The sequence below is a fragment of the Musca autumnalis genome, unplaced genomic scaffold, assembly GCF_047663935.1.
Source record: "Musca autumnalis isolate F117 unplaced genomic scaffold, ASM4766393v1 scaffold_3, whole genome shotgun sequence".
Lineage (NCBI taxonomy): Eukaryota > Metazoa > Arthropoda > Insecta > Diptera > Muscidae > Musca > Musca autumnalis.
The window spans coordinates 128,845,848-129,134,205 of record NW_027411866.1 but is presented as its reverse complement, the minus strand read 5'-3'; the positions used below and the strand labels follow the sequence as shown (position 1 = coordinate 129,134,205).

General features: G+C 37.2%; 7 protein-coding genes, 1 long non-coding RNA gene, 1 other non-coding gene and 1 pseudogene across 16 annotated transcripts; 6 read left to right on the top strand and 4 right to left on the bottom strand.

The window, feature by feature from the left end:
• Positions 1–28,955: 28,955 nt before the first annotated feature.
• On the bottom strand, positions 28,956–29,112 carry TRNAY-GUA (transfer RNA tyrosine (anticodon GUA)). The gene is made up of 2 exons: positions 29,076–29,112; positions 28,956–28,991 (listed from the first exon to the last, which is right to left on the bottom strand). It is a non-coding gene; the product is annotated as a tRNA-Tyr (tRNA).
• A 40,219-nt stretch (positions 29,113–69,331) lies between these two features.
• On the bottom strand, positions 69,332–97,420 carry LOC141397729 (uncharacterized). The gene is made up of 4 exons (XR_012411492.1): positions 97,149–97,420; positions 70,141–70,292; positions 69,944–70,072; positions 69,332–69,508 (listed from the first exon to the last, which is right to left on the bottom strand). It is a non-coding gene; the product is annotated as an uncharacterized lncRNA (long non-coding RNA).
• LOC141400076 (uncharacterized) lies at positions 88,719–90,031 on the top strand. The gene is made up of 2 exons (XM_073979489.1): positions 88,719–88,850; positions 88,905–90,031. The coding sequence occupies exons 1-2, from the start codon at positions 88,814–88,816 to the stop codon at positions 90,029–90,031; spliced, it is 1,164 nt and encodes a 387-aa protein (XP_073835590.1). The 5' UTR covers positions 88,719–88,813.
• On the bottom strand, positions 89,997–90,761 carry fh (frataxin). The gene is made up of 2 exons (XM_073979490.1): positions 90,408–90,761; positions 89,997–90,344 (listed from the first exon to the last, which is right to left on the bottom strand). Exons 1-2 carry the CDS (start codon positions 90,714–90,716, stop codon positions 90,084–90,086), a joined length of 570 nt encoding a protein of 189 aa, XP_073835591.1. The 5' UTR covers positions 90,717–90,761; the 3' UTR covers positions 89,997–90,083.
• On the top strand, positions 92,161–94,800 carry Bap111 (Brahma associated protein 111kD). Its single transcript, XM_073974368.1, has one exon. The coding sequence runs from the start codon at positions 92,332–92,334 to the stop codon at positions 94,552–94,554; it is 2,223 nt and encodes a 740-aa protein (XP_073830469.1). The 5' UTR covers positions 92,161–92,331; the 3' UTR covers positions 94,555–94,800.
• A 6,091-nt stretch (positions 97,421–103,511) lies between the features above and the next one.
• vtd (RAD21 cohesin complex component verthandi) lies at positions 103,512–183,637 on the top strand. 6 transcript variants are annotated; one of them, XM_073974371.1, is made up of 3 exons: positions 103,512–103,796; positions 107,077–107,361; positions 180,884–183,637. In XM_073974371.1, the coding sequence occupies exon 3, from the start codon at positions 181,091–181,093 to the stop codon at positions 183,398–183,400; it is 2,310 nt and encodes a 769-aa protein (XP_073830472.1). In that variant the 5' UTR covers positions 103,512–103,796; positions 107,077–107,361; positions 180,884–181,090; the 3' UTR covers positions 183,401–183,637. The 6 variants fall into 6 exon arrangements, with proteins under 6 accessions (XP_073830472.1, XP_073830473.1, XP_073830475.1 ...); XM_073974372.1 differs by having other exon boundaries at positions 103,524–103,800; XM_073974374.1 differs by having other exon boundaries at positions 103,531–103,702.
• Moe (moesin) lies at positions 132,937–267,774 on the top strand. Of its 3 annotated transcripts, XM_073974378.1 has the most exons (8): positions 132,937–133,120; positions 134,073–134,245; positions 230,142–230,296; positions 255,808–255,987; positions 262,290–263,056; positions 263,127–263,514; positions 266,720–266,938; positions 267,017–267,774. In XM_073974378.1, the coding sequence occupies exons 3-8, from the start codon at positions 230,282–230,284 to the stop codon at positions 267,179–267,181; spliced, it is 1,734 nt and encodes a 577-aa protein (XP_073830479.1). In that variant the 5' UTR covers positions 132,937–133,120; positions 134,073–134,245; positions 230,142–230,281; the 3' UTR covers positions 267,182–267,774. The 3 variants fall into 3 exon arrangements, with proteins under 3 accessions (XP_073830479.1, XP_073830480.1, XP_073830478.1); XM_073974379.1 differs by lacking the exons at positions 132,937–133,120; positions 134,073–134,245 and adding an exon at positions 159,737–160,052; XM_073974377.1 differs by lacking the exons at positions 132,937–133,120; positions 134,073–134,245; positions 230,142–230,296 and adding an exon at positions 242,430–242,983.
• On the top strand, positions 135,790–136,846 carry LOC141398306 (large ribosomal subunit protein uL4-like; annotated as a pseudogene).
• An 11,161-nt stretch (positions 267,775–278,935) lies between the features above and the next one.
• On the top strand, positions 278,936–280,503 carry Uros1 (Uroporphyrinogen III synthase 1). The gene has a single exon (XM_073974367.1). The coding sequence runs from the start codon at positions 279,546–279,548 to the stop codon at positions 280,356–280,358; it is 813 nt and encodes a 270-aa protein (XP_073830468.1). The 5' UTR covers positions 278,936–279,545; the 3' UTR covers positions 280,359–280,503.
• Positions 280,504–281,075: 572 nt separating this feature from the next.
• Positions 281,076–287,780, bottom strand: LOC141397723 (uncharacterized). Its single transcript, XM_073974366.1, has 4 exons — positions 287,474–287,780; positions 286,953–287,294; positions 283,015–283,663; positions 281,076–282,947 (listed from the first exon to the last, which is right to left on the bottom strand). The coding sequence occupies exons 1-4, from the start codon at positions 287,575–287,577 to the stop codon at positions 281,631–281,633; spliced, it is 2,412 nt and encodes an 803-aa protein (XP_073830467.1). The 5' UTR covers positions 287,578–287,780; the 3' UTR covers positions 281,076–281,630.
• Positions 287,781–288,358: the final 578 nt, after the last annotated feature.

Here is a 288,358-nt window from a genome sequence, read left to right as displayed (position 1 = left end):
TTACTGAGAGTTTACAAATTCTTGTTGGACAAATTTCTTGTAGCAAAAACTTGCAACTCTTTTTCTTCCTGCAAACAATAAATCAGCTGTTTTTAATTATTCGATTACACTGTGAACCGAAATGTTGGGGGGTGGAAAACTCCTTTTGGGGGTGAAAGCCCTTGGTGAGTATGTAAGGAATCCCGAAGGATAGATCCGCCGTGAGTCGAATTTTCGCGATATGGCGTGACAAATATTTGCTGGATCACCTATAAGCCGCCTGAAACTAGCGTTATATCTTTGTTCGCAGTTGTTTTAGCTTATTTTTAAGATGACATGTCTTCAGTCGAATCAGATGAGGATTTTTTTCGTAGAACATTTCTACCTTCTAACTCGATTCTTTCAATGTCCTTTTCGTCCTTTATTTCAATAACAGCAGTAAAAGTACCACAAGATGATATTTTTCAGCTTCAGAATATTATGCAGTAATGCCGCTCGGAAGATTTTAGGTACGGTTCCTAACGATACGAAATCGATTTGATCTGGTTTTAGCGGTTATTTTTCACTTTTACCCGAATGTTGCTCAGGCAACCCTATATCTATTTATTTCAATATAATCCCTTTAAACTATCGACGATCTAGAATTCTCGAAGTCATTACAAATATTGAGCGCAATTGGATCTTGCTTTGTCGAGCACGTTAAAATCATTATTTTTTGGAATACAGATCCAGATATCCGAATTTTGGAACCGGTTATTTTGATACTAAAACCGATTTTTTATTTGGTTTTTATGAACCGATTAACCGTATATTTATATCATTAAAAAGCTGTTAAATTGTCAATCAGATACGAAACCCGTATTGTTGAAACGCATAGGAGAATACTTTTCACTACGCGAAAACATATGATCTAGATCTGGGGGGTGAACAATTCCTTTTGAGGTTCAGCGACAATCTTGAGTATATTTAGAAAACCGAAGGACAGATCCGTCATGAGTCGAACTTTTGAATTATGGCGGGTTAAATTCTGGGTTTGTGACCCTTTATTGTAGGTGTAAAGCGTATAAACTCAATCTCTTAGATGGCTTTTATATTAAACAGAACGTCTTGTTCCATAAGCTGAACTAAGAATAGATTTCCAAACGCACCGATCTTTTACTTTACTTTTCCAATTTTGGATGCCATGTTTTGTGATATCTTCTTCAACTTGGTCTTTCCATCGGAGTTTTGGCCTTCCCTTGGGGCGTCGTACCGTCGAGTGGCTCGTATTCAAATGCCTTTTTGGCGGGGGCATCTTTATCCATCCTGCTAACATGGCCAAACCAACGCAATCCTTGTAGTTCGATATGTTTTACTATATCGATGTCGGTCGGCTGGTATAGCTCGTGGTTCATACGACGTCGGTATTCACCGTCAACGCATATTGGTCCATAAATCTTTCCAAGATTTTTTTTCTCAAACACACTATGTTCTGCCTCATCTGCTTTCGCAAGTACCCATGTTTCAGATCCATACATAAGTACGGGTGGTATCACAGTCTGGTAGATTGTAAGTTTTGTTTGACGAGAGGTGGTTCTACTTTTAAACTGTTTACTTAGACCAAAGTAGCATCTGTTGGCCAATATTATTCTTCTTTTGATTTCAAAACTGATTTTGTTCGTTTTATTTATGGCGATGCCGAGGTAAATAAAGTCATTTACTACCACAAAATTGTAGTTCTGAACATCAACAGTTGGTCCGAGTCTACTGGACGTCTTGCGTGTTGATACCATAAACTTTGTCTTATCGCCGTTGACTGCCAGACCCACTTTGGCAGACTCTTTTCCAATTTTCGCACAGGTGGCTGTTACGGATCGAGTTGATCGACCTATTATATCAATAACGTCTGCGTAGGCCAGTAACATTATATCCGTATTGTATATAGTGCTATTTTTATCTCTATCGGTATATGCACTCGCTTCTCGTATGACCTTTTGCAATAGAATGTTAAATAGGTCACACGATAGGCTGTCACATTGCCTGAAACCTCGTTTTGTTTCAAAAGTTCCGAGAGGTTCTTTCCTATTTTATCAGCTGATCTTATATTAGCCAATCACATCCTGCATAATCTTCTAATTTTTGCAGGGATACCAAACTCAGAAATGGCTTGAAACACCTTTGATCGAATTGGGCTGTCGAAGGCGGCCTTATAGTCGACGAAAAGGTGGTATGTGTCAATCTGTCTTTCGTGGGTCTTCTGCAGTATTTGGCGCAGTGTGAAGATTTGGTCAATTGTCGATTTACCAGGTCTAAAACCGCATTGGTATGACCCAATTATGTTATTTACCATGAGTTTTAAACGTTCACACAGCACACTCGACAGCACTTTGTATGCGATTGGGAGCAGACTTATGCCTCTGTAGTTTGTACACACCGTCTTGTCTCCTTTTTCGTGTACGGGACATAGGAGGCTGAGGTTCCAATCGTTGGGTATGCTCTCTTCCTGCCAAATTTCGGTAATTAACTGATGCATACTCCTTATCAGCATTTCGCCACCGGTCTTGAACAGTTCGGCGGGCAGCCCATCAGCTCCTGCTGCTTTATTGTTTTTCAGCCGATTAATTGCTGTTATGACCTCGCTTTGGCTAGGTGGAAGACATTCAACGTCGTCGTTTGCGATTGGTTCTGGTGTATTCGATACTAAGAGCTTCATGAAATGCTCCTTCCAGATCCTCAGTACGCTATCTGTATCAGTTACCAGATTCTCTTCATGATCTTTGCAGGAGAATGTGCCTGCACCATACCCTTCAGTCTGGTGTTTTACACTCTGGTAAAAATTGCGGACTTCATTCTGACTCCTGAACATCTCGATTTTCTCACGCTCACGTTTTTCTTGCTCTTTCTTTTTTCTTCTGAAAATACGCTTCTCCTCTCTCCTCTTCTCCCGATATGTTTCTTTCGCGCTTCGTGTTGCTACTGAATGCAGGGTTGCTCTGTATGCCGCGTTCTTTTCTTCAGTAGCCTTACGGCACTCCTGATCGTACCTTAGTTTTTAGGTGGTGGTTTTTGGTACCCAAGCACAGATTTTGCGGCAGTTTGAAGTGAGTGGGCTATTCTTTGCCGCTGCGATTCCACATTATCGGGACAAGCAGTTCCGTCTTCCAGCATGTGAGTCAGTTGAGCGAAATAGGCTTATGCTATCTGTTGTGTTTGCAGCTTCTCGACATCCAGCTTCCGTTCTGTGTTAGATCGCATTTTTTGCCGCAACATTAAGGCGAGTGCGTACCTTTGCTGCTACAAGGAAATGGTCCAAATCGATGTTCGCTCCTCGAATAGATCGGACATCTAACACACTGGACGAGTGTCTTCCGTCTATCACAACATGATCAATCTGGTTTCTTGTTTTCCCATCTGGGGATATCCACGTGGCCTTGTGTATGTCGAGGTGTTGGAATCTGGTACTGCTCACTACCATGTTTTTTGCCGCTGCAAAATCGATCAGCCTTATTCCGTTGTCGGATGTTACCTCATGAAGGCTGAACTTTCCGATCGTGGGACCAAAGATATTTTCCCTCCCAATTTTAGAATTAAAATCTCCTAGAACAATCTTAATGTCATGGCCAGGGCAGCGGTCATATGCTCTCTCTAGGCGCTCGTAGAATATATCCTCTTTCTCTTCGGTCGGGGCATGGGCGCAGATGAGACTGATGTTAAAAAACTTTGCTTTTATTCGGATTGTGGCAATTCTCTCATCAACAGGAGTGAAGCTGGAGACGAGATTTCTAAGCTTCCTATTTACCATAAATCCAACACCTAGCTCATGTTTCTTTTCATGGCAGCTATAATACAGTGCGTAATCGATTGTTATTTTTACGTCTGCCCGTTTCCATTGCACTTCCTGTAAGGCGATAATATCAGCTTTGTACTTACCAAGTATATCCGCCAGTGCGCAAACTGCACCTTTTCTGTATCCAGCAAAATATTTGTCATGCCATAACATAGAAGTTGGACTCACGGAGGATCTGTCCTTTGGGGTTCTGTATATACTCACCGAGGGCTTTCATCCCCAAAAGGAATTTTTCACCCCCAGACTTTGAGCTCCATTTTGTTGCACAGTGTTATTTATGTTTGTGCACATTGAAGACAATTTTATTGTGGAAATAGCATTGTATTTTTTTTTTTTTTTTTTTTTTAAAGAAAATTGCAAAGTGGAAAAAATCCTTTTTTGGTTCATTTTCTTTTTTATTTTTAATAAAACACAAGATTTTTGCTTCCTTTGGTTGCTTCAATGGCAGACAATTTGTTCTGTTTTGGCAAGTCAGCTGATTGCTTGCTGGTTTTTGCTGGGAAGGTGTCTGTTTACTTTTCACAAATTTCTTGCAAAAGAGAATAAAAACTCCTTACTCTCTGAGAAAGTTCTTGCTGGGAAAGTAACCAGACAGACCTAATGCAAGCTCAGCAGCAAACAGTTTAACTTTTGTAAACAGATGTCTGTCTGCCATGGATGGAATAATTTGGGTGTTGATTGCTTCATTGCTGATTATTGGTAAATAAAATTTAAAAAAAAAGATTAACATTTTTATGCCACCTGCACATGAAGACTCGTATGCTTTAATGTGTGTGTACAAATAACACTGTGCAGCAGCATTTTTGGGGGGTGGAAAATTTCTTTTGGAGATGAATGCCCTTGATGAGTATACTAAGAACCCAAAAGGAAATTTTCGCCATAGGTCAAGTTTCTGAGATATCGCGCGATGAAATTTTTGATTTTTTCCCTATAATACTTGGGAAAATAGCTCCATATCTCTGTTTGGCGTTGTTGTAGCTTCGTTTTGAGGTAACATGTCTTCAGTGAAATCGATTGGAGAATCTTTTTGTAGAACATTACATTCTTCTAACTCAATGCCTTCCATGTCCTTTTCGTCCTTTATTTCTTGAACCGTAGTGAAAGTACCACAAGATGAGATTTTTCAGCATCCAAATAATCTACAAAAATGTTGCTCAGAAGATTTTAGGTACGGTTCCCTTTGACAACTAATCGATTTTGTCCCGTTTTCATTGTCCTTTTTGACATTTAATCGGTTTTGGTTCAGAAATAAACTATGTTTTGTTTTTCTGTATATTCGTCATTGGGTATTTATTGGTATGTAGACATAACAATTAGTTATTGCTTATGTAGACATCTGGGGTGCTTCTGAAATATTTACCACAAAGAGCTATTGTAATGATGAACACGTTAATAACAAATTTTCTTGGAGGATAGATCCGGTTATCTCAATTTTGGAACCGGATATTCCAACATTAAAACCGATTTTTGAACCAGTTTTAAGTAACCGATTAAACTTATATGTATACCGTTAAAAAGCTTATAGAGTTGTCAATCAAATTAAATTAATTCGCTTCTGAAAACTTTGTTAGTTGCAATTCTAGAACAAAAAAAAACCGTTTTCTTAAACCGTTTTAAAGAAAAATATCAATACGCGCAAATATGGAGATCAAAGGCTGGGGGGCGAACAATTCTTTTTGGCGATGAAAGTCGATGAAGGTTATATTACGAACCCGGAAGGACTGTTATGCCGTAGGTCAAACTTCTGAGTTACAGCGAAATGAATTCTTTCTTGACAAACTATACATACCTACATGACATAAACCCTAACGAAATTTGATCGCGCCATAACTCAGAAGTTTGACAGTGAAATCGATTGGAGAATCTTTTTGTAGAACATTACATTCTTCTAACTCAATGCCTTCCATGTCCTTTTCGTCCTTTATTTCTTGAACCGTAGTGAAAGTACCACAAGATGAGATTTTTCAGCATCCAAATAATCTACAAAAATGTTGCTCAGAAGATTTTAGGTACGGTTCCCTTTGACAACTAATCGATTTTGTCCCGTTTTCATTGTCCTTTTTGACATTTAATCGGTTTTGGTTCAGAAATAAACTATGTTTTGTTTTTCTGTATATTCGTCATTGGGTATTTATTGGTATGTAGACATAACAATTAGTTATTGCTTATGTAGACATCTGGGGTGCTTCTGAAATATTTACCACAAAGAGCTATTGTAATGATGAACACGTTAATAACAAATTTTCTTGGAGGATAGATCCGGTTATCTCAATTTTGGAACCGGATATTCCAACATTAAAACCGATTTTTGAACCAGTTTTAAGTAACCGATTAAACTTATATGTATACCGTTAAAAAGCTTATAGAGTTGTCAATCAAATTAAATTAATTCGCTTCTGAAAACTTTGTTAGTTGCAATTCTAGAACAAAAAAAAACCGTTTTCTTAAACCGTTTTAAAGAAAAATATCAATACGCGCAAATATGGAGATCAAAGGCTGGGGGGCGAACAATTCTTTTTGGCGATGAAAGTCGATGAAGGTTATATTACGAACCCGGAAGGACTGTTATGCCGTAGGTCAAACTTCTGAGTTACAGCGAAATGAATTCTTTCTTGACAAACTATACATACCTACATGACATAAACCCTAACGAAATTTGATCGCGCCATAACTCAGAAGTTTGACCTACGGCATAACTGCCCTTCCGGGTTCGTAATATTACCTTCATCGACTTTCATCGCCAAAAAGAATTGTTCGCCCCCCAGCCTTTGATCTCCATATTTGCGCGTATTGATATTTTTCCTTAAAACGGTTTAAGAAAACGGTTTTTTTGTTCTAGAATTGCAACTAACAAAGTTTTCAGAAGCGAATTAATTTAATTTGATTGACAACTCTATAAGCTTTTTAACGGTATACATATAAGTTTAATCGGTTACTTAAAACTGGTTCAAAAATCGGTTTTAATGTTGGAATATCCGGTTCCAAAATTGAGATAACCGGATCTATCCTCCAAGAAAATTTGTTATTAACGTGTTCATCATTACAATAGCTCTTTGTGGTAAATATTTCAGAAGCACCCCAGATGTCTACATAAGCAATAACTAATTGTTATGTCTACATACCAATAAATACCCAATGACGAATATACAGAAAAACAAAACATAGTTTATTTCTGAACCAAAACCGATTAAATGTCAAAAAGGACAATGAAAACGGGACAAAATCGATTAGTTGTCAAAGGAAACCGTACCTAAAATCTTCTGAGCAACATTTTTGTAGAATATTTGGATGCTGAAAAATCTCATCTTGTGGTACTTTCACTACGGTTCAAGAAATAAAGGACGAAAAGGACATGGAAGGCATTGAGTTAGAAGAATGTAATGTTCTACAAAAAGATTCGCCAATCTATTTCACTGAAGACATGTTACCTCAAAACGAAGCTACAACAACGCCAAACAGAGATATGGAGCTATTTTCCCAAGTATTATAGGGGAAAAATCAAAAACTTCATCGCGCGATATCTCAGAAACTTGACCTATGGCGAAAATTTCTTTTTGGGTTCCTAGTATACTCATCAAGGGCTTTCATATTCAAAAGAAATTTTCCACCCCCCAGACTTTGAGTTCCATTTTGTGTCACAGTGTAATTTACCGTTCATTTAATGTGTTTTTTAATATAAATTAAGCAATTAAATGAAGATTCATCATCTGTTATAGTCGTGAACAACTATTGACTGCACTCACACACACTCACGTTTATTTCCAGTTCCAGTGGTATTTTCGCAACCATGCAAATTTTGCATATTTTTTATGTTTGTCGGCAAATGACAATTATTTGCAAAAATTATGACATGTGTATATTAGTGTGGCTAACGTCATAAAATAATGATCGTCTTAATGCAAAAAACACACCTTTTTAGATTGAAAGATTCGAAGAACCATGGCTACAAGAACTTGTTTCCTGTGTTAGACAATGTGTGTGTTGCCTGCCGTATACGAAACGTAGATTTTCATTTACTGAAACAATATCGTAAAGTAGTGGGATAGGTTCATAAAAATACCCATTTTCGTTGGGTCAGCCTAATGTCACTCATACAGTGTTTGTTGTTTTAATTCTTGCAAAATATTTAAATTTCTGATTTTTAATTCAACTAGATGTTTTAGCTGCAGGTTTTATTTTTGCTAAATGTCACCGGTAATGCTGTCAAACAAATTATTGATTATTTAATAACGAAGAAATACCTGCGAAAATGTAGTCAACAAGATTTATTTTTCTGCACCCCAAGTACTGTTCCCCAAGGTGGGTGATATCTTCGGAACTTTATAGTCATTCTTTCCAGGGTTCGAGAGTGACTTAACAGTTACCCACCACAATTCACTAACTCCGGCTCGAATCTTGCAACTTTTCAAAGGCACTTGTACCGCTTGTACTCACCGACCAGCCTAACTCTGGGGTCACTAGGATTGACTCGACGAAGCTTATCACGTTCGTTTGCTAGTCCCGTCACCTCTGCTGAGAATGTTGGTCTCACTTCGGATATTCGACCAACAAGTATATAGCGAATCGGTTCAGTAGAACCGGGTCTAAAACTAAAACTCATGGGATTGATGAGGACTTTTAGGACATTGCTTCTAATGACAAACCTAGCTTCCTTTTTTGCTATTTCAATGTCTATTTTGACTGGACTAATCTGCTGAGCCAGTGCTATAACCCGTTAGTAATAACCTACTACCACATCTCATGTACTGTCGAGGTGGAGCTGCTTAATGTGTACATACCACAGATGAATAGCTGTGCCCTGTCGTATATGCCCGAAATTAGTTAGTTTTTAGAGGGAAATAGCTGTCATTCCTTGTTAGGTAATGACCAGAGGGGTACAACGCTGGCCGAGCAAATTGATAGCTCAACGTTTCGCTCCTACGAGGATAAGAGGAGAATGTCACAGCTCGCCAGGTATCACAATTATGGCACCAGGCCAGATAAATGACGTATCCTAGCAATCCCTTGGTTCAGACCACCTTCCTATCTATCATTGTCTCAACGCAGTACTTTTCTGGCTGATTGGCAAGAGTTCAGAGAATTTACAAATCACCGCTTTAGAGAGCTTTACATTCCCTCAGATCCTCGGGTAGCTGAGAGAACTTTCCGGAAATCATGATCTTCCTCCTAGAAACATAAGTGGAAAAAGTGGCTAGACCACCAGAAGCAATGTAACATTGGTGTAGGATTAAGTAAGTTGTGGACAAGGATTAAATCAGTCCTGCATCCAGGAAAGAAGGATGATAGAGCGGCTTTTACTTTCAACGGCGTGACAGTAACTGATCCAAAGAGGTGCGCGTATAAATTTAACAGGCAGTTTGTGGATCACCCCGAGAGTGATACGCCGTATAAGAACAGCGCTCCCACACGATGAGGTACCACCACAATATACGATGGGCGATATTACATGTATGCAGATGATTGTGCGATCTTGTCGTCGGGCCCTACGTCGATGGAATATGTGCTATGTTAAATGTCATCTGAGGAATATAAAAATATCTGCCGCTAAATCTGTTCACCACTTGGACGGCTGAAATGATGCTCCCACTAAACATATTGGTCTATGGTGTACTGATTCCGACCACTAACTGTGTGCAAGAATCTTCAAGTTTTACTACTTTCGAAAAGCGTTCTCTTACTTCAGATACCGTACAATTATCTTTTACTATTTTTATACCCTCAGCAATTATGCTAACGAGGGTATATCGTCACCTGAAATGAACAAAGACGTAACCCTCAAAAGGTTGCGTTGAAGGTTACATCTTTGGGCATTTCAGGTGACGATATACACTTTCATACGGGCAAAATGTGCCTCATCGAAATAATGGTTTTAGACCCGAAGTATGTTTGGACGAAATCCATTTCAGACAATTTCGAGTCAATTAAGCAATGACCATCTGTATGGCGACTCTCGAACGAATGAACCAATTTGGTCCAAAATTTGGCTTTCGTAATATTTTGTCCAAACTTAGTTTAAGTTCGAAGATGGGCCATATCGGTCCACTCCTTGGGGTACCTCCCCCACAAAAGTTCGAAAATGTTCGGAAAAATTGGGCGAACGATAACTCCAAAGGCAGTAACCAACATGTTCCATGCTTCACACATCGTGAAATTTCTGCCAGACATCGATGAGGTTCCACTATTGGCTCTGTCGGTTCACTCCTTCGGGTATCTTCCACACAAAATTTCGGATAAGTTCAGTTTAGGACCTGCTCTCGAATCGCTTTGATTTTTGTTGTAACAACTTGTATTTGCTGCCTCCCACATGACGGTACAAGTTTCATCAGAGGCAATCCCATAATTCCTGAGGAAATAGCCCGAAAGTTGCAAAAAACCCCTACGACACCGTGTGTCGTGGTTTCTCCAACGGATCTGTCCTTTCGGTCCAACATTTGGCCTTCATAATATTTTGTTCAAACTTAGTTTATGTTAGAAGATAAGCTATATCGCTCCACTCTTTAGGTTATCTCCCCCACAAAAGCTCAAAAATGTTCGGAAAAATTGTGCGCACGATAACATTTGAAGGGACTGACCGATTTGGTCCATACGTTACACATCCTAATATATCTACCAGATATAAATCAAGTTCGAATATGGCCTATATTTGTTCACTCCTTCGGGTACCTCCCACACAAAATTTCTTATAAGTTCACTTTAAGACCTGCTCTAGAAATACTTTGATTTTTATTGAAGCAACTATCATTCGCTGCCTCCATTACGACGGTACAAGTTTTTTTCAGGAGCGAGCCCATACCTCTTGAGAAAACAGCCCGAAAAGTGTAAAAAACCCCTATGGCGCCATATGTAGTGACTTGAGAGCACTATAACTCTCGAACTGATGAACCGATTTGGTCTAAAATTTAGGCGCGATACATATTGAAAGGATATGACTCCCAAAATAAGATCCACTTCCATAATGGACTATGTCGGTCCATTCCTTCAAGTACCACCTCTGCAGCACTTTTGAACTGTAATCCTAATCTATATTTTTGTCGGCAAGTTCAAATGTCCAAAAGTGCCACAAAATGCTGCAAGGACCCTAAGTACATTCGATCTGTCCGTAGATGTAAGTTTCAATTCACATAGGCTGAGGGTATATCTCTGTCGGCAAAGCCGACTGATACTTTGTAAAAGTAAAGTAACAGACCAAATGATATATCACACACATCGTATAACCAACATGCCATTAAATAATTTTCTTTCGAATATATCACATTTGTCTAAGACCACCAACTAACAAAATTCTATTAATTCTAACAAATTACTTATTTAGTTTTAGTTTATTTTAGTAGTATTTCCTACAACTTATTTTCCTTTGAGGAATTGGTCAATTTGTTTGCATTTATGGATGAATGCAAAAATTGCGAAAATTTGTAATATAAATTTCAATGATGTTCTTTTTTTCATATTGCATCGTTTGGATAGATGCCAACTAGAAGTAAAGAGTTGTGTAGTTACATCGACCAACAAATTAGCAGTCAGTCAGTCAGTGGCACGCGTTTGCGTGTGGGCTAAATGTAAATTTATTACATTGTCAATTGGAACAGTGGTTCGTTGGTTCTAAATATTTTATGGGGAAAATAGCAATCAGAATCTGTTAATTTGTTTTTTTACTTAGGTATTTTGTATGGCCTTTGAGAAGTATAAACAAACAAAAGAAACCACTCGTGTTTGCCTTGGCAGCTGGTCCCCAAGTACGACACTCACACTGTACCTCTGTACTGCCTGCGCGACTGCATTAGTGTCGTCCCTTAACGTGCCTGGGTGGGGAAGCCTGTTCATTAAATCGTACAGGAATGCTGACTGTGACACCCAAGCACACAGGAATGCTGACTGTGACACCCAAGCACTCAATCAGGTACTACATCGACAACATCCTGTCACGTTGATACACCAGTAAAACCTTTTGCAATCCCTAGGGCAGCATTCTGGCAAGTTTGAATATTCTTCCTCTGAGCTAAAATTTTCATACCACGCTGGCGCCGTATACCTTATCAAATACCGGCCTATTGCTTTGTAAGTGGTCAAGAAGGTTTCTTTGTAGTCCCCCCAAGTGCTGCGGGCCAGCGACCACTATGTTCAGTGGGAGCCTCATTCTGCCGTCTAAGTGCCGACGATAGGACCCAACGCCAAGATCGTGTAATCATCCCAATACATTACGATCTCTATGCCGTTTAGAGGGTGTGAAATTTCGGAAAGGTAGAGGTTAAACAGTTCCGAAGATATCATCCTACTTTGGGAATCTCCCTGTTTCACTTTACGGGATTTGGTCTTCTTGTTTTTGAATTCCACAAACGACTGGTGTCCGCACATATAGTTGATTATTCAAGGTTTCAAACACGGCTGGAGAGTGGTCTTCTCTATATCCTCGAACAGCTTGACATGATTGACGGTATTGAAGGCCTTCGATAGGTCAAGCGGCACCATGACAGTTCTGTCGCACGGCCTGTTCTGGTTCAGTTCTCTACTGATATGTGTGGATATTGTGCGTTATGCTTTTGTGGTACTGTGTATTTTCCGGAATTCATATTGAAGTTAAGTAACTGGAAAACTCCTCCTCATAGTGGGGGGAGTAGTGCCTCTAGAATCTTCGCTACTGATGACAGGAGGAAAATCGGTCTGTACGATCCACCTCAGCTGGCATCCTTGACGGGCTTCAGTAGCGGGACCACACTGCCAACTTTCCAGGCTTCTGGTATAATATGGATGGCTAACGATAGGTTGAGGACACTTGTTAAATACTCAACTCCGGGTTCATCCAGCCGCTTAAGCATTACCATTGATATTCCGTGTAGGCCGAACGCTTTAGTTGATTTCGCGTTTCAGATAACGTCTGAAACATCATGCCAAATTGTTGTGGCATGGCGTAGCATACTCCTCTCACCCAATCATTGTCGGGGTGCTCTATAAGCTGCAGGCTAAAATAACACGAGCACCTCTTTGGATCAGTCACTCACTGTCACTCCGTTGAAAGAAAATGCCGTTCTATCATTCTTCTTTCCCGGATTTGAGAGTGATTTAACCATTGCCCATAATTTATTTACTCCTCTACCAAAGTTCCATTGCTTCAGAAAGTCTAGCATCTTTTTCCGCTTATGTTTGCATACTAGCCTGTTGACTTCAAAAGTAAGTTCTCCAAATCTTGGGTCTTCAGGGTTTATACGACGAAGCTCATTACATTGATTTGCTAGTCCCGTCACCTCTGCTGGGAAATTCGGTCTGTTTTCTGGTCTGATTTCGCAGCATCTGCAGTTATGATGTCCCGGAAAGTTCTCTCAGCTACCCGAAGATCTGTGGGGGAAGACAGCTCTCCGAAGCGATGACTGGTAAATTTTCTAAACCCTTGCCAATCAACTTTCCTCCCATGGTTCCGAAAAGTATGGCGCTCAGAGGTTATGAAGTCGGGTGTCTATTTACGGGGTTAATACATGGGATGTTCGTCGTTGTCTTCGGTGTGAAATTGGACACTGATAAGACTGATGTTGAAAAATTTAGATTTTATACGAATTATAGCAAGTCTTTCTTTCACTGGCGTGACACTGTAGGCAAGTTGTTTTAACCTTCGATTAAGTACAAATCCGTAATTAAATTCGTGTTTTATATCATGGCAGCTATCATACAGTGAATCACCTTTAGGTATTGTTTTGACGTCTTTCCCAATCCATCGTATTTCCTGTATGGCAGTTATATTGGCTTTGTACTTTACAAGTACATCCACCTGCGCGTAAACTGCAATTTCCCTACAAAGAGATTCGCAGATCATGTTCCTTAAGGGGAGATCGTCAACGTTGGTGCGGTTTGGTTTTCTTTTTATACCTTCAGCATTTATGATAACGAGGGAATACACACTTTCATAGGGACAAAATGTGTCTCATCGAAATAATGGTTTTAGACCCCAAGTATGTTGGGACGAAATCTGTTTCACATAATTTGAAGTTGATTTAGCCATATCCGTCCCTCTGTCTGTCTGGCTGGCTGGAGCGCACGGATCAACCGATTCGATCCAAAATTTGGCTTTCTTATTTTTTGTCCAAACTTAATTTAAGTTCGAAGATGGGTTATATCGTTTCACCCTTTCCGGTACCTACCCCACAAAAGTTCGAAAATGTTCGGAAAATTTGTGCGCACGATAACTCTTGAAGGGGGTAACCGATTCGGTCCATACTTTGCACATCGTGAAATTTCTACCAGACTTAGATGAGGTTCCAATATGGACTCAATCGGTCCACTTCTGCGTTACTTCCCACACAAAATTTTGGATATGTCCACATTAAGGCCTGCTCTCGAATCACTTTGATTTTTGTTGAAGCAACTTGCATTCGCTGATCAACCGATTTGGTCCAAAATTTGGACTTCGTCATATTTTGCCAAACTTGGTTTCGAATTTAAACAGGGCAACCAATTTGGTCCAAACTTTGGATATCCTAATATTTAGTCCAAATTTAGTTTTACTTCTAAAATGGCCCATATCTGACATTTCCCTAGAGTACCTCCAAAACAAAATTTCAACATTTGTGTCTAAGTGCAGTTTTGGGTCTTTTCGGAGATCCTTTGGAAATGTATACCGATGCTATTCGTTGTGGTCCCGTTTACAGCGATATTATGTTTTCCGTGGACAAGTCTATGGTTCCTGGCATACTGGTCCAAAAGTTATACGATGACCCACTGAAATGACTTGTGGGCGCGATATCTATTGAAATGATATGACTCCCGAAATATAATACACTTCCATAATGGACTATGTCGTCGTTTATAGAGATGGAATACTAAATGCTTTTGAAACAAATTTAAATGGAAGGTGCTTGCACCTGGAAAGTTTTTGCAGATTCTGAAACTACAATGTTCGTAGATGAGAAAAATCAAAAAACAAAAAAATCGCCGGAGCCCTTTTTAAATAAATCGCGATTTAAGTTGCCATTTTTAGGGGTTGTTCAGGTTTTTGCGATTTTGCTTGGAAACCACAAGTGCTATCAAAATGGGAATAAAGAAAATGTTGTAGCTATCAAAATTCTCTACAAGAGTGACCTTTATGTTGTTCTCGTAGGTTTTTTCCATTTTTGAAATAAAGAGGTTCAGTTCAAAGTTTTAGGTTTTTATCTTTAGTCTTCAAGATTTTGCTTGAAAACCGAAAGTCATGTCAAAATGGGACTTGCGGTTTCCAAGCAAAAACCTAAACAACCCCTAAAAATGTCAACTTGAATTGCGATTTATTTAAAAAGCGCTCCGGCAATTTTTTTGTTTTTTCTCATCTATGAACATCGTAGTTTCAGAATCTGCAAAAACTTCCCAGGTGCAAGCACCTTCCATTTAAATTTGCTTCAAGAGCACCGTGATGGGTAAACGCGCGGCACATGTTATCCCACTACCTTTAAAAAGATACTTTTCCAGATGACACCACGGAGAGGCCAGTGTCCACTTGATATGAGAGAGTGTAACGACACCTATTGGCTCCGTTCGCTGAGGTTAGCTCGCGGTGGCCAGAGTTCGTCACAGAAATTTATTTCTGTCAGTGGCAGGAGTAAGGAAAGACACAAGGGTATGGTTAAGGAAGGGTTATCCTGCCTTATTTAGGGAATTTTATTATGTCACGTCGGGCTAGTTTTCGAGACCTGGAACGGTTCTCGTGTTGACAGATGTCCGTACGTCGACAGACCTTCGCAGAATCAGGACGGACTTGTATACCAGTGGCGTTGGACAACTCACTGGCCTTATGTACACGGCTTTCCAAACTCGCCCCGCTGCGTTGCACTCCTTTACAAGGAATTCCTGGTGGCGTGCGACGACTCACTGGTCGTACGCATACACGGCGGCTTTCCAAACTCGCCCCGCAACGTTGTACCCGTAACAACTCTGGCGTGTGACAACTCACCAGGCTTCCTACTCGCTGCTCTGTGGCGTTACACTCGTCTCCAATTCAAGTGGCCTATACAAACTCATTTGGATGAACCAAATTAGGGTGTCCCGGGTAGTTGTCCGCAGTTTGTGGTCGTTCATATATTCAGAGTTGCGGATTCACTCTACTCACCTAGGTTCTCGAATTACACTTGTTGTTGTTTACAACCAAGTGAAGTCGTTGAGCATCATCGGCAGGCGCATTGTTGCTTCATGTTTATGCGCATAAACCGAGTTGTTTACTTGCAAGTACGCAGAAAGCCTAGCACGGTGTGCCTTAACCAAATTTAAATGGAAGGTGCTTCCACCTGGGAAGGACAGTCAGTGAGTGCATTGTCTCAATTTGAACTTCTATATCTCAAAAACGGTAAAACCTACGAAAATATCATAGGGGCCAATCTTTTCACAGCTACAACGTTTTCTTTAGGCCCATTTACATAGGACTCGCGGTTTCCAAGCAAAATCGTGAAAACCTAAAGAACCCCTAAAAATGTGAACTTACGCCTAAGGAAAAAATATAAAAACATAACAAGTACCACACCATAGTACCAGTTTGTGCGGCCGGAAACGAGTCAGGGACTTCCGGCGTTACAAGAGGGACCAAGATAAGTTGTGACCTATGCCATATTAATGCTAGTGAGGACCATGGCTTGGTATCTTACATTCACTAGCGATCGTAGACACTAACACATTTACTGTGAAACTCCCATTTAGATGCACTTATTTGCGATTCATAAGTTTACATCTGATATTTACTGTGATTTCCACAACTTCCAACCTGTGGACGCATCCTGTAGCACTCGGCTTAGCTTTCCCTAAGGGCGAAGTTATACCTCACTTACCATTTAGTAGTAGAGCGACCAAATAATGGCTTGAATATGGTTTCGTATAACCAATGAAGTTTTCGCAATATATGAAAAAAAAATTAGTCTACAGTATATAAGAACCACTGTATATTGTACACATACCGACACACATATGTACATAAACACATGTGCCACTGAAACTGAAGAAATATTATGTTGTACATCAGTGGCAATATTCAGTCACTAAATCAGTCAATTTTCTAATACAACCTCTGAAATAACACTTTAAGAGTGTGTGTGTATGTGATGGCATCCATGACGATGAAGTTGGAGATGATGATGCACTTGTCATATGCAGCCGTTAAATACGCTAAAGGGGGGAAGTAGTCAAAGCTGTAAATATGTTTAGGGCTATGATGTGAAGCATGTACTGCCAATGACTTTTATTGTCAAAAAATTGCTGCGATGTAATGCAATGGCATGTAAAATTTTTGCAAGTGGTGGGGGGTCTATCTCTTGCTCCTCCTCCCATCTATCCCTGCCGGTTTTATTCTCGTTTCATATGTTGTAATAAAAATGAAAATATTTTGCATAGTTTATCATCGTGTTTGATTTTGGCGTTTTCCTTTGGCATCTGCGCCATGTATGCGCGTGATGACTTTATGTCGAAAAATTAAAAATAGTTTGTTTATGTGAAAATTGTCAGTAGTAATGTCGTTTAACTGTGACAACGACACAACATGATCATCACCATGCAGCTGTAGATAGACGATAGCAAGATAGAGAACAACAACACACTGCAATGTTCATTTTTAGTAGTATTTGCCAAATTTACAAAACACCAAAAACAGATAATATTTGTAAGACCACAGATGGCAGTGGCGTAGACAAAAGGAGGTTGATTAGAAGGGAAACAACAGTCACCATAGACTTATTCTTGGAAAGGACAAGGTGAGACTTCTCTGTCTCAAACGGACCAGTGCTTCCGGTTCGGTTCAAAACGTAATGATGTCAGCCCTCCTTCATAACCACAGTCCGACCGACATATCGACCATAGTACGACATAGCTTCAATAGAAGTTTTATATTGCAGAAATTCTCACCAAATGTAACCGACATTATGCGGAATGCTCTCAAAAAATTATTCATGTCTGGAATTGAACTACTAACTAGGGTTGGGTAATCTAGTTCCTAGTTCCTTGTACTAGTTCCAAAACGTATGAGTAACATCATAAAATGTAACGTGTTATATTAAGTATACGCAGTTTGTTCATAACTCTACTACTAAACCTCTGCAATAATATTCAAATTATATAACCGCCCCGCCTTTGACCGCATGCATATCTATCTTGTTGTAAATTGTTGTGACAATGTGTACTGACTGACTTTATTGTTGATCTATGTGTGTGGCACATTTAGTCACATCTCACTAACACTGACGGCTGCACTAAAAATTCACAACTAACAAAAATTTATTTGTTTCAAACACCAAAACTTGACAAAAGCAGCAGCTCACAACTCGCAATTCACAAAAAATGTCATCGTCATTTTGTTGTTTTATGGGAAAATTGACGACAACAACTTTCTGTTTAAGACTCTTTTTCTGTTAATTAAATGTCGAGGTGAATTGAGTTTATTGACAAGAGTCGTGTGTAGAAGAAGACAAACATAACATGATGTAGTATAAGGAATTAAATTGTCAAGAACACTAATATACAATGCATACTTATAATAAGATGTTATTTTATTGTACGAAGCAATTATTTGAGTTTGACATTATAAATAAATGCTCGATTAAATTTTAATTTTCGTTTAGTATTGAACTGTCTTTCAAACAAGTTAAAATATCAGTATTGCGGACAAGCTGAGGGTATATCACTCAGCCTGTGACTGCACAATAACACAAAACAGTAACAGGCGATGGACCTAAATGTGCGGGGTGACGTAGGGGATGAAAAATAGCAAGAAACGACCCTGACCGACTATCACATGGCAAAGCCCAGGACTCATATTGGCCCCTCTTTCCTCGGGAGCTGCCTCTAACACCTGTTAAAGGTGGTGAGCTAACATGCGCCGAACGTTAAAAGGTTGGGTCGGGCTAGTAATCTAAAAAGCAACATACATATGTACTAAGAAATAAGTAAGATCGGCGTTAAGTTCGGCCGGGCCGAACTTGTTATACCCTCCACCACAAGTTGTATTGAAGTAAAATGGAATAATTAGTTTCTTTTCGTGTATGAAGAAGACTTAATACTAAATTTCAGCAATTTCGGTAAAACAATGTGAGGCACCATTCTATGGGGGCTATTTCAAAACGTCGATCTATACCGACAAATTTCTGACGAAAAGTTTTTAGGCTCAAAGAAGACTAAATACCAAATTTCCTATATTTCGGTAAGAGAATGTGGCTAAAACTAAAAAATACCGAAAATCAAGAGGTTCGCTTCTATGGGGATATAGGAAGACGTGTACCTATACTGATAATACTCTTCTGGAATATTTTATAACTCTTGGAAGACGAAATAACGAATTTCAGCCATTTCGGTTGGATATTGACGTCACAATCTTCAGTATTACGAAAGTCCGGAGGTACCGTTCTATGGGGGCTACATCGAAACGTGGACGTATACCGACGAATTTTAGTCATAAATGGGGCAATATGAAAGCGTGGACCTGTACAGACATATTTCTGGCGAACAGTTTTATATCACATTGAAGACTAAATACCAAATTTCAGCCATTTTGGTGGAATATTGAAGACACAACCTTCAAAATACGAAAAATCGGGAGGTACTTTTCCATGGGGGCTATATGAAGGCGTGGACCTATACCGACAAATTTAAAGAGGAAGTTTGAGTACCCCCAACGAAGTCTAAATACCAAATTTCAGCCATTTCGGTGGAATATTGAGGCCACAACGTTCAAAATACCGAAAATCGGGAGGTACCGTTCTATGGGGGCTATATGAAGGTGTGGACCGATACCGACAAAATTCTGGGGAAAGTTTTATAGCCCTAAAGAAGACTACGTACCAAATTTCAGCCATTTTGGTAGGATAATGAAGCTAAAACCTTCAAAATACCGAAAATCGGGAGGTACCGTTATATAGGGACTATATGAAGGTGTGGACCGATACCAACAAAATTCTGGGGGAAAGTTTTATACCCCTAAGGAAGACTACGTACAAAATTTCAGCCATTTTGTTAGGATAATGAAGCTAAAACCTTAAAAATAATGAAAATCGGGAGGTACCGTTCTATGGGGGCTATATCAAAACGTGGACCGATATATCCCATTTTCAATACCAACCATCCTGCAAGTAATAAAAACTTCTGTAACAAATTTTGACTCTCTATCTTTAAAACTTCGAGCTGTATCTTGATTTCAACAGACGGACGGACATGGTCAAATCGACATTTATAGGGTCTCCGACGAATATTTCGATGTGTTACAAACGGAAGGACAAATTTAATTATACCCTCCATATGGTGGAGGGTATAAATACAAGGCCGGCATTACTCAAAATTAAAAAATATCGCCGCATAGCTTTTTAAATAAATCGCGATTTAAGTTGGCCTTTTAGGGGTTTTTTAGATTTTCATCATTTTGCTTGGAAACTGCAATTCTTATGGACTAGGCTCTAAAGAAAATGTTGTAGCTATAAAAATTCTCTACAAGATTGACCCTTATGACAATTTCGTAGGTTTTACCGTTATTGAGATATAGAAGTTCAAATTGGGACAATGCATCCTTATAAAACAATTTCATGACTGCAATTTCCCAACTTAAACTTATATATCTCGAAAATGGTACAACCTAGGAAAAAATTAGCCAATCTTGTAGCGAATTTTAACAGCTAAAAGATTTTCTCTAGTACCATTTCGATAAGACTTACCGTTTTCAAGCAAATCGTTAAAACCTAACAAAAAATCTAAAACAGTGACCTGAACATCTATATATCTCTGAAATGGTAAAACCTAGGAACAAAACATAACGGTCAATCCTCTACAGACTTTTTCACAGCTACAACATTTTCTTTAGCCCTATTTCGATAGAACTTGCGGTTTCCAAGCAAACTCGCGAAACCCTAAAATAAATCTAAAAATGTGAATTTTGACCGCGATTTATTTAAAAATCCCTCCAGCGATTTTTTCTTGTTTTTGGATTTTTCTCATCTATAAACATTGCTGTTTCAAAATCCGCAAAAACTTCCCTGGTGTAAGCGGTTTTCACTTAAAGTTAGTTAAGGCACACCATGTATGACATTGTTTTATAAGGTAGCGATACAGTCAATGCATTGTCCTTTCTATATCTCAATAACGGCAAAACCTACGAAACTATCGTAAATGCCAATCTTGTAGAGAATTTTCATAGGTACAACATTTTCTTTAGTGAAATTTCGATAGGACTTGCGATTTCCAAGCAAAATAGTGAAAATCTAAAAAAAACCCTGAAAAAAGTCAACTTGAATCGCGATTTATTTAAAAAGCGCTCCGGCGATTTTTCTCATCTATGAACATTGTAGTTTCAAAATCCGCAAAAACTTCCCAGGTGTAAGCACCTTCCATTTAAAGTTGCTTCAAGAGCACCGTGTACTGCCATACATGAAATACCATGGTTTGGGAAAGGTGTCACAACAATACCTAAAGGTGACGCGATGTATTCTAGCAGTCATGACATAAAGCATGAGTTTGGCTGCGGATTTTTAGTTTATGGGAGGTTAAAACATCTAGTCTCCAGCCTCACCCCAGAAAATGACAGACTTTTAAACTTTTTTAAACTATAGGGGCATAAGTCTGCTCCATTTACATTTAAGGTAGTGTCTAGGATACTGTGTGATCGACCAAATTAATGAAAAAATTGCGTCATACCAATGTGACTTTAAGCCTGGGAAATCCGTTATTGGCCAGATATTTGCCAAATCAAATCAGACTAACTTTCCTGTCGCACCAGACTGTCCTAACATACCCACCGCACATGCAGCCTTTAACACCAGCCGTTGTTGTCCCAATGCCGGAAAATACATCCTTTTTGCAATTTAATTGCAATGGACTCCGAGGTAAGATCGAGGAAATAGAAGAATATCAAGGTCGCTGCGGTGCAAGAAACCAAGCTCAACAACAACTTTAGCTTACAACGTTGTGATGGTTATAACGTGCTAAGGAAGGATCGCACCAGAAGTGGAGGTGGGGGATTAGCTTTCCTGTTGCACCAGTCTGTCCAATACATATCTATCTCTCTTGAGCCTGTCTCTAATGACCCGTACATGGAATGTATGGGGGTAGCTGTCAGGTGTGGAACTGCCGAGATAACGTTGCTGAACGTATACATCCCGCCGACAAATAGATGTATCTCGGATTACGTGCACGACATTAGCCCGCTTTTGGAAGGTCATAATCGTCTGGTCCTGGGGGACTTTAATGCGCACCATGAGATGTGGCATTCGGCCCTCGGAAACGACCAGAGGGGTACAGCGCTGGCTGAGCCGATTGATAGCTCTACGTTTTGCACGGTCAATGAGGACGCCCCTACCAGAATTAGAGGAGAGTGTCACAGTTCGCCAGACATAACCATCGTGTCACCTGGTCTGCCAAATGAAGTTACCTGGTAACCCGTTATTTCCCTTGGATCAGACAATCACACCATAATTGCCTACATTAGCAGACCACCCGATTTCATCACCTCTGAACGCCGCACATTCGTCATTCATAAGAAAGCTGATTGGCCGAGTTTCAAAGAGTTCACCAATCACCGCTTCAGAGAACTGCCCAATCCTTCTGATTGGGCGGAAAGGACGTTCCGAGACATCATCACTGCTGCAGCCGCTCGCCATATCCCTGCTGGTCGAATACCCGAAGTAAGACCAAACTTCCCAGCAGAGGCGACGGGATTAGCAAATGAGGGTGATGAGCTTCGTCGAGCAAACCCCAATGACCCCAGAGTCAGGGAACTGACACAGGAGGTTAACAGGCTGGTCGGAGAGCATGAGCGGAACAAGTGGTTAAAGCATCTGAAGAGTTGCAGCATTGGAACCCGTATAGGTGAATTGTGGGCTACGGTTAAGTCACTCTCGAACCTAGGAAGAAGGGAAGATAGGACCTCAGTCACGTTTTGCGACGTTACGTTGGCTGACCCGAAGAGGTGCGCAAGTTATTTCAATCGACAGTTTGTCGAGCACCCCGAGAGTGACATGGCGAAGAGAAGAGTATTACGTCGCATTAGATCTCTTCCTGTCGAGGATGAACCACCACAGTTTACAATGGATGATGTTGCCAATGCCATCAGGAACGCTAAATCATCCAAAGCGTTGGGCCCTGATGGAGTTTCCATGGTAATGCTGAAGCAGCTGGATGACCCGGGAGTGGAGTATCTCACTAAAGTTCTCAACTTGTCGCTAGCCACACTCATTGTTCCCGAAGTCTGGAAAATGGGCAGGGTGGTCCCGCTACGGAAGCCAGACAGGGATGCCAGCAAAAGTGAATCGTACAGGCCGATTTTACTTTTGTCGCCCGTAGCAAAGACCCCTGAGACCTTAATCCTCCCCAGTATCAGAAATAGCTATCAAGTTGCAGATCATCAGCATGGATTTCGTAAGCAGCACAGCACGACAACTGCGCTGCACGCCATTACCACTCAAGGACTCAACCAGAGAAGGCCGTGCGATAGAACAGTGATGGTGGCGCTTGACTTATCAAAAGCCTTTGACACAGTCAGGCACTCCACGCTGTTCGAGGACATTGAGCAGACTTGAAACTTGAAACGTTGGATAGTCAATTAAATGTGTGGACGCCAGTCGTACGTGAAATTCAGAAACAAGAAGTCCAAACCCCGTAAAGTGAAACAGGGAGTTCCCCAAGGTGGGGTGATATCTCCGGAACTGTTTAACCTCTACCTCTCCTGTATTCCGCCCCCTCCAGAAGGCATCGAGATCGTAATGTATGTGGATGATTGCACGATCCTGGCGTCAGGTACCTTCCCTGATGACATCTGTGAGAGACTGAACACCTATTTAAACGATCTTACCACCTTCTTCCACTCGAGGAATATGCAGATTTCCGCCACAAGATCTACAGCCACTCTGTTCACCGCAGTTTGGGTGAGAGTTGAATGAGAGAATTCCGACCACAAACTGCCCCAAAATTTTAGGGGTCACATTCGACACTACATTCAGGTCATGCCAACACGCCACAGCTATCTGCCTCTCCTCAAGTCCCTAGCCGGCAGCACTTGGCGTGCAGATAAAGAAACCTTGTTGACCACATATAACGCGATAGGTCGGTCTGTGGTAAGCTATGCGGCTCCAGTTTGGTCTCCGGGATTATGGGATACGAATTGGAAACCTGCCAGAATGCCTGCCTAGCCGGCAGCACTTGGCGTGCAGATAAAGAAACCTTGTTGACCACATATAACGCGATAGGTCGGTCTGTGGTAAGCTATGCGGCTCCAGTTTGGAGCCAGAATGCCGCCCTGAGAACAGCAACAGGGTGCCTCATCAAGTCTTCAGTGGACCATCTACATGAGGAGGCAAAGATTCTTCCAGTAATGCAACATAATGAGATGCTTTCGTTGCAGTACTTGCTTGGGTGTTACCGTGATAGCCATCCCAATCACCATCTGCTGGCTAGGCCCGACATATTCAGGCAAATCTGGAAGGATATTCATGCTTTAGAAAGGGAGGTCCAACAATATAAGAGAGAACCCCTAGATCAAAAGGCATATCAAGCAGTATTCACACGGATGCAGTTGCTAAGGCCATAAGCAAATATAGTGTAAATAAAATTCTCGGAGTACATCCCTCATCTATCGCAGCTGAGGAGCGTCAGCTGCCACGACAAACCATACGAGGGCAGTTCGAAAACTTCTTAGCCTAGCACAAAAAGCGCGGTATAAACAGAAAAAAGTTAAGTGTTTTGGTAGTAGTTTTGGCTCAACTACGCTCGGGATATTGCAGTCGCCTAAATTCTTATTGGGCGGAAATCGATCGCGCCCTGCAAGACATCTGCCTAGTATGCGGCATGGGCCCGTACGACACAAAGCACATTTTCAACTGCCCCGCCAAACCTACTCGTCTAACTCCAGTGGATCTGTACCTACATCCCGTCGAAGAAGCCATTTTCCTAGAACTGGAGATAGACCCAGAGCCAGATTGAACAGAAGAACGAACATACAAACATATAAAAAAACACTGTTACAACAACAACAAAACAACATACCTACCTCCCTTGAGCCTGGCTGTAATAACACTGTGCTACAAAAAAATGCACCAATTCGGTTTTGTTGGAGTCCATGGAGGACGAAAATACATATGGTTTTTTCAGATCACTTCGTAAAGTAATTTTATAACGGTAACTGCATATATTCTTGGATTTACAACTTTAGACGGGCATAACTTCTTTGATCTTCACCAATCACCGCGTCAGAGACTTGTAGAAACTTTATGATGTTTGGGTAGCAGAGAGGATATTCTGGGACACCACTGCTACAGTTGCTCGCAATATACCTGGCTGGTAGAATACCCGAACTGAAACCAAAATGAAGAGTGGCAACATTGGAAATAAAATTAATTTTAGCTCAAATTTTCTAAATATATCGCCAAATCGATTTTGGAAGACAGCTGGGGATCTGCACTAATATATTCAGTAGTAATATCTTGCGGCCCTGAAACAAAAAATATTTTTTTTTATTTTAAGATGTGTTACATTTTGCATAAACGCGTGTTTGTATTATTCACTTGAAATATAATGGTAATACCCACATTTATCAAGCGGGTTTGAGAGTGTAGAAAACAATTTTGTATAAAATTTTTTAATTTTCTAAACAGGGACTAACCTGTTTAACAAATTTCTACCATTTTTGAGAATTTTAGGGGAAAAAAACTTAAGAATTGCAATTTTTCACATTATTACAAACAATAATCAATTTCAATACAAAAAAGACGTTGAAATAATTTTGGACAGAAAATTTGGTTTTGAGATCATAGTGCAATGGTTAGATGGCTTTTTCTCTTTTGAAGGATCCAGAAAACAAGTAGTCATTTGCGCACAGGTTATTGGGAATTAAAAAAATCAAAATTTATTTATTGATAATATTAGTAATATAATATTAATTAATATTAATATTATAGTGAATATAATATTAATATGAGAGAAAGAAAAGCATTGGCAGCAGCTTATACTACTTATAATATTTAAGGTACAGAAGGATATGAACAATCATTTATTTAACAAAAAAAACATCCGATATATTTCGAATCAAAAATGAAAGAGAATGTAAATGTGCTATTAAAATCAAAATCTAAAAATGTATATATATTTTATCATTTATGTAGCATACATTTAGGAGGACCTTTAAAATAGCGTAACTTTCAAGAATCGAATATTTGACCAGTTTTTCAACTTTTTTTCCAAACAAAGCGTTCGTGCATACAAAAATCTATCAAAACTTGCACTTCTCTTAAAAAATAGCAATCGAATTTCTGAACCAACACTGTGCTATTTTGCTAGTTTTCCCATTAAAAAGTACTGGGATGGTGCTAATGTATCAACCATAAATAAACGTAATTTTAAACCGTTCTAAACACAACAAGTTGAAATAAATCAATTAGTCAATTATCCTAAACTATGGCTATAACGCTAAATGTTGTAAATAAAAACAAAACAAAAATCACTTAACTAAATTTTTATTAATACCTATTCACTGACAACACTGCTGCAGGGACATAAAATATGTTGACACTGTGAAACACGTCATGTGTTGGACATTTATCATAATCTCAAGTACCACCACGGACCAAGAGCGACAGGCAGCCAACATGCTGCTGTGATAACAATTTATTCATTCTTTCTATTCATGTATTTATCGAGTTTTTTTTACATTTTACTGCATCTTCCGCAATGTGCAACACATGGCAACGATTAATAGTTTTGTAATGTCATAAATCATAAAGCAATAGACGCAACATGTTTTGTTTGTTTGTTTTTTTTTTTTATTTTAGTTGCATAGTTTTATCTATATATATAAAAATGGTGTAAAAAATGTATAGTAATTCATAAAATGAGAACGGCTAGGCCGATTTCTGTAAAATGTTTTGTCAGTTATTCGTATTTTCGAGGAGAACGTCTTTAAGGAAGAAAATTTTGGAAAATCTCTCTGGAAAAGTCGTAAAATGGTAAAAATCGAAAATTGAGTTTTTGTATGAAATTTTATTCCTTAATAGCGAGACGAAGTTAATAATAAAAATAAAACGAACAAAAAATAAATATATAACACTTCCTAGGTAGGGATTTGAAAAATGGGAATGGAATAATTATTTAAAGGTATGGACACTTATTTTTAAGATTTTGGACAATTAATTGAATACGGCTTATACTATATAGGAAACTATTTTAAAAATTTTTAATTGTGGCTTTTGGTTGTTTTTGAAAATCTTTAAAAACCCACGTTTATTGTGGCCTTTGGTTGCATTTAAATCTTTAAAAAATTCACGATTGTTGTGGCCTTTGGTTGCTTTTAAAAGCCTTTAAAAATACACGTTTATTGTGGCCTTTGGTTGCTATTAAAAATCGTTGAAAAGTCCAGGCCTATGGTGGTCTTTGGTTACTATAAAAAAACTTAAAAAAACCAAAGTTTATTGTGGCCTCTGGTTTTTTTAAAATTCTTTTAAAAATTGTATTGTAAGTTTTTTTAAGACACATTTTTAATCTTCGAGAAACAAAACAAATCCTTGCTATAAAATAAATCATCAACTGAATTAACGTCTACGACGAAGATTACGTTTTTCATTCTCTTCAAATTCAAATAAATTGACTTCTCTATTAAATTCTTCTTTAGAAAATTCGCATCAATTAATTCCTCCCTCTTTATCCATACAAACAAAAAAATTCCACAATCGCACACAACCTCATTGACACGTATTAACAATCTGAATAATTTCAAAGTAATTTTCAAATTCTGACAAATGGTTAACAGAAATTCGCAACAAAAGCCGAACAAATAACAAACGATACGTTGCTTCCATGCTTTATATTCGGCGATGATTTGATTGTGCGATACAATTTGATTGTGGTCTTGTATGTATATGTCTGTGTTCTGTCAAAGGCTGTTGTGTTGACTTGTTTCGTTGTTATCCCCCACCCAGCAGCAGGATATGCAAAATAAAATCTCTCTCTCCACATCCCATCCACCTCTAATGCTGAACAAATGTAAAACAAATCTTTTGCTTTTGTTTTGTAGGTGTGAATGATTGAAAAAAAATGCGTAAAATTGCAAATTTGTCAGCGAAACGAAAAGCGAGCATTTTATCGCCAACATCATTGCCATTTTTCAGTTACAACCACGATAACAATAACAACACACAAAAAAAAAGTATGTCACCATTGATTTGTTGATTTGCGCAAAAAATTTATACCACACTGTAGAAGATTAGAGCTGATTGGACAGTGGTTAGGTTAGGATGAAAAAGAAGCCCAGCTATCACAAGGAATGAGATCACTAGCATCCACACGTTTCTTCTTAAACCAATACCACCACTTTTTCCGCCTAAATCACTGTACCTCTTTTGGATGATAAATACTACTCAGCAGGGGTTTTCACACCTCAGCGGTGGATGATGATTGGCTCCACAGGGAGTAGTGATACACGTGTTTACGCCAGGGTTTTGGATTGTCTACAAATGGATGACGATTTTTCTATTGACAAATATTGGATTTGCTTTATCGGCTTTTTCTTTTTTATTTGAATAATGACTCAAATTATTTTTGAATAAAGCTCTGTTGGCGTACGGCGATACCTCGTAACCGTAACAAGGATTAAACGACGCAATTTATAGGACAGATAAATTTCGAATTCGCCTTCAATTTTTATTTATTTTTTTGTAAAGATTAATATATTAGAAATTTCGTAGAAGAAAATATACAACGCTTATCGGTTGGTTTTGCGATTTAAGCTAGTTGTGGGAATTTTGCAAATAAATTAGTTGACATGATAAAGAGCTTAAGAAATAGAGTTAATAACATTTTTGGAACAATCTTTTTTAAAACCAAACTGAAAAAAGGCCACAGTAAACGTTGATTTTTCAAAATTCTTGTTTTTTTTTAGCAACAAAATGCCACAAAAAACTTGTATTTTGTAAAGATTTTTAAAAGAAACTAAACAACAGAGACCTGGATTTTTTAAAGATTTTTTTAATCAACAAAAGGCAAAAATAAACAGGGGTTTTTTAAAGATTTAAAAAAAAACCCTCAGCATCTTACACCTCATATTGATCAAAGCAACAAAATCAGTAAAGTGTGGGACTGTTGAGGTAAAGTAAATTAGTAGTTGTTTAACTTTTTTTCTTCCAATCCTCATGAGATATTAAAAAAAACAGATGTATTGTAAATATGTTTTTAAATTGTTTAAAAAAATTTTTACTTCTCCTTCGAGCCGGATTTGAACCAGCGACCTATGGATGTCTGCATAGAAGTTTGTTTGTATTCGTCGCTTTTGAGGGCAACGAATGCGAACCGAATTTTTGATGTTTGAATGCATCCCGAACTACAGTCCACCGCTCTACCAACTGAGCTATCGAAGGCACTTGCGAACGGTTGCTCAACAATTAGTCAAAAATTATTACGATGACTACCGGGTGGTGGGCTATTTATAAAATTTTCATTTTTGGTATGTTTAGTTAATTGACGAATATGGAATTCCAGCCATTCATGAATGTACGAGTACTCGTGTGTATGAGTCATGTTTTGAAAATAGCTTTTTGTTTGTTTGTATGCTTACGGCCGAAATAATTTACATAATTGTGGACACACATTCTCACAAGCGAAGCCCTCACAGATTGCAAGTACCTCGAAGTACATTAGCTAGAGTTTTTAACGAGTTTTAATTATAATACTACTGCCGTATTTTAAAATTGTTTTCTATCTAAACAGTTCATAAAGAATTAGAATACCATATATATGTAGATAGGTGGTCCCTGTTAGTAGTTATCTTCTATATATATAAAAATGGTGTAAAAAATGTATAGTAATTCATAAAATGAGAACGACTAGGCCGATTTCTGTAAAATTTTTTTGTCAGTTATTCGTATTTTCGAGGAGAAGGTCTTTACGGAAGAAAATTTTGGAAAATCTCTCTGGAAAAGTCGGAAAATTGGAAAAATCGAAAATTGAGTTTTTGTATAAAATTGTATTCCTTAATAGCGAGACGAAGTTCGCCGGGTCCGCTAGTAACTTATATAAACCATCAAGGAAATATAGAAGAATTTTCAATAAAAATAAAAACTGATGAGGATCTGTGGCGAAATCCGAAACTATAGTCTTCCTTTAATCCCACGGCAGGCGGTTCTTCTATAGCGGATTGACCTGCTGCGGTTGTCCGTGCCGGGATGGAGGAAAATGCAGGGTGTGCTCAGTATATCACATCCGCATCCACCAACATCAGACACACAGGCGACACTTAACTCAAGCCCCGAAACCCCATCTTTTTTCAATTTAATTGCAAAATGTGTATTTCAGGAGTCCGAAGAATGTCAAGGGCGCGGCGGTGCAGGAACCAAGCTCAACAACTGAAGCTTTCAGCGTTGTGATGTTACAACTTACTGAGGAAGGATCGTACCAGAAGGGTTCAATACAGACCTACCTCGATTGAACATAGCTCTAATGACCTTTACATGGAATGTAAAGGGGGTAGCATTCAGATGTGGAACTGCCGAGGTAGAATTGTTGAACGTATATATCCCGCCGGCCTTGGACGACTTTAATGCTCATCATGAGTTGTGACATTTGGTACTCGGAAACGACCAGAGGCGTACAGTCCCAGCTGAGCAGATTGATAGCTCCACGTTTTGCACAGTCAATGAGCTCTCTCCTATCAGAGTTAGCGGAGAATGTCACAATTCGCCAGACATAACCATCGTGTCACCCGGTCCGACAAATGACGTCACCTGGCAACCTGTCGGTTCTCTTGGATCAGATCATCTCCCCATAATTGTCTCCATTTGCAGACCGCCTGATTTCATCACCTCTGAACGCCGCAGAGGGTAGCATGAAGGACGTTCTGAGACATAATCACAGTTACAGCCACTTATTTCCAGCAGATGCGACGGTATTAGAAACGAAGCGTGATGAACTTCGTCGTGCCAACTTCAGTGACCACAGTTTCATGGTACAGACACTTTAAGTTAATATTGAGAACAAGCGGAACAAGTGGATGAATCATATAAAAAGTTGCAACATTGGAGCCGGAGTAAATGATCTGTGGGCAACAGTTAAGTCACTCTCGAACCCTAGAAAGAAGATGGGACCTCAGACGATACACTGCCTGATACAAAGAGAGCAAATTTTTTTAATCGACAGTTTATCGAGCAAACCGGAATTGATAGGTCGAATTAGATCTCTTGCTGCCGAGCATGAACCACCACAATTTACAATGGATGGTATTGCGAATGTCAGCAGGAAAGCTAAGTCATCCAAAGCGTTGGACCCTGATGGAATCTCCATGGTAATGCTGAAACAGGTGGATGTGCCAGGAGTCGTGCAACTTACTACAGTCCTCAACCTGTCGCTAGCTACCCACATTGTTCCCGAAGTCTGGAAAATAGGCAGGGTGGTCCAGCTACTGAAGGCAAGCAAGGATACTAGAAATGCTGAATCTTACAGACCGATTTCGATTTTGTTGTCCGTAGCAAATACCCTTAATTATTGAATCCCCCTCAGCATCACAAATAGTTATGCAGTTGCCGATCATCAGTATGGATTCCGCAAGTAGCACAGCACGACAACATCTCCACACATATTTGTTGAGGACTCAACCAAAGCAAGCCGTATGATAGAACAGTGATGGTGGCGCTGACTTATCAAACGGCTTTGATACTGTCAAGCATTCCACGCTGTTTGAGGACATCGAGCAGACAATTCTCCAGCCAAGTTTGAAAGCCAAGATAATCAGTTATATGTGTGGACTCCAGTCGACCAAGCCCCGTAGACTGAGGGAGTTTCCCAAGGTGGGGTTGATATCTCCGGAACTCCTATGCAATTATCCGCTACTAAATCTACGGGCACTCTTTTCACAACATAGACGGCAGAGGTGTGAACAGAGTTGAATGCCATAACGCGGTAGGTAAGTCTGTGCTAAACTATACGACGCAAATGTGATTCAGGGTGCCTCCTCATGTCTTTCGTTTACCATCTACATGAGGAGGCGAAGATTTTACAGGTGCATCAGCACAATAAGATGTTGCCGATGCAAATAGCCCTTTCACAATATTGAAGACAGGATTCCCCCAGACAGGCACGACAGTAGATATCTTCATGATCTATAAGAAGAGGTCCAAAAGTACAAACGGAAACCTCTAGATCTACTGGTCTTGTATAGAATATAAGACCTCCGTAGGGGTCTTCTATAGAATAGAAGATCACCGTAGGTATCTTTTGTAGAATGGAAGACCACCTTAGGGGTCTTCTATAGAATATGAGACCACCATAGGGGTCTTCTATGGATTAGAAGACCATCGAAGGGGTCTTCTATAGAATAGAAGACATTCTTAGGAGCCTTCCACAGAATAGAAGAGCTCTGCAGGGGTCTTCTATAGAATAGAAGATCACCGTAGGTATCTTTTGTAGAATGGAAACCCTCCGTAGGGGTCTTCTATAGAATAGAATACCTCCGTAGGGGTCTTCTATAGAATAGACGACCTCCGTAGTGGTCTTCTATAGAATAGAAGACCTCCGTAGGGGTCCTCTATAGAATAGAAGACCTCCGTAGGGGTATTCTATAGAATAGAAGACCTCCGTAGTGGTCTTCTATAGAATAGAAGACCACCGTAGGGGTCTTCTATAGAATAGAAGATCACCGTAGGTATCTTTTGTAGAATGGAAACCCTACGTAGGGGTCTTCTATAGAATGGAAGACCTCCATAGGGGTCTTCTATAGAATAGAAGACCTCCGTAGGAGTCTTCTATAGAATAGAAGACCTCCGTAGGGGTCTTCTATAGAATAGAAGACCTCCGTAGGGGTCTTCTATCCGTAGGGGTCTTCTATAGAATAGAACACCTCCGTAGTGGTCTTCTATAGAATAGAAGACCTCCGTAGTGGTCTTCTATAGAATTGAAGACCTTCGTAAGGGTCTTCTATAGAATAGAAGACCTCCGTAGTGGTCTTCTATAGAATAGAAGACCTCCGTAGGGGTATTCTATAGAATAAAAGGCCACCGTAGGGGTCTTCTATGGAATAGAAGACCACCGTAGGGGTCTTCTATAGAATAGAAGATCACCGTAGGTATCTTTTGTAGAATGGAAACCCTACGTAGGGGTCTTCTATAGAATAGAAGACCTCCGTAGGGGTCTTCTATAGAAGAGAAGACCTCCGTAGGGGTCTTCTATAGAATAGAAGGCCTCCGTAGGGGTCTTCTATAGAATAGAAGGCCTCCGTAGGGGTCTTCTATAGAATAGAAGGCCTCCGTAGGGGTCTTCTATAGAATAGAAGACCTCCGTAGGGGTCTTCTATAGAATAGAGGACCTCCGTAGGGGTCTTCTATAGAATAGAGGACCTCCGTAGGGGTCTTCTATAGAATAGAGGACCTCCGTAGGGGTCTTCTATAGAATAGAAGACCTTCGTAGGCGTATTCTATAGAATAGAAGACTTCCGTTGGGGTCTTCTATAGAATAGAAGAACTTCGTAGGCGTCTTCTATAGAATAGAAGACCTCCGTAGGGGTCTTCTATAGAATAGGGGTCTTCTATAGAATAGAGGACCTCCGTAGGGGTCTTCTATAGAATAGAGGACCTCCGTAGGGGTCTTCTATAGAATAGAGGACCTCCGTAGGGGTCTTCTATAGAATAGAAGATCTTCGTAGGCGTATTCTATAGAATAGAAGACCTTCGTAGGCGTATTCTATAGAATAGAAGGCCTCCGTAGGGGTCTTCTATAGAATAGAAGGCCTCCGTAGGGGACTTCTATAGAATAGGGGTCTTCTATAGAATAGAAGACCTCCGTAGGGGTCTTCTATAGAATAGAGGACCTCCGTAGGGGTCTTCTATAGAATAGAGGACCTCCGTAGGGGTCTTCTATAGAATAGAAGACCTTCGTAGGCGTATTCTATAGAATAGAAGACCTTCGTAGGCGTATTCTATAGAATAGAAGACTTCCGTTGGGGTCTTCTATAGAATAGAAGAACTTCGTAGGCGTCTTCTATAGAATAGAAGACCTCCGTAGGGGTCTTCTATAGAATAGGGGTCTTCTAAAGCATAGAAGACCACCGTGGGGGTCTTCTATGGAATAGAAGACCACCATAGAGGGATTCTGTAGAATAAATATTCAACGTAGTGGTCTTCTATAGAATAGAAGTCAATTTGGTCGCCTAAAATTACGGTTTGGCAGAATAACCGCCTAAAGGAATAACCCCCAAAATTAGATCTAGTTTCAAGATGGACTATGAATAGCCTTCTTTCGCTTTAGGATCCCCTTATGCACAACAAATTTCGTGACGCCAGTTTATTTTAATACCCTATAACAATTTTTACTGTCTACTCATTATTTCACTTGAATGTGTGTTCCGCTTAAGATTCACTAAAATTTGTATATTTGCTACTGTCACCACTTTAATATCAATTGTTTTTTCAACAATCCCTATTTGACATAAACAATCCGCTTAGACATATCAGTCTCCGAAGAATTTCTCGAAAACTTAATATACTTTGTCTCAAGGCTACGTGAAAAGATTTTGTTTGTAAAGCTACAGCAGCAACAAACGGAGAACGAAGAACGAAGAGGAAAAAAGAAAACATTAATAAAGTTTCAAATTCATAGTCAGAAGTTTAGAAGAATGAATTGTAATGTGGCTGCCAATATTGACATTTCAATATGTTTGTGTTTTTTCTGGGAGAAAGTGGAAAGGATAAGGCCGCATTGATTTTGGCCAGAGACGTGGAGCTAAAAGAATAGATTTTTTCGTAAAAATACGAACCTAAATTGTATCTTTGTTTTGAAGTTTAAACAGCACCCTTTCCTCTTTCCCTACAAATAATATTTAAGCACCCCTTTAGCTTACTCAGCTATACAGTTCACGTTATATTCTCTTAGTCTCCTTCCTGTTGCATTACATTGCTCTTGAAAAAAATTTCATGGTGGTATTCCTGGCTTTTTATTTTATTTATTTATTTTTTTTTTTTTTTGCACTTCCTCCAACCACAATGTGACACATTTTGTACGTGATGTCTGACATTCGTTTACTTATCAAACATTAAAAACCAAATATCAACATCGACATCATCTTCATCTTCATCATCCTTCATCCAACAAAGTTCCTGCCACTTCATGTTGATGAAGACGCCGCCAACGACTAACTCCATCAAAAGGAAAACACAAGACTTTCCCTTGACAAACAAACAATTTGAAGACATGTTGTGATTATTTTGTTCATTTTGGTTATTGCTGACTTTTAGAAAAAAAAGACGGAACTCTCTCCAAGGATATTGTTTGTCTGTTGATTTTAGTTGAAAGCAATCCTCTTAACAAACAAAACCGGTTACAATTTCATATAAAGCTGTTGGATGAATTACGAACGGGTTGTCTGCTTATTAAGAAATAAATAAAATGTAGATTTAATTTTGAGAGGGAGAGTCAAAGGGGTCATGTAAAATAATTTGAAATTTAATATCTTTATAAATAAAATTAGTTGGTAATTGCATCAGTTGAGAACGGCTGGATCGTTTTGGATATATATTTTTTGAAATCTTCGTCATTATCCAACTTAGAAAAAATAATTGACCACGACTTTTAAATTTTCAATTAATTTTTTTTCTGCAAAAACTTACTTACTTACTTAGCTGGCCCCTTACAGAACATTTGTTCCATAGGCCGAACTAAGAGAAGATCTCAATTTCTCTCTGTTTATTGCTTCGCTTTCTGGAATACCGCGCCTTGTCATCTCTTATCCACTTGTTTGCTCCATGTATTCTTTGGCCTACCAATTCTGCGTGCACCGCCATGCGGCCCGTATTTATATGCCTCTTCGGAGAGGTTCTTGCCTATTTTAACTGAGGATCGAATGTCAGTTAAAGTAATTTTACAAAGCCGAATGAGCTTTGCGGGATACCAAATTCAGACATGGCTTGGAATACCTTTGAACGTAGGGGGCTGTCGGTGGCTGTTTTATAATCGACAAAAAGGTGGAAGGTGTCGATCTGCATCTCTTGGGTCTTCTCCAGGATTTGCCGCAGGGTAAATATCTGGTCAATGGTCAAGGTCTAAAACCACATTGGTATGACACAATTATCTCATTGACCATGGGCTTTAGTCGTTCGCACAATATCCCTGACACTATCGTATAGGCGATAGGGAGAAGACTTACGCCCCTATAGTTGGAGCATAAAGTCTTATCTCCTTTCTTATGGACGGGACACAGGATGCTCAGGTTCCAATCGTCGGGTACGCGTTCTTCCTGCCAGATGGAGCTAACTAGCTGATGCATACACCTTATCAGCGTGTCGCCTCCGGTTTTAATCAGCTCAGCTGGTATGCCATCAGCTGCTGCTGCCTTATTATTCTTCAGCCGGTTTATTGCTGTCTTTACCTCATCTTGGCCGGGTGGTATACATTCAATACCATCTTCTGGGATTGTATCTGTGGTATCTTCGTCGACTTCGCTACTATTGGATACCAACAGTTTGGAAAAATGCTCTTTCCATATCCTTAGCACACTATCTGTATCAGTTACCAGATTACCTTGCTGGTTTCTATAGGAGGATGTGTCAGTTCCAAAGCCATCAGTTTGATGTTTCACTCTTTGGTAGAATTTTCGGACTTCATTCTGTCCCCAATACATCTCGATTTGTTCACACTTTCGCTTTTCCATCTCTCTCCTTTCCCTGTGGAAAAGACGTTTCTCCTCTTTCCTTTTCTCCCGATACTTCTCTCGTGCACTACGCCTTGATACTGATTGTAAAGTAGCCCTATATGCCGCATTTTTCTCTTCGGTAGCAGCACGACACTCCTGATTATACCATGGATTCCTTGGTGGAGGTCTCTGGTATCCAAGTACTGATTTTGCGAATGTTTGCATGGAGTGGGCAATGTTTTGCCATTGTCCTGATATGTTGTCTGGACGAGGAGTGCTTTGATTAAGCAATTGGGCCAGTTGAGTGGAATATGCTGTGGCTATCTGTTGTGATTGCAGCTTACCGATGTCCAACTTCCGTTTTGTGTCTGTCGCACTTTGTTTGCTACGTTTAATCTGGTGCGTACCTTTGCTGCAACAAGGTAGTGGTCCGAGTCTATGTTTGAACCTCGAAACGATCGTACATCCAACACGCCCGATGAATGTCTTCAATCTATCACATTATAGATCATAAAGCTCCTTTAAAAAATTAAAAAAAAAAATAATACCAAAAATGATTTTTGCCTAAAAAGGCAAAATTTTCAAATAAGTGATCAATTTGATTTGTTGTTCTATGATCTGACGAGAACCAGATGCCCTTATGAATATCGAGATGCTTAAATCTGGTACTGCTAACTACCATGTTTTTGGCCGCTGCGAAGTCTATCAGCCTCATTCCATTGTCAGATGTTCTCCTTTCCAATTTTGACATTAAAATCACAATTTTAATGTCATGGGCAGGACAACGGTCATATGTTTCATCTAAGCGCTTGTATAATATATCTTTAGTCTGTTCGTCCTTGTCTTCGGTTGGGGCATGAGCTCAGATAAGGCTAATGTTGAAGAATTTTGCTTTTACGTCTTTTATTTACGGGTGCGAAGCTAGAGACCAGGTGTTTTAACCTCCAACCAACTACAAATCCGCAACGAAACGCATGCTTTATGTCATGGCAGCTATAATACAGTGCGTCACCTTTAGGTGTTGTTGTGACGCCTTTCCCATTCCATCGTATTCCCTGTATGACAGTAATGTCGGCCTTGTACTTTTCAAGTACATCTGCCAATGCGTAAACTGCACCTTCTCTATAAAGAGTGCGAACGTTCCAGGGACAGATTGGTAGATCATTGTCATTTGGGATTTGTTTTTCTTATCTTTTCGCGTGAAACAGGATACAAATTTAGTTGAATTTTGGAGAGGGTGGGGTTCTTCTCCATATTTTTCAAAAATGCTTTATTTACAATAATTACGAAGGTATTGGTTTGGAAATTAATTTGCGAGACAATTGTGGTTGTGTCTCCGACCTTACCTATTTGTTTAGGACCAAATACTTGACCACGTTACTTTTTTAAAGCATGCTACCTACATATTCGAAACTTCTGAACCGATTTTTCTGAAATTGTCAGGGAATGTACAGGGATGGCTTCCCAATTAAAACCCTTTCTAAAGTAAATAACCGCTATCACACCTAGAACTACATTGATCTCATGCATAAGATTCAATAAAGCTGCCTTTCAATTGTACATTTTTTTCCATGCTTAGTTTTGATTTGCCCTTAAATTTTTTCCTTTTTTCTCCAAGCTTAGTTTCGATTTGCCCTCATTTGTTTTTTTTTTTTTTTTTGGTTTCGAAACTTACCCTTGCCGATTATGGCCATATAAATGTTACATCTGATGAGAGCATAAATGCTGCTGATGCCCACGATGATGATGACTGTCTGGTTAGTTGCTTTGGGATTACTTTTTTGCTCTCACACATTTTCTGTTCTTCCAACATTTTGAACTTCCGCATCCGCTTTAATAAATTGTTACTTATGATTGCCTTCATTTGTAGTAGCAGAACAAAAAATTGTTGAAAGGAAAATTGTTGCGAAAATTCAAGAAACGTAAAGAATTCCAATTCCATTTTTTTGTGCCCACACACTTGGTTGTTATGATTGTCACACCTCTGGGAGCAGAGCAGAGATGTCGTTGTGATGGGGGAGTTTGTTTAAACTGGAAGAAAAATTAAAAATGAATTTTATTATTTTTAGAAGGACCAGATCATTTACAACAATTGTAAAGTCACAAAAACGAATGCGATTTTTTTTAACAATTTTTAGAAGGACAACAAGTCGGTAAATTACAAATATTGTTGAAGAACCCCGAGACAACAAAAAACTTTTTTTTAATATTTTGCAAGGAAACAAAGCCGCGTGGGTATTTTAAAATGTTTACACTATTAACGTGGTAATCCGACGCAACCCTGCGAAGACGGTTCTATACACCGCATTGTATAGTTGTTTAGTTACGGAACGAACTAGTTCCAAGGAACTATTCCTATTATGAAAATTTGAAATGAAAAATATTTCTACATGTATTTTTTGTTGTTTTCAATTTGAAATACATGTATTTTGTTTTTGTATTTTTGAACGCACACGCAACACGCAGTTAATTAGGTTAAGGCTTATAATTTTATTCATTTGAGGGCGAAACCTATAGTTCTGCGTGTGCGTTCAAAAATACAGAAACAAAATACATGTATTTGTTGTTGTTTTCAATTTGAAATACATGTATTTTGTTTTTGTATTTTTGAACGCACACGCAGAGCTGTAGGTTTCGCCCTGACAGTATTTTCCTTTAGGGCGAAACCTATAGCTCTGCGTGTGCGTTCAAAAATACAAAAACAAAGTACATGTATTTGTTGTTGTTTTCAATCTGAAATACATGTATTTTGTTTTTGTATTTTTGAACGCACACGCAACACGCAGAGCTATAGGTTTCGCCCTTATAAAAGTTTTCATTTCACATTTTCATATTTTTAAACGAATGACACAGAAAGAACTGTGAAAGAGAAAAATTCATGGAACTATATAGCTCTCGGAACTATTTGGAACGAAGAAAACAGAAAGAACGATGAAAGAGAAAAATTCATTGAACTATATCGTTCTCGGAACTATATTAAGGAACTAGTTCCTTTTGGGAAAAGGAGCTAGAAAGATCGATCCGCTCCGGGAACTAGATTTCCCAAGTCTACCGCATTGACTCGGAGGTATCATCGAATGGGGACCGTCACCTCAACAAATATGTTTATGTGTTCTGTATTTTTTCACAATGGGAGCGGCACTATATCCCGAAATGCCTACTCCGATCTCTATTGGTAGAAATCGATCTGTTCCGTTTATCAAATCCGTATATAGGACATGTCAATATCGGTGAGATGTACTGGATGTGGAGAATGGGTGCCCTACCGAAACTGCTATGGTCTTAGCTGCTTCCAGGGCTATTGCGATTAGAGTTGTGTTGCTGCTTGTCGTCTGGTGCTAAAGGATTTCAATGCGCATCATGAGCTAGGCATTCCATTCTAAACAATGACCAGAGAGATACAGCGCTGGCCTAGCAAATTGATAGCCCCACATTAGGCATGGTGAACGAAAACGCTCCCTCGAGGATAAGAGGATATTGTACAACTCGCCAGGCATCACCATTGTGGCACGCGGATACATGTTCAGACTACCTTCTTATCATCGTCAATAATTATTGACTTCTCGTCAATAATTATTGACTTCTCGTCAATGACTATTGACTACCGGTCAATGACTATTGACTACCGGTCAATGATTAGTGACCATCGGTCAATGATTAGTGACCATCGGTGTAAATGATTATTAACCATCGGTCAATGATTATTGACCACCGGTCAATGATTATTGACTATCGGTCAATGACTATTGACCATCGGTCAATGACTATTGACCATCGGTCAATGACTATTGACTATCGGTCAATGACTATTGGCTAATAACCTTTAACTTCTGATCAATAACTAATGACCTCGTGCCAACAACTATTGATAACTGCTCAAAACTTATTGACCTTTAATCTCTAACTATTGACCTCTGGTCAATAACAATTGATCTCTGGTCAATAACTATTGACGTCTGGTCAACTATTGATTTCTGGCAACAACTTTTGACCCCTGGTCAATAACTATTGACTTCTCATTGACCTCTGCTCAATAACTAATGACCTCTGGTAAATAACTCTTGACCTCTGAGAAATATGCATTGACCTCTGGTCAATAACTATTAACCTATGGGCAAGAACTATTGTACTCTGCTTAATAACTATTGTCCTCTGATCAATAACTACCTCTTGTTAATACCTATTGATCTTTAGTCAATATCTAATGTATTCAAACCAATAACTATTGACCTCTGGTCAATAAGCATTGACCTCTACTCAGTAACAATTTACTTCTGCTCAATAACTATTGACCTCTGGTCAATGACTTTTGACCTCAGGTCAATAACTATTGACCTCTGGTCAATGAATTTTGACCTCTGGTCAATGACTTTTGACCTCTGGTCAATGACTTTTGACCTCTGGTCAATTACCACCACCACTTCCAATGAAGTACTTTTGACTTTTGGTCAATAACTAGCCTCTCTCCAAAAACTATTTGAAATCTTGTCAATGACATTTGACATCTGACGACTATTGTCCTCCAGTCAATGACTCGTCTATAAAAATAAATATTGAACATAGGTCAATGTTTATTGACCTCTGATCAATTCTTATTGATCTCTGGTCAATACATATTGACCTCTGGCCAATTCATATTGACATCTGGTCAATACTTGTTGACATTTGCTCAATGAACCTTGATATCTGGTCAATAGACATTGAAATCTTGTGACGTCTAGTAAAAAATGACCTCCGGTAAAGAAAAACTATTTACTTCTTAACATCTTGACAACAACTATTGACCTCTGTTATCTACCTAGATCTGATCACTACGTCTACGTCCGCTCCTGACCCCCTTTCTATACATTAGGTCAATTTTATCACTTCACATCCACAATTGGAGCCTCCTTCTTCCCTCCCGTTCACCTACTTTTTGACAATAATAAAAATGTGATTTTATTTTGAACATAATCATCATATAAATTTGAAGATAACCTTTCTCACACCCTATTCCCGTTGACTATTACTTTTATCTTTCGGCTTTTTATGGCTAAAGAAGAGCAGCAATAAGCAATAAGCTGATTGTCTGGCAAAGAAATCTAGGATGATGGGACGTTTTTTCCTTTAAAACAAGAAGAAAAAACAAAAAAAACCTATTCCATTTGGCCCAGTGCTAGCTGCTATCCAGGCTATCCTGTAATTGAAAATTATTCCATGAGGAATTTTTATTGAAAATTTCGTTTTAGATTTGATCGGAATTTTAAAATTGGCAAGAAGCGATTTTTTCATAGGTTCGATGTCGTCGTCTGCCATAGCTCCATTATGAGCAACAATTGAAAATGGACACGGGCTGTGGATTGTATGAACGTTTGTACAACCATAAAATCCACACAAACTACAGTTTCAAAATAGAAGATATAAAACATTTATGGCAAAACTGATTGAAATCAAATAGAGGATTACATAAATTCGTAGGAAAGGAAAAAATCAAAAAAGCATACAAATTTTAAGTCGCTGTTTCAAATTTAATATTTCATGGAAAATGGTTTTAGAATTGTTGTATTGAATATCTTATCCATGAATAAATGTCTTGATTAAAATTATTTTTCACATGTTTGCACCAATAAAATTATTTCCGCTTTTATAATTTTCTTCTCTTTCGTTCCCAAATTCTACTTCCTCCGACAAAACGAGGAAATTTCTTTTTAGGGATTTCTTTTTGTGCTGTTTTTCTTGCCATCCATTGATTGTAACGTGAAAATGAAGCTTTGTAATCATAACAAAACATGTTTAGAATATTTGATGAATGATGTGTTGGGTTCCATTGAAGGAATTTCAGAAGAAACTATGTATATAAAACATTAACGAGAAAAAGCGAATGAATATTCACATGTTTCAGAGGAAAGCCAAACGTCAACTGAAGACGACTTTTGAGAATAGCTACAAACCTCTGGTGAACCTTCAGCAACATGAGCCACAGAGTCCACATTAGATGGCTTTGAAAGCCTCTAAAATTTTTTCTTAAAAAGTTTTAATTTTGTTAAATACTTTGGAGGTTTCGTTTTGAATTGAAAACTCCCAGTCGAATACCGGAATAATCTGAAACGCAAACCTCAAATATTCAAAACACTTTGTAGGGTAATCAAGCAAACTCAAATTCATACCAACTCATCGTTGAAAAGTGCGTGTCTGCCGTTCGGAAGCAACAACAACATTAACAATGTAAAGTTACATACCCGAAAAATGTTCAATGATGGAAATGGATTGAATCCTCTTCTTCTTTTTCTTTATTTTGGGAAAATGATGCTTTCCATTTTTATGCTGAACTTTTCTCTTTTGCAATAAAAATACGTGATTCCAAGCAGTTTCACTGACATACACACTAGGGTTATGACTTTTTTACAACCTCATATCCCTGTATCATAGCGTGATGAGTTTTGCCATAGGATTACATAAAAACTTAATTATAAGGTGATTCGGTGAAAAAACCTCACGCACAAAATGATTTTAAAATTTGAATTTATCAAAATTATGGACAATTTTTTGAAGTCACTGAAAACAGATACATAATTGAAAATAAATTTTAGAGCAACATGAGATAATTAAAATGACATAAAATTTATTTCTCACTATTTTTCTTCAATTCTGAGAATCGTAAAAATGTCGTAAACGCTTTTATTCAAAAATATAATTTTTTAACAAAAAACAAAAAATTTAAAATTTTTTCAAAGTGACTTTTTTCGCGACTTTTTTAATATTTGAATGAAATAAACGTTATTATAGTTATTAGTAGGCTTATATTTATTCATTCGTGCAACAAAAAATAATTCTTTGAAAAAAATTTTTTTCATTTCATATATTTTTTTCAAAAAATTATTTTTTTAAAATCGATTTGTGCGTGAACTTTTTTTATATTTCAATGGAATAAACGATAGCATAGTAATTAATAGGCAAAAGTTCATTCATCCCTGCTACAGGAAATCATTTTTGAGGAAAAATGTCAAAAAGTCATAACCCTAATACACACACACGTTACACCCATTCACACACACAGATAACCAAAATATCTAAAATATAAAATTCTATGCGAATACCATCAGAGCAAATGAAGAAGTGCCGGAATGTTAAACAACAAAACAAGTCTTCCACAGAAGAAGAAAAAAAAAATAAACTACATAAAATTCTGATTGAATATTTCTGATTCAGAGGAGTTAATTTAAAATAATAAATTGAAAATGTGTCTGTCATCATCGATGGGACAACCAGAAACTTCTGTAACAATAGAAGGGAGATGCTGCCAATATACAAAATATGGAAATGAGTCGCACCACTCGATATAGACAATGGGAAGAGGAAGGAAAATAGATTTCAATATTTGTATACGAGTGTCATTATAGACGAGCTGAAGGGAGTCTTTCTAGACAACTTAAAGGGGTTCTTTATGGGCGAGCTTTATAAAAGAGTTGAGGGGAATCTTTAAAGACGGGCTGAAGGAAGTCTTTATAGACAAGCTGAAGGGAGTCTTTATAGACGAGCTGAAGGAAGTCTTTATAGACCAGCTGACGGGAGTCTTTATAGACGAGCTGAAGGAAGTCTTTATAGAAGAGCTGAAGGGAGTTTTTATAGACAAGCTGAAGGGAGTCTATATAGACGAGCTGAAGGAAGTCTTTATGGGCGAGCTGAAGGGAATCTTTATAAATGAGGTGAAGGGAGTCTTTATAGACGAGCTAAAGGGAGTCTTTATAAACCAGCTTAAGGGAGTATTTATAGACGAGCTGAAGGGAGTCTTTATAGACGAGCTGAAGGGAGTCTTTATAGAGGAGCTGAAGGGAGTCTTTATAGACGAATTGAAGGGAGACTTTATAGACGAGCTGAAGCGAGCCTTAAGACGAGCTGAAGGGAATCTTTATAGACGACCTAAAGGGGTTCTTTATGGGCGAGGTGAAAGAAGCCTTTATAAAAGAGTTGAGGGGAATCTTAAAAGACGAGCTGAAGGAGGCGTTTATAGACGAGCTGAATGGAGTCTTTATAGACGAGCTGAAGGAAGTCTTTATAGAAGAGCTGAAGGGAGTCTTTATAGACGAGCTGAAGGGAGTCTATATAGACGAGCTGAAGGGAGTCTATATAGACGAGCTGAAGGGAGTCTATATAGACGAGCTGAAGGGAGTCTATATAGACGAGCTGAAGGGAGTCTATATAGACGAGCTGAAGGGAGTCTATATAGACGAGCTGAAGGGAGTCTATATAGACGAGCTGAAGGGAGTCTTTATAGACGAGCTGAAGGGAGTCTTTATAGACGAGCTGAAGGGAGTCTTTAAAGACGAGCTGTAGGGAGTCTTTATAGACGTGCTGTAGGGAGTCTTTATAGACGAGCTGAAGGGAGTCTTTATAGACGAGCTGAAGGGAGTCTTTATAGACGAGCTGAAGGGAGTCTTTATAGACGAGCTGAAGGGAGTCTTTATGTACGAGCTGATGGGAGTCCTTATTTATGGACGAGCTGAAGGAAGTCTTTATAGACGAGCTGAAGATAGTATTTATAGGCGAGCTGAAGGGAGTCTTTATAGACGTGCTGTAGGGAGTCTTTATAGACGAGCTGGAGGGAGTCTTTATAGACGAGCTGAAGGGAGTCTTTATAGAAGAGCTGAAGGGAGTCTTTATAGACGAGCTGAAGGGAGTCTTTATAGACGAGCTAAAGGGTGTCTTTATAGACGAGCTGAAGGGAGTCTTTATAGACGAGCTGAAGGGAGTCTTTATAGACGAGCTGAAGGGAGTCTTTATAGACGAGCTGAAGGGAGTCTTTATAGACGAGCTGAAGGGAGTCTTTATAGACGAGCTGAAGGGAGTTTTTATAGACGAGCTGAAGGGAGTCTTTATAGACGAGCTGAAGGGAGTCTTTATAGACGAGCTGAAGGGAGTCTTTATAGACGAGCTGAAGGGAGTCTTTATAGACGAGCTGAAGGGAGTCTTTATAGACGAGCTGAAGGGAGTCTTTATAGACGAGCTGAAGGGAGTCTTTATAGACGAGCTGAAGGGAGTCTTTATAGACGAGCTGAAGGGAGTCTTTATAGACGAGCTGAAGGGAGTCTTTATAGACGAGCTGAAGGGAGTCTTTATGTACGAGCTGATGGGAGTCCTTATTTATGGACGAGCTGAAGGAAGTCTTTATAGACGAGCTGAAGATAGTATTTATAGGCGAGCTGAAGGGAGTCTTTATAGACGTGCTGTAGGGAGTCTTTATAGACGAGCTGGAGGGAGTCTTTAAAGACGAGCTGTAGGGAGTCTTTATAGGCGTGCTGTAGGGAGTCTTTATAGACGAGCTGAGGGGAGTCTTTATAGACGAGCTGAATGGAGTCTTTATGTACGAGCTGATGGGAGTCCTTATTTATGGACGAGCTGAAGGAAGTCTTTATAGACGAGCTGAAGGGAGTCTTTATAGACGAACTGAAGGGAGTCTTTATAGACACGCTGAAGGGAGTCTTTATAGACAAGCTGAAGGGAGTCTTTATAGACAAGCTGAAGGGAGTCTTTATAGACGAGCTGAAGGAAGTCTTTATAGACGAGCTGAAGGGAGTCTTTATAGACGAGCTGAAGGGAGTCTTTATAGACGAGCTGAAGGGAGTCTTTATAGACGAGCTGAAGGGAGTCTTTATAGACGAGCTGAAGGGAGTCTTTATAGACGAGCTGAAGGGAGTCTTTATAGACGAGCTGAAGGGAGTCTTTATAGACGAGCTGAAGGGAGTCTTTATAGACGAGCTGAAGGGAGTCTTTATAGACGAGCTGAAGGGAGTCTTTATAGACGAGCTGAAGGGAGTCTTTATAGACGAGCTGAAGGGAGTTTTTATAGACGAGCTGAAGGGAGTCTTTATAGACGAGCTGAAGGGAGTCTTTATAGACGAGCTGAAGGGAGTCTTTATAGACGAGCTGAAGGGAGTCTTTATAGACGAGCTGAAGGGAGTCTTTATAGACGAGCTGAAGGGAGTCTTTATAGACGAGCTGAAGGGAGTCTTTATAGACGAGCTGAAGGGAGTCTTTATAGACGAGCTGAACGGACTCTTTATAGACGAGCTGAAGGGAGTCTTTATAGACGAGCTGAACGGACTCTTTATAGACGAGCTGAAGGGAATCTTTATAGAGGAGCTGAAGGGAGTCTTTATAGACGAGCTGAAGGAAGCCTTTATAGACGACCTGAAGGGAGTCTTTATAGACATGCTAAAGGGAGCCTTTATAGACGAGCTGAAGGGAGTCTTTATAGACGAGCTGAAGGGAGTCTTTATAGACGAGCTGAAGGGAGTCTTTATAGACGAGCTGAAGGGAGTCTTTATAGACGAGCTGAAGGGAGTCTTTATAGACGAGCTGAAGGGAGTCTTTATAGACGAGCTGAAGGGAGTCTTTATGGACGAGCTGAAGGGAGTCTTTATGGGCGAGCTGAGGGGAGTCCTTATTTATGGACGAGCTGAAGGGAGTCTTGATAGATGAGCAGAAGAGGGTTATTGTAGACGAACGGAAAGGAGTATTTATAGATGAGCTAAAGGACTTTTTTATAGACGAGCTAAAGGACTTTTTTATAGACGAGCTGAAGGGAGTCTTTATTGACGTGCTAAAGGTAGGCTTTATAGGAGAGCTAAAGGGAGTCTTTATGGACGAGCTGAAGGAAGTCTTTGTAGACGAGCTGAAAGGAGTCTTTAAAGACGAGGAGAAAGGAGTTATTATAGACGAGCTGAAGAGAGTCGTTATAGACGAGCTGAATGGAGCCTTTATAGACGAGTTAAAAGGGGTGTTTATAGACGATCTGAAGGGAGGCTTTATAGACAAAAGCGAACTGATGTGGATCTTTATAGACGAGCTTAAGCTGTATTTGTGTTCGTGTACTTTTTTCATCATGGGAGCAGCAATATATCCCGGAATGCCTGCTCCGAGTTTTTTAGTCCGTGCCGAAATAAAAAAGAACCCCGTTTCGTGGATCTGTTCCGTTTTTTAGATCCGCATTCACCACATGCCAACACCAGTGAGATGTAATGGATGTAGGGATGGAATGCAAGCACTTGCGAGGCTACTCTGGTTTTAGCCGCATCCAGCACCACTGTGATGGGAGTTATGTTGCTTCTTACCGCTCCAGAACATTTCCCTGCGTGTCTCCAACTTTGTCGTCAGATTAGTCACCGTCGTCTGAATACGTGACAACCCCGCAGTCTACCCATCAACGACAAATGCAGCACCATATGATTTTGCTCAGCGCTCCGAAAATGCATCAAGCAACGTTTCCCGCAACACAGTCAGCCAAATTTTAGTCATTATGAATCGGAGAAACAAATGAAACAACGCTCACCATCATCTTACCATCGCAGTGTTAGGTGGTTACAACGTTCTCGGAAGTTACTTATACACCAGTCTATCGAGTATAGACCTATCCCACTTGAGCGTGGCTTTAGTGGCTCATGCATGACATGTATAAGGGTAGCAGTAAAGTGTGGGACTGCAGAGGTGGAGTTATTTAATGGGTACATACCGCGGATTAATAGTTGTGTCCTGAATTATAGACTTGCTATTAGTTCGCTTTTAGAGGGCTATAACCCTCCGTTGCTAGGGGACGCCCATCATAAGCTTTAGCCTTCCATCCTAGGCTATGTCCTAGGCTATGTCCAGACGATGGTCACAGCTCGCCAGACATCGCCATTGTGGCAACCGGTCTGATAAGTAACGTGTGTTGGCAAAAAGTAATTTCCCTTGGATCAGTCCACCCCCTCCTCAGAGAATTTACCAATCACCGCTTCAGAAAGCTGCCCATTGCTTCAGATCCTCGGGTAGCTAAGAGAGTTTTCCGAGACATCGTCACTGATGCACCCGCTCGCTACATACCTGTGGTCGAATGCCCGAATTCAGACCAAATTTCCCAGCAGAGGCGACATTGCGTCATCCAAAACTAGAAATCATTCAAAGCATTGGGCCCTCCCGTAATGTCAATGGTAATGTTTAAGCAACTGGAGTTGAGTATGTGATGGGTGTCCTCGTTAGTCGCCCATATTGTACCAGAAGTCTGAAAAGTTAACAGGGTGATACTGCTGCTGAAGCTAGGCAAGGATGCCAGGCGGATCGTACAAACCAATTTCACAGTACCACAACAGCACTATACGTCATATCCGTATCCACACATATCGGACGAGGACACAACCAGAACAGACAGGGCGACCAAACAGTCATAGTGGCTGTTGGCCTATTGATGTCACCTATGCTTGGATAGCATTCACACTGATGCAGTCGCGCAGGCAGTACAGAGATACAGTGTGAATGCCGTATTTGGGGACCAGCCCTCCCTCTCACCATCCATACCCAGCAAAATTTGAAGGAAGGGGTTCCATGCGATGACGTGATTTCATGGCATCTTTTGCATTGGTTCAAACGAAGTCGTGAAAGATCCGATCTTTTCATCAACATTTGAACCCATTTAAAGGAAGTCGTGAAAGTTCCGATCTTTTTGTCAGCATTTGAACCCATTCCATCGATCCAATAGAGTTGAATTTTGAGTTTTTATTGTACACATTTTTCTAGATATATAAGATTAATTATTTACAATAGGCTTGATGTTGTCGGAGACTCGAAATCGCAGCTAACGTTGTTAAAAATCTCGTCGTATGATAATGTCATTGCAAAGGGTTGGTGAAAATGACATGCCAAAGCATTGGTGAAAATGACATGTCAAGGCATTGGTGTAAATGACATGCTTTGGATCCGAAAATTAATAGCATCTTTTGGGGTCCACGCTCATATAAAATTCATCGATGAAGATGCTAAAAAGATGACATGCCAGATCACTTGCACCCATGATTGAATGGCATCTTTGCATTAAAAAACACTTTGCTGGGTAGCAGCAAAAGAACGGCAGCAGGCAAGACAAACACTAGTGGTTTTAGCCCAGTTAAGATTTGTATCGGGTTCGAATTTATGCCACGACGCTTGTCTCCTGATTCTTTATGGACGCAACCCGTGAAATTGCACAATTTTTGAGTCTTCCAAATATAGGCCAAAGTCGAAGATGGACTATGTCGTCCCACTTCTTCTGATACCAACTCTCAACCTGTTTTTAAGCATAAATGTTAATAACAGGTTGAGACTTTTTAAGCTTGAACTTTTGTGGCGGATAGCTCTCGAAGTACTCATTCCAACGGTCAAGTTTTGGAAAAAACAAACCATACTGGATTTGCTTCTTTTCATTATGCCACATGCTGAGGATATGTATGTGTCGGGAAAGTCAACTTATAAAGGGTGATCCATTTATAGGTTTCTACTTTCTTAAAAAAAAAAGACACAGAAAAATCAAATTGAATGGAGAATTTAAAACAACATTCGATGACATTTATTTTTTGCAGATTATGTCTAACAAATATTGGCCGAGGCTACATCTCAGACTGTCCATCCGTTGAGTCTAATTTTCAATGACTCGTTCAACTTTTTCAACTAGTAACTGGCGAATGGCACGTCAGGTGTTTTCCCCCAAGACCGGAATCGAAGCGGCTTTATCCGCATGCAATTCTGACTTTACATATTTTAACAGGAAAGAGTCTAACGGAGTGATATGAGACGATCCAAAACGTGTTCACCGAAGTGTTCTTTCAATAAATTCATTGATTCATTGATGCGATGTGTGGGAAGTGTCGCTGTTTTGTTGAAACCAAATCTCGCCGAAATTACGAGCTTCAATTTCATACATCAAACAGTCGGTTATCACGGCGCAATAACAGTCGCCATTAACGATGAAGTCTTAACCGGCATCATTTTGAAGAAATAGGGTCCGACGATACCACCGACCCACAAACCGTTATTTTTTCTGGATTAAGTGACAGCTTTTGATTCTCTTTATTAAATTGCTCTTCTTTCCAAATGTGGCAATTTAGCTTCTTTACATACCTATAGAAATGTGCCTCATCCCTGAACAAAATTAGGCTCGAAACACACTCCTCACATAACGCGAAATTTCGTAATAATGATGAACAATTTGGAAACGTTGTAGAGGCGTAAGCTTTTCCATAATAAAATGTCAAACAGTACTAAACAAAAATAACATGAACGCGTGACACGAATCGCGCGTGATCTGTAAAAAAGGCTGTTGAAAAAAGTACCACTTGTTGGATCACCCGATACTTTCCTTACTTGTTATCTATTATATATTTGAGTTTGGTGATAAGTGACAGACTGACTGACTGACTCATCACCAACACCCAGCTAAAACGGCTAAAGCTAGGAGGTTGAAATTTTACCAGTAGGTCACTGTTGGTGCAAATGTACGAGATAAGGCCGGGTCTTGCAAAATTCGTCCTGGAACCACAAAAAATAACAATAACAAAAATCCTTATTATTCACCGTTATTACTACTTATGTACTTAGTTGGCAACACATTTGTCAAATTAAATGCTATATTTCTTAATACCGTAAAATATCACTAACAATTTCAAATTTTGTAGTTTACTTCTAGGCGCATTTATTTTATCGTAAACCAATATATGTATTAGGGTTATGACTTTTTGACATTTTTCCTCAAAAATGATTTCCTGTAGCAGGGATGAATGAACTTTTGCCTATTAATCACTATGCTACCGTTTATTCCATTGAAATATAAAAAGAGTTCACGCACAAATCGATTTTAAAAAAATAAATTTTTGAAAAAATATATGAAATGAAAAAAATTTTTTTTTCAAAAAAATATTTTTTGTTGCACGAATGAATAAATATAAGCCTACTAATAACTATAATAACGTTTATTTCATTCAAATATTAAAAAAATCGCAAAAAAAGTCACTTTGAAAAAATTTTAAATTTTTTCGTTTTTTGTGAAAAAATTATATATTTGAAGAAAAGCGTTTACGACATTTTTACGATTCTCAGAATTGAAGAAAAATAGTGAGAAATAAATTGTATGTCATTTTAATTATCTCATGTGGCTCTAAAGTTTATTTTCAATTATATATCTGTTTTCAGCGACTTCAAAAAATTGTCCATAATTTTGATAAATTCAAATTTTAAAATCATTTTGTGCATGAGGTTTTTTCACCGAATCACCTTATAATTAAGATTTTATGTAATCTTATGGCAAAACTCATCACGCTATGATACAGGGATATGAGGTTGTAAAAAAGTCATAACCCTAATATGTATATTGGAAAGACAATGAAGGTTGTTATTTTCCATTGCAACAGATGTCGCAGTTGGTGATAATGGTATAAACTTCATTCTGATTTACGAATGATTTACGTCTCTTTAATAATTTTGTTTTCACATAACAGGTGTCGCAAAAAAAATTTCTTTCTTTAAAATCCAGTTAGACAAAAAATGATAACAAACGATGAATTTGTAAAAATTATGATTTTCAATTTCAAATTAAAACAAAAATTCATTCAATAATGTTTGGTTTGTTGAACATATGAGATGCTGTTGAAGACAAAATTAGATTCAGAAATCGGTCAGAAATAACAAAAATAATTTCTATTAAAAAATAGTTTTAATGTTGAGATTTTTATACCCTCCACCATAGGATGGGGGTATATTAAGTTTGTCACTACGTTTGTAACTACTCGAAATAATCATTGTAGACCCCACAAAGTATATATATTCTTGATCAGCGTGCAATTCTACATCGATATAGCCATGTCCGTCCGTCTGTCCGTCTGTCTGTCTTTCCCTCTGTCCGTCTGTGGAAATCACTCTAGCGTCCGAACGGATTGACGTAGGTTGATGAAATTTTGGGAAAATATGTTATATTTACGTAGGTATTGAAAGCGGGCTATGTAGGTCCACGCTTTCGTATAGCCCCCATACAAAATGACGCGTGACGCGTCGTCGTTTTAAGGAATTTTTAAGATATTTGGCACATTTTACCACCGAATTGCTTGTAATTTGGTACTTTGTGTCTCCAGAGGCCAAAATATATTCCTACTAAAGTTGGGTTATATAGGTCCACGTTTTGTTATAGCCCCCATATAAGGCCCCATATAAAGTACGCGTCATTTTAATATATTTTGAATGTATTAGACCCATTTGACCACAGAATTGGTTGTAATTTGGTATTTTGTGTCTTCAGAGGCCAGAAAACATTCCTACCAAAGTTGGGTTATATAGGTCCACGTTTTGGCATAGTCCCCACATAAGACCCCTTATAAAGTACGCGTCATTTTAATATATTTTGAATGTATTAGACCAATTTGACCAAAGAATCGGTTGTAACTTTGTATTTTGTGTTTCCAGAGGCTAAGAAACATTTCTACCATAAAATGTTTATATAGGTCCACGTGTTGATATAGCCCCCATAATACAATATCTCCCGATTTTTGATATTTTGAACGTTTTAGCCTCATTATCACACCGATATGGCTGAAATTTGGTATTTAGTCTTCTTTAGGCGTATAAAACTTTCCCCCAGAAATTTGTAGGTATAGGTACACGCCATCATATAGCCCCTATAGAACGGTACCTTCCGAATTTCGGTATTTTGAAGGTTGTGGCCACATTAATCCACCGAAATGGCTGAAATTTCTGGTGGAGGGTATAAAAAGTTCGGCCCGACCGAACTTAACGCTTTTCTTACTTGTTTTATAATTGTGTTACTTCCGCTAACGAAGTAGCGGGCACATGCTAGTAAATGTAATATGTGCACATCTCTTTAAAATCAACTCAAGATTTATCCCGTGTGCAAATCTCATCAACATATGCTTTGTATTAAAGAAATTCACATTGAAACAAAGAGCAAAACATCACACATCGAAACATCATGACAACTGTGAAAAATTCCCTGCAATTTTCAAAGCTTTTGTTGTATTGAATCAAAAAATGTTTCAAAGAACAAAATCTTTTATTATGGGATTTATCTTTTTGGATAAGTGTATACAATACAATAGTTTATAAAATTACAATAGTTTATAAAAGGTATTGTTTTCTTAAAATGTTAAGAAAAGTATTATAAAAATATTTTGATTGCTTGTAACTATATTTTATTTTTCTTTTATATTTTATGCGAATTGTCGTAGTTTGGTGTGTGAAAAATAATAAGGACACTTCATGACATCTTTTAATAAGGACCAAACTTGAATGAAATTAATGCAGGTTTTTACTAAATAATGGTAGATAAAGTGTTTCAGTGTCATTAATACTTTGTAGACGATCCTTTGTTTTCTAAAACGGGAGCGCATCGTCTGGGCATCGAGTCGACCAAATTTTGACACTTCTCTACTGGTATCGCGTCCTACGCAACCAGTATAAGTTGTCAAAGGTCGCCATAATTTGATGGACACTTTCCCCTGCTTGATTTTTTAACTTCATTCCACAACATTTTTCAATCGGGTTCAAATCAAGGGATTGTATGGGCCATTCTAACAACTTAACTTAATTATCCTGGAACACCTTTTTTTAATTTTGCCGTCATTTTTGGGTCATTAACCTGGCTGAAGACTCTTTTGAGAGGCACACCCCCTTCAGCATACGGAAGAATTATATTTTTCAAAGTTTCAATGTAATTTGGTGATTTCAAAAACAGTTTGGATACTGTATAGAGACCCCACAGCATAGTAAGAAAATGAGCCCCACACCATGCTGTTACCTCTGCCATATTTAGCCGCCTTCATAGTATATTTTTTGTTATATTATTGATTTTTTAGGTCTTCAACCCTGAGTTGTCAAAGGTCGCCATAATTTGATGGACACTTTCCCCTGCTTGATTTTTTAACTTCATTCCACAACATTTTTCAATCGGGTTCAAATCAAGGGATTGTATGGGCCATTCTAACAACTTAACTTAATTATCCTGGAACACCTTTTTTTAATTTTGCCGTCATTTTTGGGTCATTAACCTGGCTGAAGACTCTTTTGAGAGGCACACCCCCTTCAGCATACGGAAGAATTATATTTTTCAAAATTTCAATGTAATTTGGTGATTTCAAAAACAGTTTGGATACTGTATAGAGACCCCACAGCATAGTAAGAAAATGAGCCCCACACCATGCTGTTACCTCTGCCATATTTAGCCGCCTTCATAGTATATTTTTTGTTATATTATTGATTTTTTAGGTCTTCAACCCTGAGTTGTCAAAGGTCGCCATAATTTGATGGACACTTTCCCCTGCTTGATTTTTTAACTTCATTCCACAACATTTTTCAATCGGGTTCAAATCAAGGGATTGTATGGGCCATTCTAACAACTTAACTTAATTATCCTGGAACACCTTTTTTTAATTTTGCCGTCATTTTTGGGTCATTAACCTGGCTGAAGACTCTTTTGAGAGGCACACCCCCTTCAGCATACGGAAGAATTATATTTTTCAAAATTTCAATGTAATTTGGTGATTTCAAAAACAGTTTGGATACTGTATAGAGACCCCACAGCATAGTAAGAAAATGAGCCCCACACCATGCTGTTACCTCTGCCATATTTAGCCGCCTTCATAGTATATTTTTTGTTATATTATTGATTTTTTAGGTCTTCAACCCTGATAAACTTCTCTATCGGAACAAAAAAATATATTTGGTTTCATCAGACGAAAGAATGGTACGCAATTTTTCTTAGACCAAGCGATGTGATTTCTAGCAAACTGTATTATTTGCTAAATATTTTAATACCCTACACCACTACGTGGGAAGTGTATATATTTTTTTTCGATTAAAATGATACTTTTCTGACGCTGTGAGCTCTAATGTGGCCACCACAGAGGGTTTTAGGAGTTGTTGATGCGTCAAAATTAATATTTAAGTAGTTTTTTATTTGTAAAGATGTGGTAAAAGTACCTTTTTTAATCATCGAATAACGCATTTTTTATTACAGGTGAAATTTTTGGATTTTAGCTACGACTTTTATCTTTGAAGTTCACTTAACTGCACCCTCCAACAAAGATTATAAGCTTTTTCTGTAATTTTTCTGTATGAATTTCCTTCTTTATGTAAACATTTAATGATTTCTCGAGTAGCGTGATAACAATGCGTATTTTACCGATATTTGCAAAGAAATACTAAAAAATACCGTTAGATTTAACCTTTAATGAATAGAAATTAATTCATTTTAAACTTTTACTTACAGGAAAGAATCACAAAAAATAATATCAATTTATTTTTACTAAAACGAAAAACTGTCCTTATTATTTTTCACAGCAGAAATCACGGATTTTACGAAAAATATTTGTTTTGTATAAAAACTAAACAGAAAGAAACCAAAATCGTAACGGGATTTCTTATTACAATGCATGTACATTTTCAAAAACAAATTTCCATCGCAAATTTTTCCATTTTACACATTTTAGGAGCGACCAAAAGTTGTGAATGTCACTGTCCTTATTATTTTTCACACCACTGTACTTATAAATAGTTCACATTCAAATTTATTTGCACTCAAAAAATTTACACATTTCTATGTTTTTACTTGTTCTTAATAACTTGGCAGCTAGAAAATAAAGTTCTCATGCAAAAAGACTAACACATTTAATTTAACCACTTCACACAGATTAAAAGCCTACAAACATTAGCCCACACGCTTTCCTCCCACATGTGAACTAATTTTCACAAAACTTTGTAACAGACAACAGTAATTTATAGAAATTTAATTACGACAGGCAACTAGCTAACAAACTTTTAGCACATAATCATATTCAGAGAAGAAGTCTAATATTTTTTTTCAGTTGTTCCCCAGCACGCCCAAACACACTCCCACACCCCATCTGAGTATCTGAAATCTTGTTTAAATTAAATCTATAGAGATTTGTGAAGTTCTAACGCCCCCATTCATTTAATAATCTTCAACCCCCTTTAGGCAATAGCATGTAGTCCCCATAAAGCATCCTTGTACTTTGCGTTTATCATCATTGTTTTTCTTTCTTTCTTTTCATTCCTTCTTCTTGTAATCTGTCATAGTTTTCCACTTTGGTTGCTGTTTTTCTTTTCATATTCAATGTAGACGACATAATAAGGACTTTATTTATATGATATGGCCTTATCATTATATCATAAAATATGTATACGTGTGTGTGTAAAACACAGACTTTGGGTGAAAAAAAAAACACAACATACACACCGCTTAAATATTTCTTCATGGGGGTTATGTGGGTTTTCTTGGAATTTTTTGCACCCCCAGTAGTTTGTCTAATATTCAATTCAATTCATTATGAAATGGCTGGTGATATGACGTTTTTTTTTTTTTTGGGAGTTCCAATCATTAATCATTGAGTTTTTGGCAATGCGTTTTGTTAACTAACCAGCAGTAGCCCAACCGCATGATTCTGACGTATTTGATCACATATGTACGTATGAGAATCTTCAATTATAAATGATGAATTGATTTTTTCGATTCATAAATATCAAAATTTGGTCTCAAATAGAAGGTAAGCAATTCGGAAAATTTTCAATTAGGGGATATCTGGGCGAGCGACTTTATAGACAAAGTCATGGGAGACTCTACCGACGAGGTGAAGGGAGTCTTTTGAGACGGCCGAAAGGGGATATTTATAAACGAGCTGAAGGCAGTCTTTATAAACGAACTGAAGGCAGTCTTTATAACGAGCTGAAGGTAGTCTTCATAGACGAGCTAAAATGAGTCTTTGTAGGCGGGCTGAAAGGAGTTATTATAGACGAGGTGGAAGGAGGAGAAAAGGGGGTATTTGTAGACGAGCTGAAGGGAATCTTTATAGACGCTCTGAAGGTAGTCTTTATAGACAAACTAATGGTAGTCTTTATGGAGAAGCTTACGGCAGTCTTTATAGGCGAGTAGAAGGAAGTATTTATAGACGAGTTGATGGGAGTCTTTATAGACGAGCTGAAGGGACTCTTTATAGACGAGCTGAGGAGAGGCTTTATAGACAAGCTGAAGGGAGCCTTTATAGATGAGCTGAAGAGAGTCTTTATAGACGAGCTGAAGGGAGTCTTTATAGACGAGCTGAAGGGAGTCTTTATAGACGAGCTGAAGGGAGTCTTTATAGACGAGCTGAAGGGAGTCTTTATAGACGAGCTGAAGGGAGTCTTTATAGACGAGCTGAAGGGAGTCTTTATAGAAGAGCTGAAGGGAGTCTTTATAGACGAGCTGAAGGGAGTCTTTATAGACGAGCTGAAGGGAGTCTTTATAGACGAGCTGAAGGGAGTCTTTATAGACGAGCTGAAGGGAGTCTTTATAGACGAGCTGAAGGGAGTCTTTATAGACGAGCTGAAGGGAGTCTTTATAGACGAGCTGAAGGGAGTCTTTATAGACGAGCTGAAGGGAGTCTTTATAGACGAGCTGAAGGGAGTCTTTATAGACGAGCTGAAGGGGGTCTTTATAGACGAGCTGAAGGGGGTCTTTACAGACTAGCTGAAGGGGGTCTTTACAGACTAGCTGAAGGGACTATTTATAGACGAGTAGAAGGAAGTCTTTATAGACAAGCTGAACGGACTCTTTATAGACGAGCTGAAGGGAATCTTTATAGAGGAGCTGATGGCAGTCTTAATAGACGAGATGAGAGGAGTCTTTATAGACGAGCTGAAGGGAGTCTTTATAGACGAGCTGAAGGGAGTTTTTATAGACGAGCTGAAGGGAGTCTTTATAGACGTGCTGAAGGGAGACTTTATAGACGAGCTGAAGGCAGTTTTATAGACGAGCTGAATGGAGTCTTTATGTACGAGCTGATGGGAATCTTTATAGAGGAGCTGATGGCAGTCTTAATAGACGAGATGAGAGGAGTCTTTATAGACGAGCTGAAGGGAGTCTTTATAGTCGAGGTGAAGAGGGTCTTTAAAGACAAGCTGATGGGAGTCTTTATAGACGAGCTGAAGGGTGTCTTTATAGACGAGCTGAAGGGAGTCTTTATAGACGAGCTGAAGGGAGTCTTTATAGACGAGCTGAAGAGAGTCTTTATAGACGTGCTGAAGGGAGTCTTTATAGACGAGCTAAGGGAGTCTTTATAGACGAGCTGAAGGGATTCTTTATAGACAAGCTGAAGGGAGTCTTTATAGACGAGCTGAAGGGAGTCTTTATAGACGAGCTGAAGGGAGTCTTTATAAACGAGCTGAAGGGAGACTTTATAGACGAGCTGAAGGCAGTTTTATAGACGAGTTGAAGGGAGTCTTTATAGGCGAGCTGAACGGACTCTTTAAAGACTAGCTGATGGGAGTCTTTATAGGCGAGCTGAACGGACTCTTTAAAGACTAGCTGATGGGAGTCTTTATAGACGAGCTGAATGGAGTCTTTATGTACGAGCTGAGTCTTTATAGACGAGCTGATGGGAGTCTTTATAGACGAGCTGAATGGAGTCTTTATGTACGAGCTGAGTCTTTATAGACGAGCTGATGGGAGTCTTTATAGACGAGATGAAAAGAGTATTTACAGACGAGTGAAAGGAGTATTTATAGACGAGCTGAAAGGAGTCTTTATAGACGAGCTGAATGGAGTATTTATGTACGAGCTGATGGGAGTCCTTATAAATGAGCTGAAGAGAGTATATATGGAAGAGCTAAAGGGAGTCTTGATAGATGAGCTGAAGAAGGTCGTCTTAGACGAGCGGAAGGGAGTCTTTATAGGCGAGCTAAAGGCAGTTTTATAGACGAGCTGAAGGCAGACTTTGTAGGCGAGCTAAGGGAGTCTTTATAGACGAGCTGAAGGGATTCTTTATAGACAACCTAAGGGAGTCTTTATAGACGTGCTGAAAGAAGTCTTTATATACGAGCTGAAGGGATTCTTTATAGACGAGCTAAAGGCAGCTTTATAGACGAGCTGAAGGCAGAATTTGTAGGAGAGCTTAAGGCAGTTTTATAGACGAGTCTTTATAGAGGAGCTGAAGGGAGTCTTTATGGAGGAGCTGAAGGGAGTCTTTATACAAGAGCTGAAGGGAGTCTTTATAGACGAGCTGAAGGGAGTCTTTATAGACGAGCTGAAGGGAGTCTTTATAGACGAGCTGAAGGGAGTCTTTATAGACGTGCTGAAGGGAGTCTTTACAGACGAGCTGAAGGGAGTCTTTATAGACGAGCTGAAGGGATTCTTTATAGACGTGCAGAAGGGATCCTTTATAGACGTGCAGAAGGGATTCTTTATAAGCAAACTGAAGGGAGTCTTTATAGACGAGCTGAACGGACTCTTTATGGATGAGCTGAAGGGAATCTTTATAGAGGAGCTGATGGCAGTCTTAATAGACGAGATGAGAGGAGTCTTTATAGACGAGCTGAAGGGAGTCTTTATAGTCGAGCTGAAGAGGGTCTTTATAGACGAGCTGAAGCGAGTCTTTATAGACAAGCTGATGGGAGTCTTAATAGACGAGCTGAAGGGAGTCTTTATAGACGAGCTGAAATGAGTGTTTATAGGCGAGCTTAAGGGAGTCATTATAGACAGCTGAAGTGAGTCTTTATAGAAGAGCTGAAGGGAGTCTTTATAGACGAGCTGAAGGGAGTCTTTATAGACGAGCTGAAGGGAGTCTTTATAGACGAGCTGAAGGGAGTCTTTATAGACGAGCTGAAGGGAGTCTTTGTAGACGTGCTGAAGGGAGTCTTTATAGACGAGCTGAAGGGAGTCTTTATAAACGAGCTGAAGGGAGACTTTATAGACGAGCTGAATGCAGTTTTATAGACGAGGTGAAGGGATTCTTTATAGACGTGCACAAGGGATTCGTTTAGACAAGCTGAAGGGAGTCTTTATATACGAGCTGAATGGAGTCTTTTTGTACGAGCTGATGGTAGTCTTTATAGACGAGCTGGATGGAGTCTTTATAGAGGAGCTGAAGGGAGTCTTTATAGACGAGCTGAAGGGAGTCGTTATATACGAACTGAAGGGAGTCTTTATAGACGAGCGGAAGGGAGTCTTTATAGACGAGTGATGGGAGTCCTTATAAATAAGCTGAAGAGAGTATTTATGGACGAGCTCAAGGGAGTCTTGATAGATGTGCTGAAGAGGGTCGTCTTAGACGAGCGGAAGGGAGTCTTTATAAACGAGCTAAAGGCAGATTTATAGACGAGCTGAAGGGATTCTTTATGGACAAGCTGAAGGGAGTCTTAGTAAACGAACCAAAGCACATCTTTATAGACGAGCTGAAGAAAGTCTTAATAGAAGTAGGAAGTATTTATGTAAGATCTGAAGACCTTTTTGAAAGATGAACTGAAAGGAGCTTTTACAGACTATCTGTAGGCAGTCTTTACCTCAGACTTTAAGTGAGACTAAAGCTACCTTTTATAAAAGTTTACCTGCATGCTACAGTGTAAATATGCGAATCAAATCAACAACAATAACTTATGCGCATTCTCATTGATATTCCTGTCAATGCTGTAAATAAATATATTTTGTTAACATTACATATGTACACATATAAGTGAGACGATAAAAGGATTATAAGCTTTTATCCATTATTTGACAAGTTTCATATTTTCAAATACAATTTCCCAAGATAGATAAGCTATTTACAAGAATGTTTCCAATATATCTTCCGTTATATCTCTATGTGTTGTGATATACTACACATGTTTTATCACTTGTCGGAAAAAAACAAACTCATTCTCATATCACTAAATACATGACAATAAACCATTCAGGATAACGAGTAGGCAACATAAGAACGGATACAGAAACCACTGACAGATAAACAATGCAACAAACAAACAATAAACGACTACGACTAGTCAGAACAGAGTAGAATAAACAAGCCATAGTAATACATTTACGATCATTGTTAACGAGCAAAATTGAAAGCTATAACAGCATCAGTGTCAGTAGGGAGTCGATTCCGAAGTTAAAAAGAACAGAATGACAGAAGTTAAGACCAAGGAAGAAACGGTATGCACACATGGTTTTTAAATTATTTTTTAAAACAACAAATTCAGTGGGGAAATTTCGAAAGTCTAGAAAACATGAATGCATTTGGATTTTGGAAAAGGACCATATTGACATGGACATTTTGTGCCCTACGTCTCATCATAAGGAGAATTTGAGAATTCGAAGCCAGCGACATCGTTTGACGTTCTTTCAACATTTTATCAAATCCGCATAAAATGAGGACCAAAGTGAACGTTAAGCACTCAATTGCATTTATTAAATTATTAGTTGTTTTTACTACTCTATGTGCTTTAATGTAACCCACAGAGTAATGACTACTATAGGGTATACCCCAAAATACATTTTCAAACATTTTCTATGTACATTTCAACAAATAACACAGGCAATTATTTTTTATTGTTCTCATATTCTTATTTACCATTAACAATGTACGAAGTACGCACTGTTAAAACGGCAATGATATTTATGGATTTCTTGAGGTTTTCTTTACAGACAACTAACTCACATACAGAGAGAAATACACAAGGAGGACCTTCCTTAGTGCAAATCAGCAAGCCGTTCTTCTTGACAAGTCAACCAACGAAAAAAGAGAACAACTCCCAAGGGTGGTGTAAAAATAAAATGTGTACGGTATTGGTATTTTTTTGTCAAATAATCCTTTGACAGGAGGACTATTTTTTCTTGTTGGTTGTCCACAGTTTTTTTGTCTTATATGGGGGTAAAGAGAAAAAACAACATAATTGCATGAGGACATGCAATGCAAATGTCCCTATTTTATGGTTTTTATTACAATTTGGCCTGAAGGAAAAACACACAAGCACACATACATACATATGTACAGTGTATTTATGGGTTGGTTCTAATGGACTCGATTAGATGATTTTTCACCGGAAGGTAATGCCCAAGGGTCTACTTAATGTATAAAGAGTAAACCATTGATTAGTATTTCAATGTGTTTTTTGTTTGGTTTTATTTTTTTAGTGTTGTTGTTTGGTGTTTTTCAACTTCATCTATATAATTCTAATTGCCTGACACGAATCGAAAAAATATGTTTATTGTCATTTATGTTTTATCGGAATTCACATTGCCCCTCCCTAATGGAAGAAATGTGTTAAGTGTATGAAATTGTTATGGGCTTTGCATTGGATATGGTGATTGAATTGGTGCTTTATTTTGTAAATAAACTATAAAAAAGTGAGAATTTAAGAAGGACTAAAGACATTCGCATCTAAAATAGAAAAAATATATAGGAAATTATACAATATGAAATATAAACAAGTAAGAAAAGTCTATAGTCAGACGGAGCCGACCATGGGATACCCTATACCACTATCCCTGGACAATCGCTCTCCACGGAACTTCTTTTCAATGATTGTGAAAATTTAATTATCAAATATCAGAGATGTAATGTATAATACTTATGACCAAAACCAAAAAGTTATCTAGCATGACAAAGACATTTTTGTAGCGGGAAAGGAAAATTTAGTTCACACTAGAGTTGTATAGTTCATGAACGAACTAGTTCAATTGAACGATTCATTGAAAGGAGCGTATGAACTAGATCAGTCGATATAGTTCATTATAGTTCAATAGTTCACTGAACTATAATCAGAGTCGGTGACCGTACGATCAACGAACGAACGATTCACAATCTAGTTCAACATGTCGTTCACAAATGCATAAAATGACGCCGTCGTCTGTGTTAAGTGATGCCTTCGTTATGTAATGAGTTTGTTTACGTTTTGGATCAAGGCACATGGAATAGATGTTCGAAAATTAAGATTTCTACAAAAACATAACATATTCCAATATGCCGAATCCATTACCTATTGAATGTGCCTTGTTCTGGATAGAAAAAGGAACAAATAAAAGAAACACACACACACAAAGCATAACATTTTTTGCCAGCCAACTAAATGAAGGACGTATTTTCTTAAATTTATACCAACTTAATCTTTCTTTATGAGTGGAATGAAGCTATGCAAATGTAATATTTTTGTTCTGGAGTAGTTAAATTATATTATTCTATTGTTTGTTTCTATTTGGTGTAGGTATGTATGCGTTTTCATCCAACGAACGATTAAGAGCCGGTGAACGATTCTGATCCGAATGATTGAACTAGATAGTGAACTATGAACTAGATTACTGAACTAGTTCAGTTAAAAGAGCTGAACTATTGAACTAGATCTTTCAAATGAACTAGATTGTACAACTCTAGTTCACACAAACTAAAATGTGATGAAACCCACTTAAGTAGTAGTACTACTTCCGTTGTTTAACCGCTACGTTATTGAAATTTTTACCAATTTCACACAAAAGTTTCAGTCCATTTAACCCGCTAAGTATTATCTGATCTTCACGTTGGTTTATACGCTTCTTCTTCACCATAAACTCAAACTTTGTTTACAAATTTGCGGGTTATTATTTTTACCTACAGAGCCGCTACAAAATTGGTGAACATTTTATTTTTGGTCCATTTCATCCCCTGAACACTTCACGATCATCACCAAAAACTAATCAATTCTATACTGCCCGAACTCAACCTCCTTAAAAAATTCGTTACAATCGGTCCATAATTGCGGCCTTAAGCTTGTTTACAATTTTTAATGGACGGACACACATCGCTAAATCGCTTTATCTCGTCGAGATATGAATTTTTGCATACCAAATAAGGGGTCTAGGACGAATATTTCGTGGTGTTACATAAACTTTTGGAGAGACAATATGTAGCATGGGATAAAAATGTGGTTCTCTACACAGAACCCAATATATATTAGGCAGTAGGCCCGTTATCTAGCAAACACTTTATTGCAATTTACAGAGGAAATGTCTGTAGTTTTTTTCCATATGTAGGCTACTTTGCGAAATATATATGTCCTCAAGGAATTTAAATATCGGCCAAAAATACAATTTTTATATTTTTCATACAAAAGTATTGGTCCATTTCACCCGCTAAAGAATATCAGATCATCATTCAAAATTGTAGGCATCTTTTTCGACCTATACTCTTACACGTTGCAAAATTTCGGACTATTGATGTATAATTGCGACTTCTAGCGAGTTTATTATTACACTACAAACAAATAACAGAATATATTAGGCTGTCACTCTGTTATCTGACCATGCACACCAACATAATTGGCATCAATTGAAAGGTCAAACGTTCCACTTTCAAGTATATCTCACTTGTCCGGAATGTCACTTCCAGGAATTAAGATATAAGCTGTATATTAAAAATTTTCACAATTTTCACCCAAAAGTTTTGGTCCATTAAACCCTCTAAATATTATCCGATCGCCATCTCAAATTGCAAGCTTCTCCTTTGTGATATACTCTTACCATATTTAAAATTGATCGGACTATTATTGAGACCTACAGAGCCGCTAGAAAATTGGATAAATATTATGTTTTTGGTCCGCTAAATATTTCACGATCATCACCAATAAGAATAGGGATCTATTCTGATCTGAACCCGATCTCCATACAAAATTTCGTGAAGATCGGTCCATAATTGCGGCCTGGAGCGTGTTTACAATTTATAATGGACAGATGGACGGACAGACACACATCTCAAAATCGCTTTATCTCGTCGAGATATGAAGATTGGTATACCACATTGGGGGTCTCCGACGAATATTTCGCGGTGTTACATGAATTTTTACCAAAGCAAACTTATAATACCCTTTTCCACATTGTGGTATAGGGTATAAATTTAATATATAAATATAAAATTTAAAATATAAAATCTTAATCTCATATTTGTTGTTTTCAAATTTAACAAGTAAGAAAAGCGTTAATTTCGGCCGGCCCGAACTTTTTATTCCCCCCACCACGATCTGTATTGAAGTAAAGAGGAACAATTAGTTTTATTTCGTTTATGAAAGTACTAAACTCTTCGTTTTATTGCAGGAGTAGTACATACATATATCTCAACTGATAATACTCCCTTCAAAACAGTTAATATGGGACCGACATTCTTGTTCTTTCCAAAACATGGACCAATATTTACAATTTTCCGAATTGAGCGAAATACATAAAATTGAGCAAAACCGACTAGACCTATACGTGGATATTCTGGATTTGGATAGTTAACAACATCGGTAGCGCCGTTCTATGGAGGCTGTATAAAACATTAACCTGTACCGATAAATTTCTGGAGGAAAGTTTCGTAACTCTAGCGAAGACTAAATACCAAATTTCAGTTATTCCCATTAAATATTGTGGCTAAAACTTTCAAAATACCGAAAATTGGTAGGGATCTTTCTATGGGGGTATATAAAAACATGGAACAATACCGGAAATTTGCCGGTGGGAAGTTTTATACCACCAACGGAGATTAAATATTCAATTTCATCCGTTTCGATGGGTTATTGATGACACAACCTTAAAATATCGAAAATCGGAAACTACACTTCTATGGGGTTATTTGAAGAAAAGGGTTTATACTGATAATTCTCTTCTGCAATATTTTATACACTCATGGCAATTTAAATACTAAATTTCAGTCATATCGGTGGTATATTGAGCCAACAATTTTCAAAATACCGTAAATCGGAAGGTACGGTCCTATGGGGTATTTGAGGACGTCGACCTATATCGGCACATTTCGGCTGGAATGTTGTATACCTCTATCAAAAACTTAATACCAAATATGAGCTATTTTGGTGGAGAACGAGCTGTATGTAGAAAATCGGGAGGTACCGTTCTATGGGGGCTATATGAAGACATGGACCTATACCGACAAACTTCAGGTGGAAAGTTTTATACCCTCAACGAAGACTAAGTACCATATTGCAGCCATTTCCGTGTTATATATAATGAGGCTAAAACCTTCAATATACCGAAAATTGGGATATACTGTTCTATGTGGTACCCCCCAAAACATGCACGTATACCGACAAATTTCTGAGGGAAATTTTTGTAGCCCCGAAAAAGACTAAATACCGAAATTTCAGCCACTTCGGTGGAATAATGAGGCTAAAACATTCAAAATACCGAAAATCGGGAGGTGCCGTTCTATGGGAGCTATATGAAGACGTTGACCTATACCGAATAATTTCAGGTGGAAAGTTTTATACCCACATCGAAGACTATGTACAAAATACTAGTAGCATAGTATAGCTAAAACCTTCAAAAATACCGAAAATTGGGAGATATCGTCCTATGGAGACTATATGAGGGCGTGTGACCTATACCGACAAATTTCATATGGAATGTTTTATACCCCAAGTGAAGACTAACCACCAAATTTCAGCCATTTCAGTGGAATATTAAGGCCGCAACCTTCAAAATACCGAAAATAGGGAGGTACCGTTCTATGGGGGCTATAAGAAGGCGTAGACCTATACCGACAAATTTCATATGGAATGTTTTGTACCCCAAATTAAGACTAACCACCAAATTTCAGCCATTTTGGTGGAATATTGAGGCCACAACCTTCAAAATGCCGAAAATCGGGAGATACCGTCCTATGGGGGCTATATGAAGGCGTGGACCTATACCTACAAATTTCCGGGAGAAATACTAAATGTCAGCCAATTTCGAAGACTAAATACCAAATTTCAGCCATTTGGCTGCGATAATGAGGCAAAAGCCTTCAAAATACCGAAAATCGGGAGATATCGTCCTATGGGGTCTATATCAAAACCTGGACATATATAAACATTTTATAGTAGAAATATTTCTTAGGCTGTGGAAACACAAAATACAAACTTACAACCGATTCTGTGGTCAAATGGGACTAATACATTCAAAATATCTTAAAGTGACGCGTACTATATATGGGGGCTCTACCAAAACGTGGACCTATATAAACAAACTTTGGTAAAAATGTTTTTTAGCGCCTCTGGAGACACAAAATACCAAATTACCACCAATTCGGTACTCAAATGGGACTAATACATTCAAAATATCTTAAAATGACGCGTACTATATAAGGGGCCTTATATGGGGGCTATACCAAAACGTAGACCTATATAAACAAAATTTGGTAGAAATATTTTTTAGCCTCTGGAGACACAAAATACAAAATAACAACCAATTCGGGGGTCAAATGGGACAAATATCCTAAAATTTCCTTAAAACGACGACGCGTCACTTTGTATGGAGGCTATACGAAAACGTGGATCTACATAGCCCGCTTTCAATACCAAAAGTCCTACAAACATATAATAGATTTTACCAAAATGCCATCCACCTACTTAAATCCGTTCGGAAGCTAGAGTGATTTCCACAGACGGACGGACATGGCTATATCGATGTAGAATTGCACGCTGATCAAGAATATATATAGTTTGTGGGGTCTACAATGATTATTTCGAGTAGTTACAAACGGAATGACAAACTTAATATACCCCCCATCCTATGGTAGAGGGTATAAAAACAACAAGTTTAAAGTGGGATGTATTGATTACTTTTGGGGATGGCAGAGAAGACTAGTTTCGTCCAACGCCACTTGGACTCATCAGTTCTCTTGGTTCTTTGTATTGAAACAAAGAACCCTTCCTCAACTGCATTCTCTGCAATGTGGAGACACATGACAGTGGGAGTAGTTAATTTGGTTTACATATGCGGCTACGAGAGTTTTTAGGTGCTTCGGTTGAATTTGCATTTAAACGAATTCATCAGTCACACTTATTCTTGAGCTCGAGTCGTCATAAAATTGGGGAAGGGTTCTTTGTTTCAATACAAAGAACTAAGAGAACTGATGAGTGCAAGTGGAGTTGGACGAAACTAGTCTTCTCTGCCATCCCCAAAAGTAGTAATTAATTTTAAGTACATCCCACTTTAATCTTGTTGTTTTTAAATTTGAAAACAACAAATATGAGATTAAGCTTGACTTACATACAAATAATAAGTAAAACACACATCTCAACAAAACTGCCAAAGGGAATCTAAAATATAAAATGTAAAATACAAAATATAAACCCTAACCCACTCAAAACCATTCTACTAATAAAATTTCATCCTTTTTATGGCATGTAAATAGATTTAAAGCTATATCAAGAAATACACTTTAACAAGGCCATACGATGTACCCATCTGGCTTTTACAAAGCCCTCTAGTCCAGAGACAGATCATTTGACATTTTGGCCATATTTTAACTCATGCATTTCCTATTTTCACACAATCGGTGCTAACCTGTGGTTTTCCATTTTTCCGTTTCCTGTCCGGGCGATGCGTTGCGTTATATCACACACACACACACGTACGAGTATTTATGTGTTTATCGAAAACATCCGCTGGTTTTTATCGCACAGTAAAATGTTCAAATTGGCTACATTTGCACTCGATCAACTCAATTGTGATTTATTGCCAAGCATATATGCAATGTCGGCACACATTTGTGGAGCAGCAGCAAACACTTCATAGCCTTTTTACAACAATTACGCATACAACATATAGTACAGCAAAAGTTAGAGTATTGGGATATGTGATTACATGCGTGCGTGCCTACATAAGTGTCTCTTATCGAAAATATTTGATGTTAAAATATTTTGTCCAGTACTTGCAGAACATTAAATTGTTAAATAGTTTAGCATGGACCACATGACCATTTCAAAGGCATATCAGTACCTGATGCATATACATAATTATCCTTCTTAACATACATAGCTACATATATATATGATTTGGCCAAATACAAATACTTTGCATTTGAGGACAAATATCCTTTTCCATATGTTCGTAAATCAGAATTATCATTTATTCTGCACATTTCACATTGGCATAGAAACTAAACGTTTGGAGAATGTATGGGGACAACAATATCAACAAGATTTAATGACATTTGTGATCCCATGCTGTAGAGTATTTCAATGGTTTCAAAACCACAAATTCCAATAAATCGTAAACAGTTCAATGGATTTAAGTAGTTATTCAAAATGACCGATGGTTGATTCAGTTCATGATGTATTACATTTAAATCGTTTAAGGGGATAATTATTGGTAAATATCTGATATAATTTAGTTTTTGTGGTTTCGATGATAAATATTGGAAAATGCGGAAATTGAAAAAATGCTGGACTGGGTTTTCATGTAATCAAAAGCATAATTTCTTCGACTTTTTGTTAAAGGCTGTTAGCTGGTTTATCTTTTTCACATATGTATCAAAAAGAAAGCAATTAAAAGAACCAAGAAAATCTGATATGATTTTTAATTATGAATTTTATTTAAATTAAATTAAAATTTCTCAAGAAATTTCAAAAATTTTAAATTAATACGGAGATATGGTGTCGTCATAACTACACCACTATGTGGGTAGGGTTTTATATGTTGCCCTCTAACGGATTGGCAGAAATATTTTGTGGAGGTGGAAGTCTCCGAGAGGGAGACACCTAAACAAAGAATAGGATGTGTTTGCTACAGTTGACAACCACCGCAAACAGTTGAAGGACCATGACCTGCCAATCTGCACCTGAAAATTTCTAACGTTTAATTGAGAAAAAATACAGTTTGACAACAAATGTATTGCAATGACCAAAATTTAAAAAAAAAAATCATATTAATTGTTCGCTTATGGCAACAAATTGCACTGAAAGAAAAAGCTACGTAATATGAATGAAATCCTACATTGTATCATTGAATCAATGAAAATAGTTTCATTAAGTTTCATTGAAGTAAAATTAACAAAATTGTTCATTATTGCAATGAAACTTCTTCATTAATGCAATGAAACTCCTTCATTGATGCAATGCAAATTTTTCATTAATGCAATGAAATACTTTCATTGTTGAAATGACACTTCTTCATCTTTGACACTTCTTCATCTTACGTTGGTTCAAAATCAATGACAAATTTCATTGATACAACGTAGGATTTCATTCATGTTATGAAGTCATTTCATACTCACGTAATGTACGAAATCAATGAAGTAAATGCTAAATATGTTTATTTCATTTTATTGCAATTAGTTTTGACCATGGACATATTTAATACATCAGGTATTAAGCACATTAATGATAGTATTGGGCGTTGTCATCTGTAAGTAAAATTGAAACAATAAACAAATTGCTAACAAATTGACTGGTTTTCTAAACAATAACTTACCTCCAAATTTTGCCGCTAAGTCATACCCTGTGTACGTTCACGATGTTAGGATATAGCATTTTTTTCATACGCGAGTAGTGCTTCATTGGTCACGGACAGTCTCCGTAATTCTACCGATCATTGGATTTTCTATTTTTTTATCTCCATTGCAACTATAAATGAAAATTAAAAAAATTAAATAAACGAACACATAAAAACTACAACAAATAACACTATGAAACAAAATGGAGCTCGAGGTCAGGGGGTGGAAAATTCCTTTTGGGGGTGAAAGCCCTTGATGAGTATATCCAGAACCCCAAAGGGCAGATTCGCCGTGAGTCGAACTTTTGAGTTATGGCGTTATGAATTTTTCACTGAAGTCCCTAGAAGCCATCAGAAATTAGCATTATATCTTTGTTCTCTGTTGTTTTGTCTTATTTTTGATATGACATGTCTGCAGTCTAATCTAATGAGGATCTTTTTCGTAGAACATTTCGACCGTCTAACTCTCTTCCTTCCATATCCTTTTCGTCCTTTATTTCAAGAAATGCAATAAAAGTACCACAATATGACATTTTTTCAGCTTCGACATGTTCTGCAAAAATGTCGCTCAAAAATGACGGCTCTCATTGCCAACTAATCGATATTGTCGCCTTTTCATAGTCCTTTTACACGTTTACACTGTTTTTCTTCAGAAAACAATATATTTTGTTATACCCTCCACCATATAGAGGGTATAATTAAATTTGTCATTCAGTTTGTAACACATCGAAATATTCGTCGGAGACCCTATAATGTATATCGTCACCATAAATGCCGGAAGACGTAACCCACAAAAATAAAACTTTAAAGGATGAGCAAAAAACGTTATAAAATTAAAAACTGTTTTATGGAATATTAATCATATGAAGGCGAGTATATGGGATATTATCGATCATATACGAAGGGGAATTAGTAGTGAAACCAAAACCGCTGAAGTGCTTAGTTTTGAGATCCTCGATTACAACAAAATCGGCAATATTATCCCATTTTCCGAAATGCCATTTCTTGAATAGCATCGTTGTTTTTGAACGTAGAAGCTTGAAATTTTGCCAGAGCATGTATTTTAGCTTTATGTATCAGATTCCACCAAAAAACGAATTTCGATTTTCATGTCGGTTACGTCTTCCGGCATTTATTGTGACGATATACATTTTTGATCAGCATAGAATTCTATGTCGATTTAACCATGTCCGTCTGTCTGTCTGTTGAAATCAAGATACAGCTCGCAATTTTAAAGATAGAGAGTCAAAATTTGATACAGAAGTTTTTATTACTTGCAGGATGGTTGGTATTGAAAATGGGATATATCGGTCCACGTTTTTATATAGCCAAAATAGCTGAAATTTGGTACGTAGTCATCTTTAGGGGTATAAAACTTTCCCCCAGAATTTTGTCGGTATCGGTCCACACCTTCATATAGCCCCCATAGAACGGCACCTCCCGATTTTCGGTATTTTGAAGGTTTTAGCTTCATTATCCTACCAAAATGGCTGAAATTTGGTACGTATTCTTCTTTAGGGGTATAAAACTTTCCCCAGAATTTTCTCGGTATCGGTCCACACCTTCATATAGCCCCCATAGAACGGTACTCCCGTATTTCGGTATTTTGAAGATATTAGCTTCATTATCACACCGAAATGGCTGAAAATTGGTACTTAGTCTACGTTGGTGGTATAAAACTTTCCCCCAGAACTTTGTCGGTATCGGTCCATGGCTTCATATAGCCCCCATAGAACGGTACCTCCCGGTTTTCGGTATTTTGAACGTTGTGGCCTCAATATTCCACCGAAATGGCTGAAATTTGGTATTTAGACTTCGTAGGGGGTACTCAAACTTCCCCTTTAAATTTATCGGTATAGGTCCACGCCTTCATGGAAAGGTACCTCCCGATTTTTCGTATTTTGAAGGTTGTGTCTTCAATATTCCACCAAAATGCCTGAAATTTGGTATTTAGTCTTTAATGTGATATAAAACTGTTCGCCAGAAATATGTCTGTACAGGTCCACGCTTTCATATGCCCTCATTTCTGACTAAAATTCGTCGGTATATGTCCACGTTTCGATATAGCCCCCCATAGAACGGTACCTCCCGATTTTCGTAATACTGAAGATTGTGACGTCAATATCCAACCGAAATGGCTGAAATTCGTTATTTCATCTTCCAAGAGTTATAAAATATTCCAGAAGAGTATTATCAGTATAGGTCCACGTCTTCCTATATCCCAATAGAAGCGTACTTCTTGATTTTCGGTATTTTTTAGTTTTAGCGAAATATAGGAAATTTGGTATTTAGTCTGAGCCTAAAAACTTTCCGTCAGAAATTTGTCGGTATAGATCGACGTTTTGAAATAGCCCCCATAGAATGGTGCCTCACATTGTTTTACCGAAATTGCTGAAATTTAGTATTAAGTCAAGTTCGGACCGGCCGAACTTAACGCCGTTCTTACTTGTTTTTCTGTATATTTGTGTTTTGTTGGTTGTTCGAATATACAGGATTGCCAGAACACGCCATTAATCAGACAAAATGCCACGACGGTGATGTCTGGCAAGCTGTAGCAATTTTCTCTTAACCTGGTCGGATCGTCTTCGTTAACCTTGGAGCTATAAATTTGCTCAGCCAGCGCTGTACCCCTCTAGCCATTGCTTTGGATGATCGTTGAAATCACCTAGGACCAGACGGTTTTTGCCCTTCAAAAGTGAACTAATGTAGGACATATAAGCAACACTACCTCGGATTTCCCAATTTACATTCCATATATGGGTCACATGAGCTCAAACGACAGGTCCTCCACATTCGCTTCTTATACGATCGTTCCACAAAACTTTGACAGTGAGCTTTGTTTCCTGAATCGCTGAGACCATAATATTTCTCCGACTCATAACGTCTACAATTTCACTGCTTTTGCTTTGGAGTGGTGCATTTCCGGGCTTTGAGGAACAGCAGTAAGATGCTGCGTTTGTTGTTGTTGTTGGGGAGACTGCGGGGATATCTCGTGTTCCGGCGGCTAAAACCAGTATAGCCTTCACTTATTTCCTACATTTATTACATCTCAGCGATGTTGACATATGGTGGATGTGTATCTGGCAAACGGAACAGATCCATGGCCCGGTGTTCTTCTCTATCCCTGCACAGATCAAAAAAGCTCGGAGCATTCATTTCGGTATATTCCTCCCTTACGAAAGCCAGCTTGTTTTTGGGAATGGTCTTATCGATATGGTCTTCAGCGGTGCTTAATATTAATCGTTCGAACAACAATAGGTCGGCTTCTTCTGTGTCCTTCCCCGGTTTTGGACGCAAAACATCTGTTAAGAATCTTGCAAAATACACTTTAGTACGAATGCCGCTATGAAGGATAAACTTTGGGTAGATGCAGTCTACACCACTTGCTGCGTTGGCTTTTATTTTTGATACTTCTTGTTAAATTTCAGTTATGGTGAATAGGTGGGAGTAGGAATCATTATAGGTAGTTTGGTTCCAATGTGTTTGAGCTCCAGGTTGATTTTGAGTGTGAACAGTTTGACCTCATCAGCTTTAGATGGGTTACCTACATATATGAGCAGCGATGTGAGGGGTTTGACACGGAACGGTATTTGGAGTTCCAAGCTTAAGGGGAAGGCTTCAGGCTTTGTGGCTTGAGTGTTTAATGTTCAAGTTGGTCAAGCTATTAGCCCACTCTGATTTCTTTGCATCGTTACGGCTTTTAATAAATGCACCACCAACTTCTGAGCTTTGAGTGGCCCAGAACTCATTTATGACTATTATGGTTTCCTCATTTCAGCATGTGAATCGCGGTTACAACTAGCTGATTGGAAACTGGTGTATTCAAGATAATATATATGTTGGTTGTTTTGGTCCATTAGTTTTCCGTTTACGCCATCGTCAGTGTACCTCCAGAGAGCAGGGGTTTCTGCGTAGGATTATTTCAAAAAACGTGTTATATCTCTTTCAAGATATCTTAAATTGAAAGTTATAATTTCGAACTCAATATTATACCGTTTTAAAATTTTCATGTTAATTTAAAGTGTTTCTGTAATAAATACAGCAATAAAAAAAACCAAGTCAAAGGATAATCGCAATAATAAATTGCCATATCAATTTACGTTTTCAATGACATTTACAAACAATTCAATGGTTTCACTGTAAATGAAATGCCTATAAATTACTCAAAGAAAGATTAAAACATTCAAAAGCCATTTATTATCTGTATGGTGATAAAAACGCGAACAGAAATATTTGGGCAGGTCGTCGAAGTCATGAAGGACCAGCAAGTATTTACCAAAAGGACTACAGATCACTTACCCTTACAGGAGATTTTTATGGTATTTAAAAGTCTATAAAATATATCGGGACTTATCTCCTAGACGTCATTAATGAATAGAAGACCCCCTAAAATCATTTTATAGATAAAACCCTATTAATGATGTTCGATAGATTGAAGGTCTTCTAAAGATCTTCTATAGATATATACCCATTAAAGGTATTTCATATGTAGATGACAGGTCACACACAAGTGGAAGAACTGCTACAGGAATACTGTAAAAATTATATATGTGTATTCATTTCTGTAGTGGAATTCTGTAACTCCTTTTTTGAGTTACCGACAAAAATCGGTAAAATTAAAACGCAAAAACTTGAATGAAAAGTATCAATAAAAGTTGACAGCATTCTTGCTGTCGGTAGAATTTAGCAACAGCTTTATTTTGGTTGCCAACTTACCGAAATTTTTCGTTAATTACCGAAATTATAACCACTTTAATTCTACCGATATTTGTCGGTCACTCGAAAAATGAGGTACAGAATTCCACAACTGATATTTCCAATTTTCAATAAAATTTGACAGGTGCCAATTTTTTCGTTCATTATATAATTTCTTTAATAGATGTCATTATATGTTTGATGCCATAACCACCCTAATACATATGCACACATATGAAACCATAAAAATATTGATTGATGCACATTCATCATGGTGTGTAACCTACATACAACATACATATATTTGGCATAATTTCAATTTATGACCGGATCATATTGTCTGGACAGACATGGCCAAATGAATGAAATGTATTTTTTACATCACAGCAACATCTGATGCCTCACCAACAATAGGGATACTTTTTCAATTAACGCAAGTAGAGAAAAATACTTTATCCTGTGCAAGAATTATATGCATTTTCTAAAAACAAAAATATAAAATGGCACATTTCAAATAAATATATATTCACATAAATACATCTTTCATGAATATAAACCTGTCACCTTGTCACGCTTTCAAAATGTCTGCTTTAATAACCTTGCTTGTAGCTAATGCATAATTAGCACATACATACACACATTCACATTACACTAGACCATTATGGGACAAGCGCAGGTGGAATAAAGTATATAATAATTTCAAATTTCCATCCATTAAACTATTTAGCCATGCACACAAGCCACTTATGGCCAATTCTCGCTTTTACCCTTTTTTACCAGAATAGAAAAATAAGTGCTCCAATTTTTCGCACCTCTTAGCCAAGTGGTTCGTTCCATAATCAGTGGTCCTAACACACTATAACAACAATTTGAAGCAATAACCAAAAGGCTAACGTGGCCAACAAATATCTCTATTTAGGACTCATACATACACACGTTTTAAATATAAAGCGATAGGTGGAAAATAATTACGGGAAATATACAGAAGACCTCCGAAAGGTCATCAATAGATAGAGGACCTTGTAAAGGTCTTCTACACACAGAAGACCTCCTAATGGTATTCTGCACACAGCAGACCTCCAAAAAGTCTTCTATGCACACAGAAGGCCTCCTAAAGGTCTTGTATACACGCAGAAGACATCCTAAAGGTATTTTATACACAGAAGACCCCCAAATGATCATCTATGCACAGAATACCTCCTAAAGGCCTTCTTTACACAGAATATCTCTAAAAGATACTCTATGCACACAATACCTCCTAAGGAACTCCTTAGGTAGAAGACCACCTAAAGGTCTTCTATAGACAGAAGACCTCCTAAAGGTCTTCTATAGACAGAAGACCACCTAAAGGTCTTCTATGGACAGAAGACCTCCGAAAGGTCTTCTATACGCAGAACACCTCTTAAAGGTATTCTATACACAGAAGACCTCCTAAAGGTCTTCTATACACAAAAAACCTCCTAAAAGTCTTCCATACACAGAAACCTCCTAAAGGTCTTCTATACACAGAACACCTCTTAAAGGTATTCTATGCACAGAAGACCTCCTAAAGGTCTTCCATGCACAAAAGGCCTCCTAAAAGCCTTCTATGCACAGAAGACCTACTTAATACCTCCTTAAGTCTTCTATATACGGAAAACCTCTTAGCATAGACCTTCTAAAGGTCTTCTATACACAGAAAACTTCTAACACAAAATAACTTCTAAAGGCATTCTATGCACCTCGTAAAGTCTACTACGCACAGAAGACCTCCTAAAAATCTTCTATATACAGAAGATCCCCTAAAGGTCTTCTATGCACAGAAGACCTCCTAAAGGTATCTATAGACAGAAGACCTTCTAAAGGTACTCTACCTTTAGAAGGTCTTCTATACACACAGATGACCTACTAAAGGTATTCTATACACACAGAAGACCTCCTAAAAGTCTTCTATACACACAGAAGACTTCCTAAAAGTATTCTATACACACAGAAGACCTCCTAAAGGTATTCTATACACACAGAAGACCTCCTAAAAGTCTTCTATACACACAGAAGACCTCCTAAAAGTCTTCTATACACACAGAAGACTTCCTAAAAGTATTCTATACACACAGAAGACCTCCTAAAGGTCTTCTATACACACATAAGACCTCCTAAAGGTATTCTATACACAGAAGACCTCCTAAAGGTCTTCCATGCACAAAAGGCCTCCTAAAAGCCTTCTATGCACAGAAGACCTACTGAATACCTCCTTAAGGTCTTCTATATACGGAAAACCTCTTAGCATAGACCTTCTAAAGGTCTTCTATACACAGAAACCTTCTAACACAAAAGAACTTCTAAAGGCATTCTATGCACCTCGTAAAGTCTACTATGCACAGAAGACCTCCTAAAAATCTTCTATATACAGAAGACCTCCTAAAGGTCTTCTATAGACAGAAGACCACCTAAAGGTCTTCTATGGACAGAAGACCTCCGAAAGGTCTTCTATACACAGAACACCTCTTAAAGGTATTCTATACACAGAAAACCTCCTAAAGGTATTCTATGCACAAAAAACCTCCTAAAAGTCTTCCATACACAGAAACCTCCTAAAGGTATTCTATGCACAGAAGACCTCCTAAAGGTCTTCCATGCACAAAAGGCCTCCTAAAAGCCTTCTATGCACAGAAGACCTACTGAATACCTCCTTAAGGTCTTCTATATACGGAAAACCTCTTAACATATACCTTCTAAAGGTCTTCTATACACAGAAACCTTCTAACACAAAAGAACTTCTAAAGGCATTCTATGCACCTCGTAAAGTCTACTATGCACAGAAGACCTCCTAAAAATCTTCTATATACAGAAGATCCCCTAAAGGTCTTCTATGCACAGAAGACCTCCTAAAGGTATTTATAGACAGAAGACCTTCTAAAGGTACTCTACCTTTAGAAGGTCTTCTATACACACAGATGACCTCCTAAAGGTCTTATATACACACAGAGGACCTACTAAAGGTATTCTATACACACAGAAGACCTCCTAAAAGTCTTCTATACACACAGAAGACTTCCTAAAAGTATTATATACACACAGAAGACCTCCTAAAGGTCTTCTATACACACAGAATACCTCCTAAAGGTTTTCTATACACACAGAAGACTTCCTAAAAGTCTTCTATACACACAGAAGACTTCCTAAAAGTATTCTATACACACAGAAGACCTCCTAAAGGTATTCTATACACACAGAAGACCTCCTAAAAGTCTTCTATACACACAGAAGACCTCCTAAAAGTCTTCTATACACACAGAAGACTTCCTAAAAGTATTCTATACACACAGAAGACCTCCTAAAGGTCTTCTATACACACAGAAGACCTCCTAAAGGTATTCTATACACACAGAAGACCTCCTAAAAGTCTTCTATACACACAGAAGACCTCCTAAAGGTTTTCTATACACACAGAAGACCTCCTAAAGGTATTCTATACACACAGAAGTCTTCTATACACACAGAAGACCTCCTAAAAGTCTTCTATACACACAGAAGACTTCCTAAAAGTATTCTATACACACAGAAGACCTCCTAAAGGTCTTCTATACACACAGAAGACCTCCTAAAAGTCTTCTATACACACAGAAGACTTCCTAAAAGTATTCTATACACACAGAAGACCTCGTAAAGGTATTCTATACACACAGAAGACCTCCTAAAGGTACTCTACCTTTAGAAGGTCTTCTATACACACAGATGACCTCCTAAAGGTCTTATATACACACAGAGGACCTACTAAAGGTATTCTATACACACAGAAGACCTCCTAAAAGTCTTCTATACACACAGAAGACTTCCTAAAAGTATTATATACACACAGAAGACCTCCTAAAGGTCTTCTATACACACAGAATACCTCCTAAAGGTTTTCTATACACACAGAAGACTTCCTAAAAGTCTTCTATACACACAGAAGACTTCCTAAAAGTATTCTATACACACAGAAGACTTCCTAAAAGTCTTCTATACACACAGACGACCTCCTAAAGACCCCTATACACACCGGAGATGTCCTAAAGATATTTTATACACACAGACGGCCTCCTAAAGGTCTTCTATGCACACAGAAGACCTCGTAAAGTTTTCCTATACACACAGAAGACCTCCTAAAGGCCCCCTATACACACAGAAGACCTCCTAAAGGTCTTCTATACACACAGAAGACCTCCTAAAAGTCTTCTATACACACAGAAGACCTCGTTAAGTTTTTCCATACACACAGAAGACCTCCTAAAGTTTTTCTATACACACAGAAGACCTCTTAAAGTTTTTCTATACACACAGAAGACCTCCTAAAGGTTTTCTATACACACAGAAGACCTCCTAAAAGTCTTTTATACACACAAAAGACCTCCTAAAGGCCCCCTATACACACAGAGGACCTCCCAAAGGTCTTCTATACACACAGAAGACCTCCTAAAGGTCTTCTATACACACAGAAGACCTCCTAAAGGTCTTCTATACACACAGAAGACCTTCTAAAGGTCTTCTATACACACAGAATACCTCCTAAAGGTTTTCTATACACACAGAAGACCTCCTAAAGGTCCCCTTTACACACCGAAGACTTCTTAAAGATCTTCTGTACACACAGAAGACCTCCTAAAGGTCTTCTATACACAAAAAAGACCTCCGAAAGGTCTTTTTTACACAGAAAATCTCCTTAACTTCTTCTCTACACAGAAGACCTCCTAAAGGTCTTCTCTACACCGAATACCACCTAAAGGTTTTCTCTACACCGAAGACTTCCTTAGGGTCTTATCTACACCGAAGACCTCCTAAAGGTCTTCTATATACACAGAAGACCTTCTAAAGGTCTTCTATATACACAGAAGACCTCCTAAAAGTCTTCTATACACACAGAAGACTTCCTAAAAGTATTCTATACACACAGAAGACCTCGTAAAGGTATTCTATACACACAGAAGACCTCCTAAAGGTACTCTACCTTTAGAAGGTCTTCTATACACACAGATGACCTCCTAAAGGTTTTCTATACACACAGAAGACCTCCTAAAGGTATTCTATACACACAGAAGACCTCCTAAAAGTCTTCTATACACACAGAAGACTTCCTAAAAGTATTCTATACACACAGAAGACCTCCTAAAGGTCTTCTATACACACAGAAGACCTCCTAAAGGTTTTCTATACACACAGAAGACCTCCTAAAGGTTTTCTATACACACAGAAGACCTCCTAAAGGTTTTCTATACACACAGAAGACTTCCTAAAAGTCTTCTATACACACAGACGACCTCCTAAAGACCCCTATACACACCGGAGATGTCCTAAAGATATTTTATACACACAGACGGCCTCCTAAAGGTCTTCTATGCACACAGAAGACCTCGTAAAGTTTTCCTATACACACAGAAGACCTCCTAAAGGCCCCCTATACACACAGAAGACCTCCTAAAGGTCTTCTATACACACAGAAGACCTCCTAAAAGTCTTCTATACACACAGAAGACCTCGTTAAGTTTTTCCATACACACAGAAGACCTCCTAAAGTTTTTCTATACACACAGAAGACCTCTTAAAGTTTTTCTATACACACAGAAGACCTCCTAAAGGTTTTCTATACACACAGAAGACCTCCTAAAAGTCTTTTATACACACAAAAGACCTCCTAAAGGCCCCCTATACACACCGGAGATGTCCTAAAGATCTTTTATACACACAGAAGACCTCGTAAAGTTTTTCTATACACACAGAAGACCTCCTAAAGGCCCCCTATACACACAGAGGACCTCCCAAAGGTCTTCTATACACACAGAAGACCTCCTAAAGGTCTTCTATACACACAGAAGACCTCCTAAAAGTCTTCTATACACGCAGAAGACCTCGTAAAGTTTTTCTATACACACAGAAGACCTCCTAAAGGTCTTTTATAAACACAGAAGATCTCCTAAAGGTCTTCTATACACACAGAAGACCTCCTAAAGATTTTCTATACACACAGAAGACCTCCTAAAGGTCTTCTATATACACAGAAGACCTTCTAAAGGTCTTCTATACACACAGAAGACCTCCTAAAGGTCTCCTATACACACAGAAGACCTCCTAAAAGTGTTCTATACACACAGAAGACCTCCTAAAGGTCCCCTATACACACCGATGACCTCTTATAGATCTTCTATATACACAGAAGACCTCCTAAAGATCTTCTATACACACAGAAGACCTCCTAAAAGTTGTCTATACACACAGAAGACCTCCTAAAGGTCTTCTATACACACAGAAGACCTTCTAAAGGTCTGCTATACACACAGAAGACATCCTAAAGGTCTCCTATACACGCAGAATACCTCCTAAAAGTTGTCTATACACACAGAAGACCTCCTAAAGGTCTTCTATACACACAGAAGACCTTCTAAAGGTCTTCTATACACACAGAATACCTCCTAAAGGTTTTCTATACACACAGAAGACCTCCTAAAGGTCCCCTTTACACACCGAAGACTTCTTAAAGATCTTCTGTACACACAGAAGACCTCCTAAAGGTCTTCTATACACAAAAAAGACCTCCGAAAGGTCTTTTTTACACAGAAAATCTCCTTAACGTCTTCTCTACACAGAAGACCTCCTAAAGGTCTTCTCTACACCGAATACCACCTAAAGGTTTTCTCTACACCGAAGACTTCCTTAGGGTCTTATCTACACCGAAGACCTCCTAAAGGTCTTCTCTACAACGAAGACCTCTTAAAGGTCTTCTTTGCACCGAAAACCACTTAAAGGTCTTCTCTACAACGAAGACTACTTAAGGTCTTCTCTGCACCGAATACCACTTATAGGTCTTCACTACAACGAAGACTTCCTTAAGGTCTTCTCTACACCGAAGACCTCCTAAAGGTAGAATTAGTCGTGACATAACCATAACGCCATAAGGCCATATCAATCAGCTGATTGAACCAAACCTACGGAAATCAATGTATTCGATTAGTAGTAACATAACATAATGCCATAGGCATAACCATAAGAAACCAATTGGGATTTGGTTTTCTATGGTTATGGCGTTATGGATATGTCACGTCTAATTCTGCCTTTAAGGTCTTCTATAATTAGAAGACCACTTAATAGTCTCCTTTAGATAGAAGACGACCAAAAGGTATCTTTTGGATTGAGGAGACCCGCTAAATGTCTTCTATAGATAGAAGACCTTCTAATGGTAACTACAGATATAATATTTTCTAAATTCCTCTCATTGACATTACATTTCATTCCCTGGCCATGCGATCCTCATTTCTTCAGTTTATACACCTACCATTTCGGCACTCAAAACATTTAGCCATGTCGTGTAAATAATAAAAATGACCATACAACAAGCTACCTGTAGTTCTATTATGCCAAGGCCATTATCCATATACCGCAGTATACAGAATGGTTGCTCACACATCACCGTATGGAACAGAGTTCTCGTAGTAGCCACCATTACAAAACACTATCCGTTTCTAGGCTATCATTAGTGTTTCTAGTCCTCCAAAAAGCAGCAAATGGCAGGAAACCAGCCATTGACCACATATGACATGCATTTTCACATTATAAAGCTAATAACCTTTAACACATCCTCCCTCCTCTGGCCAGAAAGAAATGACGAAAAATTAGACCATGGAATAGCTATGACATTTTTATGAAAAACTGTCCCTTGCACTCTTCGTTTTGGGCATGAAATATACTTGCATTCATAGAGGAAAGATTTACTGATGGAAATGTGTGTAGGTATAAATGTATGGAGTTGTAACTTATAATATACTGCTATGTGCTCAGTAAGAGCACTCTATGTTGTTTTCGTAAATATGGACATGAAATGGTTTGGGTTGTTAATATTTTTTTGCTGCATATGGGACTGATAAGCCATTATATGTGATATTTAGAGGAACAGCATTAGAGAAACACAGAATAGAAGTTGTTATAGCCTCGGTTATTTTGACAATAAAAGTATATAGAAGACTTTTAGAAGGTTTTCTATCGATAAAAGACCATTAGGAGCTGATGATTATATCAATAGAAGGCCTTGAGAAGGCCTTTTAGTTGTCTTCTTGGAGGTCTCTATGATTTCTCGCGAGTAATTGTGGTGCCAATCCTGATATATTGCTTCATGCTGCACAAACATCGGTCCAATTGTGAAAGTTATCACGTGGTTCGGAAAGGTCGCAAACTATTGAGCTGATAAACTGTTATTCCCTTGACCTGTATTTTCATTACAGATCATAGCTTGAAGGTTTGAGGATATCCGTCAAGTGGAGGACTACCTAGTTGGATGTGCTAAATTTTATTGTTGTAACAGTGTTTTTATTTTACGTCTGTACGTTCATTTCCTGCTTAGTCTGGCTCTGGATCCATCTTCAGTTCAAGGAATGTGGCTGCTTCGATGGGATATAACCACAGATCCACTGGAGTTAGTTGAGTAGGTTTGGCAGGGCATTTTAAAAGGTGCAGTGTGTCGTGCGGGCCTGTGCCGCATGATGAGCAGATGTTTTTCACGGTGCCATCGATTCTTGTAATATAGAAATTCAGACGCCTACACCATCCCGAGCGTAGTTGAGCCAAAACTACTCGTGGCAGCTGGCGCTTCTCAGCGGCGATGGATAGGGGATGTACTCCGAGGACCACATTCACACGATAGTTGTTTACGGCATCAGCAACTGCATCCGTGTGAATGATGTTTAAACCAGCTTGATAGGCTCGTTGATCTAGAAATTCTCTCGTGTAACATTGGACCTCTCTTTCTAGATCATGAAGACATGTCTGGGTGAGGATTCTATCCACCATATGGTGATTAGGATGGCTCTAACGGTAACACCCGAGCAAGTACTGCAACGAAAGCATGTCATTGTGTTGTTGTACCGGAAGAATCTTTGTCTCCTCTTGTATGTGGTCCACTGAAGACATGAGTTCTCATGGCGCCATTCTGACAGGTTTGAATATTTTTCATCGCGTTGCACTTATGTATATTCGCGGACCATACTGGCGCCGCATAGCTTACCGCAGACCGACATATCGCTTTATATGTGGTCAACAAGGTTTCTTTATCTTCACCCCAAGTACTGCCCACTAGGGACTTGAGGACTTTGTTCCTACATCTAAGTTTGTCGCAGATAGCGACTTGCTCGTGCGCCATAAACATACTGTCGAATGTGATCCCCAGAATTTTTGGGTAGTATGTGGTCGGAATTCTGCTACCATTGTCTATGACATTCAACTCTGTTCTTAATTCTGTCGTCCATGTAGTGAACAGAGTGGCCGAAGATTTAGTGGCGGATATTGACATCCACATACGTTACGATCTCTCTGTTTCACTCTACGGGGCTTCGACTTTTTATTTCTGAATTCCACGTACGACTTGCGTCTACACATATAATTGATTATCCAACGTATCAACTTGGCCGGAGAGTTGTCTAATCGATGTCCTCAAACAGCGTGGAGTGCTTGACAGTATCAAAGGCTTTTGATAAGTCAAGCGCTACCATCACTGTTCTATCACACGGCTTGCTCTGGTTAAGTCCTCGACTAATATGTGTGAAGATGGCATGCGCCGCTGTTGTCGTGCTGCGCTGCTTACGGAATCCATGCTCATGATCAGCAACTCTATACCTATTTCTAACGGTCGGGAGGACTAAAGCCTCAAGGGTCTTTACCACGAGCGACAAAAGCGAAATCGGTCTGTGCTGGCATCCTTGCAAGGCTTCAGTAGCGGGAGCACACTGCCCATTTTCTAGACTTCGGGAACGATGTGGGTGGCAATCGACAGGTTGGGAACTTTAGTGAAATACTCGACTCCCGGCACATCCAGCTTTTTCAACATTACCATGCAGATTCCATCAGGGCCCAACTCTTTGGATGACTTAGCGTTCCTGATGACATTTGCAACATCATCCATTGTAAAGGCCTCGTCACATAAGAGGATTTTTGGCTGGCTGAAGTCATCGGCTGGCATATTTGGTAAATGAACAAAAGGAAATGGTAACTATGTTATCATTTTCCTTTTGTTCATTTACAAATATACCAGCCGATGATGCTGACTTAACAAGCCATGTCGCTTATGTGACGAGGCCTTAAATTGTGATGGTCCCTCCTTGCTGCGACGTGGTACTCTTCTCTTCGCCATGTCAATCCCGGAGGTGCTCGATAAACTGTCGTTAGTGACTTTGCCGTTGCCCACAATTCACTTATTCCGGCTCGAATGTTGTAACTCTTCAGATGATTTAACCACTTTTTTCGTTTATGCACACTTCCAGTGACAGCTCATTGATTCTGGAGTCACTGGGGTTGTCACGACAAAGCTCAGATCGCTTATTTGCTATTCCCGCCGCCTCTGCTGGGAATACTTTGGGTACTCGGGCGGCCGTAAGTGTGATGATGTCTCGGAACGTCCTTCTGCAATCCGAACATTATAAGGGTTGTGCAGACCTCTGAAGCGGTGAGCGAACTGTGACACTCTCCAACTATTCTGGTAGGTGCGTCATCATTGACCGTGCAATACGTGGAGCTATCAATCTGCTCAGCTAGGATGGTGGATCGTCAGCCGAACAACCACTCACCCTCGCTTGCTAAGGTGGCCGCTCAACAGTCAGCAGTTGGGGCTGAACCGGAGAAGACCTGCAAAGGTAGCTTTATTTCGAAGCTCCTACAGCCAACTGTTGGGGGGACATCGAAACCAGCGGCTATCCCCAAGAAGCTAGCCCCGGAGGACCTTCAGGTGGCAGTCATTAAAAGGTCTGATCCAGACGGTTGGATCAGTGATGATCAATGGCTGCTAGTTGAACGTCTTCTGAGGAAAGCCATAACCTCTGACGAGGCAGACGCTAGCATGACAGGCTTTGGCAAGGCAACCTACATCAGGGGTGTCAAAGTCATCAACTGCCAAGATAGGAAATTAAAAGATCACCTCATCCGAACGGTTGATGGCTCGGGCGCACTCTGGGAAGATTGCAAGCTAGCCGCGGTGCCTACTAGCGAGATACCACGCAGAACCACAGCCACAGCATGGGTGCCACCTCCGGATCAGGATGTAGCAGATGTGCTGAAGATGATCCAGGAGCAGAATAGGGGCCTCTCTACTGCTAGTTGGAGAGTAGTGTACTCTTTGAAAGAAAGAGGAGGTACGGTGATGAAATTCGCCATGGACAACAAAAGCGCCAGCTACATAAAGGTCTGTAAGGAGGAACTGTACTTCGGTATGGTTGCCTTCGGTTCCGTGCCGCGAAGTTACAGTAGAGAGGCTCGGCATCAAGGGCTCCGCGTGATGCAGATTAATCTGCATCATTGCAGGGCTGCGGCTGCTGAACTTCTCATCTCCCTCACAAAAACCGAAGTAGACATCGCTTTTGTTCCAGGAGCACTATCTTTATAAGAATAGGGTTTCTGGGCTAAACGATGGGCGTTATTCTATATTCTCCACGCATAACGGGGAGAGGGTAAGAACCTGTATAGTAGCTAAGAAAAGATTAAACCTTATTCAACTCTACAATTACAGTGAGGGAGATACGACTGTAGTGAGGCTAGAAGTGGGTTCTGGAAGAGCCTTGGCGCTAGCCTCGGTCTACATGCCGTATGAAGCTCCTGACCCACCCGGCAGACTGCTGCGGAAGCTAGTGGAGGAGACGATGAGCAGTGCAAATTTGATAATGGGATGTGACGCTAATTCTTATTACTGGAGCTATTAAAAGCACACCCCAGGCGGCGCTGGATGCTGTTTTAAATATCCAACCTCTGGATAGTTTGGTACAGTATCAGGCCTCCAGGTGTGCCTTGAGGCTTAGGGAACTTGACATGTGGCGTTGCTCACTACTTGGTCATGCAAACGTATTACAGCGGTTTAGTAGTCAGCTAGTGCTTGGAAACAGAGGGGGTGAGACCGATTACATTTCACCAACTCTTGACTTCACTATACCTGACGTTTTAATACCCGATAGGGATGAATGGGTTCAGTGCAGACCAATTCCTGATAGCCTATCTATCTTCACTGATGGGTCGAAGATGGAAGATGGCACGGGCGCTGGTGTGTACTCTGATGAACTGAACATTAGGTACTCGTTTAAACTTAATGACAACTGTAGTGTTTTCCAGGCAGAGGTCTTTGCAATATTGAAGGCCTTAGAGGCACTAGTGGGAAGAACGGACTTCGCAAACATGGCAGTCACTATTTACGTAGACAACCAGGCAGCGCTAAAAGCATTAGGGTCTTTCACTATTAAGTCTAGGATCGTTCGAGATTGTAGATCTATCTTGGAAACCTGTGGTATGTCAGTAAGATTTTGTTGGGTACCTGGTCACTGTGGTGTTGATGGTAACGAGATTGTGGATGAACTGGAGAGGCGGGGCTCACAATCAACCAACATTCAAGTGGTGGTTAGTGTGAAACCTCCGCTTTGTTACTTAATGGATAAACTCACCAGGTTCTACGTTGAGAAAACCAAAAGAATTTGGCTAGATGCTCCTGGATGTCGGGTCTCGTTGTGCAAGTCGGAGATCAGAGTTGTTGTCGGGATCATAACTGGTCACTGCAACATTAGATCTATGACTTGCAAATGGGATAACAGCAGCAGTGACTATTGTAGGATGTGTGAGGACGTGGAGGAGACGGAGACAATTGAACGCCTTGTCTTCTCTGTCTGTGTCCCCGACTGCGGACCAAAAAAACACAGGCTTTTTGGCATTCATACGACGGAATCCCTGTCTCACTTCTCCTCTTCCGACCCCACAATCTTGCTAACATACTGCAGAGGCCTTAAATGGCTATGAGGCGGGTTAACCCAAATATATTAGTTAATCTACCTTCTAAACATTATCTGTTTCCTCTCCTTCACTCTCTTATCATCTCTCTACTCTCCCCTGTCTCCTTACCTTCCATCTACTTTCTCCTATCCATAACTAATCTCCATCTCCATAGCATTTCTTCTTTCCATCACCAGCACTCATCATCACCACAACCGGATCCTAACTATCTTACACTAATTATTCAACTACAACCAATAAACACACATCAATTTTTCAACACTTTCAACACCCAGGATGATCACAATGGACCACAAGGTCTCCGAGTGGATTGGCTGCCACCAATAGCAGCTGCGCATCCTATAACCTAACCTAACCCTACCTCGGCAGTTCCACAGCATTCCATGTACTAGTCATTAGAGCCAGTCTCAAGCGAAATAGGTCTGTATTGAACAGACTGGTGCAATAGGAAAGCCTAACCCTAACTTCCACTTCTGGCGCGCTCCTTCCTTAGTATGTTGTAAGCATCACAACGCTGTAAGCTACAGTTGTTGTTGAGCTTGGTTTCCTGCACCGATGCGACCACGATATTCTTCCGCTGCGGCACAGACCCGCACGACACACTGCACCTTTTCAACTGCACTGCCTAACCTACTCAACTAACCCCAGTACATTTGTGGCGACAACTCCCGAAACTGGGAATAGACACAGAGCCGTATTAAGCAGAAAAACGAATTTACCAACATATCATATACTAATACAACAACAGTATAACCCAAGTACACACAATCCTCTGAAACATACATATCTACTATTTTAATATGACGCAGTTTGTAGAGGAGTCAAAAGACATGAGAATTCGAAGCAATATAAAAAGACTATCTTTCACAAGCATAGATACCAGAATGGATAAGAGGTGACTTCTCCCATTTCTATGTCATTTGTATGGGCTACAAAAAATATTGGAAAAACAGTTCGAAATGGACGATGTTTTCATTTTCAGTTCTAGATTCCGTAAAATCCTTCAAAAATATACAGTGGTATAAATAAAAATCAATTTGGAAGCGGTTGCAATCTCGGCTAATATATGGAAACACCCTGTACTATTTTTGTAAATAGCCTGTGTCACCCTGTCATTCAACAACTGTTTGTCCTACGCTTTTGTGCAACGGTGTGGTCGAGAGAATGATGTTTGTTTACAAAGCACCTTTGAAAGATGCAAAGGAAAAAACAGCGTACAAAGCAAACTAAAGGTAATAAACTTCCAGACATTGGTAAAATCAAATAAACCTATTATTTTCTTTTAGAAATTGATAACCACCAAATTCCTTCCGTACGCAACAATGAAAAAGTTACAGTTCAGTACATTCATCATCAAAGCCGTAGGTCAGTAAGATGCGCGACACCCACTAACAAAACCACTAAAGATGTAGAAGGAGACACAACGCAAGAAGAATTGGAAATCGAAAATATTGAGTACTTGGATGAGACTCCAAGTGTCAGTGTGGAAGATGTTGCAGTAGAACAATCAGTATCAGTGTCGAAAGTGGAAGAAGAATTAGAAGATCCATTCTACCCAAATGCCATACACTGTCTCTTGGATTTGTATAAAAAGAAATACAACAAAACCATAATGGAAATGACAGAGTATACATCTAACCAAAATCTTGCACAAATCTGGCATGATATTGCCAAAGAAATGCAGGAAAGTTATTTTGAATTTGAAGCCGAACAAGTTCAACGGAAATTTTCACAGCTAAGAGGGCAATATTTCGATATAAAATCCATGGAGGATATTGAAAATTTGGACTATTTTGAAGAGCTGCATAGTATATATAAGGATGACACGCTAGATGCAATATCGAGGGGCCTTAAAATCGAAAAACACTTCGCTTCTTTCAAGAGTTACAGGGACGAATTGCTTATGAGAGCCGACCTCTTTTCAAAAAGTAATGAAAATCAACAGAAAGAAGAAAAAAATATTAATATGGGTGAAAGGGAAACGCAAGACAGGACAAGTACGCACCAAGAAGTTGTAGAGAAAACTGAAAAAGACCACACCATTACTAAGCGCCCAAAGGAGCAAATTGATAGTACTGCAAAGCTAATACATTTACCACAGAAACAAGGCCTTAAAAGACCTATTGTAAAAATCTCCGAAGATAGTGATGAACCGGAAACTCAAAAACCAAAATTGGAAGAATCCAATCACATCATGCCTTCAAAAACATCAGCAACAATACCTAACAGCGCTACACCAACTTCAAATGAAATCACCAATTTGCAACAACTAAATGCCGAACAAGAAAGGCGACACAGAGAACACATGACCTTATTAGAGAAACACTTTCAACAACAAACAGCATCCATCCAACAATTAAATGTACACTTACAAGAACTTATTAAACGTTTGCCTGTGGCGCCATCAACGTAATTTATTGCATTATTTCTTTTATAACTACAAAACAAATTTAAAGTTGAACACTTCATCTACCACCATAGGGTAAATCTTCAAACTCTACTTTCTGGGTATTAAATATTTTCTGTAGTTCCTCTTGCAATAGAGCATGCAAGGACTGACCCGTGTGGCGATACACCCATTTGCCTGATACACCTGATGCCTCGCCCACGAAGTCATAACGTTTGGGGCCACTGGTTGGAGAACTTAGCCATATTTGACGATTAGGTGTTTGGCGATTTATTACATAGGTACCATGTTTACCCAACTTAACTGTCAGAACACCATCCTATATAAGGGAAAAATTCAACTTTAGTAAGAAATTGTACAATTAGTTTTCCCAACAGCTCACACTATATTCCAAATCACTATCCGGTATAGCCTCAACACTTTCCAAGAGTTTTTCAAAATAATCGTTCAAGCCATCTAATGTCTCGACACACACCCGTTCATAGGTTGCGTGATCAAGTATTGAATCGACAACATGTTCTGTTGGTTGTTTGGTATTTTTGTTGGAGCAGTAGGAACGTTGTTGCTGGACATTATATGTTGCAACAATTTGGCGAGGCAACTTTCTGCATGTCAGTGTTGTTATATATTTGAAATTTCTTTGATTTCTGCAAACATTTCGTATGGCAAATCTTGACAACCGGCTGAACATTTTTTTATTTTTCGAATTTTGCAACAGCTGTTCTTCTTCAATGTTTTGACGTTTTGTTTGGGCTTCTCTTGGGAGAGTTGCCAGAGATTGAATGGAATTTTACGAATTTGTAATAGAATAAAGTTTTGCTGTCGTGGAAATTGTTAAGAGTTACCATAGTTGACATTTTTATATTAAAAAATAGTTTAACGTATTAAAAGGTTGATTTCCGAACACACTGTAATTTTCAGATTTCGTCAACATATTTCAGTTGCACACTAATGCATTGTTCCTTGAACAAAATGATGTTATGAGACCTCAACTTCTCGAAAAGAATATGCCAGTCTTCATACCTTCGGAGTGAAAGCCTGCGTACATAAGCTGCATTGCCTGGTTGCCTGGCTTTCCTGCTTCATTTTTGACATAATAAAAATAAAAGAAAAAGGAGGCCGAGCAAATTTCGAACTGGGTTGCCCTTTTCATTTTTATTCTTTTATCAGAAGCAAGTGAGGCAACCAGGCAAGGCAGCTTATGTACCCAGGCCTTTATACGTACATGAAATCGGCCAAAAATGTATATTGGAGCGGCCTTTCGTGGAAATTCAGCTTATGCCCCATACAAATTACTTTGGAAACAAAGATAGCTAGTTTGGCATCGTTTAACGTTAACCGATCGTCACAAAATTTCATACACAAGTTTTGTCCCGGTCCACACTTCCGTGAATTTCATTAAAACATTTCATGAAATTAGGCGTTTCTAGATCGAGTTCCATAGTAGAGTAAAATCATGAAGTTGTTGTAGTAGGGAATTCGATCTAAGAAAGCCTAATTTCAAGACATTTTTAATGAAATTCACGCTAGTGTGGACCGGGACTTTTTGGATCAAATGCAACTAATGATTGAAATCGAGCGCCGCGTTATAACAACCACATGAAAACATGAAGAACAAACTTGGCATCACTTACACATTTTTCATGTTGTTGTTTTTGACGCTACTCACGACGGACCATATGTATGACTAATGCCAGACTGTGAAACTGGCACTGAAAATTTTCACATTTTACAGGGGTTTTTAGATCGACTTACCCACTATATGCAATATAATAAAGTGACTTTAATATGGAACTCGACCTAAGAGCGCATAATTTCATGAAATTAATTTCACTGTCTGCAGAGGGTCTATTTGGAGAACCAAAAAATATATTTAGGGTCGCCCTTATGGCCCCGGCACATACGGTCCGTTGTGCGTCGCGTCACGCGTTAGAAACAACAACCACATGAAAAAAGTGTAAGTGATGCCAAGTTTGTTATTGAAGTTTTCATGTGGTTGTTGTAACGCGACGCTCAACGTACCGTATGTGCCGGGGCCTTTATCCACCAACAAATTTGGCATATTTCTGTTCAATAAGTTAACAATCTGGCAACATTATTTCTCTCGGCAGCACTTATACATCCCTCATATTGTTTGACATTTGATTGTAATAGATTAACAGCGTCGTCATTTGACAGCTTAAAGTTTTTCCCTTGTACAAGAAAAAATTTTAATTGTGATTTGCGGATATAAAGAAAAATAAAAGCGAAAATTAATACACTAAATAAATAAAACAACAAACAATTGCACATTGTAGAGACGGACAATGTCTTTACCAAGCAACTACAAACAAATTGCACCAGCTCAACCGGCCACACCGGCCGGTAGCACTGGAAGCGGCAGTGGTGGTGGCGGAGGAGGTGGAAGATCTCGTTCTTCTGGTGCTGGTTCTGCCTCGGAGAGAAACAAAGACAACACTCCAATCTTTACCCACAGTAACTACAGCAATCCAGCCTTTACACCACAAAAGGCTGGCAAATCTTCATCGTCTAAAAATCAGTCGGAAAGTCGTGCTCCAAAGCCACCGAAACCACCAGAGAAGCCAATACTACCCTATATGCGTTATTCCAAAAAGATATGGGACAGTGTTAAAGCCCAACACCCTGATTTGAAATTATGGGAATTGGGTAAGAAAATCGGTGCTATGTGGAAACAGCTCACTGATGCGGAGAAACAGGAATTCGTGGATGAATATGAAGCGGATAAGGCGGAGTATGAGAAAACACTGAAGGCGTATCACAACTCACCGGCTTATCAGGCATATTTGGCTGCTAAAAGTAAGACTAAAGTTGATGGTGACATACATGAGACACCCTCAAGAGGTGGTGGTGGTAAGGGCCAACAGGAACGACGCATTGATATACAGCCCGCTGAGGACGAAGATGATCCAGATGAGGGTTACTCCTTCAAGCATGTAGCTTATGCCCGATATTTGAGAAATCATCGTCTCATTAATGAGATATTCTCAGATGCAGTTGTTCCTGACGTCCGTTCTGTGGTGACCACGCAGCGTATGCAGGTCCTTAAGCGTCAAGTTAGCTCGTTGACTATGCATCAAACAAAATTGGAAGCAGAGTTACAACAAATGGAGGAAAAATTCGAGGCGAAGAAGCAACGCATGATGGAATCTAGCCTAGCTTTCCAAGAGGAACTTAAACGTCATTGTAAACCAGCGGTGGACGAAGATACTTTCCAGAAAATGGTGCAAAAAATATACGAAGAAATGAAACGTGAACGTCAACGTTTGTTAGACGATCCAAATGCTGGTAAGTTGCCAGCCATTGGGGGTCCTGTGGCTGCTGCGGCAGGCGGTGATACGGCTCCAACTGCTACTCCTGGAACAGAACCGAAAAAGGATAATCCACCAGCAGCACTTGCACCAACACTGACGTCATCTGGCCCATCAATAACAGGTGTTGTAACTATTCCACCCATGAAACCACCACATGAATCTGGCAGCAAAACAGATCCTGAACCAATGGATATTGAGCCACCAGCAAAACCAACAGCACCTATCGCTCCCAAACCAGAGCCAAAATTGAATGAAAATACAGGTAAGCCGAAGGTGGCGTCTGATTCTGCAAAAGATTCGCCAAAACCGAAAGGTGGTAAAAACACTGCAGCTCATCCACCACAACCCCCATCTACAGGGGCTCCACCGCAGCCGGGCGAGCAACCGTTACCAGCAACAGGCCAACAGCCACCTGCTGTTGCTGCACCAGGTGTAATTCCACCAAACGTAACTGCACCACCTAACGTTTCTGCTCCGCCTCCTCCGGCTAATCAACATGTTCCACCTACTTCTGCAGCAGCTCATCAACCACCACCGCCTCATGCTCCCAGCAATATGCCACCCATGCATCCGCATCATGCACAACCTCCGCCGCCACAACAACATGGCGGACCAGCTCCACCACCACCATCTCATTTACCGCCGCATATGCAACCACATCCTCAAGCACCCATGGGTTCAATGCCACCACATGGACCCTACGCTCAATATGGTCCCCCGCCAACTGGACCCACACGTTCACCCTACTATCAGCCGCAGTATGGAGCACATCCTCCACCACAACAACCCTATGGCCAATATCCACCATATCACTATCAGCAACCATATGGTCCACCACCAGGATCACATTATATGAATTCTCGACCACCACCACAACACAATGGCGGAGCTCCCCCACCCGGAGCTCACTATGCGCCGGAGCATGTTGGTGGACCACCACCGCCACCCCAATCCCAGCCTGGTGGCCCCCTAGGACCACCTCCACACATGGCTCCACATGATGTCTACGGTCAGCCTCCACCACCACAACAACAACAGCCACCACCTCCTACCGGTCATAATCCATTGCCACCACAACAACAACCATTGCCACCAGCTGGACCACCATCAACAGCACCAGCAGCGGCACAACCACCACCAAATAACGATGATGGTGGACCACCAAAAGCGGAAACAGATGAAAGCAAAGCTGAATAAATTTTTTGTGTGGATGTTGCAGGAAAATTTATACTTTTTGAACTTTTTACTCGTAATATTTTTAAAATTTAGATTAAGGTCCTCTTTTTGTATTAATCAGCCACAAACAACTACCTATCGCCACATATGATATGATAATACCTATATCTACGTATAAGTGAACTTGTATCAGTTTGTTCTCTCTTTGTCAAATCTCCCTATCTATCTGTATGTGTATCTTAACGGAATAAAAAAGAAAAACAACAACTAGAATATATTACATGGAACATGGGAACTATCAGATGCTATTTGGAGGACAATAATCATGGGGAATTTTTAAAGACAAAGCGCTAATCTTGAATTTCCAAATTGTTATTGATACCAAAAACAATAATAGTTGTTCCCGTTAATACAGCTGCCGCTGAGTTGTCAATGTCTGGCCGAGTGAAACCCGAGTCGTTCCGAAGCAAAGATCCAACGAAAAAAATAGTTTTAATTAATTTCTCGTTTTAGTCGAGCTTAATGACCGATGATTTTTGCAAGTGAAAAAGGAAAGCCGAAGATTCGACTCCACATAACGGCCACTATGTGACATGCCTTTGGTAGAGGTTCATAAGACATATCTGATGGCCTTGCTCATCTACGGGTGCTCTTACATCCTCTCCTCCAGGGGGTCGTCTCCACCATATGGTAATTAGGGTGAATTTCACGGTAACATCCGAGCAAGTATTGCAATGATAGCAAGTCACTAAAGTAGTCTCTTCATGCAGCAAGCAGCCTATTGCAGTTCTCAAGGCAGCATTTGATCGGTTTATATATTTCTCTATCGTGTTGCAGTTATATTCGCACGCTGTATATCTTACTACAGCAAGGTTTCGGTTTCTTTATATTTACAACAAGCGCTTTCGGCTAAGGTCTTGATGTCATTGTTCATACATCTCGATGTCAACATACTGTCGAATATAACCCTTAGAATCTTGAAGTGGCTAGTGATCGGAATTCAGTTACCATCGGCCAGGACATGCAGTTCTCATCTGCGCAGTCCATGTGGTGAACAGAGGGGCCGTAGACTTAGTGGCTGATATTTGCATATTCCTCGCGCGACTAAGATCGATGCTAAGATCGTAAAATCATTCTCTTACATAACAATCTCAACCCTTTCGGAGATATGTCTCCATCTTGGGGAACTCCCTGTTTCACTCTACCGGGCCTCGACTTCTTGTTCCTGAATGCCACACACGACTGACGTCCACACATATAATTGATTATATCCAATGTTTCAAACTTGGCCGGAGGGTACTATGCTCGACGTCTTCAAACAGTGAGGATTGATTGACAGAATCAAAGGTTTTTTAGAAGTCGAGCGCTACCATCACTTTCTTATCGCACGACTTGTTATGGTTGTGTCGATGGCTTTGTTAAATAAATAAAAATAAATATGTCTGTAGACGGCGTGTAGCGCTGTTGTAGTGTTGCTTACCGAATCCAATGCCGATGATCGACAACTGGGTGCGTAATTTTGATACTGGGGCAGGAATAAAGACAAGAGTTTTTGATAAGGGCGATAAAAGAAAAATCGGTCTGTACGATTGAATAGCGGGACGACCCTGCCCATTTCCAGACTCCGGCAAGTCGAGGATGGCTAGCGACAGGTTGATAACTTTGTTCCCGATAATGACCCAACGCTTGAGATGATGTAGGGTTCGTAATGACATTTACAATATCACCCATTGTAAATTGTTGTGCTTTCTCCTCGACAGGAAGTGATTTAATGCTTCGTAATACTCTACTCCTCGCCTTGTCAATTTCGGTGCTCTCGACTAATTGTCGATTAAAGTAACTTGCGCACCTCTTCGGATCAGTCAGCGCAACATCGCCAAACATGATTGAGGTCCAGTCTTTTCAGGGCTTAAGAGTGACTCAGCCGTTCCACTATTCACTAATTCCAGCTCCAATGTTGCAACTTTTTAGATGATCTTGCCTGTTCTCGGAAGCGAATTCTATGGACTCATTGCTTCTCAATCCATTTTTCACCTCCCACATAATGGATGATCACAATGGACCGAAAGGTCACGTAATTGGCTACATAACACCTAACCTATGGGTGCATCCTACAAGTGCGAACAGCGAAACTACTTCTCGGAATTTTGAAACAAATTCAAAGCCCGAATTGATCTTCGTGAAATCCTCATTCCCAAACATCATAGAAACGACAGTCTGGAAACTTTTCTGTTGAAAAGAGTCCACTTCAATTTATTTAGCTCAATGATATGGGCCTACCTCCAAGTGAGAACAGCAGTCAAATCACGACTCTACATTGATTGGATTCACGAGAAAAAGGATCTAATATATTGCCGTAGTATATTGGAAGAAAAAAAAAAACAGTGTCGAATGAACTCCAGCTACAATGATCTTTCTTTACACTTTTTTGTACATAAAATGTATAAGCGAAAGGATCCAAAATGTTTCCAACAAAATAAATGGTTAATTGTAAGGGCCAAAGATATTTTAACATTAAATTCGGAACAAGTCGACTTTAATATTACCTAAAAATGTGTTATATTAAAATTGTATATATGTATAAGCTATCACAAATCTCATGTTTTTACACTTACCATTGTCCAATTGTGGCAAAAAGTAATTCCATGAACTTGTAGAATTTTAATGTTTCGCATCAAACGCGCATGTACCTGATTGTTTTGCTCCTATCTGACATGATTGAATTTAAGAAACTTTATTTTAATTCATTTTTTTACACACTCCGACTTTTAATGATACCAAATATAGTATAGAACTCCACACAAAGCTTAATTATTCGATATATTTTATAATTTTTACAAAAAATATATTAAAAGATCTTTTTGGGACGTTAAGCGGCAATTCCAGTGAGATTGAGCTTCTCACGACAGAATTGCCATACCAAAAAACTGAGACTTTTAACGTTAACGTCTGACATTTAAGGAGTGTTTACACTACCCATCAGTGTCGTATGAGCTGTCGCTTCTTTTATCCATTCGACATTCTCTATAGCTCTGTTCCAGAACTAAAAAGTTTTTACAATTTTTACCACTTTTACACATTTATATGAAAATCGTTTACGACTTTTACAACTTTTACCACTTTATAAAGTACGGGAACAGGCCATATGTTTGTCAAAATTGGCGTCATCCATACAACTTTCAAATTGTGCGTTCGCATCTTCAAATGTTATTTCCATATGACATAACCTACCTACAAATATAAAAAACAGCTGTCTTTGTCATTGTTTGCATTTATTGTTGAGTTGCAAATTTGCGCAAATTTTAATTTTGGCTGAAGAAAAATTAATTTAATAATCGCTGATAAGGAAATAGCTGTGTCCACTATTATTTTAATAATGTCTGCAATAAAAAAGAGGAAACCAGAAAATAAATTGAAAAAGTAAAGGCCTGCGTACATAAGCTGCCTCGCCTGCTTACCTTGCTTGCTTCTGATAAAAGAATAAAAAAGAAAAGGGCAACACAGTTCGAAGTTTGCTCGGCCTTCTTTATTCTTTTATTTTTATTATGTCAGAAATGAAGCAGAAAAGCAAGGCAATCAGGCAAGGCAGCTTATGTACGCAGGCCTTAAAGATCTCTATGGTGTCATTTATTGAATATCTAAATATAAATACCTTTTCATTTTAATTATCCATTTTCTTGTTTAAGCGATTTTGTTTTTCCATTATTTATACCAGCAAAAAGTTTGTATCCGCGGATGCAGTTGAATCACTACAAGTGTACAGTACATTTGGCTTTGGAGTACATCTTTTCCTACCCAGCAAAAAGTTTGCATCCACGGATGAAGTTGAATAACTACAAGTGTACGGTACATTTGCCGTCGGAGTACATCTTTTCCTATGAATTCACTTATAAATTTTACAAGGGAGTGCGCAGCTAGGATGCACTCCATTTCGCTTCCACAGCACACAGCTAGGATGCACTCCATTTTCGATCCAAATCACAATATAAGATGCAGTTCTTTGGATTGAATTTATATGCATTCTTCGGATTGCATTTTTAATCAGTCTAAAGATGCAATTAAAATGCAAGCCATTGCGAAATATCCCAAAATAAATAAAATGCATTTATTATTTGTGTAAAACAAGAACACAAAGAAGTTTATTATATAAACACAAACTAAAAAAAGTTTCCATTAAATTCAATCACATTTGAGCTTACTTCCTCCTTTCTCGATTTAATCCAAGTGCACCTGATTTTCTTTCATCATCATAAAGTTTTTATGTTGCCTTCCCATCACTAGTTCAGCTTTCGACATGGACTCCATTAAAAATGTCCGTCTCGTGAAAATGTTGGCAACTTAAGTTGTTATTTCTTTATTTTATAACAAATTCTTTGAAATGTATACACTCTTTTTTATCTTTTGAAGAAATGTGTAGGGATCAACCAACTGTTTTTTTCTGTAGGGATCTCTACAGCAACTGCTTATAAAATGTATCGAACGAACTGCATTTTGCATAACTCTGTTGGACTACATCGAAAGATGTTGTGAAATCATAACTAGAATGGACTCCATTTTGCTTCCACAGCACACAGCTAAAATGCACTCCGTTTTCGATCCAAATCTATGGTAGAACAAATATAAGGTAAAGTAAATACTACAACAAATACAACTCGAACAACCACAAAGGAATTTGTTTTTGTTTGTAACGTTACTGCCAGTTGTATTTGTAAACAAAACAAGGAAATGTCTATAAATTATTGGAATTTAAAAAACTAATAATTTTTCACATTTGGTTGAATATTTTGGAAAACATGAATGAAAATTCGTTACATTTTCAATTTTTATGTTTCCACATCATTCCACTATATGCATAAATTCTCGCAGAAAGTAGAATTCTTGCAGAAAAGTTTGGGGTCGCTGGAAATTCATACAAAAAGGAGAAGCTGTTTCAATGTTCTGTTTTAGAAATCAAAGAAGCACATGTTTATTAGGGCTTTATTTCTTTAAATTTTAACAAAATACCTCACATATTAACAAACGTTGTATCGCCTCTACAAGCGGGGATTTACTGCGCGGCTTATCGTTCGAACTTGGAGGAGGTTACATATCATTGATATGAAGAAGTCTTTCTGGGAAATGGTTTTTTCCGAATGATATATTTTTTTTTTTTTTTCAAAAAATATATGTCCCTCATGTACATCGAAATAGAAATAAATGTATAAAATGTCATATGAAATTTGACACTAACGTTACAAACTAGTTCAGTCAGCTGTGTATTGCTGCTACCTTTTCTTATTCTACCATGATCCAAATCACAACTTTTTTTGTAGTCTTTTGGATTGAATTTAAAGGCACTCTTCAGATTATGTTTTTAATCAATCCAAAGATGCAGTAAAAATGCAAGTTATTGCGAAATATCCCAGAAAAAATAAAAATCATTTTTTGTGTAAAACAAGAATACAAAGAACTTTATTATATAAACACAAATTAAAAAAGGTTTCCATTAAATTCAATCTCAATTGAGCTTACTTCCTCCGTTCTCCATTTAATCCAAGGCAATCAGATTTTACTTCATCATCCTAAAGGTTTTTCATGTTGTCTTCCCATCGCTAGTTCATCTTTCGACATGGACTCCACCCCACTAAAAATTTTTGTTTTGTAGGCATCTCTAGCAACTGCTTATAAAATGTATCCAACGGATTGCATTTTTCATAACTCCGTGTGGCTGCATCGAAGGATGTAATGAAATCATAACTCCACATGCACAACTTCCAAAAATTTTTGCTGGGATCATAACAAACGTCAAATTTGGTCACAATAATTGGCCTGTTCTCGTACTTTATAAAGTGGTAAAAGTTGTAAAAGTCGTAAACGATTTTCATATAAATTTTGTGTACGGGAACGCAAAATGTGTAAAAGTGGTAAAAATTGTAAAAACTTTTTAGTTCTGGAACAGAGCTAATGTATTATTGTGAATTGCATGGTACAAATACACAGGTAGCCGCATCGGCAATTGTTGGCAACATAAGATGTCAAAATTTGACATAAATTCAATGCAATTGACACATTATGTTACCATCAGCTGGCATGATAATGCTACCTGTATTATTGTACCATAGTGAATTGCTTGTTTACATTTTGTATAGCTTTGTTCCTTTACTTTTTAATGGTAATAGCACGGTTACACTACAGTTTTTTGCCGGGTTAACCCACTTTATGAGGGTTTATTGCTTAATCTGGTCAAATCTGACCAGATTTGTCATACAAAAATTAAATCCTCTCACGACTGGGTTTATTTTAAATCCGGCACAAATCCACCAAAAATACAGTGTTGTATTCGGTATTTGTGCAAAAAAATCCAACTCTACTCAAAAAGTACCAAAAGTTGCAACTGTTTTTGCAACAGAGTGTGTCGTGTTTTACACGTTTACGATTGGTCGCATGAGATTTTATGGAGTTAATAAATCTAAAGTTATTTGAAAATCATAAAATTATTTATTTTTTTACATTAGACACTTTTTTAACAAAAAGTACGCTTGATACCATGATACCAAAATGTATCCCTGTGTGTAAAATATACCAATATGAGCAAAGAGGGGACAATATCTCATACGAGAAATTGTAAAAGTGTAAAACACGACTTTATTAGTTATTTTGTATGTATACGTAAACAAACATCAGCTGACAGTTTATATCCTCGAAAAGCTAAGTGTAACCAGCAAAGATTAACCCACTGGATCTATTAAACCCAGTGGGTTAACCTTCAATAGTGTAACCGGGGTATAAGGGTGGTAAAAGAGAAAAGTGTCAAAATTGCTCTCTCATGAACATTTTTACCAGAAAAGTAGAGGAACGGAAAAATGGTAGGTCTGGCAGCAATGTCGAAAAGAAACATAAAAAAATCAATTTTCGTCTTTTATTTCACAGTTTTTAATTTAGTTTTACCATTGTGAAATAATCGTCAAACAAAAGTCGAAAAATCAGTTCTGCCATTTTTACCTGCAGAAATTTTGCTTGTAGCCTGTGGTAGAAGAGAAAGCCATTTTCGCTCTCTCTCCACTCTCACTCTCTTAAAAATTGCTTCCAGTTTTGCCACTTTTCGGCTTTGCAGGTTAAAAATGGTAACAAATGGTAAAAATGGTAACCTCAGGTAAGTAATGGGTACTTTACACGATATGTTCTTTACATATGAGTTGTCACTTTGCATATACATTTTGTATGGGAGAAGTGACAACTCATATGCAAAAAACATATCGTGTAAAGTACCCATAAAGGAACACAGCTTAGGTGTTTTTATTCACAATAATGAATTTTGACAACTAGTGTGATAACCAGCTGTTTTTGCCACTGTACCTGTATTATTGTGATCACACCATATGCTTTTTCACATGTATGACATCAGCTGGCCTGTATATTAGTATACCCTAATACAGGCCTGCTCAGACACATACAAACACATTTTGTAATTGTGTTGGTTTTGAAATACACAAATTTCAATTTTGTCCCAATTTACATTAGGCGAGTTTACTTGCGGCAATTGTCATTTTGTAGGAGAGAGAGGTGAGGCATATGGTAACCCTTTGCCTCTCAGCACCCTCTCTCACCTACAAACTGACAATTGCCGCAAGTAAACTCGCCTAATGTAAATTGGGACTTTCCTTTGTCTCTCTGTATACTGTGAGAAATATCGTAACAGTTTTTTTTTATTTTATATTTCAAAATATAGAGTAAAATAATTATTTTATTTTGACCAAATGTGACTGTTGATGTTATAATTTGTTGCAAATCAAGTTCGTGACAAACCAAAGTGCGTTGACAAACCAAACACTCTAATTTGCCGTAAAAATTTTAGGCAAATAAAAATTCGTATTCAGTATCTTCATTCATTTTTTCAGTGTACGCATATAAATTCATAGACAAATTCGAAAACAGAACCTTCCTCATTGAATGTTCAATAGAGACTGATTTTTAATTTTGAAAATATTCAAAACAAAAACAAAAGCTCTCTTTTTAAATTGTGTGTGTGAGAAAATTGACACACACCGACAGCTCAGGTGCGCACCTTGAGCAGGCCTGCCCTAATATGAGAGAATTTAGAGAATTTATCGAAAAAATTAATTATGACATGTCTAAATTCAAAATTAAAAAATTTGTTGAAAACACAAAATTTTTTAGAAAAAAGGAAAAAGATGAATGGATATTAATGAACTAAACATTTTATATAGAAGCCGAAGGAAGATGGTTGTGTTTCCTTCTTAATTCCACACTCATTTCTTGTCCATTATTCAAAATCAAAAACCATTCAAAATCGCGTAAAAATCAAAAACAAAAAGGAAACAAATAACTGAAAGTCTGTATACACAAACATTGTTTTGACATGTCTCTCTCTCTTTAATTTTGAAAATAGAAACATATAAAAATATATTGAAAATACAAAATTATTCAGAATTTATGGAAAAAGTGAATGAAATGTGTGTAGTTAAATGTAGAAGATACATTTGAAGAAAAGTCTATTGCTTTTCCTTTTCATTTAATGTATATTTTATGTGTTTTCGGTTCAAATTTTCGTGAAAACAAGCAAACAAAAATGAAGGAAATTTTGTTTATGTTTCTGTTAATTACGAATGGTGTCGTGGAAACGGGTTAATTCGTGTACGTCGTTCGACCGGCGAACAACTTAATTGAAACTCTCGTGTGAACATGACATAAGTGACAACATACATGTGAAAAAGGATATGGTGTGATATAGCCATAAGTCTTGAATGACAGATAACAGACAATACTATAATGAAATACAAAAAACCCCACAAAATTAGTAAAAATATCAGAGTTTTACGTCAATGTTTTTGTGGCGTTTAAACGAACAGTGGCTTTATGTGGGTTAATTGCGCAACACGCTTTTTTCAACAGAGAACATGATATTTTCAATTTCCACCACTTACAGCAAATTCGTACCAAAATTAGTACCAACTGTACTTCCCTCCATTATTTGCACTACTCTTTCCAGCATTGGTGGTGTGTTTGTGTGAACGTCGTTCAATTGTCGCTCTCTCAATTGAAAAGTGTGAAGTTTCTTTTTCCAGAACGGAGTTTTCGTTTTTTAATTTTGAGTTTTATTTCGTTTAATTTTTTATAAAATAATTGTTGATCTAAACAATTAAAGTGAAATTAAAAGAAATTGAACAAAGTTTGTGAAAATATACTAAGAAAGTGTTGAAACATCAGAAAAATAAACAATAAAAACTACATTCAACAACAACAAGAAGAAGCATATAATTGTGGTTGGTAAACGAAATGAGATGGATAAAGAAATGTGAAAAACAGCCAGCCATATGTCGAATTAGACAAAATGTAAACGTAACGTGGAGTGAATGAATGGTAGGAATTTTAACTGAATGTGATATGGAGATAAGTAAAATTCGTGTGCAATTGTTACTGAGAAAAGAGTTTAAAGCCTTTTTGGGAAACTTTTCGGATTGTTTATAACTTTCTACGAGAGGCACTGACTATAAAGGCCTGCGTACATAAGCTGCTCTTCCTGATTGCCTTGCTTTCCTGCTTCATTTTTGACATAATAAAAATAAAAGAATAAAGAAGGCCGAGGAAATTTCGAACTGTGTTGCCCTTTTCTTTTTTATTCTTTTATCAGAAGTAAGCAAGGTAAGCAGGCAAGGCAGCTTATGTACGCAGGCCTTAAAAGTCATCACAATGAGGCACGACGCACGATACTTGTACTAATCGAGGGCACAAGTAATTGCACGTTTATATATAACCGAATTTAACAAACCCATGTCAATTCCATTGCTTATATTTCAAATAAATCCTCATGAAGGTTAGCCCTGCAAAAGGCCATAATATAAACATGGCCTAACCTTCTTCATGAGGATTTATTTTGATGTGTATTGATTTATTTTGACGTATACACAATGGAAATGACATTTGAAACTCACTGGGTTTTGTTAAATGCGGGAACACAGGAAAGAAAATGTTGTGCCCTTTCCCGAGAAAGTCTTAAATCCCCGGCCAAAGGCCGGCTATTGCAAAAGAAAACCACAATTTAAAAGAAAATTTGGAACTTTAATGGCCTATATCTCGGGAAGTATGGACTTCCCGAAGAGACCTACCTGTGGTAAAAATTTCAAAAAAATCGGTATTCCCGTCTTGTTCCATTTTTTTCGGGAACGGACCCGGTTACCCGATTATTGGACCCGAAAGTCCGGGTGCAAAACCCGGCTATACTGAACCGATTGCTACAAAATTGATATCATTGGAAAGCATATAGAAATACCTATCATATGATGGGTTTATTTTCAGGTGGTCAGGTGATATGACCCAAAAACTGAACACATTTTTCCATGGCGAAATAAGAAGGTGTTACATCGATAACAATAATCGGGCCATTTACCACACCAAACGTCAAAATTTTTTCCACAAATTTTGACGTTTGGTCTGATTAATGGTCCGATTATTGTTATCGATGTAACACATCCTTATTCCACCATGCATTTTTTTCTAAATTATAAATGTTTCTCTACATAGTCGGCCTTCGGCCGGGGATTTAAGACTTTCTCCTATAGACAGGTGCAAATCGCGAGAACGGGAATAAAATGTTCTTTTAAATTATAATTTTTTTTATAAATAGACACTTAGAGAAACCGTGTTGTCGAGGTTCTAAGCCATATCTCTTGGTCCAGAGAAGATATTACAACATAAACTACCGTTTTGGAAAGTGTAAAGTTAAATGGGACCCCATAATGGGCCATTTTCGACTTTTTGAGGGTTTTATGGACAAATCTGGGTCCAAAAATCAGTTTTTGGGTTATATCGCCTGACCACCTGAAAATCATATATGATCATATGACCACTTGTTGGATAGGTATTTCCATAAGCCTTCCAATTATAACAATGATATAATGATAAATTTTGAAACAATCGGTTCAGTGGAGTCGGGTCTAACCAGGGTTTTGTACCCGGACTTTCGGACTTCTTTAATTTTTCTTTAACGTCAGGAGAGATCTTCATGATTTAGAGAGATAGGTTTAAAGGTACATACAAGAAGCTCCAGACCAACGAGCCTATAAGGCAAGCTTGGGTATCATTCACACTGATGAAGTACAGTGCGGAGATACAGATAAACGTGTGGTTTTAGCCCCGTTAACATCCGGATGATACAGCCGTCTCAATACATACTGGGCCCAAATTGATGATACCCAACACATGCCCTGCATGTGGATTGGAACTACAACCACTGCATTTATTTAGCTGTCCAGCTAATCCTACTCACCTGTGTCGTGATTCTTTATGGACGCAATCTTTCTAGGTCGCAGAATTTTTGAGTCTGAATACAGAGCACCAAATAACTGAAAAAAATGCACGAACGAACATACATATTTGCATTGCTACAACAACAAATCAATAGAACTCGCATCCACGATTATGCATTGAGGATTAGGACTATAGACTGCCGATAACAATCTGTGAGAGATGAGAATGTTACTATACGTGGAGAGGACCATAGCTGTGTGGCTATTGAACGAGTTCGCCATGGATCCTGTATCTCAATATTTGACTTTTGTAGAAGATGTTGATTTACGACTTTTTTACATTTGAGGTCATTTGTTGCTTTGAAAGCAGTCTCTTGAGGCACTAGGTTCCAGGTGACAATCTGATTGCTCAAGAATGTGAACCACATTTGTCGTCTGGACCCAACATTGTTTTGACTTGCAGAATTTATGCTCGTAAGACGAGAATCGACCGATTTTAACCTAAAAGGACCAGTTCGTTTTATACGTTAGTGGGGAAAATGGAGCTTAACTTTAGTTTAGTAAAAGCTCTCCATTTTTCCAGAAGTACGTATTACTACGCGGATAATGGTTTTGTCTATATTGGACCCTTTTCTACTTTTTATATGTTTTGCAAAAAACTCGATTCCAAAAATCGAGTTTTTGGTTTTGAAAATAGGTATTTTTATAAGCAAAGGAATCGACACTTGAAATCTACTCGATTTCGTAAATGTACTATGTAGTACTTTCGGGTCAAATAACCGGATATTTGTTTCCTTCCCCCATAAATATTATACCTTCAATTTTAAAGTTTTTACTAAACTTGAATTATTTTCTGAAATGGATTACCTAAACTATAAGACTAGATTTTCGAATTTCTCCACAGATCACCAGCCGTTCTTTTGTTTGTGGATATTATACAATAATTTCAACAAATATCTTATACCCAAGTCTCAAGGGACCATCTTGAGGCTTCAAACACATTTTTTCAGTTAATACCAACTACAAAACTTTCAATTTTCCGCCTTTTTCATCATAATAATAATCGCCTTCTTCCTAAAACTGCAACATTACGTTATTTTAACTTTGCGTCTACGTTACGTTTACGCTTTGTCTAATTCGACATGACAAAGTTCCAGCACAAAAGCAAATTCACAAAGAAACGCGCCTTTTAGCTTTCGACAAAGTCGACACACAAACGGTGTTTTTTCTGTGTTTTCACGAAATAAAAGTACATAGAATTTGTTTAAACAATTTATCGTTTACTTTTTTCATACAGCTGCATTAAAAGCGAAGAAATACATCAAAAAACATAAAATACAACTAGTGTAAATGTGAAAAAACGCCACTACAACAAATAATAAATTCTCTGAGGTCTGCAACAGCAATTGTGAATTGTGTGTTGCTAAAAGTGCCGAACAAAAAGAAGCACGAAGAGAAGAAAAAACAGTATCAAAAGACCACAAAATTACTGGAAATCAATCAAAGAAATTGACATAAAACACTATACGGCAAAGCCAAAAATCCATTGTTGCAACTTTCAACTGCGTCATATAGAAACAAGGTAAGCATCCATCCACCAAGTGGTTTTTTATTTTACATTTTATTTTTTTTCTACTAAAAAGAAAAACAAAATCTTTAAACAACAATTTATTTAGTTTTACTACCACAACTGCTATTACTACATACTACTACACTACTGTGTATGGGGAACAGAGTGAGAAAAGAGTAGTTTTTTTTGACTTCTCCTCCATTACGTTGCTTTTTTGCGTGTACAAAATCCCCAAGTTTTTATTTTTTCTTCTACTTTTGTGGAGCTTCTTTTGCTTGCAGTTTGTCATCTACTGCTTCTACTACAAACTGCCATTATTTTGTATTTATTTTTTGTAAGATCTGAAGAGTGAGTCATGTTGTGGCAATCAGTGCCACCATCATTGTAGCCGCCGGGTTCACATCAACTTTTTCATAACATAAATATTTTCCAAGTGTATTCAATTTCAATTTTCTCCTTTTACATTTTTTACACCACCATCATCATCACCTCACCCGGCTCGCCCGGTCTCACAGTCTTGTTTCATTTTTGATGTTGTTGGATTAAAATATGATGCATATGTGTGAGTGATAGATGTCATGAAGGTTTGTGTGTGCGACGCTTCGTGACTGCAGCGGGGTTAATAGTGGAAGTTTGACAATTCTGACAATGTTTTTTGCCATGTTTTTTTTGTACTTTATGACTGCAATAAAGGACAATCATTCCCCCGGGAGAGTTATTGACTGCTCCTAAGAGACACCGCCAGGACACAGACGTTAACAAAACTTATAGCACCAGATTAGCTTTATCTAGGAATTCAGTTATCACTGACAATTTCTCTAGACCAAAAGTGTTAATGAGTTCTTCCAGCGAATTACTACTACGTTGTAATTCAAATGAGTTTCGGAACAACTATAGCTTAGTAAAAACTCTCCGATTTGTTTGAAATTTTTTCCAGAGGTAGATATTTTTACGCTGATCACGGAAATGTATAATTTTCTTGGGGGACGGACCCGGTTACCCAGTTATTGGACCCGAAAGTCCGGGTACAAAACCCGGGTTAGACCCGGCTCTACTGAAACGATTGCTGCAAAATGGTTATCATTGGAAAGCTTATGGAAATACCTATCCAACAAGTTGTCATATAATGGGATTATTTTCAGGTGGTCAGGTGATATAACCCAAAAACTGATTTTTAGACCCGGATTTTTCCATAAAACCCTCAAAAAGTCGAAAATGGGTCCATTATGGGGCCCGCTTAATGTATGTCAGATTATAGCTCGCACTTTAACCTTTCCAAAATTGTGCTATATGTTGTAATACCTTCTCTGGATCCAGGAATATCGGAGAGTTTTTACTAAACTAGAGTTAAGCCTGAGTTTCTTATGGGAAGGTACTTGCGACACTTAAGAATAATGTGATTTGGGAACAAATTTCCTTTACCGACCCTTCGCAGAAAAAATCCAAAAATTTTGTTTTAAATCGCAAGAATTAAGTAGCCGGCCTTCGGCCGGGGATTTAAGACTTTTTCCTATGGACAGGAGCGAATTTCGGCTACGCGAACAAACTTTTTTTAAATCGTAAATTTTTTCCCAAGTAAACAAGGGAATTTTCGGAACTTCGGGGGCCTATATCTCGGTAAGTATACATTTCCCCAACAAAAGAAATACATTGTTGGAATCGGCATGAAAAGCACTATCTGTGGTAATTTTTTCATAATTTTCTGCGGTGGGTCGGTAAAGGAAAGATATGCCGTGATTTGCATCTTCTATTCTATGTTGCATAAGTCGCACCATGCTGAAGGCACAACTTCGATCCTGTGCCCTTGTGCCTGCTAATTCGTTTCGTATTATTTTAATATGTCGAGAGCCTTTCTACAATCAGAACTTGAGAGACGTGACTATCGACTTTGTATAGTCAAGGGTTCTGTTATACTTGTGTAAAGTACTTTAACCAATTCTACTGCTTTCCCGATAGCAAGAAAATCTGTTTAAAAGACTTTGCAGCCCACGCAATACACAGTAGCGAATCTTGTCTCAACATCCAGAGGAGAGTTACGTTCAACCCAAATGTTCCTTTTTGGAATAACAAAAACAAAAACCGAAGGAGGTGGGAATATAATCGCTAGACGATCCTTGTAGTTTTATTGAAGCTGACTAACAAAAGCCGTCCCCAGAGCTTCAAAGCCTTTTTTGTAGCTTCAAAGCCTTCTTCACAGCTTCAAAACATTCCTTGTTGCCCGAAACTGGGGCAGGATATCCATAGGTTGGAGGTTCAAGATCGAGTTCAAAGCAGTCTGAGGATTAATCAGAATTGATTAGTTTGGACAGTAATACCTTGTTCCAAAATTCTTGCCACCATCTAGTGTATGACTTGTGGTTTGAGTCCCCAAATTTCCCCAATGGAGTTCTTGCTGGAGTAGAGTGCAGTAATGTCTTCGTTCGCTCCTCGATATTCCTTTTGCATGTCAAGCGATGGTCCAGGATTGTACCGAGGTATTCAGCTTCCGGAGGAAGTTATAACTCAACTCCGTTCAAAACTGGTCGCTGGAAATGGGGAAGGTAGCGTTTTTTCGTAAATAGTACGTTTTTTCGTAATAGTTCCTCGGACCATTATCACAGGCTCAGTTGTACCAGAGCACATCGATGAGGCCAAACAGGGTTGGTAAAAATTTGCCTATTATCAGCACTATTGCCGACACCTTAGTTTTCAGCTGGTAGAAACACATTTAGCAAAGAAATCCAGAATAATACTGTTCTCCCAGCCTACGAAGTGATAATGCTGCTTTTCAGAATCGCATCAATCCATTCGACAAGGAGGAAATACCTGTGGTGCTGAGAGCGTTATGGATGAATTCAAGCTTTACATTATTCAAGGCCCCATCTAAATCAAAGTCTAAATCTGTTCGTCTTCTTCAGTTCGGGTTTTATTGCTGATTACATAATGAACACAAAAATACCGAGTGTGCGTCCACCGCTCAAATTCAGGTAAATCTGGTGTCGTAAAACCCTGTGATAGGGGATTAATGTAGACAATGGTTTTAGTTTTAGCCAGGGTTTCGGAGTCGAGGTATTTATGGCTCGACTCCGACACCATACAAGTTTTTTTCACGACTCCGACTCTGGGTCGACTCCGAGATTGAATTCCTATACCATGCCTGTGAGGTTATATTGGACATTATATTGGAAAAATTAATTTTTAGCAAAGGCGCAAACCATTCACAGGGTGACTCAGAGAAAACATATTTAACTAAAATTGGAGAACAAATTGAATCGCAAATTATAATTTATGGTCATAACTATTAAAATAACGGTAAAGTATAAACAATTCTGAACAAAATGAATGAAGGAGGCATAAATACGTGTTTAATATATATCAAAGAGCTGTATTGAAAAAGACACTGAACAGAACAGCCCATTGTGCCAAAACTATAAAAGATGGGCGGACGAAACTTGGCTTAAATTAAAGGTCTCTTGAATAGCTATCAGCCAATATATAGATTTTATCCGAAATCAATTTCAGAGATCTGCATTTATGCGATCTACCTTGGGCCCACCTATGAAAAAGACACTAAACAGAACAGCCCATTGTGCAAAAACTATAAAAGATGGGCGGACGAAACTTGGCTTAAATTAAAGGCCTCTTGAATAGCTATCAGCCCATATATAGGTTTTATCCGAAATCAATTTCAGAGATCTGCATTTTGCGATCTACCTTGGGCCCACCTATGAAATATATACTGAACATAATAGCCCACTGTTCCAAAACTATAAGAGATGGGCGGACGAAACTTGGCTTAAATTAAAGGCCTCTTGAATAGCTATCAGCCCATATATAGGTTTTATCCGAAATCAATTTCAGAGATCTGCATTTTTGCGATCTACCTTGGGCCCACCTATGAAAAAGACACTAAACAGAACAGCCCATTGTGCAAAAACTATAAAAGATGGGCGGACGAAACTTGGCTTAAATTAAAGGCCTCTTGAATAGCTATCAGCCAATATATAGATTTTATCCGAAATCAATTTCAGAGATCTGCGTTTTGCGATTTACCTTAGGGCCCACCTATGAAAAAGACACTAAACAGAACAGCCCATTGTGCAAAAACTATAAAAGATGGGCGGACGAAACTTGGCTTAAATTAAAGGCCTCTTGAATAGCTATCAGCCCATATATAGGTTTTATCCGAAATCAATTTCAGAGATCTGCATTTTGCGATTTACCTTGGGCCCACCTATGAAAAAGACACTAAACAGAACAGCCCATTGTGCAAAAACTATAAAAGATGGGCGGACGAAACTTGGCTTAAATTAAAGGCCTCTTGAATAGCTATCAGCCAATATATAGATTTTATCCGAAATCAATTTCAGAGATCTGCGTTTTGCGATTTACCTTAGGGCCCACCTATGAAAAAGACACTAAACAGAACAGCCCATTGTGCAAAAAATATAAAAGATGGGCGGACTAAACTTGGCTTAAATTAAAGGCCTCTTGAATAGCTATCAGCCCATATATAGGTTTTATCCGAAATCAATTTCAGAGATCTGCATTTTGCGATTTACCTTGGGCCCACCTCTGAAATATACACTTGACATAATAGCCCACTGTGCCAAAACTATAAAAGATGGGCGGACGAAACTTGGCTTAAATTAAAGGCCTCTTGAATAGCTATCAGCCAATATATAGATTTTATCCGAAATCAATTTCAGAGATCTGCATTTTTGCGATCTACCTTGGGCCCACCTATGAAAAAGACACTAAACAGAACAGCCCATTGTGCAAAAACTATAAAAGATGGGCGGACGAAACTTGGCTTAAATTAAAGGTCTCTTGAATAGCTATCAGCCCATGTATAGATTTTATCCGAAATCAATTTCAGAGATCTGCATTTTGCGATCTACCTTGGGCCCATCTATGAAATATATACTGAACATAATAGCCTACTGTTCCAAAACTATAAAAGATGGGCGGACGAAACTTGGCTTAAATTAAAGGCCTCTTGAATAGCTATCAGCCAATATATAGATTTTATCCGAAATCAATTTCAGAGATCTGCGTTTTGCGATTTACCTTAGGGCCCACCTATGAAAAAGACACTAAACAGAACAGCCCATTGTGCAAAAACTATAAAAGATGGGCGGACGAAACTTGGCTTAAATTAAAGGCCTCTTGAATAGCTATCAGCTTATATATAGGTTTTATCCGAAATCAATTTCAGAGATCTGCATTTTGCGATTTACCTGCATTTATGCGATCTACCTTGGGCCCACCTATGAAAAAGACACTAAACAGAACAGCCCATTGTGCAAAAACTATAAAAGATGGGCGGACGAAACTTGGCTTAAATTAAAGGCCTCTTGAATAGCTATCAGCCCATATATAGGTTTTATCCGAAATCAATTTCAGAGATCTGCATTTTGCGATCTACCTTGGGCCCACCTATGAAATATATACTGAACATAATAGCCCACTGTTCCAAAACTATAAAAGATGGACGGACGAAACTTGGCTTAAATTAAAGGCCTCTTGAATAGCTATCAGCCCATATATAGGTTTTATCCGAAATCAATTTCAGAGATCTGCATTTTTGCGATCTACCTTGGGCCCACCTATGAAAAAGACACTAAACAGAACAGCCCATTGTGCAAAAAATATAAAAGATGGGCGGACTAAACTTGGCTTAAATTAAAGGCCTCTTGAATAGCTATCAGCCCATATATAGGTTTTATCCGAAATCAATTTCAGAGATCTGCATTTTGCGATTTACCTTGGGCCCACCTCTGAAATATACACTTGACATAATAGCCCACTGTGCCAAAACTATAAAAGATGGGCGGACGAAACTTGGCTTAAATTAAAGGCCTCTTGAATAGCTATCAGCCAATATATAGATTTTATCCGAAATCAATTTCAGAGATCTGCATTTTTGCGATCTACCTTGGGCCCACCTATGAAAAAGACACTAAACAGAACAGCCCATTGTGCAAAAACTATAAAAGATGGGCGGACGAAACTTGGCTTAAATTAAAGGCCTCTTGAATAGCTATCAGCCCATATATAGGTTTTATCCGAAATCAATTTCAGAGATCTGCATTTTGCGATTTACCTTGGGCCCACCTCTGAAATATACACTTGACATAATAGCCCACTGTGCCAAAACTATAAAAGATGGGCGGACGAAACTTGGCTTAAATTAAAAGCCTCTTGAATAGCTATCAGCCAATATATAGATTTTATCCGAAATCAATTTCAGAGATCTGCATTTTTGCGATCTACCTTGGGCCCACCTATGAAAAAGACACTAAACAGAACAGCCCATTGTGCAAAAACTATAAAAGATGGGCGGACGAAACTTGGCTTAAATTAAAGGCCTCTTGAATAGCTATCAGCCAATATATAGATTTTATCCGAAATCAATTTCAGAGATCTGCATTTTGCGATCTACCTTGGGCCCACCTATGAAATATATACTGAACATAATAGCCCACTGTTCCAAAACTATAAAAGATGGGCGGACGAAACTTGGCTTAAATTAAAGGCCTCTTGAATAGCTATCAGCCCATATATAGGTTTTATCCGAAATCAATTTCAGAGATCTGCATTTTTGCGATCTACCTTGGGCCCACCTATGAAAAAGACACTAAACAGAACAGCCCATTGTGCAAAAACTATAAAAGATGGGCGGACGAAACTTGGCTTAAATTAAAGGCCTCTTTAATAGCTATCAGCCCATATATAGGTTTTATCCGAAATCAATTTCAGAGATCTGCATTTTTGCGATCTACCTTGGGCCCACCTATGAAAAAGACATTTGATATTGATATTGATTTCGGATAAAATCTATATATTGGCTGATAGCTATTCAAGAGGCCTTTAATTTAAGCCAAGTTTCGTCCGCCCATCTTTTATAGTTTTTGCACAATGGTCTGTTCTGTTTAGTGCCTTTTTCATAGGTGGGCCCTAAGGTAAATCGCAAAACGCAGATCTCTGAAATTGATTTCGGATAAAATCTATATATTGGCTGATAGCTATTCAAGAGGCCTTTAATTTAAGCCAAGTTTCGTCCGCCCATCTTTTATAGTTTTTGCACAATGGGCTGTTCTGTTTAGTGTCTTTTTCATAGGTGGGCCCAAGGTAAATCGCAAAATGTAGATCTCTGAAATTGATTTCGGATAAAACCTATATATGGGCTGATAGCTATTCAAGAGGCCTTTAATTTAAGCCAAGTTTCGTCCGCCCATCTTTTATAGTTTTTGCACAATGGGCTGTTCTGTTTAGTGTCTTTTTCATAGGTGGGCCCAAGGTAGATCGCAAAAATGCAGATCTCTGAAATTGATTTCGGATAAAACCTATATATTGGCTGATAGCTATTCAAGAGGCCTTTAATTTAAGCCAAGTTTCGTCCGCCCATCTTTTATAGTTTTGGCACAGTGGGCTATTATGTCAAGTGTATATTTCAGAGGTGGGCCCAAGGTAAATCGCAAAATGCAGATCTCTGAAATTGATTTCGGATAAAACCTATATATGGGCTGATAGCTATTCAAGAGGCCTTTAATTTAAGCCAAGTTTAGTCCGCCCATCTTTTATATTTTTTGCACAATGGGCTGTTCTGTTTAGTGTATTTTTCATAGGTGGGCCCTAAGGTAAATCTCAAAACGCAGATCTCTGAAATTGATTTCGGATAAAATCTATATATTGGCTGATAGCTATTCAAGAGGCCTTTAATTTAAGCCAAGTTTCGTCCGCCCATCTTTTATAGTTTTTGCACAATGGGCTGTTCTGTTTAGTGTCTTTTTCATAGGTGGGCCCAAGGTAAATCGCAAAATGCAGATCTCTGAAATTGATTTCGGATAAAACCTATATATGGGCTGATAGCTATTCAAGAGGCCTTTAATTTAAGCCAAGTTTCGTCCGCCCATCTTTTATAGTTTTTGCACAATGGGCTGTTCTGTTTAGTGTCTTTTTCATAGGTGGGCCCTAAGGTAAATCGCACAACGCAGATCTCTGAAATTGATTTCGGATAAAATCTATATATTGGCTAATAGCTATTCAAGAGGCCTTTAATTTAAGCCAAGTTTCGTCCGCCCATCTTTTATAGTTTTTGCACAATGGGCTGTTCTGTTTAGTGTCTTTTTCATAGGTGGGCCCAAGGTAGATCGCAAAAATGCAGATCTCTGAAATTGATTTCGGATAAAACCTATATATGGGCTGATAGCTATTCAAGAGGCCTTTAATTTAAGCCAAGTTTCGTCCGCCCATCTTTTATAGTTTTTGCACAATGGGCTGTTCTGTTTAGTGTCTTTTTCATAGGTGGGCCCAAGGTAGATCGCAAAAATGCAGATCTCTGAAATTGATTTCGGATAAAATCTATATATTGGCTGATAGCTATTCAAGAGGCCTTTAATTTAAGCCAAGTTTCGTCCGCCCATCTATTATAGTTTTGGCACAGTGGGCTATTATGTCAAGTGTATATTTCAGAGGTGGGCCCAAGGTAAATCGCAAAATGCAGATCTCTGAAATTGATTTCGGATAAAACCTATATATGGGCTGATAGCTATTCAAGAGGCCTTTAATTTAAGCCAAGTTTAGTCCGCCCATCTTTTATATTTTTTGCACAATGGGCTGTTCTGTTTAGTGTCTTTTTCATAGGTGGGCCCTAAGGTAAATCGCAAAACGCAGATCTCTGAAATTGATTTCGGATAAAATCTATATATTGGCTGATAGCTATTCAAGAGGCCTTTAATTTAAGCCAAGTTTCGTCCGCCCATCTTTTATAGTTTTTGCACAATGGGCTGTTCTGTTTAGTGTCTTTTTCATAGGTGGGCCCAAGGTAAATCGCAAAATGCAGATCTCTGAAATTGATTTCGGATAAAACCTATATATGGGCTGATAGCTATTCAAGAGGCCTTTAATTTAAGCCAAGTTTCGTCCGCCCATCTTTTATAGTTTTTGCACAATGGGCTGTTCTGTTTAGTGTCTTTTTCATAGGTGGGCCCTAAGGTAAATCGCAAAACGCAGATCTCTGAAATTGATTTCGGATAAAATCTATATATTGGCTGATAGCTATTCAAGAGGCCTTTAATTTAAGCCAAGTTTCGTCCGCCCATCTTTTATAGTTTTTGCACAATGGGCTGTTCTGTTTAGTGTCTTTTTCATAGGTGAGCCCAAGGTAGATCGCAAAAATGCAGATCTCTGAAATTGATTTCGGATAAAACCTATATATGGGCTGATAGCTATTCAAGAGGCCTTTAATTTAAGCCAAGTTTCGTCCGCCCATCTTTTATAGTTTTGGAACAGTGGGCTATTATGTTCAGTATATATTTCATAGGTGGGCCCAAGGTAGATCGCAAAATGCAGATCTCTGAAATTGATTTCGGATAAAACCTATATATGGGCTGATAGCTATTCAAGAGGCCTTTAATTTAAGCCAAGTTTCGTCCGCCCATCTTTTATAGTTTTTGCACAATGGGCTGTTCTGTTTAGTGTCTTTTTCATAGGTGGGCCCAAGGTAGATCGCATAAATGCAGATCTCTGAAATTGATTTCGGATAAAATCTATATATTGGCTGATAGCTATTCAAGAGACCTTTAATTTAAGCCAAGTTTCGTCCGCCCATCTTTTATAGTTTTGGCACAATGGGCTGTTCTGTTCAGTGTCTTTTTCAATACAGCTCTTTGATATATATTAAACACGTATTTATGCCTCCTTCATTCATTTTGTTCAGAATTGTTTATACTTTACCGTTATTTTAATAGTTATGACCATAAATTATAATTTGCGATTCAATTTGTTCTCCAATTTTAGTTAAATATGTTTTCTCTGAGTCACCCTGTGAATGGTTTGCGCCTTTGCTAAAAATTAATTTTTCCAATATAATGTCCAATATAACTTCACAGGCATTTCCTATACCACTAAAAATTAATAAAATTTTTTAACTTTTTCCTATATTTTGGCCTATATAGGCTTTGTGTTAGTTTTTCCTTACATATTCATTAGAAAGGGCATTCGTTCAAATACATCCGAACATATCAATACTGTTTCTCTTATTTATTTTTATTTATTTATTCATTTATTGCGATTAATAACACGAGTAGGTTCTGGGCGGAATTCTTCGGCGTGAGAAAATCTATAAGATTTCAAAATATGTGAAAATGAAGGGACAATACGAATCAAAATAAAAATAAAAATTATAAGCAATTCAATTTTAATTCGATTGTCATAGAGCTTTACTTTTGTTTGCAAAAATGTAAAGAATCAATTGGATCAACAAAATAGGGATGAATAGAATAGACTACACTTCAGAGGGTAGTAAATATCCTTGTCCTTTAACTTATACATATATGTTTTCTTATAACTTTCTTTTAAAATAAATAATGATTTTTAAAAAAATGTTCTTGTTCCAAATTTAATTTTATATTTCTATAACGTGGAGAAAATTTCACCCGGAGTCGGAGTCGAGTTATTTTTTTCGACTCGGACTCCGACTCCAGCAAAATTGCTCGACTCCTACTCGTAGACTCCGACTCCGAAACCCTGGATTCCGAAACCCAGATTCAAGAGGGATGAAATCTCAAATGGATGCGGCCACAAAAGTGGTCTCTGCCTGGATTATTGAAAAGGTGTACCATATAATTTGAACCGTTTACACACACTTAGTGAGAAATCCGGGCGATGACATTCGAAACCCTTGCTGACAGGGTTAGTAACTGGGGGGCATGTTATGTGTCAATTCATTTTCGGGATTTTCTAGAGAAACACATTCTGTTTGGCCAAAGATATGCCCTCAACTCCAATGTCAACCAACTTGTTTTAAGGGTCCTTTTCAATTCCTCTCAAATGTCATAGGATTGCATGAAGTGAGGCAAAGTTATTGTTGCTCAAAAATAATTTTTTAAGTCATCATCTTTCTTTAATTTCCGATTTTAAACATTTGCAATTTTAAACACGTGTGATTGTGGCACAACTATAATTTGAATACAGGAAAGATATGTTCCCACGTCTCTGAACTTCGGAAAATAACTGTCAACCGAAAGTCTAACTAGTGCCCTATACGATAAACGTCTATATCTAACCAGTATGCTTAATACAATAGGTCCACAAGCCAAAACGTAACATGACCATGACCCAGGTGAACAATAAATTTTCTGGAATATGTGCAATAATATTAATTAATACTGTCATTCTAGTTCAATACCAAAATAGAAAAAAAAAAAATTAAATGAGTATTTAATGAAACATTTTTCTATGTCGGAAACTATTTTCGTTTAATAGCCCGTTTCCACGGTACGTCGTTCGTTCTCTATTCGTTGTTCGACCCATAACTACGAATAAACTACTTATTTCCCCACACAAAATTCTATGAACGAACGACGATTTTTCTACGTTGTTCGATTAGAAATACTCTCTGAACGACGAATAAGAATGTCCCATCCCTAACAAATGAGAGAATTTATCGAAAAAATTAATTATGACATGTCTAAATTCAAAATTGAAAAATTTGTTGAAAACACAAAAATTTTTAGAAAAAAGGAAAATGATGAAAGAGAATTAATGAACTAAACATTTTATATAGATGCAGAAGGAAGATGGTTGTGTTTCCTTCTTTATTCCACACACATTTCTTGTCCATTAGTTCAAAATCGCGTAAACAATCAGAAACAAAAAGGAAACAAATAACTGAAAGTCTGTATACACAAACATTGTTTTGACATGACTCTCTTTCTTTAATTTTGAAAATAGAAACATATAAAAATATATTGAAAATGCAAAATTATTCAGAATTTATGGAAAATATGAATGGAAAGTGTGTAGTTAAATAAAGAAGATACATTTGAAGGAAAGTCTACTGCTTTTCCTGTTCATTTAATGCATATTTTTATGTGTTTTCGGTTCAAATTTTCGTGAAAATAAGGAAACAAAAATGAAGGGAATTTTGTTTATGTTTTTGTTAATTACGAATGGTGTCGTGGAAACGGGTTAATTCGTGTACGTCGTTCGACAGGCGAACAACGTAATTGAAACGCTCGTGTGAACATGACATAAAAGGACATTATACATAGTACGTACATCTACAATTTTTATCTCCCTACGTATTTATTTACATGTCTGTTCCTACACTAAGAGCGTAAAAGAGAATTCACCTCAAGCCAATTGACAAAGGATTTTTTTGGGTTTGTTGTTGCTACATCCTTTCACAGATTTCTCATCTCATTTTTGGCAATGTCAATGACATTTTGTTGATATGATTTCCTAAGTGAATTGGAGGGAAAATTATAAAAAACAACAATAAACAAAGGTATGCTATAAGAAAACAACAAATACGCTTACTTCACTTCTTTGGGAATTTTCTCCAAAGTAAAATTCTATGTTGCAATTTTTGAAAGTAATGAAATTTAGTTTTTCGGAATTAACCACCACCAAAGAACGAATAACATCTGTTCTGACGACATTTGTTTCAATTTGGAACGTGACTCTGTATAATGTTGTTAGCCACCACCTTTGTACTATTGAGTTTTTGTTGCCCCAAGGCATTTTGTTTGCAAATGCACATTGCCTTTTTTCCCTTTGTTGTCAGCTGGGTTAAGGCATCCTTGCTTGATATTCCATTGCATATATTTATGTCCTGTTGGGGTATTTCTTTAAAGTAGACAATTTTGTGTATTTCATCATCTGTTGATACTGTTTGAAAAGAAATGAAAGCAGGATAATGGTAATGATGGCTTCTAGAATTTATACAATCACATGCTCTCATACCTATAGAAGATATTTGGAACACGTTTAGAATGTCTTCTGCTCATGGAACACATTTTAATTGCCTCGGCCTATAAATATGTTCGTTAGAAAGACTTCTATCTACATTAAATGTTAAGAAGGTCTGCATTACACAGAAGTCATTTGGAAGGGTTGTTGTTTATCTATGAAGATTTTAAGTAAATATTTTTTGTTGGCATTAGGGTGTCTTCTGTCTGTTCCTTCTTTCTAGGTACGTCCTTAATAGGACTTCTGTCCATAGGATTTAGAAGATCTTCCTTCTATGGAAGACCTTTATACGTTCTTCTGTGTATAAAAAATAATTATTAAGGCTTCTGCCTATAGAACCCCTTTATAACATCTTCTTTCTACAGATGGTCTTTATAAAACCTTTAAAAGGTCTTCTATCTATAGAAGACCTTTATTAAGTCTTTTGTCTATAGAATACCTTTATAAGGACTTCTGCTTATAGAAGACTTTTAGAGGGTCTTCTGTCTGAAGAAGTTATTTTATCTATAGAAAACCTTTAGATGGTCTTCTGTCTACAGAAGACTCTATAAGGTCATCTTTCTTTAGAAGATCTTTATAAGGTCTTCTATCTGTAGAGAAGTCCTTGTTCTTATTGTAACAGTACTTATTTGTTTGTTTGATCGTTCTTCGGCTTAATCTGTAACCCCAGATCTATTGGAGTTAATTGAGTAGCTGTGGCAGGGCAGTTAAAATGTGCAGTGTGTCGTGCGGGCCTATGCAGCATGCTGGGCAGATGTTTTGCATGGTGTCATCGATCTTGCCCTATAGGAATTTCTACGGCTGCACCATCCCTAGCGTAGTTGACCAAAAACTACTCTGGTTTTTCGTAGCAGCTGACGCTCCTCGGCTGCGTTTGGTTGGGGATGTTCTCCGAGAGCCGCACTAACACGATCGTTGTTTATGACATCAGCGACTGCATCCTTGTGAATGATATTTAAGCCTACTTGATTGGTTTGTTGATCTACGTGTTCTCTCTTGTAACGCTGGATCTCTTCTTCTAGATCATGAAGACTCTCCATGATCGGCCTGAATGGGCGGGGCCTATCCAACATATGGTGATTGGGATGGCGCTCACGGTAACGCCCAAGCAAGTACTGCAGCGAAAGCAGGCCATTATGTTGCTGTACTGGAAGAATCTTTGTCTCCTCATGTAGATTGTTCCAACATCTCAGCTTGTCGCAGATAGCTGTGTCATGCGCGGACAACATGCACATGCTGTCGAATGTGACCCCTAGAATTTTTGGTAGTTGGTGGTCGGAATTCTGCTACCATCCACCATGACATTCAACTCAGTTCTCATCTCTGCCGTTCATGTGGAGAACAGAGTGACCGCAGATTTTGCGGCGGATAGCCTTTTACAAAGAACATAAGGGTAGGTACCTGTCAAGATCGTACAATCATTCGCATACATTACGATCTCAATGCCATCTGGAGGGGACGGAGGTGGAAGTTAAAAAGTTCCGGAGATATCACACCGCCTTGGGGAACTCCCTGTTTCACTCTACGGGGCTTGGACTTCTTATTCCGGAATTCAACGTACGACTTGCGTCCACTCATATAATTGATTATCCAATTTTTCAAACTTGGCCGGAGGATAGTCGATGTCCTCAAACAGCGTGGAGAGCTTGACGGTGTCAAATGCTTTTGACAAGTCAAGCTCCTCCATAACTACTTTATCACACGGCTTGGTCAGTTTGAGTCCTCGATTAATATGTGCCCTGCCTATGAAACCCATGCTGATGATCGGCATTTTGATAGCTATTAAAGACTCAAATATCTTTGCTTTGGGCGATAAAAGCGAATTCGGTCTGAATGGCATACTTACCTGGCTTCAGTAGCGGGACCACCCTGCCCGTTTTCCACAATCGGGAACAACGTGGATGGCTAGCGACAGGTTGAGAACTTTAGCTGTGTCCGCATTATCATAAAATTTCCATCAGGGCCCAACGCTTTTGATAATCTAGTGTTCCTGACGACATTCGCAACATCATCCATTGTAAATTGTGGTGGTTCATCCTTGGCAGAAGGAGATCTGATGCGACGGAGTACTCTTCTCTTCGCCATGTCACCAGGGGGAGCCCGAAAAACTGTCGACTAAAATAACTTGCGCACCTCTTTGGATCAGTCAGCGTTTCGTCGCCAAACGTGACAGAGGTCCCATCTGCCTCCTTTCCCGGGTTCGAGAGTAAATTTACCGTTACCCACAACTCACTTATCCCGGCTCCAATGTTGCAGACCAACATGTTTGTATAGAATACCTTTATGGGGTCCCCTGTCTATATAAGGTTTTTTGTTTAGATGGTCTCCCGTGTATATAAGACCTTTTGAAGATATTCCCTCTTTCTACATAATATATTCTTGATGATCTTCTTTCTGTAAAATTGACAGTTACCTTTGTATGGAAGACCTCAAAGGTCCTTTATCTATAGAAGAACTATATAAGGTCATCTGTCTAAAGAAAACCTTAAAACTGACTTTTATCTATAGAAAGACTTTTGTCTAAGGCTTTTAGAAAGGAATTTTTCTGTAGAAGACTGTTTTCGCTTAGAATAACGTTTTCGAATTCCTATGATTTGGTGGCCTTAGCAACACGCATCCCGCATCATTAAATTTTGTCCCTTAAGAATTCACAAATTCTTTTTCTAAACACTCAATATTGGACATGGGTCCATATTGTGAAATAGGACATGTTGTGCGTTCTGACTACATTGTAATTAAGTAATTTCCTTTTAATCCATAGCATCTTGTTTAGTTGACGACAACTCCCCACAATTTGCCTCCTCACAACAATGTGTGTTATATTTTTTTCTTCAAACTGTCTATCTCGATTTGTTTCCTGTCTTTGCTTCCTGCTTTACTATGAGCAGCCAAAGTATGTTTGAATGTTTTGCAGTTATAAAGTTTTCTTTTAAGGAATTTTTCCTTTGTTGTCTTGTCTAGTGGTGACCGACCGACATGCCACATCACTACAGCAGCAACAACAAAACTGTTATCGTTAATGTTTTTTTGCTTATATGTAGATGACGGGACGGGTTGACGCACTTTCTTTGCAAATTCGTATTTTAACGCTACTTGTTTTGTTTGTTTTCTTTTGCGAAAATCTTGTTTATCTTCATCATCTTGCTTGCGTAGACAGACATACAGACGATGATGATAATGAACATAACACTTATTTTGCGTGGTCATATCATATTTATCCTCCACATATTTGTTGAGTTTTCGTTCGTCTATTCATTCATGGTTTCAATCTGCGATGCATTTGTTGTGTTGAACTCCAGTCGATGGGAAATTTCCTCCTCATTACTCTTTGCTATAGGTAATCTACGCAAATTGAGTTGGCGTTTTGTGTTACAACACGTTATTCTTTTATGGTTCAACGTCGTCTTGCTTTCTTTTCCATCTAACTGTCTGTGTCACCAACTCTTTCTTCTCAACCACATTCAAATTTGTGGTGTTTTTGTTTTCTCCAAGCTTTTCTTGCTGCTTCCACCATTATCGTGTAGCATTAATTATCGATTTTTCTTTGAAGAAATAAAAACGAAAAATGTGCTTTATCTTTGAAATACATACTGTTCAATATTTATCAATCTGCACATATTATGTCTGTATGTATATTAGTTTAACGGTACAAATATGTATTGAGTTTTTTTGTTATGAAGATGTTAATAATTTCTTAAGATAGGTATGGAAAATCTGTTATATCCAGTAAAATCCAATAAAGACAACAGCAAAAAGCAGTTAGAATGTGATCTATCCTCATCAGATTTATACGATACCTTTACTTATAATACCTAAGATGTTAATCTGTCTATAGATCCTGACTTTTCGAAGGGTTTCTGTGTAAAGAAAAAGTCGTCTGTTTATACAAGACCTTTGCAAGGAGTTCTTTGTTCAGAGGGCACTTTTTAAGCTTCAGTGTATAGAAGATCTATAAAATGTATTCTGGCTATTGGGGATTTTTAAAAGATATTCGTTCCATTGAAGGCTTTTGGAAGGTTCTGTCTGTAAAGACATTCTAAGGTCCATAGGTCTCTTTAAAATGGAAAAAAGACCTTTAGAATGCCTTTATTGGATGAAGACCCTTAGAGAGTATTCTGTCTGTAGAATACCTATAAAATGCTCTCTTTCTATAACAGTTTTTAAGAGGAATTGTTTGTCTATAGAAGACCTGCCCACCAGGCCTTCCCAAAGTTTTCTATCTATAGAAGACTATAATAACTCGGATGAGCTTTAGTTGCTTATCTGTTTATAGAAGCAGTCCCTTAGACGGTTTTCTGTTTAAAAATGTCGTTTGTATGTCTATACAAAACCTTTGCTCGGCGTTTCTCGTTTAAAAGACATTTGCAAAGTATTTTGGCTATGGAAGACCGGTAGAAAGTGTTCTGTTTCTAGATCTTCAGAAGGTATTCTGGAAATTTTTAGAAGGTCTTCTTATGTAGAAAGCTTTAGAAGACTATGTGACTAACGAGGGTATACACATGCACTGTGATACGATCAAAAATGTGATTCATAGAGTTACCGCATAACTCTAAAACTGATCTGGTTCAATCTTCGCATTTTGTAATATTTTGTTCAAACTTAGATGAACTTCGAAGATACGCCATATCTGGCTAGTTTTTCAGGTACCTCCGCCAAAAAGTTCAATATTTTTCGCTAAAATGCCACCGTCCTGCAATTCCTCAGCGTAATGTTTACATTTCATGAGTATGTATTTTAGCCATGTAAAACTTCTTTACACGGTTTGGTCTCGGCGATACACAGTAGGTCGCATATCATTGACCTAATATGAATCCTCCGGATGCACTGCACGCATTGATATGAGAGAAGTTTCCCTTGTCCCTACTGGGATGTTGTGGGAACATGTGTATGTATGTTGTGTGCACAATAACAGTCAATTTGGTCCAAACTTTGCAAATCAGAATATTTCTTCCAGAGATAGACCAGATTCGAATATGGACTATATCGGTCTACAATTTCGGATCCCTACCACACAAAATTTTAAACATTTTCGTAAATGTGCAATTTAGGGACATGTCCCGGATCGGTTAGATTTTCTGCAGATGGCTGTCTTTGCAGCTCTTGCTACGGCGGTACAATACTTCCTGATATAATGGAATGTAGTGTAACCAAAGCAGAGGTAAGATCGCCAAGACCTAATTCCAAGGAAATGAAACACGTTGTTCCTTCAACTCTATAATAACTATAGAAAGAATCTCCGTTTTATTAATTCATATGATGACCACCCTGCAAACATTTGGAAGATTTTTCAGGCGATATTTTAGGGAATTTTTATATAATTATCCCCATGCGAGTAATTTGACATTAACAGACGATTCTCAAAAATAATGTCTATAATCAAGCGCAATGAAGAAGTACAGGCGAATAATAGAACATTCTTCCGAAACCCGATCACGCGATTGTTACTTAAATTTTTGATTTGGTTGTATATAATTCTCATGTACACTTTCTACATAACTGTTAATATTTTGACATTTTTATCGAAGATATACCTCTCGGAGACCCACCTAAAAGTCCATTATTCTCATCCTATAAAGTGTAGAAAGTGAAGTTATAGATAATATCCATTACAGCACGGTGGCAACCATGCACACCCGCCTTGCAAGCTGAAGGTAGTGGCTTCGATTCCCCGGCCAGGCAACAACGAAAATTTCAACGGTGGCAAAATACCCCTCAGTAATGTTGTCTACATTTCCTGAGTATTTCAGCCATGTAAAACTCCTCTACAAGTGGTGTCCTAGGACACGCCGCTCGGAATCGGCAATAAACAGTAGGTCCCATATCATTGAGCTAATATGAATCGGGGTGTACTCATTGCTATGAGAGAAGTCTATTCCCACCATTAATTTCAGGTTGGACTTCTTCAGAAAAAAGTGGGGATATGGTTCTTCATTTAGAGAGGATTGGCCCTTTTGTGTTTTTCAATTTTTTGATTAAAAAGTTTTGGACTTAGAAGGCACTACAATTTCCGTTCAACTTCTATGAAGGTATCGCTATAGACGCCTGATTCTGTTCCAGTTTTCATCTTAGGCCAACCTGTGACTCGAAATTAATTTGATTTTCCCTGAGTTCAATTTTAATTCTATTCGCAATAGGATGACAACGAGACCATAATCGGAGCTGCTTCATAAATATAGTAGATTCTTGAGATACAGTTCATGCACTACAAAATTCAGTGGATGGAAATCAAGTAGCATATTGAGAGCCGCCTTTGGATTTTATTGAATTTATGAAGATACGATGACATTGGCAATAATTGGGCGTGAAAATCCAGTGAATAACCTGTGGTCTCAATCCCCACTTCTCAATGGAATTCAATCAGGGATACACAGCTATTAGAACTCACTTGGCACGTTCCTCGACATTTTTTTACCACTTTAATTGGCGGTCCAGAATGATCGTGAGGTACTTAGATTCTAAAAAGAGCTCTTGGGTGACTCCCTCAAAACCACGTTCGTGAACAGCTCTGTCTGAGCCCATATCGATAGGTTGACTAAAGCTCCTTGCATAAGTTCCCATAGCGTTTGTGGGAACTTCCCGCTAGTAATGATTACTACGTTGTCAGCATGGTTCTGTTTACTCCCAAAATTAGGGAAAGGTTCCACGGTGGTCCATAACGGTGCCTTCCGTCAAATACCTCCTCCACAAAAGTTCAATACATTTGAGCTTTGTATCCAGAGTAGGCCAGAATGATCGTGAGGTACTTAGATTCTAAAAAGAGCTCATGGATGACTCCCACAAAACCACGTTCGTGAACAGCTCTATCTGAGCCCATATCGATAGGTTGACTAAAGCTCCTTGCATAAGTTCCCATATCGTTTGTGGGAACTTCCCTCTAGTAATGATTACTACGTTGTCAGCATGGTTCTATTTACTCCCAAAATTAGACTAAGTTCTACGGTGGTCCATAACGGTGCCTTCCGTCAAGTACCTCCTCCACAAAAGTTCAATACATTTGAGCTTTGTATCCAGAGTAGGCCACTTCTCTAACATGGATTCGAATAGTCTTGGAGATACATTATAAAATGTTATAATGTTTGGCTAGTAGAAGCCAATACCTCCCAAGACATAGGCCACAAGATGTCGCAATATTTATTTAGGGTCCCTTCTTCATACCACCTCTCGCTCAAAAGTTTATTGTTTTTGTCGCAGGCTGACAATAAGAACTTTTAGTAATGAGATTGTCTAACCCATTTTTCGAGTTACCGACAAAAATCGGTAAACATAAAATGCAAATTATGAATGAAAAGTTTAAATAAATGTTGACAACACTGTTGCTATCGTTAGAACTTTACGACTACTTTTCATTCGTCGCTAACTTACCGAAAAACATCGTTAATTAGCGAAATTATAAGCATTTTAATTTTACCGATTTTTGTAGGTAACTAAAGAAATTAGTTAGAGAATCGCACTACAGGAGGTCTTCTGTCGATATCGAAGGCCTTCTGTCTATAAAAAACCCTTAGAATGTATTCTACCTATAGCAGACCTTTAGAGGGTCTGATGTCTAAATAATCTCTTTAGAACGTTTTCTGTAAATGAAGTTATTTTATTTATTTTAATGTAAAGAGTGTCTTAAGAACGCCTTCTCTTTATAGGCGACAATAAAAATTAAGATGGTCTTCTATAGATCAATAAATGAATCAATATAAGATCCGTTGGAGGTTTTTATTTTTTGTTGTCAACACTTATAGGGTATTAACAGCTACAATGCTACTACGCCGCGATACCACCAACAAATTCCTATTTAGAATTTAATTAGCTCTTTCTACAGGTTTTCCTCATAGTCATCTTTCCCATTTCTACAGTAAATAAACTTTTTTATTTGAGATAATTAACACATTTATTTACTTTAGCTTTCTGCTAATGTTGGTTGTGAGGCCGACCCCCCACTTCCCTTAATTCCAAGGAAACATCTTATTCTTCATGCATCTTCATTGTAGGTACAATGTGGGTATTTTGTTTGTTTTGTAATTTATATTCTTTATGAACTTTTGTTGTGTTTTGTTTTTTCTTTATCCAAACCTTGCCTTACTCTCTCTCTTAACAAAAGCTAAGATCGCCACTATTTAAAAATGTTGTTGGAGGCTGCTGTTGCTGAGGAATATCTTTGAATCAACAATGAAAACCAGTTTTTTCTAATTTTTTTCATTGCTCATAACATTGGCCATGCCACGGCAAGTTGTTTTCATAGCTCCACAGCTTCAATCGTCAGGTCTCTACTGGGGTACATGTTGACAAAAATAAAAATAAAAATAAAAATAAATAAAAAAGAAAACGATCGGAGATCTTTAAAGCGCAGCTTTTTTGTGGTTAAGATCTTTTTTATTTAGTTCATCTATTTCATTTCTTGTACATAATTTTCTTATTGTTGCTTTTAATTTATATTTTTGTAGAAAATGAAATGTGTACTTCTAATTATTTGTGTTTCACTTTTGTTACATTATTTCCATGACACATTTAATTGTATGTATCGGATGTCTGTCGGCTGTTTGTTGTGTTTCTCAAGCCCACCTGTTAAGTTTGGCTTTCTCCCGTTCTCTCGGTACTTTGTAAAGTAGATTTCTCAGGTATTCTATCTCTCCACTAAATTTTCTATGTATTGCCATCTCCCAAAATTTGCTATTTGTTACATGATTTTCTCTTTCAATTGTAATTCATCGTCTCGTACCCCTCTCCCAATTATAATTCTGTTAGTCACGCAACAAGTGCGCCGCTCCATTATAGTCCATTGTAATTTACTTTTTTTGCAAGTTCTGAAACAAGTTTTTTTAGCAGAACAGTGGCTCACAAAGTGCTGATTCAGAAGTGTGGAATTGGACCGAACAATTGTTGTGAATCACCTATCTGTAGTAAAAATGTCAAAAGAATCGGGAGGTAACATGTATATCCGACATATGATCGAAACATCTGCGTGGGAGAGAAGACCGAAACATTTACGGACCTAGAGGGACGAAGAATGGAAAACAGAAACTGTGGGGTAACAATGATACTACTTCAAAGAACTGTGTAATTATCATATACATATATATCTTGTGGCCAGCGATTTGAGGACCTTGTAGCTACACCGAAGCCGATACTGGGTGGGCAACATCTTATTGTGCTGAAGCACCGTTAAAAATCTTCCCGTCCTCATGAAGATGGTCCACTCACTGGTGTCATGAGCAGGAATCCTGTTGCAGTTCACAGGGCGGTCTTCTGGTGGGCTTTAATATTCTCCCATTGAATAGTGCTAACCCATTTGCATTCCATACTGGCGCCGCATAACTTCTACACACCGACCTGTTGCTTTATAAGGTTTCAGCGCCCCAAGTGCTTGAGCGACTTGAACTTAGTCCTACTTTGATTTTGTCTCAAATAGATGTGGCTTGAGCCGAGTATTTAGAGTTAAGTTAAAGGACGCGCATCTTTCGTAGTAGACAGTTACTTCACTCCGAGACCTTATGGTTCATTGTGTTCATCCTAATAGATCTGGTATATGTGGAAATGGTGAGCATTGACATCACATTGTAGGGTTAGCTTCCTTCCTAACGAGCCTCTTCACATCTTGGCCTGGTGGATCTGGGCTTTCAAACGGCATGCAGATGGAGGAGAAGATGGTGACCTTGTGTAATCTGTCTTCCATCTTTACTGCAATGATAACTCGTTCGCTTATCTCCGTTAGATGCAGCCAAAGTCGTATAGTTGCCATCGCTTGGTCCAACAACATTATTTTGTTAGAGGTAGTGTTCTTCTTGGACTAAGACGATGTCAACTTAAGATTTCGTGGGCGCTTGGTGCTTATGTGGCTGTAGCGATTTTTACCTCGGAACAGTTGGCATCCCTGTTTATTAGCAGCTGCTGCTTGCATTCCTTTACTGATGTTGTGCTAGACGGAACCTTAGCCATCCTAGCCCTTGGTTGTCTACTGATACCCTGATGACAAGACCCCCATTCTTCGGACAGTGACTAACAAGTTTCCAAGAGCTAGTCTGGAGATCGGGATTCGGCCTACTGAGTACTATCAATGTGGCTAATGGGTCCACATGGACCATTCTATAGGGTATCTCCTTCACGCTGACAGTTGATAGTCGGCATACTTCCCAGAGTTCACCAAGGCCATATACTATCCATGAGAGGAGATCCCGAAGACATCTTGTGACTCATGAGTATGCCTTAACTGTGGTGTCCTTCCTGGTCCCATTCTTTTGGTAGCAAGCAGAGAAGGTAGAAGGTTTGGAGCCCTCGCTTGGGTCTCTTGGCCTTGGACGGCTGTGGTTCCTCCGTTGACCTAATGTGACTAACAAGTTTCCAAGAGCTAGTCTGGAGATCGGGATTCGGCCTACTGAGTACTATCAATGTGGCTAATGGGTCCACATGGACCATTCTATAGGGTATCTCCTTCACGCTGACAGTTGATAGTCGGCATACTTCCCAGAGTTCACCAAGGCCATATATTTGTTGGTCTATTTGTTTCCTTTCCAGCGCTACTATCCATGAGAGGAGATCCCGAAGACATCTTGTGACTCATGAGTCTGCCTTAACTGTGGTGTCCTTCCTGGTCCCATTCTTTTGGTAGCAAGCAGAGAAGGTAGAAGGTTTGGAGCCCTCGCTTGGGTCTCTTGGCCTTGGACGGCTGTGGTTCCTCCGTTGACCTAATTTTCTTCACCGTGTTCTGCGATGAAGTGTTGGCTTTGGTAGGGGCCACACGTCCAGGTACCGAGGTCGTTGTCGGGTCAGACCTTTCAACTTTCTGCATCCTTGACTTTGAGGAGTGTTCTGCCTGTGCAGTGGCAAAACCTCACTTTAAAAAGGGCGTTGAAGTCAAGAGAGATGAATTGTTCGCGGGGTGCTGAGTCAAGCCACCATTGCTCCTAATATGGCCATTGGGGGCTATGTTGGGTAGGTGTTATCGTTGAGCTTAGCTTGGCTTCTTCGGTCATCGGAATGAGTGAAAGCATATTAAATTTAGGATTTCTCTTGGGTACGTGAGGATGTTTTGGTGCCACCGTGGTGCAATGGTAAGCACACCCGCCTTGCACGCTGAAGGTCGTGGGTTCGATTTCCCGGCCAGTCAACATCAAACTGTTTTCAACGGTGGCAAAATACCCCTCAGTAACGTTGGCGACATTTTCTGAGTATTTCAGCCTTGTAAAACATCTCTACAAGTGGTGTCTTAGACACGCCTTTTGAACTCGGCGATAAACAGTAGGTCCCATATCATTGAGCTTAATATGAATCGGGGTGCACTCATTGATATGAGAGAAGTCTCCCCTGTCCCGCCTGGGATGTTTGTGGAACAATTATAAGTTTCCCTTCAAACTTTCTCACTACCCTGTGATGGATCCTGATTAAATTAAATTCTATCATCGATATGGACGAGATTTCCCTGCCGATGTACTTCTTCATCGAGCTACCTCTTTTCTCTTTAGCCAAACGTGTCTAGTTGAGGCGGTGGGAACCTTTTCGCCCAAGGTTTTATTGGTTCTGGTTTTCGATGGTCCTGGTTTCAAGGTATTAGTAGTTTCCTTTGAAGCCGAGACGAGTTTATGGGCAACAACATGCGCTGGAACGGCTGTGGTATTGAGTTCATCGTCATATAAACTGTTATCGGCCACAGCAGAAGCATGATGGGGATATGGAGGTCGACGGCTTAAGACTCTTCACGGATCGGACTGAAATGGCCCATATCTAGGGAAGTATGCACTTCTCCAGGGAAAACTACATATCGTTGTGAAAACTATATATCGTTTTGATAAGGGTCCCAAGGACTACATATGGTAAACATTTCAGCCTGATCCGAGAGGTGCCTATAAAAAATGTAACGGCGTTATAGTAAAACATTTCCGAAATTTCAAGACCCATATCTCGGAAAGTATGGACTTCCCCCGGTAAGGCTATATATCGTTGTGATCAGGATACCTAGGACTACTTAAGGTAAAAATTTCAGCCAGATCCGAGAGGTGTCCCCAAACCGGCATTCGGCAGCCCTCGCTCGCGAGCAAGCAAAGAGAGCTTCTCTCTCTATTAACGCATTGAAAAACCAAACCATGCAATCACACAATGTTTGCTCTATTTTTTGTTGTTGTGTGCCGATTGCTGCCCTAAACAAGATTTGAAGTCAGTCATATTTTGTTGTATGGTTTTTTGTTTTTGTTATAATTATTGAGATTTTTTTTCCACCTCTAGCTACTGTACGTTATTTAAATTTAACTGAAAAAATAAGTAAACATGGAAGAAAATGCATAGGGTATAATTTTCTTCCATGTCTGCCGCATGATCACTCAGAGAATTATACAAATCCAGTCGGCGACTCCCATACTCAACTGAAAATATTTGCACACGAATACAACCAATTGTCAGTGGTGGTACACATACGTCTTAGAGAGTTATTCATCTCACCATGGTGGCCTCCTCATGTCTCCTTGATTTTTTTGCATGTTCCCCATGTTGTGGAGAATTCACGAATGGTATATATGACATTACTGGCTAACGATGATTAACATAATCATCTTCGTTGTCGTTATTATTGTTGAAATTGATTATTATGTTGTTGTCTGTTAATGCAGTGTAGTTGGCAATGACAACGAGAAAATGGTGATGTTGGGGAATATTTTGAGTAAAATTGTTGTACCACAACGAGAGTGTTGCTGGCTGGGTGTATTAATAATGACGATTGCGGTTGCTGCTCCACTGAGAGACATGACATGGACAATTTTTATGGCTTGTGTATTGATGTGTGTTGTTGTCGTTGCCTCTGTTGTTGGTTGGATGGAGATGATGATTTTGTTGCTGCTGTTGCTGTTTTTCGTCGTTGTCTCGTGAGTATTCACTCGTCGACGATTCAGTTGTTGCAAATTCAACAATTCACTTTGTATTTAACTTTCGTTACGAGTAGACAACAGACACGGTGGTCGACGACAAAATACAAAAGAAACGAATAACAAACCAACATCCCGGCGATATTTTAGTTTTGTTTTATTTCGTTTTTTGTTTTATTTGCTACTACAAGCGGGTTAGTGTTTCCAATTGTGTTGTTTATACTTTTTCCTTCATCTTGGTATTCACATGGTGGTCGTTCGGTCGGACGCAGCAGTGGTCGGTCGTACATATTGTGTGATATTTCGCGTTCCATCATAATCATCACTTTTCCATTATTATTCATTCGGTTGTGCTCTTTTTCGTATCGTTCTTTTTATTACTCTTTTTTATTAATGCGGTTATGTGAAGCCGACTTGTTGTGTGTGTTTGTGTTGAAAAGAGAAAAAAAAACAACTGCTGTTGCCGCTGTGTTTTTGAATCTAACGAACTATACATTTCGACTTGGCGGCCGAGTTTTTTTTGCCTGTTTGTTGTATTTCGTATTATAGCCGTGAATATTAAAAAAAAAAAAACAACTCCCCAACAACAAGTTGGCATTGTTGATATATACGTAGCGCCGCCATCGCCTTCATTGTGTATTTAATTTTTCTACATCGTTCCTTGTCGTGGTTTACTTATTTTTTTCTGTGTGTGTTGCTTTGGAAAAGTGCAGAAAGAGTGAAATTAAAAAATAAAACGTTTTTAATAATCAAAAGCAACAACATCAACAGAAAAAAGGTTACATTTTAATCGGTTTAATGTTGCAACTACGATCCCTGTAGTTAATCTTTTTCGGTCGTGTTTCGTGTCATTGCGTTTAGTACCCTTGTTTTTCGTCCGTCGTCGTCGTTGTTTGATGATTACCCCAAAGTTCGTTTTACTAAAATTTGAGGTTACATTGTTGTTACAATTTTCGTAATATCCGGTTACAATTTGAAATTTGACATTTTTCTTGTTGTTGTTCTTTTTAACTTGGCTAATAAATCGTGTACCACACTTTTTTGGGTGTTAATAATAATCTGTACCTTTTAATGTCGGCGGTTTGGATAAGAAGTGAATGAAGTGTTCTAATAATTGTTTTATTGCTGCTGTTGTTCCGTTTTCAGAATTCAAAGTGTTTTTTCTCTTCATCATCTATCTTCCTATTGCTGTGATAACATAATTGCAATATCAAAAATAGTATTACGAGAAAATTGAAAATCAAAAACACATCTTTTGAAAATTTAAAACATTAAAAAAAAAACAAATTTAGTGGCGCAAATCAAAACTCAAAACAAAAGTAAGTTTTTTGTATTAACATTTATTTATTGTTTAAATATTTTGTGGACAGAATGTCCCTGTCCACACTAAGCCTAATTTCACTGAAATTATGATATGAAAGTAAAAGAAAATGTAAATGTGAAGATTGGTCTGTTTGTTTCATACGAATATTGCAACAAAATTGCAGAACACATGAAAGCGTGTACACCAGGGATATGCAATCCCACGGCAGCGGGTTCTTACATACCGGATTGACCCGAAACCAAAAGTGTTTCGGCCAGCGGCTGCCAACCCAGCATTATATGCTGCTACAACAACAACCAGGGTTATGACTTTTTGACCTTTTTTTCTCAAAAATGATTTCCTGTAGCGGGAGTGAATGGACTTTTGCCTAATACTGACTAAAATCACGTTTATTCTATTTAAGTAAGTCCATATTTTCATTGTGGATGAGAGAGGGTGCTGAGAGGCAAAGGTTACAATATGCCTCACCTCTCATTCCAACAAATATGGACTAAGGTCGCGCACAAACCACTTTGATTTTTTTTTTGAAAAATTCTATGAAATGGACAAAAAATTGAACAAGTGTCGTTTAAGGGCACCACCCAGATCGGTCCGAAATTTTTACCATAGGTAGCCCTTGAGACCCTGAACACAACGACATATATAGTTTTCGCGGGGGGAAGTCCATACTTCCCGAGGCTATTTCGGAATGAAATTGTGCTAGAAAATTTTTGCTGAAAAATAACTTCGGCGTAGAATATCTGTAAACAAAAAAGGGGACACTTTGACATTGTTTACCAAGGGATAAGGCAGGGAAGACTATAGCTTCGATTCTCGACACAGAATCTCATCAGTTCCCTTTTTTGTGGATATTCTCCGGCGAAGTTATTTTTCAACAAATTCTTCAACTAGAAGTAAAAAGGTATTAGTCTGCTCTGCCGACGAGATATACCTTTAGTCTCTGACCAAAAGAAAAGAAGTAAACATAATACTTCTGACGTTTGGACGAAATCTGTTTCTCCCTTCGAGGGTTATCTTATGTACCACTCAGTTTAGTTGATGCCGGCAGGTTTTTTTACGTTTTGGGCCATTATCTCAGGAAGTATGGATTTGCCCCCAAAAAAAACTTGTACCGTCATTATGAGGGCAAGTTGTTAACGCACTTTTCCGAAATTTTGTGTGGGAGGTACCCAAAAAACAGAACCAATATAGACCATATTGGAACCTGATCTATGTCTGGTAGAAATTTTACGATTTGCAAAGTATGGACCAAATAGGTTACTCCCTACGAGAGTTATAGTGCGCGGGGGAGGTACCGGAAGGTATGGATCGATATTGACCATATTCAAACATTAACAAAATTTGGGCAAAATATTACGAAGTTCAAATTTTGGATCGATTCGTCTGATTCATTTAATAGTTATCGACTCCAAATTGTCTGAACATACTTGAGGTCAAATATTATTATATCGATGGGGCACATTTTGCCCCTATGTACATTTCTGCCGCTGAAGAATAAAATATTTTCGTAATTTTTAAAAAAAAAAAATGCCAACAAAAATGAGTTAAGTTAACTCAAGACCTTTGATCTCCGTATATTCGAAAAACAAATGAACAAACCAAGGAAACAAGCTTTGGCTTGCCAGCAGTGTTCGTTCAATGCACCCATTCGCCCTGATGCAGTCAACGATATCCACCAATTGATGCGTTTTAACAAGCGTCAACCTTATGCTGTCATCGAACAAGCCGGTCACCAAACCTCTGCCGAATCATGGGGTACTGGACATGCTCTCATCGAACAAGCCGGTCACCAAACCCCGTGTCCGTGGTGATGGTACTCACCGTTCTGTTCAGGGATATTTCGGTAACATGTGTCGTGGTGGTCACATGTTCGCCCCTACCAAAACTTTCCCCCGTTGGCACCGTAGGGTCAATGTAAACCAGCATCGGTATGCTTTGGAATCTGCCATCGCTGCTTCAGGCGTCCCAACCTTTGTCCAATCTAAGGGTTACATCGTTGTGAACGTCTCTGAACTAACTTTGATCGTTTTTGATGTAGTACAAAAGTTGCAAAAGGAAACTGTTGTCTTCCCCAGACCCATGAAGATCTGGGCGGAACCCAAAAGGTGTTAAAAAACCCAAACCTTCTGTGCTAGCCGTAGTGGTCCCATGCGCAGCGACCATAGACGCATTGCCCATCAGGGATCGCTTATCGTTTACTACAAGAATGAAGGTTTGCGTCATGCCTTCCGTAACATCCCTGGCATTGAAACCATGAGTGTTGACAAGATGAACTTGTTAAATGTTGGTCGTTTCTTTATCTATACCGAATCGTTCGCCTTAACGTGTTATTCGGTGCATGGGAATCTGGTTCCCCTTGAAGATGGGTTACAACCTTCCTCAAACCAAGATGGCCAACTCCGATTTTTTCGCCTTCAATAAAAGTCCTGATAAATTCAGTCCTAGACAGTGGCGACATCTAAATTTGATTGGCCAATTTGTTACAGACATTCGTCACATTTCCGGTCGAGACAATATCAATCAATACTACGTCAATTGTTATCAACAAAATCATGTCTTGATATTAACTTTTCCAAATTTCTGGAAGCAAAATTGAAATTTATTGCGACACCTCACTAGTAAAATTTGACCTTACATACGTAAAGAAATGCGTAGATCAAATTTGATTCAATTCATGGTCATTCACATCCGGGAACTCGAACTACTCGAAAATTGTTATATTGTTGTTGTTGGCAGATAGACCAAGGCATGCCAAACCCGCAAGGCTACAAGATCCAATACGTCAATCTTTTCCGAAATCTCTCTTTCAGCATTCTAGCAGGATGAACACCGTGGACCATAAGGTCTCCGGTCTATTACGACAGCTGCACATTCTTTAACCTAATCTGACCTGCGGATTCCAAACTAAACCATCTTCATTTACCGGCTTCTTTAAATTGAGCATGTTGCTGATATGTTTTAAATATAGAATACCTTCTTAAGATCTTTACAGGTTACTTGTATAGGTAGAAATCTTTCCTGATGTCTATGAAATACTTTCTTTATTCAAAACAAGCAGCAACGTGATTGTCCTCAGATAGCTCATCCATTCTTCCAGTCAGTAGCTATTGCAGGTCCCGCCATGTCTTGCAGGTTTCGTATACCAAGCTAAACCATCTCCATTTACCGACATCTATATAGTGGACTTAAGCCGAAATTCGTAACTTTTCATTTGAAATTCGAGGTCTTCTGTAGATTGAACAACTTCCTGAGCGTTTTTAAAGATAGAATGCCTTTGTAAAATCTTCTTCACAGGGACCTTTATAGATAGAAGAATTTTTTGAAGTCTTTTAATGTTCTTCCTGTATTCAAAACAATGAGCAAAGTGATTTCCCTCTGAAAGCTTCTGTAAGTTGCTTCAGCTCCAGCCAGTCGCTGTTGTAGGTTCCACCTCATTTGTCGGCAAGTTTCGTATTCTAAGCTACATTAAAATCTACATTACCTGGCATCTTTAAAGTGAACTTAAGATGAAATTCATAACATTCCATTTGAAATTCGAGGTCTTCCATAGATTAAATTCCTTCCTGAGGTCTTTTAGAGATAGAATACCTTCATAAGATCTTCTGAACAAGGGGTCTTCTATCGATAGAAGACTTTCCTGAGGTCTATTTAGTCGATCCAGTGATCTCACATACTCGGTCCGACCAGCTGTAGGAGTAAAATAGATTCGTTGCTATCCATTTGATATACATTTAGTTTTTCATTGTCCGCACTCTTTTGACTCGTCCGATAGCACTTAAGAATGCTTCTTCGAAGAGATCTTTTAAAAGGAGGACTTAAAACTGAAACCAATTCTTGGTTTTTTGAACAGAATTTCGTGAAGTCTCTTGATAGTTCCATATTTTAGCATAATTATTCTCGGGGTATCTAATACCTCTTGATACACTTAATTGGGGTAAAATTAGCCAAATTCCGAATCTATAACGTTGATCGTGCGTAACAAATTCACGTGAGTTCCACAATTCCACCGCATTCCTAGGAATATCTTTTTCATTAATGAATAAAATAACCAGAATATTCCGTTTGAAATTCAAATGCACACCACACATATTTAAATATTCTCCTCCAGGTAGAATATTTTTTTATTTTAACTGAAAGCTACCTATATGAATTTCTTATATGTTTGCATGTATGTACTTTTATTTATTCAGCGCGCAACAACACTTGAAAAACATTTGTTTACTCATCTCTAAGGCAGGTAGGTAGGTTGGTTGTTGTATCTGCTGATATCTTCCATGACAATATTTTTGCGATATTTATTTGTTTTAAAATGGCATCATCCTTATATTTTTACAAAGAAAAATAAGGTTTTGCAAAATGAATTGAATCATTTTCAGTTTGAAATGAAGCCATAAGAAATAACGAATCAAAAGAACAACTATCTGTACTGCTGTTGGTAATCATTGAATTCTTGAGAAATTTGTTTTTGGATCTTGGTGATGAAATGAACGTTTATTGGTATCTTATCTACTTTAAATGAACAGAACATTAAATTTAATGAGGGATTCTTCTTCCGCAAAGGTTTGAAATGTGTAATCAAAATTCTTGATGATTTTCTAACATTTGCCAATTTCAAAGGGTTTGAACCATTTTCTGGGTAACCATGAAGGGAAACCTTCTAAACATGGGTACATAGTTAGTTGATCGATATTTCGTGATTGTACATTTTTACCAGTTGCCTTTAAAAAACGTGTGGTTCGATTACTGCAATTGATCGTTTGAATGCTGCCACTATTGTTGCAATCAATATCTTCTCATGCCGTATTTGCCTTAACTGAGTTGCTGCACCCCAATCTATCTACCCACCAACACCATTTCAAACTTTTAATTATTTCTCATCATCATCATCATCGTCATGTTGTTCTTCATATTCGTACCAGAGTTACTTCTTCTTTAATTACTTCTTCTCGTTAGCTTATCTCGTCTTTTATTGTGTTCTTTAACATTTCTGTTTTTTCGAAATTCTTCTTACTGTTGTTATTTTATCAGTTGGTTTGCATTCCATAACGTGCGACATTTTATTTGAAGTAAGATTTTTGTTGTTACCTTTTTTATGCCACCAAGTGTTCGGTATGTACCCAACAGCAGAAACTATTTTTAATTATTCTGATTATTCCCATGATAACAACAACGACGTCGACAACAACAACCAACAATGCAAATGATTTTAATTTTAAACGACTTCCTCCACGTTTAATGGAATTTAATTTTGAGACCTACACCTACAACTATAGCAGCAAACATCAGTGCAACAATTTTGCTTTTGTTGTTGTTTTTTTTTTTTAATTTTAGCTATGTAATTTTTTTGAAAGATTCATTTCTTATGATAAGGACTATTTTGTTAGATATTCGCAGAGGAACAGAGGAGCATCAATATAAACGCATCAAATTTATATTCCAAAATCATGTCCATTAAGATAAATTTGTATTTAATTAGCGAAGACATCAACCACTCTAGCGGAGACACAAAGCGCTCTGTTCTTGAATAGAGTGGTGTTCGAAGAGAAATTAAGAGAATGATATCGTTTTCCCTCCGAGAATACTTTGGAGATTTTGGAATGTCCATTATAGTCCGGTCAAAATAGACATTGAAATAGAAAAAAATTCCCACAGAGCTGAATTTTGGTGGAGAGCTAGGGTTTGCCATTAGAAGCAACGTCCTAAAAGTCCCTATCGATCCCATGTGTGCAAAAAAAAATATTCGGGGTCAAAGGTCAAATTTTAAGGGTTTTTAGGTTTTCGGATTTATTTCTTGAAAACGGTTGATCTAATCAAAAAGTGACTAAAGTAAATATTGTATTGTGAAATTTTCATATGGAAAACTTCACCAATATGAAATTTTCCTATGGGAAACTTCACCAATGTGAAATTTTCCTATGGGAAACTTCACCAATGTGAATTTTCCTATGGAAAACTTCACCAATGTGAATTTTCCTATGGAAAACTTCACCAATGTGAAATTTTCCTATGGAAAACTTCACCAATGTGAAATTTTCCTAGGAAAACTTCACCAATGTGAAATTTTCCTAGGAAAACTTCACTAATGTGAAATTTTCCTATGGAAAACTACACCAATTTGAAATTTTCCTATGGAAAACTTCACCAATGTGAAATTTTCCTTTGGAAAACTTCGCCAATGTGAAATTTTCCTATGGAAAACTTCGCCAATGTCAAATTTTCCTATGGAAAACTAATCCAATGTGAAATTTTCCTATGGAAAACTTCACCAATGTGAAATTTTTTTATGGAAAACTTCACCAATGTGAAATTTTCCTATGAAATACTTAATCAATGTGAAATTTTCCTATGAAATACTTCACCATTGTGAAATTTTCATATGGAAAACTTCACCAATATGAAATTTTCCTATGGGAAACTTCACCAATGTGAAATTTTCCTATGGAAAACTTCACCAATGTGAAATTTTCCTATGGAAATCTTCACCAATGTGAAATGTTCCTATGGAAAACCTCACCAATGTGAAATTTTCCTATTAAAAACTTCACCAATGTGAAATTTTCCTATGGAAAACTTCACCAATGTGAAATTTTCCTAGGGAAAACTTCACCAATGTGAAATTTTCCTTGAAAACTTCACCAATGTGAAATTTTCCTATGAAAACTTCACCAATGTGAAATTTTCCTATGGAAAACTTCACCAATGTGAAATTTTCCTATGGAAAACTTCACCAATGTGAAATTTTCCTATGGAAAACTTCACCAATGTGAAATTTTCCTATGGAAAACTTCCCCAATGTGAAATTTTCCTAGGAAAACTTCACTAATGTGAAATTTTCCTATGGAAAACTTCACCAATGTAAAATTTTCCTATGAAATACTTCATCAATGTGAAATTTTCCTATGAAATAATTCACCATTGTGAAATTTTCATATGAAAAACTTCACCACTATGAAATTTTCCTATGGAAAACTTCACCAATGTGAAATTTTCCTATGGAAAACTTCACCAATGTGAAATTTTCCTATGGAAAACTTCACCAATGTGAAATTTTCCTATGGAAATCTTCACCTATGTGAAATTTTTCTATGGAAAACCTCACCAATGTGAAATTTTACTATTAAAATCTTCACCAATGTGAAATTTTCCTATGGAAAACTTCACCAATGTGAAATTTTCCTATGGAAAACTTCACCAATGTGAAATTTTCCTATGGAAAACTTCACCAATGTGAAATTTTCCTATGGAAAACTTCACCAATGTGAAATTTTCCTATGGAAAACTTCACCAATGTGAAATTTTCCTATAGAAATCTTCACCAATGTGAAATTTTTCTATGGAAAACCTCACCAATGTGAAATTTTACTATTAAAATCTTCACCAATTTTGATTTTTCAAAATAGTCTGGCTTAATCCCTTTGTTGTTTTAATATTTAAAACAACAAGTTTATTAGTGGAGAAGGTTTGTGAAATTTTCCTATGGAAAACTTCACCAATGTGAAATTTTCCTATGGAAAACTTCACCAATGTGAAATTTTCCTATGGAAAACTTCACCAATGTGAAATTTTCCTATGGAAAACTTCACCAATGTGAACGATATAAGGATAGGTTACTTTAAGGTAATTTTCATACACAATATGTGAATATATCGTTATGTATTTTAGAAATCGGTTACTTTGATTCATTTTTAGTATCAAATGTCCTTCAATGGTACATATTATTGCGTCTAAGTTTGATAATTAGGGCATGCCTAACGTTTTCAAAAATTTGCCCATAATTTGACGAATTTATTTTATTTTTGGGGTCTAAAGCCACAGTTTTGGCTTCCTCTCATTCCCTCGATGACGCTCTAAACGATACCCTGTGATTGTCGTTCCATAGTCGGCGCTTACTTACCCTTAAATTGGCTTTTATCCCACTTCTTTGAGTCCTTTACGAGGAAATTGTCTGGGAAATAGTTTCGTATGAGCCATTTCCACCTTTCAAATCGGCAGGATTGTTGTCTGCAGATAGTAGACAGGAAATAAAAAAATAATTTCGTTTTGTAAAAAAAATTTGGCCTAACTGTACACCGAACAAAAATTAAAGGCTTAATATTTTGAAAGATTTCATTGCACAATGTCTTTGTGGGTGTGGTAGGCATAGTTATGTAAGACTTTTTAATCAATGAAGCTCATATTAATATCAAAACCAGTCAAATCAATAATTTTTATGGATGAAAATACAATTTTTGTATAAACTAATGTGTGATGTACATACAGAAAATTATTGTGGAATTCGAGCATTCAAAACATTATGTTAATTAATGTTATATTCGGTGTGGAATTCTTCCAATTTTTGTATAGACCTTATATTATTGTTTCATTTCCTGTCTACTACCTTCAGACAAAAATCCTACCGCTTTATAAAGTGGAAATGGCTCTTACGAAACTATTTCCCAGACAATTCCCTCGTAAAGGACTCAAAGAAGTGGGATAAAAGCCAATTTAAAGGTAAGTAAGCGCCGACTATGGAACGACAATCACAGGGTATTGTTTAGAGCGTCATCGAGGGAACGAGAGGAAGCCAAAACTGTGGCTTTAGATCCCAAAAATAAAATAAATTCGTCAAATTATGGACAAATTTTGGAAAACGTTATGTATGCCCTAATTATCAAACTTAGACGCAATACTATGTACCATTGAAGGACATTTGATACTAAAAATGAATCAAAGTAACCGATTTTTAAAATATATAACGACATATCCACATATTGTGTATGAAAATTACCTTAAAGTAACCTTTACTTATATCGTTCTTAATTATGTGGCCAGGTCGATTTATGACTATTTTAATAAATCGCGGTTTCTTTCGTATAAACGAGGGAGAATTAAAACATGTTTTGGCTTTATTTGAAAGTGCTTGCCGTGTACTTTATTTACAAATTTTGTTCCATATAAATATTCAAATATTTGGAACGTAGCAAGTCAAATACTTTTTAATACGATGTCGTTCTTAATTATATGGCCGCCACTGTAGCTGTTCTAAAAAACACATGATTTTTATGCACTTATAAAGGAAATATGCACATATTCAGACAAACCGGCTAAAATAAGCGCAGTAATCGGGTCTGTCTCCCAAAAAATATATATATTTTCTTGAAGAGCGAAATTATAGCTATCTTCCAAAAAAATTCCAACAGAATCGGAGCGTGTTTAGTAGGGTTATTCAATGTTAGAGTCATTTTACGCAAAAATAGCCCATTTAACCCACATGTATAATCGAAAGCCCAACGGGAATGACCCCAACGAAAACTCTCCGATTTTTTTTTTTCAAGTTTTGTCCGAAAATAGGGTTTGTTGCGCTGATTACGGAAATGTATAATTTTCAACGGTTGCGGATCCGGTTCGCCGCTTATTCGACCCGAAAGGCCAAATTTAAAAACCGGGTTAGACCCGATTCTACTGAACCGATTACTGCAAAGTGGATATCGTTTGAAAGCTTATGGAAGTATCTAACACATAGTGTCGTTATTTTAACCGGCTCGCCTCATAATGTACTTACGCGGCTAATTTTTATTTGACCTTTAGATCGCGATATCTCGAAAATGGTAATTCTTTTTTAAGAATCATAAAGACCACTGTTAACGCTTTCGCTAACAGCGCGTTAGCAGAGCACTGTTAAAGTTAACAAAGCTTTTCTAAAATGGGTTTCTTTGTAAAAATATCCTTTTTAGGGTCTTTAAGGAAAATTCTGCCAGGACAACATGGGTACCATTAAAAAGCTTATTGAGACAGCTATTCCCTGAATTAATAAAATCCTTAAAAAATATTGCCTGAAGTCGCGATATTTATCGTTTTGGGAATAACCCTGCAATAAGGATACTTATTTTGATCACAGATCATTTAACGATAACTCTGCCAGGACAACGTGGGTACCATTGGAAAGGAAATCTTATCGAGACAGCTATCCCCTGAGCTAATAAAATATTTAAAAAATATTGCCCTTTATCGTGATATTTACCGTTTTTGGAAATAACCCTGCACAAAGGATACTTATGTTGAGAATATACAATTAGTTAACTTAATTATTGCAAAAACAAAATTATTACAAAATTTTAAATAAAACATCATTTTATTGGTATAAATAAATACGAGGGTCACTAAACAACATTCTGGCCTAGGCAACACGCAGTGTCGCCAGGCGTCATTTGACATTTTTTCTGGAAAGTTTCGACAGTTTTTAGCCTAAGCGTACTCAGAACAGTTTCACATACGACCATGTGTTGTGTTGTTTACAGTGACTTGAAAACATCACTATGCATAAAAAAGTGAATTTACTGGTGAACATTTTCGTCCGATATTTTTTCACAACTTTCAACGTGGATAATCACGGCAAGAGTGGATCGATCAAATTAAATCTTTGTATGTCGAGAAAGGACCCCATCCTATAGCACTATGAAAAACTCGTTTGGTTTAATGAATTCAATCGTGGCCGAAACTCGCCAAAAAACGAAGTTCGTGAGGGTCGTCCAAAAACGGTCGTTGTGTCACACAAAAATAAGCCGTGCATGAACGGATAATGCAAGATCGCCATGTTATGTACCGTGAGATAGAGGCATCCTTGGGCATTTATTCCACCAACTAACATTTGATATTGCATAAACGCTTGGCGCCAAATGGGAGTTTTCTCGTCGGATCCCATGTTGTTGGTCGGTGCAAGAAATTTCGAAAAAAAATACGCGGTGCTTCAAAAGACGTTTATAAGATGGATCCAAGTGACTATGCGTATGAGCCAGAAAAATCGCAGCAATCGCCAGTAGATGCTGTAAAAGCGTTCAAAAACCATGTTTTGGAGGTGTCTCAATCAAGCCACTGTAAACAAACCCAACACAACATGGTCGTATGTCAAACTGTCCATGTCTTAGGCTAAAAACTGTTAAACTATCCAAACAAATATCAAATGACGTCTGGCGACTCTGCGTGTTGCCTAGACCAGAAGGTTTTTTTAGTGACCCTCGTATCACTATAATTATTTTTGTTAACAGTTTAATTCTTACACATGTTTATTAATAAAATAAAACAAGAAATAGCTACATTTAACTAAAAATTTTCTTAAAACTGACAAAAAGGAGAACAACTCAATTTTTGCACTGTCAACTAAAGAATTCACAACTTAGAGATGTTAGTTCCAATATTTCGTAAACGTCTCTAAATTTAATAAATAAGTTTCGGAATGTCATATTCCAATGGCATTTTTTTCCACTCATCTTTAATGTACTTTATTTAATCCCTCCTGTTAGTGGGCGACCTATTGCCGAATTTTGTCCTCAGGTGTGCCCATGAATTGTCGATAGGGTTAATATCTACACTTTGGACTGGGGTGTCAATGATTTTGGTGCAGTTGTATAACAACATAATTCTACATTAACAAGATTTATGCCTAGGGTCGTTGTCTTGGTAGTACATATATTGCAATTTGAATTTTTAGTGTCGATCGTTTAGGCATAGAGGATATTTATTATTGCAGGCGATATCGCTTCCCAAACTATTTTTGCGGCATCAAATAAATTTTCTCTGGTTTTGCAATTTTTTCGGTTGATTTTTGAGTTAACGATCTCCCACAATCCCCAATCGGGTGGGCTAATGGAGAACTTCTTTCTAATTGTTTTGGAATCACTCCTGAACCACTTTCGATACATTTTTTGGCTCGATATCTTCCTTAGAATGTCCATCTAAGTGGCATCTCTCTTCAGCATAAGGCAACATTACGCCTTTTAATACGTTACGATACTTAAAACGATCCATAATTCCATTAATTTTATGATTTGGTCTAAAACATCTGGTATCCAGCTTCACCCCAGTGAATGAAAGACTTGCTGCAATTCGAATAAAAGCTAAATTCTTCAACATCAGCTTTATTTGTGCTCATGCTCCCACTGAAGAAAAGGACGAACAGACCAAAGATATATTTTACGAGCGCTTAGAAGAAACATATGACCGTAGCCCTGCCCATGGCATTAAAATCATTCTTAGGCGATTTTAATGCCAAAATTGGAAAGGAGAATATTTTTGGCCCAACAGTCGGGAAATTCAGTCTCCACAGTGAAACATCTGACAAACACAACAGATAGCCACAGCATATTCCACTCAACTAGCCCAATTGCTTAACGCGAGCACTCCTTGTCCCGATAACATAACAACACAATGGCAACATATTGCCCATTCCATGCAAACAGCCGCAAAATCCATACTTGGATTCCAGAGACCTCCACAAAGGAATTCATGGTATGACCAGGAGTGTCGTGCTGCTACCGAAGAGAAAAATGCGGCATATAGAGCTACTTTACAATCAGTAGCAACGCGTAGCGCACGAGAGAGATATCGGGAAAAAAGGAGAGAAGAGAAACAGCTTTTCCGCAAGAAAAAGAGAGAAATGGAAAAGCGGGAGTGTGAAAAAATCGAGATGTACAGGAGACAGAATGAAGTCCTAAAATTCTACCAAAGAGTGAAACATCAAACAGATGGCTTTGGTACAGGCACATCCTCCTGTAGAGACCAGCAAGGTAATCTGGTAACAGATACAGATAGCGTGCTCAAGATATGGAAGGAACATTTCTCCAATCTGCTGGTATCCAATAGTAGCGAAGACGATGATACCACAGATCCAATCCCAGAAGATGGTATAGAATGTATACCGCCCGGCCAAGATGAGGTAAAAACAGCAATCAACCGGCTGAAGAATAATAAAGCAGCAGGAGCCGATGGCTTACCAGCCGAGCTGTTTAAAACCGGAGGCTACGCGCTGATAAGGTGTATGCATCAGCTAGTTAGCACCATCTGGCAGGAAAAACGCGTACCCGACGATGGGAACCTGAGCATCCTATGTCCCGTCCACAAGAAAGGAGATAAGACTGTATGCTCAAACTATAGGGGCATAAGTCTTCTCCCTATTGCCTATAAGATAGTGTCAGGGATATTGTGCGAACGTCTAAAGCCAATGGTCAACGAAATAATTGGACCATACCAATGTGGCTTTAGACCTGGAAAGTCCACCATTGACCAGATATTTACCCTGCGGCAAATCCTAGAGAAGACCCAAGAGATGCAGATCGACATATTTCACCTTTTTGTCGATTATAAAGCAGCATTCTACAGTCCCCTCCGATCAAAGGTATTCCACGCATTGTCTGAATTTGGTATCCCCGCAAAGCTCATCCGGCTTTGTAAGATGACTTTAACTGATACTAGGTCCTCAGTTAAAATTGGAAAGAACCTCTCCGAAGAATTTTGTACCAAGAGAGGTTTAAGACAAGGAGACAGCCTTTCGTGTGACCTATTCAACATTTTGCTGGAAAAGGTAATACGAGATACAAATGTCAAAAGAAATGGCACAATTTACACCAATAGCCATATGTTACTTGCCTATGCTGATGACATAGACATCATGGGACGATCAGTAAAGGAAGTAACTGATACCTTTAGGAAGGTCGAAGCAGAATCTGCGAAAGTGGGTCTGGCGGTGAACGGCGAAAAGACCAAATTGATGGTGTCGACGCGCAAAGCGTCCATAGAGCTCGGACCAACTGTAGAAGTTGGTACCTACAATTTTGAGGTAGTTAAAGACTTCGTCTGCCTCGGCACTGCCTAAACACAACAAACAACATCAGTTGTGAAATAAGAAGAAGAATTGTATTGGCCAACAGATGCTACTATGGTCTAAGTAAGCAATTTAAAAACAAAGCCACATCTCGTCAAACAAAAATAACACTATACAAAACGCTGATACTACCCGTGCTAATGTATGGCTCCGAAGCATGGGTACTTGCGCAAGCAGATAAGGCAGTGCTTGGTGTGTTTGAGAGGAAAATTCTTCGAAAGATCTACGGGCCGATTTGCGTTGACGGTGAATATCGACGTCGTATGAACCACGAGCTATATAAGCTATACAAAGACATGAATATAGTTAAACGTATCGAGATGCAACGATTGCGTTGGCTAGGCCATATCATGAGAATGAGCGATGATGAACCCGCTAAAAAGGCGTATGAATACATGCCACATGGCGGTGGACGCAGAATCGGCAGGCCTAAGCTTCGATGGAGCAAACAAGTGGATGAAGAAATGGAAAGGCGCGGTATTCCAAAAAGTCAAGCGAAAAACAGAGAGGAATGGAGATCTTTTCTTAGTTCGGTCTATGGAACAAATGTTCTGTAATGGGCCAACTAAGTAAGTAAGTAAGTCTAATCCCTTGTCCCGAAAACACATCCCAGACCATTGTGTTCCGCTTCCATGTTATACCGTGCCCTTACAATATTTAGGATTTAACCGTTGCCCATTTGATCTATGCCTTATGCCATCCGAATCCTTTAAAATCAACTTAGATTCATCAGAAAACTGCACAGAAAAGGGAGGACCTTTTTTTGATACCCCAGTTCAGATGGGTCTTGACGAATAAATATGCACATTATTATATAAACACGATCAATGATACGCCTTTGTTATAAAGATCAGCATTTTTCCAATCAATTGTCAACAATTGCATTCTAATTCTATTGAACTACGTCCGACGACTGTCTTCATGAATAACTAATGGCCTTTATTGCATTTTTCATTTCATTCTCAGCAAATATTTATACTTTCCCAAAGTGTCAACTAGCTTATACCAACGTTTGTTAATGTTTTCACAACATTTCATGCCTACTCGATTTTCTTCTTTAAATTATTTTTCTTACAACGGCATTCACTCCAGAGATCAGCTGTTACCACATAACGTACATTATGCATTTTCCCATTAACCCTATCTCTCTGAGGAAAAACTTTCTCGTTCTCGTGTTTTATCTTTTCCTCCATATTCTACCCCCATTACGATATTTTATATTTAGCTTGGCTAGCAGCTCTATTAACTATTTTATAACAACACACAACGACCTTATTTTGTGGTGCAATTAAATTTGTTTTCTAACTGACTTTTGATCCCAATATCAACTCCCAAAGCTCATTATAACCTATATTTTTATGGTAGTTTAACTTGTATGTTTTGTTTCTGTATTCATTCTTTTTCTCTCGTTCTTTCGGTTGGTCATACATCGGCGGCGCACCACGTTTCTGTTTTCCCGAGTGTGTTTTGGCCTCTTCTTTTCGATATCAGCTTCATTCATGTTGGTTACGCACATTTATTTGATAAAAAAAGTGGACGACAAATCCCCTAAGAAGAAACCCAACAAAAAAAAAGTAATGCCAACACTCACCACAAGTACTCCTCATGTGTAGCCACATATGATTTAATAGGGTCTCTCGGGTTACTTATTTCTCTTTGCATTTTGTTGGTGGTAATGTGTGTTCGAGTTTTTTAACGGTTGGAGTTTTGGGAGCTCGTTCATTTGGAGCTTGGGGAGACAATGAGAAACTCTGTGCGAGAAAGAGGGAGAACTTGAAATCCCCACTGAATAGTCGTATATGTGTGTGCTCCAAGAGCATACAAGTTAATTTTTCTGTATCTACATACCTAACTCTGTATGTAGGTAGTTATGTTTGTTTGCTAGCCTGTTGAACTTAATGCTGCTGATATGCGTTTGCAACCGTATCTTGCTTTTCTGAATTGAAACAGGAAATCTTTTCTTTTATATTTAGAATTTCTACTCTGTAATATGGAGAATTTTCAGAGCAAGGGGGGAAGAGCCGAATTGTTTTTTTTTTGCAAAATTTATAACTTTGCACCAACAAAATTTGGACCAACACTGAGATACACATGGCCTGTTGTGGTGGCATCTCCCTAATTATTTTGTTATCGTCGTAACGTTGTTTTTCTTCTACGGTTCCTCAAATATTTATTTGGCCTTTTGTGTGACTGAAAGGAATGTGAAAAGAATATTCTTCACTTGGTAATAACTTCCCCACCCTTACTATAATTTGTGTGTCGTTTACTCTATTTTTATAATAACCAAGTGTTTCTCTCTTTTTCACTGTGACACCAATATTCTCTCTCTACTTGTTGTTGGTTTACTGGTTTAAATTTTAAAATTGAATACTCGTAAGGCCGATCGACCGGCCATGGTCCCATATAGATCTCCTCCAAAAACCAACGACGATCATCATAACACATTCGTCGTCACACGACGACGTCAACAGAGACGTTAGTAACAGCAGCAACACTAAGAACAACAAGTTTAATTAAACTTGATTGCAGTGTTGTCTACTCTGTGGGAATAAAAAAGCATCAACCCTATTGAATTAGCCTTTCTTGAAATGCCTATAACTCAGGGAGTTGTTAATGGATTTTAACAAATGAGGAACCATATTTAGAGGAGGAATTGACGTATAACTTTGATACCGTTTTATGAGACATTTTTGCTTGCAATAAGCGCCATTTCAGCCATTAATAAGCAAAAGTTCATTCTTTCCTGCTACAGACACAAAGCTTTTCTACAGGCAAACGCCATTTTTAATTTAAATGCAAGTGTTTTACTTGAGAGATTCCATCATGAAGAAGAATATACTTATTGAGGCTAAGTGAAAAATTGTTTTCTACTTTGTAGTGCATTTATAAATAAACATGTAACTTGTTTTAATTATTTTTTTTAGTTTTTAGTACAGTCGACTCCGTTTTACTGTAAGTCGCTTTACTGGAAAATATCGGATTAATAAAATAGAGTTCCAGCACCGTTAGATTTTTAGGTCATTTTCTCACTATTTACTCCGCATTAATGAAACTCCGCATAACTGCAAATATCGGATTACTGAAATGCCATTAAAGTCAATTAACGCAGTTGCCATGGAAATTACTTCGCTTTACTGAAATAAAAGGCTATTTTCAATAAATCTATAATGTCATCGAGTGTCATTTTACTCAAAAATTTTACGAATTGTTACTGGATGTTTTTTGAAATTTTGCCTGTTAAGGCGAAGATCATTTTTAATGATTTTTATTAATTTTCTCGTTTAGAGTTAAGCTTGATGATCGGAAATTTTTTGCAAGTGAAAAAGGAAAGCCAAGGACTCGAACCCACACAGTCACCAAATTACGTGACCTGGTTTCGCTGTTAGTTGAGCAGCTCTTCAGACGTATCGACTGTGGAAATGTTTTTCAAATGCAAATGTGTTTTTATACATTAACGGGTATTTGGCCGTTGAAATGTATTTCTTCATGACAAACGCTATTTTGCGCTGCCTTTGAAGTTACGAGTTTTGGCTTTGAACACTAAAACTCCGTGACTGGATGTTGTTCGTTTACTCTACAGTACAACGCAAAAGACCTTAGTCGATTTCAAGAAGTTGCTGGATTTGTACAAATTGTTGAGTAAACGAACATACCAATATTTACGATTTCACAAACTCATTAGAAGAAAAGTGAATGACGGATCGCGATTCGTCATTTTACTTGAATGCTCGGAACAGAAACATAAAGAGACAAATCAAATGCATTGTTCAAATTATTTCAATAAATTGAAATTCCCGCGGCGATATGTCGAATTAGAACAAATAAACAAAGATCACCAATGCAGACGATGAAAACAGAAATGTGTTGATGAATAGACAAAGCTTCAAATAAAAACAGAAACTGGGCCATTTTTGTTGTAGTAAGCCAATGATGTTGAAAAAGATCAATGTGGATTTTAGACTATCGAATGGTTGGATCCAAATATGGAAGATGTGAGAGAATATTAATTTCATAAATTTTAATAGTGGAAAAGTTCTACTGACACAGGCGAAGCTAAAGAGACGCTAGACAAAACTCTTCCAAATATATAGCAGAAGATTCGAATATTCTGCAGATAATGCATACTCTCAGCATTACTCTGCAAACGATGTCAAAAAATCGAATCATACTATTTTCATAACGAATTAAATTTTTTATCATTTTGATTTTTTTAATTTATGTATTTATCTTTTAATTAATTTATTTGTATACTATGGATTAGATTACTGAAAAAATTTCACTTATTCGATGTTTGGATTATTGGAAAAATTTCAAAAATTTCCGGTTAAGTGCAAACTTCGGATAACGAACATGCTGATTTTTTGTCGTTTCAGTAAAGCGGAGTCGACTGTAAATACATTTGTTGTCCACTTAGAACCCCGTAACCAAACTACAGCAAATGTAGGCCGAAAATGGAGATACAAACTTAAAAATGACTCATGTTCACAATTTTTGGTGGGGAAGTTTCTGCACCATTGGGAACTCCAATTGCTAAGTTACAGCCAATTCGTGCTACAAATGAAGACAAAATCTTCAAAATATCTGAAATCGGGTGGTACCGCTACCCATCAAACCAAAATCGGAAGAAACATCAGAGTTCGGATTGAATTCGGTCCGAAAGTCGGATGAAACGTCCGAGTTCGGATCCGAACTCTGACCGACGTGTTCTCTGACCGAAATTCGGATGAAAATCTGAAGTTTTAGCCGACTTTCGGACCGAATTCGGTCCGAACTCTGATGAACTATCGTATAAGTTTCTGATTTATTTGGCGACTTTCGGACAGATATCGGTCCGAATTCGGAAATAAAATCTTATAAATTCGAAAGTGTTTGCCGACTTTCGAACCAAATTTGGACCGAAGACAGATGAGCTGTCGTATGAACTTCTGATTTATTTACCAGCATTCGACAAGAATTTGTTGTTTTTATTATTAAAAGTTGTTGAAAATACACAGTTAGTTCATGAAATATCCAAATCCTATAAAAGCTTATCTACTATAAACATAATAAAGGTTTAATAACATATTATGCTGTGTTAAATGCGCGACTTGGTGGAAAAACAAACTGTGGAGAACACCAAATTTGTCAACACGATCTGTGAAATATGTAAAACAATTGTTATTAATATACGAAAAAAATACATGTCTTCATATGCTAAAAATTTTGATACACATAAAAGTGTTAAGAAACTTAACATTGGCCACATACAAATATAAAACATATGAAAATCTTTACTTTCATTAACTTCATAAAAATAAAGAAATATGTATGCAACCGATCACTATGAATAACATTTAAACACTATCATGCATAAACACGTATAACAAAAATAAACCAAATTTGTTCTCCGATACAGAAATTAAAACCCGAGCACTCAATTTTTCTTTCGTGCTGCATCAACGTCGGCACATCAATAATTACAAATTTACAATGTGCGAGCAAAACATGAACAATTCCTTTCTCTCTGCTTATTTACTCTTAATTTTGCCAAAGCAGCACAAGGGAAAATAGAAAAAATCCCTTCAGAGAGGGAGAGAGAGGACGGGAAAAAGTTCGTCAGACTAGTCGGACAGAGTTCGGACCGAAGTCGGTCAGACGCGTCGGAAAAATCTTCCGACTTTGAGCAGACGCGTCGGACGTCCGACATTGTGTTTGCTGGGTATATGGGGGCTACCCCAAAACACACACACGCTGATAAGGTGTATTCGTCAGCTAGTTAGCACCATCTAGCAGGAAGAACGACTACGCGACTATTGGAACTTGCGTCCAGCCCACAAGAAAGGAGATAGGGCTGTGTACCCTACTCATAGAGGCATAAGTCTGTTCCCTATTGCTCATAATAAGCCTATGGCCAACCAAATAAATGGGCCATATCAATACGGCTTTAGACCTGGCAAATCGACCATTGTTCAGATATTTAAATATCGGCAAATCCTGGAAAAGACCCAAGAGATGCTGATCGACAATTTTTGTCGATTATAGAACAGCCTTCTTACGTTCATAGATTTTCCAAACCATGTCTGAACTTGATATCCTCGCAAAGGTCATTCGGCTTCGATGACTCTTGTTGATATCCGGTCCTCAGTTAAAATCAAAGTTCCGATTTACTCGCCAGTGAAAAGTTGGAGGTGTGGTTTTTTAGTGAATTTTTTTTTTGGTGGGGTGGGGTATGCTCCCCTCAACTTCCTCGAATTAGAGAAGATTTTCAATAGCCAGTGGAATCCGAGCGAATTCGATTCATTTTCGGCGCAATTCATGTCGGTCCTAATACGAACTGAGGCAGCTACATCTCCGGATCTTAATTGCCTACTCAGTTTTGCTGTGGCAACTGTCTGTGCAACTAATAAGGCTCATTGATCTATACGGGTAGATATTCCGTACAATTGAATATCACTCGGCGTGATTGGATTGACTGCTCGTAGCTTCGCGCCACCAGTCCGGTTCCTTTTGGGTTAGTAGTCTTATGGTTACGAGGTCGTAGCAGAGACTGAGGGGTCGATTATCGATAGCAATTATCGTTGAGTGGAATTGTCCGTTTTCAATATTACTTTATGTATGGCAACCCTCAACTGAAGTTGCGAATCTCAGTTGACGAACCGGCTATTTTTCAGCAACCAGTTTTTTTCAGTTGCAGGTAATATTTTCAAAGAAACAAGAAGTAAAATTGAAAGGAAAAAACATTTTCTTAACAATTGTTAATTATTTGCATGATTAATTAATTTTGTGTATCAAAAATATGGTGAAAATAACAATAATGGCATGTTTCATTAAGACGAAAAATATTTGATTAATTTTTGTTTTCAACTAAACAAGAATTTTCTACAATAACAGGAATTTGGTAGTAATTCGAACGAATTTGAATTCGAATCGTCTTAGAGAAACAGGCCATAAAACAACAGTTTGAAATATTTTTCTTTTGTCTTTTTTCCTCCTCCGACAATTTCGAATCGATCCAATTTTGGCACAATTTGTCCTCTATCAAGTGGACAACTTCCTTCAATAGCTTCGACAATGTAGACTGAGCAACGCAATTGTTGTAATCATTGCCATGGGACTTTTGGAAATTTCCCTCCGCAAAAAATCTCAACGCAGCGTACACTTTTAAAAGTGGGGGTATTGCTGTTGATCTGTAACTTACTTTGAAGTCATCTTTTAACGTTTCCACAAAATAATCTACAGCATCCTTTGGCAATCGAAAATACTCCTTAAACCTAAAATAATTTACTGATTATACAGATCATTCCAACATGAGCATCAACTTACAATGCTGATGGCAATTCCAATGGATTCGACTTGTCTCTCAAATATCTTCTAAGGGATGCAATGTCCTGTACATTTTCTTAATCATCAAAAAAAAAAAAAATCCACTGAACTTATTATTTTAAAATAGTTTTTTTTTGGCGAATTGTGGCTTTTGTATTAATATAGAGTTCACAAGTTTGAAAAAACACTGATCGATAACACGTTTATCGACAACCCAGTTGGGTGGAAACCAATGATAGAACATTTCATCTCAGTTGTGCTGACAATTGACAACCCAACTCAAGTTTAGTGGTAATGCAAAATCGACCCCTTAATTCTGGGTCCACGGGTACAAGTTGCCCCTAGGTCTAATGACCTAGTCTGGTAGTTGGTGTCGCCCCCCTTGTGGGAGTATCGTGGTGGCTGTGGTTGTACCCAAATCGCAGGGAGAGTCTTCGGCTTGAATGTGGAGTTGCAATGCAACCGGCTGTCTGAGCCATAGAAAGACAGGAGCGTTGGATGGTGTTCCAAACCAAGGTCTTGAACAGGACCAAACTCTTGGGACACAATTGGTACCTCACTATGGTGCAAGGGTCGTTGGTTGGTCGCCTGTAATCAACCCGGGCAGGTACCCACGCTAGTCATCACCACCTCAGTCTGCTCGTAGCTCTGGAGATTCTCATTTCTACCTTTGGACCTATCTCTCTGCCTCTAGCTGTGTCTGGGTGGTGGAAGCCAGTCCCAGCAAAAAAAGTGCGGAAAGCACTAATATTTATTAAAAACGCGTCTGTTTTTAAAAAAAGAATTTTAATGAATATTTATTGTTGAAAACAAAATTACGAGTGAAGGTTCTGATGAGACTGAAAAAATTATTTTTTTAAAAAACAAAAAGTGTGTAAACTATTTTCAACAAATGAAAACTAAAAATTCAATGGTTGCTTCGCCACAAAAGTCCTCCCAAAATCATGGGTTTTGTAAGGGATTTTTGGCAGCCGTAACTACTCACAAACCCCCTTTCTTCCCCATTATTTTAACAAGGGCATGCCGCACTCAGTTTCTAGTTATTTTATAACCACTAGAATAAATAGTTATTATGTGGCCACTAGAAGTTGAAAAGTAAGGTGAAAAAATTCTATTTTTAGAACAGTTGATGTAGAGAATTTGTTTTTAATTTCATCACAATTCTTACTTTTATTTTACTTTATTTTATTTCGCTGTCTGCCCGAAATGAACCCACGAACCCTCTGATTTCTAGCCAAAGACTCTACACACTGTGCCACGCATACGAATATTAAGGGTTGCTTAAGAACTTAAATGTGCAGTGCACATGTGCACCACGAATTGTTATTTTTTAATTAACAACAAGTAGGAAAAGCGTTAAGTTCGGTCGGGCCGAACTTTTTATACCCTCCACCACAAATTTCAGCCTTTTCGGTGGATTAATGTGGCCACAACTTTCAAAATACCGAAAATCGGAAGGTAGTGTTCTATGGGGGCTATATGATGGCGTGGACCTATACCTACGAATTTCTGGGGGAAAGTTTTATACCCCAAACGAAGACTAAATACCAAATTTCAGCCATCTCGGTGTGATAATGAGGCCAAATCCTTCAAAATGCCGAAAATCGGGAGATATCGTCCTATGGGGGCTATATCAAAACGTGGACCTATATAAACATTTTATGGTAGAAATGTTTCTTAGCCTCTGGAAATGCAAAATACAAAGTTACAACCGATTCTGTTGTCAAATGGGACTAATACATTCAAAATATATTAAAATGACGCGTACTTTATATGGGGCGTTATATGGGGACTATACCAAAACGTGGACCTATATAAACCAACTTTGGTAGGAATGTTTTTAGCCTCTGGAATTCGGTGGTAAAATGGGACAAATATCTTAAAAATTCCTTAAAACGACGACGCGTCACGCGTCATTTTGTATGGGGGCTATACGAAAGCGTGGACTTACATAGCCCGCTTTCAATACCAAAAGTCCTACGTACATATAATAGATTTTCCCAAAATGTCATCCACCCACGTCAATCCGTTCGGTCGCTAGAGTGATTTCCACAGACGGACAGACGGACGGACATGGCTATATCGATGTAGAATTGTACGTTGATCAAGAATATATATAGTTTGTGGGGTCTACAATGATTATTTCGAGTAGTTACAAACGTAGTGACAAACTTAATATACCCCCATCCTATGGTGGAGGGTATAAAAACTCGCGTGCCGACGATGAGCGTTGAACACACAACCCTAGGATTTATAGTCACACTGTGCCACCGTCCTCATTACTTAGTGAGGAGTAAATTAAGTAGGTTTGCCTTGTAAATTTTTTAAGAAGTAACCCATTACTTTACAGATTACTTGTAATGCGAAAAGAAGCTTGTTTACATTACTTTGTAATGGGTTACGTAATGACTAACGAATCCGAATTTTTGCTGGGGTCCAACAGATTGTGGCAGGTATGCTCATGGCAATAACACCCAAGCAGGTACTGTATCGACATGTTGTTGTTCTTAAAAATCTTCGTCCAATCCGGACCCATGATTGTGTGTCAGTAGGAGGCACCCCCATTGCAGTTACAATTCTCAGGTCGCCATAACACAGACCTGCCGACCTGCTTTTTAATAGGTTATCAAGGTTTCTTTGTCTACACCCCAAATGCTGCTGACTTAATTCAATCTACGACGTCCTGTTCTATGCACCGGATTCTCTCGAAGAAATCTTCAATCACGGACTATTACCTCAACAATTATGTATTTTTATGCATGCAATACTTCGAGAAGCTCAGTTCACGAACTTTTAAAGTCTTAATATGTTAAAGAACAGTTGTATCACAGTGTGGTTTTGGTGGTGCCCAATATTGTGTGAAAAATCTGTTGTTGTTGACCTAATAAAATAAAAAAAAACAAACAATTTACAGTTCCAATCAGTAGTTATAATTTTTTGAAATTTGAAAGTTGCCTGTGGGCCATTGTGGCAATAAAGTGGTTACATTATATCATTATTGGAAGATTGGACTTGAATTAAGAGGAAGTTGACACATTTTTTGGTAGAATATACATTTTATATATTAGGGATTTGCAAGATATCTGTTCAAATATCGATGATGATAATTTTATGTATTGGATGAAGAGCAATATTATCAGGTTTAGAGTCTGCATAGAAAATAGAAAATATTTTTCAAACGCTCCTTCTCTGAAAAATGTCAATATGAGCGTTTCAAATTATATTAACACCACCATATACGTCAAAAATGGCTAATTTGTGAACTAAATATGATTGATAAAGACCAATTTTCCATTCCATTTCCATCAATTTTCCTCTAGAATTAAACAAACTCATCAGTTTATGCTTTTCCACATCATGAATAATAAAAATATAACGGTAATACAAAGACTTAAGAAACAAACTTTGTTAATTTTTATAACCACAATGGCCCAATGTTGGCCACATTTGGTAACTCCCGAACCACGAGGAATTGATAAGATTTTTTTCGCAGAGGACTTTTTTTTTGCGACTACTAATCATAATAAATATGAAAAATATTTTTATCTCTACGGAAAAAAATTCGAGGTTCAAAGGGTTAATGTACGCTTTTTTTATCTGTCCAAGCTTAAGTGGTCCAATTCAGAACATTTGTCCATAAACCGAAAAGTAGATTTCCAACCAATCTGTTACTTTGATTTACCAATATGAATTGGATACTCATGCTCTAATGAGTTCCTCTTGCCTCGTTTCGAATCGGAAAGTAATACCATCAGCATTTGTGGTTTTATTATTCTTCATGCGGCTTATTACTACTTCATTCAACTCATTCTGGATGGAGGATATAGCTTCCCGATGTCCTTATGCCGTGTTGTGCCAGTTGTTTTCGGTACAAATAAAACTCATGATGAAAATTTTAGCCGAATTGTGGCTACAACGATAGAAGAAATGTTTTTGAAGCATGCATATTCAGCAAAATAAGGTAAATGTGTAAAGATATATATTGTTGCAACAGCAATATATTTTGTATCGAACACCATAATGACGCAACATATATGGTTGCTCCAACAATGTACATATTTTTAGAATATCCATCCATTGGTTTAAATCTGGAGACTATACAAGTGTATTTTGGGGTCTCTGATTTTTATGATGATGATTTCTATCGTTCTCAATGAGCTAAACACGAAAAAGTGACCCCGATATTTACCAAACAAAATCTCGATTATTAAAATCTTGAAATGGATATTATATTCTAAATTTGATATCTTGGTGAACTCAAAACTCGCCTATTTTTTAAAAAGAAACCACTAAATTGTCAACACTGACTTAACCATATAGGCAACTGTGGAAACAACCAACGACAACAACAATTCTAGTCTTCTACTTATCGTTAACTTAACTACCACCACCATCAGAGTCGTAAGAGTCAAACGTCGTCGTGTTGACAGAGTCACTGGCGCAGCTGCAGTCAGCAGATACTCACCCAGTGAAGTCACACAACAAAAATAGCGGCGGCAGTCAGTCAGTAACTTTGAATTTCAGTTCACAAAAAAATTATTGCCATTTAGTTGGCAGAGAACTCGCTTTCGCGTACGATCGTTGACAACGGCAAACACGCAGATCACCAAATTGTGAGAAGCAAAAAAAAAAAAAAAAGCGGAAAACGGAACTGAAAAAACACAAATCGGGCGGTGTTCACTACAATTCATTCCATTGGAATTTGTTTCTTTTTTCGTCGTCGTCGTGCCTGTTTTGCGCATTTTTCGTCTTCTTTGAACGCGGGGTTTCCTTTCTAAGTTTCCCTTAAAGTGTGAAATAAACCACAAAAAATATTAAATTACGCATAATTTTATGTGTGTTTTTTATTAATATAAGAAAAAAGGTGTGTGTGAAAAGTTATTTTTTAATAAAAAAAAATATGAGAAATTTGCTCATGTGATTTGGAAAAAATACCTATTTGGTTTTTTTAAATAGAACAAGAATTGTTAAAAATTAAATTTTATTATTTAAAACCAGTATCGGGTGAGAGATATTGAAATAAAAAAATATAATAATAATTGAAGACTGTTGGACTTTGATAACCACAATTTGTTTTTTTTTTTTAATTGAACTAATTTTAATTATGGACCCCTCTCTATCTACTTGAAGTTTAAAAACATTTGTGTAAACTGTTTGTCAGTGAAATAAATGCAATTTCTTTGAAGGAGAAAAAACATATTTTCTAATTAAAAAAACAATTAATGTGTTTTTCTTCGGACAAGAGAAATTTTATTTGAGATCTTGGATACATTTGTCGATCACTTCTTCTTAAAAACACCATTTAAATGAAAATAAAATACAAGTTTTTTAAAGAAAAAATATCGTTTCAAGAAAAGAACCCAATTTTAATGAAGGGCAATTTTAGTTGAAGTGAAATTTGGATAAATATATCACTCCTTAAAAATCATCATCATAAAATCATCGAAATGGAAATTATTCTATATAATGAAATTTTGTGTGAAATAATTTAATTTTTAATCAATCTCTATATTATGCCTTTAATAAATGAATTATGTATCGAAGGGGAATACTTTCATAAAAACAATATCAGGGCAATCATAAATATTTCCCTCGGAATTTATCCGCACAGAAAATAATTTAAAACTGTGATATTATTTTAAAATCAATATTTTAAAACGTGCAAACAGAACAAGAATATTCCCTTTTTGGACATAAATACGGAAATACAAAATTGTGAAATTGGGGAAAGGCAGCAAATTCCGCACGGAATTTTTATTCATGTCACCACTAAAATCTAAGATTTATTCCTATTAAGAGCACAGCAGCGATTTCATTATAATTGTTCCACAAACATCCATCCCAGAAGGCACAAGGGAGACTTCTCTCATATCAAGGAGTGCACCCCGATTCATATTAGCTCAATGATATGGGACTTACTGTTTATCGCCGAGTGCGAACGGCGTGTCTATTGACACCACTTGTAGAGGGGTTTTGCATGGCTGAAATAAATACTCAGGAAATGTCGCTAACATTACTGAGGGGTATTTTGCCACCATTGAAAATTTGATGTTGCCTGGCCTAGGATGGCAGCGATTCCATTACCTAAGAAATATTTTCTGCGAAGTGGCTTTTTCTCATTACTTTGTGAAGACGACGGCATATCATTCCTTTACCGACAGTATTCGGAAAAATATGAACAAATTACCACAGATAGTGTTTTTTATGCTTATTCCAACGCTGTATAATTTTTGTTGGGGAAATGTATATTTCCCGAGATATGGGCCTCTGAAGTTCCGAAAATTCCATTGTTTAAAGGCCGGCTACTTAGCGAAAAATTTTAATTTAAAAGAAAATGTTGTTCCCATTCCAGAGATTGGCTTCTGTACATAGGAGAAAGTCTCAAATTCCCGGCCGAAGACAGCCTATTAAACGATTTTTGAAAAAAAAAAAATGCAAACAGTCGGTAAAGGAAATTTGTTCCCAAAAATTTTTATAGAAATCGGACAATTATGGTCCGATCGTTTTTTCATCGATCGGACCATAATTGTGACATTAGAGAAATTTGGTGAAAATGCTCCTTTGGCCCCATACAAATTACTATGGAAACAAAGATCGCTAGGTTGGCACGGGTTAACGTTAACCGATCACCATAAAATTTCATATAAGACACAAAACTCCTGAGATTCATGAAGCCTATCGCCTTGCTCGTAGAACAGCTTATTGAATACTTCTACCGTGAATTTTAACTCATTAAAATCCAATCTGGAATCCGTGCTGTTCACAGATGTTTAACTGCCCCACTGGACTTCTCTGGCCATTCACTCAAAACTAACTGTTCGACATTGATGATCACCGAACTCTCTGGAAACATAGCATTTAAATATCTCTGAAGTATCAGGTCCGCAAAAAACCTAACACTACTTCCGGTCTAGTTCTGCCCTCGACTCAAAGACAAAGTGGAATGTTATTCGCGATATCGGCATTGGGAAATGACAAGACCTCAGAATCTTGTATTCGTTACCCACGCCTTTTTTTCTTGATGTGCGGGAATCAAATGAAGACACTGGGTTCCAAGTCAATTCCACGTTTTGTCCGGTCAAAAAGGCGGTGGTTTGAATCGATGTGCGAAAGCTCGTATTGTCGTGGGTGGTGCGCAATGATTCGTCTTCTCATGTTCGCAAACAAATTGTAGTGTACCACTTAGAATTAACCGTCCTATGTTCCTCAAGCCGTATAGTAGCCCCGCCGGGGATAACAATCTTGGCGCGATGCGGGGCCTAGACGTCACAATCCTCTCATTTAACTTCTTGTAGTGTTGTACTGGGAGGCTGTGATCGACCAAAGGTTATCCACTCTCTGTCACGCACCAACACAGTGCACTAGAAACTCATAGTGCATCTCTGGACTGAGTGACACATATTTGGTAGCGATCTCCTACCAAAGTAATGGTGAGATCCCCTAACACCGGGGTGTTATGCGACCTCGTGCTCATCGGTGTTCCCAAGGTTTGCAGTTAGGGTACCAACTATATTAGAACGGAGCCTCGCTTGATATGTGCCCATACTCAGCGAGTATTTCAGCCCTAGTCTTGGTAGTGGAGGGCTATGCCATGATTGTCCTCATCTCCCCCATTAACTCCTTTTTCTCATGGATACAAATTTTAAAAACTTTAAACCCCCCAATTCAAATTCACCCTCGGTATCGACCAATGCAATTAACCCGGACAATGATGCACCTTGTGCTAGTACGACCCAATTCCTGGGCGGGGACGACAACAAGACGCTCGACGTAGTAAGTGACGCCATCAACCAGCAGAGCAGGGAGTTGCTCGATATCCAGAAGGATAGCGAGACCCTCCTACTCAGCCAGGAGAGCCCCCCTCCATGGGACTGGGAGAGTTGGGAGGACGATGAGATGGATATCACAATTATCCCGTCTCAATCGTTCAAAGAAGTTCTCTCATGTGCCTTGGAGAGCTCAAACCTTGCGGTTGGGTATCCTGCTCCCTCAGGGGATGAAGTGTCGGTCGGTTCCGACAAACCTTCCTTATGTAGGCAAGATGCTTTGGTTGAAGAGGTTATGGAGGAGAAAACGACGACGGCCTCCCCCTTGTCCCCCTCAACAAAGTCAAAAAGGGCCAGGCTAAGGAAGGACAAATACAACTACCGGAGAGCCGTGTTTTACTGCACGAAATTTATCGGCAGAGACGCAAGTCGACTTACCTGTCCCTACATGTGTTCATGCAATATCAAATGTTAGTTGGTGGAAGAATTGCCCAAGGACGGTATATAACGTGGCGATCTTGCACGACCCTTCGTTTGTTATCGAGTGTCGGGGACCTACCGGTAGTAGTGTTCTTGGTTACGAGGTCGTACCAGAGACATAATTCTGGGACCAAGGGTACCAGTTGCCCCTAGATCTGTTGATCTAGTCTGGTAGTTGGTGTCGGTCCCCTTGTGGGAGTATCGTGGTGGCTGTGGTTGTTGTACCAAAATCGCGGGTAGAGTCTCCGGCTTGAATGTGGAGTTGCATTGCACCCGGCTATCAGAGCCATAGAAACACATGCATTTTAGATGGGTTTCGGTGAACATGGCCAAACACTTGAACACAATTGGTAACTCACTACGGTGCAAGGGGCGCGCTGATTGGTCGCATATAACCAGTCCATGTTGTGGGAACACCGTTGGGTTAGACCGGAAGTAGGTACCCACGTTAATCATGGTATATCTGTCCTGAGTACGTTAAGGCTAAAAATTGTCAAACTTTCCAATGGCAGTCCTCGTATCCAATCTGGGTTCCGTGCTGATCATCAGAGCTGTTTAACTGCCCCACTGGTCGTCTCTGAATCCTGTGAGATCGACAATAACAAGACATGTTTTCTTGTACTACTTGACCACTCAAAAGCGTTTAATCTGTGTCTTTTGGTAACACGAAATCTCAATCTCTGGCCTGGTATAATGGTCCAAAAGCTCTAAATTATACGGCAACCAACTGAAATGACGGGTGGGCGCGCTATCTATCAAAAGAAATGACTCCCACAATAATACCCACTTTCAAAATGGAATGTCGGTCCATCCCTTCTGCTACCTCCTCCGCAAAATTTTTGAAATAGGAATTTCAATTCACACATGCTAAGGGTATATCTCTGTCGGCAAACCCGACTGAAACTTTTTTACTTTAATCTGGGATTATCTTCCCACAGATAAGAGAAGCTGTGGTACATATTTTCAGAGCATTTACGAATAAAAAATCCATGAGGAATTTGTTCCCCGATTCCAATTTTCTATTTCCATAAAGGGGGTTATTCTGACGTAAATTCCCCGTGAATAATGTCTCTCTGCCATTTAAAGTTTAAGGAGAAAGTGAGAAAACTCACTTGGAATATACTTTCAGAATAACCCCCAAATTATTTTCCTAGGGAAATATTTATTATTGCCCCCATTTACTGATTCTTTATAACATTTTTCTAAAATTCAAAACTAAAGAAAATAATTTTCATAACTTCCTCTATGTGGAATCAATTATGATGTTCATAATCATCATCATATGGGGGAAAGTATGTCATTGTTATAAATCATTATTGGAAAATCTTCCATTTTTGTTATGGAGAAGGCAGAGAGAGAATGAGGGGGAGAACAATAACTGCACAACACATAAATTATGGCAAATTCCATTAAAAACAGAGTTGCTTATGAGGGAGCCATTTCAACTGTCACCAAGACTTGTTGCATCAAGGAAAAGAGGTTGACACAATTTGTTTTTTTTTTAGTAATAGAACAAAAAAAAAAAAGAAGAACGGGAAGCCGAGCTCCTCATCTTGTTTCTTATTCCAAAGCATAAATATTCCAAAACCAACAAAAAATGTAGCCGCTCAACATGTGATGAGAAAACAAGAATCTAAAGCACAAACGAAATAAATCATCTTTGGGTGGGGAGCATAGCCTACAAGATTTGTAAAACTGGTTACAAAACAAATAAACAAACAAAATAAAAAAAATTAAACACTTGTTTTGTGAAGCTTTCTCGCAGCAACACAGCCAACTAAACCCGCAACAACCACATTGGACCGGTTATTTTGTATATTTTTTCTTTTTTTGTTTGAGGGGATAGACTTGGTTGATGATGACCAGCACCAACCAGCTGAACATCATTCGCCATTGTTTGTGCCAAGATGATGACGACAGACCTAGACTCCTCTCCTCCCCAACAAGTAGTTGACAAGTTTTTTGTTGGTTTTGTCTCCAAGAATGAATGACTGGATCATGTTGTCGTGTCTTCTGCTTTGTGTATCTTCTTCTGTCTGTGTCATGCAATGTTTGATGTATGGTGGGTGACATGTGATCTTGGTAACTAACTAAAAGTCATTGTACACCATCATCATCATCTCATCAAAATGTCTACAAACACGATACAATGACGTCTCTCTGGGTTGTGTTGAAAAAAAGTAAACAAAAAATTAAAAGCGGCTATTAAACACAGAACTAGTAGATACTTCGAATTCTCCATTCATCAGAGAAGGCAAAAAGACTAGCTGTTGGGCACTAATGTGGATTTTATTTAAATTATTTTTAGGCCATATTTTGAATTTTGAAGAATATGTATAGAATATGCAAGAATTTGTAAATTACTTGGAATATTATGAAAGGCACCAGTGATTCGTAAAATATCTTATATTTATAAATATGTTTAAAAGGCCATACGAGGCTTACTAAATAAGGGGATTTCTGGAACCACAGATATGAATGCTACGAAACCAATTTATAAAATGATCCAAGACGATTATTAATTCAGAAGAACCAAAGGGCCTTTTATCAGAAGACCACGAGATGTTCTCATATATAAAAAACTAAACAGTTTTAAAAGCTCAAAAGGCCAACTTATAGATGGTCAGAAAAAGTTTTCATAGCAGATCAAAAATTAGGGGTCGATTATGGATGGCAACCCAACTTTGCCGACAACAAATTTAATAATAGAAATTTCCAATTGAAATTTATACATTTTTAAAATTAAATATATAGGTAAACGTTGCTATCCATAATCGGCCAATTATTTTCCTAGAAAGGGCCAGAAAACTTTGCCATGGACGACTAGGAATGTTTTTCACAGAGATACAGTATTTTTTAATAAATCGATAAATTTTGGTCAAATTAGCTTCAAAGTTCATCGGATAGAAACAAAGAGTGTTCCACAAAGTCTACAAAATCTTCTCATAGATGACCAAAAAGCATATCAAATAAAAACAGAGTTGTTTAGGTATTCTCACAGAAGGCCTGAAGTTCTTCCTGACAGAGTTTATTCTCCTAAAATGCGCCTAAGGTCTTCTCATGGAAGACCAGAAGATGTTTTCATAGAATATCAGCGATATTCATCTAGAAGGCGTACTCATCCTCATAGAAGATAATCTTCTAGAAGAACTGATCATAAGGTTTTCTCATTGAAGAACAAAAAGTCTATACAGAGGACTAGAAGATCTTATCATAAAAGACCAGAAAGTCCGAAAGGTTTTCTCAAAGAATTTATCTTCGCATATTCGTATGGAAGAGCAGAAAGTTTTCCTTAGAGAATGCCAAAAGCTTTTCTCAGAGAATATCAAAACGAAATCTCGTGGAGGTCTTCCCAAATAGAGAAATTTTTTGGATTCATCAACTGGGCGATTAAAGAGGTAAATAAAAGAGTATCATGAAGAGAACAGAATGTTTTCCTTATATAATGCCAAAAGATTTTCTCATAGAAGATCAAAATCTGAAAACGAAATCTCGTGAAGGTCTTCCCAAATAGAGAAATTTCTTGATTCATCAACTGGGCGATTGAAGAGGTTAATGAAAGAGTCATGAAAAGAGCAGAATGTTTTCCTTATATAATGCAAAAGATTTGCTCATAGAAGATGAAAATCTGATCTCATGGTGGACCAGGAGCATTGATGTCAACGCCTGCACGTTGTCGTAACAACAGAGAATAACGAATTCAAATGAGAGCTATGTCAGCCGTTGTTTAACAAAGGGACATTACCTTCCCATGAATTCTCTCTCATTTATTTTGGACATCAATGACCAGGAGGCCTTCTCAAAAAGAGAGACTTCTTCGATTCGTCCGTAAACTGGGCGATTGACGAGATAAATGAAACCCTGTCTGAAGAGTATCATGAAGAGACCAGAAAGTTTTCCTTATAGAATTCCAAAAGTTTTTTCTCATAGAATATTAAAACGAAATTTCGTGGTGGACCTCTCAAAAAGAAAGAATTCTCGGATTCATCAACAGTGCTATTGAAGAGATTGGGTGCCACCGTGGTGGGGATGGATGTCCTTTGTTATACTCACAATTGCGTGATGAAGTTTTTGCTAGAGACCCTGTAAGGCATCTGAAATTAGCGTTATATCTTTGTTAGCTGTGGTTTTAGCTTATTTATGAGATGACATTTCTTCAGTCAAATCGAATGAGGATTATTTTCGTAGAGCACTTCGACCTTCTAACTCTCCTCCTTCAATGTCCTTTTCGTCCTTTACGTTTTTCAGCTTCGAAATGTTCTGCAAAAATGTCGCTCAGAAAATTTTAGGTTCTGCAAAAATGTCGCTCAGAAAATTTTAGGTACGGCTCTCATTGACAACTAATCGATTTTGAAGCGTTTTCATAGTCATTTTTGACATTTACCCCTGTTTGCTCAGAAAAAAATGTGTTTTGTGTTTTTGCATGTTCTGTAACGAATATACAAAGACAAAATATAGTCTTTTTCTGAACAAAAACAGGGTAAATGCACGAAACGACCGTGAAAACGCGACAAAATCGTTAGTTGTCAATAAGAGGCGAACCTAACATTTTCTGAGCGACATTTTGGCAGAACATTTCAAAGCTGAAAAACGTCATCTTGTACTTTCATAGCGGCTCTTAAAATAAAGGACGAAAAGGACATTGAAGGAAGCGAGTTAGAAGGTCGAAGTGCTCTACGAAAATAATCCTCATTCGATTTGACTAAAGAAATGTCATCTCGAAAATAAGCTAAAACCACAGTTAACAAAGATATAACGCTAATTTCAGATGCCTTACAGGGTCCCTAGCAAAAACTTAATCACGCCATAATGCGGAAGTTCGGCTCACGGCGGATCTGTCCTTCGGGGTTCTTAATATACTCACCAAGGACATCCATCCCCAAAAGGAATTATCTTTTCTCCAGACTTTCACCTCCATTTTGTTGCATAGTGTAACTCTTAACGAAGATTGGCTAAATTAAGGACAAAATATGTCAAGATTAGCCTTGAAACTAAAGTCAACGCTCACTTTGAAATGATTAGATATCCTCAATGTTAAGGATGTGGAGTCAAAAAGAAAATTCCATGTTGACAAAGATGTGGAGGAGCTTCAACGTGAATTGGATTGTCAGAGAATGGAACGCAAGGCCGCGGTAACGGACAGCTAAAAAGAAAATGCAACGACGACGAAAGACGCTAGTGTTGAGCAAGCTCGTTCCCGGAGGGGATCGATCGTTCTTGTTTCTTTTCTCAAAAGGAAAATGAATGAAACGACAAACGAGAAAGATTGACGATAAGAATTATTAAGACGAAAGATCTGGATATAGTTCCATTAGTTCATTGTACGGAGTAGTTCTTTTGGACTAGTTCGTTTCCGGAGGGAATCGATCTTTCTTGTTTCTTAGTTCATTGTAAGGAGTATTTCTTTTGAACTAGTTCTCGTTTCTGAACTACACAACTCTAGAGGACGCCATGATATCATTCAAAAGGAGAAATAAGATGCCTCCCAAAATTCCATTAACCTAAAAGAACGGCTCAACAATGCCTTGCGTAAAGTAGGGATAGGTAAGTCGACCTTCGATTAATTGTCTTTTTGTTGCCTTTTTCACTCATAGATTTTATTTAAATTTGGACAAAGGATCAAAAGCAAACTCGAAATTCCACGAGTAATCGATTTTCTGGCTCTTCAAAAAGTCGAAAGTCGAATTTTACGACAACTGAATTAATCGCCAGACCGAAAAATCGCATTTTTTGTTTTTGACCAAACTCAAAAAGTCGAAAAATCGATTATTGCTTTTCATTACCTATCCCTTGCGTAAAGCTGAAGAAGTTAGGATAGTCCATACTATCGACAAAACAAAGTGCATAGCGAGAGGTCGTCAAGGCTTTGAGGACAGAATTGAGAAGATTGCGTAAAGTAGGGATAGGTAAGTCAACATTCGATTAATTGTCTTTTTAGTAATCAAGAGTCGAAGTCGAGTTTTTACTAGATGGAAAATCGCTTAATCGATTATCTTGTGATCTATTTTCGATTTTCCTCATAGATTTTACTTGATTTTGGTGGTTTTACAGTTTTAAAGCAACGGGTCAAAAACAAACTGGTAATTCGACGAATATTCGATTTTCTACGGTTATCCAAAAATCGAAATTCGTATTTTAGGACAACTGATTTAATCGCCAGATCGAAATATCGCCTTTTTTGTTTATGACCAAAATCGAAAAAATCAACTAAAGAACAGTATATAAGACATTGCTTTGGGGCAAAAGTGAGAAGATTAACTGAAACTTAAGAGTTTAAAGAGGGCGCGTGTCACGATCGTGACACTCAATAACAACCCATCTCAAGGGCCCGTCGTTCAACTGAAACCAAATGCGAATGAGATGAGTTGACGGCACAACGATCGGTCAACGATGATGAAGATAATAAACTGGTGGCATTAGACAAACGAAAGAGTTATGCAGACAGACCATATGACAAATCCCTAGAATGCTGAGTCAGAATGCGACAATGAAGAGGGGCGATAAAGAGAAAAACAGACAAGGGGTCTTCAAATCTGAGCAAATATGCGCGGTAGACAGAAGAGATGAGGCTATTTTGAGGTCAAATTAGAAGATTAATGCAGCTTTTAATAGTTCGGAGAGGGCCCGTCTTTAAGCTGCAACCGAACGAGATGAGTTGACTGCATAAAGATAGGCCAAGGATGGAGCAGATAATTAAGTTAATTATTAGAGAGACAATACACAGAAAAAAATCCGGCGATAAAAAAATTATCATATTGACGAAACTCGATAAAATTATTTAATCACAAAGTAAAAATACAACTGATAAAATATTTCACATATTGACTAAAATATTTATAGATTTTTTATATTGAACTGATAAAATGGAATATGCGGAATATATTGATAAATATTTTTGTCAATATGTGAAATATTTTATCAGTTGTATTCTTACTTTGTGATCAAATAGTTTTATCGAATTTGTCAATATGACAATTTTTTTATCGCCGGAAAATCGATATATTTTCGATTGAATCTTTGCATTTTTTTTTATCAAATAGCTACAATTTTTTCTGTGTGGTGGCGGTAGACATTATTTATGAGAGAGAGAGACAATATGCACGAGAAGATTAAAATCTCTTCAAAAATTAAAAAAAACTGCGATGAATACAAAAGACAATCAATTGCAAATACCTAGAATGTTGAGTCAGTGACGAACAATAATTGCAAGAGAGTTATAGAGGCTCAAAATATCTTCCAAAGTGAACTTTTCGATTTCACTCATAGATTTTACTTAAATTTGGACAAAGGATCAAAAGCAAACTCGAAATTCGACGAATAATCGATCTTCTGGCGTTATCAAAAAGTCGAAAGTCGAATTTTAGGACAACTGATTTAATCGTCAGACCGAAATATCGCATTTTTTGTTTTTGACCAAAATCGAAAAATCGATTATTGCTTTTCATTACCTATCCCTACGTAAAGCTGAAGAAGTTAGGCTAGTCCATGCTATCGACAAAACAAAGTTCATAGCGAGAGGTCGTCAAGGCTTTGAGGACAGAATTGAGAATATTGCGTAAAGTAGGGATAGGTAAGTCAACATTCGATTAATTGTCTTTTTGTAATCAAGAGTCGAAGTCGAGTTTTGACTAGATGGAAAATCGCTTAATCGATTATCTTGTGATCTATTTTCGATTTTACTCATAGATTTTACTTGATTTTGGAGGTTTTACAGTTTTAAAGCAACGGGTCAAAAACAAACTGGTAATTCGACGAATATTCGACAAATAGGTAAAGTAAACTCGGAACCGACCAAGACAAGAATATAGAAATATATAGATTCCAGTTCAGACTTACCTAGTCCCTAATGAGATCTTCGTGAGAAATATTTTCTTATTAGATTCATGATCTTTAAACACGGACTTTTTCACTCAAATGATAGTTATAATCAGGCGTGTAAGATGTGAAGATACTTCCAAAGAATAAAACAAAAGAAGAAGTAGCAAAAATATGCACATTGACAACATTCTTGCATATATTTTTGTTAGAAGTCATCTAACAGACATAACTTTTGTCTTCTCTCTAAAAATAGTATAAAATACCTATATGTGGACATACATACAAACATTTAGTTTTTACACATATTTTTACATACTAAGTTGGTAAAGATTACTGAGAAAGTATGTCACAAGTATTAGAAGAACAAGAAATACAACAAAAATGCTTGTTTGCTTTTCCGTTTTAACAAAACCACATTCCCCGGCAAACAAACCACCACCACCACGACACGACGGCACATACAGAAACTAGAAAATTAATGACTCTTAACATGAGACGACTGACTACTGACTTCTTTCTGCTGTCAGCTGGAAGCACAGAAAGACCAGACAACTTGTAGTGTAAGTTGTTGTTCTTTGTTATGGACGGACGACGTACATTAGACTTAATACGAATGGCAAAAAAGAAACTTTTTGTTCTTGGCTTGGACATTTTTCTAGAGGGTTTTCTAGGCAGACGACGACATCAAGTTGACACTTGCGCTAAAGTTTTTCAAAAGATCAAAAAGTTTATAATTATTGGTTTATTTTCTTTTCTTACATGACAAGGAATACTGAAATAAATATTCAAGAAATAATTAAACTTTTCGGCATCAACGCTCAAAAGTGTAAAAATGGCCCAAACGTTTATTCTCTCATGGGCTTCATTGCACAGGGCGTTAGGCAATGCTTAACTACCTTTGTATTTTCTAGCTGTCGTTTAAGAAAAATATCCATGTTGCGTTATTTATTTACCTTCATTTTATGACCACTTCATGCTCTCCAATTTTCATTTGTCATCCATATAACATTTATGAGAGCTTATGTTACCTTCTCATACAAATTTATGATGGTTAATTTGATTGGCCATCGCCTTTTAGAATCATAATTTTTTATGACTTGCAATGAATTTGAAATTATATCAATGAAACTACAAAAACCTGCAAACAAATCTTCAAATGTCTAGAAAAGAAGTTATTGCATTAATAAAATAATTTTTTCCAATCATTTCATAAAATATTGTAAAGATTGCAGGAAACTTCCGGAGTATAATTGTTATATGACAAAATAACTTGCAAAAACATCCATGCATTTCTCTATGCCTCTCTCTGAGAATCTCATTTACACCAACTTAAAATGTAAACAATGTGTAAAATAGGCCTCTCATCCTTTCATGTTGATACATGATGTCGATTGCATGATGTGTTATCGATAACAGAAAAAAACTAAAGCATAGTACACACCGGCCAACAAAACTGACAGTCATCGAGGTCTATTTTGTTAATGTCAAAGTCTAGCTGAATAATTACTTTCCTAATCTCTAAATAATACTTTACATATTGTATATCAATCATTATTACCTAAACAAAAGTTTTTATTTGCCAGAAAATTGTAGCAAAAGTTCGTTGACTGTCAGTTTTGACTGATGGTGTGTACTCCCCTTAACAGCATTGCATGTTATGTGTGTAGTGTAACAACGGCTATCGTATGAAACAAAAACGAACATGTGCTGCTGCAATTACAATTCAAAAGCTAATTTAAGAAAAAAAAATGTTTAGAAAAATATGAAATTTGACAGATGATATGTTTACACATTAGCCTTGAAAATAACTTCACGATTTCTAATAAATAATTTAAGCATCTCTACATTTAAGGAGAAGTGGCATTCAAACATGGGATTAATAGCATTTTTTATTATTCATTGCTTTTCGTCTCGAATGAAAACAAAAACAACAACAAAAAAACACTTGAAAGTCATGATGATATTAATTTATTTTTTGTTTTTTACAACCCAGCGCACATAGAGCCTGCTACTCTACTATACACGCAAAGTTATTATTACTTCAATAAGGGGCAGAAAGTTCGAAAGAGGCTGGCTGGCAGGTTGGGGGGGAGGGTAATGAAGAAAAGTAATAACAACAAAGTGGTGCCTACAATTGACAGCAAAAATGTTGAAGAAAATAATAAGACACGAGACGGGTTATTAGATATAAAATAAAACTTTTTATTAAAAGTTTTTTTTGGCTTGTTGTTGTTGTGTTTCTTTATATTTTCCTAAGCCTTTTGTTGTTTGTTGACTGCGTTCGTTGTGTGTGATCGTTGTTGTCGTATTAAAGAGTAGTGTCTATCGTGTGTAATACTTGAAATGATTTGTACTTCGTACATTTTAATAGATGACAAGACACCTTGAACTTTAGACATCGGAAATAGAATAGACAACACGATTACTATCTAAATACATGTTAGATATGCAATAATCTCCCCCGGCGTCGCAGCTAACCACCTGTTAGACTTTTAAAAAAAGTTTTTAATTATATTGTAAAGCAGGAGAGAAAAAATAAGATGTGTGAGGAGGGCAAACGAAATATGACAATTTTCAAACTTGCATTGATTTTGAATGAAAACGTATTTACGTTTTTCTACAGATCAAAATAGCCTTATAGGTGTGTGTTCTATAGATATAACATATCTTGTAAAGAGCAGAATACCCAAAAAAATGCCTACTTTAGTCTTTAAAAGAGAATGCAATTAACTATGGTGCCTTTCCGCGGTATCAACTTAAGGGAGAAAGTGAAAAAAACTCACGCGAAATTTATATTATATAAACGAAAAATATTTCGAACAGCTCAGTTATGGAACTACTCAACTCTAAAGGGAAAGATACCCAACGAAAAGTTTGCCTCCAAAGAGGCAGTTGAATGATATGTACACGTGATTTGGAAGTGCATCAAATAATGCATTTTCACTCATGATTTTTAGAAGGGAGTGATCCCGGAAAGTGGCACTCCATTGCACAACATTTTAACTGACCCTTTGGCATTGCATTTTAACTGAACCTTTGGCACTGCATTTTAACTGACCCTTTGGCATTGCATTTTAACTGACCCTTTGGGGTAGAATAGGAGGCAGTCTAGAGCACGTGTTTTGAATAACAAAATAAAATGCATTTATTATTTGTGTAAAACAAAAATATTAATAACTTTATTAAATTAACACAAATTATGAAAATTCTCTATTGAATTCAATCGCAAACATGTGTGTTTCCTCCGCTCTTCATTTAATCCAAGCTTAAGTGCTTTTGCTTCATCTGCTAAATGGTGATATTGTCTTCCCATCACCAGTTAAGATTTCGACATGTACTCCAACAGCACTGCATTGGGAAATTTTCTTTTCGTGAGTTACCGGAAAAATGTGCACAAATTAAATATTATTTAGTTTGTATTAACAAATGTTTGGAAATGTTAACACGATTATCTCTTTTTGGAAATGTATTCCGCTGCCTGTAGAGATGTACAAACTGATTTATGTACATGTAACAACTGCTAATAAAATGTAGTGAACGGAGTGCCTTTTTCACGACTCCGTTTGCACTGCATCCGGATGCTGTTAAATTGTGAGGAATTGGAGTGCCTTTTTCACGACTCCGTTGAACTGCCTCCGGATGTTGTTAAAATGTGACAAATGGATGTGATTCTTTGGATTGCATCCAAATGCGGTTAAAATGTGAGGAAGAGTGCCTTTTTCACGACTCCGTTTGAACTGCATAAAAACATGCCGTGAAAGAACTAGTCTACATTGCACTACTTCCAATTTATTTTGCTTGGTATGCATCTCAACTTTCCATAAAACTATAAGAATAGCCCAACAATTTAAATGTCCTCTGTAGAGAGATGTCACCGTATTTTTTATGTAGAAGATTCTTCAACGGTCTTGAATAGGAAGAAGGTCTTCAAATGGTTTAGTCCGCTCTATGCAAAACTTTAATAAGGTGTTCTTTATACCAAAAGATCCTCTAATGGTCTTCTATAGACAGAAGTTATTCTATACAATGTCCTTAAGGACGGAATGCATTCTAAAGGTCTTATAAGCAAAGAAGACAAAGGTCTTCTAAAGCCAGATACGCCTCAAAAGTGTTATATACACAGAAAAATACACTTCATTACGCCGAATGCGGCTCAGAAGCATAAAAAACTTTTGTTGTTTGAAATGTCCTTATGACTTCGTCAGGTTTTGGATATTCATCTCTTTTAATAAAATTGTGTTACTACTTCAATGTTTTTTTTTACCAATGATCAGTCAATCAGTTCTTTTCTTTCCTTCATAATGTTTTTTTATGTAAACTGCCCAACAAAAATATGCAGAAAATTTATATAGTATTTATATATCATATAATAAATTTTACAACACATTCTGTATTTAGTATTGATACCATTGACTGTGAAGGAAATAATTGAAAATAGCAAGTAATCAAACGAAAATCTTTCCTCGTCACGGTTCCTGAAGAGAAGATCATTATCAACATTGATAAGCTCCTTGTGTAACCGAAATAAGCTCGAATTCATATAGACAAATGTTACGTTTTGCGAATCTCCATCCATTTGTTATGTAATTCCCAAAATAATTTTGTTTTACACTCTCTTCTGATTAATTTTTGTCACCATCATGCAGCAGCCGACTCATGCCAAAGCACCTAATAATTTGTGTATTTTTTATTTTGCTCCAATCATTCACATTTGCCTTAAACCAAGAATGGCGCCCAACGTGGGTCTAAAACTAAAAACACCTGTGGTTTGGGAGATGTAAATTTCAATTTCATTTTAGTTTGATTTCTAATTTCTGTTTTGGTAGACATTCACATTTTTTAGCGAAGTGGCGCCCAACGTGGGGTCCATCTAAATGTGAATGTAAATTTCAACTTGTACCATCATGCAGCTGGCGTCTTATGCCAAAGCACCTAATAATCTGTGTATTTTTTATTTTGCTCCAATCATTCACATTTTCCATAAACCATGAATGGCGCCCAACGTGGGACTCAAACTAAAAAAAAACGAATTCTCTAATTTGGGGGATGTAAGTGTGAACATCAGCTTCATTTTAGTTTGATTTTTAATTTATGTTCTGGAAATCATGCACATTTTTGAACAAAGTGGCGCCCAACGTGGGGTCCATATAAATGTGAATGTAAATTTCAACTTGTACCGAAAAATATGAATGTCCTCTGTATAGAGATGACACCGTATTTTTATGTAGAAGATTCTTCAACTGTCTTCAATAGGAGAAGGTCTGTAATGGTATAGTCCGCCCTATGCAAAACTTTAATAAGGTGTTCTTTATACCAAAAGATCCTCTAATGGTCTTCTATAGATCCTAAAAAGGTCTTGTAAAGAGCTGAATGACCATTTCAAGGTCTTCTATAGAGCAGAGGCGGCATTATTTAGCCAGAAGAAGTTATTCTATACAAAGTCCTTAAGGAAGGAAGGCATTCTAAAGGTTTTATATGCAAAGAAGAAAAGCAAAAAACGCCTCAAAAGTGTTATATATACAGCCAAATACACTTCATTAGGCCGAAGGCGGCTCAGACCCATAAAAAACTTTTGTTGTTTGAAATGTCCTTATTACATCGTTAGATTTTGGATCTTCATTTCTTTGAAGAAAATTGTGTTACTACTTCAATGTTTTGTTTTTTTTTTACCAATGATCAGTCAATCAGTTCTTTTCTTTTCTTCATAATGTTTTTTTATGCAAACTGCCCAACAAAAATGTGCAGAAAATTTATATAGTATTTATATATCATATAATAAAGTTTACAACACATTCTGTATTTAGTATTGATACCATTGAGTGTGAAGGAAATAATTGAAAATAGCAAATAATCAAACGAAAATCTTTCCTCGTCACGATTCCTGAATAGAAGATCATTAGCAACATTGATAAGCTCCTTGTGTAACCGAAATAAGCTCGAATTTATATAGACAAATGTTACGTTTTGCGAATCTCCATCCATTTGTATGTAATTCCCAAAATAATTTTGTTTTACACTTTCTTCTGATTAATTTTTGTCACCATCATGCAGCAGCTGACTCATGCCAAAGCACCTAATAATTTGTGTATTTTTTATTTTGTCCAGTCATTCACATTTGCCATAAACCAAGAATGGCGCCCAACGTGGGTCTGAAACTAAAAACACCTGTGGTTTGGGAGATGTAAATTTCAATTTCATTTTATATGCTGTTTATATTAGAACTTTTTGGGAGGTTAACCTTCATTATCAGGATTTGTTTGACGTATATGTAATGGAATTGACATTTAAAACCCAGTGGGTTTGTTAAATCCGGTTATATATAAACGTACTATTAGTTTGATTTCTAATTTCTGTTTTGGTATACATTCACATTTTTTAGCAAAGTTCCATCATGCAGCTGCCGTCTCATGCCAAAGCACCTAATAATTTGTGTATTTTTTATTTTGCTACAATCATTCACATTTTCTATAAACCATGAATGGCGCCCAACGTGGGAATCATACTAAAAAAAAATCTAATTCTCTGATTTGGGTGATGTGAGTGTGAATATCAATTTCATTTTAGTTTGATTTTTAATTTTTGTTCTGGAAATCATTCACGTTTTTTAACAAAGTGGCGCCCAACGTGGGGTCCACCTAAATGGGAATGTAAATTTCAACTTGTGCCGCAAAAACATAAATGTCCTCTGTAGAGAGATGACACCATATTTTTATGTAGAAGATTCTTCAACGGTCTTCAATAGGAAGAAGGCCTTTAAATGGTTTAGTCTGCTCTATGCAAAACTTTAATAAGGCGTTCTTTATACCAAAAGATCCTCTAATTGTCTTCTATAGATCCTAAAAAGGCCTTGTAAAGGGCTGAATCGCCATTTAAAGGTCTTCTACAGAGCAGAGGATGTATTCTTTAGCCAGAAGAAGTTATTCTATACAAAGTCCTTAAGGAAGGAATGCATTCTAAAGGTCTTATATGCAATGAAGACAAAGGTTTTCTAAAGGACGATACGCATCAAAAGTGTTATATACACAGCCAAATACACTTCATTAGGCCGAAGGCGGCTCAGACGCATAAAAAACTTTTGTTGTTTGAAATGTCCTTATGACTTTGTCAGATTTTGGATCTTCATTTCTTTGAAGAAAATTGTGTTACTACTTCAATGTTTTTTTTTATACCAATGAATTCGCTTAATTATTGATCATAACTAAAAATATACATTCAGTACAATACTTAAGAACCACTGTCTGTTTGTGAGTGAGTAGCTGTCGGAGCATTTGAAAATTCAATCAAGTGACTCGATATTCGTCACTTCTATTTGAGGTTTGTTTCTTCATTAAAAGATAAGGAGGTGGGCATACACATATCATATTTAATTTTTACCTAACCTAAAAATAGCAGTACTTAAATACTCTCAAGTGACTACCTACAGTAATTTGCCGACTTTTCAGCCATTTAAATATTGTTTTTGTATTTATTCATAATTTTTTGCAAGTGTTTTATTCAACAGCACATTGCATTTAATTAACGTAGCGTTGATGGGAATTTGAATTCATTTCAAGGTAGAAAAATAAAATAAAATTGCCACTTGTTTGCTCCCCCCTCTACTTGCAAATGCCCACTATGAAGAGGGGCCATTTGCTCAAGTATGAGTGTGTCTGTTTTGTGTTTGTCTGGTAATTATGGTTTCCAATGAATCACTTTGAAAAATATTGTCGGTTATTTTTTTTTTTTCTTTCAAAACACCTAAATAAATTATTCACCCTAAAGAGCCCCATAATCGTCTGCAATGTGTTTGACTGTGTGTTCTTCGTTCCAAATAAGGATCGTAACATTGTTGTTTGTCAAATTTGCACGTTTCTTAGAAATATGTGTTGTGTTCTTTTTTTTTGGTTGGTAGGGAGTCATAACCAATATATTTGAAATTTTAACACGTTTTGGAATTTTTGTTTTTCATACTTTTTGTGTCCCATTTGTGAAGTGCAATTTATTGTGGGATTATGTCACAAAATAACAAATGTTTTGTAACGTATAATATTCAGTGCTACCGTAGTTTTTTTTTCGAAAGTTGAACACTTTGGTTTTAAAATGTTTGACTCATCAAGAAGCTATATAAAAATATTGAATATTTGATAGCAGATATTCGGGGTTACGCTGAACATAAATTCCCCGTGGATTTTCACACTCTCTCTTTCTCTCGGTTAAGTTAAAACATCGGAGGGATAAAACTCACGGCTAATTCACATCCAAAAAGGCTGATTGTAAACACGGCATACCGTCTCACTCAAAACTCACTCTTAGGCACTCTCCTCTTCCTCCAAGTCAGGTTTTATTTTTTATTTTTCTTTCAATTTCAAATTTTGTTTACAAAACTTGACACGCTAAGAAAGGAACATTTCTCTTCATATTATTGGGGGTTATACTGAAAGATAACTCCGCGTGAGTTTTCTCACTTTCCCCGTTAAATTGAAACGGCAGAGAGACAAAATTCACGTGAAGTTTCCATTTGGAATTACCCCCATTTTCAGTTTTTTTCTTTTCTTCACAATGTTTTTTTATTCTAAACTGCCCAACAAAAATATGCAGAAAATTTATATAGAATTTATATATCATATAATAAAGTTTACAACACATTCTGTATTTAGTATTGATAGCATTGACTGTGAAGGAAATATTTGAAAATAGCAAATAATCAAACGATAATCATTCCTCGTCACGGTTCCTGAAGAGATGATCATTAGCAACATTGATAAGCTCGAATTCATATAGACAAATGTTACGAATCTTCATCCATTTGTATGTAATTCCCAAAATAATTTTGTTTTACACTCTCCTCTGATTAATTTTTGTCACCATCATGCAGCAGCCGACTCATGCCAAAGCACCTAATAATTTGTGTTTATTTTTTATTTTGCTCCAATCATTCACATTTGCCATAAACCAAGAATGGCGCCCAACGTGGGGCTAAAACTAAAAACTCCTCTGGTTTTGGGGGATGTAAATGTAAATTTTCTATTTCACTTTAGTTTGATTTCTAATTTCTGTTTTGGTAGACATTCACATTTTTTAGCAAAGTGGCGCCCAACGTGGGGTCCAACTAAAAGTGAATGTAAATTTCAACTTGTTCCATCATGCAGCTGCCGTCTCATGCCAAAGCACCTAATAATTTGTGTATCTTTTATTTTGCTCCAATCATTCACATTTTCCATAAACCATGAATGGCGCCCAACGTGGGACTCAAACTAAAAAAACTAAGTGTGAACATCAATTTAATTTTAGTTTGATTTTTAATTTATGTTCTGAAAATCATTCACATTTTTGAACCAAGTGGCGCCCAATGTGGAGTCCATCTAAATGTGAATGTAAATTTCAACTTGTACCGCAAAAACATAAAAGCAACTGTAGATCTGACCTCTGTTACCCCTGTTTTTTTTTTTGTTTTTTTCCTCAATGATCCTCAGGGTCATTGCTAATTTTTTATTTTCCTTTTTTGTTGTTTTTGTTTTGTTTTTTTTTTCTTCATCCCTAACCTTAACTTTGTATAGTTAGAATTTAAAACAAAAAATTGAAAAAAATTGCAATACAATTTTCTTACAAATTCTTCTCTCTTCTTCTTCATTGCTTATATTTACAATTCCAGAAACGGTAGCAAAAACCAAAAATTTTCACATCAGACAATCTAATGAGAACACTCATTCTACAAGAACAAGAACAACAACTACCACAACTACTTTTCTCTTGAATAGAACCCAACAAAAAACTATTCTTCTAAACAGATTGGTCAGACAACAGACAGCGTCAGAATCGTCGACGTCCTCGTCATCCGCATCCTCCGACACAGTTGAATATGTTTTATGCACACATTATATTGGCCAAAAAAGGCCCTTTGGCAAGAGTATGGCTGGCGGCACATTGGGACAAAAAAATCACAAAGGCTCATGTATTTGAGACGAATATTGAGAAATCCGTTGAGGGTATTATGCAGCCCAAAGTTAAGCTGGCATTGCGTACTTCCGGTCACTTGTTATTGGGCGTTGTGCGTATTTATTCGCGTAAAGCCAAATATTTGCTGGCCGATTGTAATGAGGCCTTTGTAAAAATTAAAATGGCATTTCGCCCGGGCATGGTTGATTTGCCCGAGGGTCATCGTGAGGCCAATGTAAATGCCATTACATTGCCCGAGGTATTTCATGATTTCGATACGGCGTTGCCGGAGTTAAATGATATCGATATTGAGGCCCAATTTGCCATGAATCAATCGCGGGCCGATGAGATAACAATGCGTGAAGATTATGGCAGCATGTCGCATTCCCTGCATGATGATGGTTTCGGTGATATTGGTTTTGGTAGTGATACCCCGGATATGGTAAGGGATCACTTGGATTCGCATATGAATGACCAGCTATTTGAAGACGAGGTAATGCCCCACATGGGGGGTAGACCGGGAGAGGGTAACGAGGCCAGCATTAGTCTCAACGAACCCAGTCATATGTCACAGCCACGTTTGGATATTGAAGAAGCCGATGGTTTTGGTGATGAATTTGGCCAACCGGAACTTTTTGGTGACGAACTCTTTGGTGAGCCGCCACGTTTAGATCCCGAGATTCAACAGCGTTTGGAAAATCTACCCATTATAGAAGATTCTGATGATGACCACTTTGATGTAAGGGCTCCTTCGCCGGCTTCCTCGTGTCCCAATTCTCCGCTACCAACCCATCAAAATGAAGATGACCATGCCCAAATGGAGTCACCAACAAAACAGGCACCCCAAGAGCAAGCCGATGAAAATTTGGAACAATCCACCCTATTACAGAATGAGGAAGAAAGTTTTGCCCTTGCTCCCATTGAGGCATCAGCCTATAAGGGCATCACCAAAAATGCCAAACGTAAACGCAAACTAATCGTCGATGAAGTCAAGAATATATCCGGTGAAGAAATGAAAGCCCAACTGGCCAATACCTCGGATATTGTTACCATTCTGGACTTGGCACCACCCACCAAGCGACTCATGTACTGGAAAGAGACTGGGGGAGTGGAAAAGCTTTTCTCTCTACCCTCTAGGATGATACCAGCCCGAGTCCTCATGATCAACTACAATCGCCATTTGATTTCCCGTTTCACCCCCCTGGAAGATTTTAGCTGCTTGGGTCCAGCCGATATGTTGGCCCTGGATCACATACAAAATGAAAACGAAAATGACAATAATGCCATAATCACCAAAAAGGGAGGACGTAAACGTAAATTGGATGCCATTACCAATGAACCAACCACCGCCGTCGCCGCCACCGCAGTCGCCGATACCACTCTCACCCAACAGAATGTCTCTCTGCCGGAACAGGTGAGAGAACAGGAGAGTTTGATCAATGCCACAGCAGATTCATTACGTTTGGATGTGGCTGCAGGAGGTGTGGGTGGTCCAAATGACTCCACCTTACCGCCAGCCGAGGCCACCATATACGACAATTGCCAACGTAGCCCGAATCCCATGTTTGCCCTCAATGACATTCACAATTTGGACAATTTGAACAGTACCCTTCCCAGTGATTTGGGTAATCTGCATCACGATCTGGACAATGATCATGATCACTTTGACCACGTACACATGACACCGGGCAATTTACATCATGGCCAAATGACGCCGCATCATCCGGAAATTGAAGCCATTGAATCAATACCAAATCTCCCAGTAGATCAAATATCCTCCATACTAAAGGAAGCTGAGAATATGCCACAACAGCAACAACAAGATAATAACGCAACAACACCCAACTTAGCCTCCAGTCTAGCCTCCGATTGGAATGAATGCCCACCACCACCACAAACACCAGCTCCCGCCGCCCCAGCCGCTCCCTCATTTGAAATTCCAACTGCCCCCCAGGAAGAACAACAAGAAGATGAGACCAGTGAACAATTTGAAGAGCGTGTCCTCAATAAGCGTGCCGCCCAAATGTTCTATGCCGTCAAGAATCGCATGGTCACACAGGATTGCCTAGTACTCTCGGAGCTGACGGGCAACAATTCACGCAAACAGGCAGCCCAGAAATTCTATTCGCTGTTGGTGTTGAAAAAATTCCGTGCCCTTAATATCACACAAGAAGGACCCTATGCGGATATTGTTATAACGCGAGGCAGTCTCTTCGATAATCCTAAGCTGTAATTGAATGAATGTTTGATTTTCTTTTTTTTATAATAATTATATATTTTTTTCTTCATTTAACCACCAACCAAACATCCTTTCTACTTATATTTTTTTATTATAATTTCTATTTTTTCGACAAACAAAAAAAAAACGGAGCATGTTTTAATAATAATAAAAATTATATAAGAATAAAAAACAAAAAACAAAAAATAATTTTAATTATAGAAAAAATTTCAACATGTTTTTAAAAATAAACTTAAGTGTTTTATTTTTTATCAGTGGGGGCGGGGAGGGGGAAGAGGAAAGTTTTCTATGGGGAATACAAATTTCAGACCAGAATTCATATTTTTGATTTGCTTCAAATTTGTGTCGACAACATCTTCAGTGCGTATATATCTTGGCTTGTCTACATATTTCGAACGAATATCTCCGAAATCTAATTAATTAATTAATTTTTGATGGCTCCGAACCAAAAAAACACATTTCAGAATTCTTTCAGATTTCGTACAGAGATGTCTGTTTGTCATACTCATACTCTCAAAAATTTAAATGAAAACTTCAACGAATATCCCTCAAATCTAATAATTTGAGTAATTTTGAGTACTCAGAACAAAATAACACAGTTCAGAACTCTTTCAGAATTCGTGCAGAAACATCTTAACACAGTGCCATAAATATTGCTATCAGTCATATTAAATTTGATCCACTTCGAGGTTGCCTAAATTTTAAAAAAATATCCCGGAAATCTAATAATTTAATTAATTTTTGAGTTCTCAGAACAAAATTATACAGTTCAGAATTCTTTCAGAATTTGTACAGAAGTTTCTGAACACAATGTCATCAATATTTCCATCAGTCATATAAAGCGCGACTCATTTCCAGGTTCTCTGAGTGCTCAGAACAAAATATCACAGTTCAGAATTCTTTCAGATTTCGTATGAAATGTTTGAAAACAATGCCATACATTTTCATCGGTCATATAAAGCGTGATCCATTTCGGGATTCTCTACTTTTTCTTATGAAAAAAATCAAAATTTCAATGAAAATTTGAACGAATATTTCGAATATCGATTAGTTTAATTAATTTTTGAGTTCTCAGAACAAAATTATACAGTTCAGAATTCTTTCAGAGTTTGTAAAGAAGTGTCTGAACACAATGCCATCAATATTTCCATCAGTCATATAAAGCGCGACTCATTTCCAGGTTCTCTGAGTGCTCAGAACAAAATATCACAGTTCAGAATTCCATCAGAGTTCGTACAGAAATGTCTGAACCATTTCGAGGTTTTCTACTATGTTAAGAAAAAAATCTTAAAATTCAAAATTCACATGAAATCTAATAATTTGATTAATTTTGAGTACTCAGAGCAAAATAACACAGATCAGAATTCGTACAGAAGTGTCTAAACACAATGCCTTCAAGATTGCCATCAGTTATATAAAACGTGATCCACTTCGCGGATCCCTACTTAAAGAAAAAAACACTGAAAATTCAAAATGAATGTAGACTTTTTGAACATTCTGGGTCATTCATTTTTGGAATATTATGTCCATCGATTGTTGGCCGCGTCTACGTCTTAAGTAGTTCAAATTTGATTCAAATTTGCGACGTTTGAGCATTTCGATTGGTATCTAGCGAATGATACGCGTGATGTTTTTCTCGAAAGCTGTTTTAGACTTTAAATATCATAACAGGAAAAAGTATGACGGTGTGATTTCACACAATCTTGTTAGCCAAAAGGTTGATCCAAAACGTAAAATGATCTGTTCACCGAAGTGTTCTCTCAATAAATCCATAGATTGATGCGATATGTGGGAAGTGGTGCCGTCTTGTTAAAACCAAATTTCGCCGAAACTACGAGCTATAGTCGGTTATCATGGAACGATAACGTTCGCAATTGAATGCTACCTTCCCAACGGCTTCATTTTTGAAGATATGGATCGGACTGGTGATTCCATCAGGCTTGTGGAAGGATGTGGTGGCTATGGTTTAGACCTAAATTGCGTGCCGAGCTTCGGTTCGAATGTGGAGTTGCATTATCAGCCAGTTGCCTAATCAATAGAACGACAAGAGTGTTAGGTGGGTAGGTAATCACGTCCAAATACGTGTGAGTGAATTGATACTCGCACTTCAGTGTGGGAGCGTTGGAAGATGCATTGAACCCAAATGTCGCCGAGAACACGACCTTCAATTTTAGGCATCAAATAGTCGGTTTTAGTGACACTTTAAGAAATATAAACGGATGATTCCACCGGTTCACAAACCACACCAAACCTTTGTTTTTTTTCTGATTGAGGTGGCGATTATGATACAATAATGAATGGGTGATGGTGTTGCGAATAGTCTCAGCAAAAATTTGGATCCGGTAGTCATTACGTAACCCATTACAAAGTAATGTAAACAAGCTTCTTTTCCCATTACAAGTAATCTGAAAAGTAATGGGATACTTCTTAAAAAAATTACAAGGCAAACCTACTTACTTTGCTCCTCACTAAGTAATGAGGACGGTGGCACAGTGAGTGTGTGTCCGACTATAAATCCTAGGGTTGTGTGTTCAACGCTCACTGTCGGCACGCGAGTTTTTTTTTAATTAAAAAATAACAGTTCGTGGTGCACATGTGTACTGCACATTAAAGTTCTTAAGCAACCCTTAATGTTCGTGTGCGTGGCATAGTGTGTAGTGTCTTTGGCTATAAATCAGAGGGTTCGTGTGTTCAACTCGCACAGCAAGCGAAATAAAATAAAGTAAAATAAAAGTAAGAAGTGTGAGGAAATTAAAAAAATCTCTACATCAAATGTTCTAAAAATATAATTTTTTTCAACTTACTTTTCAACTTCTAGTGGTCACAGAATAACTAGTTATTCTAGTGATCATATAATAACTACAAACTGAGTGCGACATGCCCTTGTAAAAATAATGAGGAAGAAAGGGGGTTTGCGAGTAGTTACGGCTGCCAAAAATCCCTTACAAAACCCATGATTTTGGGAGGACATTTTTTGCTGGGGTACGATCAGTAGACAGATTATGTTGACCATAAGATGAGCGAAGTGTACGAAATACATTCCTCACAGAACGTGAATTTTCATAATAAATTTGAACGATTTTTAAACGTTGTTCAGGGGCCAATTACGCTATTCGATTCTATCGAGTATTTGCTCGTGAAAAGGTTTCGACACGATAAAAAACGGCATGACGAGATTCGATCGAAATCGTTGCTTCAATGTTTGGAGAGTAACTCAATTATACTCGATAATTTTACACGAAAACGAATGTTGTCATCCCAACTGTAAGTACTCGGGTCGAAACAACTTGATATCGACTCACATAATTAGGTCCCAGGCCTAAGTCTCACCATGATGAAAACCAAAACAACACTACTATTGCTTTCTGTGTGATCTGAAATAAGCATATTAAATGCTGTCAGAATTCTTCCAGATAGAGGCCTGTAATATTAGGTACTGAAAACCGAAAGACTGATAAGGCAGACTGGGTCTGCCTTGTCTAGTAGCATTTATATTGTATATTTTTCCCATAAGTAGTTTAATGAACCGCCAGTGACGGCCCAACGACCATTTTAAAAAATAATAATAATGAAAGACTAATATAAGAAATAAAAAATTACAAATTTTATCAACAGAAAAGAAGCCATAACGCCATTATATAATAGCAATGGAAAAAAGTGGGTCAAGTATTTATATACAAAGTGGTGGTGTACTTTAGCTTATCGAAAGTTAAATATTATCGAAATCGTCATAAATGCCTAATAAAGAAATTGTGCAATTCATTTATGGATAAGAACGGGGTAGAAGAAAGCAAGGAAATGGGAGAAAGAATGTGACATAATCGAAGTATGTATGCGAAACGAAAAAAACTCCCTCCCAAGGAGTCAGGTTCTCTTACCCACAAAGAGGAAAGGTATTCTTAAGGTCTTCCCTAGTAGACGGTATACCTCTTAAGGGCTTTCTTAGTAGACAGAAGTTCTTTTAAGGTATGCTCTAGTAGGCGGAAACCCTGTAACCCTGTTTCATCAGTAGACAAAAGACTTTTTAAGGTCTTCTTTAGTAGATAGAAAACCTTGCAAGGCCTTCTATTGTAGGCAGAAGATCTTTTAAGGTATATTCTAGTAGACAGAAGACATTTTAAGGTCTTCTGTAGTAAACATAAGACCTTTTAAGGTATTCTCTAGTAGACAGAAGGTCTTTTAATGTCTTCTCTAGTAGACAAAATACTTTTTAAGATTTTCTTTAGTAGATAGAAAACCTTTCAAGGCCTTCTATAGTAGGCAAAAGATCTTTTAAGGTATTCTCTAGTAGACAGAAGGCCTTTTAAGTTATTCTCCAGTAGACAGAAGACCTTTTTATGTCTTTTATAGTTGACAGAAGACCTTTTAAGGTATTCTACTAGACAAAGGACATTTTAAGGTCTTCTATAGTAAACATAAGACCTTTTAAGGTCTTCTATAGTAGACATAAGACCTTTTAATGTATTCTATAGCTGGCAAAAGACCTTTTAATGTCTTGTCTAGTAGACAAAGGACTTTTTAAGGACTTCTGTGGTAGATAGAAATCCTTTCAAGGCCTTCTATAGTAGGCAGAAAATCTTTTAAGGTATTCTCTAGTAGACAGAAGGCCTTTTAAGGTCTTCTTTAGTAGACAGAAGGCCTTTTAAGGTATTATCAACTAGACAGAAGACATTTTAAGGTCTTCTAAAGTAAACATAAGGTCTTCTATTGTCGACATAAGACCTTTTAATGTATTCTACAGCTGACAAAAGACCTTTTAAGGTCTTCTTTAGTAGACAAAAGACTTTAGTGTCTTCTTTAGTAGACAGTAATGTATTCTCCTGTAGATATAAGAACATTTAAGGCCTTTTATAGGTGACAGATGACCTTTTTAATGGTCTTCTATTGTACACAGAAGACCTTTTCAGGTTTTCTCTAGTAGACGGAGACTTTTTAACGTCTTCTTTAGTGGACAGAGGAACTTTTAATGTATTCCCTAGTATACAAAACATCTTTAAGGTATTATCCTGTAGACAGAAGAACTTTTAAGGCATTTTATAGAAGACAGATGACCTTTTAAGGTATTCTGTACCGGCGAGTACTGAAAATACCATGGACTGCGAAAATTTCTAATGACGAAGTACTAAGAAGGATAAATATAAGCCGGCAATTAATAACAACTATAAAAAGGCGCAAAATAGCGTATCTGGGACATGTATTAAGGAACAACAAATACATAATTTTACAAGCAATTCTGAAGGGAAAAATTGAAGGAAGGCCAGCTAGAGGAAGGAAAGAAACATCCTGGCTCAAAAATATCATGGACTGGACAGGTTATACCAACGAAACCGATCTGCTGAATGCTACAAAACACAGAGAGCTGACAACCACTATACAATAAGATAATAATTAAAATGCGATAAATATTAAAAAAAGATGAATTGTACGATCACTTATATCCGGATAACGGATGAGTAAATAAAGAAGAAGTAGTAGACCGAAGACATTTAAAGGTCTTCTAAGTAGATAGAAGACTTTTTAACGTCGTCTTTAGTAGAAAGAAGACTTTTTAATGTCTCCTTTTTTAGACAGAAAACCTTTTATGGTATTCTCTAGTGCACATAAAACCTTTAGAGTATTCTATAGTAGACAGAAGACCATATAATGTATTCTCTAGTAGAATGAAAACATTTTAAGGTATTCTGTAGTAGGCAGAAGACCTTTTCAGATCTTCTGTATTAGACAGAAGGCCTTTTAATGTCTTCTTTAGTAAACAAAATACCTTTTAAGGTATTCTCTAGTAGACAGAAGGCCTTTTAAGGTATTCTAAGGCAGACAGAAGACATTTTAAAGTCTTCTACAGTAGCCAGTAATCCTTTTAAGGTCTTCTACGGTAATCAGCAGGACTTCCTTAGTACACAGAAGACCTATTAAGTATTCTCTAGTAGACAGAAGACCATTTAAGGTTTTCCCTGGTAGACTTTTGAATTATTCTCCTGTAGACATAGAAACTTTTAAGGCATTTTATAGTAGACAGAAGACTTTTTAAAATATTCTATAGTAGACAATAGACCTTTTGAGGTATTCTATTGTAGACAGAAGAACTTTTAAGATCTTCTCTAGTAGACAGAAGACCTTTCCAAGTCTTCTCATGTACACAGAGGGCCTTTTAAGGTCTTCCCTAGCAGACAGACGATCTTTTAAGGCCTTTTATAGACAGAAGACCTTTCAAGGTCTTCTCTAGTAGACAGAAACATTTTAAAGTCTTCTATAGTAGACCAAAGACCTTTTTAGATATTCTATAGTACGCACAAGACCTCTGAATTTTCCATTGAGGATATTTATACACAAAGCGTAGATAAATGTGTAAGGGTTATCTACAGAATCCCAGTACTATAGAGTTTTCTTTATCCCTTACATCTCTCGGTATCAATGACCCAACCTATTAAGTGAGAAATGTACCTTACATATACCGATGTTGGGATTGCTATCCCATTATGGGTCATTATTTGTTTATACCCTCAGCCTTTAGGCTAAACAGGGTATTTACACTTTGATACGACCAAAAATGTGCCTCATCGAAATAATGGTTTTAGACCCAAGTATGTTTGTACGATGTCCGTTTCAGACAATTTTGAGTAGATCTAGCAATGTCCGTCCGTCTGTCTGTCTGGCGCGCACGATAACTCTCGAACGGATCAATCGATTTGGTTCAAATTTTGAGTATCGAAATATTTTGTCCAGATTCGATTTAAGTTCGAAGATGGGCCATATAGGTCCACTCCTTCAGGTACCTCCCCCACGATAACTCTTGTAGGGAATAACCGATTTGGTCCATACTTTGCACATCGTGTAATTTCTACCAAAATTAGATGAGGTTCCAATATGGACTCAATCGGTCCACTCCTTCGGGTACCTCCCACACAAAATTTCGGAAAAGTTCAGTTTAGGAGCTGCTCTCGAATCGCCTTGGTTTTTGTTTACGCAAGTTTTATTCGCTGTTCTCTATACGACGCTGTAAGTTTCATTAGGGGCAAGTCCATACTTCCTGAGACAATATCCTGAAAGTTACAAAAAACCCTATGACACCGTGTGTAGTGGTTGGAGCGCAAGATAACTCTCGAACGGATCTGCCGATTCGGTGGAAAATTTGGCTTTCGTTATATTTTGTCCAAACTTAGTTCAAGTTCAAAGATGCATTATATCGGTCCACTCCTTCCGGTACCTCCCTCACAAAAGTTCGAAAATGTTCGGAAAATTTGTGCGTACGATAACTCTTGAAGGGAGTATCCGATTTGGTCCATACTTTGCACATTATGAAATTTCTACCAGACTTAGATGAGGTTCCAATATGGACTCAATCGGTAAACTCCTTCGAGTACCTCCCACACAAAACTTCGGAAAAGTTCTGTTTAGTAACTGCTCTCGAATCGCCTTGGTTTTTGTTGTAACATCTTGTATTCACTGTCCCCTACACGAAGGTACAAGTTTCCTCAGGGGCAAGTCCATACTTCCTGAAAAAATAACCTGAAAGTTGAAAAACAAACCCTATGACACCATGTTTATGGGTGGAAGCGCAAGATAATTCTCGAACGGATTGTTTCCAAACTTACTTTAAGTTCATAGATAAGCCATATCGGTCCACTCCTTCAGGTACCTACCCCACAAAAGTTCAAAAATATTCGGAAAAATTGTCCGCACGATAACTCTTGATGGGAGTGACCGATTTGGTTCATACTTTACACATTCTCATAATATCTACCAGATATAGATCAGGTTCGAATATGGACTATATATATTTGTCCACTCCATCCCGTACCTCCCACACAAAATTTTCGATAAGTTCACTTTAAGACCTGCTATTGAATCACTTTGATTTTTGTTGAAGCCACTTACATTCGCTGTCTCAATTACGATGGTAAAATTTGTTTCAGGGGCAAGTCCATACTTCTTGAGAAAACAGCCCGAAGGGTGTAAAAACCCCCTATGGCACACCAAGGTCTATGTCGGTCCATTCCTTTAAGTACCTTTTCCGCAAAATTTTTGAACTTTAATCCTAATCAACATTTTTGTCGGTTCATACGACCAACATTTTGAAACCCCCTAAATAGTCCTACATAAGTTTTTTGCGAAAAAAGTGTTTAAATTTGCACAGGCTGAGGGTATATCTCTGTCGGCAAAGCCGACTGATACTTTTTTACTTGTTTCTTTTACTATTGGATGGATTTGAAAATGCAAAATATACCAATTTGGAGGCATTAAAAATATATTGTTCACATTAAAAGTTAATGCCCTCCTTGAAATTTAATGATCACTTTTAACTTTAAGTTACCCGGTACGCTATAAATAGGTTCGAAAAATCTAAACTATCGGGTATGTTCTGAGAAACACTTCACCTCTCACTTCACGCCTCAAACATTTTGTTCACCCCATTTACTCTTATTCGAGTATTTTTTGGATGGACTAGGGTGTACTCTTCCTTTTATATATCGCAAAAGATAGGAGTAAATGGGATGAACAAACTGAGGCGTGAAGTGAGAGGTGAAGTGTGTCTCAGAACATACCCGAATAGCAAAAGAAGACTTCCCCACACTAGACGAATATAAACGTGTGACACTTGTCACAATTATGTTATCTTTTTTCAATTTACTGCCTTTCCTTCTTCTTTTTTTTTATTTTTGCGTTCATCAACTTTTATAGTTTCTGACGTTGTTTCCCTTCTATAGAAAATATTGAGAAAAAAAAAAACAATATTAATTTCAATTTTATCTTATCGGAAAGTATGTATGAACAATTATCGGGCACGTAAATATAGAGGAAAAAAATAACGATTTCCTCTCGTTACCTTCTATATTTTTTCAGTTCAACGACAATGGTGCCGTCGATAGCAGCATAGATTACCACAGAGTACGTCCACAAAGTTTGACGACAAATTTTATTTTTTAAGCAATAAAATAAGTAAAACCTTAAATCGTATAGAAGTGGAATCGAGCAGATAAAGTTAAATAATAAAACGCACATATCTTTGAGAAAAAATATTCAAGGCTAAAGATTATTATTTTTTATTGAAAAAGTGCTTGAAATTGAGTAAAGCGTTAAAAATTTTAGTCAGAATTTAGACGATGTTAAGAGAGGGCCTAATGTGGACAAAAGACTTTAGGGTTTGAAGACGGTTTAGGAAGAAATGTAGGGAGGCATGTTTTAACAGGTACGCGGACGCAAAAAAAATCTCTGAATTTTTCGAAAAAAATACACTCAATTATTTTCGAAATTAGTTATTATAAGTCTCCTTTTGTTATATTTTGGATTTACCGAACAGATATATAGCGTTCCGGTTAACTTAAAGATAAAAGTGATGATTGAATTTCAAGAATGAACTTCTTGGCGTTAACTTTCAATGTAAAAATTATATTTTTAATGCCTCCAAATTGGTTTATTTTGTGTTTTCAAATCCATCAGATAGTAAAAGAATATTGAATTTATTGAATTTATTAATTATTAAGATTATTATAACCAAACCAAACATCTTTTTATTTTCATTGACCTAAAGCCGAACCAAAATCAAAATAAAAGATTATTATTATTTTTAATTTATTATAATATGGAAATTTATAAAATTAATCATACTATGTATATTAATCACCAAAAATACGATTGTATACAAGTAAATGCACAAAAATTGACTTTGCATGTGGATGCTATAGCATTCACGTCATCCTACGTCACCATGAAAATGGATGCTATAGCATCCATGTTAATATTTTTATGAATGTCTGAAGAAAGATTTTCAGGATTTTCAGGCATTGCCCTTCTTAATTAAATGCTATAATATCCTCGTCAGTCTGGTAGTCACAGCATAAAATATGGAATCTGTAGAGTTCCCCAAATTTCCATCAGTTCCCACAAGTTGCCCTTTAAATTATTACAAAACTACAACCAAACTGTTTTCCAACAAGTGTGACAGATTTCAAAGTCGAACTCGCAATACTTGGCAATTCTCTCTCATCTCCAATAACTGGGACACGCAAGCAACGAAGCGTAAGGTGGGTTTTTATAAAACGATTAGCGATTTGAATTTTTGCAAATTTTTTTTATTTACATATTGCAAAAAACACACAATTTATATTCATATGTAAACAAGTATGTCAAACATTTGCAATATGTACAACAAAAATGTCTTTTTTGAAATAAACCGAAAAATTTGCAAAACTAAAAATAAACGTTTAAGCCATTAAACAACCATTTGATTTTAATCAAAACACGTCCAACAAAAAATACATGTCAAGTTCATCACATGCAGAAAAAAAACAAGAGACACAAAAAAAAACAAAAGAATTGAAAACGAAAGCGAATTGAAAACATACAAAAACAATAAAGAAATAGTTTGCAAAATATTTCAAGTTATGAATAATTCACTGAAATCCATCCACTCGATTGCGTTACGTCGCCTTTTTAAATGAACTAATAAAGTTACTCAGCACGCACGACGCATCACGGAATAATTTCAGTTAGGGTTAGTCACCACACGGCATGTGTTTACATTGCCATATTATACGTGACGTAACGTAAACGATGTTGCGGCGCGTGTGTGTAACAGTAATAACACCCATTAATGGCGGCGGTAGTGTGTCAATAGATAGAGAGATGATTCAATTTTAAAGAATTTCTTTATAATCATTAGAAGATAAAAGGAGGAGATGAGAGGGGAAGAAACAACAAAACTATTATTTTTTACGGAGAGTTAAAAAACTATTTCATTATGTCAATACACGTAATTGTTAAACAAACACTTGAGAAAGAAAGTATGAGCTTTTAAGAAACTATTGTCTATTTGACATTTTATAAAGAACTACATACCTATACACACATATAACTTGGATTTATGAGTCCCTAATGTGTAAGAGGAAAAAATAATATTTATTATTTTCAAAATTTATTGTTTACGGTTTACAATTAGCAGTAGTTTCACCGCCGCGGTCTTAGAGTTTTATCTTGAAAAAATTAAAAAAAAAATAACATTGCAAAAAACACAATTACGATAATAAAATAGAAATTTTGTATTTTTTATTGCCCTCTCTACGCTATTATGACATCATTCTATATACTTTGTTTTCTGTTGATTTGTTATGTGCCATTGCTATTTACACCTTTCATACATACATTTTTAATGACTGTGTCTGAGTCTCAAATCGTTTTGTTGTGGAAAAATTTTCTTGATGTCAGCTTTTTGCCGCTCTTTGTAAAACACTCATTGCCGTTAAATATTGATTAATTTTTAAAATGCTTTAATGTACATTTTTCAATTATGGCCATAAAGTATTGAACCTGATCATAATTGCTTTGAGTTTGTAGTTCTTCAGTTACAAAGTGTCCATAACAATGTTGACACCTGAAAGGGGTTAGGTTAAGAGGTTTGTAATTTATTGTTAGGTCAGCAGGATATACATTTAGTATAATTGCTCTCCAAAGCTACGGAAAAATTTTGCTCAGTGACGGAATAATTTTCCCCATAATGAAACAAGAGTTCCCATAAAGAAACAAGAGTTTAAAATCGGATAGTTCACATGAAGAATTTCGATCAAAGTGTTAAGAAGCAAATCAAATATGATGAGAGGAAACATTCAAAGAAATTAAAATTGCCTATAAAAGTAGAACTAAAGGCAATAAAGCAACAATGGAATCTTACCTGTTAACATACCAAAATAACGAAGGATATTTTTGGGGAAATAAATAAATCTATGTATCAATGACTGAAGATATTTCATATATGATGACAAGATGTACGAGCAGAGAAAAGGGACTTCCAATTGGATCATCAGAGTCACCGATTATTGCGGACATTGTAATGGAGGAATTATTTGTTAGATGCTGAAATAGATATGCTGAACGAAGTATGAGACGAAATTTTCTACATTGTGATGAGAACTGATATTGACAACACTTTAAACATAGTAAATTCCTATGACAAAAGACACGAACATACAAAAATTCCGAAGGACATTTTCAGGAAAATTTTGAATATTTGTATCAATAATTCGGTGACGCTGATTATCCTATTGTACACGGAGGTAAAAAAGCCTCTCTAACATATGTTCCAAACATATTTTGCAGCAAAAAAACAAACAAATGTTCACCGGAGATGACTTTTCCTATACAAAAGTTCACCGCAGATGACTTTCCTATACAAAACTTCACCGCAGATGACTTTCCTATACAAAAGTTCACCGGATATGACTTTTCCTATACGAAAGATCACCGGAGATGACTTTACCTATACAAAAGTTCACCAAAGATGACTTTTCCAATACAAAAGTTCACCGGAGATGACTTTTCCTATATGAAAGATCACCGTACATGACTTTTCCAATACAAAAGATCACCAGAGATGACTTTTCCTATACGAAAGGTCACCGGAGATGACTTTTCCTATACAAAAGTTCGACGGAGATGACTTTTCCTACACAAAAGTTCACCGGAGATGACTTTTCCTATACAAAAGTTCAACGGAGATTACTTTTCCTACACAAAAGTTCACCGGAGATGACTTTTCCAATACAAAAGTTCACTGGAGATGACTTTTCCTATACAAAAGTTCACCAGAGATGACTTTTCCAATACAAAAGTTTACCGGAGATGACTTTTCCTATACGAAAGATCACCGGACATGACTTTTCCTATACAAAAGTTCACCAGAGATGGCTTTTCCTATACAAAAGTTCACCGGAGATGACTTTTCCTATACAAAAGTTCACTGGAGATGACTTTTCCTATACGAAAGATCACCTGAGATGACTTTTCCTATACAAAAGTTCACCGGTGATGAATTTTCCTATACAAAAGTTCACCGGAGATGACTTTTTCTATACAAAAGTTCACCGGAGATGACTTTTCCTATACAAAAGTTCACCGGAGATGACTTTTCCTATACAAAAGTTCACCGGAGATGACTTTTTCTATACAAATTTCACCGGAGATGACTTTTCCTATACCAAATATCACCTGAGATGACTTTTCCTATACAAAAGTTCACCAGAGATGACTTTTCCAATACAAAAGTTCACCGGTGATGACTTTTCCTATACAAAAGTTCACCGGAGATGACTGTTTCTATACAAAAGTTCACCGGAGATGACTTTTCCTATACAAAAGTTCACCGGAGATGACTGTTTCTATACAAAAGTTCACCGGAGATGACTTTTCCTATACAAAAGTTCGCCGGAGATGACTTTTCCTATACAAAAGTTCACCGGAGATGAATTTTCCTATACAAAAGTTCACCGGAGATGAATTTTCATATACAAAAGTTCACCGGAGATGACTTTTCCAATACAAAAGTTCACCGGAGATGACTTTTCCTATACAAAAGTTCACCGGAGATGACTTTTCCAATACAAAAGTTCACCGGAGAGAACTTTTCCTATACAAAATTTCACCGGAGATGACTTTTCCTATACAAAAGTTCACCAGAGATGACTTTTCCAATACAAAAGTTCGCCGGAGATGACTTTTCCTATACAAAAGTTCACCGGAGATGACTTTTCCTATACAAAAGTTCACCGGAGATGAATTTTCTTATACAAAAGTTCACCGGAGATGACTTTCTATACAAATTTCACCGGAGATGACTTTTCCAATACAAAAGTTCACCGGAGATAACTTTTCCTATACAAAATTTCACCGGAGATGACTTTTCCTATACAAAAGTTCACCGGAGATGACTTTTCCTATACAAAAGTTCGCCGGAGATGACTTTTCTTATACAAAAGTTCACCGGAGATGACTTTTCCTATACGAAAGATCACCTGAGATGACTTTTCCTATACAAAAGTTCACCGGAGATGACTTTTCCTATACAAAATTTCACCGGAGATGACCTTTCCTATACCAACTAATATTTGTTTGCATCCAAACATATTTCTAAAGTAAACCTATGGTATCAAGCTCCTGTGTGTCTATGTATTCGCCAGCACATGTCTATGTGAAGCCCCTTTGGGCTGTTTACATCCAAATCGCGGGTTCGAATGTGGAGCTGCATTATCAAGAGGTAATAGAAATAGGAAATCAGAAAGCAACAGGTGTTAGATAGGTTTCGTTCCTAACCAAAGAAGCAATACCAGTTTGTGTGTCTATGTATGTATCCGCTAGCAGAAATCATGGTGTGGCCTCTTGCGGACTATAGTTTAGAGCCAAATCGCTGGTAGAGTTTTGGTTCAAATGTGGAGTTGCATTATCAACAGACACATATAAAGCCAATAATGTTTTCCGTGACCAAATTAGTACTCACACTTTCAGAGCTTTGGAAGATGTATTTAATTCACCAATGTGTTAAAAGTACTGTGAGATGTGGTAGATGCTCACATTAAACATTATGATTTCATGTACCTATGCCAACAAAAGTCAGCGGGTGGTAAAACACCTGCAGTAGCAAATCCCCTGTATTATCCACTGATAGCGAAATACTTAAGTCACAACTTTTGCAAGGTGTTTGAGAATTATTCCTCGTATGTTATTAAGGTATTACGACTTCTGTTGTAAAGAATTCATTGATGATTAATGTACAGTTCGGATTCCGGATAAAGAACTTTGATTTCTTATTCTGTTTTAAACTTGGGTGACTCTATAATTTTTCTATATACTTCGAAAATTCTTATACACTCCTACTTTTCTGAAATATTGAAACTTATTGATAAGATATTCAACCACCGGTTGTTGTTAGCAACCTTCTAGGTAAGAATTGGTTGGGAGTACATCTTCCGAAAAGTGGACAAGAAACATTCAGAGTTTTTTTTTACTTTATTAAAAATTCCTGAAATATGTGGCAAAAGTGCAATCAAATAAAAAAAAAACTTTATTCTACTGCCGTTGCCATGTTACAGTGTCTGGATCAGTGCTCAAAGGGCGAAACAAAAGAGCAGGAAAGAAACGTTAAGTGTAGATGAACGCTTGCAAGGCGTTCCAGTTCGAAGGACAAATGGTCAATTAAAAGAATAGAAAAATCATTCTTAGATATGCTTTACTTTATTAGAAAATTACTGAAATACCCTCCACTTTTACGGCTAGCAACTCTTTAGTTGAGAGATTTTTGGCAGTAACTCTTCTGAGGACCTTTTTCAACCACCATTACCAAGGTATAGTGTTTGAAATGAAAAGGCGAAAAAGATGAAACGACAAATCCAGATGAGTGATTAAAAAAAAAAAAACAGCAACTCGAAGGACCAAATGTTCAATGAAAAATGTGGAGAAGAAATATCAACTGTAATTTCCATTGCTGGATGTCAATCCATCGAGGAGTTACCCATCCCTTAAAATACGATTATAGAAACATAAGCAAGTAATACTCGAACTGATAGTTCTCCTGAAATGTCATATGAAATAAAAATAACGCCTCAGTGATATGATATAAAAGACGGATGTGTCTGGTTTGGATAAGTGTTTGTAAAAAACTCTGGAAACGCTGGAAGGTCCAAATTAAGGGATAGAAAGGGCGAAATCGTCTAATCTTGATAAGAGCTCTTAATACCCCGGTTACACTTAACCGGATTAACCCAGTGGGTTTGGATTTCAAATGTCAATTACATAGCGCAAACGTCAAATAAATCCTCTCGAAGTGGATTAACCCGGCAAAAAACTCTAGTGTTAACGTACTATAAGATACGCCAACTGGTGTTGGGTGGGCCCAATGTTTAAAATATAACAGACACATATGTTAAAAACATTTCTGCTCAAAATACCAAATTTTTAATGAAAAGATGGAGACGAGACATTTCTCGAGGAGGAATCTACAAAGGCTGATAGAAGAATTCTGCATTGTAAAATACAACCTTTCACTTTTTTTGTCGTTTTTGGTTGAGCTATCTGCAGCCGTGGAGGACGTTTAATTTAAACATCGGTTTATAATTCAGGCAAGGAACGTCCGGTGTTTTCGTATAAGCGTTAGAAATATTTCTTGGAGTAAAAATGAAGAAACATCGATTTATAATTCAGGCAAGGAACGTCCTAGTCTTCATCTTGAAAGCTAAAGCGAAGGACCAAATCATAAGCAAAATAAAAACAAGTACTAAAAACACTTTGCTGTTTTTGTTTGGTCGTTCTGTTCGGTGTTCCTTGTTCTAATGTTTGAAATACTAATTTGAAGTAGTAATGCTCAATAAAGACCGAGATGTTGGACTTCTAACTTATAATTCGACTTTTACGATTAGAGAATGAAGAATTTGAAAACCAGCCATGCTTCACAAAGTGAAAGGGAAGATATTAAAAAGTTAGCTAGTCTTGTGCTGAACTGAAATACTAAAGAATAAACAAAGACTTTTTGATCGGTGCTGTGCCTTTGGCTCAAGGGACCAAGTGTACAAAGAAAAGTGCTAGGCATCGGACTTATATTTTAAAAGTCGAGTTATTATTGGAACGCGAGAATTCATTTAGAGCCATCTGTAATTATCAGAGTTATATCTGTAATTATCAGAAATAACAATCAAAGGCCGAAATAACAGAATTTCATTTAAATTGAGTTCGTTTAGATGCAGTGAAAAGAAAGAGAATAAATAAAAGAACTAGTCTTGAGGTCAATGGCTGAACCGAAAGATTAAAAAATAAAAAAAACTGTTTGATCGGTGCTTGTACTTTGGCTCGAAGGGTCGTGGAACGTATGGAATGTGATTGCAAATTTAGAGCCATCTATACGGAGTCGATAGGACAAAACAAAGACTATATAGAAGAGTACTTGTAAGACACTTTGGCTCGAAGGACCAAATACAATGAAAATACCGAGACATCGGACTTAAACTTAGTTTATGATAAGAGCATGGACAATGGTAAGCGATTTATGACATTAGTATTCAATTCAGACTAAAGTTCTCCAAAAGAAAAGGAAAGAAACATATGGAAAAACTACTTTTTAGTTCTGTACTTTTAGAACCCTGCAGCTCGAAGGACCAAATGTTCACTTGCTGCACAATATACCCTCTTTCGGTTACTTCAAAAGTGATGACAATAAAAAATGTTGCGTAAAAATCGCTACAACCGCTACCTTTAACAGACATTAACCGCTACCTTAAACAGCGATTTAAAATAAAAAATCGCTACAACTCCTAAAAAGTGGTTTTTGTATGTCAAAAATCAATACAAGTAGCAGGAAAACCACCAACATGTCATCCATGCATACGATACTAGATGTTCTTATCGCTGCTCATGAGTTGTACGTAAGCAGAGTGAAACTCAACAATTTAATCACTTAACAATCGACATTTGAGCTACTTGTATTATTTTCCATTCTTGTAAAATGCATTGGCAGCTACAATGGCTTCCATTGTTGAATAAGTAAAGCAAGGAACATCTATTCCGAAAAACTAATTGTAAGGATTTTATAATAAATATACAGCGGAATCCTATGCAAATGCATATATGGTTAGGATGGTGGTAGAGAAAAATCTGATATAACAGAAACTCGTTTTATCACAAAAAAAAAAAAATGAACTAGGACCAGACATTTTTGCATTTGAAATTTTTGGACTTCAAATTTCTCGGTATAGGTCGAGATCTTCATATTGCCGCATAGAATGATACCTCCCGATTTGGCTGTGGTTATAAATTTCTCTCTTTTATTGATTTGTCTGGAATTATGGAATTTTTAGATATATTATAAAATTTGAGGCAATATGTGTATTTTTTCAAGTTCATTATTTCTTCAAATATTTTATTCTTGCCCTTATCTACAAATTTGCTTCAGAGGTGAGATGAGGATTCACATAGGTTTCAGAGATATAGCCCAGAATTACTTTAAAAAGCTGGATATAAAAAAAATTTAGTTGTCGATTATTGTCGAGATAAAAAAATAAATATGCGTTCGTTTGCTGATTTAGACGTGTGTGCCAATATTGTAAAGTAGTTGATGTGTACAGCTAACGCTAATATTTTTAATTGCTGGCTTTTAAACCCTGTTAAAAAGTCAATATTTAAACCATGTTTAGATGGACCAAACTGGATCTGACACAACAAAATCCAACTAGGGGGTTTTGTCGTTTAGGTCTGCTCAAATTGTTTGCAAAGGATTACCTTAGAAATGTTGCACAGTGTAATTCTCCAAAAATTGTCCACATCAAAATTTTTCGATGGAAAATTACTTCCATATGTTTGCTTACGACGCGATTGACCATTGATATTTCCATAAAAGAAATAAATACATACATATGTTTATTTAATTTAATTTGTTCAAATTCAATGAAAGTCAGTCGGCATCATTGGAACTCATACAATCATCGACGAAAAAACACATGACAATGTTTTATTGTTTAGTTTGTGTTTAATAATAATTGCTATTTTAACCTTAATTTGAATTCTAATAAATCAGCAACGACAAATAGACAGATTCGTTCGCCGCCAGCGAAACCAAACAGCCGGACAATTATTGTCTGCCTGCATTACTCCTCTCCACTGATTTTCAATTTCTGTGTTGTTTTTTTTCGCAATAGTTCTCAGTGTGACTCTCCTCTGACTGACAATGACAGCACAACCAACACTTTGCTGTTTGTTTGCAGTTATGTTTGATTTTTTGGTTGACATGTATTTGACATTTGCTTGCTAATTGATTTAGTAAACCTTGATTTCACTTCAATCACTACTGTGGCGGGTAATTTTATCAACGTCAAAAATTTCGATAAAGATCTTTTCAAACAGAAAATCAAAAATGACCAACAAAAGTTATTTTTTTTTTCTAAACGTTTAGTGTTAAATTTTTTATCTGCTGATGTCATCCTACTATTAGGTTAACATGTGTGCTATTGACAGGCGATGTCCGTAACGCATACAACAACGATATGCGCTTAAAGTCATAAAATCGGCAAGCCACAGCCTTGAAAAGGATATTAACAAATAATACTACTGAACGTTTTATAAGTTTTTAACAAATGATGTCATTTCCTTTTGAAGATTGTTTTCGCAGTTGTTGCTAACGCTGAAATATGTTATCTGAAAGTAAATTAGGTTCCTTAGAAATGTTGAACTGTTTATTAGAGTTTATAAATCATATCTGATTTTTTTATTACTTTTCTAATAAATATTTTTTCGTTTTTTTTTTTCTTTTCAGAGGTAAGAATTTTGATTTGTTTGCGGCTAAGAGTTGTCATTTTCAAAAATGATAATGAATGGAATATTGAGCTGTTGATTCCATATGATTTGAGGTTGTATAAAAGTGTTTAAGCATCAAATACGTCATTGGAATACTTCGAGAGGGAACATTGAAGGGTAAATTCCATATGAATTGAGGTTGTATAAAATTTGTAATCATCAAATGCGTCATTGAAATACTTTGAGGGAGAAAGTCCATATGAGGTAAGGCTGTCAAAAGTTGTTAAACGACAAACGTCAGTAGACTATTGATCTGCCCCAAAACCTGCAATCATATAAAAGATTTACAATTTTTACAAGATGCATTGATACTATCAAAATAGACCTTCATCGAAGTAATGGTTTTGGACCACTATTTTGTTTGGAAGATATTCATTTCAGACAATTTGGAGTCGATTTAGCCCTGTCCGCCCGTTTATTGTTGTTGTAACAGTATTTATATGTTTGTATGTTCGTTTTTATGCCCTTAGTCTTCAGACTAACGAGAGCCAGAGTCTGAGGATTTTGGGTCTGAGAACTTAAGGGTTTGAGTATTTTGTTCCTATAGAAAAACCCATCCTCAGAGTCAGAGGAATTTTTTTCTATAGAAAAAGTCATCTTCAGGGTCTGAGGAATTTTTTCCATAGAAAAAAAGTCGGGGTTTGAGGAAATTTTGTTCTATAGAAAAAGTCATCTTTAGGGTCTGAGGAATTTTTTCTATAGAAAAAACTAATCCTCAGGGTCTGTGGATTTTTTCTTATAGAAAAAAGCTTCTGAGAATTTTTTTCTATAGAAAAAAAAATTATCCTCAGGGTCTAAGGAATTGTTTTCTATAGAAAAAAATTATCCTCATGGTCTTAGCAATTTTTTGTATGGAAAAAAGTCATCCTCAAGGTAGGTCTGAGGAATTTTTTCTACAGAAAAAATTTCATCCTCAGGGTCTGAGAAAAAGGGCATCCTCAGAGTCTGAGGATTTTTTTCCAAAACGGAAAGGCATCCTCAGAGTCTGAGATTTTCCATTGGAAAAGGGCAGGGTCTGAGGATTTTTTCTATAGAAAAATGACATCCTTAGGGTCTGAGGATTTTTTCTGTAGACAAAGGGCAGGGTGTGAGGATTTTTTCTACAGAAAAAGGGCGTCCTCAGGGTCTGAGAATTTTTTATATACAAAAAGCCATCCTCACGGTCTGTGGAATTCTTTCTATAAAAAAGTCATCCTCAGGGCCTGAGGATTTTTTTAATAGAAAAAGAAGTCATCCTCGACAGGAAGAGATTTAATTCGAGGGGTGTTCGTCAAACTGTCGATTAAAATAACTTGCGCACCGGGGTTCGCAAGTGGGGTTCGCAAGTGACTTAACCGTTGCCCACAATTCATTTATTCCGGTTTCAATGTTGCAAGACTTCAGATGATTTAACCGCATGTCCCGCCTATGCTCACCGACCAACCTGCACGATGAAGCTCATCACACCAATTTGTTAATCCCGTCGCCTCTGCTAGGATGTTTGGTCTCCCTTCGGGTATTCGACTAGCAGGTATATGGCGAGCGGCTGCAGCAATGTTGATGGCTACCCGAACATCAGAAGGGTTGGGCACATCTAAGTAGCTGTGATTTGTGAACTCTCTGAAACTATGCCAAATAGCTTTCCCATGATTGATGAAAGTGCGGCGTTCAGAGACTATGAAATCGGGCGGTCTGCTAATGGAGAGAATTATGGGAAGATGGTCTGATCGAAGAGAAACAATGGGTTGCCAGGAGACATCATTTGTCAGACCATGTGACACGATGGTTATGTCTGGCAAACTGTGACACTCTCCGCTAATTCTGGTAGGGGCGTCCTCATTGACCGTGCAAAACTTAGAGCTATCAATCTGCTCAGCTAGCACTATAACCTACGGTCGTTCCCGATGTTCAAATGCCACAACTCATGATGAGTATTGAGACTTTAGACCAGACGGTTATCACCTTCCAAAAGCTAACTTAAACTTGTAACAAGTGATCAATATGAGGGTAGTTCACATTGAAAGATTTATCGTTAACCTACAACACTGCATTTGATACCCTTTCCAACTCATACACCTATAATTTCTTTTGTTTTTAAACACGTGCCTATTTCTTACAAAACACAAACATTTACTACTTCAAACTGCATTTCAATCAAATGTTGGAATAAAAAAAGGTTCGGCTTGATGCCTTTGTAGTTTCTTTCTTTTTGTTTGTTTTTTTATGGCTAGAAAATAATAATGTTTAAATATTTGTTGAATACTTAACGCAATTTACTGAAAGCCATTAACTGCAATTATGAGTTTACGCTTTTATGCCCTCGGCCATGTTGGAGATAGGGGGAGGGTTCGTAGCTAAAATGACCAGTAATTATTATTATTTTTCTTTGGGTTACAAATAAAAAACAACAACAATAGAAAATTTACGAAAAATAATAATTGAAATGAAAATACTAACAAACATTTCTAACGGTAATATTTACATTATTTTGAATTGAGATTTTTATTTGACTTGTGTCTTCCATTAAATGGTGTTTGAAGTTATGTCAATATCGGCATCATTTGCGGTGGAGAACAGTTGGCACGATTAGGGAATCGAAGCCAGGCACCACTGTGTCACCCTTCATAGAAGATTCAGGCAATAAATAAAGTTCCGTTTGTCCATGATTCTTAAATTAACGACACAGGCATTTGAGACTCATTTTTGATGGCGTAACAAAGTATTAGCTCAAAGGCTGAAGTTATAAAGATGTTACAAAATATATTTGCTTTTCATTCCTATGAACACATTTGCATACTTTATTTTCATCATAAATTCATACATATTCGCCCACCACCCCATATTTTTGTTGTTCACCAATTCATAGATGAATGTGTTTTCCCACAAAAATTGTTTTTGGTCCAAAACAACAATTTAAAAATTAATAATGTACAGAGAACTGTAATGAACAACAACTAGATTAAAATCTTTGCAATAATAAATCATGACAATGACCACCAAAAAATAAATATTCACAGCATCTGGCAAATCTCTAAAAATACAATTTCATTAAAAATTTAAAAGATAAGAAACAGCAAACGATGTTCGTTTGGGAAGTGGTTTTTATTTGATTTTTTTAATAGAAGAATAATAATAGTAGTTTTGAAAAATTTGAGCTGTTATAGTTTGGATTTGTTAGTATAAATTATACCTTTTAAAATTTTATTTTTTTATGTTTTATTTTGGTTAGGCAAGAAACTATTTTAGGGCTTGAAGAAATAAGTTCTCTGAATATCCAAGAAGTGAGAGAGATTTCTCTATATTACATTTTAAATATATTAAATTATAAATATGTAATTTAAATTTAATTTATATCCATCGCTAATTTTATAGCTAATTTTATACACCAAGGGAATGGTCGAATAAACATGGTTAAACTTACCCATTTTGGTTTATTTTGAATTTGTTTAACATTGTTGACATCCCAATAGTTAATTCATAAGCAGAAATGTGGCAATATGTTTTAAATTATTTACTGTTTACACCAACATTATAAATCGCCTTAAAATTTGTAGTTCAAAAAAATAGGAGTGCGGAAGAAAAAGGGCAATAAAAATATTTTTAGTTGAGTTTAAGATCAAAATTGTCTATATTTTAGTTGATAGTAGTGAATCAAATAGATTTTATGAGATTTGATGGCTGTTGGAAAACAAAAGTTCTTTTGGAGGTAGCCTAAAAACAGGTGATTGTCCTTGCAGCGATTTTTTCCATAAATTGAGCACCTATTGGGTAACTCAATGGATTTTGTAGACAGAACTTTAGTGATTAGAGTTTTTTGATGTTCTGGCTGTTATCTCGAACAATATATAATGATCGGTATCCCAGAAATTTGTGTATTTTGATCCTTGAGCCAAGTTAAAGCCGGTTTCCATTACCTCTTTAGGTAAGGATAGGCTAAAAATGCGTATCTATAAGGCATTAATTTCCGGATCAAGTGATATTTTGAGGTCCTTAGCATCTTAACTGCACGCAGAATTCATTATATGGTTCATTTTTGAATAATTGGATGATTTGCACATATGAGACATTTTTCAAAACGCTTTGTTGAGAAGGAAACTTTAAAGACAAACTTTTGAAGTTGGCCTAAGATTATTTTAATTAGGTTTTGCATCGTATAATAAACAGTTTTCTAATGAAACTAACCTAAATGAAGTATTTTTGAGTGAAAAACGTAAGTTTATATTGAAAAATATATTACGGCGCATACCAACCATAGTGCAATCCCAGCCTGCCTCTCAGTAAATGGGTCAAAGTACATTTCAACCGTTCACGTTTTAAACATTTTTTGAATAGAAGCGAAACTGGTTGCATACACAAGGTTAGCATCCTAAGGACTTTTAAATATTATTTGGTTTGGGGAATAATTTCCTTATAGATACGCTTTTTTGGCCGATCCTTGCCTTAAGGGCTGATCCTAAACTCAACTAAATCTATTTTTATCGTCCTTTTTCTTCCACACTCCTATTTTTTTGAACAAAAACTTTAAACACGATTTATAATGTTGGTGTAAACAGAAAATAATTTAATTTGGGATCTCAACAATGTTAAACAAATTCAAAATAAACCAAAATGGATAAGTTTAACCATATTTTTTGACAATTTTCTTTTTTTTATGGGCGCTCCTATTATTTTGAACGCAACTGTATTTACTTAAAAACCATATGTGTTGCGTTGCATGTGACAAATGTTTTCACACAAATGTCAATTATTTTCATCAGAAAAATCTTAATGGATTGTTAGAAAAAAAACTACATATTAGTTTGTAGCGAAACTTCAAAATATAAATATAGATTTATATACAAGATTCGGATTTAAGTTATAGAGCTTTTTAAACAATCATGACAAAATTTATAGAGATTTTATAACATAAAGAGAGACTTAAGATTATAATGTATGATCGAAAATGGTCTATACAATTGTTTTTGGAATACCCAAGTGAACATTTCAAATGGCTTATAGCCCAAGACAAACATACCAAGAATTGTGATTTTAGGAGTACCCAAAGTGATTAATGGCCGTGTATGTATAGAAATACCCCAAGAGACCAAAGAGTTTTCAGTGTACCCAAAAACGTCAACAAACGCAACGATAACATAAAGTACCCATAGGCACCAATGTATGTGTATATATTAAGGCATTTAGGAGTCCTAAAGAGACCAATGGACATGTATATTTTTTAGGAGTACCCAAAGTTACCAAAATAAACTAATATACTAATTTTTTGAGTACGCAGAGATACTTAAAATTGGAAATATTCAAAGCTTAAGAAGTCTATTTTTCAAGGTATTTTTTTATAATTCATAAAGAGGTATTTTCTACCTATTTCTACCCAGTTCCGTGAAATATTGAGGCCACAACCTTTGAACCGTTCTTCTATAAGGGCTATACAAAGGCGTCGACCTGTACCGACAAGTTTCAGGAGGAAAGTTTTATACCGCCAACGAAGACTAAATACCACATTTCAGTCACTGAGGAATATTGAGGCCACAACCTTCAAGGAGGAGTGCACCTACCTGACAAGGTTCATAAGCTCTTTTTCTAGTCGTCAAATATTAGATTTTTGCATCAGTTTGAGTTGTTGCTAGTCCTTCATTCACCAGGGCCAATCTGTAGACGAGATCATTCTCGTCTGGTTGAGATGGTCCCTCAAAAAATATTTTCAAAAAAACTACGTTTCTGGTTGAGATGGTCCCTCAAAACATATTTTTAAAAAATCTAAGTTTCTCGTTTAGATGGTCCCTCAAAAAAAAATTACAAAAAATCCTCGCTTCTGGTTTAGATGGTCCCTCGGAAAATATTTTGAACAAATCCGCGCTGAGATGGTCCCTCAAAAAATATTCTTAAAAAATCGACGCTTTTGACTGAGATGGTCCCTCGGAAAATGTTTTTAAAAAATCCACGCTTCTGCTTGAGATGGTTCCTCAACAAATATTTTTGAAAAATCCTCGATTCTGGTTGAGATGGTCCTCAAAAAATATTTTTAAAAAATCCACGTTTCTGGTTGAGATGGTCCCTCAAAAAATATTTTTAAAAAATCTACGTTTCTGGTTGAGATAGTCTTAAAAAAAATATTTTTAAAAAATTAACGTCACAACCTTCAGAATCGGGAGGTACCGTTCTATGGGGGCTATATCGAAACGTGGACCTATACCGGCGAATTTCAGTCAGAAAGGCTTTTTTATCTCTAAATACCAAATTTCAGCCATTTCGGTGGGTTGCTGTGGCCACAACCTTCAAAATACCGAAAATCGGGGCGTACCTTTATATGGGGCCTATATGAAGGCGTGGACCTATACCGACAAATTGCTGGGAGAAAGCTTTATATACCGCCAACGAAGACTAAGTACCAAATTGCAGCCATTTCGGTGGCTAAAACCTTCAAAATACCCAAAATCGGGTGGTACCGTTCTAAGGGGGCTATATGAAGGCATGGACCTATACCGACAAATATCATATGGAACGTTTAACACTCGAAATGAAGACCTAATACCAAATTTCAGGTGAAATATTGAGGCCACAAACTTCAAAATATAGGAAATAGGGAGTTACCGTTCTATGGAGCCTATACTAAGGCGTGGACCTGTACCGACAAGTTTCGGGTGGAAAGGTTTATACCACCAACGAAGAATAAATACCAAATTTCAGCCATTTCTGAGGAATATTGAGGTCACAACCTTCAAAACGCCGAAAATCGGGAGGTACGTTCTGTGGGGGATATATGAAGGCGTTGTCACATACCGACAAATTTCATATGACACGTTTAATACTCCAAATCAAGAAAGAATACAAAATTTCAGCCATTTCGGTGGATTATTGTGGCCACAACCTTCAAAAAATTGGGAGGTACGGTTCTATGGGGGCTATATGAAGGCGTGTACCTACCTATACCGACAAATTTTTGGGAGAAAAATTTGTACCCCCAACGGAGACAAAGTACCAAGTTTCAGCCATTTCGGTGTGATAATGAGGCTAAAACCTTCAAAATACCGAAAATCGGGTGGTACCGTTCTATGGGTGCTATATCAAAACGTCGACCGATATAGCCAATTTGCCATAGCAAACATCCTAGAAGTAATATAAACCTCTATACCAAATTACAAAGCTCTATCTTAAAAATTGAGCGCTGTATCTTGATTACAACAGACGGACATGGTTATATCGACTTAGAATTTTAAGGGGAGTACACACTAACAGTCAAAACTGACAGTCAACGTACTTTAAGGACAATTTTCCGGCAAATAACAACTTTTATTTAGCTAAAAACGTTTGAAATACAATATTTACGATATTATTTAGAGATTATAAAAGAAATTTTTCAATTAGGCTTTGATATTCACGAAATAGACCTCGATGACTGTCAGTTTTGCTTGTCAATGTGTACTATACTTTACCCTGATCATGAATATATATTAGGGTGGGGCGATTTGAACACCACCACGGGCGCGTGGATTTTCTGATTCTTGGGATTGTACTGAGCAAAAAAGTCCACTAGACCATATGTCTACGTTGAAAATCGAGCCCCCGCTTAATGAGAGCAAGTGAGCGTAAATAATGTATTGAAATTTATGCACACTTGCTGTTAGTAAGCTCACATTGCCGGTCGCTGGAGCAAATATTTGCCTAATGTGACCTTATCTTTAGACTTACAGGGCCCTCAAAATGTTTGCGGGGGTCATCAACATAAGGAGAACCATTCGTCTTGTTCTTTTTTTATTCATAGTATTTTGAATGTTCTAAGGGTGGATTACTAACACAACGCCTTAACCCATGACTTTTTCTCGAGAACTCTGGGACTTTGTTGCGTTAGCCGATTATCACGTTATTTTAGCCTTTATCACAAATCGGTGAAGTGATCATCTTGCTTCTAAGTTTCTATAAAACAACTTATGTATTTCTTGTTGTATTCATTCCTCCTTCTTTGTATATTTTGTTTGTCTTTTATGGAACGTAAAAAAGTAGGACGTTTGGTTTTTATCATCTGCTATTATTAGTGGTCTGTGTGTATTTTTTCTATCTATTTAACACATGTTATGCAAAATATTCATAAAAATTGTTTTTTTAAATCAACAATTTGCCGTAGTTCAATTACACGGCAATAAAAAAATACACCACTGGTGCAAAGAACTAGTAGTGAACTAGAAAGGCCTAAATAACAAAGAATTAAATTTGTCTCATCTATTTTCAAATGCAAAGGGGTTCCAATTGTTATAAAATCGGCCCAAAAAATAAAAGACAATATTTTGATGTACTTCATAAGACCACAAAAATATATGGAGAACGAAGTCCATAAAACCCGTTTAACTTTTTTTCGAAAGTGACAAGTGGGGGGTAAGACCTATGTTAGATCCGCCTAGGAAATCGTCATTAAAAAATTTTGATTATTTTTACTAACAAAAATAAAAAATATTTCTTCGGTGTTAGTAAAATTCTAAAACCACTATATTGGACACCCAAATTGAAAACTTAATTTTATTCCTTTGTTAAAAAATGTCATTATTATCGTTGTGTAAATATTGAAACACTCAAAATACAAACAAACTTTATATGTATATTGTCCCAAATTTTTTTATCTAATTATCTCAAATGAAATTCTTTTCTAAATATTTTTTGCATGAGTCATAATTTTAACAACTCCCCTATAAAATGAAAAAGGTCAAACAGATTTTTATTTAATTGTATCCCTCTTCAACACATTGGATCAATCACTTGAACGGAATTCCAAGAAACCTGCAAAATGTGTATCAAAGCTAAAAACAAGTAAAATGAAATCATAAGCGGAATTTTGCGGAAAAAATAGATAAAAATACATGTGAATACTTCTTTTAAAATTTCACCGCAACCTTGCCCTTCTTACTATGTCTCAACGATTCATCAGTGTCATTCACTTTCTATTTGTAACGGTTTAAAAATAAAACCACCAACCACATGAAGATAAAATTCAGGTGGACTGGAATAAAACGAATAACAGTTATAACGAACTTTTATTGTTTTAGTAAATATTTGGAGTTTATTTTTTGAAATTTTGCCTTTTAGGGCGTTTAGTTTTCAGATTCGCACAATTTATTAAAAACTTGTCCTACTGTAAGTTCAATTTTATCTAGAGGAAATAATGTTGACTTCAAAAAACTTAACTAGATAAAGACACTTTTAAAAATAAACAATGACCATAATGTGTGATTTTTTTGTGGTATATTACTAATGTTCCAATTTAGAATTTATAATGTTCTACAGTTTAAGGTTATCTTGTTCTGCGCAATAGATAAGAAGGTAAGGAGGAGTGTACCTTCCAGACAAGGTTGATATGCTTTTTTTCTAGTCGTCAAATATTTGATTTTTGCATCAGTTTGATGTGTTGCTAGTCCTTCATTCACCAGGGCCAATCTGTAAACGAGATCATTCTCGTCTGGTTGAGATTTTTAAAAAAATCCGCGTCTCTGGTTGAGATGGTCCCTCATAAAATATTTTAAAAAAAAACACGTTTCATTTTGAGATGATATTTTTAAAAAATCCACGTTTCATTTTGAGATGATATTTTTAAAAAATCCACGTTTCATTTTGAGATGATATTTTTAAAAAATCCACGTTTCATGTTGAGATGATATTTTTAAAAAATCCACGTTTCATTTTGAGATGATATTTTTAAAAAATCCACGTTTCATTTTGAGATGATATTTTTAAAAAATCCACGTTTCATTTTGAGATGATATTTTTAAAAAAATCCACGTTTCATTTTGAGATGATATTTTTAAAAAATCCACGTTTCATTTTGAGATGATATTTTTAAAAAATCCACGTTTCATTTTGAGATGATATTTTTAAAAAATCCACGTTTCATTTTGAGATGATATTTTTAAAAAAAATTCACGTTTCATTTGGAGATTATATTTTTAAAAAAATCCACGTTTCTGGTTTATATTGTCCCTCAAAAAATATTTCTAAAAAATCTACGTTTCTGGTTGAGATGGTCCATCAAAAAATTAATTTAAAAAATCCACGTTTCAGGTTGAGATGGTGTGCTAAAAAATATTTTTAAAAAATGCACGTTTGTGGTTGAGATGATATTTTTAAAAAATCAACGTTTCCGGTTGAGATGGTCCCTCGGAAAATATTTTTTAAAAAATCGACGCTTCTGGTTGAGATATTTGTAAAAAATCCACCTTTCCGGTTGAGATGGTCCCTCGGAAAATATTTTTTAAAAAATCCACGCTTCTGGTTGAGATGATATTTGTAAAAAATCCACCTTTCCGGTTGAGATGGTCCCTCGGAAAATATTTTTTAAAAAATCCACGCTTCTGGTTGAGATGATGCCTCAAAAAATATTTTTTTAAAAAATCAACGCTTCTGGTGTGCTAAAAAATATTTTTAAAAAATGCACGTTTGTGGTTGAGATGATATTTTTAAAAAATCCACGTTTCCGGTTGAGATGGTCCCTCGGAAAATATTTTTTAAAAAATCGACGCTTCTGGTTGAGATATTTGTAAAAAATCCACCTTTCCGGTTGAGATGGTCCCTCGGAAAATATTTTTTAAAAAATCCACGCTTCTGGTTGAGATGATATTTGTAAAAAATCCACCTTTCCGGTTGAGATGGTCCCTCGGAAAATATTTTTTAAAAAATCCACGCTTCTGGTTGAGATGATGCCTCAAAAAATATTTTTTAAAAAATCAACGCTTCTGGTTGAGATGATGCCTCAAAAAATATTCTTAAAAAATCCACGCTTCTGGTTGTGAGGGTCCCTTAAAAAATAGTTTTATAATTATCCACGTTTCTGGTTGAGAAGGTGTCTCAAAAAATATTTTTAAGAATCCACGTTTCTGGTTGAGATGGTCCCTCAAAAAATATTTTTAAAACAAGTAAGAACAGCGTTAAGTTCGGCCGGGCCGAACTTGTTATACCCTTCACCACAAGTTGTATTTAAGTAAAATGGAATAATTAGTTTCCTTTCGTGTATGAAGAAGACTTAATACTATATTTCAGCAATTTCGGTAAAACAATGTGAGGCACCATTCTATGGGGGCTATTTCAAAACGTCGACGGAAATTTCTGACGGAAAATTTTTTGGCTCAAAGAAGACTAAATACCAAATTTCATATATTTCGGTAATAGAATGTGGCTAAAACTTAAAAATTAGCGAAAATCAAGAACTACGCTTCGAATTTCAGTCATTTCGGTTGGATATTGACGTCACAATCTTCAGTATTACGAAAATCTGGAGATACCGTTCTATGGGGGCTATACCGAAACGTGGACCTATACCGACGAATTTTAGTCAGAAATGGGGCAATATGAAAGCGTGGACCTGTACAGACATATTTCTGGCGAACAGTTCTATATCACATTGAAGACTAAATACCAAATTTCAGCCATTTTGGTGGAATATTGAGGCCACAACGTTCAAAATACCGAAAATCGGGAGGTACCGTTCTATGGGAGCTATATGAAGGCATGGACCGATACCGACAAAGTTCTGGGGGAAAGTGTTATACCACCAACGTAGACTAAGTACCAAATTTCAGCCATTTCGGTGTGATAATGAAGCTAAAACCTCCAAATTACCGAAAATTGGGGGCTATATGAAGGTGTGGACCGATACCGACAAAATTCTGAGGGAAAGTTTTATAACCCTAAAGAAGACTACGTACCAAATTTCAGCCATTTTGGTAGGATAATGAAGCTAAAACCTTAAAAATACCGAAAATCGGGAGGTACCGTTCTATGGGGGCTATATGAAAGTATTGACCGATACCGATAAAATTCTAGGGGAAAGTTTTATACCCCTAAAGAAGACTACGTACCAAATTTCAGCCATTTTGGTAGGATAATGAAGCTAAAACCTTAAAAATGCCGAAAATCGGGAGGTACCGTTCTATGGGGGCCATATGAAGGTGTGGACCGATACCGACAAAATTATGGGGGAAAGTTTTATACCCCTAAAGAAGACTACGTACCAAATTTCACCCATTTTGGTAGGATAATGAAGCTAAAACCTTCAAAATACAGAAAATCGGGAGGTACCGTTCTATGGGGGCTATATGAAGGTGTGGACCGATACCGAAAAAATTCTGGGGGAAAGTTTTATACCCCTAAAGAAGACTACGTACCAAATTTCAGCCATTTTGGTAGGATAATGAAGCTAAAACCTTAAAAATACCGAAAATCGGGAGGTACCGTTCTATGGGGGCTATATCAAAACGTGGACCGATATATCCCATTTTCAATACCAAACATCCTGCAAGTAATAAAAACTTCTGTACCAAATTTTGATTCTCTATCTTTAAAATTGCGAGCAGTATCTTGATTTCAACAGACAGACGGACAGACTTACGGACAGACGGACATGGTCAAATCGACATAGAATTTTATGCTGATCAATAATATATATATATACTTTATAGGGTCTCCGACGAATATTTCGATGTGTTACAAACGGAATGACAAATTTAATTATACCCTCCAGGTTTCTGATTGTAATTGTCCCTCAAAAATATTTTTAAAAAATCTACGTTTCTGGTTGAGATGGTCCCTCAAAAAATAATCCTAAAAAATCTACGCTTCTGGTTGAGATGGTCCATCAAAAAATATTTTTAAAAAATCCACGCTTCTGGTTGAGATGGCCATTCAAAAAATATTCTTGAAAAATCCACGCTTCTAGTTGAGATGGCCATTCAAAAAATATTCTTAAAAAATCCACGTTTCTGCTTAAGATGGTACCTCAAAAAATATTCTTAAAAAATCCACTCTTCTGGCTGAGATGGTACCTCAAAAATATTCTTAAAATTCTACGCTTCTGCTTCAGATGGTCCCTCAAAAAATATTCCTAAAAAATCCAGGATTCTGGTTTAAATGGTCCCTTAAAAAATATTTTTAAAAAATACACGTTTCTGGTGAAGTGATCCCTCAAAAAATAATCTTAAAAAATCAACGCTTCTGGTTTAGAAGGTCCATCAAAAATATTCTTAAAAAATCCAGGCTTTTGGTTGCGATGGTCACTTAAAAATATACTTAAAAAATCCACGCTTTTGGTTGCGATGGTCCCTTAAAAAATATTCTTAAAAACTCCACTCATCTGGCTGAGATGGCCCCTCAAAAAATATTCTTAAAATATTCACGCTTCTGGTTGAAATGATCCCTCAAAAAATAATATTAAAAAATCTACGCTTCTGGTTGAGATAGACCCTCAGAAATTTCTCAGTTGCGAACCACCTTATATCAGTGAAGAAGACTTTGGGTTGCGTATACGTATTGACAGCACGTATACGCTTTGGTAGGAAAGGAACATGCTGACATCTTGACCTCATGTCATGGGAGTTTTTCACTGAATTTTTGTACACTTCGCGGAGTTTTTTTTTTTTTCAAGGATGACTATGTTGGGTGCCACCGTGGTGCAATGGTATGCGCACCCGCCTTGCACGCTGAAGGTCGTGGGTTCGATTCCCCGGCCAGTCAACATCAAAATTATCAACGGTGGCAAAATACCACTTAGTAATGTTAGCGACATTTCCAGAGTATTTCAGCCATGTAAAACTTCTCTACAAAGTGGTGTCTTAAAACACGCCGTTCGGACTCGGCGATAAACAGTAGGTCCCATATCATTGAGCTAATATGAATTATTATTATTATTATTATTTATATTATTATTATTATTATTATTATTATTATTATTATTATTATTATTTATATTATTATTATTTATATTATTATCATTATTATTATTATTTATATTATTATCATTATTATTATTAGTATTATTATTATTATATTATTATTATTTATATTATTATCATTATTATTATTAGTATTATTATTATTATTATATGACTATGTTGAAATATATTGAGTTTCTGTGAACTTATTTATTTTCTTAACTATAATTTTTAAATGTTTTTCTTGCCACCATATTATTTCTTTTTTATAAGGTTATTTTTAATCCATTAACTATCTTAAGAACCTGTTCAAATTACTCTTATAACAAACTATTTATTTGCTATAAAAAAATTAGCTGCCACCAAGTCATGCATCATTTCATTTCTAAGACGGGGCATGTCTATGCGATGTCTGTTCGCAGACACATTTCTATCTGACTTTAACATAGTGCACTTGATTTTTGTTCATTTCCTCAATGACTGACGACACAATTCAATTAAAAAGTGACATTATCTCCAAACATAGAATCGCGCACAATTCAAAGACAAATCGTAAATGTTACGCTTTTTGTGGTGGCGGCGGTTGTTGGCATTTTGGCGAAAGAAACTTTTCAGTTTCTCGTCTCTTTGGATTTCCCTTTTGATTTTGTTTAAATTGAATTGTAACGGACTTTCTAAGAGAGCACACATAAATTCATCATCGTCAGCTTTTGCTTATACTACATCACGTCCGGAGGCACTACATAAAAATACGTCGAATCTCTTCATCCACCTCCTAAAATGATTAAAGTTTTGTTTGTGAATGAATGAACAAATGAATGGTTGGATGGATGAATGAATGTCTGAATGTGTTATTCGTATTCGGTGGGAAGACGACGACGTCATTTCCGTTTTTGTGTGGCAAAATTAAAATGTTTGTTTTTTTATTTCAAGATAAGTGTGATATTTTTGTTGTTTTTTTTTTTTTTAATTGCAAATTAATCAGAAAAAAGGAATTGTTGTGGGGAATGAATGATATTGGGCATTAATTAGATTTCTTGTTAACCCCTTAATCATAGAAATCGTGGGCAATTTATTGAGAAAAACTAATCCTATATTTGTCTTCTCCTTAAGTGATTTGAAACCGTTTCAAATTTAACTTAAAATTTCCAAAATTTCATAGCGAATTGCACATTTTTATTTTTCAAGGTTGTTCCTAAGGGGTGACTATTGCAAAATAAATATTCATGACTTAAATTCTCAGCTCAATTCACGATTCTATGAATCATTCTGAGGCTTGATGGCATATTAATGTCAAAAGCACGTGATTTATTGTTAATAATGAAATAATAAAAGTTCCCAATGTACTGTGATTTATTCTATTTTTAAATTCTTTGAAGTGGGGGGAACTACAGTAACGTAAGTTTGAAATGGCCAATGCAATGAGTGGGAACTTTTATAAATTGACATTTCTTAACTAACACTAATATTGTAAATAGCCCTTCATTTTGGTGGTATTCACGCTTGTTGTTTCGCTAACAGTCATTACAATTGATTCCTGGCAACCAGTGATTGTCTTGGCTCAGACCATCTTTCGATCATCGTATCCGGCTTCATAACCTCTGACCACTGTATTTTTCTAAATCATGCAAAGCTAGAGCTGGCTAGAGTTCAAAGAATTTACCAATCACTTCTTCAGAGAACTGTCCATTCACTCATATCCTCGGGTAGCAGTAGAGACGAGATGAGCAGTAAATAAGCGTACGAACCCCAAGGCGGGATGGGACAAATTTAGGAAACTTAGTATAGAAAACAACATGCTAGCAGCGGAAAAAGTGGCTAGCAGGCCCGAAACAATGCAACATTGGTACAGATTTAAGTAAATTATGGGAAACGTTTAAATAACTTTCGAATCCGGGAAAGAACTGCTGTTACTTTCAGTGGCGTGACAGTGGCAGATCCGTAGATTCGCGTGTTATTTTAACCCGATATTTACCCGGAGACGGGAAAGTTGACACAGTGGTCCCACTACTGAAGGCAGATAAGGATGCCAACAGATGCGAATCATATGCCGATTTTCGTCCTATCGTTAGTAGCGAAGATCCTAGAGGCCCATGATGAGAAACAGTTTCCCAAATGCCTAACATTAGCATGAATTCCGGAAAATACAGAGCACTAAAGGCGATATACACATATCAGTCGAGCGCTGAAGCAGAAGAGTCGTTCGACTGAACATTTATGGTGACTTTTGATCTATCGAAGGTCTTCGATTGAAACAGGGAATTTCCCAAGAGGGAGTCATATATCCGAAATTATTTAACCTATACCTTTCTGAAATTCCATACGCTTCACACGGCATAAAGCTCGACGATATTGGCGTCGGGTCATATAGTCGATAATATAGGTAATTTACATAGCTGACTTATATCTGACGAATATGAAAATATCCGCCGCTAAATCCACTTTCACACTTTTTACCAGCTGAATGCTTGAAATGAAACTCTCCCTGAACATTTGGGCAATGTGGTTATGATTCCGATCACCAACTACCCCAACATTTTGGGCGTAATGTGCGATAGCTTGTTTAAGTCGTCTGCGCAAGCCACAGCTATTTGCTATAAGATCAGAAGTAGGAACAATGTTATCAAATTACTGGAAGGCAGAACTTGTTGTGTGTTAAGCTATGCGGCGAAGGCGCGGTATGCCAATGCTAGCGCTACGCAGTGGCAGAATGTTCAAACTTGCCAAAATGGCGCTCTGAGGACTGCAACAGGATGCCTCCTCATGACGACATTGCACCATTTACATGAGGAAACGAAGATTTTACCGGTATATCAGCAACAGAAGATGTAGATGCACTACCTGCTTGGGTGTTACCGCCGTGAGCTTTTTTGCCACGATCTAGTGGCCCACCCAGGCACGTCGTGAGGGCTCTTCATTATCTGGAGAGAGAAAGAGAGAGAGAGAGGTCCGAAGGTACAAGCGATAATCTCTAGATCAGGGGTGCTCAGAATAGTTGGTGTATTAGTAGTGGTAAGACACTCTCCCCATTGCAAGTCAATGGCAAATCAGAAATAAAGAGAGAATACGTGTGATTTGTTTTTACGCTACCGTAAGGAAGCGAGCACCAATGCTCTAGATCAACGAGCAACCTATCAGCATTGGTGTCCAAAACGGTGGTGCTCAAAATATTTTGGTCGTTAGTCGCTCTGAGCGAGTCTTTCCTTTTCTAAGCCACGACAGATGAGAATATAGAGAACATATCGCTCATTTACTCAAAGAGTGGCACAACTCAAAAAATGCGTTTTCCGAGTTAGCGATACCTATTTTTTCTACGAATTCTACTTTATCTTGTGTCAAATTTTCATGCTGATATCTATAAAAATCGACGAGTTACAGCTCATTTACAACGAGTTTCGCATAATTCAACACAAAAGTTTTTTAAGATTATAAATCACTGAAACACTTCGAATAATTGGTCAGCTGTGGCCAGTCCTGGGTGATATATCGTAGGATAGAAACACGTCTCTTTGAGTTTGTGGGAGGGAGGGCTACTGATATAAAATCTCATAACTGATATAAATTTCAAACCAATCCGAGGGCTATCCCTAAGCAACATAGTGATGTTAGAGTCAGATTTTTCCGAACAAGTAATACCAAATCTCAGGAGTTATGGACTTCCCCCCTTGATCATTGTTATCAGAGTACCAAGAACTGTATGCCTATTGTAAAAATTTCAACCTACTCCGAGACATGGCACGGCTGACCGCCTTGATGTTTCATTTCAGGACAAACCGGTATCTCGTAGAATATATAAGAAATTAATAACACATTTTGTGGTCCAAACACAAATTTCAAAAAAAACCTCTTCTAATAATAAAATTTGTTGTCTTTGCTCTTGATTTCATTCATTCCATGCAAAAAAAGAAAAGAAAAATACACCTCAAGACACAATGAATTTCTGATGGCAATGGCACCAAGCAACAAAACAGCAACGGGGGCACAATAATGCCACCATATCCACCAACAACAACAACAACAACAATAATGACTAAGAAGAAGACGAGACAACGACGACACTAAACACCATTGTATACAATTAACCTCAAACTTTTGCTCATGTATCCGGCGAACGATGAATGCTTGTTTGTCTTCTTTCTTTCTACGCTTCTTTTTTATAATCGTCATATTTTTATCTTCTTTTTGGGGAGCTTCGTTCATAAAAAAAGTTTGCAAAAACAAACAGAAAAAATATCTTATGAATTGCAATTTATATTGTTCAGTGTTGTATGGGTGTATCTCTGAGACATCAGAGAGAGACCTCTCATGATGATAATGATGATCTTCATTATGAAGATTATTAACTGCGCTTGCTGCGCAGTTGGTTTCTACTTTTATTTTCTTTTTAATTTTACAATGTTTTTTTTTATAAAATAAATGGCCTGCCAAAGCAGCAACACTCTCCCAAAAATCCAAATAATCGGATAATTTTCTCTTTTTTGAGGTGGCCTTTTTATTTTCTCAGTTATTCTCCCACTGTCCGTCTGTGTGTGCTTGTTGAGGTTTTTTAAGTAGTGTTGGTGTGTTTCGTTTATCTGTGCAAAAAAAGTAAAATCAAGTTCAAGGCAAATTACATTTCATCTGTAATTTATTATTAAGACCATAAATTCTTAATAAATTTGTTGTGGTTGCTGTTTTTTTGCTATATATTTGTATTCATTTTGTTGTAGATGGATTTGAAACAGATAGATTTTATAAAAAAAAGCTTTGCAAAAAATGAAATTTGCATTGGCGATATTCTCTCTTTCAACAATGTGGTGCCTGCTTCTCTTTTGTGGTCGGCTGATTGATCCATTATTGTTGCTGTTTTCGTTTGAATAAAATGAAGATCATATGCATTTCCTCCATGGGCTTTTATTCAATAGTTTTTTTGTTGGTCATTTAGATGTTTTTTTATTTTTATCTTGATCTTAATTCTTGACCGTTAAATTTAAATATTATTGCAGTGTTGTTTTTAAGTTTTAAAGCATTAATTTGTGTGGTTTTTGGCATGAATGAATGAAACGAATGCAAAATGCTGTTCTCCGTGACCATGACAAATTAATTAAAAATTCTGAATAAAAATTGAGACAATATTTCAATTAATTTGTTAAACACGACCATTTTTAACACCGAACAAACATATTTAAAAGTGAAGATTCCCAGCTAACATTTTTTCCGATTTCCTTGCTAATTCGGTCAGAATCTCTGCAAAAGTTGACGATTCTGATGCCGAATTCTTTTCGAATTCGATACAAAAGTCGTATGGACGTGTTCACCGAATTCGAACGAATTTTCTAAGAAAATTCTAACAAAATAGTAGAGTTTCGCAACAAATTCACTCCGAATTCGGAAAAAAATTCTGGAAAATTTAGATTTTTGAAGAAAATCGGTCCAAATTCGGAAAGAAAATGTGAAAAATATCAACACTGGCTTGAGTTACTAGATGTTGCAATTATATAAAAACAATTCAAAAATTGCATATACGAATTTTATAAAACATCACTATGTTTTTCGATAACAATCGAACAAAAAATCCCTTAGAAATCGGAACGAATTCGGAACAAGATTCTTAAGGTTCTTCAGAAAATGTGCAGAGATTTTTAAAAAATGTTTTAGAAGGTCTATACAATTTCTAGAAAAATGTTAGAGAAATCGGCAAATACATATCTAAAAAATATTCAGAAATTCTCGGAAAAAAAATCGGAAATCGGAGCCCTCGGAAAAAATTGTTAGCTGGGTTAATACTCAGTGATCGAGACTGGAGGTAGTGGAAATTATAAAAAACTACAAAAGTTTTTTTTTTTTTTTTGAAGAATTATGATAAATCTACCAATAATTGGACTTATGAGGATTTCGCCCTTTCGGCGGAGGATGTTCAATTACATTGTTCAAACTTAGTTTAAGTTCGAAGATGGGTTATATCGGTCCACTCCTTCCGGTACCTTCGCCACAAAAGTTCGAAAATGGTCTGAAAATTTGTGCGCACGATAACTCTTGAAGGGAGTAACCGATTTAGTCCATACTTTGCACATCGTGAAATTTTTACCAGAGGTTCCAATATGGACTCAATCGGGCCACTCCTTCGGGTACTTCCCACACAAAATTTCGGAAAAGTTCAATTTAGGATCTGCTCTCGAATCGCTTTGATTTCTACTGCAGCAACTTGCATTCACTGCCCCCCATACGACGGTACAAGTTTCATCAGGGGCAAGTCCGTATTTCCTGAGAAAATAGCCACAAAGGTGCAAAAACCCCTATGGCACCGTGGTAGTGCCTGGAGCGCAAGATAACTCTCGAACGGATCTGCCGATTCGGTCCAAAATTTAGCCGCAACAGAAGTGGAGGTTGGGGGATTAGCTTTCCTATTGCACCAGTCTGTCCAATACAGACCTATCTCGCTTGAGCCTGTCTCTAATGATCCGTACATGGAATGTATGGGGGTAGCAGTCAGGTGTGGAACTGATGAGATAGAGGCGCTGAAAGTATACATCCCGCCGAGAACTAGCAGTATCTCAGATTATAGACCTGACATTAGTCCGCTCTTGGAAGTTCATAATCGTCTGGTCCTGGGGGACTGTAATGCGCATCATGAGACCCTCGGAAACGACCAAAAAGGTACAGCGCTGGCTGAGCAGATTGATAGCTCTACGTTCTGCACGGTCAATGAGGACCATCGTGTTACCTGGTCTGACAAATGACGTTACCTGGCAACCCGTCATTTCCCTTGGATCAGACCATCACCCCATAATTGTCTCCATTAGGAGACCACCCGACTTCATCACTTCTGAACGCCGCACCGACTTCATCACCTCTGATTGGCCGAGTTTCAGAGAGTTCACCAATCACCACTTCAGAGAATTACCCAATCCTTCTCATGTTCGGGTAGCGGAAAGGACGTTCTGAGACATAATCCATCACTGCTGCAGCTGTTCGCCATATACAGTATCGGCCAAAACTAAAGCACCCCCTCAGTAAATTTTTTTGAAATGATAATTTTTTTATGAAAACTAAATTATAAATTTATTTTTTATTTTTCTTTTTATTTATTTATATCTTTATAATTGAAAAATAAAAAATAAGGAGATCAGAATTTAATAAACAAAAGTTAAAATTCAAAAAACATTTTAGGTCGCAAATATAAGCGGACAAAACTAAAGCACCCCCCATTTGAGGTACAGCAAAAACTATTGAAATCAATATTTCGTTGCTTATCCTCTATTCTGGATGACACAATCACATCTTTTAGGCATAAAGGATACTAAATTATTAATTATTGCAGGCGAAATAATCGGTTTTCGGAAAATTTAGCTTAAATCCTCAAAATACTGAAAATCGGAAGTTACCGTTATATGGGGGCTACACCCAAACGTGGACCCAAGTCCACGATTTTTGGTGGATATGTTTTGTGACCACTAAGAACCCTAAGTACCAAATTACAGCTAATTTAGTAGGAAAATGTGGCTTAAATATCCGAAATACCGAAGATCGGAAGGTACCGCTATAAGGGGGCTATACCAAAACATTAGCCGATATTGTTCATATTCATCCAAAAATGATGCAACAGCATTCTCTGGTCAAATACTAAATCCCTTAGGTTTAAAAATTAGCAAAAGAACGAATTGCAAAAGAACTGTAGACGCCGGCTTATTCAGTCGACGACCAGCAAAAAACCTTCCGCCTCCATGTTTTACAGCGTCTTTGCAATATTTAGGATTTAACGGTTGCCCATTTGGTCCAAGCCTTTTACCATCTGAATACTTTAAATTAAACATAGATTCATCCGAAAAATGGGTCTTGGCGAATGTCAGTCTGGCTCCTTCATTTTTAGTCGATATGAAAGGTTTTTTTTGCTGGTCGTCGACTGAATAAGCCGGCGTCTATCGTTCTTCTGCAATTCGTTCTTTTGCTAATTTTTGAACGTTAGCGTATTGTATTTGACTAGTGGATGTTGTAGCATCATTTTTGGATGAATATGAACAATATCGGCTAATGTTTTGGTATAGCCCCCTTATAGCGGAACCTTCCGATCTTCGGTATTTCGGATATTTAAGCCATATTTTCCTACTAAATTAGCTGTAATTTGGTACTTAGGGTTCTTAGTGGTCACAAAACATATCCACCAAAAATCGTGGACCTGGGTCCACGTTTGGGTATAGCCTCCATATAACGGTACCTTCCGATTTTCAGTATTTTGAGGATTTAAGCTAAATTTTCCGAAAATCAATTATTTCGCCTGCAGTAAATAATAATTTAGTATCTTCTATACCAAAAAGATGTGATTGTGTCATTCAGAATAGAGGATACGCAACGAAATATTGATTTCAATAGTTTTTGTTGTACCTCAAATTGGGGGGTGCTTTAGTTTTGTCCGCTTATATTTGCGACCTAAAATATTTTTTGAATTTTAACTTTTGTTTATTAAATTCTGAATTCCTTATTTTTGTATTTTCCAATTATAAAGATATAAATAAATAAAAAGAAAAATAAAATATAAATTTATAATTTAGTTTTCATAAAAAAATTATCATTTCAAAAAAAATTACTGAGGGGGTGCTTTAGTTTTGGCCGATACTGTATCTGCTGGTCGAATACCCGAATTACCCCAGAGTCAGGGAGCTGACACTGGAAGTTAACAGGCTGGTCGGCGAGCATAAGCGGAACAAATGGTTAAATCATCCGAAGAGCTGCAACATTGGAGTCGGTATAGGTGTATTGTGGGCAACGGTTAAGTCACTCTAGAACCTTGGAAGAAAGGAAGATAGGACCTCAGTCACGTTTGGCGACGTTACGTTGACTGACCCGAAGAGAGGTGCGCAAGTAATTTCAATCGACAGTTTGTCGAGCACCCCGAGAGTGACAGGGCGAAGAGAAGAGTATTACGTCGCGTGAGATCTCTTCCTGCCGAGAATGAACAACCACAGTTTACAATGGATGAAGTTGCCAATTCCATCAGAAACGATAAATCATCCAAAGCGCTGGCCCTAAAGGAATCTCCATGGTAATGCAGAAGCAGCTGGATGAGCCGGATTGGAGTATCTCATTAAAGTTCTTAACTTGTCGCTAGCCACCCTCGTTGGAAAATGGGCAGGGTGGTCGCACTACTGAAGCCAGGCAAGGATGCCAGCAAAAGTGAATCGTACAGGCCGATTTCGCTTTTGTCGCCCATAGCAAAGACACTTGAGGCCTTACTCGTCCCCAGTATCAGAAATAGCTGTTAAGTTGCCGATCATCAGCATGGATTCCGTAAGCAGCACAGCACGACAACAGCGCTGCACGCCATTACCACATATATCTGTCAAGGACTCATCCAGAGACGACCGTGCGATAGAACAGTGATGGTGGCGCTTGACTTATCAAAAGCCTTTGATACAGTCAGGCATAACACAAAAAACATTGTTCCACAACATCCCATACGGGACAAGGGAGACTTCTTTCATATCAATGAGTGCACCCCGATTCATATTTAGCTCAATGATATGGGACCTACTGTTTATCGCTGAGTCCGAACGGCGTGTCTTAAGACACCACTTGTGGCACTCCACGCTATTTGAGGACATTGAGCAGACAACCCTCCGGACAAGCTTGAAACGTTGGATAGTCAACTATATGTGTGGACGCCAGTCGTACGTGGAATTCAGGAATAAGAAGTCAAAACTCCGTAGAGTGAAACAGGGAGTCCCCCAAGGTGGCGTGATATCTCCGGACTTGTTTAACCTCTACCTCTCCTGTATTCCGCCCCCTCCAGACGGCATCGAGATCGTAACGTATGCGGATGATTGCACGATCCTGGCGTCGGGTACCTATCCTGATGACATCTGTGAGAGACTGAACAACTATTTAACCGATCTTACCACCTTTTTCCATTCGAATAATATGCAGATTTTCCGCCACAAAATCTACAGCCACTCTGTTCACCACATGGACAGCGCAGTTTGGACATGAGTTGAATGTCGTGGTCGACGGTAGCAGAATTCCGACCACAAACTGCCCTAAAATAGGGGTCACATTCGACACTACATTCACGTCGTGCGCACACGCCACAGCTATCTGCGAAAAGCTGAAAAGTAGGAACAAGGTCCTCAAGTTCCTAGCCGGCAGCACTTGGGGTGCAGATAAGGAAACCTTGTTGACCACATATAACGCGATAGGTCGGTCTGTGGTAAGCTATGCGGATCCAGTCTGGTCTCCGAGACTATGTGATACGAATTGGAAAAAGATTCAAACTTGCCCTGAGAACAGCAACAGGGTGCCTCCTCAAATCTTCAGTGGACCATCAACATGAGGAGGCAAAGGATCTTCCAGTAAAGCAACACAATGAGATGCTTTCGTTGCAGTACCTGTTTGGATGTTACCGTGTGAGCCATCCCAATCACCATCTTGTGGGTAGGCCCGACACATTCAGGCAGATCAGGAAGGATATCCATGCTCTAGAGGGAGAGGTCCAACGATACAGGAGAGAACCCCTAGATCAACAAGCATATCAAGCAAGTTTAAATAGTATTCACAGGGACGCAGTTGCCAAGGCTTTAAGCAATTATAGTGTGAATAAAGTCCTCGAACTACATTCCCCGTCTATCGCAGCTGAGGAGCGTCAGCTGCCACGACAAACCAGAGTAGTTTTGGCTCAACTACGCTCAAGATATTGCAGTTGCCTAAATTCTTATTGGGCGGAAATCGATCGTGCAAGACATCTGCCCAGTATGCGGCATGGGCCCGCACGACACTGAACACCTTTTCAACTGCCCCGCCAAACCTACCTATCTTACTCCAGTGGATCTGTGGCTACATCCCATCAAAGCAGCCATTTTTCTGGAACTGGAGATAGACCCAGAGCCAGATTGGACAGAGGAACAAACATAATAAAAAACAAGTAAAAAAGTATCAGTCGGCTTTGCCGACAGAGATATACCCTCAGCCTGTGCAAATTGAAACACTTTTTTCACAAAAAAATTATGTATTTAGGGGGTTTCAAAATGTTGGTCGCATGAACCGACAAAAATGTTGATTAGGATTAAAGTTCAAAAATTTTGCAAAAAAGGTACTTAAAGGAATGGACCGACATAGACCATGGGGGTGCTACACGGGGTTTTTCCACCCTTCGGGCTGTTTTCTCAAACTGTATGGACTTGCCCCTGAAACAACTTTTACCATCGTAATTGAGGCAGCGAATGCAAGTTGCTTCAACAAAAATCAAAGTGATTCGATATTAGGTCATAAAGTGAACTTATCCGAAATTTTGTGTGGGAGGTACAAATATAGTCCATATTCGAAACTGATCTATATCTGGTAGATATTATGCGAATGTGTAAAGTATGGACCAAATCGGTCACTCGTGAGCACAATTTTTCCAAATATTTTTGAACTTTTGTGGGGTAGGTACCAGAAGGAGTGGACCGATATGGCATATCTGCCAACTTAAACTAAGTTTGGAAACAATATTACAAAGGCCAAATTTTGTCCGGAATCGGCATTTCCGTTCGAGAATTATCTTACGTTTCCACCCATAAGCATGGTGTCATAGGGTTTGTTTTCAACTTTCAGGCTATTTTTCAGGAAGAATGGACTTGCCCCTGAGGAAACTTGTACCTTCGTATAGTGGACAGTGAATACAAGATGTTACAACAAAAACCAAGGCGATTCGAGAGCAGGTCCTAAACTGAACTATTCCGAAATTTTGTGTGGGACGTACTCGAAGGAGTTTACCGATTGTGTCCATATTGGAACCTCATCTAGGTCTGGTAGAAATTTCCTAATGTGCAAAGTATGGACCAAATCGGTCACTCCCTTCAACAGTTATCGTACGCACAAATTTTCCGAACATTTACGAACTTTTGTGGGGGAGGTACCGGAAGGAGTGGACCGATATAATCCATCTTCGAACTTGAACTAAGTTTGGACAAAATAGTACGAAAGCCAAAGTTTGGACCGAATATGCAGATCCGTTCGAGAGTTATCTTGCGCTCCAACTACTACACACGGTATCGTAGGGTTTTTTGTAACTTCCAGGCTATTTCGCAGGAAGTATGGACTTGCCCCTAATGAAACTTACAGCGTCGTATAGAGGACAGCGAATACAACTTGCGTAAACAAAAATCAAAGCGATTCGAGACCAGGACCTAAACTGAACTTTTCCGACATTTTGTGTGGGAGCTACCCGAAGGATTGGACCGATTGAGTCCTTATTGGAACCTCATCGAAGTTTGGTAGAAATTACACGATGTGCTAAGTATGGACCAAATCGGTTATTGCCTACAAGAGTTATCGTACGCACAAGTTTTGCGACAATTTTTGAACATTTGTGGGGGAGGTACCTTAAGGAGTGGATCGATATGGCCCATCTTCGAACTTAAATCAAATGTGGACAAAATATTTCGATACCCAAAATTTGAACCGAATCGATTGATCCGTTCGAGAGTTATCGTGCGCACCAGCCAGACAGACAGACAGACGGACGGACATTGCTAGATCTACTCAAAATTGTCTGAAACGGATATCGTACAAACATACTTGGGGTCTAAAACCATTATTTCGATGAGGCACATTTTTGGTCGTATCAAAGTGTAAATACCCTCTTTAGCCTAAAGGCTGAGGGTATAAAAACACTGTTACAACAACAACAAAAACAATATATCTACCAGATATAGATCAGGGTCTAATATATGGACTATATTTGTGCACTCCTTCACCTCGCCCACTTTAACTTTAAGACCTGCTCTCGAATCACTTCGATGTTTGTTGAAGCAACTTGCATTCGCTGCCTCAATTGCGACGGTAAAAGCTTTTTCAAGGGCAAGTCCATACAAACAAACACATTGTTCCACAACATCCCATACGGGACAAGGGAGACTTCTCTCATATCAATGAGTGCACCCCGATTCATATTTAGCTCAATGATATGGGACCTACTGTTTATCGCCGAGTCCGAACGGCGTGTCCTAAGACACCACTTATAGAGAAGTTTTTCAAGGCTGAAATACTCAGGAAATGTCGCCAACATTACTGAGGGGTATTTTGCCACCGTTGAAAAATGTTTGGTATTGCCACCGACCTTCTGCGTGCAAGGCGGGCGTGCATACCATTGCACCACGGTGGCACCCAAGTCCATACTCCTTGATAAAACAGCCGAAAAGGTGTAAAAATTCCCTGTGACACCATATGTAGTGGGTGGAGAGCACAATAACTCTCGAACTGATTGTACCGGTCCCAAAAATTATGACCCACTGAAATGAGATCCACTTCCATAATAGACTATGTCGGACCAGTACCTCCTCTGCAACACTTTTGAACTTTAATCCTAATCCACATTTTTGTCGGCAAGTTCAAATGTCCAAAATGGGCCACAAAATTCTGAAAAGACCCCAAATACATTCGATCCGTCCGTAGATGAAAGTTTCAATTCACATAGGCTGAGGGTATATCTCTGTCGACTGATACTTTCTTACTTGTTATATTTACTTTCTGCCATGCCAATTCTGGAGGTTAATATTTTTCTCATTGCCATATTTGGTAAAAAAAAAAAACAATAAAATTCTCAATGCGAATTTAAGTAACTGGCTTTTTCTATTCTTGGTAATTACAAATAATAAAAATAAATAACAACAACAAAATGATAAAAACAAAACAAAAAAATATTTACTTGTGAACATTGTTATTGATGTATTGAACTCCATTCAAAATAAGAAACCAAAATAATAATTGAACAGCAAATAATCTTGATATGGCAACATTTGTATAAAATGATGAATACATTTACTTATTTGGTTACAACAATAACAACTTTCTAAATAATGAATCACAAGTCTGAAGCTTTTTTTATTTTTTTATTTAATAATATATTGAGAATTATGTGGTATATGTACATATATGTGTCAATTTATATTTATAGCCAATGAAGCTTTAAAAAATCATTATTAATTTTATTATCTTTCCTTTCATTCTCTCTCTCTTTACAGATCCCAATTTCGATTCCTCTTTACACAATCAAAATTTAATACACAATCATCTATAGTCGTGTATATAACTTAAGAAAAAATATTTTTTATAAATATATATATTTTTTAAATAGTAAAAGGAATTATTCAACGAAAACAAAATGTCACGCAAAGCGGTAAGTGTTAAAAAAAAACTATACATATATTTGAAAAAATCACATATTTATGTATTTAAAATGAAGTGGGCAAAGGATGAATATCATATTATACATCACTACACAACCCTTCAAAAAGCTAAGAGAAATTGATTTTTTCTTTGAGTAGCCAAAGGTGATATTTTTTTAAGATTTTAGGTCTAATATTCTTAGGAGCAGTGAAAGCAAGCAATAATCGAGGATGTTTTAAAAATTCAGCTTTGCCTCATGCATGCATATTTATCTCATTAATAAATCAATAAAAAAAAGTCCACCACATACATATATTGCATGGGACTAACATTTAGTTTGGCAAAAGTTATCACAAAAAACAATCCACCTCAAAACCACTTCCCAATTGTAGTTCCAAAAAAAAAAAACACTATCTTCGATTATATTCCACTCTGACAGAGACATGTTATCACAAATGATGGCGCAGAAGAGATACACAAAAAGCCAATGACACGTACAAAATAATTTACTATTTATTATCATTTTGAGTGGACTAAACTATGACGACCGTCGTCATCATCATCATCATCATCGAAAATTGTTGCAAAATATGCGCATCCAATTAAAATTGATGAGCAGCTAAGGACGGAGGGAGGGAGTTAGGGAGGAAGTCTGGCAGGGTTAAGCCATAAATTTATATCTACGGTGTTTTGGCAAATGTCACATTTTGTCCAATTTCTGCGAGTGTGTGTCTGTTGTTTTTAATTGAGCCCAAAACGTCAACTAATAGTTGTTGCCAACACGTAAATGACGCCAATAGCTGCTATCATTAAGAGTACTAAATATTTTTATTTTTGTTGGAAATTGTTTTTGTTTTATTTAAAACAAATTAACAAAATATAACAAAAAAGTCACGCTTTCAATTTTGCATTGTTTTTTTTTTTGTTATTTTTTATGTAAATTGGTTCACGGAATTTGTGGTTTTCTTTAAATGAGTGGATTGCAGGTGGTAATTGAGGAAGAATTGCATAATAATGGATGGTTATAGATTCAACACGTATTTCCCTATTCAGGGAGGGTTTTATAAGTTCGTTTTTTTTTTCTAAAAAGCAACTCATTATTAGAAGAAGAATTTTGTTCTTCCACAGAAGGCCATTTAGTCTTCCCAAGATCTTTTGGAAAGGAGGGACTATAGAGGGACCCTTTCTTTCGGAAAAATGGTAAAACCTACGAAAATATCATAAAGGTCAATCGTGTAGAGCATTTTCACAGCCACAATATTTTCTCCAATCCAATTTCGATAGGACTTGCGGTTTCCAAGCAAAATCGCGAAAACCTAAAAACTCCTAAAAATGTGAATTTTGACCGCTCCGGCGATTTTTTGTTTTGTTTTTTTTTTTATTTCTCTCATCTATGAACATTGTAGTTTCAGAAACCGCAAAAACTTCTCAGGTGTAAGCTCCTTTCATTTAAAGTTGGTTCAAGAGCACCGTGCAGAGGGAAAGCGACTGTCTGTCATTTCTTTCAGAGAGGTCCCAAAGTATCACCCTTTCTTTCAGAAAGGGTCCAAAGAAGCACCATTTCTTTCATAAAGGGTCCAAAGAAGCACCATTTCTTTCATAAAGGGTCCAAAGAAGCACCATTTCTTTCAGATATGGTCCAACGAAGCACCCTTTCTTTCAGAATGGATTCAAAGAACCACCCTGGACCCTTCAGAAAGGGTCCAAAGAACCACCCTTTCTTTCAGAAAGGGTCCAAAGAACCACCCTTTCTTTTAGAAAGGGTCCAAAGAACCTCCCATTCTTTCAGAAAGGGTCCAAAGAAGCGCCCTATCTTTCTCGAAGGGTCCAAAGAAGGGCCCTATCTTTCTCGAAGGGTCCAAAGAACCACCCTTTTTTCTGAAAGGGTCCAAAGAAGCACCTTTTCTTTCAGAAAGAGTCCAAAGAAGCACGCTTTCTTTCATAAATAGGCCCAAAGAACCACCCTTTCTTTAAAAAAAAAGCCCAAAGAAGCACCCTTTCTTTCAGAAACCGGCAAAGGATCACCCTTTCTTTCAGAAACGGGCAAAGGATCACCCTTTCTTTCAGAAACGGGCAAAGGTGCGCCCTTTCTTTCAGGAACGGGCAAAGGAGCACCCTTTCTTTCAGAAACGGGCAAAGGAGCACCCTTTCTTTCAGAAACGGGTAAAGGAGCACCCTTCCTTTCAGAAGCGGACAAAGGAGCACCCTTTTTTCAGAAACGGGCAAAGTAGCACCCTTTCTTTCAGAAACGGGCAAAGGAGCACCCTTTCTTTCAGAAACGGGCAAAGGAGCACCCTTTTTCAGAAAGGGTTTAAAGAAGCACCCTTTCTTTTAGAAAGGGCCAACAGAAGCTCCCTTTTTTCAGAAGGGCCCATAGAAGCGCCCTTTCTTTCAGAAAAGGCCCAAAGAACCACCCTATCTTTCAGAAAGGGTCCATAGAAGCGCCCTTTCTTTCAGAAAAGGCCCAAAGAACCACCCTATCTTTCAGAAAGGGTCCAAAGAAGCACCCTTTCTTTTAGAAAGGGCCAACAGAAGCTCCCTTTTTTCAGAAGGGCCCATAGAAGCGCCCTTTCTTTCAAAAAGGGCCAACAGAAGCTCCCTTTTTTCTGAAGGGTCCATAGAAGCGCCCTTTCTTTCAAAAAGGGCCAACAGAAGCTCCCTTTTTCAGAAGGGTCCATAGAAGCGCCCTTTCTTTCAGAAAGGGTCCAAAGAACCACACTTCCTTTCAAAAAGGGTCCATAGAAGCACACTTTCTTTCAGAAACAGGCCCAAAGATGCATCCTTTCTTTCAGAAAGGACCCCAAGAAGCATCCTTTCTTTCAGAAAGGGTCCAAAGAACCACACTTTCTTTCAGAAAGGCTCCAAAGTACCACACTTCCTTTCAGAAAGGGTCCATATAAGCACACTTTCTTTCAGAAACAGGCCCAAAGATGCATCCTTTCTTTCAGAAAGGGCCCAAAAAAACACCGTTTCTTTCAGAAAGGGCCCAAAGAAACACCGTTTCTTTCAAAAAGGGTCCAAAGAAGCACCCTACCTTTCAGAAAGGGTCCAAAACTGCACTCTTTCTTTTATAAAGGGTCCAAAGAAGCACCCTTTCTTTCAGAAAGGGTCCAAAGAAGCACCCTTTCTTTCAGAAAGGGTCCAAAGAAGCACCCTTTCTTTCAAGAAATGGTACAAAGAAGCACCCTTTCTTTCAAGATGGTTCAAAGAAGCACCCCTTTCTTTCAGAAAGGGTTTAAAGAAGCACCTCTTTCTTTCAGAAAGTGTTTAAAGAAGCACCTCTTTCTTTCAGAAAGGGTTTAAAGAAGCACCTTTTTCTTTCAGAAAGGGTTTAAAGACGCACACCTTTCTTTCAGAAAGGGATTATAGAAGCACCCCTTTCTTTCAGAAAGGGTTTAAAGAAGCACCCCTTTCTTTCAGAAAGGGTCCAAAGAAGCACCCTTTCTTTCAAGAAATGGTACGAAGAAGCACCCTATCTTTCAGAAAGGATCCAAAGAAGCACCCCTTGCTTTCAGAAAGGGTTTAAAGAAGCACCTCTTTCTTTCAGAAAGGGTTTAAAGAAGCAGCTCTTTCTTTCAGAAAGGGTTTAAAGAAGCACCTCTTTCTTTCAGATAGGGTTCAAAGAAGCACCCTTTCCTTTTTGAAGTGGTAGGGTAGAAGCACCCTTTCGTTTAGAAACAGGCCCAAAAAAGCACCCTTTCTTTTGGAAAGGGTACAAAGAAGCATCCTTTCCTTCAGAATGAGTCTATAAAAGCACCCTTCCTTTCAGAAAGGGATCTATAGAAGCACCCTTTTTTTGGTCTTCCACAGGATACCTATTAGTCTTCCATAGAATACCTTGTGGTCATCGTAGAAGAACTTTGGTTCTTCCTCAGAGGACGTTCGGTCTTTCTTGGAGGACCGTTTGGTCCAAAGAAATCTTCCAAAGGCGACCTTTTTATGTCTTCCCTAGAAGACCTCTTGACCTTCCATAGAAGATTTCTTAGTCTTGGTCTGTCATTAAAGACCTATTGGTCTTCCATAAAAGTCCATTTGTTCTTTCTTAGAAGACTTTTGGGCCTTCCATAGAATACATTTTGGTCCACCTTCTGGTCTTACATAGAACACATTTTGGTCTTCTATAGAAGAACTTTTTGTTTTCCATAGAACACCATTGGGACTTTCATAGAATGTTTTGATCTTTCTTAGACCTTCTGGACTTCCATAGAAAACCGACCTTCTGGTCTTCCATAGAAGACTGACCTTCTTGTCTTCCATAGAAGACCTTTTTCTTCCATAGAGGCCATCTCGGGCTTCATTTTACAATCTTTACAATACCCCATTTTGTACTCAAAATATGTTTTCCCTGACCCTAGTGCTTCGCGTGGCCATACTGTCTCTCCGTGTGAACTATCTACATACGTCATTGGTGTTTTCCATGGGCAATATTATCTGTCCCTTCCACTTGAATTTTAATGACGCCTCTTTTGCAACCTTCAACATTAATGACGAAATCAGAAGAACCGCCTATAATATTTTAATTTTTTAATAATTATAATTAATCAATCAATATGGAGACAAAGAGACGTCTGGAAGTTAGTTGTTATTGACGCACTTTAAATATAAAATCTGTTTTGAGTTGATTTTTTTAAAGTGTTTCCTGAAAAATGTCAAAAATTTTGAAATAATTGCTCGGGCTAGTTGCTGATAGAAATCGCGATCAATGGTTATCGGAAAAAATCCCCATTAAAAAATTTATTTTATCTGCCGCATTGTCAACTATTCTGGCACATTCCTTCATAGATTTAATCGTCGTCGTCATGACATTGACGTCATTACTCAATGCCCCGACAAATTAAAAAAAAAATCAAAATCATTATTGTTCATTTTTTTAAGTGCGATGGTATCATATTTTTTCCTTGTGATATTTTCGATATGGTCACCAACGCCCCATGGACTTGCATCATTCGCTGCTGATAACCTGTAATCAATTTGTGCGTGTTATGTAAGGTAGAATTTCAATTAACAGAATTTATATTTTTCTTTTGTTTATCAACCAAAAACCTTGGAATTTCTTTATAGTGAAGGTTTTTGCCTTCTGGAATTCCTTAGTTAGGTTGGTTATTTCTGTAGAACACCCCTTTGTTTGTTTCCGATTATCATCAAAAGCTTCTGTAAACCACCTTCCCACAATAATTAAGTGTTGTTTGTTGTGGTTTTTAACTGTGATTCATAATTAAAGCCCTCGTTCAGGTTATTTTTAGTTCTTTTTTTTCATTTTAGTGATTCTTGCAATGTTTATTTTTCGATAATTTATTATTGTTGTGTGTATTTTTAATAATGTCGGCAGCGGCTGAGGTGAATTCACCTCACCTACATACTCGTACATTGAAAACCATGACTAATTAAAAAAGCAATTGTATTTTTCATAATGTTGTCCTCTTCTTGCTGCCTTCTCTTCTTGTTTGCCAAATGATAGTTCCTTTAGCGTGTACCCACTTCTCATGTTTGTTTTGACCACCCACACTACTAATGGCGGTGGCACAACTGCTTGCTGGCTGCAGTGTTGGTGGCAAACAGCTGTCATATGCACTAAATTGACTGACAAACTGACTCTTCATCCATCCATTATCACCATCATCTTCGTCATCCAAGTCAATACAGTTCTGATTGTTTATGATTTGTTGATTGTCGGTAGTACCTCTATTTGTCATACCTCTCTCCCCGCCTAGCAAAAGAGAGAAAACATAATTGTTCCACCTACTGCGTGTTATTCTTCTGTCTATAAGTTATTGTAAGCAAAATACAAATCAAAATTGCTTTATTCTTCTTTAGTGGCTTTCAAATAAACACGGTATTGACCCACAAAAAATCCATGCAAAGCTTTACACAAATGGGAGAAAATCTCCCTTGTTCCTTCATCTTATTAATATATTTAAAAATTTAAATTTCTCAATGGCGTGCATAAAAATAGTTACATTGATGGTCTTATGTGTCCCCTTACCATCAGAATTTTCTTCCTCATTGCTTTTATTAGGATCAATCACACCAATCCATAGTAAATATAGGTTCGTACTAATGGCTAACTTTAGATTTGTTTTAGGTTTTCTTCTTTGCCACCTATACGTCAATCATTTTCTCTCGTAATAACTTTGTCTTAATATGCCTCGTGGCACACTATACTTGGCATAAATGACACCATCCATCAACACAGTCCATGGAACACAATGTCATAATTTCAAAAATATTTTATGTAACCTGTTCAGGATTTCAGGTATCATAATAAAGTAGGAAAAGCGTTTAGTTCGGTCGGGCCGAACTTTTTATACCCTCCACCACAAAATTCAGCCATTTCGGTGGATTAATGTGACCACAACCTTCAAAATACCGAAAATCGGAATTCTATTCTACAAATTTCTGGGGGAAAGTTTAATACCCCCAACGAAAACTAAATACCAAATTTCAACCATCTCGGTGTGATAATGAGGCCAAAACCTTCAAAATACCGAAAATCTGGAGATATCGTCCTATGGGGGCTATATCAAAACGTGGACCTATATAAACATTTTATGGTAGAAATGTTTCTTAGCCTCTGGAAACACAAAATACAAAGTTACAACCGATTCTATTGTCAAATGGGACCAATACATTCAAAATATATTAAAATGACGCGTACTTTATATGGGGCGTTATATGGGGGCTATACCAAAACGTGGACCTATATAAACCAACTTTGGTAGGAATGTTTTTTGGCCTCTGGAGACACAAAATACCAAATTACAACCAATTCGGTGGTAAAATGGGACAAATATCTTAAAAATTCCTTAAAACGACGACGCGTCACGCGTCATTTTGTATGGGGGCTATACGAAAGCGTGGACATACATAGCCCGCTTTCAATACCAAAAGTCCTACGTACATATAATAGATTTAACCAAAAAAATTGCATCTATAGACACTTTCTGAAAGAAAGGGTACTTCTATAGTCCAGTTCTGAAAGAAAGGGAGCTTCTATAGTCCCGTTCTGAAGGAAAGGGTGATGCTATAATCCTGTTCTGAAAGAAAGGATGCTTCTATAGATCCTTTCTGAAAGAAATGGTTCTTCTGTAGTCCCGTTCTGAAAAAAAGGATGCTTCTATAGTCCCGTTCAGAAAGAAAAGGTGCTTCTATGGACCCGTTCAGAAAGAAAAGGTGCTTCTATATACCCGTTAAGAAAGGAAGGGTGCTTCTATATCCCGTTCTGCTTCTTCTTTATTCTGTAAGAAATGGTGATTCTATATTCCCATTCCGAAAGCAGGTGCTTCTATAGTTGCATTATGAAAGAAATTGTTCCTCTATAGTTCCATTCTGAAAGAAAGGATGCTTCTATAGTCCCGTTCTGAAAGGAATGGTGCTTCTATAGCCCCGTTATGAGAGAAAGGGTGCTTCCATAGTCTCGTTTTTGACGAAAGGGTGCTTCTATAGTCCCGTTCTGAAAGGAAGGTTGCTTCTATAGTTTCGTTTTTGAAGATAGGTTGCTTCTATAGTTCCTTTCTGAATGAAAGGGTGTTGCTATAGTCCCGTTCTGAAAGGAAGGATGATTCTATAGCCCCTGTCTGAAAGACAGGGAGCTTCTATAGTTCCTTTCTGAATGAAAGGGCGCTTCTATAGTCGCGTTCTGAAAGGAAGGGTGCTTCTATAGCCCCGTTCTGAAAGAAAGGGAGTTTCTGTAGTTCCTTTCTGAATGAAAGGGTGCTTCTATAATCCCGTTCTGAAAGAAATGGTGCTTCTATAGTCTCGTTTTTGACGAAAGGGTGTTTCTATAGTTCCTTTCTGAATGAAAGCGTGTTTCTATAGTTCCTTTCCGAAGGAAAGGTGCTTCTATAGTCCCGTTCTGAAAGAAAGGATTCTTCTATAGTCCCGTTCTGAAAGAAAAGATGCTTCTATAATCCCGTTCTAAATGAAAGGGTGCTTCTATAGTCCCGCTCTGAGAGGAGGGGTGCTCCTATAGTCCCGTTCTGAAAGAAAGGGTGATTCTATAGTCCCGTTCTGCAAGAAAGGGTGCTTCTATAGACCCGTTCTGAGAGGAAGGGTGCTTCTATAGTCCCGTTCTGAGAAGAAGGGTGCTTCTATAGTCCAGTTCTGAGAGGAAGGGCGCTTCTATAGTCCCCTTCTGAAAGGAAGGGTCCCGTTTTGAAAGAAAGTCCCGTTTTGAAAGAAAGGGTGATTCTATAGTCCCGTTCTGAGAGGAAGGGTGCTCCTATAGTCACGTTCTGAAAGAAAGGGTGCTTCTATAATCTCGTTCTTGAAGAAGAGATGCTTCTATAGTCTCGTTCTTGAAGAAGAGATGCTTCTATAGTCCTGTTCTGAAAAGAAGGGTTCTTCTATAGTCCCGTTCTGAAAGAAAGGGTGATTCTATAGTCCCGTTCTGAGAGGAAGGGCGCTTCTATAGTCCCGTCCTGAAAGAAAGGGTGCTTCTATAATCTCGTTCTTGAAGAAAGGATGCTTCTATAGTCCCCTTCTGATTCTATAGTCCCGTTCTGAAAGAAAGGGTGCTTCTATAGTCCCGTTCTGAGAGGAAGGGTGCTCCTATAGTCCCGTTCTGAAAGAAAGGGTGATTCTATAATCTCTTTCTTGAAGAAAGGATGCTTCTATAATCTCGTTCTTGAAGAAAGGATGCTTCTATAATCTCGTTCTTGAAGAAAGGATGCTTCTATAGTCCCGTTCTGAAAGGAAGGGTTCTTCTATAGTCCCGTTCTGAAAGGAAGGGTGCTTCTATAGTTCCGTTCTGAAAGAAAGGATGATTCTATAGTCCCGTTCTGAAAGAAAGGGTGCTTCTATAGTCCCGTTTTGAAAGGAAGTTTGATTCTATATTCCCGTTCTAAAAGAAAGGATGCTTCTATCATTCCAAAAGAAGGTGCTTCTATAGTTGCATTATGAAAGAAAGGGTGCCTCTATTGTTCCATTCTGAAAGAAAGGATGTTTCTATAGTCTCTTTCTGAATGAAGGGGTTCTTTTATAGTCCCGTTCTGAAAGAAAGGGTGCTTCTATAGTCGCGTTCTGAAATAAAGGATGCTTCTATAGTCCCTTTCTGAAAGAAAGGGTGCTTCTTTAGTCCCGTTCTTAGAGAAAGGGTGCTTCTATAGTCAAGTTCTGAAGGAAGAGTTCTTCTATAGTCCCGTTCTGAATGGAAAGGTGCTTTTATAGTCCCGTTCTGAAAGAAAGGGTGATTCTATATTCCCATTCTGAAAGAAAGAGTGCTTCTATAGTCCCTTTCTGGAAGGAAGGGTGCTTCTATAGTCCCATTCTGAAAGACAGGGTGATTCTATAGTTCCGTGCTGAAATAAAGGGTGATTCTATAGTCCCGTTCTAAAAGAAAGGGTGCTTCTATAGTCCCGTTCTCCTCGTGAGTGTGGCTATCGACAAATTTAAGAGAATTTTCCCTAAAATAAACTTCAAGATAAAGTTCCCTAACTCTTGGGTCTTCAGGGTTCGTACGACGAAGTCCATCACAGTCATTTAATAGTTCCGTCGCCTCTGTTGGAAAATTTGTCCTAATTTCTAGTATTCCACCAGCAGGTATGTAGCGAGCCGCTGCAGCTGTGATGATGTCCCTGCAAATTATATCAGCTATTCCGAGGATTTGAGAAGGTATGGGCAGCGGAGATAGATAAATTCTCTGAACCCTTAAAGCTTTCTCATAGTTCGGAATATTACGAAGGTCAGAGGTTATGAAGTCGGTAGTATGTTTAACGGGGACGATAATATGGATGTGGTCTGAGCCAAGGTTATTTATCAGACAATAACTAGTTCACTCTAGCGAATTGTTTAGTTGAACTAGTTCATTCGTGAACTACACAAGACTTTTCTTTATCATATCTTGTATCCAGTACAATCTGGAGGCAGTCTATAGACCTTGTCCTCAATAGTCCAAAGCTCCTGAATTAAGCTAATACATATTTTACCTGTATTAATTTGTTCCATCAGGCCCATAATTGCCGTATTCCTCCGATGGCGGTTTATAAGTAGAAGCTTGATCGTTGATCATCCAGTAATCGAGTCTATTGGGAGTCCTGATTTCAATCTCGGCTACCTGTTCTTTGTTGCTTCGTGGTATTACCTCTCGCTTTTTTGTTGGCTTCCATGTCCACGACTATGCTCGCCTTTTACGCTTTGAAGTGGACTGTGTTTGAGACGTAGCAAGTCATGCCCTTAGTCTGTGTCAGATCATGGATGAGCGATTGTCAATTCCGATCACAATGAGAGTACCGCCTCTGTAAAGGCTTCCCACATCTATTCAAGTTCAAAGTCTTGTTTTGGCGACCAAAGATGCGTTCCGTCTTTAAATTGCTGCCCCAACTTCTGACAAACACGGATACCTTAGTAAGCTGATGAACTTGGACTTTCATCATCAGCGTTAGTTTCCAGCTTTCCTAAGGAGGTATTATGCTACGGAAAATATCTTTAAGGGCGGATGATCCAAGATCTTCTTGGTGACCGTTTCGTAAAAGGCTTGAAGATGCTTTTTGGCTAGCTTACCGAAACTTCGTCAAAGGCTTGAAGATGTTTTTTGGCTAGCTTACCGAAACTTCTACTGGTATCAAGCACTGGGTTTCTTCGTTACCTTGACGTAAGATGGCGGCTCTCTGTCTATATCCGCAGCCTTCTTCCTCTTCTGCAGGGTCCAGAATATCTTCTTAGAATTCCCAGGCTCTGCAAACGATTTCGCGGCCGGGCACACCTTCTTTATAATCGAGCTAACATTCTCGTCCTCTGGCGCTCGGGACAGTCTCCTTTGCGTGGTTCTTGGCGCGGTTTTCCCGAAACATTAAAATGTGTGGTGCGCTTTTTCTTCCTTGTCGGTTTTACAGTGTCCCAAATGAAACCTGATCCACTTCCATGCTTCCGAAGAAATAAAGGACGATGATCGCTTTGTTGCTTCTTGAACTTGCAATGTTGAACCCCAAACTGCGGTTTCCCGGGTCTTGTTAGCCTTGGTCACTTGTGGACCTTCTCCATATTTGGAATTTCCACTACGGTTGTATTTGTTTTGCTGTTGCTATCGTATTTGAAGTCTAAATCGCTACCTGCATCAGAAGAGTGGGTCGATCTTGACCTTTCTCTGAGTTTCTCACTATCCTCCTCTATGTATTTTAACCTTTAGACTGTGTGTCTGTCACAGTACCTTCGACTACAGACAGATACTGTCACCTGTGGGTGAGATTTGCACACAATCGCTTCAGGGCAACGGGGTGGGACTCGTAGGCAGATTCAAAACACTTGTCGGTTCTGGTTTACGTCTACCATGCACCGTAACTTTTTCAAATTTCCAACTTTCTTTATATATGGGAAATCCTCGAAGTCAGTTTTTGTCCACGGGAAATATAGATTCGCTAAGGCAGGTGATCACACTATTCTGTTTCGAAACAGGTCATATCACAAGTGATTTCCCTAGTTGAAAACAAAAAAGTATGTAGATAATCCACCTCCAGACTGACAAACACCTAAACATAAAAAAATCGATGTTCGAAAAGATATTTTTCTCCCATTTCGTTCAGATTTAGTCCGTATTCGGAAAATTAGGGCGCAGAGATGTAGATGATATCTCTCATTATATCTTCAATCACATATAAAATTTTTCTTATGATCCTGAAAACTGAGAGCGTATCCTTCATAAACTCCAAGTGTGTAGTGCATTACATGGTTCAGTCCTGCTGCCAACAATAATTTTGTCACGTTTTTGTCTTCTTTTCGTTATTTATTTTATTTTAATAGGCCGTCAACCACCGTCAGTCAGTCGTCATTCATTCAACATTTGCCAGCAATAGACCATTTTTATTGTTTGTTTGTTGATGTAGCCGCTCTGTTCTAGCCCGATAATAGAACAATAATTGTAGGTGTGGTGCATTTTGCTGCTGCCACTCTTATTGTTGTTGTTGGTTGAGTGTTTTTTAGTTTGTTTTTCCGTTGTGAACATTGTCAGTCAGTCAGTGGAAATTGGTAACAAATAACAAAATGACTACTGAACTAAATGCAACAACAAGAAGAACAACAATAGTACGGAGGGGGGGACAAAACAAACACAAACAGTCTGGAAAACTGAGAAAATTGAAACAAGTGCTGCTGTGTGGAGGGTGGATAATGGAGAAAATTTTATTTGGTGGCGTTTTTTTTTCTATTTTTTCATTCATTTTCACCTTAGTTTTACTTTTAGTTTTGTTTGAGTTTTGTTTTTCAATACCGCTTTTCCACGATTTTTCAATTACAATCACTGTCGTCGCCGGTCGCTGACATGACTTTTAGTTGTCTTTTAGCCCTCGTTTAACAATAAAGTGTAAATTTTTCCATACCGGAACAAAGAGAATTCGATAGTTTTCACTCGCTCAACACACGGTTCATGGTTTTTAAACCCGCCTCATTTACACAATTTTTTTCAAGGATTATCGTCGTGAAATTGAAATTAATTTGAGAAAAAAAAACTGGAACTAAGTGGTGAAAAAAGTGACAAATTCGGAATTGAATTTCAAAGCTTGGTGTGAACGAAACCAAAAGTGCCAAAAATTAATTATAAAAAGAATTGTTGTGACAATTTGGCGCGCCATTTTGCGAAACTAAGTTGTAAAGTGTCTCAAAGATTGTGACAATTTTGAATTTATTTAAAAATCATTTTGACCAAATGGTTGTATCCGATAATCGTATACGCCTGCGGCGTTACAGTTCCAGTTTAAAATCAAAAACGGTTTGTTTGATCATGATTTTGACATAATAATACTATAATCTATTAATTATTAGTTCTGATTTTATGCAATCTTAGGTTAAAACTCATTAAAATATCATGTGATACGAAATTGTAAAAAAGTCATAACCCTAATGTTTAGCGACATGTCACCGTTGATAAATCCATTAATTCAAAGTCCCATTATTTTTATGAACAATTCGATTTTAGGATCATCTTAGCAATATTTGATGATAATGTTGTCTTAATGACATGCCAGCAAGACGATCGTAGATTAGGATTTGGAGCAGAAAAAGCTGCTCTTGATTGAACACATACGAGGGGCACTAAAAATCCAGGCAAAATGCAGTGTCGCAAGGAGTCATTTGACTTTTTTTTGCTTACTATTTGTATGTGAATCAAGCTTAATCTCATATTTGTTGTTTTCAAATTTAAAAACAACAAGTTAAAACTGGGATGTAGTTAAATTGATTACTTTAGGGGATGGCAGAGAAGACTAGTTTCGTCCAACGCCACTTGGACTCATCAGTTCCCTTAGTTCTTTGTATTGAAACAAAGAAACCCTTCCCCAATTTTATGACGACTCGAGCTCAAGAATAAGTGTGACTGATGAATTCATTTAAATGCGAATTCAACCGAAACACCTAAACACTCTCGTAGCCGCATATGTAAACCAAATTAACTACTCCCACTGTCATGTGTCTCTACATTGCAGAGAATTTTTTTTTTTTTTTTTTTTTGAAATTTTGACAGTTTTAAGCCTAATAGTACTCAGTTTGACATAGGACCATGTGTTGGGTTGTTAAGAGTGGCTTAATTGAAACAACTCCAAAACATGTTTTTTGAACGCTTTTACAGCCCCTACTGGCCACGAAATCGTTGCCCACGACTTTTTTTCTTGATCTACGGGAATCAGATGAAGTCATTGATCCATAAATTCCACGTTTTGTAAGGTCAAATAGTCGCTGGTTTGAATCGATATGTGATAGCCCATGCAGAATGATTCGTCTTCTCTTCTTCGTTTTTCGAATTCCTCAGGAGACTTCACGCAAACAAATTGTAGTGTAACACTTACAGTTAACCGTCCTACATTTCCCAAGCCGTATAGTCGCCACACGATCAGTTTTGCTGAAGAAACAGGCCACCATTTGCTTCGAAGGTCTTCTTCCATGAACAACTTTCGTTGGATTTGGCTCGCTTTCGAAGACCCAAACGGTCGATTCCTGTCTTGTTTCGAGCTCCTAAGCATAAATCCACGATTCGTCGCCTGTGACGATCTTATAAATGTCGTTTGAAGCACCACGACTGTTTTTATTCACAATTTCTTTGCACCAATCCACAAGAGCCTTTCTTTAAGCGATTGGGCAATTTTGCTGGATCTAGCGAGAAAATCGATTTTTGCGGCTAGGTGTGTATGAAATATCAAACGTTAGTTGGTGGAAGAAATTCCCAAGGATAGCTCTATCTCACGGTATATAACATGGCGATCCTGCATTATCAATTTTTTTCTGGCACAACGTCCGATTTTGGGCGACACTCACGACCTTCTTTTTTTGCGAGAGCCGGGCATGGTTGAATTCATTACACCCTAGAACGGACCTACTGTTTATTGTCGAGTTCGAATGGCGTGTCTTAAGACACCACTTGTAGAGAAACTTTACATTGCTGAAATTTTACGGAAATGTCGCCAACATTATACTGAGGGGTATTTTGGCACCTTTGAAAACATGATGGGAAATTTAACCTGGACATTCAGTGTGCAAGGTGGGTGTACATACTACTATTGCACCACAGTGGCATCCATCCTACGACCCACGATCAAAAATAAAGGTAAAAAAATAAAAGTTTTGTATGAAATTCCTATCAGTGAACTTGGAGTCGATTAAGCCCTGTCTTTCCGTCTGGCTGGCTGGCTGGGGGTCACCAATTTGGTCCACAAATTTGGGCATATATTTCTTGTTGTTGTAGCAACGGAATAATTTTGCAACCTGGGCTTGCTGCGTCTATAAAGATGCTAATTGGGCTTAAACTTCTTTTGTTGCCTTGGCAACTGGCGTTCTTCTGCTAAGGTATATGGGGGCGGTTTCCAAGTGCTGCAACCACACTGTATCTGCAACTGTATTAGTGTAAGCTAGTTGATCTCTCTCCCTCTATGGATCATGAAGATCTCTCCTTACGTATCTGAGTTTGGAAGGTTTTTCCACAAGATTGTGTCAGGGATACTAAGGGCGATATCATCCAAGCAGGTACTGTATGGACACTATCTTGTTGTAATGATGCAATAGTAAATTATACGTCTACCAAGCAAACCAAATGTCTGATGTCCGACACGTCTGAACAATTTCGGAATCAAAGTCGTTCAGATTTCGTTCCGATTTCTAATCGATTTTTCGGAGAGGAAAGAGTCCAGTTTTTTACCGATTTCGGAACGAATGTCGGAAAGAAATTTCCTTTCCGAATTTCCCAAGGATTTTCTTCAGATTTCGTTACGAAATCGATCCGATGTCGCTACGACATTTAGTTCCGAAATTTTGTCAACCACTTCATACAACTTTCGTTAAGATATCATTACGATTTCGGATCAGATATCGGACGTATCGTCCGAATTTTGTTCCGATTTCGTTACGATTGGTTTGCTGGGTACTCATAAAGGTGGTCCACTGGTGTTACAAGGAGGCACTCTGTTGCAGTCCTGAAGACATTCTGGAACTATTGTTTTGTATTAGGTCAACAAAGTTTCTCTGCACACCTGTTGCCGGCCAGCGTTGAGGATTTTGTTCCTACTTCTCATCTTTTCACAAATAGCTTTGGCTTGCGCGGACTTCTAAGAATGTTTATCGAAAGTTACACCCAATATCTTGGATTAGTTAGTGGTCGATATCAGGACACCATTAACCAACATGTTCAGGGGAAGCCTCATTTCAGACGTCCAGGTGCTGAACAATGTGGCAGTGGATTTAGCGGCCGAAAATTTCATATTCCTCAGATAGGAGAACTTTACTGATCGTACTATTACCCGCATACATTGTGACCTCTGCTGTGAAATTGGTATAATATAGAGACTTCGATCAGTTGATGGTGTTATTCCGGAAAATTTTCTCACCTACACGAGGATCTGAGGGAATAGGCAGCACTGTGTAGCGGCAATTGGTAAATACTTATTTTTCATGGTTTAGAAAAGTACTACGGTGTCAGATGTTATGGTTGTCAGGACACGTAAATTTTTTCAGACCGTGTGCCACAATGTTGATGTCTGGCGAGTTGCCAAAGCTAAATGATGAACATTGAAGTCCCCTATCAATGTTACCGATTTTAGTCGGTAACTCAAAAAATGAGTTACAGAATTCCACCACAAATCTTTTAACAACATTGGAATTTCATAATATCTCTCAAAATTGTGTGTAAACATGTTACACCTGAACCTACAACGAACGCATTGACATTTAATACACCAAGCCAGCCGCCACCCCCTCTCAATTCTGCGAAATCGATGAGTTTTGAAAAATAAAAAAATACACATGAATAAGAAAATCCAATTAACAATTTTAGGTTAAATGCAGAATAAACAAAACAAAAGAGAAAAGATACAACTGACAAAAGATAAGAACCATCATGGCATGCAATAACTGTCGGACGAACGACGAAATGCTAGCAAACAAGCAAAAGTTAACTTAACTCAAGTAAAGAAACACATAAATATCGCATGCGATAAAAAAGAAATAAATTCTAAAAAATCACGCAGTCGAATGGTGATGGAATTAAAAACAAAAATGACGATAAAACAAACCACATAGCTAAGAGAGAGATAGAAAAAACAATATTTTCTTCAAATGGAATGTGTCGAAATGAAAGTAAAAGTGACGTCAATTAAATAGATTGAATAACCAATAAAGCGGCAAAGCGCCACCCACCATTCCTGCCTCAATATTTTTCTAATGACGCATCATTTCAAATTTCAAAATATCCACTTAATTGTTTTTTTCGCCAGGGATTAAACCAGCGAACAAATCAAGAATCAAATAACACAAAAGGAAGCCCTTAAACGCCACATTACATGGAATGTAAACAAATATTTCTGCGGAAATTCTAATACATTACTCAGAATTTTGTAATCAAAGGAAGGGGGGACAATTTTCTATTTTTAGTTTGTTTAGAATATTTGTTTAAACCTTCCAAATATATTTGTAAACATATTTACTAAGTACGCCGACTGACAATTTGGGTAGCATAGTGATGAAATGGTTAGCTTTTTCCCGCTAGTTCGATGAAGCTCGTGCCTTCAAAATTGCGCCGTGTCAACACCGGCGTATAAAAACTCTATAGAAAAAAATTTCAGAAGGATTTTTTTCTCTAGAAGAACTTCTTCAGACTCTGAGGTAGAGTTGTGCCAAAGGAACTATATGGAACTATCTCGTTCACTTCGCAGTTCCAATGGCCAACATTTTTTCTTTGAACAAACTGCGTATACTTACTATCACACGTTACATTTCATGATGTTACTCATAAGCTTTGGAACTAGTACAAGAAACTAGGAACTAGATTACCCAACTCTACTCTGAGGAAGACTTTTTTACAAAAAAGTTCTGAGACAATAAAGAAAATTTGTTTATAGAAAAAAATGTGAACCTGCGGAAAAAATCCCCAGGCCCTGAGAATGATTTTTTTATATAGCAAAAAAAAATACTCAGACAATGAGGATGACTTTTTCTATAGCAAAAAAAAATTCTCAGACAATGAGGATGACTTTTTCTATAGGAAAACATTTCTCGGATCCTGATGTTAATTTTTTCTATAGAAAAACTCCTCAGACCTTGAAAATGATATTTTTCTATAGAAAAATATTCTCTGATCCTGAGGATGATTTTTTTCTATAGAAAAAAATACTCTGTACCTTGGGATGATTTTTCTATAGAAACAAATTCCTCAGAACATGAGGATGATTTTTTTTCTAAAGAAAAATTTGGCTTGTTGTCATCGGAAAATTAATAATTTGTTTAAAATATAAAAAATTTAATAACCTGAGGATGAATATTTTTCTATAGCAATTAATTCTCAGACCCTCAGAGGATGACTTTAGACCCGAGCGATAACTTTTTCAATAGAAAACATTTCTTCACTCTGACAATGACTTTTTCTATACAAAAAATTCCTCAGACCAAGCGGAAGACTTTTTCTTTAGAAAACATTCCTCAGAACCTGAACCTGAAGATGATTTTTCTCTATAGAAAAGAAATCCTCAGACCAGAGAAATACTATTTACATAGAAAAAATCCTCAGACCCTGGGGATGATATTTTTTCTATAGAAAGTTTTTCCTCAAGCCCTGAGGACGTATTTTTTTCTATGGAAAAAATTTCCTCAGTCCCTGAGCACGACTTCTTTATAAAAGAGTACTCTTCAGACGCTGAGAATAAACCAAAAATTCTTTATCCCCTGTGTATAACATTTTTCTCAGACCCCGTAGATGTTTTTTTTTTTCTGTAGATAAACTCTCAGGCTATGGAAAAAAATCCTCGGACATTGTGGAAGATTTTTTTATAGAAAAAAATCCGCAGACACTGATGATGAACTTTTTCTATAGCAAATAATTCCCTGGCCCTGGGTATCGCTTATTTCTACAGAACTTGGGATGACTTATTTCTACAGAAAAATTCCTCCAACCCTGAGAATTACCTTTTTGGATGGTTTTTTTTTATAGAAAAAAATCCTCAGACCCTGAGGATGACTTTTTTTCTATACAAAAACATTCCTCGGAACTGTGAGGATGATTTTTTTCCAATGGAAAAAATTTTAAGACTTCGAGAATGACGACTTTTTTCTATTGAACAAATCCTCAAACCCTGAGGATGACTTTTATTCTATAAAAATTACTCAGACCCTGAGGATGTTTTTTTTTTCTATAGAGAAAAATCCTCAGTGTATTTACTATAAGAAAGAATTCTCAGAACCTGGGGATGACTTTCTTCTATAGAAAAAAAAATTATCAGACTCTGAGGACAACTTTTTCCATAGAAAAAATTCCTCAGACCCTGAGGAAGACTTTTTCCTATAGAAAACAATCCTCATACCCAGAGGCAAACTTTTTTCTGTGGAAAACCATATTCATCACACCTTGAGGATTACCTATTTCTATAGCAAAAAATTCCTCAGACTCCGAGGTTGACTTTTTCTGTAGAAAAAATATTTCTCGGGCCCTGAGGATGATTTATTTCTATAGAAAGAAAAACCTCCTCAAACCTAAAAGATGACTTTTGCTATAAAAAACTTGGAGGATGACTTTTTTACGAAAAAAAATCCTCAGACCCTGAAAATAATTTTTTCCATAGAAGAAAGCTAGAGCCCTAAGGACAACCTTTTTCCTATAGAAAAAAATCCTTAGGGAGAATAACTTCTTTCTATAGAAAAAATCCACAGACCCTGAGAATGGTTTTTTCTATAGTCAAAAATTCTTCTGACCTATTGGAAAAAAAAATTGTTCACTTTTTTCTGTAGCCAAAAATTCCTCAGAGCCTGAGGATGACCTTTTTTTCAGTAGCAAAAAATTTCTGAAACCTTACGATGACTTTTTTCTATAGAAAAAATCCTCAGACCATGACTATGACTTTTTTCTGTAGAAAAAAATCCTCTGAAGCTGAGGATAATTTATTTCTAAAGAAAAAATTACCTCGAACCCTGCGGATGACCTTTTTCAATAGAGAAAGGAACAACTTTTTCTGTAGAAAAAAATCATCAAAGTCTTAGGATGACTTTTTTCAATAGAACAATTCCTCAGATAAAGAGGAAGACTTTTTCCATTGAAACAATTGCTCAGAACAAAAAAATCCTCAGAACCTGAGAATGGCTTTTTTCTATAGTCAAAAATTCTTCTGACCCATTGGCCAAAAATTCCTCAGAGCCTGAGGATCACTTTTTTCTGTATCCAAAAATTCCCCAGACCCTGAGGATAACTTTTTTCTATATAAGTAAGATTTTTTATAAAAAAAAATTCCTCGGATCTAAGATGACTTTTCGCTATAGAAACACATTTCTACGACACCGAAGGTGATTTTTTCTATAGAAAAAAATTTTATTTAGAAAAAATCCTTAGACCCTGAGGATGACTGTTTTCTTTAGAAACAAATTCCTCAGACCCAAAACATGATTTTTTTTTTCATAGAAAAAATTCCTCAGACCCTGAGAATAGAAATAATCTCTGAAAAATTCTCTGAGGAAGGCCTTTTTCTATAGACAACATCCGCATTTCCCCTGAAGAAGAACTTTTGGATATTTCTATGTGCATATTCCGCCAAATATGTGCCTTATCTACCCGACCGACCCCTGCGAATACACTTTGCAGTCAATCATTAAGCAGAAGAAAGTCACATGTCTGACAATGTCTAATCTTTTCCATGGCACATGCAATATCTCTTTTTTATGTTCGGACGTTTTGATTACTTTTTTAAAAAGGGGGAGGGTAGGGTGAATATATGGCTTATCTATTTTGAATATTGAGACACATTTTTGTCGCACTGTCAATGTATTGTCTTGGCTTCTTTCTTTCTTGACCACTACATTTTATTTATTATCTTTATTCGAATTTTGAACTGCTTTTGTTTTGCGCTTTTTTACTTATTTTCATATTTTTTTCTTTGGAGAAAATAAAAAGCCGATAAAGAAAACAAAAAGCAAGACAATAATACAACGTGGCTTTGGAAGAGACAACTATCGTCTTATGCAAGTTATTTATTTATTTTTTTTTTTTTTTTTTTTGCAAAATGACAACAAAAATCGCGCACATGACAATCAAACGGAAATGTAACGAAACATAAAACTCGTGCTTAAGTGCAGTGCATGTGATCCAATTGTTTTGTTCTGACTGTTCATCTCTTGCCACCACCACCACTCCTTCCACCCCTTACAAATATGGAAATATAGTAGGTGGTTGGGTGGTTTATTCAATGAATATCAAATGCAGATTATTGAGAGATTAATTTGTCAAACAAAATGGGCTATGTTAGTCATTCCATACCGGAAAAAATAATCTTCAGGATTCTAAGAATTTTTCGCAATTGGTCACAAGTAGTCCCAATGCAATGTATGAGCTTTTTTTTCTATAGAAAAAGTCATCTTCATGGTCTGAGGATTTTTTCTATAGAAAAACCATCCTCTCATTGTCTGAAGATTTTTTTTTCTTCTTTAGGATCTGAAAAATTTTTGTATAGTAAAAAGTCTTCCTAAGGGTCTGAGGATTTTTTCTATAGTAAAAAGTCTTCCTGAGGGCCTGAGGAACAAAAAAACAATCATCCTTATGGCCTGGGGCAATTTTTGTTTTCTTTAAAAAACATATCCTAAGGGTCTGAGAAAATTGTTTCTGTAAAAATGTCATCCTTAGGGTCTGAGAAATCTTTTATAGAAAAAAGTCATCCCCAGTTTTTAAGATTTTTTTTATAGAAAAAGTGATTCTCAAGATCTCAGGAATTTTTGTCTATAGAAAAAGCCATGCTCAGGATCTGAGGATTTTTTTTTATAGAAAACAATCATCTTCATGTTCTGAGGATTTTTTTGTATAGAAAAGAATCGTCCTCAGCGTCTGAGAATTTTTATAGAAAAAAAGTCATCCTCAGGTTTTTTTCTATAGGCAAAAATCTTCCTCAGGATCTAAGATTTTTGTATAGAAAAAAGTGATCCTCAGGTTTTGACAATTTTCTTCTTCTTCACAAAAATACATCATGAGTGTCTGCGGAATTTTTTTCCTATAGAAGAAAGTCATCCTCAGGATTTTAGGCATTTTTTCTATAGACTAAAATCTTCTTCAGGGTCTACGGAAATTGCTTCTATAGCAAAAAAAAATACATCCTCAGTGTCTGAGGATTCATTTCCTATAGAAAATAGTCATCCTCAGGATTTGAGAAATTGTTTCTATAATCTTCCCTCGGATATGAAGAATTTTTTTCTACAAAAAAGGTCATCTTTATGGTCTGCGAATTTTTTATTTTCTGAAAAAAGTCTTCTTAAGGGGCTGGTGATTTTTTTCTATAGTAAAACGTTTTCCTTAGGGTCTGAGAATTTTTTTTCTATAAAAAAGTCATCCTTAGGGCCTGATGAATTTTTTGTTTATAGGAAAAATTCATCCCCAGGTTTTAAATATGTTTTCTATACAAAAAGTCGTTCTCAATGCCTGAGGAGTTTTTCTTAGAAAAAAGTCTTCCTTAGAGTCTAGGAATTTTTTCTATAGACTAAAATCTTCTTCAGGGGGTCTACGGAAATTGCTTCTATAGAAAAAATACATCCTCAGTGTCTGAGGATTCTTTTCCTATAGAAAATAGTCATCCTCAGGATTTGAGAAATTGTTTCTATAGGCAAAAATCTTCCCACGGATATGAAGAATTTTTCTACAGAAAAAGGTCATATTTATGGTCTGCGGATTTTTTATTTTCTGAAAAAAGTCTTCTTAAGGGGCTTGTGATTTTTTCTATAGTAAAATGTTTTCCTAAGGGTCTGAGAATTTTTATACCCTCAGCCTTTAGGCTAAAGAGGGTATTTACACTTTGATACGACCAAAAATGTGCCTCATCGAAATAATGGTTTTAGACCCCAAGTATGTTTGTACGAAATCCGTTTCAGACAATTTTGAGTAGATCTAGCAATGTCCGTCCGTCTGTCTGTCTGGCTGGCTGGTGCGCACGATAACTCTCAAACGGATCAATCGATTCGGTTCAAATTTTGGATATCGAAATATTTTGCCCAGATTTGATTTAAGTTCGAAGATGGGCCATATAGGCCTTGTTCTTGAAGGAAGTAACCGATTAGGTCCATACTTTGCACATCGTTAAATTACTACCAGACTTAGATGAGGTTCCAATATGGACTTAATCGGCCCACTGCTTCGGGTACCTCCCACACAAAATTTCGGATAAGTTCAGTTTAGGACTTGCTCTCGAATCGCTTTGATTTTTTTGCAACAACGTGTATTCACTTCCCCCTATACGAGGGTACAAGTTTCATCAGGTGCAAGTCCATAATTCCTGAGAAAATGGCCGGAAAGTTGCAAAAAGCCCCTGTGACACCTTGTGTAGTGGTTGAAGCGCAAGATAACCTCCAACGGATCTGTCGATTCGGTCCAAAATTTGGCCTTCGTAATATTTTTTCAAAACATAGTTTAAATTCGAAGATGGGCTATATCGGCCCACTCCTTCAGGTACCTCCCCCACAAAACTTCAAAAATGTTCGGACAAATTTTGCGCACGATAACACTTGAAGGGAGTGACCGATGAAATCCATACTTTCCACATCCCAATATATCTACCAGATATAGATCAGGTTCGAATATGGACTATATTTGTCTACTCCTTCTGGTACCTTTCACACAAAATTTCGGATAAGTTCACTTTAAGACCTGCTCTCGAATCTCTTTGATTTTTGTTGAAACGATTTGCATTCGCTACTCCAATTACGACGGTAAATGTTTTTTCAGTGGCAATTCCATATTTCCTGGGAAAGCAGCCCGAAAGGTGTAAAAAACCCCCTATGTCACCCCTATGTGGCGCTCGGAGAGCACGATAACACTCGAACTGTTCAACCGATTTGGTCCAACATTTGGTCTTCGTCACATTATATCCAAACTTAGTTTCATGGGCCATACCGGTCCACAACTTTCGGTACTTCTCCCCAATATTTAAAAAATGTCACTAAAATGCTAGGACGATATTACTCGAATGGGGCAACCAATTTGGTCCAAACATTGGATTCCCTAATATTTTAGTTTAATTTCTAAAATGGCCCATATCGGTCCTCCCTAAGGCTACCTGAGGAATTTTATCTATCGAAAAAGTCTTCCTTAATGTCTGAGGATTTCTAAAGACAATGTCATTCTCATGATCTGAGGAGTTTTTGTTGTATACAAAAGTTATCATCAGGGTCTGAAGATTTTTTTATTGAAAAACTTTTGGGTCGTCATCTGGTCTTAGGAATTTTTTCTATAGATATATCAAATTTTCTTAGATTTTTTTTTTAGAAAAAGGTCATCCTCAGTGTCTGCGGAAGTTCTACTATATAAAAAATCTTACTAAGGATCTAAAGAATTTTTTTGTTTATAGAAAAAAGCTATGCTCTGGCTCTAAGGATTTCTTTCAATAGGAAAAAATCATCCTCAGGCCTTGAGATGATTTGAAAAGAAACCTTTATAGGTGACTGACTTGGAAATGTGCGTTAGAGGCGACTGAATTAAAGAGCCTTTGGAGACGATTTAATTGAACAGGAGCCTTCATAGGCGATTGACTTGGAGGAGAGCTTTTATAGTCGACTGAAATAAAAAGGAGACTTTATAGGCCACTGACTTAAAGAAGAGATTTTGTAGGCGATTGAATTGAAGAGGAGCCTTTATAGGCGACTGACTTGAAGAGAACCCTTTATAGGCGACTGACTTGAAAAGGAGCATTTATAGGCAATTGACTTGAAGCTGACTTGAAAATGGGACTTTCTAGGCGAGTGACTTGAAGGAGGCCTTTCGATTGAAGAGGACATTTTATATGCTATTGACTAGAAGAGGAGCTTTTAGAGGACTGACTTGAAAAAGGCTTTATAGGCAACTGACTTAAAGGAGATCCTTTATGGGCGACTGACTTGAAAAGAAGCTTTCAAAGGCGACTGATATGCAAATGAGCCCTTAGAGGCGACAGACGTGAAGAGATGGCTTTATAGGCGACTAACTTGTAAAGGAGCATTTAAAGGCGACTGATATGTAGATGCGCCTTTAGAAGCGACAGACTTGAAAGAGGTCTTTATAGGCGACTGATTTGACCGTGAGCTTTTATGGACTTGACTGAAATTATTTTAAGTTTATTCATCCTTAGGTACAAAGGTGATTTGAAAAGGAGAATTTATAAGCCACTGACTTGAAGAGGAGCCTTAGAAAGCAACTGACTTAAAGAACAGTCTTTATAGGCGACTGATTGGACGTTTGGCCTTTATAGGGGACTAACTTGAAGAGCCTTTAGAGGCGACTGATTAAACGATGGATCTATATAGGTGAATGACTTGAACAGAAAGAAGCCCTTATGAGATACTGACTTGAAGAAGAGGACTGATTTGAATAGGAGACTGTACAGGCGACTGGTATGAAGATGCGAATAACTTGTAGAGGAGCCTTTTAAGGCGACTGCCTTGAAGAGAAGCATTTATAAGGTTTGGGAAAATTTCCTATAGAAAAGGACTTACTCAGAGTCTGAGTAAAAAATTTTTCATATGGAAAGTCCTTCTTAGGATCTTAAGAATTTGTTTATATAGAAAAAAATTTAAATTCAACCTTACTGCCTAAGCTTTTAACCTGTGGTGCTGAATTTTTTTTATTATTATCTTTGTTTAGTTGCTATTTCCGTCTACATGTCTTTAAGTTAAATATTTGTGTTGGCAACAAAGAGTAGAGACGAATACAAATAAAACGTTGCTAACCAGTCACCAAAGTCCAACATTATTATTGTCGACCTGCTGGACATCCAACCACCCATCAACAACAACGACAACAGCAGCAAAAACACTTGCACATAAGCGTGACAATTGTTAACTTTCTAATATTGTTTGTTGTTGTTGTTGTTATTTTGACTGGGGCTATTTGGCCAAGCATGCAATCAATAAGTCAAAACAATTGAAATGTTCAAAATACATGCATGATAATAGGGTGGAATGACAAGGGAAGTGGTGCGGGGCACTCTGAAATCATTGACATTTAAATTCCATGCAATTTGCAAGATTTTTTTATTTTAATGACATTGTCATTAAAAATTGTATTTTTAGCGATAAATTTTTATAATTAATTTTTCTTATTCATTTTTTTTGCTCTCTTCTCTGCAGCTAAATGTCCGTGTTACCACTATGGATGCCGAGCTGGAATTTGCCATCCAGCAAACAACAACCGGCAAACAGCTATTCGATCAAGTTGTCAAAACAATCGGTCTACGTGAAGTTTGGTTCTTTGGCCTGCAATATACCGATTCCAAGGGTGATTCAACATGGATTAAACTATACAAAAAGGTAAGCTGTGCTGGGAATTTCTTGGGGGTATTCTATTAATATTACATTTAAGTTTGGTTATATAAGTGAATATTTATAAGAATTTAGTTCCGTAAGAATCGGTGGATTTATTATTATAATTATTATTATTAATTATTATGTATTTAATAAAAATTGAAGCAATCAATAACGAACTACTCAATCTTCAGCCAATACTAGATGTGATCTCGCTTCTAAAAAGTAGGATATATGTAAGTAGAGCAAATTTCAATAATGTCCCTCACTTTGCTAGCAACCAGTGGAAGTCAAACATCAAATACAGGTTTACCAGAAGTTTTTGGAAAGTTATAAATTAAGTGGGCATTATTGGTCAAATTTAAATATTGATTTTCTTTATTGGCGCCCAACGTGGGGCCATGTAACAATGTAACAATCAAAAGCGACTCGTAATTCTTGAAACCATCAGAATACACAGATCGTAGAAGTTCTGTTGAAAAGCAAGTAGATTCCTGGAACACCGAAAACATATTTTCAGGATAAAATTTGAACTTTTGCGACTAAACTATACAAAAACTATATGACCCGGATTGGGTCGCTGTAGGATTTTCCGTTAATAGGCAACTAACTAGACTAGGAGCCTTTATAAGAGGTAAAACTATAGGCAACTGTCTTCGAGGACAGCCTGAATAAAAGAAAAGCCCCCATAGAAGACTTGAAAAATGGTTTTTATAGGCGATTGACTTGAAGAAGTCCCTTTATAAGCGAATTTAAGAGACTACTTTTTAGGCGACTTGAAGAGATGACTTTTTAGGCGACTTTAAGAGTAGCTTCAATAGGCAACTGTCTTGAAAAGGAGCATTTAAAAGCAACTGATTTGAGGAGGAGATTTTATAGGCGACTGACTTAAAGAGGAGCCTTTATAAGCTTCATACAGAATTGAAGAGGAGCCTGCATAGACTACGACTGACTTAAGGAAGTGCCTTCGTAGGCGACTGACTTGAAGAAAAGTCTTTATAGGCGAATGAATTTAAGACGAAGTTTTAAAGGCACCAGATTTAAAGATGAGGTTTTTAGGCAACTGACATGATGGAGTGTCTATATAGGAACTTAAAGATGACTTGAGTCTATAGGTTTCAAGGCACTCACAGCCTTTTTAGGCGATTGACTTGAAAAGGAATGTAAATTTTTTGCAACCTCATACCCCTGTATCATAATTTCATTAGTTCCCAATAAATGGTCCGGATCTTAACTGGACTAAAATCACTAGTAATTTATTTAATTAATCAAGCTATATAACCTTAGGAGATTCTCTCCGAGTTCGGCATTCATACTGTACCTTTGTACTGCCTCCGCAACTGCATCAATGTGAATAATATTCAAGCCTGACTGATATTCTCGTTGATCTAGAGGTTCTCCCTTGTACCTTTGAATCTCTGTCTATAGATATTGAAGATCTTTCCTGACGTGCCTGGGTGTGGGAAGTCTGTGCACTAGATCGTGGCAGGGATGCTCACGGCGGTAACACCAAGCAGGTATTGCCTCGACAACATCTTGTTTTATTGATGTACCTGTAAAATATTCGTTTCCTCAGGAAGACGGTCCACTGGTATAATAAGGTCCTTAGGGCGGCATTCTGACAAGTTTGAATATTCTTCCACTGCGTATTTCTAAAATATACCGCATACCACACTGGCGCCGCATAGCTAAACACGGACCGACCTGTTGCTTTATAAGAGGTCAACAAGATTTCTTTGCCAGCACCACAAGTGCTACCGGAAAGCTGTGGCTTGCGCGGTTGACTTAAACGAGCTGAACATGAACGTTACATCCAATATCTTAGGGGAGTTAGTGGTCGGAATAAGGACGCCATCGACCAATATCTTCAGGATTAGCCACAGTTTGCGAACAGTTAGGCAGTGGATTTAGCAGCCGATATTTTCATATCTCTAAGGGCCTGTTTATGTTTGTCGATAAGAAAACGAATGCGGAAGAAAAACTACCAAATTTGAGCGTGTATTTCAAATTTGTTTTTTGTTTTGAAGCAAAAGCAAATGAAATAATATTTCAAAAACTAAAGTTTGGGTGTCTTTCATGCGCACACATTTTCGTTTCGAAATACATAAACTGGGGGTAGCTCCATGTTTTCCTTCACGGGTTGTTTATGAAGTCTGAGGACTTCTAATTTCTGGATTCCACAAACGACTGGCTTCCACACATTTAGTTGATTATTCAACGTTTCAAACACGGCTGGAGGTTAGCTTTTTCTATATCCTCGAATAGCTTTGCATGGTTGACAATATTGAAGACTGCTTCTCATTTGGATAGGAGTAATGTCTCGAGAATCTTTGCTACTGGCGATAAGAGAGAGATCGGCCTGTACGATTCACCTTTGCTGGAATCCTTGCCTGACTTCAGTAGCGGGACTACCCTGCCAAATTTCCAGGCTTCTGGTACAATATGGGTGGATAACGATTGGTTGAAGTCATTTGTTAAATACTCAACTCCGGGTTCATCCAGTTGCTAAAGCATTACCATTGATATTTCGTGTGGGCCCAACGCTTTGAATGATTTCGCGTTTCGGATGAAGTCTGCAACATCGCTTATCGGAAGCTGTAGTGGTGGCCCCTCGGCTGGGATGGCTCTTATACTGCGTAGCACACTCATTTCTAAACTAACAATACCGGGATGCTCTTTCTTCTCTTCTAAAATAAAACTTCGAATCTGTCACTGTCACGGCGTTGAAAGTAACTCCGATTTATCATCCTTCTTTCTCGGATCCGAGAGTCATGTAACCGCTGCCCACGATTTATTTAATCCTGTACAAATGTTGCATTACTTCGGTTATTCTACCCACTTTTTCTGCCTATGCTGTGAAATTCGAACGGGTACAGCTGTGATGATGTCACAGAAAATTATCTCAACTATCCGAGGGTCTGAGAGAATGGACATTTCTCTCAAGCGGTGATTGGTAAATTCTTTGAACCCTTGCCAATTAGCTTTTCCATGATTCAGAAAAGTACAATGGTCAGATTCTATGAAATCTGAGCCAAGGGAAATGACGGGTTGTCAGGACACGTCATTTATCATATCGGTTGCCACAATGGCAATGTCTGGCGAGTTGTGACAATCTCCTATTTACCTCGTAGGAGCGTCTTCGTTCACCGTGCGTGCAATGCAGAGGTATTAATTTGCTGGGCCAGCACTATACCCCTTTGGTCATTGCTTAAGACGGAATGTCAAAGCCCATGATTAGCATTGATGTCTCCTATCATCAGACGGTTATTGCCCATCAGAAGCGTACTAACGTCGGGCATATAATGCAGGGCACAACTATTCGACGGCGTTATGTACACATATAGCAACTCAGCCCTACCACACTTTACTGCTACCCTTATACATTCCATGTATTAGTCACTAGAGTCAATATCAAGAGAAGTAGGTTTGTACTGGGCATAATGGTATATATGGAAGGCAAGTCCTCCTACTCCGCTTCTTGTACGATGCTTTCGCAAAACGTTGTAAGTGACTGTTGTTGTTGTTGTAGCAGCATAAAACCTACGTAGGAGCATAGGTTTGATCTGGGTTGGCAGCCGCTGGCGAATCAATCCGGTAAAAAAGAACTCGCTGCAGGTGACGGTAGCTCTGTTTGCGACGTCCATGATGTTCCTCCGACTCATAAAGTCTAAAATTTCGCTGACTTTGTTGTGTAAACCGTTGCAATTGAATTGCAAGAATAATCCATTTTCGGGGAGTTGCTGTTGGGGAGACTGGGTGCGGATCTGGCAAACGTATAGCTCCATGGCCCGGGTTCTTCTCTATACCGGCACGTACAAAAACAGGTCGGAGCAGGTATTCCGGAAAATATTGCCTCTCTCATTTTGTAAAAAGAAGTATACGAACACCAAGATATAATTGTTGAGAAGACGGTCGTTGGTCGAAGATTCCTCCTAGTCAATCCGATGCATGGAAACGGGTGCCGTGGGCTTGTCGTTTCTTGTAATTTGATCTTGTGACAGCCACGATCCCTTACATATTCCGAGGTTTTTCACTGGAAAGCCTATCAACATCATTTCGTTGTCGAATGTATCACTTTGAAGGAAAGGGTAATCTCCTTTCCCACTTTAGCATGGGCCATATCCTCACCATTTTGGGATACCAAACATTGACTAGAGGTCTCATTGAATTCACTTTGTCTGGGTCAAGCTCAGGTCGATGTCTTCTAAATCATCCTTAAGTTAAGTTCTAGAAGAAAAGATCCTTATTTTAAGATTATGTTAAGCAACATATTTTCTGTTTCCATATTACACTCATTTCCATTCTCTCTAATTTATTAAGAAACACTATTTTTAATTGCACAAACAATATAACAACAACTTACTTACTACCTACTACTAGCCCGAATCACCTGCCTTAAAAACAATAAAATATTTGAAAAAAGTTAAAAAATATGTGGACAAACGTACAGCCGATGGTCATCAGCATACCAATGATGAAACGGATGATAGTGATGGTGAAGATATGGTGGGTGATAAAACCTCCAAAAAAAAATGCAAAAATATATAATCCTTCCATAACTGCTGGCTAGTTTACTATTTCGTTTTGTGTGACATCTCCACAGTCCTTGTAATTTTTGGCCAGAACAAAATATTACCATCTCAAAAGAATACCTTGTCATAGTATTTCTATGCTTTTTCCCCATTATTATTAAAAACTGCCTTTAAGTTAACTATTTTATTAATCACCAAATATTCACAATTTATATTTATACTTTTTTCCAACAATGCTTACCACAAACAACAATAAAACCAAAAAATATGCACCTAAACAATGCACTCTCTCCGCAAAACAGACTGGATCAATGCCTTTTTCGACATGGGTAAAGAAAAATCAAAGAAGATTTTAAGATATTTTTTTTTCAACATTTTTATGTTTGGTAGACTTTGAAACGTTTGATTTCATTTTCCGTTTTATAATTAGCTCAACATTTCAACATAACCAACAGTTGTTTTATTTTTTAATATTAACAAAATTATTTAAAAAATCGAATATAAATCTGACAAAATGTTTATTTCTTTCATTTTTTAATCGGTAAATTATGACGCACAATGTGCTTCTTTGTTAAAAGTTTTTCATTTTTACAATTTTATTATTTATTGTTCGTAATATTATTTTATAATAAATCATATTTTCAAAAAAAAAAACCAACATAACCTCAAATGGGAAATTTGTAGCATAACCTCAAATATGTCTTAATTGAGGGGTTTTCGTTTTACTCCTTTATACAGATATACAATTTATTATTTTTATTTTTTTTATTTTTTTTTTATATTCAAAAAATTTTTCAACTTAACCTTAAACGATAAATTGTAGCGCACAAATTTATAAATGTCTCCGTTAAGAGTTTCTCATTTTTACACATTTATTTCGTGATATAATTTATTATTAATAACATTATTTTAAAAATTATTTATATTTTCAAATATTTGCAACATAAACACAAGTAAAAAAGTTGTAGCATAACCTGAAAAAAGTCTTAATTTCCATTTTTATTTTTATTCATTTATTTTCAGATACAATTTTGAATTTATAATATAATTTTATTAATTATCCAAACTTCCAAAAAAAAATCAAACACAACCTCAATTCGATAAATTCAATGAATTGAGGTTATGTTCGCTTTTTTTTTTTGAAAATTTGGATAATTAATAAAATAATGTTATAAATAAAAATTGTATCTGAAAATAAATAAATAAAAATAAAAATGGAAATTAAGACATTTTTGAGGTTATGCTACAATTTGTTTACTCCAGGTTATGTTGTAGTATAACCTAAAAACTGAGACAGTTATTTTTTCCACTTTTAGTTAATTTTAGGTTTTATCCATCACTTTCTCTTTAGAAATTATGATTTCAGTTAAATTTTTTTGTAACATATATTGTTACAATTTTATTTAAGTATTTTTTAGTTTTAAGCTCATCACCACGTAGATTTTTATTTTACACAAAATTTAGAAACTATTATTTCAGTTTAATTTTATATTTTGTAACATATATTGGTAACATAACCTCAAATATTGTTTCCACAATAAATGTTTATTTAAGTTTTTTTTTTTATAATTTATAAGTTTTTTTATTTAAGTTTAATTCTATGTTTGGTAGAATTTTTTTTTTTAATTTAGTTCTAGAAAATTTTTAACACAACCTCAATTTTTTGTTAAAAATGTTCATTATTTTCTATTTCAATTATCATTTTTTATTATTCATATAATTTCGTATTTTCCAAATTTTACTAATTAATTTCCTTTTAATCTCCCCACGTTGCAGGTTATGAATCAAGATGTTAAAAAAGAAAATCCCCTACAATTCCGTTTCCGTGCTAAATTCTATCCCGAAGATGTTGCCGAAGAGCTGATTCAAGATATTACCCTACGTCTATTCTATTTACAAGTTAAGAATGCCATATTATCGGATGAAATCTATTGTCCTCCCGAGACATCGGTACTGTTGGCCTCCTACGCGGTGCAGGCCCGTCACGGTGATCACAACAAGAATATACATGCACCCGGCTTTTTGGCCAATGATCGCTTGTTGCCTCAACGTGTTATTGATCAGCACAAAATGTCCAAGGAGGAATGGGAACAATCCATTATGACCTGGTGGCAGGAACACCGTGGTATGTTGCGTGAAGATGCCATGATGGAATATTTGAAAATTGCTCAGGATTTGGAAATGTATGGTGTAAATTATTTCGAAATTAAGAATAAGAAAGGCACCGAATTGTGGTTGGGTGTCGATGCTCTGGGTTTGAACATTTACGAACAGGATGATAAGCTAACACCCAAAATTGGTTTCCCCTGGTCGGAAATTCGTAACATTTCGTTTTCGGACAAGAAATTCATTATCAAGCCAATTGATAAGAAGGCACCCGATTTTGTGTTCTTCGCCCCACGTGTGAGGATCAACAAACGTATTTTGGCCTTGTGCATGGGTAATCATGAATTGTATATGCGCCGTCGCAAGCCCGATACCATTGATGTACAACAAATGAAGGCCCAGGCTAGAGAAGAAAAGAATGCCAAACAACAGGAACGGTAAGCAAAGCAGAAGCAAATATCTTCATACAGACAGCATTATGATAATGTTATCCTTCTTTATTTTCAGTGAAAAACTCCAATTGGCCTTGGCCGCCCGCGAACGTGCCGAAAAGAAACAACAAGAATACGAAGATCGTCTCAAGCAAATGCAAGAAGACATGGAGCGTTCCCAAAAGGATTTGATGGAAGCCCAAGAAATGATTCGCCGTTTGGAAGAACAGCTGAAACAATTGCAGGCATCCAAGGATGAATTGGAATTGCGCCAAAAGGAATTGCAAGCCATGTTAACACGTTTGGAAGAGGCCAAGCACATGGAAGCTGCCGAAAAGGCCAAATTGGAAGAAGAAATCATGGCCAAACAAATGGAAGTACAACGCATCCAAGAAGAAGTCAATCAAAAGGATGAAGAGACCAAACGTCTTCAAGATGAAGTTGAAGAGGCCAGACGTAAACAGGTGGGTTTTCAAAGCTAAAAATGTGTGAACATGTTAAAAGGTCTGCTGGAAAGGGAGAATAATGGATAATCATTGGGAAGTACTGTTCGGGTAATCGAGTCAAAAACAGTTTGCCAATCCACTCATCACTCCCGGCCTATCAATATCTTTCAATTTATTGGCTGTCGAAACAATTTGGCTGGCATATTTTTCAATATTTTTAGATGAGGAAAACCGGCTGGTTATTAACTAATGTATTAATCCGACACTATCTGACAATGAAAGCTGCATTTCATTTTTTTGTTCCAAACCTGCTTCGATGTTTCCATATACTTCGAAAATTGTTTTCATTTTCGCCTTTGTGTCCTGTAGTCGGGTCGTTGTTGTTGTAACAACGTATGTTATATTTGTAAGTTCATATCCCTGCTTAATATGGCTCTGGATCTATCTCCAGTTCTAGGAATGTGGCTGCTTCGATGTATTATAACCACCAAGCTACTGGAGCAAGTTGAGTAGGTTTGGCAGGACAGTTAAAAAGTTGAAGTGTGTTTTGTGGGTCTGTACCTCATGGTTAATACATGTATTGCTCGGTGTCATCAATACTTGCCCTATAGGAATTCAGACAGCTGCATCATCCCGAACGTAGTTGAGCCAAAACTACTCTCCGAGGAGCGGATTCACGCGATAGTTGGTTATGGCATTTGCGACTGCATCTGTGTGAATGCTATTAAAACCTGCTTGATAGGCTTGTTAATCTTAGGCCTTCACTTTTGTAACGTTGGACCTTTCTTTCTAGCTCATGAAGATCCCTCTTGCAACACAATGATATAAGGTGATAAGGATGGCTCTCACATAAAAACCCCCGAACAAGTACTGCAGCGAGAGCTTGTTATTTTGTTGCCGTACTGGAAGAATCTTCGACTGCTCATGAAGATGGTCAACTGAATACATGAAGATACACCCTGTTGTAGTTCTCAGGGCGGCGTTCTGACAGGTTTACTACTCCATCGCATTGGGCCACATAGCTGACCACAGACCGACCTGTCGCGTTATATGTGGTCAACAAGCTTTGTCTGCACCCCAAGTGCTGTCGGCTAAGGAGTTGAAGGCTTTGTTCCTAAATTTCAGCTTGTCGCAGATAGCTGAGGCATGCGCGGATGACGGGAACGTGATTATATAATTGATCCACAAACATCCCATAAGGGACAAGGAAGACTTCTCTCATATCAATGAGTGCACCCCGATTCATATTAGCTCAGTGATATGGGACCTACAGTTTATAGCCCAGTCCGAACGACGTGTCCTAGACACCACTTTTGTGGAGAAGTTTTACATGGCTGAAATACTCAGGAAATGTCGCCAACATTACTGAGGGGTATTTTGCCACCGTTGAAAAGTGTTTTGATGTTGCCGGGCCGGGGAATCGAACCCACGACCTTATGTGTGCAAGACGGGTGTGCATACCATTGCACCGCGGTGGCACCCAACGGGAACGTGATTTGTGGTCGGAATTCTGCTAATATCAACAATGCCATTCAACTCAGAGGTCAGCTCTCGCGTTGATAAGAGTGGTAAGATCAATCAAATAGGAGTTCTGCCTTTCGCAATAGACATTTGTAAAGGTACCTGACGCCAAGATCGTACAATCATCCGCATACGTTACAATCTGAATGCCGTCTGGAGGGGGTGGAATATAGGAAAGGTAGTGCCTTCGGCAACTCTCTGTTTCAGTCTACGGCGCTTCGACATCTTGTTTCTGAATTCTACATACGACTGGCATCCACACACGTAATTGATTCTCCAACGATTCAGACTTGGCCGGAGGGCAGTCTGCTCGATGTCCACAAAGGCTTTTGATAAGCCTAGCGCCACCAACACTGTCCTAACGCACGGCGTGTTCTAGTTGAGTGTGGTTCCGGATCCGTCCGGTAACGAAGTACACCCCGCCATGCGATTGGACTTTATGTGTGTGTGTGGATTAGGGGGTCTTTGACATGTAAAAGCTGAAAAGTGAAGGGCATTACGCCCTCTTGGATTTTTTTTTTTTTTTTTGGAAGAGATTTGTTTCCTCGGAATTCGACATAAGACTGTCTTCCGATCATGCAGTTTGCCAACCATCTCATGAGGTGGTTGGGCAGAGAGGTCTTCATGAAGTCCCTCTAAAGAATTGTATAGTACAATGTGTCGAAGGTTTCGACTAATCTAACGCCACAAACTAATATAGTTCTCTTGCGTGGTCTATTGCTGGTCAGTTCTCCCTGATCTGAAGCCGTGTTGCTGGTCGGCTGTCGCTGAGAAACAGGTTTAATGTGTTGGCAAGATAGTTTGCACCATGTTGTCCAATGTGTTTCACCATTCTGTTGCCAAACCATCCAGACCAATTCCTGTGGAGTTCTTGGTGTTTTTGGCGGTTGAAAGGCTTCGTATCGTGTTTCAAAGTATTTTGGTACCAAGATCCGATTCCTCTAGGTGTTCAAATACAAACTTATGTACTTTGGTCGGAACAAGGATGTTGTGTGGTTCCGGGTCAATCCGTTATCGAAGAACGCGCAGCCTTAGGATTGAAAAGAACTTCTTTGGCATGTTTTGACAATTTTTGTTGTATGAAATTATTCTTGCGCAATTAAACATACAACCCCTATATTTTTGTGCGGTTCTGGAACAAGAAATTTTTGAATAGAATATTGTTAGTATAGTTGCAAGTTTGTTCATGCCTATATATAGTGCCGCATAAATTGAAGGTGTTAGTCACATTCATGATACAATAAGAAGGTAGCATTATCAGCCCAGCTGAAGCCCAGCTGGTGGTAACATAATGTGTCAATTGCATTGAATTTATGTCAAATTTTGACATCTTATGTTACCAAAAACGGCAGTTGCATCTACCTTCTTATTGTATCATGGTCACATTTCAGGCACATTCCGGCAGAATTTATTTTATTTACTTTTCATGTCTTTTACTTAAAATTCTGCTAGATTTTATTCAAATTATGACTCACATCTGTATTCGTTAAAACCACATGCTTTGTATAGTTCTCTGATAAAAATAAACACCGCTTCTTTGCAACGTTTGTTTTATAAGTAAATTCATGTAAAACGTTTTCAAATGTCCTCCAAGTTTTCGTTTAAAGCTATATTTTGCGATAAAGTGGTATAAATGCAAATAACACCTTAAAATATTCATACTTAGCCATACTAAATACCTCTGATCTTGTTCTACTTATAGGCTGAAGCTGCTGCCGCCTTATTGGCTGCCTCAACCACTCCACAACATCATCATGTGGCCGAAGATGAAAACGAAAATGAAAATGAAGAAGAACTTACCAATGGTGATGCTGGTGGTGATGTATCACGTGATTTAGATACTGATGAACATATCAAAGATCCCATTGAGGATAGACGTACATTGGCTGAACGTAATGAACGTTTACATGATCAATTGAAGGTAAATTTAAAACTCGATTTAAATTGTTTAAATATTTTTTTTTTTTAATTTCTTTTTATTTTCTTAAATTTTCTCCAGGCCTTGAAACAAGATTTGGCCCAGTCACGCGATGACACAAAGGAAACCCCCAACGATAAGATCCATCGCGAAAATGTGCGTCAGGGACGCGACAAATACAAGACATTACGTGAAATCCGTAAGGGCAACACAAAACGTCGTGTCGACCAATTTGAAAATATGTAAATTATATTTCCCCAATTGTTTCGTTTCGTTTTTTCTTCTCTTAAAAGAAAATCTTATATTTTTTTTTGTTAAATTACAAAAACAAAGCATAAAGTCCCTAAATATCAAACAACAAACAATCATTCAACTACAAAAACAAAAAAATATATATAAAAAAATTATTCCAAAATAAAGCTTGTTTTTCGGGTATTAGCATTATTTTCTATAACAACAACTTAGAAAGAGCATTTTTATTATTTAGCAAGCCATTTTTATTAATTTTTGTAAAACAACCCCCTTCTTCTTTTTTCCATTATTCTGTTTCCAAATAAACAAACAACACTACCATGTTTACTATTTTATTATTATTTCTTTAGATAATAATTATAATTCCTTTATTATAAATAATAAATATAAAATATTTTTTCTTAATTTGCGTTGATCCTCCTCCCCTAATTCTTCCTCCACATGTATGTGAATACAAACAAATTCTATATATAAACCATAAATTTTAATATTAATTATTTCTTTAATCAAAACAAAAAAACATGAATACTAAAAAAATCATTCAATTAAAAAAAGTATACATTTAAATTTATTGTTAACACAACAACTTTAAGCCCATTTTCATATATTTAAAAACCAACAACAAAATATTAAATTAACGTAACGCGTAACGAAATTGTCAGTAAATTTAGCAAACACAAAATTTTAGTAAAGAAAAAGAGAAAAGCTTACAAATAAATATATAAATTATATAAGAAAACAAGAAAATTATTAAACAAAAAAAAACATGTCTTCAAAAGTGTCGCAAACAAAACTAAACGCTTATAAGAGAGAAAGAAAAAAGAGAAAGAGAAATATTGAACATTATTATTATTTTTTTGTTTTTAAAAATAAATATTAAAAAAGAAACTTTGTTTTGCATTTCCAATTTTTTTGTTTTTAAGTTTTTTATATAATATAAAAACCTAAAAAGCAAAAAATAAAAATAATTAAACTTTATTATTATTATATAAAAAGAAACAACAAACATTTTTAATGAGTAAATAATTAAAGTTTTTATTTAAACAATAAAATTCTTTTGTTTTATTTTTGATTTTTTCTCTTTGGTAGGATTCATTCAATTATTTACAACAAGTTCAAACGTGTATTAGGATTTGGGAGAAAAGTTATTACAAATTTCTTTTGACATATAAAACGGTAGGTTAGGTATTCCCGTTCTAAAGCAGGCATATGTATATGAGATAATTGTTTAGTCATCTCTATTCATCTGCATAAAAAGCGAATATGAAGGAGTAGTCCTGGGGGGTTACTCTGTATTGCGATGCGCTTGCGTTTGGTATTTTGTTAGCGCAAGATATTTGCGTTAACACACGATTTTGTCATATGCTTTTGTATTACAGATTGCGGGGATGACAGAAAGGAAAAAGGAACAAAAATACTTGCGAAATGAGATACGAAAACGTATTAGAGACGCATTTTATTTCCTTACGCATCGCATTTTTCTTGCGCATCGCAATAGAGAGTAATCCCCCTGGCTTAGGTTAAAGGACTCATAACTGTCGTACACTTCACTCGATGAAAAGAAGTTATAAAAATAGAAAATATGGCCAGAGGAACGACATTACAGAATTTTAATGAAGAAAGGGATCCATTTCTTCATCCATCGGGCGTCCTGCCTGGGAAGAACAGGTCTGTCGGCAGCGACCGAGTTTCTATCCTCTGAGGGGTTTGCTCCCCTGACCATGTATGTATATCAAGGCACATTTGTAGAAGGTAGAAGTGACAATCAGCTGTATTTTTAATTTTTTTATGCAAATTTGGTTTTCAAAATGTAATTGGGTCTACACCTTTTTCAGATGTAATTCGAAACATTTTAGTTGTAATTCGTAACATTTCATTTGTAATTCGAGAATTCTATTTGTAATTCGTAAAATTCCATTTGTAATTCGAATTATTCCATTTTTAATTCGAATAATTCTATTTGTAATTCGAATTATTCCATTTTTAATTCGAATAATTCTATTTGTAATTCGAATTATTCTATTTGTAATTCGAATTACAAATGGAATAATACGAATTACAAATGGAATAATTCGAATTACATATGGAATAACTCAAATTTCAAATGGAGTAATTCGAATTACAAATGGAATATTTCGAATTACAAATGGAATAATTCGAATTACAAATGGAATAATTCGAATTACAAATGGAATTCTCGAATTACAAATAGAATTCTCGAATTACAATTAAAATAATTCGAATTACATCTGAAAAAGGTGTACTCATGAAATATGAAACTTCCAAATTTGCTACCATAAAATACTTTTTTTCATCCTAAGCGTATAATAAAAATGAGCTACGACAGTTCTGTATGCTTTATATTTTCATTTTGATTCATATTTGTTCTATTTTAGAGGATTTTCAAACCGTATTTATGTTTTTCCAGAGAAAATTTTTAGAACGACCCTATTATTCAATATTTTCTTTGACATTTATGGGTCGATTCCGTATGGCAATATTCGCCTGACGCCGTCAAATTTTGTCGCCATAACGTTCACTTTCCGGCGACAAAAATTAGCTGTCGCCGTGCATTTTTAGTCCCAACTTACATTGGGCAAGTTTACTTGCGTCAAGTCCCTGTTTGTAAGAGAGACACGTAAGGGGAATGGAAATGAAAAAAATGCTCGTACCGACAATTTTCAGGCAATTCCTTTTTTATTTTTCGTATTTGACATAATTTTCATTGAAAACAAAACTTGTCGGAATAGAATTGCCTTTTTTAAACGCAAGACGCAAAAGGAACAAGAAAAATTGCCGCAAACGAATAAAAACGAAATATTGAAACGTAAGGGGTAGTTTACACTATATGTAAATGTCATATGACATGAAATTTTCCATCGTTATATATTCGCTAATATTTGCAATATTGGAGATTTTCCTTACGCCATTTACTCTGTGGGCCCACACCAGCAAAAATGTAAAAAAACTACGTCTCCACATTTCATCCGTGGGTAGATATGGAATGGTTTTTTTTTCGTGTCATATGACATATGACATATAGTGTAAACTACCTCTAAGTAACATTTTCATTTATTTTAATTGAATTTATTTAATTTATATACTGAATTTATTTAATTTATGGGCCGATTCCGTACAGCGAGGCGAGTCGTGTCGCGTTGTCAAATGCAATTTTTCGATTCCGTATGGCAATATCGCCTGACGTCGTCAAATTTTGTCGCCGAAATGTTCATTTTCCGGCGACAACAAATTAGCTGTCGCCGTACATTTTTACTAACGAATAAAAATAAAATAAAAAAAATAAAAATAACTTGTTATCGACGATTATTTTCTATCGCTGTACGTAGTGCATTTTTTAAATTTTGTCACAGAGACGATAGACGACGCGACATGACTCGCCTCGCTGTACGGAATCGGCCCATTATATATACTTATAATGGTAAAAATTAGTTCAAAACAGCAATTTTGGGGAAACTAAAGCCACTTTTGATGAGGTGAGGAAGGATGTTGCGGAGCAATTAAATAGTTGTGGTCAACCAACCTGTACACCAGATGAATGGCACAGAGTGTGGACTCATTTTAAATCCAAACTAAAAAAAAATAGTCTCAAAATAAGAACATTACAGCTACAGGAGGTGGACCATCACAAGAAATATCTTTGTCGTCGATGGAGCAAGCGGTAGCTGACTTTCAAATCCTGCAGGTGCGATCTACGGAGTTGAAGAGAAATGGGATGATAATAACAGTGAAATTGGACAATCTGCTGAAGTGGAAAATTAAAGACCTCAAAATGAAGTATAAATTGACAACGTATGTGCCAACAAAACGTTTAAACTAAAATATACTTTTCTATTCAGATATAAATGGCGAACATCTTCCTTTGATCTCATTATATGTATGTACGTGTGTTCCGTCAATCCATCCGACAAAGTCCGGGAAATTTGTTTTTGAATAAAAATAGTTTTTATTTTGACGCTTTTCCTCTTCTGTTAATTTGGAAACAATCCAAATTTTACACAGTTTTTCCTCTATTAACTCCAGAACTTCGCTTAATACCTTTGACAATGTGGGTTGAGCCATCCCAAGATTAAAATCATTGCCATGGGATTTTTGAAAGCTTCTTCTGCAAAAAAAAAAAAAATCTTAAAGCAGCACACACTTTAAGGAGTAGCTGTATTGCTGTTGATCTGTGGGTTTTTTTAAAGTCATTTTTTAATGCCTTACTATATAAATAACAGCGTCTTTTGGAATCCGAAATTAGGCTTTAAAACTAAAAAATTAACAATTATTTTGATAAATGTTGGAAACCAAACATACTCACAATACTGATTACAATTCTAATGGCCCCGGCACATACGGCGAGTTGAGCGTTGCGTAACAACAACCACATGAAAACTGCAAGAACAAACTTGGCATCACTTACACATTTTTCATGTGGTTGTTGTTTTCAACGCGCAACGTGTCACAAAACGGACCGTATGTGCCGAGGGCTTAAATGATTCGATTTATCTCTTATGGCCCCAGCACATACGGTCCGTTATTCGTCGCGTCACGCGTTTGAAACAACAACCACATGAAAATAGTGTAAGTGATGCCAAGTTTGTTATCGAAGTTTTCATGTAGTTGTTGTAACGCGACGCTCAACGGACCGTATGTGCCGGGGCCATTAACAGCGTGTTTTTGTAAAAAATGTATTCCCATTCATTCGTCGATTTCATGAACGAAGACACAATTTGGTTTTCAAAGCGGTTGACGTTTGCATTCGTGTGACAAACAAATGAAAGCTTTTTATTTTCGTAATTTTTTTGGTTTTCGTAACAAAATCAGACGAACGAATACGTCAAAAATAAACGAATGGAAAAGACCCATCGTTTTGAATGAAAATTAAATAATTTGAGTAATAAATGGCACAAAACACACGAAAACTGGAAGGGAATGCAATTTTATTTATTTCCATAGAAGCACACGCGTATATGTACATCCGTTTCTTCATATTATCACAATTATTTTTGGACAAATTTGATTACATTTTTCCTTATTTTTTGTTTTTCCATCTGTTTATCGGGGTTGCCATCAAGTAACACATTTTACGTGCAGATGCCTATGCAAAATTCACCAAATAAGAATCATGGAAACCCTGAACTATAAAAGCTTTTATGAAATAGACGAAAGCTTTCAGATAAAAACGAATGGTTCGTAAAATTTTACAAGAACCAAATTTTGAACGTATACGTTTTACTACGAACGGTTCGTGTGATAGGCAAGCATTTTTACAAAAACACCCTGTGTCATCTGATAGACGCTACGTTAACTATATTTTCTTCACTATCATCAAAAAATACATAGTTCCACAGAGCTTATCATTTTAGAAAACTATAACTTTTGAGTACAACTTGTTCTGATATTTTTTCTGATTTATTCAAAACAAAAAACGCTACGCTACATCACCGATAACTTGTTATCGACAATTACTTTCTATAGCTTTTCGTAGTACAATTTTTAAATTTTGTCGCAGAGACGATTGACGACGCGACATAACTCGCGTCGCTACCCATGATATATGGTCAGACAAATGACAGAGAGAAGCCCTGTCTGTATTGGGCGCCAACTTCACGGACTCAAATATTTTTTCATTGATATGAGTGAGGTCTTCCCGTTTTATCTTCGGAGACATTCGTGGGAAATAGTTTTTAGTCTGAATGATGTTTTGTTATTAGAAATATATATTCCTAAAGTACATAGGAAACAGAAATAAGAATACAAAATGTATTGTTACGGAATTAGATTTAACTAATCTCCGTGTAGACGTTGTTTTATTCCCCGATACGATTTGTACCAAATAAAACAGGGTTCGTTTTAGATTACGTTTCTACAATGCTTTATTTACTTTATTACACTTATTCAGAACCGACTTTAATTACTAAGCACACAGCAAGTCTCTAGTTAGCACGCAGCTATTCTTTTAGTCCCAATTTACATTGGGCGAGTTTACTTGCGGCAATTGTCATTTTGTAGGAGAGAGAGGTGAGGCATATGGTAACCCTTTGCCTCTCAGCACCTTCTCTCACCTACAAACTGACAATTGCCGCAAGTAAACTCGCCTAATGTAAATTGGGACTTACCGATCTGTTCAGTTCAACGCTTAAAACACAACTACTCCGTCATTGCCATTTCCCCGGTATTTATACCCCAAAGTCTCCCTGTTCTAGAGTCCTCCAGAGCACATATGGCAACATCTCGAATCTGTGCAGCGAACACACAGACGCACATTCGCACTAAGCGAACAACCATACTCACATACATACATGGGGAAGCACAGTAATGACGTAACAACAACAAACAAGTGCAAAGAAGTAACAAACTAAACAATAATTACATGATTATGGCAAAACAAAATAAAAGCACATTAATGAAAGGTAAAGTAACATCTAGAATAATGAAGAGAGTTCTACATGGTAGTTGTTGTTGCTTAAATAAAGTAACTGCGTAATAAAAACTTTACGTTACAATTCAAATTTTTAAATTAACGGAAATTAAACTAAACTAGCTTAAACCTATCAGTTACATTCGTAACAGTATTTTGGAATTTGACACTAGTATTACAGAAAAATCAAAACTGCTGGCAGTTTATTCTACACCACATGATTTTTTACATGTACACATTGCCCAGAAAGTCTGCGTTGACCTTATTACTTTTCAAAAATGATACTAAAACATTACATAAATGGGTAAATGAGAACAGTTTTTCTTTTTTTTCCAGAAAATACAGTACTATTAAACGCCGTACACATCAGAACCTTTTTGCCGGGTTAACATTCTTTGGGAGGATTTATTTGACACATAACCAATGGAATTGACATTTAAAACCCAGTGGGTTTGTTAAATCTGGTTATATATAAACGTACTATTAAGAAGATAACGGTATAAAAGTGTTACAACTGCTAAATAGAGACCATGGTAGAACAAATACAAGGTAAAGTTAATACTACAACAAATACAACTCGAACAACAACCACAAAGGAATTTGTTTTTGTTTGGAACGTTAGTGTCAAATATAAATGTAAACAAAATAAGGAAATGTCTATAAATTATTGGAATTTAAAAAACTAATAATTTTTCACATTTGATTGAATATTTTGAAAAACATAAATGAAAACTCGTTAGATTTTCAGTTTGAATGTTTCCATATCATTCCACTAAATGCACAATATCACGCAGGAAGTAGAATTCTTGCAAAAATGTTTGGGGTCGCTCGTAATTCATTGAAAAAAGAGAAGCTGTTTCAATCTTTTGTTTTTGAAAACAAGAAGCACATGTTTATTAGGGCTTTATTATTTTCAAGTTTAACAAAATACCACACTTATTAACAAATATTGTACCGTCTCTATAAGTGGTGTTTTAGTGTGCGACATGTCGTTCGGACCTGGAGGAGGTTACATGTCAATGATATGAAGGATTCTTTATGGGAAATTGTTTTTATTTCAGATGAATAATTTTTTTCTTAAAAAAATATATGTCCCTAATATACATCGAACATAGAAATAAATATATAAAATGTCGTATGGAATTTGACACTAACACTACAGCCCAGTTCTGTCAGCTGGGTATTGCTGCTACCTTTTCTTGTTCTACCATGAATAGAGACCCAAAAAGTTTGCTAATGCTTGGTTTACATTCGGCGTCGTTTCGTGATTTCGAAGGCGTTTCGTGATTTCGCGCGGAATCAAGCAAAATTTATCATGATTCCGCATACAAAAATGAAATCATCTCATTTCGTGATTTCAGCGAAATCAACATCGAAATCACAGTACAAATGATATACAACCCTGTTTTTGCCTAAAAAAGTGCCAAAAGTTGCAACACTTTTCAGGTATCACAATAAACAAGGTAGATGGTCAATTGCTGCAACAAAAAATTTTAGTATCAACATTTGTAAACAATGTGAAAAAACATTAAATTACTTTGTTACAATGCTATTTTTCATTGTGTTGCCGTACTTTTTAATGGTAATTGCTTCCACATACAAATTTCGTAAAAAAGGAAACGGAAAAATTACGGAAATTGCAAAAACTCCAGCATAAATGTCAAAGTCAACGTATCAGCTATCATATTAGATGCCAATGAACATGCTTGCGGCTAAAGGGTTGTTTACACCATCTATCAATGTCGTATGAGATGTCAAATTTTCTACCTGCGAATGTTGTACACCTAACCTCTGTTCCTTTACGTGCAAGAATCTTCAAGTTTTACCACTTTCTACTCGAAAAGCGTTCCTTTACTTTAGACACCGTACAATTCATATGGGAGCAGTTTACAACTTTTACTACTTTTGCCGGTTTTACTATTTTCAAAAGTAAAGGAACAGACCAATAGTGTGACCACTATGAAAATTTTCATCTATCAAAATGATTTGGCAACTCATATGTAAATTTTTCATTTAGGGAGCGCTCTATTTGATACGGCATTCTCGTATGTAAACATAAATTTATCAGCTGTTTTCTGGCATTCTCAAAAAAAAAATTGAAAAACAACATCTTTTAAAAAAGAAAATGGAAAGTTATGTATATTAAAGTATTTAGAAAAGTAAATAAAGGGTGTTTATAATGATATTTTTAGATCGATTGGTCGAAAGGAGCAGTGTTGGAAATTATTGCTTTGTGGCAAAACATGAATGCCTCTATAACCCCAAAAACCTATTCTACCACAACAAACATGTTAGATATTCATTTTCCTTCAACCAAAATTAAAAATTTGCGCAAATTTGTAACTCAACAATAAATGTAAACAATGACAAAAACAGCTGTTTTTATATTTATAGGTTATGTCATACGAAAATAACACTTGTAGGTATGAACGCACAAATTGAAAGTTGTATGGATGACGTCAATTTTGACAAACATAGAGAATGTCGAATGGGTGAAAGAAATGACAGCTCATATGACATTGATAGATGGTATAAACAGCCCTTAATTTCTACTGGGGCAAAATTGTATTGAACAGGATGTTATTCGGCGCTATTTTTGTTTAAAGTGAAGTACAAGTATTGCTAGATTTCGGAGTACGGGAACGCATTTTTAGCACTAAACGGGAAAACTACTGCAAGTACTAACATTGTGCAGTTTCTGAGCACAACTTTCATCTATCAAAATTTATTATAACGAGGTCTCAACGATAAAATCATTTTTTTATTTTTTCGTTTGTTAGTACTATACACAATTAATACGATATGTATATATATAATTTTACGATAATTTCCCAAATAAAGTTATATATTGTCGTATATTATTGATGACTAATTCAATTTACAACAACTTGATTTGAAAATTTATGTTCGATCAGCTGCGCATATGCCTCTACCTTGATCATTGTGATATGTTTGAAATCAACAAAAAATAAATGTAAACACCGAGGGGGTATTTCAGGATTTCGTGAAATCGAGTGGATTTTGGAGCGCAAGTGTAAACTTGGCATAAGCATAAGAATGGAAATCAAGGGCAAAGTAGTTAGCATTGATAAAAGTAAAATTCTAGGAAAATTATGGAAAAAGCTTTCGAAATATTGGTGAAACTATAGGTAGAAATTGGTCCATACAGAGAGTGATAATTTTTATAAATAAAAATCGAATGTCGTTCATTGGTAGTGGCATCAGTTGTAAACGGCTGGACTGATTTGTACAATTCTTTTTTTGAAATGTTCGCCATAACCCGACTTAGGCCTTTATGCAAATTTGACCACGCCCACTTTTTTCAATTTTTATCTTTTCTACAAAAACTACTGAACCGATTTTCCTGAAATTGTCAGGGATTGTACAGCGATAGCCCCCGAAAACAGGCTACATATCTTATTGAATTCCAGAGGGGATGGGGACCTCCACTATGCGATATTTAAAAAAGCGCCATATTTGCAAAAATTACGCAAGTATAGGTTTAACAATTTACGGATTTATACTTTATGAATGTATAATTTATGAATGTGGGAGGAGGTGGGGTGCCTTCCCCACGCCTTTCTTTTAAACGCTATATGTATAACCCAAACTTATGATTATATCGGTTTCAGCATACATTTTGGGAGGCAATGGGGTTGACCCTACGTACATATTTGGAGACAAAATACCGGACCACGCCCATTTTTTTAAATATGTTATATCTTGATAACTGATGACCATGCCCACTTTTTCCAACACATAATTTTTATACCCTCAGCATTTATGCTAACGAGGGTATATACATACATACACTTTCATACGGGCAAAATGTGCCTCATCGAAATAAGGGTTTTAGACCCCAAGTATCTTTGGACGAAATGTGTTTCAGACAATTTGGAGTCGATTTAGCTGGTGCGCACGATAACTCTCGAACGGATGAGCCGATTTGGTCCAAAGTTTGTCTTTTGTAATATTATGTCCAAACTTATTTTAAGTTCGAAGATGGGTTATATTGGTCCACTCCTTCCGGTACCTCCCCCACTGGGTTAATCCGGTTAAGTGTAACCGGAGTATAATACGAATAACGATAAATTCTGTTTGTTTTGTTATTGTTGAAGATTCAATCATATGATTGCTTAAGTCTGGAGTATTCCCCCATTGGCTTAACTTCATCATTACTTTCTTTTTGCGCGAAATATCCACAAAAAGTAGATGACAACGGTAAAATATTCTTCGCGAATCTTAAAAAAAAGATCTTCTACACAGATATTTTTTACAGAAGCGAAATACATATTTTTTATTTATTTTTGATTAAAAATAGATTTTGACAGCAAATGAAGACATCAGTCGGTATTATTAGGCCTGTTCGATAACTTCGCAAGTAAAAAGTATTTGCAAGTTCTTGCAACTACTTGCAAGTACTTCTCATTTCTCTTTTACTGAACAAGTCTGTTATCGAACAGCATTTTGTAAAAGTTTGAAAATATTTTTACAAACTTTTGAGTTATCGTACAGACCTATTGTATCACTTTCTTTCTTGCACCATGCCGTAGTGTATCATGCGCATACTACCCTTCCATGTGTCACAAAGTATAAAGGCCCCCATATACATATATGTTGTACACAGAAATGCAACTCTGTATCCACATAATAGTGTTGCCAACCGCCGCGTTAACTATTACCTGAATTTGTGTACTCTTTTGTTAACATTTTAAAATAGTGTTTCTTAACAAATAAATAGAGGAAATATACAAAAAAAAACACAACAAAATATTAAAATATACTAGTAAGTATCTTTGATTTATTATCGGTAAATTTTATCAGTTAAAATATGTAAAGCACTGTTGCTTTAGTATTTCCATCAGTGGTTTTTGGCCATGATTGAACAGGGTTTTTACTGGCAAAGGGGAGATTAGTAGAATGTGGTTTTTATTAATTGAACTAGTGTTTTAATGGGGATTATGTGGTTATTTAATAATTTTTGACATCAGAATTTTTTGTCACAGGCTCTCTTCACCCTGATCACAAATTTATGTACTTTGTATTCTCTTGTTAAAGTCCGGCTACTTAGAGAAAAATTTACAATTTAAAATACATTTTGTTCCCGTTCCCGAAATTAGCACCCGTCCATAGGAGAAAGTCTTAAATCCTCGGCCATAGGCAGGCTATTTGGAGAAAACTTGCAATTTAAAAATTTTTGCTTTACCACAGCACATAAACTCAACTTGTTCCTAAAATTTTTCTGCATTTTTATTTTATTCTGAGTTTAAATAACGGAGACGAATGTTTGTGGACCTTGTTTGGCGACTCTTTCCACATATGTTGTGAACAGCTGATTTTTGTCTGTTTTGTAAACAGGTTGATTTTCTTATTTGCAAACAAATAAATGAAAAGTGGACGTATTTTTAAAGAAATAAACCTAAATAAATAATTGCCACAATTTACTTTTTTGTATTTAGCCATTTCTTTTTCATTCTGTACCGCCTTTCGTCTCTCAATGAAAGCAAACAATATCATCCCATAAATGCTCCAAAAATAAACATTGCCAAAAAGAAAACGACCAACTGACCAAAGGTAATAATATATAATACACGGTCAAAGCCACCGACAACAGCAATGAGTAGCAAATAATAAAAACATTGGGGAAACACATCTGTTTGATTACATTGCCTGTTTGATCATTGCAATTCGACAGCAGCCAAAAGTGACACACATCATATACTGCTAATTTGAATAAACGATCTAGCACTTTTGGGTTGGGGATAGCATCCAAAAGAAAATCGAATTAAAAGAAAGAAAACGCAAGAAGAGAGGAAGTAGCATCATTTATCGTCAATCATCCCACACCCAAAGTAGTGCAAGTAACGCAAACATTACATTGATTATTCTTTAGTTCTTTCCGCCTCTTCTATTGTGTTGTATTATTATTAGAGAATGAGTCGTCAACGTACTGTGATTATATTCAAATCAGAATCGGAAAGTACTGATGTATATGCTGCCGAACTACAGCGACATTCTTTCCATCCAATATTTGTGCCTACCTTAAGTTTCGGATTTAAGAATCTTGAAAAGCTGCATGCCAAACTACAGCATCCCGATGACTATGAGGGTATCATCTTTACCAGTCCCCGTTGTGTGGAGGCCGTTGTTAAGGCATTGGATAAAGAGGAATTGTCAGGGGGTTGGAAAATGTTGCGTAATTATGCTGTTGGTGAAGTGACCCACAACATGGCCCACGATCATTTACATCAATTGTTTACGCATGGTAAACAAACCGGAAATGCCCGTGCCCTAGGTCAATTTATAATTGAGTCTTTTGATGGTGATAAAGAAGCACCCTTCCTGTTGCCCTGCAGTAATTTGGCCCAAGACACACTGAGTGTTATGCTACGTGAAGAAGGATTTCGTGTAGATGCCTGTGAGGTATATGAAACAAAATGTAGTCCTGATTTGAGTGAAAAAATGGAAGCGGCCCTCAAGGCGGATAATATAGAATATCTAGCCTTCTTTTCACCATCCGGCGTGAATTGTGCTTATGAATATTTTAAGTCGAAGATAATTCCAATGGATAAATATCGTTTGGTAGCCATTGGACCTAGTACCCGCCGTGCTTTGGAAAGTAAAGGCCTTAAAGTTTATTGTACTGCCGAACGTCCAACAGTTGAACATTTGATAAAGGTCCTCATCAATCCCCAAGAAAGTCGTGAAAATCTAATGAAGGAATCACAACATCAGCTACATGAGTAATTTTGACAATAAGTTATAAAATTTGATTTGTATAATTTGGTTACAAACATTGGAGCAAAGGAAAAGACAACGAAATTCTATATTTTTATTAGTATTTAAATTTGTTATTTTTTAAATAAATGTTTTCTAAAAACATTAAACGAAATCGTAAATGTTTTGTTATTTAAATATTGCACATGGCATCGCACTATGTCGCGAGTTCATATTAACTGTGGCCAATAGAAGGAGTTATCGTAGGTGTATCAATTTTGGTACACGTACTTATTAATGACTTACAATCTCCAGGACAAAAAACTGGTTGGTCCACGTTTTGATATATCCCCCATAGAAGCGGATCTCCCGATTTCCGTTACTTTGAAAGTTTTAGTCACAATGACCAACCTAAATGACTGAAATTTGGTGGTTAGTCTTCGGCAGAGGTATGAAACTTTCCACCTGATATCTGTCGGTATAGGTCCTAGTCTTCATATAGCCCCGTACCACCCCATTTTCGGTATTTTGAAGGTTTTGGCCTCTATCCACCCGAAATTACTGAAATTTGGTGTGCATCCATCATATTTTTTGTGATGTTATTGAATACTTCAAACAACGGTCTTTAAATATGAGGATTTTCCTTCACGTGAAGAAACATCCCTTCGGTGGACTTTACGAAGCGAAGCTTCAATCTTATCCCCCGGAATTTTGCCATTGTTGTTAAATTAAATTAAAAAAATATAATTTTTATTTTTTTTTTTTTCATTTTTTAAAAAGTTTTTATTATTTATGCAAAAATATAACTAATACTTAAAATAGTTTTACTTGTTTTGTGTATTGTTTTCTTTATATATAAAATAATTTCACAAAAAATGGTAATAATAATTAGTCTTTTTTGAACAAGGGGCAGTGAGTGTTTCTGTTTTTTTGCTTTTACTACTATATATAATTTGTTTTTTAATATCTAATTTCCTATAATGTCCTAGTTTAGATTCATCAATAATATAACATTAACAAAAACTAAAAAATAAAGAATCAACTAAAAGAAAATAAAGTTCAGTTTAACTTAAAATAAAATAGTTAAAAACAATGATTTGTGTTTTATGACTAAAAAAGAATACAATTTTTGTTAATTTTTTCTTAGTCAAAGAATAAAAATTAAAACTTTGTTGCTGTACAAACCTTAACAACCAAAATGGTAAATTTTAAATCAATTTTTGTGCACTCTATAATATGAACACTTTCGAGAGAGAGACGCGTTAGGGCAGGCAGGTATAGAGTTGAGTAACTTTAATTTGTTTATGATATGGTCTGGCCCTCTTTCCATTGTTGGAACAATTCTCCCCTCTTAATGGAGGGCAATTCTTCATTGATTTTACGCAAATTGAAAGAGTCTGTATTTGTGCGGGATGAAAATACCGAATTGGCTGAATTAATTGGTCTTCGACTGTAGGCTGTTTGACGCCAAATATCACTGTTCATTTGAGAGGTGGTATGGAGAGAAGGATTTGAAAAGACCGAGGGTCTTGGTGAAAATGCTCCCAGACTTGGTGAATCTATTGGTTGAAAACCATTGATATTTTCCATAGTTAAAGTTCTTTGATGATAATCATTAATATCTGGACATACGGAATTTTCTCTTGACATGGGATTTCCTGGGACACCACCATGTTGTGATTCAAACCCCGATGAGTGTGAAGAAGCTCTTGAGAGACCTTCATCCATGGGTGTTAGTGGGCTATTAACTGTTTGTAAAAGTAATCCATTTCTTGGAATTTCTGTCATTGATTGTCTTTGATTGAAATAACCACCCGCCAACCATGAGGCATTGGTGGAGTTGTGAGCTAAATTGGTGGTACTAAATCTGGTTGGTGACAATAGTCTGTTTGGTCTTGAGGTGGCAGTATTTTGATTTGAAGTTTGTTGATAAACAGCACTTGTTGAGGCCGAGAATGGTGAAAATATCCCAGAGGTAATATGTTGTGTAGGCTGCTGCTGTGAATAGGTTCTGTCGCCATTAAAAACTGTAGTCGTATTCCCTGCAGTAAAGAATGAGGCATCATTATCCTGAGTTTGGTTGATTAGACGTGATTGTTCTCTGGGTTCAACAAACGAATTATTAAAAACACTAGCCGCGGTCATGGAGGTATTCAAACCTAATGTGGATCCATGATGTGTTGGTCTATTATTCAATTGCAAATCAGAGGCAAATAATCCTTGACGTGTTGGTGGCATTGGCATTGGAGTGGCAAATACGGGTCTCAACGTTTGATTTTCTTCGCCAGCATAACTGCGGAAACTGGAGTTGGGTGAAATTTGTCTTCTGGGTAATTGATTTAAGGAAAATGCCGATGAGGTTAATGGTGACTTGGCCAAAAGTCGAGGTGAGCTACCGTTGCAGGGTTTTATGGGAGATGATTTGTTTGATTTTACACTACGCATTGATACACAGCTACCATTTAATTGTTGACTTAACATGCTCATGGTTTCATCATCACTCAAGTAATCTTCGGAATAGATTTTGTGGAAACTGTTGGCAGTGGTGTCATGTAGTTTAGGTGAGGGTTCCGGTTTTGAACCAATGGTCATGGCAAATGTTATCATGGAAGCAAGGAACTGAAAGTAGAGGAAAAATATAAATTAGAAATATGTTTTCATTTCTTTGTTAGACATATTAACTTACCATTAAAAACTGGGGTGACAATGATAGACCCTGATCAGCCAAGCCTCCAGCAAAAACGCTCCATATAACCAGCAATGCCGTAAATCTGGTTAAACGAAAACTATTTACAATATTATGCACAAAGCAAAGACCCAACAAAGCAAAAGGATATGCACCCACAAACAGTGTTGCAAAATTTAAATGATTTACTTTCAAACCCATCGAATACATTAACATCATAAAAATTGTTTTTGAAAATAGAGAAATTTTAACAATAATATTGAATTGTTTCAATGCATCCCAATACGAAGCCAATACCTTGGCAAAGGCAATGAAATGTGAGGCCAACAAAAATATCGGTTGTCCCATCGATTCACCCAAAATATTTACAACATCTTCTCTTTTCAATGAACTGCTATGCATTGAACTGAAAAGACAACAAATATTCACAATTGTTAGAATAATAATACAGGTGCGTAACTTTTGCTTTCGTGTCTCTTGTATGGCATGTTCGATTTTTGTCAAATGTGGCTGTTTCAGTGTTTCGGCTCCTTTTATAATGAAATCCAAAAATTTCGAACCCAATACCATTTTCTTTTTCTCACGTAATACTTTATTCAAATGACGATCGCATGTCGAACAAAGACCATATTGTTTTTCCAATTCAGATCTGAAAGAAGGGAAGAGAAATAAATAACAATTTTGTTTTAATTAACAACGCTGCAGGTTAAGGTTTGTATTCTTGTTATAAAGATCTAAACAAAATAATTTTACAATTTCAAGTGTGTCTTATCATTGATTAAATAAATATTCCTATTTACAAACGCTGTACATTTCTCGATATAAAAGCCACATAAACTACGTTTAGCTATTCCCGCTGTATACAACAGTTTTTTTATTTTTTGAAATTTTGCCTTTTTATGGCGAAGATCATTTTTTAATGATTTTTGTTAATTTTCTCGTTTAGAGTTAAGCTTGATGATCTAAAATTATTTGCAAGTGAAAAAGGAAAGCCAAGGACTCGAACCCACATAGTCACCAAATTACGTTACCTGGTTTCATTGGTGGTAAAGCAAATCTTCGGACGTATCGACTATGCAATGGCTTCTCTGTCCTAGAACTTATCGTTTTTCAAGTGCAAATGTGTTTTTGTACATTAACGCAGATACTTGGCCACAGAAATGTATGTTTTTTTATCAGGTGAATTTACCTATACGTATTGAAAATCCGAATTTCAAAATAAACTCTACATGATCTAATGCTGGCTGGACGTTCAGTTCCATAGACTTAAAGTTTGGCAAGTTAAAAGTTGAAAAGGTTTTGTCAAAGGCACAGAATTTCTAAAAGTACGTAATTAATAATTTAAATATAATTTCTTCCAGACTAGAAGCCACAACAGGTCTACACTCTGGCTTAAGTATATGCCCATACGGACATTTTGCGAATTTTTGCATCGCCCTCTTCTCAACCTAACATAACGCTTAGCATAAAAATGCTGTAATAATTATTACAAAAACCTCCTGTATATTTTGTTAACAAAATCTGGACATAATTACTGATTCCATATTGAAACACATTTGGGGTTATTCTGAACGAAGATTCCGTTTGTTTTTCTCTTTGTCCCCTAATTTTAATTTAAATTATTTCACTTAAGGGTAACCAAGCCTCAAAGGCCATCTATTTGACAGAAAATAGCTTAACCTAGACTACTCTAGCACCTAGATTAAATCTTAAAACTAATAAAAATTTAATTTATACAAACAAAAAAATTAAAAAAGTTAAAATTAAGTTAAAACGGCGAATAAACAAAATCTCACTGGGAATTTTCGTTCAGAATAACCCCCATTGTAATGTTTAATTTTCGAAAACTAGACTATAATTTTCTTCGCTTATTGATTAGGACAAGTCAACATGCCGCTAAAAACCAGATTATTGTTATATTTAAAACCAAATCTTTAAAATAAACACTAAATTGAAAATAGGAATAAAAATGTTTTATTATAATTTACGATGTTTAACGTATGTATTTAGTTTAAACGTTATATCTTTATACCAGTACTGGGATTCTCCAACGCATTTTTTTGGTTATCGACAAACATCGTTAAAATTAGAATGCTTATAATTTCGGTAATTAACAATATTATTTGGTAAGTTAGCGACCAATAAAAAGTAGTCGCAAAGTTCTACCGATACCAACAGTGAAGTCAAATTTTATTTGAACTTTTCATTCATAATTTTGCGTTTTAATTTGACCGATTTTGGTCGGTAACTCAAAAAATAAGTTAGAGAATCCCACTACAGAAGTGGAATTCTGTGACTCTTCTTTTGGTTGTCAATAAAAACCGGTGAAATTAAATCACAAAATTATGGATGGAATCATTAAATAAAAGACGACAGCAATGTTGTTATCGGTACGGCCCAACGACTACTTTATTACGAACGCCAACTTAACGAAAATTATCGTTAAGGAAATTTTAAATATTTTCATGTTACCGGATTTTTGGTAATGGCAAAACGAGTTAGAGAATACCACTACAGGACTAAACATAAACTAAACCTTTACGAAAAAATGTAAAAAATAGTACGTACATGGCTTGTTATGTTAACACGTTCGCGGACGTGAATGCTATAGCATTCCGATGCAAAGTGACGTGAATGCTATAGCATTCACATCGTCAGTCAATTTTTGTTCATTGACTTGTATACAATCTTAAGTTTTGATGATTAATATACATAATACAATTTATTTCAACAAGATAAATTCTATAATAAATAAAAAATAATAATAATAATCAATAATTAATAAATAAAAACAAAAAAACTAATTTCTAAAAAATAATTGGGTGTCATTTTTTTCACCTCTCTGAATTTGCTTGCGTCCGCGAACGTGTTAATTTGTTATCGAACTATAATTGCATGGCTGGTTTAAGACTTTTGCTTTAACATTGTATTCATTTGTAAGATTTATTGTTTTAAGAATCAAAACATTGTTAAATTTAAGTTTTTGAGAGTAGTAAATGTTTAGTGGTCATCATGGCCCTATGGGCTAGGTTTTTACATGAGCATAAATAAATAAATAAAATAAATAAATAAATCAAAGTCATTAATATTTGAAGCTTAACACCTTTCTTAATCATGGCTAAGTGCAATAAAGGCTCCCCTTAATTGTGTTTCCAAGTCTTCAATTCAAACAACACATACTTTTCAGATTCCCATTATGCACTTCTTTAAAAAAAAATGTAATCGCAAAAGTCGAATTTCCCGTTTCAAAATCATAAATAAAATAAATAAATCAAAGTCATTAATATTTGAAGCTTAACACCTTTCTTAATCATGGCTAAGTGCAATATAGGCTCCCCTTAATTGTGTTCCCAAGTCTTCAATTCAAACAACACATACTTTTCAGATTCCCATTATGCACTTCTTTAAAAACAAATGCAATCGCAAAAGTCGAATTTCCCGTTTCAAAATCATCCTTCTGAACATCTGTCATTCCATTCTTATCCGATGTATTTAAATCGCGAAATTTCAGTGGCTTTTAAGTCATTATTAGCAACCAGGAAGTGAATTTTTCCAACACTTAGAGGTTTTTCAGATTACCAAACATTTGACAATTTTTCTTTCAAACAAGAAGAAAATTTAACGCAAATTTCCTTACTCAAACACCATTCCTTTGAACATCTGTTTTCTAGGTTTATACTTTCTTGGGTTCCTCAAATCCTTTTCTCACCTTAGCACATCTTTTGTTGCATTCTAAACCTTTTGTTTTTGCTCTTCTTTACACACATCCTTATCCAATGGGACAGCTGTACCAATATAACACAATAAAAAACCTGCTCAGCAGGTAACTAAATGTACAGGTAGGAAAAAAAAACTAGCATATCTTAAGTAAACAGATGTTAAATAAACACATGTGATAAATAATAATAACCAAAGGAAATATACAAAAGGATACTTACTGATAGACTTTTAATTCCTCATCAAAATGAGATTCATTTTTGGGCTCAAATTGTGCCAATTTCTCCACCTTCAGACGTTGGGCCTCATTACAAACATCACAGAATCCATTTGATGATGGTTTGGGGGGAAATCCAGCGGTCGATGGTTGGCTGACATTGAAACGTTTCTCCGAGATGCCACTACAGTCCAATTGTTCATAGATTTCACGATTATAGTCGCCATCCTTGTCAAAACCATTATATTGTTCACACGATGGACATACCCAACTATTGGCCTCCAAGTAGGGTACCTTTGTGTTTTGATTGCAGAACCAACAATTGACAGTGATGCTGAAGCGTGAACTAAAAATAGAGAAACAACACACAAGCGAATGTTAGCAAAATGTCTCAGAGTAAAGTACAATGTGTTTTTTCTTCTATAATGCCGGCACACAAGAAAAGGCGCGTACATCAGCCACAATGTCATTTGAAATACTTTATACTTGGTATCCAAACATATTTCACCGCTTTGTATTACTTACCGTATTTTAATATAAATTTTATAAATGACTAAAATTGCAACAAAACCAATGGCCAGCACTGGTAATAAGCTCATGCCTAATGAGAGTATAACATTATTATACATTATACCGGTGTGTTATCTCAACGTTACACCAATTTTGAATTATTTAAATTTTCAATTCACCAATTATTTTAAAATTTGTTAACTTTTTAATAATTTTCAAGAGGAAAATGGTTAAATAAACTACACAAATGCCGCTCAGCCAGCTGTCAAATACAAGCACGCTGAATGACAATTAGTAAGCGAATGACATTTACCTCAACTGTGTCAGGGTTTATGTATTTCGTACTATTCACTACAGTGCTGCATAATTTGGTAACGTTGGTAATCGAGTCACTTTGAAAACTCGAGGACAGGTAAAAAATTAAAGGAAAGGTGAAATGATGTGGGAAACAACATATGGATTTCGTGTGAACATTTGTTCCTTAATCACTTTTAGATGGATAATAAAGTCATAAAGTAATAATAAACAAGAATGACAAAATATTCTTAGTGGACATATGTTAAAAATATAAACAAATTATTTTGCCAAATTACCTACCTGGACATAACAGGCAGGATCTCGTATTTTAGAGCATGTTCTGATATGCCGAATAAGGCCTGCAGCGTTGCCAGTATTTTTTAGCATATTTTACCCAACTTCTCCAAAAATGTTTCCCAAAATTCCTCAGATTTTATTGAATTCCCCGAAAATTTGTTAACAAATAATTACAAAAAATCAAAAGTAGTTTTATATCACTATTTAAATTCATTTCATGCATTTTATTTTACAAAAGTGACTTAAAAATAGGAAAACGTCAACAAAAAGTTTGTACTAAATAATACTTCATTAAAATATATAAAT

Coding starts and splice junctions, on each gene's coding strand:
- LOC141400076 (XM_073979489.1), top strand. CDS start 88,814: ATGCAAAGGAAAAAACAGCGTACAAAGCAAACTAAAG. Junction 88,851..88,904: donor GCGTACAAAGCAAACTAAAG/GTAATAAACTTC, acceptor ATTTTCTTTTAG/AAATTGATAACCACCAAATT.
- vtd (XM_073974371.1), top strand. CDS start 181,091: ATGTTTTATGCACACATTATATTGGCCAAAAAAGGCCCTTTGGCAAGA.
- LOC141397723 (XM_073974366.1), bottom strand. CDS start 287,577: ATGTATAATAATGTTATACTCTCATTAGGCATGAGCTTATTACCAGTG. Junction 287,295..287,473: donor AAAATTTATATTAAAATACG/GTAAGTAATACA, acceptor CTCTATTTTTAG/TTCACGCTTCAGCATCACTG. Junction 283,664..286,952: donor GAGGAATTAAAAGTCTATCA/GTAAGTATCCTT, acceptor CCCTTCTTTCAG/ATCTGAATTGGAAAAACAAT.
- Bap111 (XM_073974368.1), top strand. CDS start 92,332: ATGTCTTTACCAAGCAACTACAAACAAATTGCACCAGCTCAACCGGCC.
- Moe (XM_073974377.1), top strand. CDS start 242,921: ATGGTTGTATCCGATAATCGTATACGCCTGCGGCGTTACAGTTCCAGT. Junction 263,057..263,126: donor AATGCCAAACAACAGGAACG/GTAAGCAAAGCA, acceptor CTTTATTTTCAG/TGAAAAACTCCAATTGGCCT. Junction 266,939..267,016: donor GTTTACATGATCAATTGAAG/GTAAATTTAAAA, acceptor AATTTTCTCCAG/GCCTTGAAACAAGATTTGGC.
- fh (XM_073979490.1), bottom strand. CDS start 90,716: ATGTTCAGCCGGTTGTCAAGATTTGCCATACGAAATGTTTGCAGAAAT. Junction 90,345..90,407: donor ATAGTGATTTGGAATATAGT/GTGAGCTGTTGG, acceptor TCCCTTATATAG/GATGGTGTTCTGACAGTTAA.
- Uros1 (XM_073974367.1), top strand. CDS start 279,546: ATGAGTCGTCAACGTACTGTGATTATATTCAAATCAGAATCGGAAAGT.